Source organism: Hyperolius riggenbachi, chromosome 12, assembly GCF_040937935.1.
Source record: "Hyperolius riggenbachi isolate aHypRig1 chromosome 12, aHypRig1.pri, whole genome shotgun sequence".
Taxonomy (NCBI): domain Eukaryota; kingdom Metazoa; phylum Chordata; class Amphibia; order Anura; family Hyperoliidae; genus Hyperolius; species Hyperolius riggenbachi.
The window spans coordinates 73,996,855-74,285,212 of record NC_090657.1 but is presented as its reverse complement, the minus strand read 5'-3'; the positions used below and the strand labels follow the sequence as shown (position 1 = coordinate 74,285,212).

The 288,358-nt window shown below is 45.0% G+C and overlaps 1 long non-coding RNA gene across 2 annotated transcripts; it reads left to right on the top strand.

Moving 5' to 3' along the window:
- Window positions 1-57,657: 57,657 nt before the first annotated feature.
- LOC137541248 (uncharacterized) lies at window positions 57,658-271,259 on the top strand. Of its 2 annotated transcripts, none has more exons than XR_011025110.1 (4): window positions 57,658-58,207; window positions 63,878-64,140; window positions 225,149-225,223; window positions 271,189-271,259. It is a non-coding gene; the product is annotated as an uncharacterized lncRNA (long non-coding RNA). The 2 variants fall into 2 exon arrangements; XR_011025111.1 differs by having other exon boundaries at window positions 225,146-225,223.
- Window positions 271,260-288,358: the final 17,099 nt, after the last annotated feature.

Here is a 288,358-nt window from a genome sequence, read left to right as displayed (position 1 = left end):
CATGCCGGTGCCCGAGAAGTTTTCTGGTCACAGATCTGACTTTCGAAACTTTAAAGATCGAGTGTTATCATACTTTGGGTTAAGACCTAATTCATCTGGTACTGTCGCACAGAGAATTATCTTTATTAAGACTCTGTTGACAGGGGATTCTCAGACCTGGGCATATGGTCTGCAACCAGGGGATAAGGCCCTGACCTCGGTGGAGGAATTTTTAAAGCTATGGCTATAATTTACGATGATCCGGATATTGCTTCGACCGCTGAGCGGAATCTCAAGACTCTGCGGCAGGGCAAGGATTCGGTAGAGATTTATGCAGCTGAGTTCAGGAAGTGGGCGGTGTCGGCTAGATGGGGCTCATTCGCACTGTTAGACTGCTTCTTGTCAGGATTATCAGATGCAGTTTCTAGTCTGATGTTAGACTATCCTGAACCAAAGTCCATTGATGAGGCCATTACACTAGCAGTCAGAGTGGATCGTCGCTTACGATATCAGAGGCAGACTCGGGGCAGGAATAGTGTGATATATGTTTCCTATGCCTCGTCTCCACCTACGTCACCTCCTCCTGAACCCATGCAGATTGGTAGGTCAAAATTGTCTCGGGTCGAGCAGAGTCGCAGGAAAGCCGAGCAGCTCTGTTTGTACTGTGCAGAGGAGGGTCATAAAGGGCAGAACTGTCCCAAGAAGTCGGGAAACACTGCCGCCTAGGAGTAGTCAGAGGTAATACCCTAGGCGTGCAGAATTTATCTCTTCATGATGATCGGTTGCTTCTCCCATGTATAATTTCATGGGAAGGTCAGACAGTTTCTACTGAGGCCTTTCTTGACTCTGGCTCTGCGGCCAATTTTATCGACTACGAATTTGCCAGAAAATTGGGAATTCCTATTCTCCCATTAGATCATAAAGTGTTGGCTACTGCGGTGGATGACTCTCCTCTGCAGAGTAAATACCCTCTGTCTCAGACTCCAGAGTTGGGGGTCACCATAGGGGTTTTACATAGAGAGAGTCTGCAGTTTTTTGTGTTACGGATGGCAACTTCCACGGTTATCCTTGGCCTGCCGTGGTTACGACTTCACGCCCCTCAGATTAATTGGGCCTCTGGTCAGCTAACGAGCTGGTCTACCCACTGCCATCATCATTGTTTGGCGAAGGTAACCATGGGTAACACCAGAATTCAGGTGTAAGGATTGCCAGAGCAGTATAAAGAATTTGCTGATGTATTTTGTCCTAAGGCAGCAGATAGACTACTTTCAAATCCTAATTATGGGTGCGCAGGTGCTGAATAATATGGATGGAGAATTAATCGATAATAAATGGATCAATATTTTATTATAAAAGTCAAAATTACATGCATAATCCACATGCATTACCCTCAATCACACTGTATCCACACATGCATGGGAGTCATATGGTGTCCATTAAAAAATGTGTAAATTACATATATACTTAGAGACTCCGCAGGGTTTTTCTTTAAAAATACTAAAAGACTGAAAGAGTATCTCTAATCAATCCCACAGTTCCGTGGCTGTTATCAGCTTTCCCTGTATATGTTTATGTCCCAAACAAATTGTTGTCCACAAATATGCACTATATATACTGTTTGGTGGGTTTTGAAAAAAAAAAGGTTGATGTCACCTGACACTGTGGTATTCCTGATGCTTAGTTCGTTTTGAACTCCCGACCTGGGTAGCGGCGAGCTACGCTTTGATCTCCGTGGCTCCACGTAGGTACTGGACGGTGTCACCGGCCGAGTTCTCCTATAGTCTCGTGGGAACTCGCCGGACTCTCCAGTCATACAACTCAGTACTGATTCTGAGGAAGACAATAGTTATTGTCGAAACATGTCAATCAAAGTCAGTCTGTAGGGGCGCCCCATTGACTGCTGAAGTACCGAGCACTAGGAGGTTTGACTGACATCTGAAGTTGATGCTAAAAAATCTGCTGTTTATTTCAACTCTTGCAATCCAGGAAGCGCTGTGGAACGCATCCAATCCAGGAAGCGCCGTGGAACGCAAAACAGCAAGGTGAAAACCCGGAGCTTAACACAAAATAGAGCGGACCAATACGCAGCTCCATACCACTGGGAAAAGACGTGACGTCACCGCGCAGGAGCGCTCTGAGTTGTATGACTGGAGAGTCCGGCGAGTTCCCACGAGACTATAGGAGAACTCGGCCGGTGACACCGTCCAGTACCTACGTGGAGCCACGGAGATCAAAGCGTAGCTCGCCGCTACCCAGGTCGGGAGTTCAAAACGAACTAAGCATCAGGAATACCACAGTGTCAGGTGACATCAACCTTTTTTTTTCAAAACCCACCAAACAGTATATATAGTGCATATTTGTGGACAACAATTTGTTTGGGACATAAACATATACAGGGAAAGCTGATAACAGCCACGGAACTGTGGGATTGATTAGAGATACTCTTTCAGTCTTTTAGTATTTTTAAAGAAAAACCCTGCGGAGTCTCTAAGTATATATGTAATTTACACATTTTTTAATGGACACCATATGACTCCCATGCATGTGTGGATACAGTGTGATTGAGGGTAATGCATGTGGATTATGCATGTAATTTTGACTTTTATAATAAAATATTGATCCATTTATTATCGATTAATTCTCCATCCATATTATTCAGCACCTGCGCACCCATAATTAGGATTTGAAAGTAGTGTTTTTTAAGGTGGGAGGAGGGGGATACCCACCTCATCTGGGAAGCAGCAGGTGGGCAGTATCAGGATCTTTTTAGCTTTATTCAGGCAGCGCCATCTAACTTTTGTTGAGCAGATAGACTGCCTCCTCACCGTCCCTTTGATTGTCCAGTTGACTTAAGATCTGGTTGTATGCCCCCTAGGGGTCATCTATATAACTTGTCCGGGCCAGAGAAATTGGCAATGCAAGAATACATCAAAGAAAATGTAGCCAAGGGTTTTATCCGCCCCTCTCGGTCACCTGCGGGGGCCGGGTTCTTTTTTGGCAAGAAAAAAGATGGGGGCCTACGTCCCTGCATTGACTATCGGGGCGTAAACAAGATCACAGTAAAAAATCGTTACCCCCTGCCTATGATTGATGATTTATTTTCTCAGATCACAAATGCTAAAATTTTCTCGAAATTGGACTTAAGGGGTGCATACAACCTTGTACGTATCAGGGACGGTGATGAGTTGAAGACATTCTTTAATACACCCGATGGGCATTACGAGTATCTGGTGATGCCCTTCGGGTTGTGCAACGCTCCTGCCGTCTTCCAAGAGCTGATTAACGAGGTCTTTAGACCGATTTTGGGCAAATTTGCCTTGGTATATCTCGATGATATACTGATCTTTTCAGCTACTCTTTCAGAGCATCGGAGACATGTCAAGTTCGTGCTGGGAAGACTAAGACAAAATCAATTGTATGCCAAACTGGAAAAGTGTATTTTTGAGGTGACCTCTGTTGCTTTCTTGGGGTATTTAATATCCACCTCGGGCCTATCTATGGATCCTGGGAAGGTCTCTGCAATGCTGGACTGCCCGCAGCCTCTGGGTTTGAAGGCCATCCAGAGATTCCTGGGTTTTTGCAAATTACTACAGGAGATTTATAAAGGAGTACTCTACAGTGGTCGCGCCCCTCACCAGTCTTACCAAGAAGGGGGCTGATACTTACCACTGGTCCGAGGAGGCTCTTATGGCGTTTGACACACTGAAGAAACTGTTTTGTTCTGCACCAATTTTGAGACACGTTGATGTCACCTTCCCTTTTATACTGGAGGTCGATGCCTCAGAGGTGAGGGTGGGGGCTGTGCTGTCTCAGCGTTCTGGTTTGCAGGGTAAGCTTCACCCATGTGCCTACTTCTCTCGTAGGTTTTCCCCAGCAGAGAGAAACTACGATATAGGTAACTGAGAACTCCTGGCCATCAAGTTAGCCTTTGAGGAATGGCGGCATTGGCTAGAGGGAGCAGAACACATTATCATTATTTTATGGTTAACACGGACCATAAAAATTTAGAGTACATAGAAAACGCTAAGAGACTCAGTCCCCGACAGGCCCGGTGGTCACTGTTCTTTTCCAGATTCAATTTTGTAATTACATACACTCCTGGTAGTAAAAACGTTAAGGTTGATGCCTTGTCCAGGTGTTTCGAGCCCGAGACGGCACAGCCCTCAGCACCCGAGACTATTCTGCCTTGGAAGGTGGTTTTGGCAGCCACAGATACCTGGAAGGATTGGGCTGCCACACTGGCCCCATATCAGCAGGATGTTCCTGAAGGAAAGCCTGAGGGAGTGTTGTTTGTGCCCCTGCCTTTTCGCCTACAGCTCTTACAGTTATTTCATTCTCATAAGAATGCTGGTCATCCAGGGGCCACCAGGACACAGGATCTCCTTGCCAGGTGTGCATGGTGGCCATCTTTAGCCACGGACTGTAAGGAGTTTGTGAGAGAGTGTGCTGTGTGTGCTAGGAGTAAACCTTCCCATCAGGCACCAGTGGGAACTTTGCAGCCTTTGCCGGTGCCAAATGAACCGTGGACTCATCTGTCCATGGATTTTGTGGGTGACCTCCCCAGGTCAGAAGGCATGTCTGTCATTTGGGTGGTAGTAGACAGATTCAGCAAGATGGCCCATTTTGTCCCTCTGAAAGGACTCCCCTCAGCCCAGGAGCTGGCTAATCTCTTCATCCAGCACATTTTCCGGCTGCGCGGCATTCCGGAGAATGTGGTGTCAGATAGGGGAGTCCAATTCGTTTCTAAGTTCTGGAGGGCATTTTGTCATCTAATGGGCATGGATCTTTCGTTTTCATCAGGCTACCACCCGCAGACCAATGGCCAGACAGAAAGAGTCAACCAATCCATGGAACAGTTTCTCAGATGTTATGTGGCTGATGCGCAAACCGACTGGGTTAAGTTTTTGCCTTTTGCAGAGTTTGCGCACAACAATCTGAGAAGTTCTTCCTCTGGGTTTTCCCTATTTCAGGTGGTGTCAGGAAGGTCACCTAAGTTTGCTCCTTTGCCAGTGACATCTAGTCCTTTCCCAGCATTAGAGGATTGGCAGGGGGCGTTAAAACAGATTTGGGCTATGGTGAAAACAAATTTGGAGTAGGCATTCAAGTCTCAGAAAAAACAGGCGGACAAAAGGCGGTCTACTGAATGGGACTTTTCACCAGGAGATTTGGTCTGGGTGTCTACGCGACACCTGGCACTGAAACAACTGTCACCCAAATTGGGGCCTAGGTTTGTTGGGCCTTTTCCAGTGACCAAAAAGATTAATGCTGTCACTTATGCTGTAGATCTTCCTACCAGTATGCGAGGTGTAAGATCTTTCCACGTGTCATTGCTCAAGCCGGCAGTACAGGTGGATTCTGCTCCCCCCCCCCTGTGTTGATTGATGATCAACCTGAGTATGAGGTTGAAAAGATTCTGGACTCACAGCTAGTGCAGAACTCCGTGCAGTATCTGGTGCACTGGAAAGGTTATGATGTGGAGGATAGGACTCGGGTGCCAGAATGTCGCATGCACGCAGAGGAGTTAAGGAAAGAGTTCCATGACTTACATCCTGGGAAGCCTGGCGGGAAGTGTTCGGAGTCCACTCCTCGGGGGGGGGGGTTCTGTGAAGGATTGTGGAAAAGCCGCCGCGTGTTCTGACTGCGCGGCAGCTGGTTCCGCGTTCAGCCCGGCGGTTTCTGCGCGGCGACATGTGTCTGATGTGGTTCAGCCTTCCTGTGCACATAGTCTGAGGAATACGCACGCACGCGCTGAGAGGCAGAAGCTTTATGGGAAGCAGAAAGGGGTCAGCTGACTCTACTGGTCAGCTGATCCCAGAACGAACGGCGGTTGGCTGAAAGGGACTGGGCGGCGCTGATCTGCGCTGCACTATATAGCTGCTTGTCCTTCAGTCTCACGTTGTCTGCCGTTGCGAATGCTTATGTGTTGGCACACAGACCACAGTCAGATCCTACAGTGTGTTAAGAGCCAGGTGGACCTAGGGATTCACACTGAGCTAGATTACTCTTGTGGCTATGTTATGCTTTAGACCAGTTCCAGGGTGTTGTGACTACGGACCTCACACCCATGACTTGGATACTGTGTCAGCTCTATGTTATGCTTTAGACCAGTTCCAGGGTGTTGTGACTACGGACATCACACCCAAGACTAGGATACTGTGTCAGTTCTATGTTATGCTTTAGACCAGTTCCAGGGTGTTGTGACTACGGACTTCACACCCAAGACTAGGATACTGTGTCAGTTCTGTGTTATGCTTTAGACCAGTTCCAGGGTGTTGTGTCTACGGACCTTACACCCAAGACTAGGATACTGTGTCAGTTCTATGTTATGCTTTAGACCAGTTCCAGGGTGTTGTGACTACGGACCTCACACCCAAGACTAGGATACTGTGTCAGTTCTATGTTATGCTTTAGCCCAGTTCCGGGGTGTTGTGACTATGGACCTCACACCCAAGACTAGGATATTGTGTCAGTTCTATGTTATGCTCTAGACTAGTTCCGGGGTGTTGTGATCACGGACCTCACACCCAAGACTAGGGTATTCGGTAGGCTAGTTCCAGGGTGTTGTGATCACGGACCTCACACCCAGAGCTAGGATTGTATTGTATGTGTATTTGCCTTAGCCCGGTTCCAGGGCATAGAGAATAGGTCCTCACACCTAGTTAGGGCCAGTTTGTTCATATTAGCAGCAGGGCTTCCTGCAACCCAGCCTGGGTCCCTCTCCTAGGGAGTCCTCAGGCTACAGGAATATTCCCCACAGTCAGGGGAGTATTCCTCAAGTCACTCAGGCCACCGGAGTCCCTGGTGGTCTATACTCAGAGTTGTACTGTTACACCAAACACTCACATTATACTGGTGTCCAGAGGTTAGACATACCCGGATTATTGGTGATACTGCAGATCATCCATAATCTGGTGTATATCTGCATTGCGGGTGATTCTGCAGATCACCAGTAATCAGATTCTCTCTGCGTGTTGACACCCATCGTTACAAAAGGGAAATCATTTGCCTGGCGGATTTCCAAGAAATAGCACCCCAGATCATCACAGAACCCCGCCATGTTTTATGGTTCGGAGAAGGCAGTCTGGATGAAATGCTTCTTTCGGCTGTCTCCAAACGTACACTCAGCCAGAAATAAGGTAAGCGATGATTCGTCAGAGAAAATCTAATTTTTCCACTGCTCGAGGGACCAATTCTGGTGGTTTCTACACCACTCTTCTCACACGCTTTGAGGCCTCTTGCACACTGCAAGCAAATCAGATTCAGATTCAGATTTTTAATCTGTTTTTACATCCGATTCCGATTCAGATTTTTAATCTTAACTGCATGCTGCGTTTTTTGATCCGTTTTTCTGTTGAATGTATTGAAGGAAAATCGGAAACGGAATCGGAATCGGAATCGGAAACGGAATCGGAATCGGAATCGGAAAACGGATTTGCAGTGTGCAGGGAGCCTGAAACATTTGTCATTGAGAGCAGAGGTTTTCTAATTGCAGTTCTTCCGTGGAATCCAGATTTGTGCAGCTCCCAATGAACAGTTTTTGTGGAAACTGGGTTCTGCAGGTGTTCATTCAGCTCTGCAGTGATTTTAGGAGCCGTGGTCTTGCGAGCTTTTGTAACAATTCGATTTAGAGTCCGACGGTCTCTCTCAGACAACTTCGACTTTCGGCCACACCTGTGCTTTGCTGAGGACGTTTTTCCTTCTCTCTCAAAGGCAGTCCTTTCTTTTGAGACAGTACCTCTTGAAATATCCAAGCATTCGGGCAGTTTTTGTTACAGTAGCGCCTGCCATACGAGCACCAACAATTTGGCCTCTTTGAAAGTCTGAGAGATCTGCCATTTTTATAAATTACTAGCTGATTGCCCGGCATTGCCCGGGTATGTATTTGGTTGGTGATGGCTCCGCCCACTTTTCTAACCCAAACACACAATGACTCAATGGCCTAGTTTGTGAGCTTTGCATTGTTTGGCATCAATAATTTGCATTGAAATGAAACAAATCTGATTGGCTGTGGCTCCACCCTCTTTTCTGATTTTGAACCCCAGTCACCAAATGACCAACTGTACCAGGTTTTAAGCTTGTGTCCTTAACAGTGCAAGAATGGCAGCAATTGAATATTCCCCTTGAAAAGCAATAAATGAATTTGGATTGGCTTTTGTAGGCTCCACCCTCTTTTATGAATATTAATCCCAGTAACCCAGTGACCAACTGTGCAAAGTTTGAGAACTCTACCGTTAACAGTGTAAGAATGGCTGTAGTTTACATTTTCCCGGTGACATTTCTATTTGTCTCCGCCCACTGATGACCCAGCATTGCCTGGGTATGTATTAGGCTGGTGATGGCTATGCCCACTTTTTTAATAGTAACAGACAATTACTTAATTACTCAGTGACCAAATTTGTGAGCTTTGCAGTCTTGGGCTGTTTGTGTCTCCACCCCTTTTCTGCATTTGAACCCCAGTCACCCAATAAATAACTGTACCCAGTTTGGGGCTTGTGCCATCAACAGTGCAAGAATGGCAGTAATGAAATACTTCCCTTGAAAATCAATAGATTAATTTTGATTGGCTTTTGTAGGCTCCATCCACTTTTATGAATAATAGCTGATGAATCGGCGTTGCCCGGGTATGTATTTGGCTGGTGTTAGCTCCGGCCACTTTTTCTAACCCTAACACACAAATACTCAATGACCAAGTTTGTGAGCTTTGGAGTCTTTGTCATCAAAAATTTGTATATTCCCGGGGGCGTGGCCGGCTATGCAGGAGTGAAGACGCGATCTCCCGCGGCTCCTCCACCTCACCTCTAATCCTGCGGTATCCTGATTCTCCCAGCAGCCCAACTGCCACGCAACCTTGCCCCAGTGACGGCGGATCACCTCAGCTCCCAATTGAGCCCCGACATGCCGAAATCCGCGCAAGCCAGAGCCGAGGAGGCGGCAGAGAAGCTGGCTAAATATGCGCACAGGGCCAGCCAAGATGGCGCCGCTCCGTTCCCAGCCAACCCGCCCGTCATACAAGCTGACACTCTCTCGAGCGACGACACAGACATGGAACAGGAGGGGGAGACAGAACACACAACCTCTCAAACTGTGAGTAGATGCCCCAGCCCCAAGATTCATGAAGGGGAATCCAGCAGGAAAAAAAAGCGGGCACAAACATCTAGTGATGGGGAATCAGACAAGGGGGAGAGGGAGCCATCCAGAGCCGAGCTTCTAGAAGCAATAAGAGCATTACAAGTTAATGTGACAGCCAAACTCGATACAGTACAATCTGACTTATCTCTGGTAAAAGATGATTTGAGAAAACTAAGGGAAAGGCTGCAGCATCAGATAGAAGAATCAGTGACATTGAAGATGCTATAAAACCCATGCAAGCAGCACAGTATACCATGATAAAAACTTCAGCCTCACACGCTCTGAAATTAGATGACCTAGAGAATAGATCAAGGAGATCCAATTTACGGTTTGTGGGATTCCCTGAAAAGTCAGAGGGAACCGCCCCAGAGAACTTTCTAGAACAATGGCTGAAGTCCACCATTCCAAACTTCATACCTCCCAACATTTTAAGTGTCGAAAGTGGGACACTTAGGCCACGCCCCCCAACCCCCTAGTCACGCCCACTATTTTATGTTATTTTTTTAAATTTATTTTTTATTAAAAAAATGTAATTAATTACTCCCGAAAGGGAGGGTGCCAGTGGGAGGGGGAGGAGGGTGGTGAGGGTGGCCGAGGGGGGGAAAAGAAAACCCGATCGAGGCACCAGCCCGGGGATGCGTATGCGGCATGGATGCCGCATGGACGCTATTAAGCTTCTCCCTCCCTCCCTCCTAATGTGCCCCCAGTGTCCCATTATGTGATTAATTAGGGGGGTTGTCAGTGGAGGGGGGGAGAATGCCCGTCACCGTGGGTGGGGAGGAGGGTGCCACTTTTAGGTGGGGGGGGCGCCTGGGCAGAGAATGGAGGCGGAAAAACTGATCGAGGCTCCAGCCGCGGTACTGAGGGATGCGGGAGCCCGGCTTCAATACTTCCTCCCTCCCTCCCTCTGTGAATGCCCCCTAATGTATGTCCGTGTGCCCCCCTCTCCTCCCCTCCCTATAGGCAGAGTGAGCGCAGCGGAGCGGGCAGTCGGGTCCTCTTACCGCTGGCTGATGCACGCATACTGTCTCTGGCATCAGACCTCCATGTGCTTCCTGTGACGTCATAGTAAACAGGAAGCACATGGAAGTCCGATGCCAGAGACAGTGTACGCGTGCATCAGCCAGCGGTAAGAGGACCCGACTGCCCGCTCCGCTGCGCTCACTCTGCCTATAGGGAGGGGAGGAGAGGGGGGCACACGGACATACATTAGGGGGCATTCACAGAGGGAGGGAGGGAGGAAGTATTGAAGCCGGGCTCCCGCATCCCTCAGTACCGCGGCTGGAGCCTCGATCAGTTTTTCCGCCTCTATTCTCTGCCAGCCGTCGGGATTCGAGAGGGGGGGCCCGGGATAACGGGAGGGCCCCCCCAAATCGGGAGAATCCCGACGAAAACGGGACGGTTGGGGGGTATGCAAACTTAGTTCTCACACACTCCTTTTCAATAGAAAGGGCGCACAGAATCCCAGGTGGGAACCCAACACCAGGCAAACCCCCGAGACCTATGATTGCTAAATTGCTAAATTACAGAGACAAAACCGAGATTCTGCAGAAAGCCAAGCTGGCTCCTCAAATGGAATATAACGGCAAAAAAATCTCCATCTATCAAGATTTCTCTGCTGAAATACAAAAACTCAGGGCCACATTCCAAGCTGTTAAAGCAGGCCTCAGGGACAAACAGATTAATTACAGTATGCTTTTTCCAGCCAAGCTGAAGATCCTGTTTAAAGGCAAAGCACTCTTCTTTACAACTTCTGCTGAAGCAGCTGCTTGGATGGAGGAACAGGATATTCCAATTCCAATCATCTCCAACAAGCCAAAACGCTGAACAGTAATGCAGCAACCTATCTACTTATATACACTGATTTACAGGTCTGGAATTTAGGTCCTTGGAAAATTTGACACTGGATCAATACACCAGCCCACTAGATCCTTTTTTTTTTCTCATGCTCCAATGTTCATAGCATAGATGTGTGCTGGTTTTCCTTAAATTACAAACTAACTGTGTAATAATTCAAATCAGTTTACTGACTCTCTTCCCCAACCAATAACAGCATACCAAGATAACTTTCCTCCTGGGATGACTTCCCTATTTTGTTTTTTTTCCACAGGTTCCCACTTTCAACTTTCAATTGAATATAAGTTTATCAGCACCATATAACCATTTGTAATACAACAGCGACACCTACTGGCATGCTTTTGAATTAATGGTTTAAATGTTTTTCTCAGCTGCTTTCTCATACTCCAAATGGTTCTCTGATTTCAAATATCCAACCGCATACTACCTCTTGCTGTATTGGACACCGGATAACATAATAATCTTTAACTATCTACACAGAATAATCTCTTTTAGTTAACTATTATGGTAGCAGGCTGAAATGTTACATTGACACTTATATGTTTTTATCCATGTATGTTGTTATTCTAGCAATATATGCTCCCCTCCCCCCTGTACCCTCCTCCCCTCAACCTCCCCCCCCCCCCCCCTCCCCTTAACCTGAGACTGCTAAGACACTAATGTCATTGAGTTTGTTTTCTCTAAACATGAAGGTACTATTCTATCTCAAATAATGGGAGAAAAACATTTTTTCTGATGGTGAGTTGGACATAGTCGACCCTTTGTTGCTTACTCCTTTCGTTAGTTTAGGGCACAAGACTCTCTGTAGTTGGAACAGGGAGTAGGGTGTTTGAGTTTGTTTTAGGTAGGTAATCTCGTAATGACGAGACGTCCTCCTAGGGATTTTTGGTTATTTTTCTCTTCCCTTTTCTTTTCTTTTTCCCTTTTCTTCTTTTACTCCATTCCAGCAAAATGTGATAGACAACTTTTGTCTCACAGTGTCATTAGAGAAGGAATAATAGTGAATAACCCATTCTTTAAGACATATGAAACAATATATCTATGGCTCTGATTCCAATACTGTCGTGGAATGTCAGGGGAATGAATAATCCTATTAAACGTAAACTAGTGTTCAACCATATCCGTAAATTAGCCCCACAAATAATCTGCCTGCAAGAAACCCACCTATTAGGAGCCAGAGCATTTCTCCTTAAAAAACCCTGGGTAGCCAAATATTACTTGGCACACTATTCTTCCTACTCGAGGGGCACGGCCATTTTGGTCACTAGAACATTCCAGGGTAGTGTCTCGGAGGTCAGGGTGGATCCCAAGGGAAATTTCGTAATAATTAAATGCCTAATAGAAGGGCGCTCATTTATATTTGCATCCATATATATAGCCACCTCCTTTTGACATATCTGTATTATCAGCACTGATGTCCAAGACACATTCCCTGCTAGACGGTCCATTAATCATAATCGGAGATTTTAATGCAGTTCTAGACCCAGACATAGATAGACTAAAAACAGGGGGGAGATCCTTTCCAACATTACTAAACTGGCTAGACACATACAATTTACAGGACATATGGAGATGGAAATTCCCTGACTCTAAAGTATTTTCCTGTTTCTCAGACCCATATAAAACTATGTCTAGAATTGATATGTGCCTAGGCTCCTCAGATACCCTACCACTAATAGACTCTATTAACTATTTACCACATGGTATATCAGATCATTTCCCCCTGCTTTGCAAACTACGGCTCCCTACCCTGACCTCCCAAACATTGTGGCGAATGAATCCATGTTGGCTAGAAGACGAGATGTTTCTTCAGGAATGTCAGAGGGGTATGGATGACTTCTGGCGCATTAACACAGGGACAGCTGGGGAGAACATATGCTGGGATGCAGGCAAGGCGGTGCTTAGAGGCCACTTTCGTGCATCTCTCTCACGAATTAGACAAAACGAAACCGCATCGCAGGAATATCATGAAGAAGCCACCAATGACGCCCAAACCGCTTTAATTAATAACCCCTCAGATGACAACTATACCAGATGGCAAATAGCCCGCAGAAAGCTTGAATTAATCAATTTACAAAGAACCAAACGCAAGGACATCATTCAGTCTCAGCGGTATTTTGAATATGGGAATAAGTGTAGCAAATTGCTAACATATCTATTAAAATCTACGTCAGAGTCTATGGCAATTCCCAACATCAAGTCCCCCGCTGGCACTGTATGTAATAAATCTCCTGACATTGCTCATGCCTTCACTAATTTCTATACAGACCTATACTCCACTAAAGTTGGAAATATAGACACAGAAATCGAGGTGTTTCTTCGAGATCTGGATCTGCCAACTCTATCAGAAGAGGCAATTAAAACCCTTGATGCTCCCATAACACCCCAGGAAATAAGTATAACCATCTCCTCCTTTAAACATAACAAAGCCCCAGGCCCGGATGGTATACCTATCGAATGGTATGCAAAAAATAAGTCCTCTATAATTCCCCACCTAGTATCTTTATTTCAACACATATATGACACTGGCTCTCTCCCTGATACTATGTATGAAGCTTTAATTACGTTAATTCTTAAACCTAACAAAGACCCCACCTCGTGTGATTCATATCGTCCAATATCACTTATTAACACTGATATAAAAATTCTCACTAAAATTCTGGCCTCTAGACTCAATAACTGCATTACCTCCATTATACACCCAGACCAAACGGGCTTTATCCCCAATCGCTCTACCAGGCTTAATATAAGGAGACTTTTTTCAAACTTACAATTTCCACACAAAAATTCTGGTTCAAGAGTAATCTTATCACTCGACGCTAATAAAGCGCTTGACTCAATCGAATGGATATATGTAAGAGCAGTTCTCAAAGCCTTCGGCTTTGGTCCAGTCTTTCAAAATTGGTTCCAGATTTTATATAACAAACCAAAAGCCAAGATAAGAATTAACTCTTTGATTTCCCCTCTTTTTTCTATTTCTAGAGGTACGAGGCAGGGATGCCCACTTTCACCTCTTCTTTTTGCCATTGCTATTGAACCCCTTGCCCAAGCTATCCGTCACAGCCCTTTAATTCAAGGCCTTAAAATACACAATGTTGAAGAACGCATCTCCCTATATGCCGATGACATGCTGGTATATTTGGCAGATCCAGGTCCCTCTTTAGAGGCCACTTTAAATATATATAATGCCTTTTATAAAATATCGGGACTCTCTATCAATTGGTCCAAATCAATCTTATTTCCTCTGGATACCTTTGACCACCAGAGAATTTCCAAACTCTCTCAACTACAGGTAGTGGAGGAATTTAAATACCTAGGAATATGGGTAAGACGCCATCTAAAATCCTTCATAGAGACAAATCTCGACCCTGTTATGACACAGGTTGAATTAAAACTACGAAAGTGGGCCTCTTTGCCCCTAAATCTAGCTGGTAGAATATGTATTATTAAAATGGTAATAGCCCCCAAAATACTATATATTATGCAGATGTCCCCAGTTTGGATCCAACAATCCTTTTTTAAACGTATCAACTCTATGATACTTTCATTCATTTGGTCCGGCTCCCCAACGCGCATATCATTAGCTACACTCCAACTCCCCCCAGCTTTAGAAGGCCTGGCCTTACCTAATTTTATGCTATATCACATGGCGGCACAACTAATTCCCATTCAAAGTTGGCTGAGTGATGACAGATCAAATTCCAGCTTAGCGGTGGAAGCGGACATTGCAGGCTCCTATGAATCATTATGCGGTGCGGTCTATCGATATAAAGTCTCTGGAGGTCTAGAGGGAACAACCCTCATTTGTAACACCATACGAATGTACAAAAAAGCGCGAAAACTACTAGATGAACCCCTGAGATATGTCTCCCTTAGTTCTCCCTTATGGGGCAACCCCAAGCTCCCTGAATTACATACACTGCCTGATATTATCTTCTGGCATACACATAATGTCAAGTATATATCCCAACTGCATGACAGTGGCACTTTTAAAGACTTTAATACTCTACGCTTAGAATTTGGTCTACCCAAACATGCTCTATTTCGGTATTTTCAATTACGACACGCCTTAAAAGCACAAATTGGGCTAACAGGGGTAACCCTTGAACCCTCGGAACTAGAAAAACTTCTCCTCAAAAAAGATCACACAAAACAACTATCCACCTTATCCAATTTTTTAAGCACCCACGGAAATAACAGGAGAATCCTGGTTTCGAGAAACCGATGGTCGGCTATCGATCCAAATTTATCCCAAGAGAAATGGTCAGAACATGCGGAAGGCTTTAAAGAGAATCTGTATTGTTAAAATCGCACAAAAGTAAACATACCAGTGTGTTAGGGGACATCTCCTATTACCCTCTGTCACAATTTTACCGCTCCCCGCCGCATTAAAAGTAGTCAAAAACAGTTTTTAAAAGTTTGTTTATAAACAAACAAAATGGCCACCAAAACAGGAAGTAGGTTGATGTACAGTATATCCACACATATAAAATACATCCATACACAAGCAGGCTGTATTTAGCCTTACTTCTGAATCTCAAGAGATCACTTGTGTGTTTACCTTCTGTCCCCAGCTTCTCTCATGCACTGAACATTACAGGCTTCCTGCAGACAGCTCTACCTATGTCGTTAATTCCTCAGTATGTGACAGACCAGCTCCTTTCACAGCCTCCAGAGAAGGATTTTTATCCAGCTCTCTTCTATCACTGATAAGATAGCAGAGAAGCTGCTGGCTTATGTAAATAAAACACACACTGGAGTGTGCATAGAGGAACAGTTCAACACTGAAGAACTTGGCAGCCTTCCAGACACAGGCCGACAAGTCTGACAGGGGAAAGATACATTAATTTATTACAGAGATGGTTATAGTAGAAAGAGCTACAGTAAGCCAGAACACATAAGAATAGGTTTAGGAACTTGTAGGATGGTAGAAAAAACGTTGTAATTTTTCTTACAGAGTCACTTTAATAAGAATATCATTGCCTCATATGACAAAATTACAAATATTAAATGGTTTCACCAAGTTTACTATACACCACTAAGATTAGCTAAAATGAGTTCCTCTTATGATGATTGTTGCTTTAAGTGCAAAGCCCCCCACGCTGACTTCCTCCACTGCGTATGGAGCTGTCCTTTAGTCAATAACTACTGGAAATCTGTCATACATTTTCTACGAGATACTCTACAACTACCGGTGATGCTAGATATACAGCTGTGCTTGTTAGGGATCCTGGGAGACATACCCTGTAGCAAATATCAGTCTATCCTAGTTAAAATTCTTCTATATTATGCCAGAAAAGCTGTAGCCTTAAAATGGAAACTACCTACAATTCCCTCAATAAGAGACTGGAAAAAACTGGTAAATTCAGCGCTCCCACTTTACAAAATCACCTACCAGTCACGAAACCAATTCAAAAAATTCGATAAAATCTGGTATAGATGGGTAGATGCTACGGAAACTACAATCCCTAATCTCGATATAAGCGTAGCTGTTCAAGACCTACAATGGGTTTAAAAAAGATGTTTGCAGACACATTTATGGGCATCAATGCCACCTTCACCACAACGAATGTCAATAATACATGCACCCTGTGAGAAATCAAAGTTTGTCTAAAATATTAATGTTTATGACCAACTGCTGATTATAATCAAATCATTGATCTGTGCCAATATTCGTATGTACGCTGGAATGTTTTTCTTTTTTTCTTTCTCTATTTTATGTTTTTATTGTACTGCTTTAAAAAAAAACAATAAAAATTCTCTGTTAAAAATAAATAAATTGTATATTCCCATAGAAATTGAGCAAATCAGATTGGCTGTTTGTGGCTCTGCATTTGAACCCCAGTCACCCAATGACCAACTGTAGCAGGTTTGAGGCATCTGCTATTAATAGAGCAAAAATGGAAGCAATTTAAATATTCCCCTTGAAAATAAACAGGTGAATTTTGATTGGCTATTATAGGCTCCACCCACTCCCCATAATATTAATCTCAGTCACCCAGTGACCATCTGGGCAAAGTTTGAGAACCCTTGCCATTAACAGTGTAAGAATGGCTGCAGTTTATATTTTCCTATTGAAATTTGTTTTTGGCTCTGCCCAATTTTTGTAACCTTGACACACAGTCACTCAATGACCAAGTTTGTGAGCTCTGGGGTCCTTGGCATCATTAATTTGTAATTTACCAGTGAGATGAAACAAATCTGATTGGCTGTTTGTAGCTCCACCCCTTTTCTGAATTTGAACCCCAGTGACCCAATGACCAACTGTACCAGGTTTGAGGCTTGTGCCATTAGCAGTGCAAGAATGGCAGCAATTTAAATATTCCCCTTGAAAATCAACAGGTGAATTTTGATTTTCTTTTTAGGCTCCACCCACTTTTTTGAATATTAATCCCGGAAAATCCCAGTGACCAAGTTTTAAGCTTTTGGGTTTCTGCCATCAAAATTGTGTGAATGGAAGCAGTTTATCCAGTAAAGTAATCTGATTGGCTGTTTGTGGCTCCACCCCTTTAGTGCATTTGAACCCCAGCCACTTCATTACCGACTGTAGCTGGTTTGAGGCTTCTGCCATTATTAGTGTAAGAGTGGCAGCAGTTTCAATATTTCCCTTAAAAATCAATAGGTGAATTTTGATTGGCTGTTGTAGGTTTCACCCACTTTCCTGAATATTAATCCCATTCATCCATTGACCAACTGTGTCACGTTTGAGAACCCTGCCAATAACAGAATGGCTGAAATCAATCTAACAAATCTGATTAGCTGTTTGTGGCTCCATCCCTTAAGTGAATTTGGACCCCAGTCACCTATCAGCTAAGAGGCCTCTGCCATTAACAGTGTAAGAATGGTAGCAATGTAAATATTCCCCTTGAAAATCAATAGGTGAAATTTGATTGGCTGTTGGCTCCACCCACATTTCTGAATATTAATCCCAGTGGCCCACTGTGTCAAGTTTGGGAACCCCGCCATTAACAGTGTAAAAATGGCTGCAGTTTATATTTTCCCCTGGAATAAAATATAGTTGTTGGCTCTGCCCACTTTTTCTAACCTTAACATACAGTCACTCAATGATCAAGTTTATGAGCTTTGGGCTTTTGGTATCAATTATTTGTGTATTCCCATTGAAATTAAATAAATCTGATTGGCTGTTTGTGGCTCCGCCCCCTTTCTGAATTTGAACCCCAGTCACCCAGTGACTAACAGTACCAGGTTTGAAGCATCTGCCATTAACAGTGTAAGAATGGCAGCAATGTAAATATTCCCTTTGAAAATCAACAGGTGAATTTTAATTGGCTGTTGTAGGCTCCACCCACTCTCTTGAATATTCATCCTATTCACCCATTGACCAACTGTGCAAAGTTTGAGACCCCTGCCAGAAACAGTGTAAGAATGGCTGCAGTTTATATTTTCCTAGTGAACTTTATTTTTGGCTCCGCCCACTTTTTGTAACCTTGACACACAGTCACTCAATGACCAAGTTTGTGAGCTTTCAGGTTCCTGCATCAAAAATGTGTGAATGGAAGCAGTTTATACAGCAAGGAAATCTGATTGGCTGTTTGTGGCCCCGCCCCTTTAGTGAATTTGGACCCCAGTCACCCAATGACCAACTGTACCAGGTTTGAAGCCTCTGCCGCTAACAGTGTAAGCATGGCAGCAGTTTTAATATTCCCCTTGAAAATCAATAGGTGAATTTTGATTGGCTGTTGTAGGCTCCACCCACTTTCTTGAATCTTAATCACATTCACCCAGTGACGAACTGTGGCAAGTATGAGAACCCAGTCTAAGAATGGCATTTACATGTTTCCATTTAAAATGAATGGCTGAAATTTGATTGGCTGTGTTATGCTCCTCCCACTTTTCCTGGATTTGTAACCTCAGTCACCAAGTGACCAACTGTGCCAAGTGTGGGGACTCTGGCTTGATTACTGTGAGAATGGCAGCCTGTAACGATCGGTGTCAGCTCGCAGAGAGAATCTGATTATTGGTGATCTGCAGTATCACCAAGAATACAGATCTATACCTGGTTATGGATGATCTGCAGAATCACCAACAATACAGATATAGTGCTAACCTCTGGACACCTCTTAAAGTATATAGTGAGTGTTTGGTGTAACAGTATAACTTTGAGTAACCCACCTGAAGAGCAGGTGGCCCTAGGCAGTACAGGAAGTACTGCTATAGAGAGTACAGAAACCTTCCAGCAGCTTGAGACTCTCCAAGGGGTGGAATCAGGCTGAAGGTAGGAAGGACCAGAGAGTGAGTGACACCTGGAGGTGGATGTCACTGACAGATCTGGAGACTATCTCTTAAGTGGAGAGAGATAGCTCTCGAGGTCGGACAAGCCAGGTCGGCAACACACGGACAGACAAAGTACAAAAGACAGAAGGCTGATTCGGTATCCAGGGCAGGCAGGGTTTGGCAACGGTATATCAGATATGGGTGGTACCGATTCAGAGAGCAGAGGGATAGTCAGGAAAGTAACAGGTCATAACAAATATCAAACAATGCCTAGTCTTGGGTGTGAGATCCGTGGTCTCTACACCCTGGAACTAGTCTGATGTATAACAGAATGATAACACAAGTTCCCTAGTCTTGGGTGTGAGGTCTGTGGTCTCTACACCCTGAAACTAGTCTGAAGTATAACAGAATAAACACAAGTAATCTGGCTCAGTGTGAATTCCCAGGTCCTCCTGGTTCAAACACACTGTAGGATCTGACTAAGGTCTGAGTGCTTCCACGTAGTGATCGCAATGGCAGACAATTTGAGAGTGGCCAGCAGTAACCATATATAGAGCAGTGCTCACTGGCGCCGCCCTAAAATGATCAACCAATGGTTACCAGCTCTGAGGTCAGCTGACCAGCCTGGTCAGCTGATCCCCCCTTGGCCATCATAAAAGTTCTGCTTTTCAGCGCGCGCGCGTGTATTCCTAAACCTATGTGAACTAACAGGCTCAGCCACCCCGGCTGCACGCTGCTGCGTGCAAACCGCCACGCTGGACGCGGAACCAGCCGCCTCGCTATCAATACATGCGACAGCTTTTCCGCGTTCTGCCATGTCACTAGATGCACGCTTCCGCGTGCAGACCGCCGCATTGGACGCGGAATCAGCCACCTTGCTGCTAGTACACGCGGCGGCTTTTCCGCGTTTTCTCACACAGCCTTTTACATTTTTTCCATTGACTTGAATGGGTGAAATCTGATTGGCTGTTTGTAGCTCCGCCCAGGTGTGCAGGGGTGCCGCGAGACCCCCAGAACATATCATCCCAGGTAGTAAGGGATCTGTGGTCTCTACACCCTGAAACTAGTCTGAAGTATAACAGAATAAACACAAGTAATCTGGCTCAGTGTGAATTCCCAGGTCCTCCTGGTTCAAGTTTAGTTCAAATCGGTCGAGCTGTTTTCGCGTGATCGCGGCACACACACATACATACACACATACATACATGCACACACATATACATACATACATACGATTTTATATATATAGATAACCAACTTTTGTTTAAATATCTGTAAAAAACTATTATTTTCATTAAACATCAAATGACAAAAATAATAAAAATTAACATATGTCAAGTTTTGATTGCTTAAAACATGTTCAAAGATTATGATGCCAAAAGGTGTTTCCATTATTTTGTCCAGACCCTGTATTGGTGTGCAAGATCTGTCCCCTGGAGTTTAAAGGGAATTGCGTTGAATCTCTTCACATAAGGATCCGCACCATTCAGTTGAAGCCACTTTATTTAATCTTCTTAAAATCACATTAAAGCATCAAATGTACCAGATCTACCATGACAACTCCTTTCAAATCTGGTGATGCTTCTTCAAGTCATTAGACACAAAAGCACAAATGCTTGCAGTTTTTGAAAGGGACAGTTGAAGCTATGTAATCAGTTCCTACCCGTTTTGATTAACTCAGTTTCTAGCTGCATACAATGTGCACGTAAACTGGAATTATAGACATCTTATTGCCTATCTCTGTACTTCACACATCACACCAAAGCTGTATCATTCACAAGGCCACCCAAGGCAGGTGCCTAGAGCCTAATCCGTGTTCAGGGGCCTGGCTGGCAACCAGAGCCGGGACAAGGTCCTCCAGCACCCAAGACTGAGACACCAAAGGGTGCCCTCCATCACCCCCACCACAGTCTTTACACTCTGGTTGCTATTTGATTACTAGAAAACCCAACCCCCCCCCCCCCCCCCGCCCCACCACCACCTTAATCTCTAGTAATCTGGCTTGCAGTCACTGCCATGTATCCCCTTTTCTTATTTCTCTCTGCTTCAGACACAATAGGGTATTGATAGCTGAATGAGTTGTGCGCCCCCTCCTACACTGCGCCCTGAGGATGGAGCCTCTCTCGCCTCTGCCTCGGCCCTGGCAACTTTTATGAACCCTATTCCCCTTCTTACCTAATCAAAGAAAGGTAAATCCACAATATCCAGGCAAGTCTCTCGCTTTTGACAACTACAATCACGTTAGTAAAATATTGAGTTTAGAGCGCAGCTTGGTGGACAGCCAGGCTATGTTTGTTATTGCCAAGTGCTCTGTATAGGACAAGCCATGCCAACTACACTACTGCAGTAAATCACTAAGACTGTTTATTTGTTGTTTGGGTGCTGTCCTAACGCTGATAGGTGTTGCTCTTTGCTCTTGTTCAGTATGATGTTATTGCGTTTCTTTTATGCTGACGTTATTGTCTGTGTTTTTCAAACAAACAAAAATTATATTGTACTGCATTATAGCTATGAAGTGATAACAACAATACCAATAACATTTCTTTAGCACTTTTCTCCCATAGGACTCATGATGTAAAATGAAATCCATATTACCTAATATTTCTTACATCTGTCATGTATGAACTGTTTATCTACTCTAGGTGATGCTTTTATACCTGTGCTTCAGCTGTGTGTGTTATGGTTACAGGAAAATCAATAAAATATATTTGACCACCAATTATTGTCATCTGCAGAGTCGAGCTTCTGTTTCAGCAAAAACTGGGACCTCGAGTTGCACAAAGAAGCCATTCAGGATGATAGAATGTATCTGTGACCTAAGAGTAAGGGCTGGGATCCCGGCACTTTGCGATCAGCTGCGGTCAGAAAAGCGCTGCAGCAGTAGAACCCTGGGAAGGTGATTCCACAGCTGCTGCCTGCACCATTTTTGCCGCAATCCCAGAGCAATTGTATTCAAGGAAATTTGGGGAAAATTTGCCATCCGATTTGGAGATATTATAGCAATTACTTAAAGGACCTCTGTTGCGAAAATCTTAAAATTTTAAATCGATGTAAACATATACAGATAAGAAGTACAGTACTTTTCTTCCAGAGTAAAATGAACTATAAATTACTTTTCTCTTATGTTGCTGTCACTTACAGTAAGTAGTAGCAAACTGACAGAACCGACACGTTTTGGACTAGCTCATCTCCTCATGGGTTTTCTTTATTTTGAAAAGCACTTAGTTAATGGCAGTTGCTCCGCCCAACTGCCAAGAAAGTGTGCAGCGAGCAGGCAGGCTGGCCAGCATCTTTTTATAAATCTTTTCCAAGGAGTGTTTTTATAAAGAATAAAGGCCATGCTGAAAATCCCCTATGGAGAGATGGACTAGCCCAAAACCTGTCAGTAATGTCAGATTTCCACTACTTACTGTAAGTGACAGCAACACAGGAGAAAAGTAATGTATGGCTCGTCTTACTCTGGAAGAAACTTCTTATCTGCTTCTTATCTGTATGTGTTTACATGTATTTTAAAAGTAAAGATTTTCACAGCAGTGGTCCTTTAAATATTTCCATATTTGTTTTTTCTCCCAAGGTTAGAGTGGGAAGGAGGGGTGAAGCAGGCAATTTGGGTTCCCCGCTAATGCTGAAAGCTTGGGCGCCGCCATAGGCACCTATAGGAATATTGGCATTGAGCTGTGATTTGATTGCCCAATAAATAGCCGATGCAGTGCCCGTTATTAATTGGGCACTGGGAGCACCCAAATTACAGCTCAATGATGATATTTCTATTCCATTGATATTGGATGATATTTCTAATACCATAGCTGTGCATGGCACAGCTTCTGGGATTCATCTGTGTCCTCGCAGAACAGGAAGTGCCGCCACGCACGGCAGATAGTGATAACAAACCTGTAATCAATTAGTCTCAGATCCTTCCTTTGGCTAGAAAGTGTAATGGTCAAGGACTTTACCTCTGACACGAGACCTGGGTTCAAATCTCTACTCTTCCTGTTCAGTAAGTTGCACCTATTCAGTAAGGAGACCTTGGGTGAGACACCCTAACACTGCACCGTTCTAATGAGTGCGCTCCAGTGGCTGCCTCGCAAGCGCTTTGAGTCCGACAGGAGAAAAGCACTATACAAATACTGGAATTTATTTTATTTATTCCTTTCTTTCAAATACTGTCAGTTGGCAAACATCTGCTGTCTGTAAGTAACTTGTACCCTGTGACTGAGTCACTGACATCGGAAATAAATATTCACATCTGCATTAGAGAGCTTGGAGAATAGGTGCGGAAGAGGCAGTCTCTTGTATTGACTATAAGTTTTGTCTATGTGTAGCACTAATAGCTTCTGACCCACTTCAGCTGTTTACCTGCAAGTGAGCAGTGCGGTAATCAGAAATGATGTCATTCAACAAACACAAGCTGATACGACGCGAGGGCATCTTCATGCTTAACGTGCAGCGCTGTATTGATTCTATCGGTGATTACCGGTGTGAAATGAAAACATGGCAAGACCTAAGGCAAAGCTCATTTATTTGCTTTCACTTCCAAGCGACCTATAGATGGCAGGTGATCGCCATTTGATAGCAAACAATACAGTGTTTTAAAGATTCCAGTAAGGTATGTGCTGGGTGGCCATAAGTAGCCAAAGCCGGCACTATCAGCAATGATCAGGTGATGATCATGTTAATAAACCAATAATTATGACGTCATGTATCTACACAGCTATAGCGGCGTTCGAATGCCCGACGACCGACGCTAGCTGCAATACATTACCTGTTCCGGCCGGGGCATGTCCCCTGGTCTCCGCTGTCACTTCTCTGTGCTCTGCTCCTCCACCTTCAATGAACTTAGTGTCCCGGCAGGAACTTTAAACAGTAGAGCGCCCTCTACTGTTTAAACTTCCCCGGCAGGAAGTTCAGTGAAGCTGGAGGAGCCGAGCACAGAGAAGGGACAACGGAGACCAGGGGACATGCGCCGGCCAGAGCAGGTAATGTATGCAAGGGGAGGGGGCCGCGGCAGCACCACCATCACAGATTGTGATCGGTTTCATGCTGAAATCGATTCACAATCTGTTTGCAGTAAAGCCAGCCATACGATCCCTCTCTGATCAGATTCGATCAGAGAGGGATCTATCTGTTGGTCGGATCTGATGGCAAATCAACCAGTGTATGGCTACCTGTAGAGGGGAGAGAGATTGTAGAGAGATTTGTAGGTTAGGGTTAAGGGCTTGTTCACTCCTAGGGCGTTTTGTGTTTTTTTCAAGCACCGGCGATTTTGAAAATCCCCTTAAAAGTGCTTGTGCAATGATTCCCTATGAGAGTGTTCACATTTGAGCTTCTCATTTCCGATCCGCTCAATGGAAAAGTATAGTATGCCTCAATGGAAAGTATAGGGGAATCACACAACCCTTGAAAAAACGCTTTGCTTAGCGATTTCCCAGGCGCTTTTAAGAATAAATACAATGGGCTTGATTCACAAAAGGGTGATAACTGAGTTATCACGCCTAAAAGCTTTGCACTTGCAAACTAGGGTGCAAACTACTCAGCACCCTAGTTTGCACGTGCAAAGCTTTTAGGCGTGATAACTAAGTTTTTAGGCGTGATAACTGAGTTATCACGCTTTTATGAATCAAGCCCATTGTATTAATTATTTTCCGGTTCAAAGAGTTCACTTCCTGACTGACGTCAGGTAGTGAAAAAACAAATCGCTCTGCAAAAGCGGATAAAAAACGCAGCTCCCCCCAAGCGCTGGCAGAGGAAAAACATTTGCCCACAAAATTGAAAATCGCTGACGTTTTCAATTTCAGCCATGTTCAGTGCAGATTAAAGGGGAGCCTGTCTGGTAGTTGGTGGTCCAAAAAGTAGTATATTACAATAGCCCAATAGGTGTTTTGTACTAACAGTGGCGTAGCAATAGGGGGTGCAGAGATTGCAACCGCATCAGTGCCCTTGGGCCAGAGGGGCCCTACCTCAACCACAGTATTAGCTCTCTATTGGTCCTGTGCTTGTAATAATCACTTCTATAGATGCCTTGAATAGTAATAGTAATTATTAGCACACTGTCCCCATCTCCTTCTTGCACCTCTGACACTGTGGTTCTCCTTGGCAGGATTTGGTGCGCCCTATCAATTGTTGTGTATAGAGTTCTTGGGGAGCCCCAATGTAAAACTTGCACCAGGGCCCATTGCTCCTTAGCCACGCCACTACCGATAGCCTGGCTGCGTTGTGCTTTGTCGCGCGTTTACGGCCCGGCTGCACACTTGCCCCAGTCATGCTCCAGCAGGCTCAGGACGCTCCCAGCGACGGGGGCATGCTTGCAGCCAGCCCACACATACTCGACAAAACGTGACTTGGCCAGGCTATCGCCCCGTGCAGCAGGAGCCACCAGGGGAGTTGTAGAGGGGCCGAGTGGCCACAAGGGGCTTAAGGAAGCCCCGGGTAAGGGTCCATCTGAAAATGGCACCTGCGAATAATGGCGCACGGTGTTGTTGCTAATCCGTTTGACGCTTATCGCTATTTAACGTTAAAGCCTTATCGCTATTTAACGTTAAAGCCTTATTGTTATTTAGCGTTAACACACAGAACCCTCTCTGTACCTATCCCTAACCCCCCCCTGGTGGTGCCTAACCCTAACCACCCCCCTGGTGGTGCCTAACCCTAACCACCCCCATGGTGGTGCATAACCCTAACCACCCCCCTGATGGTGCCTAACCCTAACCACCCCCTTGGTGGTGCCTAACCCTAACCACTCCCCTGGTGGTGCCTAACTCTAAGCACCTCCATGGTGGTGCCTAAGCCTAAGACCTCCCAGTGGTGCCTAACCCTAACCACCCCCCTGGCGGTGCCTAATCCTAACCACCCCCTTGGTGGTGCCTAACCCTAACCACCCTCCTGGTGATGCCTAACCCTAACCACCCCCTTGGTAGTGCCTAACCCTAACCACTCCCCTGGTGGTGCCTAACCCTAAGACCTCCATGGTGATGCCTAACCCTAAATCTCCCCTGGTGGTGCCTAACCTTGACAGTGTTACATTAAATCCATTCACTGTTTTGCAGTTAAATAACTTCTGCAGTTTGGCTTATGTAGGGCGCTATTGATAAATAATGTTACTGTGCACAATAACGTCTGCTGTTTGGCATATGAACAGCACTATTGATAAATAACGTTACTGTGTGCCGTTTTTCTTCTTTTTTCCCTGTGCGCCATTATTATGCAGTACTAACGATAAATAGCGATAAGCGTATCTTTTTAATGCGGCGCCAATTTTATGCATAGGCGCTGTGCGCAATTATTCGCTGATACCAAGTCAGGAATAGGTACCTCAGCATACATAGCCAGGATTAGATGCCTCTGTATAGATAGTCAGGAACAGGTACCTCAGTATACATAGCCAGGATTAGATGCCTCTGTATAGTCAGGAATAGCTACCACAGTATACATAGCCAGGAGGATTAGATGCCTCTGTATAGATAGTCAGGAATAGGTACCTCAGTATACATAGCCAGGAGGATTAGATGCCTCTGTATAGATAGTCAGGAATAGGTACCTCAGTATAGGTAGTCAGGATTAGATGCCTCTGTATAGATAGTCAGGAATAGGTACCTCAGTATACATTGCCAGAATTAGATGCCTCTGTATAGATAGTCAGGAATAGGTACCTCAGTATACATAGCCAGGATTAGATGCCTCTGTATAGATAGTCAGGAATAGGTACCTCAGTATACATAGCCAGGATTAGATTCCTCTGTATAGATAGACAGGAATATGTACCACAGTATAGGTAGCCAGGATTAGATGCCTCTGTATAGTCAGGAATAAGTACCTCAGTATAAATAGCCAGGATTAGATGCCTCTGTATAGATAGACAGGAATAGGTACCTCAGTATACATAGCCAGGATTAGATGCCTCTGTATAGATAGCTAGGAATAGGTACCTCAGTATACATAGCCAGGTTTAGATGCCTCTGTATAGATAGCCAGGAATAGGTACCTCAGTATACATAGCCAGGATTAAATGCCTCTGTATAGATAGTCAGGAATAGGTACCACAGTATAGGTAGCCAGTATTAGATGCCTCTGTATAGATAGTCAGGATTAGATGCCTCTGTATAGGTAATTCAAAAAGGTAAGGGGAAAAAATAACAATCTAATGAGCGTGTATGTCCAACAAACCCACTGTGTGGTCACTTTATTAGGGCATTAGAAAAAGTTAAAGTGCATACTCAGACAAACATCTTGTAAAATATCTGACAGATCTGTCAAAATATAAAAAAACAATATGGCCGGCCCATGCTGTAATGCAATTCACACACCACCTACAACTACCTGCCAGGAATGGTCCGCTGGACTACACCTACTAGCTATGAGCAACAGTTCAGAGAGCAGGTATCTCTGGTCGCAATCCCCAGATATTCATTTATTAATAGCATCAAGCACAATTCATGATGAAAAAGCAATGATGCTTGGCGCCTTAAGCTGATGCTGTCATTCCTCAAACAATTGCCAATTAGAAATGGCCCGAATGGTTCGAGGCGAACTTTGGGTGGTTCGCCTTCGCCGGCGAACTTTCCTGGAAGTTCGATTCACCCCATAATGCTCCATTAGTGTCAACTTTGACCCTCTACATCACAGTCAGCAGGCACATTGTAGCCAATCAGGCTACACTCAGTCCTGGAGCCACTCCCCCCTTATATAAGGCAGGCTCCGCTGGCCATTACACTCACTCGTGTGCCTGCAATAGTGAGAGTAGGGTGAGCTGCTTCAGACTGTTTCTCCTAGGGAAAGATTAGTTAGGCTCTTGGCTTGTTAGCTTGCTCCTGGCTGATTGTTATTGCTAAAATAGTACCAACCAACAGCTCTTTTGAGAGCTAATATTCTCCTGATGTGTTTTTTTTTTGTGTTGCTCACTGACACTGACATTATACAGCCCTATCTGTTGCAGCTGGACCTTGGTAATTGTTATTACTGTGCCAGCCAGGCCCTGCCTAACTATCTATACTGGGACACCTACCTATGCCTTCTTAACTACTGGGGCACCTACTTACCTTTACGGGGACACCTACCTATGCCTACCTACCTACATTAGGGGACCTACCTATGCCTACTTACCTATACTGTGACTCCTACCTATGCCTACCTACCTATACTGTGACTCCTACCTATGCCTACCTACCTATACTGGGACACCTACCTATGCCTACCTACCTATACTGGGTCTCCTACCTATGCCTAGCTAACTACTGAGGCACCTACCTATGCCTATCTACCTATACTGGGACACCTACCCATGCCTACCTACCTATACGGGGACACCTACCTATGCCTAGCTAACTACTGGGGCACCTACCTATGCCTACCTACCTATACTGGGTCTCCTACTTATGCCTAGCTAACTACTGAGGCACCTACCTATGGCTATCTACCTATACTGGGACACCTACCTATGCCTACCTACCTATACTGGGACTCCTACCTATGCCTAGCTAACTACTGGGGCATCTACCTATGCCTACCTACCTATACTGGGTCTCCTACCTATGCCTAGCTAACTACTGAGGCACCTACCTATGCCTATCTACCTATACTGGGACACCTACCTATGCCTACCTACCTATACTGGGATTCCTACCTTTGCCTAGCTAACTACTGGGACACCTACCTATGCCTACCTACCTATACTGGGATTCCTACCTATGCCTACCTACATACAAGAAGATAATAAGGTAGTTGCTTCATTGTTATCTCTGTTTAGATAGTTAGGAATAGGTACCTCAGTATACATAGCCAAGATTAGATGCCTCTGTATAGTCAGGAATAGGTACCTCAGTATAGGTACCATAGGTGCCTCTGTATAGATAGACAGGAATAGGTACCTCAGTATAGATAGCCAGGAATAGATGCCTCTGTATAGATAGTCAGGAATAGGTACCTCATTATACATACAGTAGACAGGATTAGATGCCTCTGTATAGATAGTCAGGAATAGGTACCTCAGTATAGATAGGCAGGATTAGATACCTCTGTATAGATAGCCAGGAATAGGTACCACAGTATAGATAGTCAGGATTAGATGCCTCTGTCTAGATAGTCAGGAATAGGTACCTCAGTATAGATAGGCAGGATTAGATACCTCTGTATAGATAGCCAGGAATAGGTACCACAGTATAGATAGTCAGGATTAGATGCCTCTGTATAGATAGTCAGGAATAGGTACCTCAGTATAGATAGGCAGGATTAGATACCTCTGTATAGATAGCCAGGAATATGTACCTCAGTATAGATAGTCAGGATTAGATACCTCTGTATAGATAGCCAGGAATAGGTACCACAGTATAGATAGTCAGGATTAGATGCCTCTGTCTAGATAGTCAGGAATAGGTACCTCAGTATAGATAGTCAGGATTAGATGCCTCTTTATAGGTAGCCAGGAATAGGTACCTCAGTCAGGATTATGCCACCATGAAGCGTGTACAAAAGCAAGCGATGCAGCATGTGTAAAAACACAAGGCATTGCGGCTCAGAGACAAACGAAGCTACCGTTGTAAAGCAGAAGTCTCTCACCCATGCGCTGGACAACCACTTTCTATCTGGTCTCAAGATGCTGCTAAGTCCATAACACAGGGCTTCAGCTCAGAGCCGCGCTGCACAGAGCGCTGGGTGGATGACACACGGCGGACCTCCGTATGCAGCTACACACTGATGGCACGCTGATGCAGGTGGCATGGACGGTGTTGCAACGTGGTACCCGGCAGGAAACGCCTCTGTATAGGTAGCCAGGATTAGATGCCTCTGTATAGTCAGGAAATCGGTACCTCAGTATAGATATCCAGGATTAGATGCCTGTCTAGATAGTCAGGAATAGGTACCTCAGTATAGTCAGGATTAGATTCCTCTTTATAGGTAGCCAGGATTAGATGCCTCAGTATAGATAGACAGGATTAGATGCCTCAGTATAGTCAGGATTAGATGACTCTGTATAGATAGTCAGGAATAGGTACCTCAGTATAGATAGCCAGGATTAGATGTCTACCTACCTACCTATACTGGGACTCCTACCTATGCCTAGCTGACTACTGGGGCACCTACCTATGCCTACATGCCTATACTGGGACTCCTACCTATGCCTAGCTAACTACTGGGACTACCTACCTATACTGGGACTCCTACCTATGCCTACCTACATACAAGAAGATAATAAGGTCGTTGCTTCATTGTTATCTCTGTCTAGATAGTCAGGAATAGGTACTTCAGTATACATAGCCAGGATTAGATGCCTCTGTATAGATAGTCAGGAATAGGTACCTCAGTATACATAGCCAGGATTAGATTCCTCTGTATAGATAGTCAGGAAATAGGTACCTCAGTATAGATAGCCAGGATTAGATGCCTCTGTCTAGATCAGGGGTCCCCAAATGTTTTGGGTCGAGGGCCGGGTCAACATACTTCAGACAGCTGGGGGCCCGGAGTATATATAAAATGATGTAGAAGTCTGCGGGCCAGACAGTAAAGCATACCCAGGTAACAACCTGCAGTCCAATTGGACAGCAGTGTCATCTGATGTAGAATTTGAATGGAAAGCAGCAAAAAAGTTGGAAATATACATCTGGAAATATGCCTGAAGAAGGGGACTAGATCCCAGAAAGCTTGCATCATTTAACTCTATTAGTTAGCCATTAAAAGGTATTATTTTTTACAAAACGTTGTTTTTTTCTACCTATATAATTGGAATGCAGCGAATTACTGCTTTCTGGCTTCCATGTGGATGGGTGGTGCCAGCACTGCTATTTTATATGCGGACCACCAATATTTAAAGATGTACATTTTGTGTGTGGGGGGCCGGTAAAAATGCCTCTGGGGGCCACATTCGGCCCGCAGGCCTTAGTTTGAGGCCCACTGGTCTAGATAGTCAGGAATAGGTACCTCAGTATAGTCAGGATTAGATGCCTCTTTATAGGTAGTCAGGATTAGATGCCTCAGATAGATAGCCAAGATTAGATTCCTCTGTATAGTCAGGAACAGGTACCTCAGTATAGGTAGCCAGGATTAGATGCCTCTGTATAGATAGTCAGGAATAGGTACCTCAGGATACATAGTCTGTATAGTCCAGAATAGGTACCTCAGTATACATAGCCAGGATTAGATGTCTCTGTATAGATATCCAGGAATAGGTACCTCAGTATACATAGTCAGGATTAGATGCCTCTGTATAGATAGTCAGGAATAGGTACCTCAGTATAGGTAGCCAGGATTAGATGCCTCTGTATAGATAGTCAGGAATAGGTACCTCAGTATAGGTAGCCAGGATTAGATGCCTCTCTATAGTCAGGAATAGGTACCTCAGTATACATAGCCAGGATTAGATGCCTCTGTATAGATAGTCAGGAACAGGTACCTCAGTATAGGTAGCCAGGATTAGATGCCTCAGTATAGTCAGGATTAGATGCCTCTGTATACATAGTCAGGAATAGGTACCTCAGTATAGATAGCCAGGATTAGATGCCTCTGTATAGATAGCCAGGATTAGATGCCTCTGTATAGTCAGGATTAGAGGCCTCAGTATAGGTAGCCAGGATTAGATGCCTCTCTATAGATAGTCAGGATTAGATGCCTCTTTATAGGTAGCCAGGATTAGATGCCTCAGTATAGATAGTCAGGATTAGATGCCTCAGTATAGATAGCCAGTATTAGATGCCTCTGTATAGTCAGGATTAGAGGCCTCAGTATAGGTAGCCAGGATTAGATGCCTCTCTATAGATAGTCAGGATTAGATGCCTCTTTATAGGTAGCCAGGATTAGATGCCTCAGTATAGATAGTCAGGATTAGATGCCTCTGTATAGATAGTCAGGAATAGGTACCTCAGTATAAATAGCCAAGATTAGATGCCTCTGTATAGTCAGGAATAGTTACCTCAGTATACACCAGGATTATATGCCTCTGTATATAGTCAGGAATAGGTACCTCAGTATAGATAGCCAGGATTAAATGCCTCTCTACAGTCAGGAATAGGTACCTCAGTATAGATAGTCAGGATTAGATGCCTCTTTATAGGTAGTCAAGAATAGGTACCTTAGTATAGATCAGCTATGGCGAACCTATGGCACGCGTGCTAGACCCAGTTTGTGACAGCTATCTGGAGTGCCATTTACCTTCCGTGTCATTATTGAACTGGCAGTGAATTTATATTTCTTTGGCTGCATTTTCCCAGTGTTGGCTTCCAACACTTGGGTGATCCTCGCTCCACGGACATTTGGGTTTTTATTGGTGGGTGGGTTGGACAGGCATCGGGCTTCTGACATCCAATATTGCATTTTACCCTTTTTTGATACAATAAAGCGATGATTTTTCATACCATTTAATCCCTTGTCAAGTATTGGTTTAATCACGCTTTGCACTTCAAACTCCTTTTTATTACACCTCAGTATAGGTAGCCAGGATTAGATGCCTCAGTATAGTCAGGATTAGATGCCTCTGTATACATAGTCAGGAATAGGTACCTCAGTATAGATAGCCAGGATTAGATGCCTCTGTATAGTCAGGATTAGATGCCTCAGTATAGATAGCCAGTATTAGATGCCTCTGTATAGTCAGGATTAGAGGCCTCAGTATAGGTAGCCAGGATTAGATGCCTCTCTATAGATAGTCAGGATTAGATGCCTCTTTATAGGTAGCCAGGATTAGATGCCTCAGTATAGATAGTCAGGATTAGATGCCTCTGTATAGATAGTCAGGAATAGGTACCTCAGTATAAATAGCCAAGATTAGATGCCTCTGTATAGATAGTCAGGAATAGTTACCTCAGTATACACCAGGATTATATGCCTCTGTATATAGTCAGGAATAGGTACCTCAGTATAGATAGCCAGGATTAAATGCCTCTCTACAGTCAGGAATAGGTACCTCAGTATAGATAGTCAGGATTAGATGCCTCTTTATAGGTAGTCAAGAATAGGTACCTTAGTATAGATCAGCTATGGCGAACCTATGGCACGCGTGCTAGACCCAGCACGCATAGCCTCATCTGCAGACACGCCATCGCTGCTGCGCTATGTCCCGGATTTAACAGTTCATAGCCTGCAGCCCCGCTCCAGTCTGCAGGGCTACGGGAAGATGACGCCCGAAGCCCTGCACTGGAGACTATTTGTGTCTCCAGTACAGGGCTTCGGGCGCCATCTTCTTGTAGCCCTGCATTCTGCCTGTCAGCGCGGGAGACTGCAGGAGCATCATCTGGGGAACTGCACACCAGAGACCGCCGGGAGAGGAGACTTCTGTCAGGTGAGTACATTTTTTTTTCTTTGCAGGTGAAATGCTGCAATCTTTGCGTTTATTTTTGGTGAAAAGCTGCCATCATTGCGTTTATTTTCTGGTGAAAAGCTGCCATTATTGCGTTTATTTTCTGGTGAAAAGCGGCACTCACTGTGTTTATTTTCTGGTGAAAAGCTGCCCTCATTGCGTTTATTTTCTGGTGAAATGCTGCCATCATTGCGTTTATTTTCTGGTGAAAAGCTGCACTCACTGTGTTTATTTTCTGGTGAAAAGCTGCCCTCATTGTGTTTATTTTCTGGTGAAATGCTGCCATCATTGCGTTTATTTTCAGGTGAAAAGCTGCACTCACTGTGTTTATTTTCTGGTGAAAAGCTGCCCTCATTGCGTTTATTTTCTGCTGAAATGTTGCCCACTGCGTTTATTTTCTGCTGAAATGTTGCCCACATTGTGTTATTTTCTGCTGAAATGTGGCCCACTGCATTATTTTCTGCTGAAATGTTGCCCACTGCGTTTATTTTCTGCTGAAATGTTGCCCACTGCGTTATTTCCTGCTGAAATGTTGCCCACTGCGTTTATTTTCTGCTGAAATGTGGCCCACTGCGTTTATTTTCTGCTGAAATGTTGCCCACTGCGTTTATTTTCTGCTGAAATGCTGCCCACTGCGTTTTTTTTCTTCTTAAATGTTGCCCAAAAAATAAAACACTAATGAGCGTGTATGTCCAACAAACCCACTGTGTTGTCACTTTATTAGTGCATTAGAAAAAGTTAAAGTGCATACTCAGACAAACATCTTGTAAAATATCTGACAGATCTGTCAAACTATTAAAAACAGTATGGCCGGCCAACGTTGTAATGCCATTCACACACCACCTACAACTACCTGCCAGGAATGGTCCGCTGGACTACACCTACTAGCTATGAGCAACATTTCAGAGAGCAGGTATCTCTGGTCACAATCCCCAGATATTTATTTGCATGTTAATAGCATCAAGCACAATTCATGATGAAAAAGCAATAATGCTTGGCACCTTAAGCTGATGCTCTTATTCCTCAAACAATTGCCAACGCAATAATTCCGGCAGTGTCCACACTATTGCAGCAGAGTGTCCAGATCACAACTCAATCGTAGTTATTAAATCAGTTAGCACTCTTGAGTATGGAATATGGCACCATGAAGCGTGTACAAAAGCAAGCGATGCAGCATGTGTAAGCACAAGACATTGCCGCCCAGAGACAAACGAAGCTACTGTTGTAAAGCAGAAATCTCTATTCAATCCATTGGACAACTGCTTCCTATCTGGTCTCAAGATGCTGCTAAGTCCATAACACAGGGCTTTCAGAGTGCTGGGTGGATGACACACGGTGGACCTCCGTATGCAGCTACACGCTGATGCAGTGGGCATGGGTGGCGTTGTTACGTGGTACCCGGAAGGAAACGCTTCTGTATAGGTAGCCAGGATTAGATGCCTCTGTAGTAGTCAGGATTAGATGCCTCTGTAGAAGTAATCAGGATTAGATGCCTCTGTATAGATAGTCCGGATTAGATGCCTCTGTATAGATAGCCAGGATTAGATGCCTCTGTAGAAGTAGTCCGGATTAGATGCCTCTGTATAGATAGCCAGGATTAGATGCCTCTGTATAGATAGTCAGGATTAGATGCCTCTGTAAAGGTAGTCAGGATTAGATGGCTCTGTATAGGTAGCAAGGATTAGATAGCTCTGTGTAGGTAGCCAGGATTAGATGGCTCTGTATAGGTAGCCAGAATTGGATAGCTCTGTATAGGTAGCCAGGATTAGATGCCTCTGTATAGATAGTCAGGATTAGATGCTTCTGTATAGATAGTCAGGATTAGATGCCTCTGTATAGGTAGCCAGGATTAGATGCTTCTGTATAGATAGTCAAGATTAGATGCCTCTGTATAGGTAGCCAGGATTAGATGCTTCTGTATAGATAGTCAGGATTAGATGCCTCTGTATAGGTAGCCAGGATTAGATGCTTCTGTATAGGTAGTCAGTATTAGATGGCTCTGTATAGGTAGTCAGGATTAGATGCCTCTGTATAGTCAGGATTAGATGCCTCTGTATAGGTAGTCAGTATTAGATGGCTCTGTATAGGTAGTCAGGATTAGATGCCTCTGTATAGATAGTCAGTATTAGATGCCTCTGTATAGATAGTCAGGATTAGATGCCTCTGTATAGGTAGCCAGGATTAGATGCTTCTGTATAGGTAGTCAGTATTAGATGCCTCTGCATAGATAGTCAGGATTAGATGGCTCTGTATAGGTAGTCAGGATTCGATGGCTCTGTATAGGTAGTCAGGATTCGATGCCTCTGTATAGTCAGGATTCAATGCCTCTGTATAGTCAGGATTCGATGCCTCTGTATAGATAGTCAGGATTAGATGCCTCTATATAGGTAGCCATGCGGATGGGGGACACAGCAGCAGAGGCTCAGCTGTCATCGGATAGTCACTTCGGCGAGGATCCACTCTCTGCAGCTACAAACTTGGTGGACCTCCGTATGCAGCTACACGCTGATGCAGGGGGCATAGGCGGCATTGTTACGTGGTACCCGGAAGGAAACGCTTATGTATAGGTAGCCAGGATTAGATGCTTTTGTAGTAGAAGTAGTCAGGATTAGATGCCTCTGTATAGGTAGCCAGGATTAGATGCTTCTGTATAGGAAGTCAGGATTATATGCCTCTGTATAGGTAGCCAGGATTAGATGCTTCTGTATAGATAGTCAGGATTAGATGCCTCTGTATAGGTAGCCAGGATTAGATGCTTCTGTATAGGTAGTCAGTATTAGATGCTCCTGTATAGGTAGCCAGGATTAGATGCTTCTGTATAGGTAGTCAGGATTAGATGCCTCTGTATAGGTAGTCAGGATTAGATGCCGTAGTATAGGTAGCCAGGATTAGATGCCTCTGTATAGGTAGTCAGGATTCGATGCCTCTGTATAGGTAGTCAGGATTAGATGCCTCTGTATAGATAGTCAGGAACAGGTACCTCAGTATAGGTAGCCAGGATTAGATGCCTCTCTATAGTCAGGAATAGGTACCTCAGTATAGGTAGCCAGGATTAGATGCATCAGTATAGTCAGGATTAGATGCCTCTGTATACATAGTCAGGAATAGGTACCTCAGTATAGGTAGCCAGGATTAGATGCCTCTCTATAGTCAGGAATAGGTACCTCAGTGTAGGTAGCCAGGATTAGATGCCTCAGTATAGTCAGGATTAGATGCCTCTGTATACATAGTCAGGAATAGGTACCTCAGTATAGATAGCCAGGATTAGATGCCTCTGTATAGTCAGGATTAGATGCCTCAGTATAGATAGCCAGGATTAGATGCCTCTGTATAGTCAGGATTAGAGGCCTCAGTATAGGTAGCCAGGATTAGATGCCTCTCTATAGATAGTCAGGATTAGATGCCTCTTTATAGGTAGCCAGGATTAGATGCCTCTGTATAGATAGTCAGGATTAGATGCCTCTGTATAGATAGTCAGGAATAGGTACCTCAGTATAAATAGCCAAGATTAGATGCCTCTGTATAGATAGTCAGGAATAGTTACCTCAGTATACACCAGGATTATACGCCTCTGTATATAGTCAGGAATAGGTACCTCAGTATAGATAGCCAGGATTAAATGCCTCTCTACAGTCAGGAATAGGTACCTCAGTATAGATAGTCAGGATTAGATGCCTCTTTATAGGTAGTCAGGAATAGGTACCTTAGTATAGATCAGCTATGGCGAACCTATGGCACGCGTGCTAGACCCAGCACGCATAGCCTCATCTGCAGACACGCCATCGCTGCTGCGCTATGTCCCGGATTTAACAGTTCATAGCCCGCAGCCCCGCTCCAGTCTGCAGGGCTACGGGAAGATGACGCCCGAAGCCCTGCACTGGAGACTATTTGTGTCTCCAGTACAGGGCTTCGGGCGCCATCTTCTTGTAGCCCTGCATTCTGCCTGTCAGCGCGGGAGACTGCAGGAACATCATCTGGGGAACTGCACACCAGAGACCGCCGGGAGAGGAGACTTCTGTCAGGTGAGTAAATTTTTTTTTCTTTGCAGGTGAAATGCTGCCATCTTTGCGTTTATTTTTGGTGAAAAGCTGCCATCATTGCGTTTATTTTCTGGTGAAAAGCTGCCATTATTGCGTTTATTTTCTGGTGAAAAGCTGCCCTCATTGCGTTTATTTTCTGGTGAAATGCCGCCATCATTGCGTTTATTTTCTGGTGAAAAGCTGCACTCACTGTGTTTATTTTCTGGTGAAAAGCTGCCCTCATTGTGTTTATTTTCTGGTGAAATGCTGCCATCATTGCGTTTATTTTCAGGTGAAAAGCTGCACTCACTGTGTTTATTTTCTGGTGAAAAGCTGCCCTCATTGCGTTTATTTTCTGCTGAAATGTTGCCCACTGCGTTTATTTTCTGCTGAAATGTTGCCCACATTGTGTTATTTTCTGCTGAAATGTGGCCCACTGCATTATTTTCTGCTGAAATGTTGCCCACTGCGTTTATTTTCTGCTGAAATGTTGCCCACTGCGTTATTTCCTGCTGAAATGTTGCCCACTGCGTTTATTTTCTGCTGAAATGTGGCCCACTGCGTTTATTTTCTGCTGAAATGTTGCCCACTGCGTTTATTTTCTGCTGAAATGCTGCCCACTGCGTTTATTTTCTTCTTAAAAGTTGCCCAAAAAATAAAACACTACACTTTATTAGTGCATTAGAAAAAGTTAAAGTGCATACTCAGACAAACATCTTGTAAAATATCTGACAGATCTGTCAAAATATTAAAAACAGTATGGCCGGCCAACGTTGTAATGTCATTCATACACCACCTACAACTACCTGCCAGAAATGGTCCGCTGGACTACACCTACTAGCTATAAGCACCATTTCAGAGAGCAGGTATCTCTGGTCGCAATCCCCAGATATTTTTTGCATGTTAATAGCATCAAGCACAATTCATGATGAAAAAGCAATAATGCTTGGCACCTTAAGCTGATGCTCTCATTCCTCAAACAATTGCCAACGCAATAATTCCGGCAGTGTCCACACTATTCCAGCAGAGTGTCCAGATCACAACTCAATCGTAGTTATTGAATCAGTTAGCACTCTTGAGTATGGAATATGGCACCATGAAGCGTGTACAAAAGCAAGCGATGCAGCATGTGGAAGCACAAGACATTGCCGCCCAGAGACAAACGAAGCTACTGTTGTAAAGCAGAAATCTCTATTCAATCCATTGGACAACTGCTTCCTATCTGGTCTCAAGATGCTGCTAAGTCCATAACACAGGGCTTCAGAGTGCTGGGTGGATGACACACGGTGGACTTCCGTATGCAGCTACACGCTGATGCAGTGGGCATGGGTCGCGTTGTTATGTGGTACCCGGAAGGAAACGCTTCTGTATAGGTAGCCAGGATTAGATGCCTCTGTAGTAGTCAGGATTAGATGCCTCTGTAGAAGTAATCAGGATTAGATGCCTCTGTATAGATAGTCCGGATTAGATGCCTCTGTATAGATAGCCAGGATTAGATGCCTCTGTAGAAGTAGTCCGGATTAGATGCCTCTGTATAGATAGCCAGGATTAGATGCCTCTGTATAGATAGTCAGGATTAGATGCCTCTGTAAAGGTAGTCAGGATTAGATGGCTCTGTATAGGTAGCAAGGATTAGATAGCTCTGTGTAGGTAGCCAGGATTAGATGGCTCTGTATAGGTAGCCAGAATTGGATAGCTCTGTATAGGTAGCCAGGGTTAGATGCCTCTGTATAGATAGTCAGGATTAGATGCCTCTGTATAGGTAGCCAGGATTAGATGCTTCTGTATAGATAGTCAGGATTAGATGCCTCTGTATAGGTAGTCAGGATTAGATGCCCCTGTATAGGTAGCCAGTATTAGATGCTTCTGTATAGGTAGTCAGGATTAGATGCCTCTGTATAGGTAGTCAGGATTAGATGCCTCTGTATAGGTAGTCAGGATTAGATGCCTCTGTATAGGTAGTCCGGATTAGATGCCTCTATATAGATAGTCAGGATTAGATGCCTCTGTGTAGGTAGTCAGGATTAGATGCTTCTGTATAGGTAGTCAGGATTAGATGCTTCTGTATAGATAGTCAGGATTAGATGCCTCTGTATAGGTAGCCAGGATTAGATGCTTCTGTATAGGTAGTCAGGATTAGATGCCCCTGTATAGGTAGCCAGTATTAGATGCTTCTGTATAGGTAGTCAGGATTAGATGCCTCTGTATAGGTAGTCAGGATTAGATGCCTCTGTATAGGTAGTCAGGATTAGATGCCTCTATATAGATAGTCAGGATTAGATGCCTCTGTGTAGGTAGTCAGGATTAGATGCTTCTGTATAGGTAGTCAGTATTAGATGGCTGTGTATAGGTAGTCAAGATTAGATGCCTCTGTATAGTCAGGATTAGATGCCTCTGTATAGGTAGCCAGGATTAGATGCTTCTGTATAGGAAGTCAGGATTATATGCCTCTGTATAGGTAGCCAGGATTAGATGCTTCTGTATAGATAGTCAGGATTAGATGCCTCTGTATAGGTAGCCAGGATTAGATGCTTCTGTATAGGTAGTCAGGATTAGATGCCCCTGTATAGGTAGCCAGTATTAGATGCTTCTGTATAGGTAGTCAGGATTAGATGCCTCTGTATAGGTAGTCAGGATTAGATGCCTCTGTATAGGTAGTCAGGATTAGATGCCTCTATATAGATAGTCAGGATTAGATGCCTCTGTGTAGGTAGTCAGGATTAGATGCTTCTGTATAGGTAGTCAGTATTAGATGGCTGTGTATAGGTAGTCAAGATTAGATGCCTCTGTATAGTCAGGATTAGATGCCTCTGTATAGATAGTCAGGATTAGATGCCTCTGTATAGGTAGCCAGGATTAGATGCTTCTGTATAGGAAGTCAGGATTATATGCCTCTGTATAGGTAGCCAGGATTAGATGCTTCTGTATAGATAGTCAGGATTAGATGCCCCTGTATAGGTAGCCAGTATTAGATGCTTCTGTATAGGTAGTCAGGATTAGATGCCTCTGTATAGGTAGTCAGGATTAGATGCCTCTGTATAGGTAGTCAGGATTAGATGCCTCTATATAGATAGTCAGGATTAGATGCCTCTGTGTAGGTAGTCAGGATTAGATGCTTCTGTATAGGTAGTCAGTATTAGATGGCTGTGTATAGGTAGTCAAGATTAGATGCCTCTGTATAGTCAGGATTAGATGCCTCTGTATAGGTAGCCAGGATTAGATGCTTCTGTATAGGAAGTCAGGATTATATGCCTCTGTATAGGTAGCCAGGATTAGATGCTTCTGTATAGATAGTCAGGATTAGATGCCTCTGTATAGGTAGCCAGGATTAGATGCTTCTGTATAGGTAGTCAGGATTAGATGCCCCTGTATAGGTAGCCAGTATTAGATGCTTCTGTATAGGTAGTCAGGATTAGATGCCTCTGTATAGGTAGTCAGGATTAGATGCCTCTGTATAGGTAGTCAGGATTAGATGCCTCTATATAGATAGTCAGGATTAGATGCCTCTGTGTAGGTAGTCAGGATTAGATGCTTCTGTATAGGTAGTCAGTATTAGATGGCTGTGTATAGGTAGTCAAGATTAGATGCCTCTGTATAGTCAGGATTAGATGCCTCTGTATAGATAGTCAGGATTAGATGCCTCTGTATAGGTAGCCAGGATTAGATGCTTCTGTATAGGAAGTCAGGATTATATGCCTCTGTATAGGTAGCCAGGATTAGATGCTTCTGTATAGATAGTCAGGATTAGATGCCCCTGTATAGGTAGCCAGTATTAGATGCTTCTGTATAGGTAGTCAGGATTAGATGCCTCTGTATAGGTAGTCAGGATTAGATGCCTCTGTATAGGTAGTCAGGATTAGATGCCTCTATATAGATAGTCAGGATTAGATGCCTCTGTGTAGGTAGTCAGGATTAGATGCTTCTGTATAGGTAGTCAGTATTAGATGGCTGTGTATAGGTAGTCAAGATTAGATGCCTCTGTATAGTCAGGATTAGATGCCTCTGTATAGGTAGCCAGGATTAGATGCTTCTGTATAGGAAGTCAGGATTATATGCCTCTGTATAGGTAGCCAGGATTAGATGCTTCTGTATAGATAGTCAGGATTAGATGCCTCTGTATAGGTAGCCAGGATTAGATGCTTCTGTATAGGTAGTCAGGATTAGATGCCCCTGTATAGGTAGCCAGTATTAGATGCTTCTGTATAGGTAGTCAGGATTAGATGCCTCTGTATAGGTAGTCAGGATTAGATGCCTCTGTATAGGTAGTCAGGATTAGATGCCTCTATATAGATAGTCAGGATTAGATGCCTCTGTGTAGGTAGTCAGGATTAGATGCTTCTGTATAGGTAGTCAGTATTAGATGGCTGTGTATAGGTAGTCAAGATTAGATGCCTCTGTATAGTCAGGATTAGATGCCTCTGTATAGATAGTCAGGATTAGATGCCTCTGTATAGGTAGCCAGGATTAGATGCTTCTGTATAGGAAGTCAGGATTATATGCCTCTGTATAGGTAGCCAGGATTAGATGCTTCTGTATAGATAGTCAGGATTAGATGCCTCTGTATAGGTAGCCAGGATTAGATGCTTCTGTATAGGTAGTCAGGATTAGATGCCCCTGTATAGGTAGCCAGTATTAGATGCTTCTGTATAGGTAGTCAGGATTAGATGCCTCTGTATAGGTAGTCAGGATTAGATGCCTCTGTATAGGTAGTCAGGATTAGATGCCTCTATATAGATAGTCAGGATTAGATGCCTCTGTGTAGGTAGTCAGGATTAGATGCTTCTGTATAGGTAGTCAGTATTAGATGGCTGTGTATAGGTAGTCAAGATTAGATGCCTCTGTATAGTCAGGATTAGATGCCTCTGTATAGATAGTCAGTATTAGATGCCTCTGCATAGATAGTCAAGATTAGATGGCTCTGTATAGGTAGTCAGGATTCAATGCCTCTGTATAGTCAGGATTCGATGCCTCTGTATAGATAGTCAGGATTAGATGCCTCTGTGTAGGTAGTCAGGATTAGATGCCTCTGTATAGATAGTCAGTATTAGATGGCTGTGTATAGGTAGTCAGGATTAGATGCCTCTGTATAGGTAGCCAGGATTAGATGCCTCTGTATAGGTAGTCAGGATTAGATGCCTCTGTATAGCCAGGATTAGATACTTCTTTATAGGTAGCCAGGATTAGATGGCTCTGTATAGATAGTCAGTATTAGATGCCTCTATATAGGTAGCCATGCGGAGGGGGGACACAGCAGCAGAGGCTCAGCTGTCATCGGATAGTCACTTCGGCCAGGATCCACTCTCTGCAGCTACAAACTTGGTGGACCTCCGTATGCAGCTACACGCTGATGCAGGGGGCATGGGCGGCATTGTTACGTGGTACCCGGAAGGAAACGCTTATGTATAGGTAGCCAGGATTAGATGCTTTTGTAGAAGTAGTCAGGATTAGATGCCTCTGTATAGATAGTCAGGATTAGATGCCTCTGTATAGGTAGCCAGGATTAAATGCTTCTGTATAGGAAGTCAGGATTATATGCCTCTGTATAGGTAGCCAGGATTAGATGCTTCTGTATAGATAGTCAGGATTAGATGCCTCTGTATAGGTAGCCAGGATTAGATGCTTCTGTATAGGTAGTCAGGATTAGATGCCTCTGTATAGGTAGCCAGGATTAGATACTTCTGTATAGGTAGTAGTGTTGGGCGAACAGTGTTCGCCACTGTTCGGGTTCTGCAGAACATCACCCTGTTCGGGTGATGTTCGAGTTCGGCCGAACACCTGACGGTGCTCGGCCAAACCGTTCGGCCATATGGCCGAACTAAGAGCGCATGGCCGAACGTTCCCCGAACGTTCGGCTAGCGCTGTGATTGGCCGAACGGGTCACGTGGTTCGGACCCGAACGCGCTCTGATTGGCCGAACTGTCACGTGGTTCGGGTAAATAAATACCCGAACCACGTCATATCTCCGCCATTTGTCTGTGGGTTTAGCTTTGGGTAGGCAGGCAGGGTAGTTCGCGCTCCAGCCACGCTAGCCAGGGTCCCCCCCAGTCATTGTGTGTCGCTGCTGGGAATAGTAGTACACCGCTCGCTCAGCATTCTGTTTACTGCCACTCTGTGTACCTCGCTCAGCCACACTATATAGCATTCTGTTTACTGCCACTCTGTGTCTGCTGGGAATAGTAGTACACCGCTTGCACAGCCACACTATATAGCATTCTGTTTACTGCCACTCTGTGTACCTCGCTCAGCCACACTATATAGCATTCTGTTTACTGCCACTCTGTGTCTGCTGGGAATAGTGGTACACCGCTCGCTCAGCCACACTATATAGCATTCTGTTCACTGTTCTGTGTCTGCTGGGAATAGTGGTACACCGCTCGCTCAGCCACACTATATAGCATTCTGTTCACTGTTCTGTGTCTGCTGGGAATAGTGGTACACCGCTCGCTCAGCCACACTATATAGCATTCTGTTTACTGCCACTCTGTGTACCTCGCTCAGCCACACTATATAGCATTCTGTTTACTGCCACTCTGTGTCTGCTGGGAATAGTGGTACACCGCTCGCTCAGCCACACTATATAGCATTCTGTTCACTGTTCTGTGTCTGCTTGGAATAGTGGTACACCGCTCGCTCAGCCACACTATATAGCATTCTGTTTACTGTTCTGTGTCTGCTGGGAATAGTGGTACACCGCTCGCTCAGCCACACTATATAGCATTCTGTTCACTGTTCTGTGTCTGCTGGGAATAGTGGTACACCGCTCGCTCAGCCACACTATATAGCATTCTGTTTACTGTTCTGTGTCTGCTGGGAACAGTAGTACACCGCTCGCTCAGCCAGAGTATATAGCATTGTGTTTACTGCCACTCTGTGTACACCGCTCAGCCAGACTATATACCATTGTTTACTGACACTCTGTGTACACCACTCAGCCACACTATATACCATTGTTTACTGACACTCTGTGTACACCGCTCAGCCAGACTATATACCATTGTTTACTGCCACTCTGATTCTGCTGGGAACAGTAGTACACCGCTCGCTCAGCCAGACTATATACCATTGTTTACTGACACTCTGTGTACACCGCTCAGCCAGACTATATACCATTGTTTACTGACACTCTGTGTACACCACTCAGCCACACTATATACCATTGTTTACTGACACTCTGTGTACACCGCTCAGCCAGACTATATACCATTGTTTACTGCCACTCTGATTCTGCTGGGAACAGTAGTACACCGCTCGCTCAGCCAGACTATATACCATTGTTTACTGACACTATATAGCAGACTATATAGCATTGTGTGTACACCGCTCAGCCAGACTATATACCATTGTTTACTGACACTCTGTGTACACCGCTCAGCCAGACTATATACCATTGTTTACTGCCACTCTGATTCTGCTGGGAACAGTAGTACACCGCTCGCTCAGCCAGACTATATACCATTGTTTACTGACACTCTGTGTACACCGCTCAGCCAGACTATATACCATTGTTTACTGACACTATATAGCAGACTATATAGCATTGTGTGTACACCGCTCAGCCAGACTATATACCATTGTTTACTGACACTCTGTGTACACCGCTCAGCCAGACTATATACCATTGTTTACTGCCACTCTGATTCTGCTGGGAACAGTAGTACACCGCTCGCTCAGCCAGACTATATACCATTGTTTACTGACACTCTATGTACACCGCTCAGCCAGACTATATACCATTGTTTACTGCCACTCTGATTCTGCTGGGAACAGTAGTACACCGCTCGCTCAGCCAGACTATATACCATTGTTTACTGACACTCTATGTACACCGCTCAGCCAGACTATATACCATTGTTTACTGCCACTCTGATTCTGCTGGGAACAGTAGTACACCGCTCGCTCAGCCAGACTATATAGCATTGTGTTTACTGCCACTCTGTGTACACCGCTCAGCCACACTATATAGCATTGCGTACTCTGCCAGTCAGTGTGTATATTGCTGGGATCAGTAATACTCCACTCACCGTCAACCACTATATGAGCTCAACATGAGTTCCCCAGAGACCTCCGCTGTGAGCAGCACTCCCAACAACAGCAACAGCCAACGCCCCACGCAAGCTATAACATCCACCCCAGCAGCCAGTGGTCAGCAGCAGCCCTCCCCGGAGGAGAACGTTGTGTCCATCAGTCCGTCGCCAGAGCGATTAATGAGGGCTGCCATTGAGGAGATGATGGGGCCTGATGTGGAGGAGGAGGTCTGGCTCAGGCCAGCATCCCAAGTTAATGTTGAGGACGATGAGGGGTCTGTGTCTGGGGATGTTGGGGTGGCAGAGGTGGTGGGTGGGTCAGACTCAGGAGAAGAGTTGTATGATGAGGATGATGATCGGGACCATCTGTATGTGCCTCAGAGTCCGACCCCGGAAAACATGTTGTATCGTGTGTTTAGGTACTAAAATCTGCGTTCCCTCCCAGTAGTGTTGGGCGAACAGTGTTTGCCACTGTTCGGGTTCTGCAGAACATCACCCTGTTCGGGGTGACTATATAGCAGACTATATAGCATTGTGTTTAATGCCACTCTGTGTACACGGCTCAGCCACACTATATAGCATTGTGTTTACTTCCACTCTGTGTCTGCTGGGAACAGTAGTACACCGCTCACCCGCCACTGTATAGCATTGTGCTCTGTGTCACTGCTGACAATAGTGGTACACCGCTCACCCACCACTGTATAGCATTTCTGTACTGCCACTGTACTGCTGCCAGTCAGCGTGTACTTTAAGGATAAGTGAAATGAGGAAGAAATCCGGTGAAAGAGGGAGGGGCAAGGGAAGAGGTGTTTCCCCTGACGGTTCACGTACAGGCCACAGGGGAGCACCCAAGAAAACCCACTCAATACTGCCCATGTTGTCCAGGACAACAACCCTCACAGATCCAAAAGAACAGGACCAGATAATTACTTGGATGACCTCTCAAGCGTCCAGCAGTGGGTTAAGCAGCACCAGCACATCACGCACGAGGTCCGAGTCCTCAGCCAGTTAAAGTCTGGGCTTTCTTTGAAGACTGCACTGAGGATGTTACCATGGCGATTTGCAAGGTGTGCAAGACCCGCCTGAGCAGGGGGAAAAGTATTAACAACCTCTCCACCACCAGCATGAGCCGCCACATTCTATCCAAACATCCCACTCTGTGGGCAAACGCGGCAGGACAGGGTACCACCAGCAACACTGCCTCCCTTGGGTTCACCAGACTCACCACCAGACCCGCCTCAGCAGCAGCAGTAGCCCAGCCATTGCGTGGTTCACAACATTCACAAACATCAGACGATGCTGACACTGTCACTTTCCGGACTAGTGCTCTTGAGGTCTCCCAGTGTTCATCAAACACAACAACCAACAGCCCTTCGGTGTGCAGCGCTACGGTTGAGTTGTCTGTTTCTGAGATGTTTGAGCACAAGAGGAAATTGCCAGCAAATGACCCCCGGGCCGTGGCAGTAACAGCCAGCCAGCATAGCCAAGCTTCTGGCCTGCGAAATGCTGCCATATCGAGTGGTGGAGACAAACAGCTTCAAGGGCATGATGTCAGTGGCCATCCCACGTTACGTGGTTCCCAGCCGCTACCACTTTGCGCGCTCTGCAGTGCCTGAGTTGCATGAGCACGTGGTCAGCTAAATAACCCGAAGCTTGAAGAATGCCGTTGCCTGCAAGGTTCACCTCACCACTGACACCTGGACGAGTGCGTTCGGCCAGGGTCGATACATCTCCCTTACCGCGCACTGGGTGAACCTTGTGGAGCCTGGCAGCGATTCCTCACCTGCTACGGCGCGGGTGTTGCCCACGCCGCAAACAGCTGGATAACAACAGCAGCACCTACCTCTCTGACTCCTTCTCCTCCAACGCATCTCAAAGCTGTACCTCATCCGGAAATGCTAACCCAGCACCAGCAGCAGTAGGATCGTGGAAGCAGTGCAGCACAGCTGTTGGCATGCGTCAGCAAGCGTTGCTGAAGCTGATCTGCCTTGGGGATAAGCAGCACACAGGGGAGGAAATTTGGAGGGGAATAAAGGAACAGACGGATTTGTGGCTGGCACCGCTGGACCTGAAACCGGGCATGAAGCTAGACACCTGGCACGAACTGGCAATGTACGCAATAGAGGTGCTGGCTTGCCCGGCAGCCAGCGTTATGTCGGAACGCTGTTTCAGTGCTGCCGGAGGCATCATCACAGATCGGCGTATCCGCCTCTCCACAGAAAATGCAGACCGTCTGACTCAAATTAAAATGAATCAATCCTGGATTGGAAACGACTACGCAACACTCCTGGACCCCAACCAAGTAACATGACCGATGAACATCTGGGATGGTTTAGCGTTTCCGGTCCCTGTTTATTGAACCTCTCATCTGTATTACATTTATGACTGCATGGCGGCAAAAAGCATTGCTGCTATATCCGCACGCTTTTTGTCCTCATGCAAGGCCTGGGTTGTTGTGTCTCACAAAGCGTGGCCTTCTCCTCCTGCGCCTCCTCCTGTTCCATCACGTGTGCTGCTGCTGCTGCTGGGTTACCGTTGCCGCGTGGTCCCTGTTTATTGAACCTCTTATCTTTATTACATTTATGACTACATGGCGGTACAAAGCATGCTATCCGCACGCTTTTTGTCCTCATGCAAGGCCTGGGTTGTTGTGTCTCACAAAGCGTGGCCTTCTCCTCCTGCGCCTCCTCCTGTTCCATCACGTGTGCTGCTGCTGCTGCTGCTGCTGGGTTAGCGTTGCCGCGTGGTCCCTGTTTATTGAACCTCTTATCTTTATTACATTTATGACTACATGGCGGTACAAAGCATGCTATCCGCACGCTTTTTGTCCTCATGCAAGGCCTGGGTTGTTGTGTCTCACAAAGCGTGGCCTTCTCCTCCTGCGCCTCCTCCTGTTCCATCACGTGTGCTGCTGCTGCTGCTGCTGCTGCTGGGTTACCGTTGCCGCGTGGTCCCTGTTTATTGAACCTCTTATCTTTATTACATTTATGACTACATGGCGGTACAAAGCATGCTATCCGCACGCTTTTTGTCCTCATGCAAGGCCTGGGTTGTTGTGTCTCACAAAGCGTGGCCTTCTCCTCCTGCGCCTCCTCCTGTTCCATCACGTGTGCTGCTGCTGCTGCTGGGTTACCGTTGCCGCGTGGTCACTGTTTATTGAACCTCTTATCTTTATTACATTTATGACTACATGGCGGTACAAAGCATGCTATCCGCACGCTTTTTGTCCTCATGCAAGGCCTGGGTTGTTGTGTCTCACAAAGCGTGGCCTTCTCCTCCTGCGCCTCCTCCTGTTCCATCACGTGTGCTGCTGCTGCTGCTGCTGCTGGGTTAGCGTTGCCGCGTGGTCCCTGTTTATTGAACCTCTTATCTTTATTACATTTATGACTACATGGCGGTACAAAGCATGCTATCCGCACGCTTTTTGTCCTCATGCAAGGCCTGGGTTGTTGTGTCTCACAAAGCGTGGCCTTCTCCTCCTGCGCCTCCTCCTGTTCCATCACGTGTGCTGCTGCTGGGTTAGCGTTGCCGCGTGGTCCCTGTTTATTGAACCACTTATCTTTATTACATTTATGACTGCATGGTGGTACAAAGCATGCTATCCGCACGCTTCTTGTCCTCATGCAAGGCCTGGGTTGTTGTGTCTCAAAGCGTGGCCTTCTCCTCCTGCGCCACCCTCCTCCTGTTCCATCACGTGTGCTGCTGCTGGGTTAGCATTACCGGTCCCTTTTCCTGGAACCTCTTATATGTATTACATTTATGACTGCATGCCGACAAAAAGCATGTTACCTGTGCAAAGAAAACAGACATTTCCCGCATTTAAAAGACAGTTTTCCCTTTGAAACTTTAAAATCGATTTTCTCAAAAACTATAAGCTCTTTTTGCTAAATTTTTTTTTCCTCTTGTACCCACTCCCAAGGTGCACATACCCTGTAAATTTGGGGTATGTAGCATATAAGGAGGCTTTACAAAGCACAAAAGTTCGGGTCCCCATTGACTTCCATTATGTTCGGAGTTCGGGTCGAACACCCGAACATCGCGGCCATGTTCGGCCTGTTCGGCCCGAACCCGAACATCTAGATGTTCGCCCAACACTAATAGGTAGTCAGGATTAGATGCCTCTGTATAGGTAGTCAGGATTAGATGCCGCAGTATAGGTAGCCAGGATTAGATGCCTCTGTATAGGTAGTCAGGATCAGATGCCTCTGTATAGATAGTCAGTATTAGATGCTTCTGTATAGGTAGTCAGTATTAGATGGCTGTGTATAGGTAGTCAAGATTCGATGCCTCTGTATAGTCAGGATTAGATGTCTCTGTATAGTAGTCAGGATTCGATGCCTCTGTATAGTCAGGATTCAATGCCTCTGTATAGATAGTCAGGATTAGATGCCTCTGTATAGGTAGTCAGGATTAGATGCATCTGTATAGCCAGGATTAGATGCCTCTGTATAGATAGTCAGTATTAGATGCCTCTGTGCAGATAGTCAGGATTAGATGCCTCTGGTTAGGTAGTCAGGATTAGATGCCTCTGTATAGCCAGGATTAGATGCTTCTTTATAGGTAGCCAGGATTAGATGGCTCTGTATAGATAGTCAGAATTAGATGCCTCTATATAGGTAGCCAGGCGGAGGGGGTATGCAGCAGCAGTGGCTCAGCTGTCATCGGATAGTCACTTCGGCCAAGATCCACGCTCTGCAGCTACAAAATTCTTCCTGTCCTATGTTCCAGCTCACAGCAAGAGCGCCCCTAGGGAGCACTCTTAATGTGAGATGGAGCACAAGAACAGGAAGAAGTTTGTAGCTGCAGAGCGTGGATCGTGGCGAAGTGAGTATCTGATGACTCCCTCAGTGGCAGCACTGTGGTAGGAACAAGCGGGCCCCTCAGGGGCCCGGTTGCACAGGCAACTGCTGCGACCTTGGCCCCTATGCCCTGATCCTCCTCCTAAAAATGTGTTGTTGTTTTTTTAGATATCCCAGTTTTATTTAATATTTAAATCTACTTTTTAAGTTTTTACTGTTTCATTGTCTCTGCTCAATAGCCCTTTATTGAAGTATGCCAGAGCTACAATCTATGAACTGTTGACCCTTTTTAATCTATTTTCTGCTCTCAGAAGCCATTTTCTGTATTATAGCTGGAATTCCTTATCAGTGAGGGTTACGCTGTGGTCCCACCCAGTCCCAAGCCAGTCACTTGCATGCCTGATGTTTAACTCTTTCAGGCAGGGAAAGAAAAAAAGGAACACAGCATAGTTATTTGTATGCTTGGCGCTGTACATACACATGTCTATGTCATCATGTCACCTCGTGCATCCTTTCAAGGGTACCTGAAGTGAAAAAAAGATAATTGAACACTTACCTCAGTAGTGGGAAGCCTCTGGAGAGTTCAGAGTCTTCTCAATCCTCCTTGATCCCACCGATCCAGAAGGTTATGGAAACAAAACATTTAATTTATCAATACTGTTATAAACGTTGATTAATATTATTAAAATATGAATGACTCCATTCACATAAAAACATTACTTCAAGGTGGTAATTTAGGAATGATTTCTGTATAGGCATGCTAGCGGGCTATCTGCTGAGTAGCCTGTTCTGTTGTATGGAAAGGGGAGGGGAAAAGGGGTGAGCTGGAGGTGTAGGAAAAACAATAGAAGATAACTGTCAGACAATGCTGACCTAAAGTGTGCAATGGCTGAAGGGAATGCCAGGAACATTGGGGGCACCTGGACACACACTTCAGACTACTTGAACAATTTATTTGAGCAGCAAGATTCTAATATACTGTATATGCTTTATAAGTGTTGTGCAGTTACGTTCAGGACACTCAAGCAGTCCCCACAATATCTATACCAGAGGTGTAACCACAGAGAGCAGCCCCAGTGACTGCAGGGGGTTCCAGAGCTGTGGGGGCACAGCTTCTAACCCCCCCCCCCCCTCCAATACAGGGGCCCATCTCACATATCATAAAATGCAGCACATTAGCCAGTATAGAAAATGTAGTGCATACATGTGAAATCAGCCCGGTAGACTTGGGCACAGGACACAGCAGGTATATAGCTGATCCCAGGGCCGGCCCGAGACTTTTTGCCGCCTGAGGCAAATTTAAAAAAAAATTATTGCTGCCGCCGCCGAGCTGGAGGGGTAGCGGGCAGGGCGGGGGTATTGTGCCTAGCGGCGGGGAGGGGGGTCGGACCCCCCCCTCCCTCGCCTGGGTCCCCGTCCTCCGCTCCCCTCCAGCCTTAAATACATCAGAACTAGCGCAACTCGTAAGAGGCAGTGGGCGGGGAGGACTCACCTCTGCCTCGCTCGATCCAGCGTGCGCTCCACTGACGTCCCTTCCTGCAGCGCCGTCCATTTACAATACAGTGGGCGGCGTGCAGGAAGTGACGTCAGTGGAGCGCACGCTGGATCGAGCGAGGAAGAGGTGAGTCCTCCCCGCCCACTGCCTCTTACGAGTTGCGCTAGTTCTGATGTATTTAAGGCTGGAGGGGAGCGGAGGACGGGGACCCAGGCGATGGAGGGGGGGGTCCGACCCCCCTCCCCGCCGCTAGGCCCAATACCCCCGTCCTGCCCGCTACCCCTCCAGCTGGGCGGCCGGCTCCCCGCACCCTCCGACGGGCGGATGCCGCCCCTAGAAATTTGCCGCCTGAGGTAAAAGTTTCACCCCGCCTCATGAGCGGGCCGGCCCTGGCTGATCCTGCTTCTGCACAAGTCCGGGCCGTGTTAATTACTATTCCTCCTCCAGGCCGCCATGGATAGGGGGGTATGATATAATTTGGCTTCCAGCGATTGCTGGAGGCCGATTTATTGTGTGATTTAAGCAACTTCGGCTCTGTCTTCTGACGGCGCCAACGTTACTCACTGAGCGCTGTGTGATGTGATTCCTATAATAGTCTATGGTGGCGCCGGCTGCGCTCAAATCTAGCAGTGCTAAAAATCACTTCTCCGAATGCAGCCCATATATAAAATGTATCACATTGGCCCATATGGAAAATGCAGCACTTTAGCCCATATGGAAAATGCAGCACGTTAGCCCATATGGAAAATGCAGCACTTTAGCCCATATGGAAAATGCAGCACATTAGCCCATATGGAAAATGCAGCACTTTAGCCCATATGGAAAATACAGCACGTTAGCCCATATACATAATGCAGTCCATATATAAAAAGCAGCACATTAGCCTATAAACAAAATGCAGCCCATTAATAAAATGAAGCATGTAAGCCCATATAGAAAATAAGCAGGTTAATCCATATAGAAACAGCAGCCTATATATGAATTGCAGCACATTAGCCCATACAGAAAATGAAGCACATTAGCCCATATAGAAGTTAGAAAGATTAGGCCACACATAAAATGAGCATATTAGCCCAGACAGAAAATGTAGACCATCTATAAAATGCAGCATATCCTACTAATATTATAAAAGGGGAAGTTCGGATGTTTGCTACTCGATCACGCAAAAATGGCTGAAGGAATTTGAATGAAATTTGGCACACACATAGTATATTACCTGAAATAACATATAGGATACTTTTTATCCCCATAACCAAAAAGTGGGCGGAGACAAATACAAATTTCACTGGGAAAATGTAAACTGCAGCCATTCTTACACTGGTAATAGCAGGGTTCTCAAACTTTGCACAGTTGGCCACTGGGTGACTGGGATTAATATTCAGAAAAGTGGGTGGAGCCTACAAAAGCCAATCAGAATTCACCTATTGATTTTCACAGGGAATATTTAATTGCTGCCATTCTTGCACTGTTAATGGCGCAAACCTCAAACCTGGTACAGTTGGTCATTGGGTGACTGGGGATCAAATTCAGAAAAGGGGTGGAGCCACCGCCAATCAGATTTGTTTCATTTCAATGCAAATTATTGATGCCAAAGACCACAAAGCTCACAAACTTGGTCATTGAGTAATTGTGTGTTAGGGTTAGAAAAAGTGGGCAGAGCCAACACCAGCCAAATACATACCCGGGTAACGCCAGGTCATCAGCATGTAAGCCCTTATATAAAATGCAGCATGTTAGCTCATATAGAAAATGCAGCATGTTAGCACATATAGAGAATGTAGCACGTAAGCCCATATATAAAATGCAGCACGTTAGACCATACGGAAAATGCAGCACATTTGCCTATATAGAAAATAAGTTGGCTAGCCCAAAAATAAAATGAGCACGTTAGCCCATATAGAAAATGCAGTCCATATACAAAAAGAAGCATGTTTGCCCACATAGAAAATGCAGCATCTTAAACCATATATAAAATGCAGCATGTTAGCCCATACAGAAAATGCAGCATGTTAGCCCATATACAAAACACAGGACATTAGCCCATATACAAATGCAGCACGTTAGCCCATATACAAAATGCAGCATGTTAGCCCATATACAAAATGCAGCACGTTAGCCCATATACAAAATGCAGCACATTAGCCCATATACAAAATGCAGCACATTAGCCCATATACAAAATGCAGCACGTTAGCCCGTATACAAAACGCAGCACGTTAGCCCGTATACAAAACGCAGCACGTTAGCCCGTATACAAAACGCAGCACGTTAGCCCGTATACAAAACGCAGCACGTTAACCCGAATACAAAAATCAGCACGTTAGCCCGTATACAAAATGCAGCCCGTTAGACCGTATACAAAACGCAGCACATTAGCCCGTATACAAAAATCAGCACATTAGCCCGTATACAAAATGCAGCCCGTTAGCCCGTATACAAAACGCAGCACGTTAGCCCGTATACAAAACGCAGCATGTTAGCCCATATACAAAACGCAGCACGTTAACCCGAATACAAAATGCAGCACGTTAGCCCGAATACAAAATGCAGCACGTTAGCCCGATTTTAAAACGCAGCACGTTAGACCGTATACAAAACGCAGCACGTTAGCCTGTATACAAAACGCAGCACGTTAGCCCGTATACAAAACGCAGCACGTTAGCCCGTATATAAAACGCAGCACGTTAACCCGAATACAAAACGCAGCACGTTAGCCCGAATACAAAACGCAGCATGTTAGCCCGAATACAAAATGCAGCACGTTAGTCCGTATACAAAATTCAGTACGTTAGCCCGTATACAAAATGCAGTACGTTAGCCCGTATACAAAACGCAGCACGTTAGCCCGTATACAACACGCAGCACGTTAGCCCGTATACAAAACGCAGCACGGTAGCCCGTATACAAAACGCAGCACGTTAGCCCGTAGACAAAACGCAGCACGTTAGCCCGTAGACAAAACGCAGCACGTTAGCCCGTAGACAAAACGCAGCACGCTAGCCCGTATACAAAACGCAGCACGTTAGACCGTATACAAAACGCAGCACGTTAGACCGTATACAAAACGCAGCACGTTAGCCCGTATACAAAACGCAGCACGTTAGCCTGTATACAAAACGCAGCACGTTAGCCCGTATAACGAACGCAGCACGTTAGCCCGTATACAAAACGCAGCACGTTAGCCCATATACAACACGCAGCACGTTAGCCCGTATACAAAATGCAGCACATTAGCCCGTATACAAAATGCAGCACGTTAGCCCATATATAAAACGCAGCACGTTAGCCCGTATACAAAATGCAGCACGTTAGCCAATAAACAAAATGCAGCATATTGACCCATATATAAAATGCAGCATGTTAGTCCATATATAAAATGCAGCATATTGACCCATATATAAAATGCAGCATGTTAGTATATATATAAAATGCAGCATATTGGCCCATATATAAAATGCAGCACGTTAGCCAATATATAAAATGCAGCACGTTAGCCAATATATAAAATGCAGCATGTTAGCCAATATATAAAATGCAGCACATTAGACCATATGGAAAATGCAGCACTTTAGCCCATAGGGAAAATACAGCACTTTAGACCATAGGGAAAATACAGCACTTTAGCCCATAGGGAAAATGCAGCACGGTAGCCCGTATACAAAACGCAGCACGTTAGCCCGTAGACAAAACGCAGCACGTTAGCCCGTAGACAAAACGCAGCACGTTAGACCGTATACAAAACGCAGCACGTTAGACCGTATACAAAACGCAGCACGTTAGCCCGTATACAAAACGCAGCACGTTAGCCCGTATACAAAACGCAGCACGTTAGCCCGTATAACGAACGCAGCACGTTAGCCCGTATACAAAACGCAGCACGTTAGCCCATATACAACACGCAGCACGTTAGCCCGTATACAAAATGCAGCACGTTAGCCCGTATACAAAATGCAGCACATTAGCCCGTATACAAAATGCAGCACGTTAGCCCGTATACAAAATGCAGCACATTAGCCCGTATACAAAATGCAGCACGTTAGCCCATATATAAAACGCAGCACGTTAGCCCGTATACAAAATGCAGCACGTTAGCCAATAAACAAAATGCAGCATATTGACCCATATATAAAATGCAGCATGTTAGTCCATATATAAAATGCAGCATATTGACCCATATATAAAATGCAGCATGTTAGTATATATATAAAATGCAGCATATTGGCCCATATATAAAATGCAGCATGTTAGCCAATATATAAAATGCAGCACATTAGACCATATGGAAAATGCAGCACTTTAGCCCATAGGGAAAATATAGCACTTTAGACCATAGGGAAAATACAGCACTTTAGCCCATAGGGAAAATGCAGCAATGTTACATGTGGCACTTGCGCCACGGTTTCCAGATTGAAAGTTCCAGGACGGAGGGGCGGAGCACAGCACTACAGCAGCAAATAGCAGGAGCATGACAGGAGCATCACATCCCTGGCACCCAACACAGAAAGCAACAAAGAGGCATGACAGCCAGGTGGAAAGGTACAGAGGAGGGGGCGGAGCTAATCGAGTGGTCGCGGTGTTACAGCTGTATTTTCTATTGCATTAGTGCAGCCGGCCCAGGGTGAAATGTCCCCCCTTTGCTAGCTGTACACTTCAGGTAGACCGCCATGGGTCTCCATGAGGCTCGCAGCAGACCCCCCTATCGCCGGTAAAGAGAATAGGACCCTTGGCTAAGGCCGCCATAGCAGCTACTATGGCTCCTATGGAGATTCCTATGCCACTTGTGCTGGAGGAGGGAGAACTCAGTGTAGGTGCTGGGAGGAGGAAGAGGTCAGGATGGGTGCTGGGCGGGGGTCAGTGTGGGTGTCGGGGGAGGGACAGGTCAGTGTGGTTGTTGGGGAAGGGAGAAGTTAGTGTGGGTTCTGGGGGGTGGGAGAGGTTAGTGTAGGGGGTGGGGGAAGGGAGAGGTCAGTGTGATTGTCGAGGAAGGGAGAGGTCAGTGTGGTTGTCGGGAAAGGGAGAGGTTAGTGTGGGTTCCGGGGGTTGGGACAGGTTAGTGTAGGGGGTGGGGGAAGGTAGAGGTCATTGTGATTGTCGGGGAAGGGAGAGGTCAGTATGATTGTCAGGGAAGGGAGAAGTTAGAGTGGATTGTGGGGGGTGGGAGAGGTCAGTGTGGATGATGGAGAGGTTAGTGTGGGTGGAGGGTGAGGTGTGTGTGTGTGTGTGTGTGTGTGTGTGTGTGTGTGTGTGTGTGTGTGTGTGTGTGTGTGTGTGGGGGGGGGGGGGGGGGGGGTATGAAGTTACTGTGGGTTCTAGGGGGGGGTGATGGGTCAGTGTAGGTGATTGGTGGAGGGAGAGGCCAGTGTGGGTGTAGGGGGTGCGTGTGTTGGATGAGGAAGAAGTTACTGTGGGTTTTGGGGGTGGGGGGGGTGTGTGAGGGATCAGTGTGTGTTGATTGGTGGAAGGAGGGGTCAGTGTGTTTGTGTGTGTGTGGGGGGGGGGGGGTTCTTGAGGGAGAAAGTACTGTGGGTGCAGGTGGGGGGAGGGGTCAGTGTCGGTGTGTGGATAAAGGAGAAGTTAGTTGGAAGGGGGTGGAGCTCAGTGAGGGTGCTGCAATGGGGGATGCACATTCTCACCTGATCCCAAATTCCTGTCAGGGCTGCCTGCCTCTCCAAAGTGTCCTGGATAGGGGGGCGGAGCTTCTCGCGGCGGGGGGCGTGGCTTCTTGCAGCCACCTTTGTTGTATGTAAAAAAAGGCATGTGGGGGTCGGGGGGGTTGTGTCAGAGCCCCTCCCCTCTGCACGTGACGGAGCCGCATCTGTGCTTCCAGTGCCGACAGCTCCGGGGTCACGTGACAGGCTTTGTGCTTCTCCAATCACACTAAACTGCTCATAACTCCCCATCACCGCCCCCTGGAGGCCCCAAATAGCATTACACCTGTCTATCAGAGAGCCCTCCTCCACCCCCAGCAGCGATCTCTCCTCTCTGCCCCCTCTCACCCCCGCAATCTGCCCCCGAACAGCCGTCTTCACACCGCTAGCGCTGTGACCGCCAGGGGGCGCCCATGGATCGAATGATTTCCACATGAAAGCGGCGGCATTCCTCCGGGATTCCTGTTCGGGTCTTCGGGGCGGAGTCCGGAGATGGAGACATGCGGGTGGTCCCGGGTTTGGGGGTCGCCGATCGCCTGAAAACCCCGCGAAGAGGCGGGAGAAGAAACACAAATGTGGCGCAGCGGCACGCGGGGGCTGTGTGTGTTCTCAACGTGGTCCGCTCTGTGGCTGTATAAAGCTCCGCTGCGGGAGCGAGGCATTCGCCTAGAGACCGCCGAGCCGAGGGGCACCTCTGACGCTGATCGCAGCTCCGATGCTGCAACGGAAGGAAGGAATGTTTTAGTAATTATTCTTTTTATTATTTAAACATCAATCATAGAGTCACATAAGGATTTTAATACAGCAAATATATTAATGAAAGCGTTATATATATATAGCAGCCAGAGAAAAAGTGATGTAAGCAGATATACCAAATGACATAAGAAATGATGGCTATATATATATATATATATATATATATATATATATATATATATATATATATATATATATATATATATATATATATATGTATATATGTGTGTGTGTGTATTTTTTGTTTAAACGTTTTATTGAAAAGGTAAGCAAAGTCCATATTTACAAAAAAGTCAACAAACCTCACTCAGGAAGCATTACATCAGCGTGAATTATGAAAAGAAAATATAATCAAATCCCTAGTACAGAATACATTATCATTTACATGCAAACAGTCCTGACATGCTGTAAATTGTCTTTCCAGATGAAAACTTGACTGATCAGTTATAGCTGTTTTTTCCCACCTGATGACCTCACAATACTCAGCTGGGTACAGATAGAGGATGCTTGGATTACCTGATGACCTCACAATACTCAGCTGGGTATAGAGGATGCTTGGATTACCTGATGACCTCACAATACTCGGCTGGGTATAGAGGATGCTGGGATTACCTGATGACCTCACAATACTCAGCTGGGTATAGAGGATGCTTGGATTACCTGATGACCTCACAATACTCAGCTGGGTATAGAGGATGCTAGGATTACCTGATGACCTCACAATACTCAGCTGGGTATAGAGGATGCTGGGATTACGTGATGGCCTCACAATACTCAGGTGGGTATAGAGGATGCTGGGATTACCTGATGACCTCACAATACTCAGCTGGGTATAGAGGATGCTGGGATTACCTGATGGCCTCACAATACTCAGGTGGGTATAGAGGATGCTGGGATTACCTGATGACCTCACAATACTCAGCTGGGTATAGAGGATGCTGGGATTACCTGATGACCTCACAATACTCGGCTGGGTATAGAGGATGCTGGGATTACCTGATGACCTCACAATACTCGGCTGGGTATAGAGAATGCTAGGATTACCTGATGACCTCACAGTACTCATCTGGTTATACATAGAGGATGCATGTAGGAAGAATAAGTATATGGAATAGAGAACATACAGGCTAGGTGCACACTTAGCAGAAACGCTAACGTTGCAGAACGGAAGTCAATGGGCCGCAGGAAAAATGCATATAAAAACGCATATGCGTTTTCAAACATGCGTTTTTAAAATTCAGGTTTTGTTGCATAATATTAAAAAACACACATAATGAAAGTCAATGGGAACGCAATGGTATGCATTTTTTATGTTTTATGTTTGCATTTTACATGCGTTTTTATATGCGTTTTTATTTAAAAAAATTGTTTTCTTATGTATTTCCGCTTCCTGTTGTCTTCCTAGGAATTAGCATAAAGCGCAATTGAAAAGCGCATACAAAACACATATGGGTTTTGTATATGCCAAACACAAATGCATAAAAATGCACACAAACGCTTGAAAAACGCATCTGCAAGGAAAAACCGCAAAAGTACTAAAAACACACACAAAACCCCACACATGACAGAAAACGCAACCTTTCACGCTCTGTTATGTGTGCACCCAGCCTCAGTCAGTTTTAAGCACTGAGTATGAGCTGAGTGTAAAGGTTGCCATACACTTATAGATTTGCAGCAGATTTGACCATCAGATAGATTTATGGCAGATGCCTGTCAAGTCCAATCTGACAGGAATCTATCTGATGTGCCACACAATAGGAACAGATTTCCTGAAATCTATTGAAAATCAATCTAAATGCATTATTGAACCATTAAATCCAATGCAAGGTATACACACTACAACTTACGCCACTCCCACATCAGCCTCTGGCCAAGTTGTGCTCCTCACTAGCAAACCTAAAAACACATCACCTCTTGGTATACATGTTGTTTACTACCCCATCCCCCGAATTCCCATAGATAGTAAACTCACTCATTATTGGACCATTAGAGCCAATGCAACTCTATGGGCCATCGATCAGAAATTGATTCTATCAAATTCCCCATTCGGTCGATTTGCGGCCAATTTTCGATCGATTTGATCTATCTGACAGGATGGAAAATTTAGGTCGATCCTGTCAGATAGATCAAATCGATCGAACTTGGCCGCAAATCGATCGAATGGGGAATTTGATAGAATCGATTTCTGATCGATCGATCGCTGAAATCAACCACTGTATGGGCCCCTTAAGTGCATTAGAAACCATAACTGTGGATTCCTGATTGGCCAGTTTGGTGTTAGTAGTTTTCAGATCATCAAATCATATTTGTGATCTGTTCACAGAAATTATGGTAATTAGTAGCCAAATAGAAAGTTATATAAACAGATCACAAATATAATGATTTGATGATCTGAAAACTACTAACACCAAGCAGGCCAATCATGGCAGAACGATGGAACGTTTGACATGTTTAGTAGCCTGGTACACACTTTCAATTATGATTGGCCAATAACTTACCAATTACCACCTATGGCTAGGTCCACACTTGTCAGTTCAGGATCAAATCCGTTTTAAAAGGGTCCTTTTTTATTATTTTCTCTAAACAAAACGGAGGCTAGGGTAAAGCCACAGGTGACGTTTCCAGTCCGTGGAAACGTCAGCGGGGAGGGGGGTCATTCCCCCCTCACCTGGGTCCCCCGTCCCCGCTCCCCCTCCAGCTAGTTGGGGTCCTTGAAAATGTTGCAAATACGGACCGTCCGTTCAGGTTTTAAAAACGGGTCCCCCTGAACGCAGACAGATCCGTTTTTTTTTATGGGTGAAGAGAACTGCCATCTTTAACACTGGTATCCGTAGCTCCAGTTTTGATCCGGCCTGAAAAACAGAGCCACAGATATGTTAACGGACCAAGTGTGAACCTAGCTATATGTAGTGTGATTGTTTACCTGCACAATCTGCTCATTAAATCCAATATCTGTTGGCTCCCATAGTGCATTTTGGTAAGGTTAGTTAGTGATTGGCCAATCATAATTGAAAGTGTGTACCAGGATTTACTCACTGGGAAGACTACATCCTATAGGTGTTATGCCTGGGTCACACCATGCAATTTCCTTCAGATGGACGGATCGAATTGATAATTTCCAACAGATTAGATCTGATTTCAGATCGTTTTTCCAATTAAACTTTCCAAAAACTTCTACAAAAAATGCATCAGAAACATGATCAGAAATCAGATCAGATTGGACCTGTCAGAAATCATCGTTTGGACCCGTCTATCAGATGGGAAATTGCATGGTGTGTATGTACCAGGCATAACAACTAGCTGGAAGCATCTGAGTCAAGTATCTGATATCTGATCAAGTATGATATGTGTGAAAGTGGAGATTCCATTCTACAATGGGGCACAGTTCCATCTTATCTCTGCTTATTAATATTACTTTTTCTTTATGGTTATGATTGGCTCACAAGGTTATATTCTCTACCTCAGGCTTATTAACTCCTTCCATAGAGTCAGGATCAGGCCCGTTTTGTAAGGCCGTGTGGCCACCCTGAGGGGGGCGCAGTGATGGAGGGGGAGCTGCAGCTGTGGGGAGAGTGGCCCGACCTCTCTCTCCCTTCCTCTCCCGGGCCGCCCTCCATGCTCCCTCTCTGATGCAGAGTAAAGCGCAGCAGGAAGCAATGTAGAGAGTAACAGGAAGCAATGTAGAGAGCAAATCCAATCAATTAGTGGCGCCAATGGTCCACACATGTCCAATTAAGATTGTGATACCTTAAAAATAAAAACACAGACAAGCGGGTCTCCTCATAGTGAGTATTGCCTCAATACAGTACACCCTACTGCCAACACACATTGCGTGAGGGTAATAGCTATCACCAAAAGGCAGGGGATCACCCCCCCCCCCTCAATCGCCGCTCACCGGATGGCTTCTTTCAATAATTACACATCAAACATTTCATTCCGGCTGCACATAAAATACACTGGTATGTTTACATATCACAACACCCGTCCGCCGACACCGGTCACCTCTCACATGCCCAGGCCGCGTCTGGTTCAGTATTCAGTTTGCGTGCATCCTCCTCACTGAGTCACAGCTTGGAGGACGCACACAAACTGAATACTGAACCAGACGCAGCCTGGGCATGTGAGAGGTGATCGGTGTCGGCGGATGTGTATTGTGATATGCAAACATACCAGTGTATTTTATGTGCAGCCGAAATGAAATGTTTGATGTGTAATTATTGAAAGAAGCCATCCGGTGAGTGGGGATTGAGAGGGGGGGTGATCTCCTGCCTTTTGGTGATAGCTATTACCCTCACGCAGTGTGTGTTGGCACTAGGGTGTACTGCATTGAGGCAATACTCACTATGAGGAGACCCGCTTGTCTGTGAGACCTTAAAAATAAAAACACAATCTGAATTGGGCGTGTGTGGACCATTGGCACGTCTAATTGATTGGATTTGTTTCACTGGGACTTGTCTCTGTGCATAGTCAGCAGCCACACAGGAGCTTGAGGACTGAGCGCAACATCACAGTGAAATTGAAAATGTAGAGAGCAACTCACCTGCCTGAGTTCCAATCGCCGGTCACTAGCCGCTGGTCTCCTCCTCTGCATAGCCGCTTATACACACTATACTTCTTGTTTGGGGGTACCGGTGTAGCAGGAAGTATAGTGTGTATAAGCGGCTATGCAGAGGAGGAGACCAGCGGCTAGTAACCGGCGATTGGAACTCAGGCAGGTGCTCTCTACATTGCTTCTTGTTGCTCTCTTCATTGCTTCCTGCTGCGCTTTACTCTGCATCAGAGGGGGAGCACGGAGGGCGGCCCGGGAGAGGAAGGGAGGGAGAGGTCGGGTCGCTCTCCCCTCGGCTGACTCCCCCCTCCATGATGGGGGAGGAGGGTACCTACCTATCTAGCTGATACTAGGGGCAGCTACCTATCTAACCTATACTGGGGGTACCTACCTATCTAGCTGATACTAGTGGCAGCTACCTATCTAACCTATACTGGGGGCACCTACCTATCTAACCTATACTGGGGGCACTTACCTATCGAGCCTATACTGGAGGTACCTACCTATCTAACCTATACTGGGGGCACCTACCTATCTAGCCTATACGGGGAAAACTACCTATCTAACCTATACGGGGGCAGCCTCCTATCTAACCTATACTGGGGGCACCTACCTATCTAGCCTATACTTGGGGTACCTACCTATCTAACCTATACTGGGGGCACCTACCTATCTAACCTATACTGGGGCACCTACCTATCTAGCCTATACTGTGGGGCACCTACCTATCTAACCTATACTGGGGGCAGCTACCTATCTAACCTATACTGTGGGCAGCTACCTATCTAACCTATATTGCAGGTACCTACCTATCTAACCTATACTGGGGGCACCTACCTATCTAACCTATATTGCAGGTACCTACCTATCTAACCTATACTGGAGGCACCTACCTATCTAACCAATACAGGGGTACCTACCTATCTAACCTATACTGGGGGCACCTACCTGTCTAGCCTATACTGGGGGGCACCTACCTATCTAACCTATACTGGGAGTACCTACCTATCTAACCTATACTAGGGGCAGCTGCCTATCTAACCTATATTGCTGGTACCTACCTATCTAGCCTATACTGGGGGCAGCTACCTATCTAACCTATATTGCAGGTACCTACCTATCTGAAGAAACCCGACGCCGGGTGAAATGCGTCACGTGAGGCTGCGGTCATGTAAAGGATCTCGGTGTATGGCCTCGCTCTCTCCTCCCAGCATCCTTGTTCCTGCTTCAAAACGCCCGAACAGCTGAAGTAGCTGGTGCACATAAACGGACGGCGGCAGACGAGTGGCACGCAAGGGAACCTGGCATATGGACGTTGCTAGTGCCGGAAGTACCCGCCATTATAGCGTAATACGCTTATACAAAAGGACAGGTGAGTCGCTATTGGTAACTGTTGCTTATGCTTGAATAATAGACGTGCACTCCAAATTCATCTAGCGCTAGGCCTACCATCCTCTATGGGAACTGCAGCCATTTTTATGGTTTTAAATAGGGCGGGGGGGGGTTCACACTATGCTTTTTGAATAAAAAATATTTTTGATACGTTGTATATGAGGCTCCCGACTAACTTTTTTGTCATACCTACCTATCTAACCTATACGGGGGGCAGCTACCTATCTAACCTGTACTGGAGGTTCCTACCTATCTATCCTATACTGGAGGCACCTACCTATCTAGCCTATACTGGAGGCACCTACCTATCTAGCCTATACTGGGGGCACCTACCTATCTAACCTGTACTGGGGGCACCTACCTATCTAGCCTTTACTGGGGGCAGCTACCTATCTAACCTATATTGGGGGCATCTACCTATCTAACCTATACTGGGGGAACCTACCTATCTAGCCTATACTGCGGGCACCTACCTATCTAGCCTATACTGGGGGCAACTATTCTGGCTACTTATATTGGAGACACCCACCTAGCTAACCTGTACTGGGGGCACCTACCTATCTAACCTATAGCGGTGACACCTGTCTATCTAACCTATGCCGGGACAACAATACTGCATATCTATACTGGAGGCACCTACCTGGCTAACCTATACTGTGGGGACCTATAGCTGGCTACCTATACTGGGGCACCTATGCCTAGCTACCTATACTGAGGGGACTTATAGTTGGCTACCTATACTGAGTGCAACTAGACCTTGCTAACCTATACTGCAGGCCCCTATACCTGGCTCCACGTGGAGGGGGGGGGGGGTGCACTTTTCACACCCTCGCCCTGGGTGTATTTTTGCCTAGAAACTGCCCTGGTCAGGATTACCTGATGACCTCACAATACTCAGCTGGGTATAGATAGAGAATGCTGGGAACCTCTGGTCCACGCCCTCTCAGGTGGTGCTTTTCACTGCTGTTCTAGTATGGATGCACATTGGGGAAGAGGACGTAATGGAAAGCAGATCCTGGTCACTCTGCAGTACTGGAGGCCAGGTGCCGGATTCTGCAGAGAATACATCCTGTAAGACAGTCCTGCAGCTCTACAAATGGGAGAGGTACCCAAAAGTCATTTCTCACCACCATTTACAACTGACTGACAGAGCGTGACTGTATACGGCCCTGAAACATGGTCACACTTGATAGTAATCTGGTGTTACAATTTATAGGATGACAGGGTGGCAACAATTCTCCAGTTATTTCATGCAACAGCTATGAATTGCTGCTATGAATTATTACTCTGTGCTAGTATATGGTCCTGAAAAAGCATCACACTTGATAGCTACATTTTCCAACAAGTATACACACTACAACTTACGCCACTCCCACATCAGCCTCTGGCCAAGTTGTGCTCCTCACTAGCAAACCTAAAAACACATCACCTCTTGGTATACATGTTGTTTACTACCCCATCCCCCGAATTCCCATAGATAGTAAACTCACTCATTATTGGACGATTAGAGCCAATGCAACTCTATGGGCCATCGATCAGAAATTGATTCTATCAAATTCCCCATTCGATCGATTTGCGGCCAATTTTCGATCGATTTGATCTATCTGACAGGATGGAAAATTTAGATAGATCAAATCGATCGAACTTGACCGCAAATCGATCGAATGGGGAATTTGATAGAATCGATTTCTGATCGATCGATCGTTGAAATCAACCACTGTATGGGCCCCTTAAGTGCATTAGTAACCATAACTGTGGATTCATGATTGGCCAGTTTGGTGTTAGTAGTTTTCAGATCATCAAATCATATTTGTGATCTGTTCACAGACATTTTGGTAATTAGTAGCCAAATAGAAAGTTATATAAACAGATCACAAATATAATGATTTGATGATCTGAAAACTACTAACACCAAGCAGGCCAATCATGGCAGAACTATGGAACGTTTGACATGTGTAGTAGCCTGGTACACACTTTCAATTATGATTGGCCAATAACTTACCAATTACCACCTATGGCTAGGTCCACACTTGTCAGTTCAGGATCAAATCCGTTTTAAAAGGGTCCTTTTTTATTTTTTTCTCTAAACAAAACGGAGGCTAGGGTAAAGCCACAGGTGACGTTTCCAGTCCGTGGAAACGTCAGCGGGGAGGGGGGTCGTTCCCCCCTCACCTGGGTCCACCGTCCCCGCTCTCCCTCCAGCTAGTTTGGGTCCTTGAAAATGTTGCGAATACGGACCGTCCATTCAGGTTTTAAAAACGGGTCCCCCTGAACGCAGACGGATCCGTTTTTTTATGGGTGAAGAGAACTGCCATCTTTAACACTGGTATCCGTAGCTCCAGTTTTGATCCGGCCTGAAAAACAGAGCCACAGATATGTTAACGGACCAAGTGTGAACCTAGCTATATGTAGTGTGATTGTTTACCTGCACAATCTGCTCATTAAATCCAATATCTGTTGGCTCCCATAGTGCATTTTGGTAAGGTTAGTGATTGGCCAATCATAATTGAAAGTGTGTACCAGGATTTACTCACTGGGAAGACTACATCCTATAGTCGGTATTCAGCAAAGCAATGTGGTAAATCCTTGCAGTGCCTGCGGTGTGCATATGTCGCAAAGGTGCACTGCATGCAACATTTCGGTGGCAGTTAGAATGCCATTCTCATTCTCTGGAATGAGACTCGAAAAACGCAATCACTGCAACATGGAGCCACAATTGCTTGGTAAAAACACAATCACACTCCATAGGTGATTGTGATTTTCCTTTTGCGATCCCAATGTTGAACCAGGCCTAAGGGGGACCAACTGGGTCCCAATTATTTATCAGGTGGTTGTCATGTTTCCAGACTTTACACTTGAGGGTGTAAGAGTGGAACCCATGATGACCACCTATCCCCCTTATCCCCCTTCAAAACTTCCATCCCCTATACCTCACTCACTCCCTTCCCCCAACCTGCCCTAAGAGTCTACCTTGCCATGGTGGGCCGGCTTACAATCCTATTGGCCAAAATGTGATTTACTTTAAGCCAATTGGATTAGCCAAAGTACTCTGCCAAAAAAGAATATAATAAACCATCTGAGTGGGAGATCAACTAATTAGAGCCCTTTTGTATTAGGCACGTTACAATTAAAAAATGGTATCGTGCCCATTTTGCCAATAGCAACAGCACGGCGATGAACATGTAAGATGCATTGCCTGGTTTTTGCTAGTGCAATTGGTATTTTCAATAATTACGATTGTCGGCCTGCATCTTTTTTGTTTTGTTTGCGCTTCTATGCTTTGTAACTTTTTGGTGAGGATTGGTATGGCTGTGGGGAGGAGGAGGCCATACGTAGAACTTGGGGGTATATTTAAATCATTTTAAATATGCCCCTGAGTTCTACACTGCAGGCTGCAACAATTTGTAATCACCAATCAAATTCTCTTAAGGGCCAGTTCACACTTGGTGTGCTTTTGGTGGGGAGCATTTCTGCTCTTTGCTGATAGCCGGTATTCAGCAAAGCAATGTGGTAAATCCTTGCAGTGCCTGCGGTGTGCATATGTCGCAAAGGTGCACTGCATGCAAAATTTCGGTGGCATGTAGAATGCCATTCTCATTCTCTGGAATGAGACTCGAAAAACGCAATCACTGCAACATGGAGCCACAATTGCTTGGTAAAAACGCATTCACACTCCATAGGCGATTGTGATTTTCCTTTTGCGATCCCAATGTTGAACCAGGCCTAAGGGGGACCAACTGGGTCCCAATTATTTATCAGGTGGTTGTCATGTTTCCAGACTTTACACTTGAGGGTGTAAGAGTGGTACCCATGATGACCACCTATCCCCCTTATCCCCCTTCAAAACTGCCATCCCCTATACCTCACTCACTCCCTTCCCCCAACCTGCCCTAAGAGTGTACCTTGCCATGGTGGGCCGGCTTACAATCCTATTGGCCAAAATGTGATTTACTTTAAGCCAATTGGATTAGCCAAAGTACTCTGCCAAAAAAGAATATAATAAACCATCTGAGTGGGAGATCAACTAATTAGAGCCCTTTTGTATTAGGCATGTTACAATTAAAAAATGGTATCGTGCCCATTTTGCCAATAGCAACAGCATGACGATGAACATGTAAATTGCATTGCCTGGTTTTTGCTAGTGCAATTGGTATTTTCAATAATTACGATTGTCGGCCTGCATCTTTTTTGTTTTGTTTGCGCTTCTATGCTTTGTAACTTTTTGGTGAGGATTGGTATGGCTGTGGGGAGGAGGAGGCCATACGTAGAACTTGGAGGTATATTTAAATCATTTTAAATATGCCCCTGAGTTCTACACTGCAGGCTGCAACAATTTGTAATCACCAATCAAATTCTCTTAAGGGCCAGTTCACACTTGGTGTGCTTTTGGTGGGGAGCATTTCTGCTCTTTGCTGATAGCCGGTATTCAGCAAAGCAATGTGGTAAATCCTTGCAGTGCCTGCGGTGTGCATATGTCCCAAAGGTGCACTGCATGCAACATTTCGGTGGCAGTTAGAATGCCATTCTCATTCTCTGGAATGAGACTCGAAAAACGCAATCACTGCAACATGGAGCCACAATTGCTTGGTAAAAACGCATTCACACTCCATAGGCGATTGTGATTTTCCTTTTGCGATCCCAATGTTGAACCAGGCCTAAGGGGGACCAACTGGGTCCCAATTATTTATCAGGTGGTTGTCATGTTTCCAGACTTTACACTTGAGGGTGTAAGAGTGGTACCCATGATGACCACCTATCCCCCTTACCCCCCTTCAAAACTGCCATCCCCTATACCTCACTCACTCCCTTCCCCCAACCTGCCCTAAGAGTCTACCTTGCCATGGTGGGCCGGCTTACAATCCTATTGGCCAAAATGTGATTTACTTTAAGCCAATTGGATTAGCCAAAGTACTCTGCCAAAAAAGAATATAATAAACCATCTGAGTGGGAGATCAACTAATTAGAGCCCTTTTGTATTAGGCATGTTACAATTAAAAAATGGTATCGTGCCCATTTTGCCAATAGCAACAGCATGGCGATGAACATGTAAATTGCATTGCCTGGTTTTTGCTAGTGCAATTGGTATTTTCAATAATTACGATTGTCGGCCTGCATCTTTTTTGTTTTGTTTGTGCTTCTATGCTTTGTAACTTTTTGGTGAGGATTGGTATGGCTGTGGGGAGGAGGAGGCCATACGTAGAACTTGGAGGTATGTTTAAAGGGAACCAGAGACGAAGCACCCTTGTGTATTTTACCATGTATATCAGTAAGAACATTAGAGAAAACACTTACCATGCTCTCTGTTTCCTCCTCACTGCTAAAAGTGTCTGTTAACAGCAGTCACAAGAATCCCAGACTGAGCAATTAAATCTGGCTTTGCTGGGAATGATTATTGCTGAGTCATTATAGCAAAGCCACAAGGGGGCAGGCTTGGGCTTGAAATAACACCACAGAATACAGACTTAGCTATAATCTTTCTGTAGCAAAGCTAGACGGAGCAGCCTGACTTCTCAGTCGGGGATTCTTATCAGACGTGATAACAGTCAGATTACACAGAGAACAATGAAACAAAGGGCAGATTAGGTGTTTACTGTCATGTTCCCACTGATTTATAAGGTAAAATACAAGAGGGTGCTTCATCTCTGGTTCTCTTTAAATCATTTTAAATATGCCCCTGAGTTCTACACTGCAGGCTGCAACAATTTGTAATCACCAATCAAATTCTCTTAAGGGCCAGTTCACACTTGGTGTGCTTTTGGTGGGGAGCATTTCTGCTCTTTGCTGATAGCCGGTATTCAGCAAAGCAATGTGGTAAATCCTTGCAGTGCCTGCGGTGTGCATATGTCGCAAAGGTGCACTGCATGCAATATTTCGGTGGCAGTTAGAATGCCATTCTCATTCTCTGAAATGAGACTCGAAAAACGCAATCACTGCAACATGGAGCCACAATTGCTTGGTGAAAATGCAATCACACTCCATAGGCGATTGTGATTTTCCTTTTGCGATCCCAATGTTGAACCACGCCTAAGGGGGACCAACTGGATCCCAATTATTTATCAGGTGGTGGTAGTGTTTCCAGACTTTACACTTGAGGGTGTAAGAGTGGTACCCATGATGACCACCTATCCCCCTTATCCCCCTTCAAAACTTCCATCCCCTATACCTCACTCACTCCCTTCCCCCCAACCTGCCCTAAGAGTCTACCTTGCCATGGTGGGCCGGCTTACAATCCTATTGGCCAAAATGTGATTTACTTTAAGCCAATTGGATTAGCCAAAGTACTCTGCCAAAAAAGAATATAATAAACCATCTGAGTGGGAGATCAACTAATTAGAGCCCTTTTGTATTAGGCACGTTACAATTAAAAAATGGTATCGTGCCCATTTTGCCAATAGCAACAGCACGGCGATGAACATGTAAATTGCATTGCCTAGTTTTTGCTAGTGCAATTGGTATTTTCAATAATTACGATTGTCGGCCTGCATCTTTTTTGTTTTGTTTGCGCTTCTATGCTTTGTAACTTTTTGGTGAGGATTGGTATGGCTGTGGGGAGGAGGAGGCCATACCTAGAACTTGGAGGTATATTTAAATCATTTTAAATATGCCCCTGAGTTCTACACTGCAGGCTGCAACAATTTGTAATCACCAATCAAATTCTCTTAAGGGCCAGTTCACACTTGGTGTGCTTTTGGTGGAGGGCGTTTCTGCTCTTTGCTGATAGCCAGTATTCGGCAAAGCAATGTGGTAAATCCTTGCAGTGCCTGCGGTGTGCATATGTCGCAAAGGTGCACTGCATGCAACATTTCGGTGGCAGTTAGAATACCATTCTCATTCTCTGAAATGAGACTCGAAAAACGCAATCACTGCAACATGGAGCCACAATTGCTTGGTGAAAATGCAATCACACTCCATAGGCGATTGTGATTTTCCTTTTGCGATCCCAATGTTGAACCACGCCTAAGGGGGACCAACTGGATCCCAATTATTTATCAGGTGGTGGTAGTGTTTCCAGACTTTACACTTGAGGGTGTAAGAGTGGTACCCATGATGACCACCTATCCACCTTCAAAACTTCCATCCCCTATACCTCACTCACTCCCTTCCCCCCAACCTGTCCTAAGAGTCTACCTTGCCATGGTGGGCCGGCTTACAATCCTATTGGCCAAAATGTGATTTACTTTAAGCCAATTGGATTAGCCAAAGTACTCTGCCAAAAAAGAATATAATAAACCATCTGAGTGGGAGATCAACTAATTAGAGCCCTTTTGTATTAGGCACGTTACAATTAAAAAATGGTATCGTGCCCATTTTGCCAATAGCAACAGCATGGCGATGAACATGTAAATTGCATTGCCTGGTTTTTGCTAGTGCAATTGGTATTTTCAATAATTACGATTGTCGGCCTGCATCTTTTTTGTTTTGTTTGCGCTTCTATGCTTTGTAACTTTTTGGTGAGGATTGGTATGGCTGTGGGGAGGAGGAGGCCATACGTAGAACTTGGGGGTATATTTAAATCATTTTAAATATGCCCCTGAGTTCTACACTGCAGGCTGCAACAATTTGTAATCACCAATCAAATTCTCTTAAGGGCCAGTTCACACTTGGTGTGCTTTTGGTGGGGAGCATTTCTGCTCTTTGCTGATAGCTGGTATTCAGCAAAGCAATGTGGTAAATCCTTGCAGTGCCTGCGGTGTGCATATGTCGCAAAGGTGCACTGCATGCAACATTTCGGTGGCAGTTAGAATGCCATTCTAATTCTCTGGAATGAGACTCGAAAAACGCAATCACTGCAACATGGAGCTACAATTGCTTGGTAAAAACGCATTCACACTCCATAGGCGATTGTGATTTTCCTTTTGCGATCCCAATGTTGAACCACGCCTAAGGGGGACCAACTGGGTCCCAATTATTTATCAGGTGGTTGTCATGTTTCCAGACTTTACACTTGAGGGTGTAAGAGTGGTACCCATGATGACCACCTATCCCCCTTCAAAACTTCCATCCCCTATACCTCACTCACTCCCTTCCCCCAACCTGCCCTAAGAGTCTACCTTGCCATGGTGGGCTGGCTTACAATCCTATTGGCCAAAATGTGATTTACTTTAAGACAATTGGATTAGCCAAAGTACTCTGCCAAAAAAGAATATAATAAACCATCTGAGTGGGAGATCAACTAATTAGAGCCCTTTTGTATTAGGCACGTTACAATTAAAAAATGGTATCGTGCCCATTTTGCCAATAGCAACAGCACGGCGATGAACATGTAAATTGCATTGCCTAGTTTTTGCTAGTGCAATTGGTATTTTCAATAATTACGATTGTCGGCCTGCATCTTTTTTGTTTTGTTTGCGCTTCTATGCTTTGTAACTTTTTGGTGAGGATTGGTATGGCTGTGGGGAGGAGGAGGCCATACGTAGAACTTGGAGGTATATTTAAATCATTTTAAATATGCCCCTGAGTTCTACACTGCAGGCTGCAACAATTTGTAATCACCAATCAAATTCTCTTAAGGGCCAGTTCACACTTGGTGTGCTTTTGGTGGGGAGCATTTCTGCTCTTTGCTGATAGCCGGTATTCAGCAAAGCAATGTGGTAAATCCTTGCAGTGTCTGCGGTGTGCATATGTCGCAAAGGTGCACTGCATGCAACATTTCGGTGGCAGTTAGAATGCCATTCTCATTCTCTGGAATGAGTCTCGAAAAACGCAATCACTGCAACATGGAGCCACAATTGCTTGGTAAAAACGCAATCACACTCCATAGGCGATTGTGATTTTCCTTTTGCGATCCCAATGTTGAACCACGCCTAAGGGGGACCAACTGGATCCCAATTATTTATCAGGTGGTTGTCATGTTTCCAGATTTTACACTTGAGGGTGTAAGAGTGGTACCCATGATGACCACCTATCCCCCTTATCCCCCTTCAAAACTGCCATCCCCTATACCTCACTCACTCCCTTCCCCCAACCTGCCCTAAGAGTCTACCTTGCCATGGTGGGCCGGCTTACAATCCTATTGGCCAAAATGTGATTTACTTTAAGCCAATTGGATTAGCCAAAGTACTCTGCCAAAAAAGAATATAATAAACCATCTGAGTGGGAGATCAACTAATTAGAGCCCTTTTGTATTAGGCATGTTACAATTAAAAAATGGTATCGTGCCCATTTTGCCAATAGCAACAGCATGGCGATGAACATGTAAATTGCATTGCCTGGTTTTTGCTAGTGCAATTGGTATTTTCAATAATTACGATTGTCGGCCTTTATCTTTTTTGTTTTGTTTGCGCTTCTATGCTTTGTAACTTTTTGGTGAGGATTGGTATGGCTGTGGGGAGGAGGAGGCCATACGTAGAACTTGGAGGTATATTTAAATCATTTTAAATATGCCCCTGAGTTCTACACTGCAGGCTGCAACAATTTGTAATCACCAATCAAATTCTCTTAAGGGCCAGTTCACACTTGGTGTGCTTTTGGTGGGGAGCATTTCTGCTCTTTGCTGATAGCCGGTATTCAGCAAAGCAATGTGGTAAATCCTTGCAGTGCCTGCGGTGTGCATATGTCGCAAAGGTGCACTGCATGCAACATTTCGGTGGCAGTTAGAATGCCATTCTCATTCTCTGGAATGAGTCTCGAAAAACGCAATCACTGCAACATGGAGCCACAATTGCTTGGTAAAAACGCAATCACACTCCATAGGCGATTGTGATTTTCCTTTTGCGATCCCAATGTTGAACCAGGCCTAAGGGGGACCAACTGGGTCCCAATTATTTATCAGGCGGTTGTCATGTTTCCAGACTTTACACTTGAGGGTGTAAGAGTGGTACCCATGATGACCACCTATCCCCCTTATCCCCCTTCAAAACTGCCATCCCCTATACCTCACTCACTCCCTTCCCCCAACCTGCCCTGAGAGTCTACCTTGCCATGGTGGGCCGGCTTACAATCCTATTGGCCAAAATGTGATTTACTTTAAGCCAATTGGATTAGCCAAAGTACTCTGCCAAAAAAGAATATAATAAACCATCTGAGTGGGAGATCAACTAATTAGAGCCCTTTTGTATTAGGCACGTTACAATTAAAAAATGGTATCGTGCCCATTTTGCCAATAGCAACAGCACGGCGATGAACATGTAAATTGCATTGCCTAGTTTTTGCTAGTGCAATTGGTATTTTCAATAATTACGATTGTCGGCCTGCATCTTTTTTGTTTTGTTTGCGCTTCTATGCTTTGTAACTTTTTGGTGAGGATTGGTATGGCTGTGGGGAGGAGGAGGCCATACGTAGAACTTGGAGGTATATTTAAATCATTTTAAATATGCCCCTGAGTTCTACACTGCAGGCTGCAACAATTTGTAATCACCAATCAAATTCTCTTAAGGGCCAGTTCACACTTGGTGTGCTTTTGGTGGGGAGCATTTCTGCTCTTTGCTGATAGCCGGTATTCAGCAAAGCAATGTGGTAAATCCTTGCAGTGCCTGCGGTGTGCATATGTCGCAAAGGTGCACTGCATGCAACATTTCGGTGGCAGTTAGAATGCCATTCTCATTCTCTGAAATGAGACTCGAAAAACGCAATCACTGCAACATGGAGCCACAATTGCTTGGTGAAAACGCAATCACACTCCATAGGCGATTGTGATTTTCCTTTTGCGATCCCAATGTTGAACCACGCCTAAGGGGGACCAACTGGATCCCAATTATTTATCAGGTGGTGGTAGTGTTTCCAGACTTTACACTTGAGGGTGTAAGAGTGGTACCCATGATGACCACCTATCCCCCTTATCCCCCTTCAAAACTTCCATCCCCTATAACTCACTCACTCCCTTCCCCCAACCTGCCCTAAGAGTCTACCTTGCCATGGTGGGCCGGCTTACAATCCTATTGGCCAAAATGTGATTTACTTTAAGCCAATTGGATTAGCCAAAGTACTCTGCCAAAAAAGAATATAATAAACCATCTGAGTGGGAGATCAACTAATTAGAGCCCTTTTGTATTAGGCATGTTACAATTAAAAAATTGTATCGTGCCCATTTTGCCAATAGCAACAGCATGGCGATGAACATGTAAATTGCATTGCCTGGTTTTTGCTAGTGCAATTGGTATTTTCAATAATTACGATTGTCGGCCTGCATCTTTTTTGTTTTGTTTGTGCTTCTATGCTTTGTAACTTTTTGGTGAGGATTGGTATGGCTGTGGGGAGGAGGAGGCCATACGTAGAACTTGGAGGTATATTTAAATCATTTTAAATATGCCCCTGAGTTCTACACTGCAGGCTGCAACAATTTGTAATCACCAATCAAATTCTCTTAAGGGCCAGTTCACACTTGGTGTGCTTTTGGTGGGGAGCATTTCTGCTCTTTGCTGATAGCCGGTATTCAGCAAAGCAATGTGGTAAATCCTTGCAGTGCCTGCGGTGTGCATATGTCGCAAAGGTGCACTGCATGCAACATTTCGGTGGCAGTTAGAATGCCATTGTCATTCTCTGGAATGAGAGTCGAAAAACGCAATCACTGCAACATGGAGCCACAATTGCTTGGTAAAAACGCATTCACACTCCATAGGCGATTGTGATTTTCCTTTTGCGATCCCAATGTTGAACCAGGCCTAAGGGGGTCCAAATGGGTCCCAATTATTTATCAGGTGGTTGTCATGTTTCCAGACTTTACACTTGAGGGTGTAAGAGTGGTACCCATGATGACCACCTACCCCCCTTATCCCCCTTCAAAACTGCCGTCCCCTATACCTCACTCACTCCCTTCCCCCAACCTGCCCTAAGAGTCTACCTTGCCATGGTGGGCCGGCTTACAATCCTATTGGCCAAAATGTGATTTACTTTAAGCCAATTGGATTAGCCAAAGTACTCTGCCAAAAAAGAATATAATAAACCATCTGAGTGGGAGATCAACTAATTAGAGCCCTTTTGTATTAGGCATGTTACAATTAAAAAATGGTATCGTGCCCATTTTGCCAATAGCAACAGCATGGCGATGAACATGTAAATTGCATTGCCTGGTTTTTGCTAGTGCAATTGGTATTTTCAATAATTACGATTGTCGGCCTGCATCTTTTTTGTTTTGTTTGTGCTTCTATGCTTTGTAACTTTTTGGTGAGGATTGGTATGGCTGTGGGGAGGAGGAGGCCATACGTAGAACTTGGAGGTATATTTAAATCATTTTAAATATGCCCCTGAGTTCTACACTGCAGGCTGCAACAATTTGTAATCACCAATCAAATTCTCTTAAGGGCCAGTTCACACTTGGTGTGCTTTTGGTGGGGAGCATTTCTGCTCTTTGCTGATAGCCGGTATTCAGCAAAGCAATGTGGTAAATCCTTGCAGTGCCTGCGGTGTGCATATGTCGCAAAGGTGCACTGCATGCAATATTTCAGTGGCAGTTAGAATGCCATTCTCATTCTCTGAAATGAGACTCGAAAAACGCAATCACTGCAACATGGAGCCACAATTGCTTGGTGAAAATGCAATCACACTCCATAGGCGATTGTGATTTTCCTTTTGCGATCCCAATGTTGAACCACGCCTAAGGGGGACCAACTGGATCCCAATTATTTATCAGGTGGTGGTAGTGTTTCCAGACTTTACACTTGAGGGTGTAAGAGTGGTACCCATGATGACCACCTATCCCCCTTATCCCCCTTCAAAACTTCCATCCCCTATACCTCACTCACTCCCTTCCCCCCAACCTGCCCTAAGAGTCTACCTTGCCATGGTGGGCCGGCTTACAATCCTATTGGCCAAAATGTGATTTACTTTAAGCCAATTGGATTAGCCAAAGTACTCTGCCAAAAAAGAATATAATAAACCATCTGAGTGGGAGATCAACTAATTAGAGCCCTTTTGTATTAGGCACGTTACAATTAAAAAATGGTATCGTGCCCATTTTGCCAATAGCAACAGCACGGCGATGAACATGTAAATTGCATTGCCTAGTTTTTGCTAGTGCAATTGGTATTTTCAATAATTACGATTGTCGGCCTGCATCTTTTTTGTTTTGTTTGCGCTTCTATGCTTTGTAACTTTTTGGTGAGGATTGGTATGGCTGTGGGGAGGAGGAGGCCATACCTAGAACTTGGAGGTATATTTAAATCATTTTAAATATGCCCCTGAGTTCTACACTGCAGGCTGCAACAATTTGTAATCACCAATCAAATTCTCTTAAGGGCCAGTTCACACTTGGTGTGCTTTTGGTGGAGGGCGTTTCTGCTCTTTGCTGATAGCCAGTATTCGGCAAAGCAATGTGGTAAATCCTTGCAGTGCCTGCGGTGTGCATATGTCGCAAAGGTGCACTGCATGCAACATTTCGGTGGCAGTTAGAATACCATTCTCATTCTCTGAAATGAGACTCGAAAAACGCAATCACTGCAACATGGAGCCACAATTGCTTGGTGAAAATGCAATCACACTCCATAGGCGATTGTGATTTTCCTTTTGCGATCCCAATGTTGAACCACGCCTAAGGGGGACCAACTGGATCCCAATTATTTATCAGGTGGTGGTAGTGTTTCCAGACTTTACACTTGAGGGTGTAAGAGTGGTACCCATGATGACCACCTATCCCCCTTCAAAACTTCCATCCCCTATACCTCACTCACTCCCTTCCCCCCAACCTGTCCTAAGAGTCTACCTTGCCATGGTGGGCCGGCTTACAATCCTATTGGCCAAAATGTGATTTACTTTAAGCCAATTGGATTAGCCAAAGTACTCTGCCAAAAAAGAATATAATAAACCATCTGAGTGGGAGATCAACTAATTAGAGCCCTTTTGTATTAGGCACGTTACAATCAAAAAATGGTATCGTGCCCATTTTGCCAATAGCAACAGCACGGCGATGAACATGTAAATTGCATTGCCTAGTTTTTGCTAGTGCAATTGGTATTTTCAATAATTACGATTGTCGGCCTGCATCTTTTTTGTTTTGTTTGCGCTTCTATGCTTTGTAACTTTTTGGTGAGGATTGGTATGGCTGTGGGGAGGAGGAGGCCATACGTAGAACTTGGAGGTATATTTAAATCATTTTAAATATGCCCCTGAGTTCTACACTGCAGGCTGCAACAATTTGTAATCACCAATCAAATTCTCTTAAGGGCCAGTTCACACTTGGTGTGCTTTTGGTGGGGAGCATTTCTGCTCTTTGCTGATAGCCGGTATTCAGCAAAGCAATGTGGTAAATCCTTGCAGTGCCTGCGGTGTGCATATGTCGCAAAGGTGCACTGCATGCAACATTTCGGTGGCAGTTAGAATGCCATTCTCATTCTCTGGAATGAGACTCGAAAAACGCAATCACTGCAACATGGAGCCACAATTGCTTGGTAAAAACGCATTCACACTCCATAGGCGATTGTGATTTTCCTTTTGCGATCCCAATGTTGAACCAGGCCTAAGGGGGACCAACTGGGTCCCAATTATTTATCAGGTGGTTGTCATGTTTCCAGACTTTACACTTGAGGGTGTAAGAGTGGTACCCATGATGACCACCTATCCCCCTTATCCCCCTTCAAAACTTCCATCCCCTATACCTCACTCACTCCCTTCCCCCAACCTGCCCTAAGAGTCTACCTTGCCATGGTGGGCCGGCTTACAATCCTATTGGCCAAAATGTGATTTACTTTAAGCCAATTGGATTAGCCAAAGTACTCTGCCAAAAAAGAATATAATAAACCATCTGAGTGGGAGATCAACTAATTAGAGCCCTTTTGTATTAGGCACGTTACAATTAAAAAATGGTATCGTGCCCATTTTGCCAATAGCAACAGCATGGCGATGAACATGTAAATTGCATTGCCTGGTTTTTGCTAGTGCAATTGGTATTTTCAATAATTACGATTGTCGGCCTGCATCTTTTTTGTTTTGTTTGCGCTTCTATGCTTTGTAACTTTTTGGTGAGGATTGGTATGGCTGTGGGGAGGAGGAGGCCATACGTAGAACTTGGGGGTATATTTAAATCATTTTAAATATGCCCCTGAGTTCTACACTGCAGGCTGCAACAATTTGTAATCACCAATCAAATTCTCTTAAGGGCCAGTTCACACTTGGTGTGCTTTTGGTGGGGAGCATTTCTGCTCTTTGCTGATAGCTGGTATTCAGCAAAGCAATGTGGTAAATCCTTGCAGTGCCTGCGGTGTGCATATGTCGCAAAGGTGCACTGCATGCAACATTTCGGTGGCAGTTAGAATGCCATTCTAATTCTCTGGAATGAGACTCGAAAAACGCAATCACTGCAACATGGAGCTACAATTGCTTGGTAAAAATGCATTCACACTCCATAGGCGATTGTGATTTTCCTTTTGCGATCCCAATGTTGAACCACGCCTAAGGGGGACCAACTGGGTCCCAATTATTTATCAGGTGGTTGTCATGTTTCCAGACTTTACACTTGAGGGTGTAAGAGTGGTACCCATGATGACCACCTATCCCCCTTCAAAACTTCCATCCCCTATACCTCACTCACTCCCTTCCCCCAACCTGCCCTAAGAGTCTACCTTGCCATGGTGGGCTGGCTTACAATCCTATTGGCCAAAATGTGATTTACTTTAAGCCAATTGGATTAGCCAAAGTACTCTGCCAAAAAAGAATATAATAAACCATCTGAGTGGGAGATCAACTAATTAGAGCCCTTTTGTATTAGGCACGTTACAATTAAAAAATGGTATCGTGCCCATTTTGCCAATAGCAACAGCACGGCGATGAACATGTAAATTGCATTGCCTAGTTTTTGCTAGTGCAATTGGTATTTTCAATAATTACGATTGTCGGCCTGCATCTTTTTTGTTTTGTTTGCGCTTCTATGCTTTGTAACTTTTTGGTGAGGATTGGTATGGCTGTGGGGAGGAGGAGGCCATACGTAGAACTTGGAGGTATATTTAAATCATTTTAAATATGCCCCTGAGTTCTACACTGCAGGCTGCAACAATTTGTAATCACCAATCAAATTCTCTTAAGGGCCAGTTCACACTTGGTGTGCTTTTGGTGGGGAGCATTTCTGCTCTTTGCTGATAGCCGGTATTCAGCAAAGCAATGTGGTAAATCCTTGCAGTGTCTGCGGTGTGCATATGTCGCAAAGGTGCACTGCATGCAACATTTCGGTGGCAGTTAGAATGCCATTCTCATTCTCTGGAATGAGTCTCGAAAAACGCAATCACTGCAACATGGAGCCACAATTGCTTGGTAAAAACGCAATCACACTCCATAGGCGATTGTGATTTTCCTTTTGCGATCCCAATGTTGAACCACGCCTAAGGGGGACCAACTGGATCCCAATTATTTATCAGGTGGTTGTCATGTTTCCAGATTTTACACTTGAGGGTGTAAGAGTGGTACCCATGATGACCACCTATCCCCCTTATCCCCCTTCAAAACTGCCATCCCCTATACCTCACTCACTCCCTTCCCCCAACCTGCCCTAAGAGTCTACCTTGCCATGGTGGGCCGGCTTACAATCCTATTGGCCAAAATGTGATTTACTTTAAGCCAATTGGATTAGCCAAAGTACTCTGCCAAAAAAGAATATAATAAACCATCTGAGTGGGAGATCAACTAATTAGAGCCCTTTTGTATTAGGCATGTTACAATTAAAAAATGGTATCGTGCCCATTTTGCCAATAGCAACAGCATGGCGATGAACATGTAAATTGCATTGCCTGGTTTTTGCTAGTGCAATTGGTATTTTCAATAATTACGATTGTCGGCCTTTATCTTTTTTGTTTTGTTTGCGCTTCTATGCTTTGTAACTTTTTGGTGAGGATTGGTATGGCTGTGGGGAGGAGGAGGCCATACGTAGAACTTGGAGGTATATTTAAATCATTTTAAATATGCCCCTGAGTTCTACACTGCAGGCTGCAACAATTTGTAATCACCAATCAAATTCTCTTAAGGGCCAGTTCACACTTGGTGTGCTTTTGGTGGGGAGCATTTCTGCTCTTTGCTGATAGCCGGTATTCAGCAAAGCAATGTGGTAAATCCTTGCAGTGCCTGCGGTGTGCATATGTCGCAAAGGTGCACTGCATGCAACATTTCGGTGGCAGTTAGAATGCCATTCTCATTCTCTGGAATGAGTCTCGAAAAACGCAATCACTGCAACATGGAGCCACAATTGCTTGGTAAAAACGCAATCACACTCCATAGGCGATTGTGATTTTCCTTTTGCGATCCCAATGTTGAACCAGGCCTAAGGGGGACCAACTGGGTCCCAATTATTTATCAGGCGGTTGTCATGTTTCCAGACTTTACACTTGAGGGTGTAAGAGTGGTACCCATGATGACCACCTATCCCCCTTATCCCCCTTCAAAACTGCCATCCCCTATACCTCACTCACTCCCTTCCCCCAACCTGCCCTGAGAGTCTACCTTGCCATGGTGGGCCGGCTTACAATCCTATTGGCCAAAATGTGATTTACTTTAAGCCAATTGGATTAGCCAAAGTACTCTGCCAAAAAAGAATATAATAAACCATCTGAGTGGGAGATCAACTAATTAGAGCCCTTTTGTATTAGGCACGTTACAATTAAAAAATGGTATCGTGCCCATTTTGCCAATAGCAACAGCACGGCGATGAACATGTAAATTGCATTGCCTAGTTTTTGCTAGTGCAATTGGTATTTTCAATAATTACGATTGTCGGCCTGCATCTTTTTTGTTTTGTTTGCGCTTCTATGCTTTGTAACTTTTTGGTGAGGATTGGTATGGCTGTGGGGAGGAGGAGGCCATACGTAGAACTTGGAGGTATATTTAAATCATTTTAAATATGCCCCTGAGTTCTACACTGCAGGCTGCAACAATTTGTAATCACCAATCAAATTCTCTTAAGGGCCAGTTCACACTTGGTGTGCTTTTGGTGGGGAGCATTTCTGCTCTTTGCTGATAGCCGGTATTCAGCAAAGCAATGTGGTAAATCCTTGCAGTGCCTGCGGTGTGCATATGTCGCAAAGGTGCACTGCATGCAACATTTCGGTGGCAGTTAGAATGCCATTCTCATTCTCTGAAATGAGACTCGAAAAACGCAATCACTGCAACATGGAGCCACAATTGCTTGGTGAAAACGCAATCACACTCCATAGGCGATTGTGATTTTCCTTTTGCGATCCCAATGTTGAACCACGCCTAAGGGGGACCAACTGGATCCCAATTATTTATCAGGTGGTGGTAGTGTTTCCAGACTTTACACTTGAGGGTGTAAGAGTGGTACCCATGATGACCACCTATCCCCCTTATCCCCCTTCAAAACTTCCATCCCCTATAACTCACTCACTCCCTTCCCCCAACCTGCCCTAAGAGTCTACCTTGCCATGGTGGGCCGGCTTACAATCCTATTGGCCAAAATGTGATTTACTTTAAGCCAATTGGATTAGCCAAAGTACTCTGCCAAAAAAGAATATAATAAACCATCTGAGTGGGAGATCAACTAATTAGAGCCCTTTTGTATTAGGCATGTTACAATTAAAAAATTGTATCGTGCCCATTTTGCCAATAGCAACAGCATGGCGATGAACATGTAAATTGCATTGCCTGGTTTTTGCTAGTGCAATTGGTATTTTCAATAATTACGATTGTCGGCCTGCATCTTTTTTGTTTTGTTTGTGCTTCTATGCTTTGTAACTTTTTGGTGAGGATTGGTATGGCTGTGGGGAGGAGAAGGCCATACGTAGAACTTGGAGGTATATTTAAATCATTTTAAATATGCCCCTGAGTTCTACACTGCAGGCTGCAACAATTTGTAATCACCAATCAAATTCTCTTAAGGGCCAGTTCACACTTGGTGTGCTTTTGGTGGGGAGCATTTCTGCTCTTTGCTGATAGCCGGTATTCAGCAAAGCAATGTGGTAAATCCTTGCAGTGCCTGCGGTGTGCATATGTCGCAAAGGTGCACTGCATGCAACATTTCGGTGGCAGTTAGAATGCCATTGTCATTCTCTGGAATGAGAGTCGAAAAACGCAATCACTGCAACATGGAGCCACAATTGCTTGGTAAAAACGCATTCACACTCCATAGGCGATTGTGATTTTCCTTTTGCGATCCCAATGTTGAACCAGGCCTAAGGGGGTCCAAATGGGTCCCAATTATTTATCAGGTGGTTGTCATGTTTCCAGACTTTACACTTGAGGGTGTAAGAGTGGTACCCATGATGACCACCTACCCCCCTTATCCCCCTTCAAAACTGCCGTCCCCTATACCTCACTCACTCCCTTCCCCCAACCTGCCCTAAGAGTCTACCTTGCCATGGTGGGCCGGCTTACAATCCTATTGGCCAAAATGTGATTTACTTTAAGCCAATTGGATTAGCCAAAGTACTCTGCCAAAAAAGAATATAATAAACCATCTGAGTGGGAGATCAACTAATTAGAGCCCTTTTGTATTAGGCATGTTACAATTAAAAAATGGTATCGTGCCCATTTTGCCAATAGCAACAGCATGGCGATGAACATGTAAATTGCATTGCCTGGTTTTTGCTAGTGCAATTGGTATTTTCAATAATTACGATTGTCGGCCTGCATCTTTTTTGTTTTGTTTGCGCTTCTATGCTTTGTAACTTTTTGGTGAGGATTGGTATGGCTGTGGGGAGGAGGAGGCCATACGTAGAACTTGGAGGTATATTTAAATCATTTTAAATATGCCCCTGAGTTCTACACTGCAGGCTGCAACAATTTGTAATCACCAATCAAATTCTCTTAAGGGCCAGTTCACACTTGGTGTGCTTTTGGTGGGGAGCATTTCTGCTCTTTGCTGATAGCCGGTATTCAGCAAAGCAATGTGGTAAATCCTTGCAGTGCCTGCGGTGTGCATATGTCGCAAAGGTGCACTGCATGCAACATTTCGGTGGCAGTTAGAATGCCATTGTCATTCTCTGGAATGAGAGTCGAAAAACGCAATAACTGCAACATGGAGCCACAATTGCTTGGTAAAAACGCATTCACACTCCATAGGCGATTGTGATTTTCCTTTTGCGATCCCAATGTTGAACCAAGCCTAAGGGGGACCAACTGGGTCCCAATTATTTATCAGGTGGTTGTCATGTTTCCAGACTTTACACTTGAGGGTGTAAGAGTGGTACCCATGATGACCACCTATCCCCCTTATCCCCCTTCAAAACTGCCGTCCCCTATACCTCACTCACTCCCTTCCCCCAACCTGCCCTAAGAGTCTACCTTGCCATGGTGGGCCGGCTTACAATCCTATTGGCCAAAATGTGATTTACTTTAAGTAAATTGGATTAGCCAAAGTACTCTGCCAAAAAAGAATATAATAAACCATCTGAGTGGGAGATCAACTAATTAGAGCCCTTTTGTATTAGGCACGTTACAATTAAAAAATGGTATCGTGCCCATTTTGCCAATAGCAACAGCATGGCGATGAACATGTAAATTGCATTGCCTGGTTTTTGCTAGTGCAATTAGTATTTTCAATAATTACGATAGTCGGCCTGCATCTTTTTTGTTTTGTTTGCGCTTCTATGCTTTGTAACTTTTTGGTGAGGATTGGTATGGCTGTGGGGAGGAGGAGGCCATACCTAGAACTTGGAGGTATATTTAAATCATTTTAAATATGCCCCTGAGTTCTACACTGCAGGCTGCAACAATTTGTAATCACCAATCAAATTCTCTTAAGGGCCAGTTCACACTTGGTGTGCTTTTGGTGGAGGGCGTTTCTGCTCTTTGCTGATAGCCAGTATTCGGCAAAGCAATGTGGTAAATCCTTGCAGTGCCTGCGGTGTGCATATGTCGCAAAGGTGCACTGCATGCAACATTTCGGTGGCAATTAGAATACCATTCTCATTCTCTGAAATGAGACTCGAAAAACGCAATCACTGCAACATGGAGCCACAATTGCTTGGTGTAAATGCAATCACACTCCATAGGCGATTGTGATTTTCCTTTTGCAATCCCAATGTTGAACCACGCCTAAGGGGGACCAACTGGATCCCAATTATTCATCAGGTGGTGGTAGTGTTTCCAGACTTTACACTTGAGGGTGTAAGAGTGGTACCCATGATGACCACCTATCCCCCTTATCCCCCTTCAAAACTTCCATCCCCTATACCTCACTCACTCCCTTCCCCCAACCTGTCCTAAGAGTCTACCTTGCCATGGTGGGCCGGCTTACAATCCTATTGGCCAAAATGTGATTTACTTTAAGCCAATTGGATTAGCCAAAGTACTCTGCCAAAAAAGAATATAATAAACCATCTGAGTGGGAGATCAACTAATTAGAGCCCTTTTGTATTAGGCATGTTACAATTAAAAAATGGTATCGTGCCCATTTTGCCAATAGCAACAGCATGGCGATGAACATGTAAATTGCATTGCCTGGTTTTTGCTAGTGCAATTGGTATTTTCAATAATTACGATTGTCGGCCTGCATCTTTTTTGTTTTGTTTGCGCTTCTATGCTTTGTAACTTTTTGGTGAGGATTGGTATGGCTGTGGGGAGGAGGAGGCCATACGTAGAACTTGGAGGTATATTTAAATCATTTTAAATATGCCCCTGAGTTCTACACTGCAGGCTGCAACAATTTGTAATCACCAATCAAATTCTCTTAAGGGCCAGTTCACACTTGGTGTGCTTTTGGTGGGGAGCATTTCTGCTCTTTGCTGATAGCCGGTATTCAGCAAAGCAATGTGGTAAATCCTTGCAGTGCCTGCGGTGTGCATATGTCGCAAAGGTGCACTGCATGCAACATTTCGGTGGCAGTTAGAATGCCATTGTCATTCTCTGGAATGAGAGTCGAAAAACGCAATAACTGCAACATGGAGCCACAATTGCTTGGTAAAAACGCATTCACACTCCATAGGCGATTGTGATTTTCCTTTTGCGATCCCAATGTTGAACCAAGCCTAAGGGGGACCAACTGGGTCCCAATTATTTATCAGGTGGTTGTCATGTTTCCAGACTTTACACTTGAGGGTGTAAGAGTGGTACCCATGATGACCACCTATCCCCCTTATCCCCCTTCAAAACTGCCGTCCCCTATACCTCACTCACTCCCTTCCCCCAACCTGCCCTAAGAGTCTACCTTGCCATGGTGGGCCGGCTTACAATCCTATTGGCCAAAATGTGATTTACTTTAAGTAAATTGGATTAGCCAAAGTACTCTGCCAAAAAAGAATATAATAAACCATCTGAGTGGGAGATCAACTAATTAGAGCCCTTTTGTATTAGGCACGTTACAATTAAAAAATGGTATCGTGCCCATTTTGCCAATAGCAACAGCATGGCGATGAACATGTAAATTGCATTGCCTGGTTTTTGCTAGTGCAATTAGTATTTTCAATAATTACGATAGTCGGCCTGCATCTTTTTTGTTTTGTTTGCGCTTCTATGCTTTGTAACTTTTTGGTGAGGATTGGTATGGCTGTGGGGAGGAGGAGGCCATACCTAGAACTTGGAGGTATATTTAAATCATTTTAAATATGCCCCTGAGTTCTACACTGCAGGCTGCAACAATTTGTAATCACCAATCAAATTCTCTTAAGGGCCAGTTCACACTTGGTGTGCTTTTGGTGGAGGGCGTTTCTGCTCTTTGCTGATAGCCAGTATTCGGCAAAGCAATGTGGTAAATCCTTGCAGTGCCTGCGGTGTGCATATGTCGCAAAGGTGCACTGCATGCAACATTTCGGTGGCAATTAGAATACCATTCTCATTCTCTGAAATGAGACTCGAAAAACGCAATCACTGCAACATGGAGCCACAATTGCTTGGTGTAAATGCAATCACACTCCATAGGCGATTGTGATTTTCCTTTTGCAATCCCAATGTTGAACCACGCCTAAGGGGGACCAACTGGATCCCAATTATTCATCAGGTGGTGGTAGTGTTTCCAGACTTTACACTTGAGGGTGTAAGAGTGGTACCCATGATGACCACCTATCCCCCTTATCCCCCTTCAAAACTTCCATCCCCTATACCTCACTCACTCCCTTCCCCCAACCTGTCCTAAGAGTCTACCTTGCCATGGTGGGCCGGCTTACAATCCTATTGGCCAAAATGTGATTTACTTTAAGCCAATTGGATTAGCCAAAGTACTCTGCCAAAAAAGAATATAATAAACCATCTGAGTGGGAGATCAACTAATTAGAGCCCTTTTGTATTAGGCACGTTACAATTAAAAAATGGTATCGTGCCCATTTTGCCAATAGCAACAGCACGGCGATGAACATGTAAATTGCATTGCCTAGTTTTTGCTAGTGCAATTGGTATTTTCAATAATTACGATTGTCGGCCTGCATCTTTTTTGTTTTGTTTGCGCTTCTATGCTTTGTAACTTTTTGGTGAGGATTGGTATGGCTGTGGGGAGGAGGAGGCCATACGTAGAACTTGGAGGTATATTTAAATCATTTTAAATATGCCCCTGAGTTCTACACTGCAGGCTGCAACAATTTGTAATCACCAATCAAATTCTCTTAAGGGCCAGTTCACACTTGGTGTGCTTTTGGTGGGGAGCATTTCTGCTCTTTGCTGATAGCCGGTATTCAGCAAAGCAATGTGGTAAATCCTTGCAGTGCCTGCGGTGTGCATATGTCGCAAAGGTGCACTGCATGCAACATTTCGGTGGCAGTTAGAATGCCATTCTCATTCTCTTGAATGAGACTCGAAAAACGCAATCACTGCAACATGGAGCCACAATTGCTTGGTAAAAACGCATTCACACTCCATAGGCGATTGTGATTTTCCTTTTGCGATCCCAATGTTGAACCAGGCCTAAGGGGGACCAACTGGGTCCCAATTATTTATCAGGTGGTTGTCATGTTTCTAGACTTTACACTTGAGGGTGTAAGAGTGGTACCCATGATGACCACCTATCCCCCTTATCCCCCTTCAAAACTGCCATCCCCTATACCTCACTCACTCCCTTCCCCCAACCTGCCCTAAGAGTCTACCTTGCCATGGTGGGCCGGCTTACAATCCTATTGGCCAAAATGTGATTTACTTTAAGCCAATTGGATTAGCCAAAGTACTCTGCCAAAAAAGAATATAATAAACCATCTGAGTGGGAGATCAACTAATTAGAGCCCTTTTGTATTAGGCATGTTACAATTAAAAAATGGTATCGTGCCCATTTTGCCAATAGCAACAGCATGGCGATGAACATGTAAATTGCATTGCCTGGTTTTTGCTAGTGCAATTGGTATTTTCAATAATTACGATTGTCGGCCTTTATCTTTTTTGTTTTGTTTGCGCTTCTATGCTTTGTAACTTTTTGGTGAGGATTGGTATGGCTGTGGGGAGGAGGAGGCCATACGTAGAACTTGGAGGTATATTTAAATCATTTTAAATATGCCCCTGAGTTCTACACTGCAGGCTGCAACAATTTGTAATCACCAATCAAATTCTCTTAAGGGCCAGTTCACACTTGGTGTGCTTTTGGTGGGGAGCATTTCTGCTCTTTGCTGATAGCCGGTATTCAGCAAAGCAATGTGGTAAATCCTTGCAGTGCCTGCGGTGTGCATATGTCGCAAAGGTGCACTGCATGCAACATTTCGGTGGCAGTTAGAATGCCATTCTCATTCTCTGGAATGAGTCTCGAAAAACGCAATCACTGCAACATGGAGCCACAATTGCTTGGTAAAAACGCAATCACACTCCATAGGCGATTGTGATTTTCCTTTTGCGATCCCAATGTTGAACCAGGCCTAAGGGGGACCAACTGGGTCCCAATTATTTATCAGGCGGTTGTCATGTTTCCAGACTTTACACTTGAGGGTGTAAGAGTGGTACCCATGATGACCACCTATCCCCCTTATCCCCCTTCAAAACTGCCATCCCCTATACCTCACTCACTCCCTTCCCCCAACCTGCCCTGAGAGTCTACCTTGCCATGGTGGGCCGGCTTACAATCCTATTGGCCAAAATGTGATTTACTTTAAGCCAATTGGATTAGCCAAAGTACTCTGCCAAAAAAGAATATAATAAACCATCTGAGTGGGAGATCAACTAATTAGAGCCCTTTTGTATTAGGCACGTTACAATTAAAAAATGGTATCGTGCCCATTTTGCCAATAGCAACAGCACGGCGATGAACATGTAAATTGCATTGCCTAGTTTTTGCTAGTGCAATTGGTATTTTCAATAATTACGATTGTCGGCCTGCATCTTTTTTGTTTTGTTTGCGCTTCTATGCTTTGTAACTTTTTTGTGAGGATTGGTATGGCTGTGGGGAGGAGGAGGCCATACGTAGAACTTGGAGGTATATTTAAATCATTTTAAATATGCCCCTGAGTTCTACACTGCAGGCTGCAACAATTTGTAATCACCAATCAAATTCTCTTAAGGGCCAGTTCACACTTGGTGTGCTTTTGGTGGGGAGCATTTCTGCTCTTTGCTGATAGCCGGTATTCAGCAAAGCAATGTGGTAAATCCTTGCAGTGTCTGCGGTGTGCATATGTCGCAAAGGTGCACTGCATGCAACATTTCGGTGGCAGTTAGAATGCCATTCTCATTCTCTGGAATGAGTCTCGAAAAACGCAATCACTGCAACATGGAGCCACAATTGCTTGGTAAAAACGCAATCACACTCCATAGGCGATTGTGATTTTCCTTTTGCGATCCCAATGTTGAACCACGCCTAAGGGGGACCAACTGGATCCCAATTATTTATCAGGTGGTTGTCATGTTTCCAGACTTTACACTTGAGGGTGTAAGAGTGGTACCCATGATGACCACCTATCCCCCTTATCCCCCTTCAAAACTGCCATCCCCTATACCTCACTCACTCCCTTCCCCCAACCTGCCCTAAGAGTCTACCTTGCCATGGTGGGCCGGCTTACAATCCTATTGGTTAAAATGTGATTTACTTTAAGCCAATTGGATTAGCCAAAGTACTCTGCCAAAAAAGAATATAATAAACCATCTGAGTGGGAGATCAACTAATTAGAGCCCTTTTGTATTAGGCATGTTACAATTAAAAAATGGTATCGTGCCCATTTTGCCAATAGCAACAGCATGGCGATGAACATGTAAATTGCATTGCCTGGTTTTTGCTAGTGCAATTGGTATTTTCAATAATTACGATTGTCGGCCTTTATCTTTTTTGTTTTGTTTGCGCTTCTATGCTTTGTAACTTTTTGGTGAGGATTGGTATGGCTGTGGGGAGGAGGAGGCCATACGTAGAACTTGGAGGTATATTTAAATCATTTTAAATATGCCCCTGAGTTCTACACTGCAGGCTGCAACAATTTGTAATCACCAATCAAATTCTCTTAAGGGCCAGTTCACACTTGGTGTGCTTTTGGTGGGGAGCATTTCTGCTCTTTGCTGATAGCCGGTATTCAGCAAAGCAATGTGGTAAATCCTTGCAGTGCCTGCGGTGTGCATATGTCGCAAAGGTGCACTGCATGCAACATTTCGGTGGCAGTTAGAATGCCATTCTCATTCTCTGGAATGAGTCTCGAAAAACGCAATCACTGCAACATGGAGCCACAATTGCTTGGTAAAAACGCAATCACACTCCATAGGCGATTGTGATTTTCCTTTTGCGATCCCAATGTTGAACCAGGCCTAAGGGGGACCAACTGGGTCCCAATTATTTATCAGGCGGTTGTCATGTTTCCAGACTTTACACTTGAGGGTGTAAGAGTGGTACCCATGATGACCACCTATCCCCCTTATCCCCCTTCAAAACTGCCATCCCCTATACCTCACTCACTCCCTTCCCCCAACCTGCCCTGAGAGTCTACCTTGCCATGGTGGGCCGGCTTACAATCCTATTGGCCAAAATGTGATTTACTTTAAGCCAATTGGATTAGCCAAAGTACTCTGCCAAAAAAGAATATAATAAACCATCTGAGTGGGAGATCAACTAATTAGAGCCCTTTTGTATTAGGCACGTTACAATTAAAAAATGGTATCGTGCCCATTTTGCCAATAGCAACAGCACGGCGATGAACATGTAAATTGCATTGCCTAGTTTTTGCTAGTGCAATTGGTATTTTCAATAATTACGATTGTCGGCCTGCATCTTTTTTGTTTTGTTTGCGCTTCTATGCTTTGTAACTTTTTGGTGAGGATTGGTATGGCTGTGGGGAGGAGGAGGCCATACGTAGAACTTGGAGGTATATTTAAATCATTTTAAATATGCCCCTGAGTTCTACACTGCAGGTTGCAACAATTTGTAATCACCAATCAAATTCTCTTAAGGGCCAGTTCACACTTGGTGTGCTTTTGGTGGGGAGCATTTCTGCTCTTTGCTGATAGCCGGTATTCAGCAAAGCAATGTGGTAAATCCTTGCAGTGCCTGCGGTGTGCATATGTCGCAAAGGTGCACTGCATGCAACATTTCGGTGGCAGTTAGAATGCCATTCTCATTCTCTGAAATGAGACTCGAAAAACGCAATCACTGCAACATGGAGCCACAATTGCTTGGTGAAAACGCAATCACACTCCATAGGCGATTGTGATTTTCCTTTTGCGATCCCAATGTTGAACCACGCCTAAGGGGGACCAACTGGATCCCAATTATTTATCAGGTGGTGGTAGTGTTTCCAGACTTTACACTTGAGGGTGTAAGAGTGGTACCCATGATGACCACCTATCCCCCTTATCCCCCTTCAAAACTTCCATCCCCTATAACTCACTCACTCCCTTCCCCCAACCTGCCCTAAGAGTCTACCTTGCCATGGTGGGCCGGCTTACAATCCTATTGGCCAAAATGTGATTTACTTTAAGCCAATTGGATTAGCCAAAGTACTCTGCCAAAAAAGAATATAATAAACCATCTGAGTGGGAGATCAACTAATTAGAGCCCTTTTGTATTAGGCATGTTACAATTAAAAAATGGTATCGTGCCCATTTTGCCAATAGCAACAGCATGGCGATGAACATGTAAATTGCATTGCCTGGTTTTTGCTAGTGCAATTGGTATTTTCAATAATTACGATTGTCGGCCTGCATCTTTTTTGTTTTGTTTGTGCTTCTATGCTTTGTAACTTTTTGGTGAGGATTGGTATGGCTGTGGGGAGGAGGAGGCCATACGTAGAACTTGGAGGTATATTTAAATCATTTTAAATATGCCCCTGAGTTCTACACTGCAGGCTGCAACAATTTGTAATCACCAATCAAATTCTCTTAAGGGCCAGTTCACACTTGGTGTGCTTTTGGTGGGGAGCATTTCTGCTCTTTGCTGATAGCCGGTATTCAGCAAAGCAATGTGGTAAATCCTTGCAGTGCCTGCGGTGTGCATATGTCGCAAAGGTGCACTGCATGCAACATTTCGGTGGCAGTTAGAATGCCATTGTCATTCTCTGGAATGAGAGTCGAAAAACGCAATCACTGCAACATGGAGCCACAATTGCTTGGTAAAAACGCATTCACACTCCATAGGCGATTGTGATTTTCCTTTTGCGATCCCAATGTTGAACCAGGCCTAAGGGGGTCCAAATGGGTCCCAATTATTTATCAGGTGGTTGTCATGTTTCCAGACTTTACACTTGAGGGTGTAAGAGTGGTACCCATGATGACCACCTATCCCCCTTATCCCCCTTCAAAACTGCCGTCCCCTATACCTCACTCACTCCCTTCCCCCAACCTGCCCTAAGAGTCTACCTTGCCATGGTGGGCCGGCTTACAATCCTATTGGCCAAAATGTGATTTACTTTAAGCCAATTGGATTAGCCAAAGTACTCTGCCAAAAAAGAATATAATAAACCATCTGAGTGGGAGATCAACTAATTAGAGCCCTTTTGTATTAGGCACGTTACAATTAAAAAATGGTATCGTGCCCATTTTGCCAATAGCAACAGCATGGCGATGAACATGTAAATTGCATTGCCTGGTTTTTGCTAGTGCAATTAGTATTTTCAATAATTACGATAGTCGGCCTGCATCTTTTTTGTTTTGTTTGCGCTTCTATGCTTTGTAACTTTTTGGTGAGGATTGGTATGGCTGTGGGGAGGAGGAGGCCATACCTAGAACTTGGAGGTATATTTAAATCATTTTAAATATGCCCCTGAGTTCTACACTGCAGGCTGCAACAATTTGTAATCACCAATCAAATTCTCTTAAGGGCCAGTTCACACTTGGTGTGCTTTTGGTGGAGGGCGTTTCTGCTCTTTGCTGATAGCCAGTATTCGGCAAAGCAATGTGGTAAATCCTTGCAGTGCCTGCGGTGTGCATATGTCGCAAAGGTGCACTGCATGCAACATTTCGGTGGCAATTAGAATACCATTCTTATTCTCTGAAATGAGACTCGAAAAACGCAATCACTGCAACATGGAGCCACAATTGCTTGGTGTAAATGCAATCACACTCCATAGGCGATTGTGATTTTCCTTTTGCAATCCCAATGTTGAACCACGCCTAAGGGGGACCAACTGGATCCCAATTATTCATCAGGTGGTGGTAGTGTTTCCAGACTTTACACTTGAGGGTGTAAGAGTGGTACCCATGATGACCACCTATCCCCCTTATCCCCCTTCAAAACTTCCATCCCCTATACCTCACTCACTCCCTTCCCCCAACCTGTCCTAAGAGTCTACCTTGCCATGGTGGGCCGGCTTACAATCCTATTGGCCAAAATGTGATTTACTTTAAGCCAATTGGATTAGCCAAAGTACTCTGCCAAAAAAGAATATAATAAACCATCTGAGTGGGAGATCAACTAATTAGAGCCCTTTTGTATTAGGCACGTTACAATCAAAAAATGGTATCGTGCCCATTTTGCCAATAGCAACAGCACGGCGATGAACATGTAAATTGCATTGCCTAGTTTTTGCTAGTGCAATTGGTTTTTTCAATAATTACGATTGTCGGCCTGCATCTTTTTTGTTTTGTTTGCGCTTCTATGCTTTGTAACTTTTTGGTGAGGATTGGTATGGCTGTGGGGAGGAGGAGGCCATACGTAGAACTTGGAGGTATATTTAAATCATTTTAAATATGCCCCTGAGTTCTACACTGCAGGCTGCAACAATTTGTAATCACCAATCAAATTCTCTTAAGGGCCAGTTCACACTTGGTGTGCTTTTGGTGGGGAGCATTTCTGCTCTTTGCTGATAGCCGGTATTCAGCAAAGCAATGTGGTAAATCCTTGCAGTGCCTGCGGTGTGCATATGTCGCAAAGGTGCACTGCATGCAACATTTCGGTGGCAGTTAGAATGCCATTCTCATTCTCTGGAATGAGACTCGAAAAACGCAATCACTGCAACATGGAGCCACAATTGCTTGGTAAAAACGCATTCACACTCCATAGGCGATTGTGATTTTCCTTTTGCGATCCCAATGTTGAACCAGGCCTAAGGGGGACCAACTGGGTCCCAATTATTTATCAGGTGGTTGTCATGTTTCTAGACTTTACACTTGAGGGTGTAAGAGTGGTACCCATGATGACCACCTATCCCCCTTATCCCCCTTCAAAACTGCCATCCCCTATACCTCACTCACTCCCTTCCCCCAACCTGCCCTAAGAGTCTACCTTGCCATGGTGGGCTGGCTTACAATCCTATTGGCCAAAATGTGATTTACTTTAAGCCAATTGGATTAGCCAAAGTACTCTGCCAAAAAAGAATATAATAAACCATCTGAGTGGGAGATCAACTAATTAGAGCCCTTTTGTATTAGGCACGTTACAATTAAAAAATGGTATCGTGCCCATTTTGCCAATAGCAACAGCACGGCGATGAACATGTAAATTGCATTGCCTAGTTTTTGCTAGTGCAATTGGTATTTTCAATAATTACGATTGTCGGCCTGCATCTTTTTTGTTTTGTTTGCGCTTCTATGCTTTGTAACTTTTTGGTGAGGATTGGTATGGCTGTGGGGAGGAGGAGGCCATACGTAGAACTTGGAGGTATATTTAAATCATTTTAAATATGCCCCTGAGTTCTACACTGCAGGCTGCAACAATTTGTAATCACCAATCAAATTCTCTTAAGGGCCAGTTCACACTTGGTGTGCTTTTGGTGGGGAGCATTTCTGCTCTTTGCTGATAGCCGGTATTCAGCAAAGCAATGTGGTAAATCCTTGCAGTGCCTGCGGTGTGCATATGTCGCAAAGGTGCACTGCATGCAACATTTCGGTGGCAGTTAGAATGCCATTCTCATTCTCTGGAATGAGACTCGAAAAACGCAGTCACTGCAACATGGAGCCACAATTGCTTGGTAAAAACGCATTCACACTCCATAGGCGATTGTGATTTTCCTTTTGCGATCCCAATGTTGAACCAGGCCTAAGGGGGACCAACTGGGTCCCAATTATTTATCAGGTGGTTGTCTTGTTTCTAGACTTTACACTTGAGGGTGTAAGAGTGGTACCCATGATGACCACCTATCCCCCTTATCCCCCTTCAAAACTGCCATCCCCTATACCTCACTCACTCCCTTCCCCCAACCTGCCCTAAGAGTCTACCTTGCCATGGTGGGCCGGCTTACAATCCTATTGGCCAAAATGTGATTTACTTTTAGCCAATTGGATTAGCCAAAGTACTCTGCCAAAAAAGAATATATTAAACCATCTGAGTGGGAGATCAACTAATTAGAGCCCTTTTGTATTAGGCACGTTACAATTAAAAAATGGTATCGTGCCCATTTTGCCAATAGCAACAGCACGGCGATGAACATGTAAATTGCATTGCCTAGTTTTTGCTAGTGCAATTGGTATTTTCAATAATTACGATTGTCGGCCTGCATCTTTTTTGTTTTGTTTGCGCTTCTATGCTTTGTAACTTTTTGGTGAGGATTGGTATGGCTGTGGGGAGGAGGAGGCCATACGTAGAACTTGGAGGTATATTTAAATCATTTTAAATATGCCCCTGAGTTCTACACTGCAGGCTGCAACAATTTGTAATCACCAATCAAATTCTCTTAAGGGCCAGTTCACACTTGGTGTGCTTTTGGTGGGGAGCATTTCTGCTCTTTGCTGATAGCCGGTATTCAGCAAAGCAATGTGGTAAATCCTTGCAGTGCCTGCGGTGTGCATATGTCGCAAAGGTGCACTGCATGCAACATTTCGGTGGCAGTTAGAATGCCATTCTCATTCTCTGAAATGAGACTCGAAAAACGCAATCACTGCAACATGGAGCCACAATTGCTTGGTGAAAACGCAATCACACTCCATAGGCGATTGTGATTTTCCTTTTGCGATCCCAATGTTGAACCACACCTAAGGGGGACCAACTGGATCCCAATTATTTATCAGGTGGTGGTAGTGTTTCCAGACTTTACACTTGAGGGTGTAAGAGTAGTACCCATGATGACCACCTATCCCCCTTATCCCCCTTCAAAACTTCCATCCCCTATACTTCACTCACTCCCTTACTCCAACCTGCCCTAAGAGTCTACCTTGCCATGGTGGGCCGGCTTACAATCCTATTGGCCAAAATGTGATTTACTTTAAGCCAATTGGATTAGCCAAAGTACTCTGCCAAAAAAGAATATAATAAACCATCTGAGTGGGAGATCAACTAATTAGAGCCCTTTTGTATTAGGCATGTTACAATTAAAAAATGGTATCGTGCCCATTTTGCCAATAGCAACAGCATGGCGATGAACATGTAAATTGCATTGCCTGGTTTTTGCTAGTGCAATTGGTATTTTCAATAATTACGATTGTCGGCCTGCATCTTTTTTGTTTTGTTTGTGCTTCTATGCTTTGTAACTTTTTGGTGAGGATTGGTATGGCTGTGGGGAGGAGGAGGCCATACGTAGAACTTGGAGGTATATTTAAATCATTTTAAATATGCCCCTGAGTTCTACACTGCAGGCTGCAACAATTTGTAATCACCAATCAAATTCTCTTAAGGGCCAGTTCACACTTGGTGTGCTTTTGGTGGGGAGCATTTCTGCTCTTTGCTGATAGCCGGTATTCAGCAAAGCAATGTGGTAAATCCTTGCAGTGCCTGCGGTGTGCATATGTCGCAAAGGTGCACTGCATGCAACATTTCGGTGGCAGTTAGAATGCCATTGTCATTCTCTGGAATGAGAGTCGAAAAACGCAATCACTGCAACATGGAGCCACAATTGCTTGGTAAAAACGCATTCACACTCCATAGGCGATTGTGATTTTCCTTTTGCGATCCCAATGTTGAACCAGGCCTAAGGGGGTCCAACTGGGTCCCAATTATTTATCAGGTGGTTGTCATGTTTCCAGACTTTACACTTGAGGGTGTAAGAGTGGTACCCATGATGACCACCTATCCCCCTTATCCCCCTTCAAAACTTCCATCCCCTATAACTCACTCACTCCCTTCCCCCAACCTGCCCTAAGAGTCTACCTTGCCATGGTGGGCCGGCTTACAATCCTATTGGCCAAAATGTGATTTACTTTAAGCCAATTGGATTAGCCAAAGTACTCTGCCAAAAAAGAATATAATAAACCATCTGAGTGGGAGATCAACTAATTAGAGCCCTTTTGTATTAGGCATGTTACAATTAAAAAATGGTATCGTGCCCATTTTGCCAATAGCAACAGCATGGCGATGAACATGTAAATTGCATTGCCTGGTTTTTGCTAGTGCAATTGGTATTTTCAATAATTACGATTGTCGGCCTGCATCTTTTTTGTTTTGTTTGCGCTTCTATGCTTTGTAACTTTTTGGTGAGGATTGGTATGGCTGTGGGGAGGAGGAGGCCATACGTAGAACTTGGAGGTATATTTAAATCATTTTAAATATGCCCCTGAGTTCTACACTGCAGGCTGCAACAATTTGTAATCACCAATCAAATTCTCTTAAGGGCCAGTTCACACTTGGTGTGCTTTTGGTGGGGAGCATTTCTGCTCTTTGCTGATAGCCGGTATTCAGCAAAGCAATGTGGTAAATCCTTGCAGTGCCTGCGGTGTGCATATGTCGCAAAGGTGCACTGCATGCAACATTTCGGTGGCAGTTAGAATGCCATTCTCATTCTCTGGAATGAGTCTCGAAAAACGCAATCACTGCAACATGGAGCCACAATTGCTTGGTAAAAACGCAATCACACTCCATAGGCGATTGTGATTTTCCTTTTGCGATCCCAATGTTGAACCAGGCCTAAGGGGGACCAACTGGGTCCCAATTATTTATCAGGCGGTTGTCATGTTTCCAGACTTTACACTTGAGGGTGTAAGAGTGGTACCCATGATGACCACCTATCCCCCTTATCCCCCTTCAAAACTGCCATCCCCTATACCTCACTCACTCCCTTCCCCCAACCTGCCCTAAGAGTCTACCTTGCCATGGTGGGCCGGCTTACAATCCTATTGGCCAAAATGTGATTTACTTTAAGCCAATTGGATTAGCCAAAGTACTCTGCCAAAAAAGAATATAATAAACCATCTGAGTGGGAGATCAACTAATTAGAGCCCTTTTGTATTAGGCATGTTACAATTAAAAAATGGTATCGTGCCCATTTTGCCAATAGCAACAGCATGGCGATGAACATGTAAATTGCATTGCCTGGTTTTTGCTAGTGCAATTGGTATTTTCAATAATTACGATTGTCGGCCTGCATCTTTTTTGTTTTGTTTGTGCTTCTATGCTTTGTAACTTTTTGGTGAGGATTGGTATGGCTGTGGGGAGGAGGAGGCCATACGTAGAACTTGGAGGTATATTTAAATCATTTTAAATATGCCCCTGAGTTCTACACTGCAGGCTGCAACAATTTGTAATCATCAATCAAATTCTCTTAAGGGCCAGTTCACACTTGGTGTGCTTTTGGTGGGGAGCATTTCTGCTCTTTGCTGATAGCCGGTATTCAGCAAAGCAATGTGGTAAATCCTTGCAGTGCCTGCGGTGTGCATATGTCGCAAAGGTGCACTGCATGCAATATTTCGGTGGCAGTTAGAATGCCATTCTCATTCTCTGGAATGAGACTCGAAAAACGCAATCACTGCAACATGGAGCCACAATTGCTTGGTAAAAACGCATTCACACTCCATAGGCGATTGTGATTTTCCTTTTGCGATCCCAATGTTGAACCAGGCCTAAGGGGGACCAACTGGGTCCCAATTATTTATCAGGTGGTTGTCATGTTTCCAGACTTTACACTTGAGGGCGTAAGAGTGGTACCCATGATGACCACCTATCCCCCTTATCCCCCTTCAAAACTGCCGTCCCCTATACCTCACTCACTCCCTTCCCCCAACCTGCCCTAAGAGTCTACCTTGCCATGGTGGGCCGGCTTACAATCCTATTCGCCAAAATGTGATTTACTTTAAGCCAATTGGATTAGCCAAAGTACTCTGCCAAAAAAGAATATAATAAACCATCTGAATGGGAGATCAACTAATTAGAAACCTTTTGTATTAGGCACGTTACAATTAAAAAATGGTATCGTGCCCATTTTGCCAATAGCAACAGCACGGCGATGAACATGTAAATTGCATTGCCTGGTTTTTGCTAGTGCAATTAGTATTTTCAATAATTACAATTGTCGGCCTGCATCTTTTTTGTTTTGTTTGTGCTTCTATGCTTTGTAACTTTTTGGTGAGGATTGGTATGGCTGTGGGGAGGAGGAGGCCATACCTAGAACTTGGAGGTATATTTAAATCATTTTAAATATGCCCCTGAGTTCTACACTGCAGGCTGCAACAATTTGTAATCACCAATCAAATTCTCTTAAGGGCCAGTTCACACTTGGTGTGCTTTTGGTGGAGGGCGTTTCTGCTCTTTGCTGATAGCCAGTATTCGGCAAAGCAATGTGGTAAATCCTTGCAGTGCCTGCGGTGTGCATATGTCGCAAAGGTGCACTGCATGCAACATTTCGGTGGCAGTTAGAATACCATTCTCATTCTCTGAAATGAGACTCGAAAAACGCAATCACTGCAACATGGAGCCACAATTGCTTGGTGAAAATGCAATCACACTCCATAGGCGATTGTGATTTTCCTTTTGCGATCCCAATGTTGAACCACGCCTAAGGGGGACCAACTGGATCCCAATTATTTATCAGGTGGTGGTAGTGTTTCCAGACTTTACACTTGAGGGTGTAAGCGTAGTACCCATGATGACCACCTATCCCCCTTATCCCCCTTCAAAACTTCCATCCCCTATAACTCACTCACTCCCTTCCCCCAACCTGCCCTAAGAGTCTACCTTGCCATGGTGGGCCGGCTTACAATCCTATTGGCCAAAATGTGATTTACTTTAAGCCAATTGGATTAGCCAAAGTACTCTGCCAAAAAAGAATATAATAAACCATCTGAGTGGGAGATCAACTAATTAGAGCCCTTTTGTATTAGGCATGTTACAATTAAAAAATGGTATCGTGCCCATTTTGCCAATAGCAACAGCATGGCGATGAACATGTAAATTGCATTGCCTGGTTTTTGCTAGTGCAATTGGTATTTTCAATAATTACGATTGTCGGCCTGCATCTTTTTTGTTTTGTTTGTGCTTCTATGCTTTGTAACTTTTTGGTGAGGATTGGTATGGCTGTGGGGAGGAGGAGGCCATACGTAGAACTTGGAGGTATATTTAAATCATTTTAAATATGCCCCTGAGTTCTACACTGCAGGCTGCAACAATTTGTAATCACCAATCAAATTCTCTTAAGGGCCAGTTCACACTTGGTGTGCTTTTGGTGGGGAGCATTTCTGCTCTTTGCTGATAGCCGGTATTCAGCAAAGCAATGTGGTAAATCCTTGCAGTGCCTGCGGTGTGCATATGTCGCAAAGGTGCACTGCATGCAACATTTCGGTGGCAGTTAGAATGCCATTGTCATTCTCTGGAATGAGAGTCGAAAAACGCAATCACTGCAACATGGAGCCACAATTGCTTGGTAAAAACGCATTCACACTCCATAGGCGATTGTGATTTTCCTTTTGCGATCCCAATGTTGAACCAGGCCTAAGGGGGTCCAACTGGGTCCCAATTATTTATCAGGTGGTTGTCATGTTTCCAGACTTTACACTTGAGGGTGTAAGAGTGGTACCCATGATGACCACCTATCCCCCTTATCCCCCTTCAAAACTGCCGTCCCCTATACCTCACTCACTCCCTTCCCCCAACCTGCCCTAAGAGTCTACCTTGCCATGGTGGGCCGGCTTACAATCCTATTGGCCAAAATGTGATTTACTTTAAGCCAATTGGATTAGCCAAAGTACTCTGCCAAAAAAGAATATAATAAACCATCTGAGTGGGAGATCAACTAATTAGAGCCCTTTTGTATTAGGCATGTTACAATTAAAAAATGGTATCGTGCCCATTTTGCCAATAGCAACAGCATGGCGATGAACATGTAAATTGCATTGCCTGGTTTTTGCTAGTGCAATTGGTATTTTCAATAATTACGATTGTCGGCCTGAATCTTTTTTGTTTTGTTTGTGCTTCTATGCTTTGTAACTTTTTGGTGAGGATTGGTATGGCTGTGGGGAGGAGGAGGCCATACGTAGAACTTGGAGGTATATTTAAATCATTTTAAATATGCCCCTGAGTTCTACACTGCAGGCTGCAACAATTTGTAATCACCAATCAAATTCTCTTAAGGGCCAGTTCACACTTGGTGTGCTTTTGGTGGGGAGCATTTCTGCTCTTTGCTGATAGCCGGTATTCAGCAAAGCAATGTGGTAAATCCTTGCAGTGCCTGCGGTGTGCATATGTCGCAAAGGTGCACTGCATGCAATATTTCGGTGGCAGTTAGAATGCCATTGTCATTCTCTGGAATGAGAGTCGAAAAACGCAATCACTGCAACATGGAGCCACAATTGCTTGGTAAAAACGCATTCACACTCCATAGGCGATTGTGATTTTCCTTTTGCGATTCCAATGTTGAACCAGGCCTAAGGGGGACCAACTGGGTCCCAATTATTTATCAGGTGGTTGTCATGTTTCCAGACTTTACACTTGAGGGTGTAAGAGTGGTACCCATGATGACCACCTATCCCCCTTATCCCCCTTCAAAACTGCCATCCCCTATACCTCACTCACTCCCTTCCCCCAACCTGCCCTAAGAGTCTACCTTGCCATGGTGGGCCGGCTTACAATCCTATTGGCCAAAATGTGATTTACTTTAAGCCAATTGGATTAGCCAAAGTACTCTGCCAAAAAAGAATATAATAAACCATCTGAGTGGGAGATCAACTAATTAGAGCCCTTTTGTATTAGGCATGTTACAATTAAAAAATGGTATCGTGCCCATTTTGCCAATAGCAACAGCATGGCGATGAACATGTAAATTGCATTGCCTGGTTTTTGCTAGTGCAATTGGTATTTTCAATAATTACGATTGTCGGCCTGCATCTTTTTTGTTTTGTTTGTGCTTCTATGCTTTGTAACTTTTTGGTGAGGATTGGTATGGCTGTGGGGAGGAGGAGGCCATACGTAGAACTTGGAGGTATATTTAAATCATTTTAAATATGCCCCTGAGTTCTACACTGCAGGCTGCAACAATTTGTAATCACCAATCAAATTCTCTTAAGGGCCAGTTCACACTTGGTGTGCTTTTGGTGGGGAGCATTTCTGCTCTTTGCTGATAGCCGGTATTCAGCAAAGCAATGTGGTAAATCCTTGCAGTGCCTGCGGTGTGCATATGTCGCAAAGGTGCACTGCATGCAACATTTCGGTGGCAGTTAGAATGCCATTGTCATTCTCTGGAATGAGAGTCGAAAAACGCAATCACTGCAACATGGAGCCACAATTGCTTGGTAAAAACGCATTCACACTCCATAGGCGATTGTGATTTTCCTTTTGCGATCCCAATGTTGAACCAGGCCTAAGGGGGTCCAACTGGGTCCCAATTATTTATCAGGTGGTTGTCATGTTTCCAGACTTTACACTTGAGGGTGTAAGAGTGGTACCCATGATGACCACCTATCCCCCTTATCCCCCTTCAAAACTGCCGTCCCCTATACCTCACTCACTCCCTTCCCCCAACCTGCCCTAAGAGTCTACCTTGCCATGGTGGGCCGGCTTACAATCCTATTGGCCAAAATGTGATTTACTTTAAGCCAATTGGATTAGCCAAAGTACTCTGCCAAAAAAGAATATAATAAACCATCTGAGTGGGAGATCAACTAATTAGAGCCCTTTTGTATTAGGCATGTTACAATTAAAAAATGGTATCGTGCCCATTTTGCCAATAGCAACAGCATGGCGATGAACATGTAAATTGCATTGCCTGGTTTTTGCTAGTGCAATTGGTATTTTCAATAATTACGATTGTCGGCCTGAATCTTTTTTGTTTTGTTTGTGCTTCTATGCTTTGTAACTTTTTGGTGAGGATTGGTATGGCTGTGGGGAGGAGGAGGCCATACGTAGAACTTGGAGGTATATTTAAATCATTTTAAATATGCCCCTGAGTTCTACACTGCAGGCTGCAACAATTTGTAATCACCAATCAAATTCTCTTAAGGGCCAGTTCACACTTGGTGTGCTTTTGGTGGGGAGCATTTCTGCTCTTTGCTGATAGCCGGTATTCAGCAAAGCAATGTGGTAAATCCTTGCAGTGCCTGCGGTGTGCATATGTCGCAAAGGTGCACTGCATGCAATATTTCGGTGGCAGTTAGAATGCCATTGTCATTCTCTGGAATGAGAGTCGAAAAACGCAATCACTGCAACATGGAGCCACAATTGCTTGGTAAAAACGCATTCACACTCCATAGGCGATTGTGATTTTCCTTTTGCGATTCCAATGTTGAACCAGGCCTAAGGGGGACCAACTGGGTCCCAATTATTTATCAGGTGGTTGTCATGTTTCCAGACTTTACACTTGAGGGTGTAAGAGTGGTACCCATGATGACCACCTATCTCCCTTATCCCCCTTCAAAACTGCCATCCCCTATACCTCACTCACTCCCTTCCCCCAACCTGCCCTAAGAGTCTACCTTGCCATGGTGGGCCGGCTTACAATCCTATTGGCCAAAATGTGATTTACTTTAAGCCAATTGGATTAGCCAAAGTACTCTGCCAAAAAAGAATATAATAAACCATCTGAGTGGGAGATCAACTAATTAGAGCCCTTTTGTATTAGGCATGTTACAATTAAAAAATGGTATCGTGCCCATTTTGCCAATAGCAACAGCATGGCGATGAACATGTAAATTGCATTGCCTGGTTTTTGCTAGTGCAATTGGTATTTTCAATAATTACGATTGTCGGCCTGAATCTTTTTTGTTTTGTTTGTGCTTCTATGCTTTGTAACTTTTTGGTGAGGATTGGTATGGCTGTGGGGAGGAGGAGGCCATACGTAGAACTTGGAGGTATATTTAAATCATTTTAAATATGCCCCTGAGTTCTACACTGCAGGCTGCAACAATTTGTAATCACCAATCAAATTCTCTTAAGGGCCAGTTCACACTTGGTGTGCTTTTGGTGGGGAGCATTTCTGCTCTTTGCTGATAGCCGGTATTCAGCAAAGCAATGTGGTAAATCCTTGCAGTGCCTGCGGTGTGCATATGTCGCAAAGGTGCACTGCATGCAATATTTCGGTGGCAGTTAGAATGCCATTGTCATTCTCTGGAATGAGAGTCGAAAAACGCAATCACTGCAACATGGAGCCACAATTGCTTGGTAAAAACGCATTCACACTCCATAGGCGATTGTGATTTTCCTTTTGCGATTCCAATGTTGAACCAGGCCTAAGGGGGACCAACTGGGTCCCAATTATTTATCAGGTGGTTGTCATGTTTCCAGACTTTACACTTGAGGGTGTAAGAGTGGTACCCATGATGACCACCTATCCCCCTTATCCCCCTTCAAAACTGCCATCCCCTATACCTCACTCACTCCCTTCCCCCAACCTGCCCTAAGAGTCTACCTTGCCATGGTGGGCCGGCTTACAATCCTATTGGCCAAAATGTGATTTACTTTAAGCCAATTGGATTAGCCAAAGTACTCTGCCAAAAAAGAATATAATAAACCATCTGAGTGGGAGATCAACTAATTAGAGCCCTTTTGTATTAGGCATGTTACAATTAAAAAATGGTATCGTGCCCATTTTGCCAATAGCAACAGCATGGCGATGAACATGTAAATTGCATTGCCTGGTTTTTGCTAGTGCAATTGGTATTTTCAATAATTACGATTGTCGGCCTGCATCTTTTTTGTTTTGTTTGTGCTTCTATGCTTTGTAACTTTTTGGTGAGGATTGGTATGGCTGTGGGGAGGAGGAGGCCATACGTAGAACTTGGAGGTATATTTAAATCATTTTAAATATGCCCCTGAGTTCTACACTGCAGGCTGCAACAATTTGTAATCACCAATCAAATTCTCTTAAGGGCCAGTTCACACTTGGTGTGCTTTTGGTGGGGAGCATTTCTGCTCTTTGCTGATAGCCGGTATTCAGCAAAGCAATGTGGTAAATCCTTGCAGTGCCTGCGGTGTGCATATGTCGCAAAGGTGCACTGCATGCAATATTTCGGTGGCAGTTAGAATGCCATTCTCATTCTCTGGAATGAGACTCGAAAAACGCAATCACTGCAACATGGAGCCACAATTGCTTGGTAAAAACGCATTCACACTCCATAGGCGATTGTGATTTTCCTTTTGCGATCCCAATGTTGAACCAGGCCTAAGGGGGACCAACTGGGTCCCAATTATTTATCAGGTGGTTGTCATGTTTCCAGACTTTACACTTGAGGGTGTAAGAGTGGTACCCATGATGACCACCTATCCCCCTTATCCCCCTTCAAAACTGCCGTCCCCTATACCTCACTCACTCCCTTCCCCCAACCTGCCCTAAGAGTCTACCTTGCCATGGTGGGCCGGCTTACAATCCTATTGGCCAAAATGTGATTTACTTTAAGCCAATTGGATTAGCCAAAGTACTCTGCCAAAAAAGAATATAATAAACCATCTGAATGGGAGATCAACTAATTAGAAACCTTTTGTATTAGGCACGTTACAATTAAAAAATGGTATCGTGCCCATTTTGCCAATAGCAACAGCACGGCGATGAACATGTAAATTGCATTGCCTGGTTTTTGCTAGTGCAATTAGTATTTTCAATAATTACAATTGTCGGCCTGCATCTTTTTTGTTTTGTTTGCGCTTCTATGCTTTGTAACTTTTTGGTGAGGATTGGTATGGCTGTGGGGAGGAGGAGGCCATACCTAGAACTTGGAGGTATATTTAAATCATTTTAAATATGCCCCTGAGTTCTACACTGCAGGCTGCAACAATTTGTAATCACCAATCAAATTCTCTTAAGGGCCAGTTCACACTTGGTGTGCTTTTGGTGGAGGGCGTTTCTGCTCTTTGCTGATAGCCAGTATTCGGCAAAGCAATGTGGTAAATCCTTGCAGTGCCTGCGGTGTGCATATGTCGCAAAGGTGCACTGCATGCAACATTTCGGTGGCAGTTAGAATACCATTCTCATTCTCTGAAATGAGACTCGAAAAACGCAATCACTGCAACATGGAGCCACAATTGCTTGGTGAAAATGCAATCACACTCCATAGGCGATTGTGATTTTCCTTTTGCGATCCCAATGTTGAACCACGCCTAAGGGGGACCAACTGGATCCCAATTATTTATCAGGTGGTGGTAGTGTTTCCAGACTTTACACTTGAGGGTGTAAGCGTAGTACCCATGATGACCACCTATCCCCCTTATCCCCCTTCAAAACTTCCATCCCCTATAACTCACTCACTCCCTTCCCCCAACCTGCCCTAAGAGTCTACCTTGCCATGGTGGGCCGGCTTACAATCCTATTGGCCAAAATGTGATTTACTTTAAGCCAATTGGATTAGCCAAAGTACTCTGCCAAAAAAGAATATAATAAACCATCTGAGTGGGAGATCAACTAATTAGAGCCCTTTTGTATTAGGCATGTTACAATTAAAAAATGGTATCGTGCCCATTTTGCCAATAGCAACAGCATGGCGATGAACATGTAAATTGCATTGCCTGGTTTTTGCTAGTGCAATTGGTATTTTCAATAATTACGATTGTCGGCCTGCATCTTTTTTGTTTTGTTTGTGCTTCTATGCTTTGTAACTTTTTGGTGAGGATTGGTATGGCTGTGGGGAGGAGGAGGCCATACGTAGAACTTGGAGGTATATTTAAATCATTTTAAATATGCCCCTGAGTTCTACACTGCAGGCTGCAACAATTTGTAATCACCAATCAAATTCTCTTAAGGGCCAGTTCACACTTGGTGTGCTTTTGGTGGGGAGCATTTCTGCTCTTTGCTGATAGCCGGTATTCAGCAAAGCAATGTGGTAAATCCTTGCAGTGCCTGCGGTGTGCATATGTCGCAAAGGTGCACTGCATGCAACATTTCGGTGGCAGTTAGAATGCCATTGTCATTCTCTGGAATGAGAGTCGAAAAACGCAATCACTGCAACATGGAGCCACAATTGCTTGGTAAAAACGCATTCACACTCCATAGGCGATTGTGATTTTCCTTTTGCGATCCCAATGTTGAACCAGGCCTAAGGGGGTCCAACTGGGTCCCAATTATTTATCAGGTGGTTGTCATGTTTCCAGACTTTACACTTGAGGGTGTAAGAGTGGTACCCATGATGACCACCTATCCCCCTTATCCCCCTTCAAAACTGCCGTCCCCTATACCTCACTCACTCCCTTCCCCCAACCTGCCCTAAGAGTCTACCTTGCCATGGTGGGCCGGCTTACAATCCTATTGGCCAAAATGTGATTTACTTTAAGCCAATTGGATTAGCCAAAGTACTCTGCCAAAAAAGAATATAATAAACCATCTGAGTGGGAGATCAACTAATTAGAGCCCTTTTGTATTAGGCATGTTACAATTAAAAAATGGTATCGTGCCCATTTTGCCAATAGCAACAGCATGGCGATGAACATGTAAATTGCATTGCCTGGTTTTTGCTAGTGCAATTGGTATTTTCAATAATTACGATTGTCGGCCTGCATCTTTTTTGTTTTGTTTGTGCTTCTATGCTTTGTAACTTTTTGGTGAGGATTGGTATGGCTGTGGGGAGGAGGAGGCCATACGTAGAACTTGGAGGTATATTTAAATCATTTTAAATATGCCCCTGAGTTCTACACTGCAGGCTGCAACAATTTGTAATCACCAATCAAATTCTCTTAAGGGCCAATTCACACTTGGTGTGCTTTTGGTGGGGAGCATTTCTGCTCTTTGCTGATAGCCGGTATTCAGCAAAGCAATGTGGTAAATCCTTGCAGTGCCTGCGGTGTGCATATGTCGCAAAGGTGCACTGCATGCAACATTTCGGTGGCAGTTAGAATGCCATTGTCATTCTCTGGAATGAGAGTCGAAAAACGCAATAACTGCAACATGGAGCCACAATTGCTTGGTAAAAACGCATTCACACTCCATAGGCGATTGTGATTTTCCTTTTGCGATCCCAATGTTGAACCACGCCTAAGGGGGACCAACTGGATCCCAATTATTTATCAGGTGGTGGTAGTGTTTCCAGACTTTACACTTGAGGGTGTAAGAGTGGTACCCATGATGACCACCTATCCCCCTTATCCCCCTTCAAAACTGCCATCCCCTATACCTCACTCACTCCCTTCCCCCAACCTGCCCTAAGAGTCTACCTTGCCATGGTGGGCTTGCTTACAATCCTATTGGCCAAAATGTGATTTACTTTAAGCCAATTGGATTAGCCAAAGTACTCTGCCAAAAAAGAATATAATAAACCATCTGAGTGGGAGATCAACTAATTAGAGCCCTTTTGTATTAAGCACGTTACAATTAAAAAATGGTATCGTGCCCATTTTGCCAATAGCAACAGCACGGCGATGAACATGTAAATTGCATTGCCTAGTTTTTGCTAGTGCAATTGGTATTTTCAATAATTACGATTGTCGGCCTGCATCTTTTTTGTTTTGTTTGCGCTTCTATGCTTTGTAACTTTTTGGTGAGGATTGGTATGGCTGTGGGGAGGAGGAGGCCATACGTAGAACTTGGAGGTATATTTAAATCATTTTAAATATGCCCCTGAGTTCTACACTGCAGGCTGCAACAATTTGTAATCACCAATCAAATTCTCTTAAGGGCCAGTTCACACTTGGTGTGCTTTTGGTGGGGAGCATTTCTGCTCTTTGCTGATAGCCGGTATTCAGCAAAGCAATGTGGTAAATCCTTGCAGTGCCTGCGGTGTGCATATGTCGCAAAGGTGCACTGCATGCAACATTTCGGTGGCAGTTAGAATGCCATTCTCATTCTCTGGAATGAGACTCGAAAAACGCAATCACTGCAACATGGAGCCACAATTGCTTGGTAAAAACGCATTCACACTCCATAGACGATTGTGATTTTCCTTTTGCGATCCCAATGTTGAACCAGGCCTAAGGGGGACCAACTGGGTCCCAATTATTTATCAGGTGGTTGTCATGTTTCTAGACTTTACACTTGAGGGTGTAAGAGTGGTACCCATGATGACCACCTATCCCCCTTCAAAACTGCCATCCCCTATACCTCACTCACTCCCTTCCCCCAACCTGCCCTAAGAGTCTACCTTGCCATGGTGGGCCGGCTTACAATCCTATTGGCCAAAATGTGATTTACTTTAAGCCAATTGGATTAGCCAAAGTACTCTGCCAAAAAAGAATATAATAAACCATCTGAGTGGGAGATCAACTAATTAGAGCCCTTTTGTATTAGGCACGTTACAATTAAAAAATAGTATCGTGCCCATTTTGCCAATAGCAACAGCATGGCGATGAACATGTAAATTGCATTGCCTGGTTTTTGCTAGTGCAATTGGTATTTTCAATAATTACGATTGTCGGCCTGCATATTTTTTGTTTTGTTTGCGCTTCTATGCTTTGTAACTTTTTGGTGAGGATTGGTATGGCTGTGGGGAGGAGGAGGCCATACGTAGAACTTGGGGGTATATTTAAATCATTTTAAATATGCCCCTGAGTTCTACACTGCAGGCTGCAACAATTTGTAATCACCAATCAAATTCTCTTAAGGGCCAGTTCACACTTGGTGTGCTTTTGGTGGGGAGCATTTCTGCTCTTTGCTGATAGCTGGTATTCAGCAAAGCAATGTGGTAAATCCTTGCAGTGCCTGCGGTGTGCATATGTCGCAAAGGTGCACTGCATGCAACATTTCGGTGGCAGTTAGAATGCCATTCTCATTCTCTGGAATGAGACTCGAAAAACGCAATCACTGCAACATGGAGCCACAATTGCTTGGTAAAAACGCATTCACACTCCATAGGCGATTTTGATTTTCCTTTTGCGATCCCAATGTTGAACCAGGCCTAAGGGGGACCAACTGGGTCCCAATTATTTATCAGGTGGTTGTCATGTTTCCAGACTTTACACTTGAGGGTGTAAGAGTGGTACCCATGATGACCACCTATCCCCCTTCAAAACTTCCATCCCCTATACCTCACTCACTCCCTTCCCCCAACCTGCCCTAAGAGTCTACCTTGCCATGGTGGGCCGGCTTACAGTCCTATTGGCCAAAATGTGATTTACTTTAAGCCAATTGGATTAGCCAAAGTACTCTACCAAAAAAGAATATAATAAACCATCTGAGTGGGAGATCAACTAATTAGAGCCCTTTTGTATTAGGCACGTTACAATTAAAAAATGGTATCATGCCCATTTTGCCAATAACAACAGCACGGCGATGAACATGTAAATTGCATTGCCTGGTTTTTGCTAGTGCAATTGGTATTTTCAATAATTACGATTGTCGGCCTGCATCTTTTTTGTTTTGTTTGCGCTTCTATGCTTTGTAACTTTTTGGTGAGGATTGGTATGGCTGTGGGGAGGAGGAGGCCATACGTAGAACTTGGGGGTATATTTAAATCATTTTAAATATGCCCCTGAGTTCTACACTGCAGGCTGCAACAATTTGTAATCACCAATCAAATTCTCTTAAGGGCCAGTTCACACTTGGTGTGCTTTTGGTGGGGAGCATTTCTGCTCTTTGCTGATAGCCGGTATTCAGCAAAGCAATGTGGTAAATCCTTCCAGTGCCTGCGGTGTGCATATGTCGCAAAGGTGCACTGCATGCAACATTTCGGTGGCAGTTGGAATGCCATTCTCATTCTCTGGAATGAGACTCGAAAAACGCAATCACTGCAACATGGAGCCACAATTGCATGGTAAAAACGCATTCACACTCCATAGGCGATTGTGATTTTCCTTTTGCGATCCCAATGTTGAACCAGGCCTAAGGGGGACCAACTGGGTCCCAATTATTTATCAGGCGGTTGTCATGTTTCCAGACTTTACACTTGAGGGTGTAAGAGTGGTACCCATGATGACCACCTATCTCCCTTATCCCCCTTCAAAACTGCCATCCCCTATACCTCACTCACTCCCTTCCCCCAACCTGCCCTAAGAGTCTACCTTGCCATGGTGGGCCGGCTTACAATCCTATTGGCCAAAATGTGATTTACTTTAAGCCAATTGGATTAGCCAAAGTACTCTGCCAAAAAAGAATATAATAAACCATCTGAGAGGGAGATCAACTAATTAGAGCCCTTTTGTATTAGGCACGTTACAATTAAAAAATGGTATCGTGCCCATTTTGCCAATAGCAACAGCACGGCGATGAACTTGTAAATTGCATTGCCTGTTTTTTGCTAGTGCAATTGGTATTTTCAATAATTACGATTGTCGGCCTGCATCTTTTTTGTTTTGTTTGCGCTTCTATGCTTTGTAACTTTTTGGTGAGGATTGGTATGGCTGTGGGGAGGAGGAGGCCATACGTAGAACTTGGAGGTATATTTAAATCATTTTAAATATGCCCCTGAGTTCTACACTGCAGGCGGCAACAATTTGTAATCACCAATCAAATTCTCTTAAGGGCCAGTTCACACTTGGTGTGCTTTTGGTGGGGAGCATTTCTGCTCTTTGCTGATAGCCGGTATTCAGCAAAGCAATGTGGTAAATCCTTGCAGTGCCTGCGGTGTGCATATGTCGCAAAGGTGCACTGCATGCAACATTTCGGTGGCAGTTAGAATGCCATTGTCATTCTCTGGAATGAGTCTCGAAAAACGCAATCACTGCAACACGGAGCCACAATTGCTTGGTTAAAACGCAATCACACTCCATAGGCGATTGTGATTTTCCTTTTGCGATCCCAATGTTGAACCAGGCCTAAGGGGGACCAACTGGGTCCAAATTATTTATCAGGCGGTTGTCATGTTTCCAGACTTTACACTTGAGGGTGTAAGAGTGGTACCCATGATGACCACCTATCCCCCTTATCCCCCTTCAAAACTGCCATCCCCTATACCTCACTCACTCCCTTCCCCCAACCTGCCCTAAGAGTCTACCTTGCCATGGTGGGCCGGCTTACAATCCTATTGGCCAAAATGTGATTTACTTTAAGCCAATTGGATTAGCCAAAGTACTCTGCCAAAAAAGAATATAATAAACCATCTGAGTGGGAGATCAACTAATTAGAGCCCTTTTGTATTAGGCACGTTACAATAAAAAAATGGTATCGTGCCCATTTTGCCAATAGCAACAGCATGGCGATGAACATGTAAATTGCATTGCCTGGTTTTTGCTAGTGCAATTAGTATTTTCAATAATTACGATTGTCGGCCTGCATCTTTTTTGTTTTGTTTGCACTTCTATGCTTTGTAACTTTTTGGTGAGGATTGGTATGGCTGTGGGGAGGAGGAGGCCATACCTAGAACTTGGAGGTATATTTAAATCATTTTAAATATGCCCCTGAGTTCTACACTGCAGGCTGCAACAATTTGTAATCACCAATCAAATTCTCTTAAGGGCCAGTTCACACTTGGTGTGCTTTTGGTGGAGGGCGTTTCTGCTCTTTGCTGATAGCCAGTATTCGGCAAAGCAATGTGGTAAATCCTTGCAGTGCCTGCGGTGTGCATATGTCACAAAAGTGCACTGCATGCAACATTTCGGTGGCAGTTAGAATACCATTCTCATTCTCTGAAATGAGACTCGAAAAACGCAATCACTGCAACATGGAGCCACAATTGCTTGGTGAAAATGCAATCACACTCCATAGGCGATTGTGATTTTCCTTTTGCGATCCCAATGTTGAACCAGGCCTAAGGGGGACCAACTGGGTCCAAATTATTTATCAGGCGGTTGTCATGTTTCCAGACTTTACACTTGAGGGTGTAAGAGTGGTACCCATGATGACCACCTATCCCCCTTATCCCCCTTCGAAACTGCCATCCCCTATACCTCACTCACTCCCTTCCCCCAACCTGCCCTAAGAGTCTACCTTGCCATGGTGGGCCGGCTTACAATCCTATTGGCCAAAATGTGATTTACTTTAAGCCAATTGGATTAGCCAAAGTACTCTGCCAAAAAAGAATATAATAAACCATCTGAGTGGGAGATCAACTAATTAGAGCCCTTTTGTATTAGGCACGTTACAATAAAAAAATGGTATCGTGCCCATTTTGCCAATAGCAACAGCATGGCGATGAACATGTAAATTGCATTGCCTGGTTTTTGCTAGTGCAATTAGTATTTTCAATAATTACGATTGTCGGCCTGCATCTTTTTTGTTTTGTTTGCACTTCTATGCTTTGTAACTTTTTGGTGAGGATTGGTATGGCTGTGGGGAGGAGGAGGCCATACCTAGAACTTGGAGGTATATTTAAATCATTTTAAATATGCCCCTGAGTTCTACACTGCAGGCTGCAACAATTTGTAATCACCAATCAAATTCTCTTAAGGGCCAGTTCACACTTGGTGTGCTTTTGGTGGAGGGCGTTTCTGCTCTTTGCTGATAGCCAGTATTCGGCAAAGCAATGTGGTAAATCCTTGCAGTGCCTGCGGTGTGCATATGTCACAAAAGTGCACTGCATGCAACATTTCGGTGGCAGTTAGAATACCATTCTCATTCTCTGAAATGAGACTCGAAAAACGCAATCACTGCAACATGGAGCCACAATTGCTTGGTGAAAATGCAATCACACTCCATAGGCGATTGTGATTTTCCTTTTGCGATCCCAATGTTGAACCACGCCTAAGGGGGACCAACTGGATCCCAATTATTTATCAGGTGGTGGTAGTGTTTCCAGACTTTACACTTGAGGGTGTAAGAGTGGTACCCATGATGACCACCTATCCCCCTTATCCCCCTTCAAAACTTCCATCCCCTATACCTCACTCACTCCCTTCCCCCAACCTGCCCTAAGAGTCTACCTTGCCATGGTGGGCCGGCTTACAATCCTATTGGCCAAAATGTGATTTACTTTAAGCCAATTGGATTAGCCAAAGTACTCTGCCAAAAAAGAATATAATAAACCATCTGAGAGGGAGATCAACTAATTAGAGCCCTTTTTTATTAGGCATGTTACAATTAAAAAATGGTATCGTGCCCATTTTGCCAATAGCAACAGCATGGCGATGAACATGTAAATTGCATTGCCTGGTTTTTGCTAGTGCAATTGGTATTTTCAATAATTACGATTGTCGGCCTGCATCTTTTTTGTTTTGTTTGTGCTTCTATGCTTTGTAACTTTTTGGTGAGGATTGGTATGGCTGTGGGGAGGAGGAGGCCATACGTAGAACTTGGAGGTATATTTAAATCATTTTAAATATGCCCCTGAGTTCTACACTGCAGGCTGCAACAATTTGTAATCACCAATCAAATTCTCTTAAGGGCCAGTTCACACTTGGTGTGCTTTTGGTGGAGAGCATTTCTGCTCTTTGCTGATAGCCGGTATTCAGCAAAGCAATGTGGTAAATCCTTGCAGTGCCTGCGGTGTGCATATGTCGCAAAGGTGCACTGCATGCAATATTTCGGTGGCAGTTAGAATGCCATTCTCATTCTCTGGAATGAGACTCGAAAAACGCAATCACTGCAACATGGAGCCACAATTGCTTGGTAAAAACGCATTCACACTCCATAGGCGATTGTGATTTTCCTTTTGCGATCCCAATGTTGAACCAGGCCTAAGGGGGACCAACTGGGTCCCAATTATTTATCAGGTGGTTGTCATGTTTCCAGACTTTACACTTGAGGACGTAAGAGTGGTACCCATGATGACCACCTATCCCCCTTATCCCCCTTCAAAACTTCCATCCCCTATACCTCACTCACTCCCTTCCCCCAACCTGCCCTAAGAGTCTACCTTGCCATGGCGGGCCGGCTTACAATCCTATTGGCCAAAATGTGATTTACTTTAAGCCAATTGGATTAGCCAAAGTACTCTGCCAAAAAAGAATATAATAAACCATCTGAGTGGGAGATCAACTAATTAGAGCCCTTTTTTATTAGGCATGTTACAATTAAAAAATGGTATCGTGCCCATTTTGCCAATAGCAACAGCATGGCGATGAACATGTAAATTGCATTGCCTGGTTTTTGCTAGTGCAATTGGTATTTTCAATAATTACGATTGTCGGCCTGCATCTTTTTTGTTTTGTTTGTGCTTCTATGCTTTGTAACTTTTTGGTGAGGATTGGTATGGCTGTGGGGAGGAGGAGGCCATACGTAGAACTTGGAGGTATATTTAAATCATTTTAAATATGCCCCTGAGTTCTACACTGCAGGCTGCAACAATTTGTAATCACCAATCAAATTCTCTTAAGGGCCAGTTCACACTTGGTGTGCTTTTGGTGGAGAGCATTTCTGCTCTTTGCTGATAGCCGGTATTCAGCAAAGCAATGTGGTAAATCCTTGCAGTGCCTGCGGTGTGCATATGTCGCAAAGGTGCACTGCATGCAATATTTCGGTGGCAGTTAGAATGCCATTCTCATTCTCTGGAATGAGACTCGAAAAACGCAATCACTGCAACATGGAGCCACAATTGCTTGGTAAAAACGCATTCACACTCCATAGGCGATTGTGATTTTCCTTTTGCGATCCCAATGTTGAACCAGGCCTAAGGGGGACCAACTGGGTCCCAATTATTTATCAGGTGGTTGTCATGTTTCCAGACTTTACACTTGAGGACGTAAGAGTGGTACCCATGATGACCACCTATCCCCCTTATCCCCCTTCAAAACTGCCATCCCCTATACCTCACTCACTCCCTTCCCCCAACCTGCCCTAAGAGTCTACCTTGCCATGGTGGGCCGGCTTACAATCCTATTGGCCAAAATGTGATTTACTTTAAGCCAATTGGATTAGCCAAAGTACTCTGCCAAAAAAGAATATAATAGACCATCTGAGTGGGAGATCAACTAATTAGAGCCCTTTTGTATTAGGCATGTTACAATTAAAAAATGGTATCGTGCCCATTTTGCCAATAGCAACAGCATGGCGATGAACATGTAAATTGCATTGCCTGGTTTTTGCTAGTGCAATTGGTATTTTCAATAATTACGATTGTCGGCCTGCATCTTTTTTGTTTTGTTTGTGCTTCTATGCTTTGTAACTTTTTGGTGAGGATTGGTATGGCTGTGGGGAGGAGGAGGCCATACGTAGAACTTGGAGGTATATTTAAATCATTTTAAATATGCCCCTGAGTTCTACACTGCAGGCTGCAACAATTTGTAATCACCAATCAAATTCTCTTAAGGGCCAGTTCACACTTGGTGTGCTTTTGGTGGGGAGCATTTCTGCTCTTTGCTGATAGCCGGTATTCAGCAAAGCAATGTGGTAAATCCTTGCAGTGCCTGCGGTGTGCATATGTCGCAAAGGTGCACTGCATGCAACATTTCGGTGGCAGTTAGAATGCCATTCTCATTCTCTGGAATGAGTCTCGAAAAACGCAATCACTGCAACATGGAGCCACAATTGCTTGGTAAAAACGCAATCACACTCCATAGGCGATTGTGATTTTCCTTTTGCGATCCCAATGTTGAACCAGGCCTAAGGGGGACCAACTGGGTCCCAATTATTTATCAGGCGGTTGTCATGTTTCCAGACTTTACACTTGAGGGTGTAAGAGTGGTACCCATGATGACCACCTATCCCCCTTATCCCCCTTCAAAACTGCCATCCCCTATACCTCACTCACTCCCTTCCCCCAACCTGCCCTAAGAGTCTACCTTGCCATGGTGGGCCGGCTTACAATCCTATTGGCCAAAATGTGATTTACTTTAAGCCAATTGGATTAGCCAAAGTACTCTGCCAAAAAAGAATATAATAAACCATCTGAGTGGGAGATCAACTAATTAGAGCCCTTTTGTATTAGGCATGTTACAATTAAAAAATGGTATCGTGCCCATTTTGCCAATAGCAACAGCATGGCGATGAACATGTAAATTGCATTGCGTGGTTTTTGCTAGTGCAATTGGTATTTTCAATAATTACGATTGTCGGCCTGCATCTTTTTTGTTTTGTTTGTGCTTCTATGCTTTGTAACTTTTTGGTGAGGATTGGTATGGCTGTGGGGAGGAGGAGTTCATACGTAGAACTTGGAGGTATATTTAAATCATTTTAAATATGCCCCTGAGTTCTACACTGCAGGCTGCAACAATGTGTAATCACCAATCAAATTCTCTTAAGGGCCAGTTCACACTTGGTGTGCTTTTGGTGGGGAGCATTTCTGCTCTTTGCTGATAGCCGGTATTCAGCAAAGCAATGTGGTAAATCCTTGCAGTGCCTGCGGTGTGCATATGTCGCAAAGGTGCACTGCATGCAACATTTCGGTGGCAGTTAGAATGCCATTCTCATTCTCTGGAATGAGACTCGAAAAACGCAATCACTGCAACATGGAGCCACAATTGCTTGGTAAAAACGCATTCACACTCCATAGGCGATTGTGATTTTCCTTTTGCGATCCCAATGTTGAACCAGGCCTAAGGGGGACCAACTGGGTCCCAATTATTTATCAGGTGGTTGTCATGTTTCCAGACTTTACACTTGAGGGTGTAAGAGTGGTACCCATAATGACCACCTATCCCCCTTATCCCCCTTCAAAACTGCCGTCCCCTATACCTCACTCACTCCCTTCCCCCAACCTGCCCTAAGAGTCTACCTTGCCATGGTGGGCCGGCTTACAATCCTATTGGCCAAAATGTGATTTACTTTAAGCCAATTGGATTAGCCAAAGTACTCTGCCAAAAAAGAATATAATAAACCATCTGAGTGGGAGATCAACTAATTAGAGCCCTTTTGTATTAGGCACGTTACAATTAAAAAATGGTATCGTGCCCATTTTGCCAATAGCAACAGCATGGCGATGAACATGTAAATTGCATTGCCTGGTTTTTGCTAGTGCAATTAGTATTTTCAATAATTACGATTGTCGGCCTGCATCTTTTTTGTTTTGTTTGCGCTTCTATGCTTTGTAACTTTTTGGTGAGGATTGGTATGGCTGTGGAGAGGAGGAGGCCATACCTAGAACTTGGAGGTATATTTAAATCATTTTAAATATGCCCCTGAGTTCTACACTGCAGGCTGCAACAATTTGTAATCACCAATCAAATTCTCTTAAGGGCCAGTTCACACTTGGTGTGCTTTTGGTGGAGGGCGTTTCTGCTCTTTGCTGATAGCCAGTATTCGGCAAAGCAATGTGGTAAATCCTTGCAGTGCCTGCGGTGTGCATATGTCGCAAAGGTGCACTGCATGCAACATTTCGGTGGCAGTTAGAATACCATTCTCATTCTCTGAAATGAGACTCGAAAAACGCAATCACTGCAACATGGAGCCACAATTGCTTGGTGAAAATGCAATCACACTCCATAGGCGATTGTGATTTTCCTTTTGCGATCCCAATGTTGAACCACGCCTAAGGGGGACCAACTGGATCCCAATTATTTATCAGGTGGTGGTAGTGTTTCCAGACTTTACACTTGAGGGTGTAAGAGTGGTACCCATGATCACCACCTATCCCCCTTATCCCTCTTCAAAACTTCCATCCCCTATACCTCACTCACTCCCTTCCCCCAACCTGCCCTAAGAGTCTACCTTGCCATGGTGGGCAGGCTTACAATCCTATTGGCCAAAATGTGATTTACTTTAAGCCAATTGGATTAGCCAAAGTACTCTGCCAAAAAAGAATATAATAAACCATCTGAGTGGGAGATCAACTAATTAGAGCCCTTTTGTATTAGGCACGTTACAATTAAAAAATGGTATCGTGCCCATTTTGCCAATAGCAACCGCATGGCGATGAACATGTAAATTGCATTGCCTAGTTTTTGCTAGTGCAATTGGTATTTTCAATAATTACGATTGTCGGCCTGCATCTTTTTTGTTTTGTTTGCGCTTCTATGTTTTGTAACTTTTTGGTGAGGATTGGTATGGCTGTGGGGAGGAGGAGGCCATACGTAGAACTTGGGGGTATATTTAAATCATTTTAAATATGCCCCTGAGTTCTACACTGCAGGCTGCAACAATTTGTAATCACCAATCAAATTCTCTTAAGGGCCAGTTCACACTTGGTGTGCTTTTGGTGGGGAGCATTTCTGCTCTTTGCTGATAGCTGGTATTCAGCAAAGCAATGTGGTAAATCCTTGCAGTGCCTGCGGTGTGCATATGTCGCAAAGGTGCACTGCATGCAACATTTCGGTGGCAGTTAGAATGCCATTCTCATTCTCTGGAATGAGACTCGAAAAACGCAATCACTGCAACATGGAGCCACAATTGCTTGGTAAAAACGCATTCACACTCCATAGGCGATTGTGATTTTCCTTTTGCGATCCCAATGTTGAACCAGGCCTAAGGGGGACAAACTGGGTCCCAATTATTTATCAGGTGGTTGTCATGTTTCCAGACTTTACACTTGAGGGTGTAAGAGTGGTACCCATAATGACCACCTATCCCCCTTATCCCCCTTCAAAACTGCCGTCCCCTATACCTCACTCACTCCCTTCCCCCAACCTGCCCTAAGAGTCTACCTTGCCATGGTGGGCCGGCTTACAATCCTATTGGCCAAAATGTGATTTACTTTAAGCCAATTGGATTAGCCAAAGTACTCTGCCAAAAAAGAATATAATAAACCATCTGAGTGGGAGATCAACTAATTAGAGCCCTTTTGTATTAGGCACGTTACAATTAAAAAATGGTATCGTGCCCATTTTGCCAATAGCAACAGCATGGCGATGAACATGTAAATTGCATTGCCTGGTTTTTGCTAGTGCAATTAGTATTTTCAATAATTACGATTGTCGGCCTGCATCTTTTTTGTTTTGTTTGCACTTCTATGCTTTGTAACTTTTTGGTGAGGATTGGTATGGCTGTGGGGAGGAGGAGGCCATACGTAGAACTTGGAGGTATATTTAAATCATTTTAAATATGCCCCTGAGTTCTACACTGCAGGCTGCAACAATTTGTAATCACCAATCAAATTCTCTTAAGGGCCAGTTCACACTTGGTGTGCTTTTGGTGGGGAGCATTTCTGCTCTTTGCTGATAGCCGGTATTCAGCAAAGCAATGTGGTAAATCCTTGCAGTGCCTGCGGTGTGCATATGTCGCAAAGGTGCACTGCATGCAACATTTCGGTGGCAGTTAGAATGCCATTCTCATTCTCTGGAATGAGTCTTGAAAAACGCAATCACTGCAACATGGAGCCACAATTGCTTGGTAAAAACGCAATCACACTCCATAGGCGATTGTGATTTTCCTTTTGCGATCCCAATGTTGAACCACGCCTAAGGGGGACCAACTGGATCCCAATTATTTATCAGGTGGTGGTAGTGTTTCCAGACTTTACACTTGAGGGTGTAAGAGTGGTACCCATGATGACCACCTATCCCCCTTATCCCCCTTCAAAACTTCCATCCCCTATAACTCACTCACTCCCTTCCCCCAACCTGCCCTAAGAGTCTACCTTGCCATGGTGGGCCGGCTTACAATCCTATTGGCCAAAATGTGATTTACTTTAAGCCAATTGGATTAGCCAAAGTACTCTGCCAAAAAAGAATATAATAAACCATCTGAGTGGGAGATCAACTAATTAGAGCCCTTTTGTATTAGGCATGTTACAATTAAAAAATGGTATCGTGCCCATTTTGCCAATAGCAACAGCATGGCGATGAACATGTAAATTGCATTGCGTGGTTTTTGCTAGTGCAATTGGTATTTTCAATAATTACGATTGTCGGCCTGCATCTTTTTTGTTTTGTTTGTGCTTCTATGCTTTGTAACTTTTTGGTGAGGATTGGTATGGCTGTGGGGAGGAGGAGGCCATACGTAGAACTTGGAGGTATATTTAAATCATTTTAAATATGCCCCTGAGTTCTACACTGCAGGCTGCAACAATGTGTAATCACCAATCAAATTCTCTTAAGGGCCAGTTCACACTTGGTGTGCTTTTGGTGGGGAGCATTTCTGCTCTTTGCTGATAGCCGGTATTCAGCAAAGCAATGTGGTAAATCCTTGCAGTGCCTGCGGTGTGCATATGTCGCAAAGGTGCACTGCATGCAACATTTCGGTGGCAGTTAGAATGCCATTCTCATTCTCTGGAATGAGACTCGAAAAACGCAATCACTGCAACATGGAGCCACAATTGCTTGGTAAAAACGCATTCACACTCCATAGGCGATTGTGATTTTCCTTTTGCAATCCCAATGTTTAACCAGGCCTAAGGGGGACCAACTGGGTCCCAATTATTTATCAGGTGGTTGTCATGTTTCCAGACTTTACACTTGAGGGTGTAAGAGTGGTACCCATAATGACCACCTATCCCCCTTATCCCCCTTCAAAACTGCCGTCCCCTATACCTCACTCACTCCCTTCCCCCAACCTGCCCTAAGAGTCTACCTTGCCATGGTGGGCCAGCTTACAATCCTATTGGCCAAAATGTGATTTACTTTAAGCCAATTGGATTAGCCAAAGTACTCTGCCAAAAAAGAATATAATAAACCATCTGAGTGGGAGATCAACTAATTAGAGCCCTTTTGTATTAGGCACGTTACAATTAAAAAATGGTATCGTGCCCATTTTGCCAATAGCAACAGCATGGCGATGAACATGTAAATTGCATTGCCTGGTTTTTGCTAGTGCAATTAGTATTTTCAATAATTACGATTGTCGGCCTGCATCTTTTTTGTTTTGTTTGCGCTTCTATGCTTTGTAACTTTTTGGTGAGGATTGGTATGGCTGTCGAGAGGAGGAGGCCATACCTAGAACTTGGAGGTATATTTAAATCATTTTAAATATGCCCCTGAGTTCTACACTGCAGGCTGCAACAATTTGTAATCACCAATCAAATTCTCTTAAGGGCCAGTTCACACTTGGTGTGCTTTTGGTGGAGGGCGTTTCTGCTCTTTGCTGATAGCCAGTATTCGGCAAAGCAATGTGGTAAATCCTTGCAGTGCCTGCGGTGTGCATATGTCGCAAAGGTGCACTGCATGCAGCATTTCGGTGGCAGTTAGAATACCATTCTCATTCTCTGGAATGAGACTCGAAAAACACAATCACTGCAACATGGAGCCACAATTGCTTGGTAAAAACGCAATCACACTCCATAGGCGATTGTGATTTTCCTTTTGCGATCCCAATGTTGAACCACGCCTAAGGGGGACCAACTGGATCCCAATTATTTATCAGGTGGTGGTAGTGTTTCCAGACTTTACACTTGAGGGTGTAAGAGTGGTACCCATGATGACCACCTATCCCCCTTATCCCCTTTCAAAACTTCCATCCCCTATACCTCACTCACTCCCTTCCCCCAACCTGCCCTAAGAGTCTACCTTGCCATGGTGGGCCGGCTTACAATCCTATTGGCCAAAATGTGATTTACTTTAAGCCAATTGGATTAGCCAAAGAACTCTGCCAAAAAAGAATATAATCAACCATCTGAGTGGGAGATCAACTAATTAGAGCCCTTTTGTATTAGGCACGTTACAATTAAAAAATGGTATCGTGCCCATTTTGCCAATAGCAACAGCACGGCGATGAACATGTAAATTGCATTGCCTAGTTTTTGCTGGTGCAATTGGTATTTTCAATAATTACGATTGTCGGCCTGCATCTTTTTTGTTTTGTTTGTGCTTCTATGCTTTGTAACTTTTTGGTGAGGATTGGTATGGCTGTGGGGAGGAGGAGGCCATACGTAGAACTTGGAGGTATATTTAAATCATTTTAAATATGCCCCTGAGTTCTACACTGCAGGCTGCAACAATTTGTAATCACCAATCAAATTCTCTTAAGGGCCAGTTCACACTTGGTGTGCTTTTGGTGGGGAGCATTTCTGCTCTTTGCTGATAGCCGGTATTCAGCAAAGCAATGTGGTAAATCCTTGCAGTGCCTGCGGTGTGCATATGTCGCAAAGGTGCACTGCATGCAACATTTCGGTGGCAGTTAGAATGCCATTCTCATTCTCTGGAATGAGACTCGAAAAACACAATCACTGCAACATGGAGCCACAATTGCTTGGTAAAAACGCAATCACACTCCATAGACGATTGTGATTTTCCTTTTGCGATCCCAATGTTGAACCACGCCTAAGGGGGACCAACTGGATCCCAATTATTTATCAGGTGGTGGTAGTGTTTCCAGACTTTACACTTGAGGGTGTAAGAGTGGTACCCATGATGACCACCTATCCCCCTTATCCCCCTTCAAAACTTCCATCCCCTATAACTCACTCACTCCCTTCCCCCAACCTGCCCTAAGAGTCTACCTTGCCATGGTGGGCCGGCTTACAATCCTATTGGCCAAAATGTGATTTACTTTAAGCCAATTGGATTAGCCAAAGTACTCTGCCAAAAAGGAATATAATAAACCATCTGAGTGGGAGATCAACTAATTAGAGCCCTTTTGTATTAGGCATGTTACACTTAAAAAATGGTATCGTGCCCATTTTGCCAATAGCAACAGCATGGCGATAAACATGTAAATTGCATTGCCTGGTTTTTGCTAGTGCAATTGGTATTTTCAATAATTACGATTGTCGGCCTGCATCTTTTTTGTTTTGTTTGTGCTTCTATGCTTTGTAACTTTTTGGTGAGGATTGGTATGGCTGTGGGGAGGAGGAGGCCATACGTAGAACTTGGAGGTATATTTAAATCATTTTAAATATGCCCCTGAGTTCTACACTGCAGGCTGCAACAATGTGTAATCACCAATCAAATTCTCTTAAGGGCCAGTTCACACTTGGTGTGCTTGTGGTGGGGAGCATTTCTGCTCTTTGCTGATAGCCGGTATTCAGCAAAGCAATGTGGTAAATCCTTGCAGTGCCTGCGGTGTGCATATGTCGCAAAGGTGCACTGCATGCAACATTTCGGTGGCAGTTAGAATGCCATTCTCATTCTCTGGAATGAGACCCGAAAAACGCAATCACTGCAACATGGAGCCACAATTGCTTGGTAAAAACGCATTCACACTCCATAGGCGATTGTGATTTTCCTTTTGCGATCCCAATGTTGAACCAGGCCTAAGGGGGACCAACTGGGTCCCAATTATTTATCAGGTGGTTGTCATGTTTCCAGACTTTACACTTGAGGGTGTAAGAGTGGTACCCATAATGACCACCTATCCCCCTTATCCCCCTTCAAAACTGCCGTCCCCTATACCTCACTCACTCCCTTCCCCCAACCTGCCCTAAGAGTCTACCTTGCCATGGTGGGCCGGCTTACAATCCTATTGGCCAAAATGTGATTTACTTTAAGCCAATTGGATTAGCCAAAGTACTCTGCCAAAAAAGAATATAATAAACCATCTGAGTGGGAGATCAACTAATTAGAGCCCTTTTGTATTAGGCACGTTACAATTAAAAAATGGTATCGTGCCCATTTTGCCAATAGCAACAGCATGGCGATGAACATGTAAATTGCATTGCCTGGTTTTTGCTAGTGCAATTAGTATTTTCAATAATTACGATTGTCGGCCTGCATCTTTTTTGTTTTGTTTGCGCTTCTATGCTTTGTAACTTTTTGGTGAGGATTGGTATGGCTGTGGGGAGGAGGAGGCCATACCTAGAACTTGGAGGTATATTTAAATCATTTTAAATATGTCCCTGAGTTCTACACTGCAGGCTGCAACAATTTGTAATCACCAATCAAATTCTCTTAAGGGCCAGTTCACACTTGGTGTGCTTTTGGTGGAGGGCGTTTCTGCTCTTTGCTGATAGCCAGTATTCGGCAAAGCAATGTGGTAAATCCTTGCAGTGCCTGCGGTGTGCATATGTCGCAAAGGTGCACTGCATGCAACATTTCGGTGGCAGTTAGAATACCATTCTCATTCTCTGAAATGAGACTCGAAAAACGCAATCACTGCAACATGGAGCCACAATTGCTTGGTGAAAATGCAATCACACTCCATAGGCGATTGTGATTTTCCTTTTTTGCAATCCCAATGTTGAACCACTCCTAAGGGGGACCAACTGGATCCCAATTATTTATCAGGTGGTGGTAGTGTTTCCAGACTTTACACTTAAGGGTGTAAGAGTGACACCCATGATGACCACCTATCCCCCTTATCCCCCTTCAAAACTTCCATCCCCTATACCTCACTCACTCCCTTCCCCCAACCTGCCCTAAGAGTCTACCTTGCCATGGTGGGCCGGCTTACAATCCTATTGGCCAAAATGTGATTTACTTTAAGCCAATTGGATTAGCCAAAGTACTCTGCCAAAAAAGAATATAATAAACCATCTGAGAGGGAGATCAACTAATTAGAGCCCTTTTGTATTAGGCCCGTTACAATTAAAAAATGGTATCGTGCCCATTTTGCCAATAGCAACAGCACGGCGATGAACGTGTAAATTGCATTGCCTGGTTTTTGCTAGTGCAATTGGTATTTTCAATAATTACGATTGTCGGCCTGCATCTTTTTTGTTTTGTTTGCGCTTCTATGCTTTGTAACTTTTTGGTGAGGATTGGTATGGCTGTGGGGAGGAGGAGGCCATACGTAGAACTTGGAGGTATATTTAAATCATTTTAAATATGCCCCTGAGTTCTACACTGCAGGCTGCAACAATTTGTAATCACCAATCAAATTCTCTTAAGGGCCAGTTCACACTTGGTGTGCTTTTGGTGGGGAGCATTTCTGCTCTTTGCTGATAGCCGGTATTCAGCAAAGCAATGTGGTAAATCCTTGCAGTGCCTGCGGTGTGCATATGTCGCAAAGGTGCACTGCATGCAACATTTCGGTGGCAGTTAGAATGCCATTCTCATTCTCTGGAATGAGTCTCGAAAAACGCAATCACTGCAACATGGAGCCACAATTGCTTGGTAAAAACGCAATCACACTCCATAGGCGATTGTGATTTTCCTTTTGTGATCTCAATGTTGAACCACGCCTAAGGGGGACCAACTGGATCCCAATTATTTATCAGGTGGTGGTAGTGTTTCCAGACTTTACACTTGAGGGTGTAAGAGTGGTACCCATGATGACCACCTATCCCCCTTATCCCCCTTCAAAACTTCCATCCCCTATAACTCACTCACTCCCTTCCCCCAACCTGCCCTAAGAGTCTACCTTGCCATGGTGGGCCGGCTTACAATCCTATTGGCCAAAATGTGATTTACTTTAAGCCAATTGGATTAGCCAAAGTACTCTGCCAAAAAAGAATATAATAAACCATCTGAGTGGGAGATCAACTAATTAGAGCCCTTTTGTATTAGGCATGTTACAATTAAAAAATGGTATCGTGCCCATTTTGCCAATAGCAACAGCATGGCGATGAACATGTAAATTGCATTGCGTGGTTTTTGCTAGTGCAATCGGTATTTTCAATAATTACGATTGTCGGCCTGCATCTTTTTTGTTTTGTTTGTGCTTCTATGCTTTGTAACTTTTTGGTGAGGATTGGTATGGCTGTGGGGAGGAGGAGGCCATACGTAGAACTTGGAGGTATATTTAAATCATTTTAAATATGCCCCTGAGTTCTACACTGCAGGCTGCAACAATGTGTAATCACCAATCAAATTCTCTTAAGGGCCAGTTCACACTTGGTGTGCTTTTGGTGGGGAGCATTTCTGCTCTTTGCTGATAGCCGGTATTCAGCAAAGCAATGTGGTAAATCCTTGCAGTGCCTGCGGTGTGCATATGTCGCAAAGGTGCACTGCATGCAACATTTCGGTGGCAGTTAGAATGCCATTCTCATTCTCTGGAATGAGACTCGAAAAACGCAATCACTGCAACATGGAGCCACAATTGCTTGGTAAAAACGCATTCACACTCCATAGGCGATTGTGATTTTCCTTTTGCGATCCCAATGTTGAACCAGGCCTAAGGGGGACCAACTGGGTCCCAATTATTTATCAGGTGGTTGTCATGTTTCCAGACTTTACACTTGAGGGTGTAAGAGTGGTACCCATGATGACCACCTATCCCCCTTATCCCCCTTCAAAACTGCCGTCCCCTATACCTCACTCACTCCCTTCCCCCAACCTGCCCTAAGAGTCTACCTTGCCATGGTGGGCCGGCTTACAATCCTATTGGGCAAAATGTGATTTACTTTAAGCCAATTGGATTAGCCAAAGTACTCTGCCAAAAAAGAATATAATAAACCATCTGAGTGGGAGATCAACTAATTAGAGCCCTTTTGTATTAGGCACGTTACAATTAAAAAATGGTATCGTGCCCATTTTGCCAATAGCAACAGCATGGCGATGAACATGTAAATTGCATTGCCTGGTTTTTGCTAGTGCAATTAGTATTTTCAATAATTACGATTGTCGGCCTGCATCTTTTTTGTTTTGTTTGCGCTTCTATGCTTTGTAACTTTTTGGTGAGGATTGGTATGGCTGTGGGGAGGAGGAGGCCATACCTAGAACTTGGAGGTATATTTAAATCATTTTAAATATGCCCCTGAGTTCTACACTGCAGGCTGCAACAATTTGTAATCACCAATCAAATTCTCTTAAGGGCCAGTTCACACTTGGTGTGCTTTTGGTGGAGGGCGTTTCTGCTCTTTGCTGATAGCCAGTATTCGGCAAAGCAATGTGGTAAATCCTTGCAGTGCCTGCGGTGTGCATATGTCGCAAAGGTGCACTGCATGCAACATTTCGGTGGCAGTTAGAATGCCATTCTCATTCTCTGGAATGAGACTCGAAAAACACAATCACTGCAACATGGAGCCACAATTGCTTGGTAAAAACGCAATCACACTCCATAGGCGATTGTGATTTTCCTTTTGCGATCCCAATGTTGAACCACGCCTAAGGGGGACCAACTGGATCCCAATTATTTATCAGGTGGTGGTAGTGTTTCCAGACTTTACACTTGAGGGTGTAAGAGTGGTACCCATGATGACCACCTATCCCCCTTATCCCCCTTCAAAACTTCCATCCCCTATACCTCACTCACTCCCTTCCCCAAACCTGCCCTAAGAGTCTACCTTGCCATGGTGGGCCGGCTTACAATCCTATTGGCCAAAATGTGATTTACTTTAAGCCAATTGGATTAGCCAAAGTACTCTGCCAAAAAAGAATATAATAAACCATCTGAGAGGGAGATCAACTAATTAGAGCCCTTTTGTATTAGGCACGTTACAATTAAAAAATGGTATCGTGCCAATTTTTCCAATAGCAACAGCACGGCGATGAACATGTAAATTGCATTGCCTGGTTTTTGCTAGTGCAATTGGTATTTTCAATAATTACGATTGTCGGCCTGCATCTTTTTTGTTTTGTTTGCGCTTCTATACTTTGTAACTTTTTGGGGAGGAGGAGGCCATACGTAGAACTTGGGGGTATATTTAAATAATTTTAAATATGCCCCTGAGTTCTACACTGCAGGCTGCAACAATTTGTAATCACCAATCAAATTCTCTTAAGGGCCAGTTCACACTTGGTGTGCTTTTGGTGGGGAGCATTTCTGCTCTTTGCTGATAGCCGGTATTCAGCAAAGCAATGTGGTAAATCCTTGCAGTGCCTGCGGTGAGCATATGTCGCAAAGGTGCACTGCATGCAACATTTCGGTGGCAGTTAGAATGCCATTCTCATTCTCTGGAATGAGACTCGAAAAACGCAATCACTGCAACATGGAGCCACAATTGCTTGGTAAAAACGCAATCACACTCCATAGGCGATTGTGATTTTCCTTTTGCAATCCCAGTGTTGAACCAGGCCTAAGGGGGACCAACTGGGTCCCAATTATGTATCAGGTGGTTGTCATGTTTCCAGACTTTACACTTGAGGGTGTAAGAGTGGTACCCATGATGACCACCTATCCCCCTTATCCCCCCTCAAAACTTCCATCCCCTATACCTCACTCACTCCCTTCCCCCAACCTGCCCTAAGAGTCTACCTTGCCATGGTGGGCCGGCTTACAATCCTATTGGCCAAAATGTGATTTACTTTAAGCCAATTGGATTAGCCAAAGTACTCTGCCAAAAAAGAATATAATAAACCATCTGAGTGGGAGATCAACTAATTAGAGCCCTTTTGTATTCGGCATGTTACAATTAAAAAATGGTATCGTGCCCATTTTGCCAATAGGAACAGCACGGCGATGAACATGTAAATTGCATTGCCTGGTTTTTGCTAGTGCAATTGGTATTTTCAATAATTACGATTGTCGGCCTGCATCTTTTTTGTTTTGTTTGCGCTTCTATGCTTTGTAACTTTTTGGTGAGGATTGGTATGGCTTTGGGGAGGAGGAGGCCATACGTAGAACTTGGGGGTATATTTAAATCATTTTAAATATGCCCCTGAGTTCTACACTGCAGGCTGCAACAATTTGTAATCACCAATCAAATTCTCTTAAGGGCCAGTTCACACTTGGTGTGCTTTTGGTGGGGAGCATTTCTGCTCTTTGCTGATAGCCGGTATTCAGCAAAACAATGTGGTAAATCCTTGCAGTGCCTGCGGTGTGCATATGTCGCAAAGGTGCACTGCATGCAACATTTCGGTGGCAGTTAGAATGCCATTCTCATTCTCTGAAATGAGACTCGAAAAACGCAATCACTGCAACATGGAGCCACAATTGCTTGGTGAAAACGCAATCACACTCCATAGGCGATTGTGATTTTTCTTTTGCGATCCCAATGTTGAACCACGCCTAAGGGGGACCAACTAGATCCCAATTATTTATCAGGTGGTTGTCATGTTTCCAGACTTTACACTTGAGGGTGTAAGAGTGGTACCCATGATGACCACCTATCCCCCTTATCCCCCTTCAAAACTGCCATCCCCTATACCTCACTCACTCCCTTCCCCCAACCTGCCCTAAGAGTCTACCTTGCCATGGTGGGCCGGCTTACAATCCTATTGGCCAAAATGTGATTTACTTTAAGCCAATTGGATTAGCCAAAGTACTCTGCCAAAAAAGAATATAATAAACCATCTGAGTGGGAGATCAACTAATTAGAGCCCTTTTGTATTAGGCACGTTACAATTAAAAAATGGTATCGTGCCCATTTTGCCAATAGCAACAGCACGGCGATGAACATGTAAATTGCATTGCCTAGTTTTTGCTAGTGCAATTGGTATTTTCAATAATTACGATTGTCGGCCTGCATCTTTTTTGTTTTGTTTGCGCTTCTATGCTTTGTAACTTTTTGGTGAGGATTGGTATGGCTGTGGGGAGGAGGAGGCCATACGTAGAACTTGGAGGTATATTTAAATCATTTTAAATATGCCCCTGAGTTCTACACTGCAGGCTGCAACAATTTGTAATCACCAATCAAATTCTCTTAAGGGCCAGTTCACACTTGGTGTGCTTTTGGTGGGGAGCATTTCTGCTCTTTGCTGATAGCCGGTATTCAGCAAAGCAATGTGGTAAATCCTTGCAGTGCCTGCGGTGTGCATATGTCACAAAGGTGCACTGCATGCAATATTTCGGTGGCAGTTAGAATGCCATTCTCATTCTCTGGAATGAGACTCGAAAAACGCAATCACTGCAACATGGAGCCACAATTGCTTGGTAAAAACGCATTCACACTCCATAGGCGATTGTGATTTTCCTTCTGCGATCCCAATGTTGAACCAGGCCTAAGGGGGACCAACTGGGTCCCAATTATTTATCAGGTGGTTGTCATGTTTCCAGACTTTACACTTGAGGGTGTAAGAGTGGTACCCATGATGACCACCTATCCCCCTTATCCCCCTTCAAAACTGCCATCCCCTATACCTCACTCACTCCCTTCCCCCAACCTGCCCTAAGAGTCTACCTTGCCATGGTGGGCCGGCTTACAATCCTATTGGCCAAAATGTGATTTACTTTAAGCCAATTGGATTAGCCAAAGTACTCTGCCAAAAAAGAATATAATAAACCATCTGAGTGGGAGATCAACTAATTAGAGCCCTTTTGTATTAGGCATGTTACAATTAAAAAATGGTATCGTGCCCATTTTGCCAATAGCAACAGCATGGCGATGAACATGTAAATTGCATTGCCTGGTTTTTGCTAGTGCAATTGGTATTTTCAATAATTACGATTGTCGGCCTGCATCTTTTTTGTTTTGTTTGCGCTTCTATGCTTTGTAACTTTTTGGTGAGGATTGGTATGGCTGTGGGGAGGAGGAGGCCATACGTAAAACTTGGAGGTATATTTAAATCATTTTAAATATGCCCCTGAGTTCTACACTGCAGGCTGCAACAATTTGTAATCACCAATCAAATTCTCTTAAGGGCCAGTTCACACTTGGTGTGCTTTTGGTGGGGAGCATTTCTGCTCTTTGCTGATAGCCGGTATTCAGCAAAGCAATGTGGTAAATCCTTGCAGTGCCTGCGGTGTGCATATGTCGCAAAGGTGCACTGCATGCAACATTTCGGTGGCAGTTAGAATGCCATTCTCATTCTCTGGAATGAGACTCGAAAAACGCAATCACTGCAACATGGAGCCACAATTGCTTGGTAAAAACGCAATCACACTCCATAGGCGATTGTGATTTTCCTTTTGCGATCCCAGTGTTGAATCAGGCCTAAGGGGGACCAACTGGGTCCCAATTATTTATCAGGTGGTTGTCATGTTTCCAGACTTTACACTTGAGGGTGTAAGAGTGGTACCCATGATGACCACCTATCCCCCTTATCCCCCCTCAAAACTTCCATCCCCTATACCTCACTCACTCCCTTCCCCCAACCTGCCCTAAGAGTCTACCTTGCCATGGTGGGCCGGCTTACAATCCTATTGGCCAAAATGTGATTTACTTTAAGCCAATTGGATTAGCCAAAGTACTCTGCCAAAAAAGAATATAATAAACCATCTGAGTGGGAGATCAACTAATTAGAGCCCTTTTGTATTCGGCACGTTACAATTAAAAAATGGTATCGTTCCCATTTTGCCAATAGCAACAGCACGGCGATGAACATGTAAATTGCATTGCCTGGTTTTTGCTAGTGCAATTGGTATTTTCAATAATTACGATTGTCGGCCTGCATCTTTTTTGTTTTGTTTGCGCTTCTATGCTTTGTAACTTTTTGGTGAGGATTGGTATGGCTTTGGGGAGGAGGAGGCCATACGTAGAACTTGGGGGTATATTTAAATCATTTTAAATATGCCCCTGAGTTCTACACTGCAGGCTGCAACAATCTGTAATCACCAATCAAATTCTCTTAAGGGCCAGTTCACACTTGGTGTGCTTTTGGTGGGGAGCATTTCTGCTCTTTGCTGATAGCCGGTATTCAGCAAAGCAATGTGGTAAATCCTTGCAGTGCCTGCGGTGTGCATATGTCGCAAAGGTGCACTGCATGCAACATTTCGGTGGCAGTTAGAATGCCATTCTCATTCTCTGGAATGAGACTCGAAAAACGCAATCACTGCAACATGGAGCCACAATTGCTTGGTAAAAACGCAATCACACTCCATAGGCGATTGTGATTTTCCTTTTGCGATCCCAATGTTGAACCAGGCCTAAGGGGGACCAACTGGGTCCCAATTATTTATCAGGTGGTTGTCATGTTTCCAGACTTTACACTTGAGGGTGTAAGAGTGGAACCCATGATGACCACCTATCCCCCTTATCCCCCTTCAAAACTTCCATCCCCTATACCTCACTCACTCCCTTCCCCCAACCTGCCCTAAGAGTCTACCTTGCCATGGTGGGCCGGCTTACAATCCTATTGGCCAAAATGTGATTTACTTTAAGCCAATTGGATTAGCCAAAGTACTCTGCCAAAAAAGAATATAATAAACCATCTGAGTGGGAGATCAACTAATTAGAGCCCTTTTGTATTAGGCACGTTACAATTAAAAAATAGTATCGTGCCCATTTTGCCAATAGCAACAGCACGGCGATGAACATGTAAATTGCATTGCCTAGTTTTTGCTAGTGCAATTGGTATTTTCAATAATTACGATTGTCGGCCTGCATCTTTTTTGTTTTGTTTGCGCTTCTATGCTTTGTAACTTTTTGGTGAGGATTGGTATGGCTGTGGGGAGGAGGAGGCCATACGTAGAACTTGGAGGTATATTTAAATTATTTTAAATATGCCCCTGAGTTCTACACTGCAGGCTGCAACAATTTGTAATCACCAATCAAATTCTCTTAAGGGCCAGTTCACACTTGGTGTGCTTTTGGTGGGGAGCATTTCTGCTCTTTGCTGATAGCCGGTATTCAGCAAAACAATGTGGTAAATCCTTGCAGTGCCTGCGGTGTGCATATGTCGCAAAGGTGCACTGCATGCAACATTTCGGTGGCAGTTAGAATGCCATTCTCATTCTCTGAAATGAGACTCGAAAAACGCAATCACTGCAACATGGAGCCACAATTGCTTGGTGAAAACGCAATCACACTCCATAGGCGATTGTGATTTTCCTTTTGCGATCCCAATGTTGAACCACGCCTAAGGGGGACCAACTGGATCCCAATTATTTATCAGGTGGTTGTCATGTTTCCAGACTTTACACTTGAGGGTGTAAGAGTGGTACCCATGATGACCACCTATCCCCCTTATCCCCCTTCAAAACTGCCATCCCCTATACCTCACTCACTCCCTTCCCCCAACCTGCCCTAAGAGTCTACCTTGCCATGGTGGGCCGGCTTACAATCCTATTGGCCAAAATGTGATTTACTTTAAGCCAATTGGATTAGCCAAAGTACTCTGCCAAAAAAGAATATAATAAACCATCTGAGTGGGAGATCAACTAATTAGAGCCCTTTTGTATTAGGCACGTTACAATTAAAAAATGGTATCGTGCCCATTTTGCCAATAGCAACAGCACGGCGATGAACATGTAAATTGCATTGCCTAGTTTTTGCTAGTGCAATTGGTATTTTCAATAATTACGATTGTCGGCCTGCATCTTTTTTGTTTTGTTTGCGCTTCTATGCTTTGTAACTTTTTGGTGAGGATTGGTATGGCTGTGGGGAGGAGGAGGCCATACGTAGAACTTGGGGGTATATTTAAATCATTTTAAATATGCCCCTGAGTTCTACACTGCAGGCTGCAACAATTTGTAATCACCAATCAAATTCTCTTAAGGGCCAGTTCACACTTGGTGTGCTTTTGGTGGGGAGCATTTCTGCTCTTTGCTGATAGCCGGTATTCAGCAAAACAATGTGGTAAATCCTTGCAGTGCCTGCGGTGTGCATATGTCGCAAAGGTGCACTGCATGCAACATTTCGGTGGCAGTTAGAATGCCATTCTCATTCTCTGAAATGAGACTCGAAAAACGCAATCACTGCAACATGGAGCCACAATTGCTTGGTGAAAACGCAATCACACTCCATAGGCGATTGTGATTTTCCTTTTGCGATCCCAATGTTGAACCACGCCTAAGGGGGACCAACTGGATCCCAATTATTTATCAGGTGGTTGTCATGTTTCCAGACTTTACACTTGAGGGTGTAAGAGTGGTACCCATGATGACCACCTATCCCCCTTATCCCCCTTCAAAACTGCCATCCCCTATACCTCACTCACTCCCTTCCCCCAACCTGCCCTAAGAGTCTACCTTGCCATGGTGGGCCGGCTTACAATCCTATTGGCCAAAATGTGATTTACTTTAAACCAATTGGATTAGCCAAAGTACTCTGCCAAAAAAGAATATAATAAACCATCTGAGTGGGAGATCAACTAATTAGAGCCCTTTTGTATTAGGCACGTTACAATTAAAAAATGGTATCGTGCCCATTTTGCCAATAGCAACAGCACGGCGATGAACATGTAAATTGCATTGCCTAGTTTTTGCTAGTGCAATTGGTATTTTCAATAATTACGATTGTCGGCCTGCATCTTTTTTGTTTTGTTTGCGCTTCTATGCTTTGTAACTTTTTGGTGAGGATTGGTATGGCTGTGGGGAGGAGGAGGCCATACGTAGAACTTGGAGGTATATTTAAATCATTTTAAATATGCCCCTGAGTTCTACACTGCAGGCTGCAACAATTTGTAATCACCAATCAAATTCTCTTAAGGGCCAGTTCACACTTGGTGTGCTTTTGGTGGGGAGCATTTCTGCTCTTTGCTGATAGCCGGTATTCAGCAAAGCAATGTGGTAAATCCTTGCAGTGCCTGCGGTGTGCATATGTCACAAAGGTGCACTGCATGCAATATTTCGGTGGCAGTTAGAATGCCATTCTCATTCTCTGGAATGAGACTCGAAAAACGCAATCACTGCAACATGGAGCCACAATTGCTTGGTAAAAAGGCATTCACACTCCATAGGCGATTGTGATTTTCCTTCTGCGATCCCAATGTTGAACCAGGCCTAAGGGGAACCAACTGGGTCCCAATTATTTATCAGGTGGTTGTCATGTTTCCAGACTTTACACTTGAGGGTGTAAGAGTGGTACCCATGATGACCACCTATCCCCCTTATCCCCCTTCAAAACTGCCATCCCCTATACCTCACTCACTCCCTTCCCCCAACCTGCCCTAAGAGTCTACCTTGCCATGGTGGGCCGGCTTACAATCCTATTGGCCAAAATGTGATTTACTTTAAGCCAATTGGATTAGCCAAAGTACTCTGCCAAAAAAGAATATAATAAACCATCTGAGTGGGAGATCAACTAATTAGAGCCCTTTTGTATTAGGCATGTTACAATTAAAAAATGGTATCGTGCCCATTTTGCCAATAGCAACAGCATGGCGATGAACATGTAAATTGCATTGCCTGGTTTTTGCTAGTGCAATTGGTATTTTCAATAATTACGATTGTCGGCCTGCATCTTTTTTGTTTTGTTTGCGCTTCTATGCTTTGTAACTTTTTGGTGAGGATTGGTATGGCTGTGGGGAGGAGGGGGCCATATGTAGAACTTGGAGGTATATTTAAATCATTTTAAATATGCCCCTGAGTTCTACACTGCAGGCTGCAACAATTTGTAATCACCAATCAAATTCTCTTAAGGGCCAGTTCACACTTGGTGTGCTTTTGGTGGGGAGCATTTCTGCTCTTTGCTGATAGCCGGTATTCAGCAAAGCAATGTGGTAAATCCTTGCAGTGCCTGCGGTGTGCATATGTCGCAAAGGTGCACTGCATGCAACATTTCGGTGGCAGTTAGAATGCCATTCTCATTCTCTGGAATGAGACTCGAAAAACACAATCACTGCAACATGGAGCCACAATTGCTTGGTAAAAACGCAATCACACTCCATAGGCGATTGTGATTTTCCTTTTGCGATCCCAATGTTGAACCACGCCTAAGGGGGACCAACTGGATCCCAATTATTTATCAGGTGGTGGTAGTGTTTCCAGACTTTACACTTGAGGGTGTAAGAGTGGTACCCATGATGACCACCTATCCCCCTTATCCCCCTTCAAAACTTCCATCCCCTATACCTCACTCACTCCCTTCCCCCAACCTGCCCTAAGAGTCTACCTTGCCATGGTGGGCCGGCTTACAATCCTATTGGCCAAAATGTGATTTACTTTAAGCCAATTGGATTAGCCAAAGTACTCTGCCAAAAAAGAATATAATAAACCATCTGAGAGGGAGATCAACTAATTAGAGCCCTTTTGTATTAGGCCCGTTACAATTAAAAAATGGTATTGTGCCCATTTTTCCAATAGCAACAGCACGGCGATGAACATGTAAATTGCATTGCCTGGTTTTTGCTAGTGCAATTGGTATTTTCAATAATTACGATTGTCGGCCTGCATCTTTTTTGTTTTGTTTGCGCTTCTATACTTTGTAACTTTTTGGGGAGGAGGAGGCCATACGTAGAACTTGGGGGTATATTTAAATAATTTTAAATATGCCCCTGAGTTCTACACTGCAGGCTGCAACAATTTGTAATCACCAATCAAATTCTCTTAAGGGCCAGTTCACACTTGGTGTGCTTTTGGTGGGGAGCATTTCTGCTCTTTGCTGATAGCCGGTATTCAGCAAAGCAATGTGGTAATTCTTTGCAGTGCCTGCGGTGTGCATATGTCGCAAAGGTGCACTGCATGCAACATTTCGGTGGCAGTTAGAATGCCATTCTCATTCTCTGGAATGAGACTCGAAAAACGCAATCACTGCAACATGGAGCCACAATTGCTTGGTAAAAACGCAATCACACTCCATAGGCGATTGTGATTTTCCTTTTGCGATCCCAATGTTGAACCAGGCCTAAGGGGGACCAACTGGGTCCCAATTATTTATCAGGTGGTTGTCATGTTTCCAGACTTTACACTTGAGGGTGTAAGAGTGGAACCCATGATGACCACCTATCCCCCTTATCCCCCTTCAAAACTTCCATCCCCTATACCTCACTCACTCCCTTCCCCCAACCTGCCCTAAGAGTCTACCTTGCCATGGTGGGCCGGCTTACAATCCTATTGGCCAAAATGTGATTTACTTTAAGCCAATTGGATTAGCCAAAGTACTCTGCCAAAAAAGAATATAATAAACCATCTGAGTGGGAGATCAACTAATTAGAGCCCTTTTGTATTAGGCACGTTACAATTAAAAAATGGTATCGTGCCCATTTTGCCAATAGCAACAGCACGGCGATGAACATGTAAATTGCATTGCCTGGTTTTTGCTAGTGCAATTGGTATTTTCAATAATTACGATTGTCGGCCTGCATCTTTTTTGTTTTGTTTGCGCTTCTATGCTTTGTAACTTTTTGGTGAGGATTGGTATGGCTGTGGGGAGGAGGAGGCCATACGTAGAACTTGGAGGTATATTTAAATCATTTTAAATATGCCCCTGAGTTCTACACTGCAGGCTGCAACAATTTGTAATCACCAATCAAATTCTCTTAAGGGCCAGTTCACACTTGGTGTGCTTTTGGTGGGGAGCATTTCTGCTCTTTGCTGATAGCCGGTATTCAGCAAAGCAATGTGGTAAATCCTTGCAGTGCCTGCGGTGTGCATATGTCGCAAAGGTGCACTGCATGCAATATTTCGGTGGCAGTTAGAATGCCATTCTCATTCTCTGGAATGAGACTCGAAAAACGCAATCACTGCAACATGGAGCCACAATTGCTTGGTAAAAACGCATTCACACTCCATAGGCGATTGTGATTTTCTTTTTGCGATCCCAATGTTGAACCAGGCCTAAGGGGGACCAACTTGGTCCCAATTATTTATCAGGTGGTTGTCATGTTTCCAGACTTTACACTTGAGGGTGTAAGAGTGGTACCCATGATGACCACCTATCCCCCTTATCCCCCCTCAAAACTTCCATCCCCTATACCTCACTCACTCCCTTCCCCCAACCTGCCCTAAGAGTCTACCTTGCCATGGTGGGCCGGCTTACAATCCTATTGGCCAAAATGTGATTTACTTTAAGCCAATTGGATTAGCCAAAGTACTCTGCCAAAAAAGAATATAATAAACCATCTGAGTGGGAGATCAACTAATTAGAGCCCTTTTGTATTAGGCATGTTACAATTAAAAAATGGTATCGTGCCCATTTTGCCAATAGCAACAGCATGGCGATGAACATGTAAATTGCATTGCCTGGTTTTTGCTAGTGCAATTGGTATTTTCAATAATTACGATTGTCGGCCTGCATCTTTTTTGTTTTGTTTGCGCTTCTATGCTTTGTAACTTTTTGGTGAGGATTGGTATGGCTGTGGGGAGGAGGAGGCCATACGTAGAACTTGGAGGTATATTTAAATCATTTTAAATATGGCCCTGAGTTCTACACTGCAGGCTGCAACAATTTGTAATCACCAATCAAATTCTCTTAAGGGCCAGTTCACACTTGGTGTGCTTTTGGTGGAGGGCGTTTCTGCTCTTTGCTGATAGCCAGTATTCGGCAAAGCAATGTGGTAAATCCTTGCAGTGCCTGCGGTGTGCATATGTCGCAAAGGTGCACTGCATGCAGCATTTCGGTGGCAGTTAGAATACCATTCTCATTCTCTGAAATGAGACTCGAAAAACGCAATCACTGCAACATGGAGCCACAATTGCTTGGTGAAAATGCAATCACACTCCATAGGCGATTGTGATTTTCCTTTTGCGATCCCAATGTTGAACCACGCCTAAGGGGGACCAACTGGATCCCAATTATTTATCAGGTGGTGGTAGTGTTTCCAGACTTTACACTTGAGGGTGTAAGAGTGGTACCCATGATGACCACCTATCCCCCTTATCCCCCTTCAAAATTTCCATCCCCTATACCTCACTCACTCCCTTCCCCCAACCTGTCCTAAGAGTCTACCTTGCCATGGTGGGCCGGCTTACAATCCTATTGGCCAAAATGTGATTTACTTTAAGCCAATTGGATTAGCCAAAGTACTCTGCCAAAAAAGAATATAATAAACCATCTGAGTGGGAGATCAACTAATTAGAGCCCTTTTGTATTAGGCACGTTACAATTAAAAAATGGTATCGTGCCCATTTTGCCAATAGCAACAGCATGGCGATGAACATGTAAATTGCATTGCCTGGTTTTTGCTAGTGCAATTGGTATTTTCAATAATTACGATTGTCGGCCTGCATATTTTTTGTTTTGTTTGCGCTTCTATGCTTTGTAACTTTTTGGTGAGGATTGGTATGGCTGTGGGGAGGAGGAGGCCATACGTAGAACTTGGGGGTATATTTAAATCATTTTAAATATGCCCCTGAGTTCTACACTGCAGGCTGCAACAATTTGTAATCACCAATCAAATTCTCTTAAGGGCCAGTTCACACTTGGTGTGCTTTTGGTGGGGAGCATTTCTGCTCTTTGCTGATAGCTGGTATTCAGCAAAGCAATGTGGTAAATCCTTGCAGTGCCTGCGGTGTGCATATGTCGCAAAGGTGCACTGCATGCAACATTTCGGTGGCAGTTAGAATGCCATTCTCATTCTCTGGAATGAGACCCGAAAAACGCAATCACTGCAACATGGAGCCACAATTGCTTGGTAAAAACGCATTCACACTCCATAGGCGATTGTGATTTTCCTTTTGCGATCCCAATGTTGAACCAGGCCTAAGGGGGACCAACTGGGTCCCAATTATTTATCAGGTGGTTGTCATGTTTCCAGACTTTACACTTGAGGGTGTAAGAGTGGTACCCATAATGACCACCTATCCCCCTTATCCCCCTTCAAAACTGCCGTCCCCTATACCTCACTCACTCCCTTCCCCCAACCTGCCCTAAGAGTCTACCTTGCCATGGTGGGCCGGCTTACAATCCTATTGGCCAAAATGTGATTTACTTTAAGCCAATTGGATTAGCCAAAGTACTCTGCCAAAAAAGAATATAATAAACCATCTGAGTGGGAGATCAACTAATTAGAGCCCTTTTGTATTAGGCACGTTACAATTAAAAAATGGTATCGTGCCCATTTTGCCAATAGCAACAGCATGGCGATGAACATGTAAATTGCATTGCCTGGTTTTTGCTAGTGCAATTAGTATTTTCAATAATTACGATTGTCGGCCTGCATCTTTTTTGTTTTGTTTGCGCTTCTATGCTTTGTAACTTTTTGGTGAGGATTGGTATGGCTGTGGGGAGGAGGAGGCCATACCTAGAACTTGGAGGTATATTTAAATCATTTTAAATATGTCCCTGAGTTCTACACTGCAGGCTGCAACAATTTGTAATCACCAATCAAATTCTCTTAAGGGCCAGTTCACACTTGGTGTGCTTTTGGTGGAGGGCGTTTCTGCTCTTTGCTGATAGCCAGTATTCGGCAAAGCAATGTGGTAAATCCTTGCAGTGCCTGCGGTGTGCATATGTCGCAAAGGTGCACTGCATGCAACATTTCGGTGGCAGTTAGAATACCATTCTCATTCTCTGAAATGAGACTCGAAAAACGCAATCACTGCAACATGGAGCCACAATTGCTTGGTGAAAATGCAATCACACTCCATAGGCGATTGTGATTTTCCTTTTTTGCGATCCCAATGTTGAACCACTCCTAAGGGGGACCAACTGGATCCCAATTATTTATCAGGTGGTGGTAGTGTTTCCAGACTTTACACTTAAGGGTGTAAGAGTGACACCCATGATGACCACCTATCCCCCTTATCCCCCTTCAAAACTTCCATCCCCTATACCTCACTCACTCCCTTCCCCCAACCTGCCCTAAAAGTCTACCTTGCCATGGTGGGCCGGCTTACAATCCTATTGGCCAAAATGTGATTTACTTTAAGCCAATTGGATTAGCCAAAGTACTCTGCCAAAAAAGAATATAATAAACCATCTGAGAGGGAGATCAACTAATTAGAGCCCTTTTGTATTAGGCCCGTTACAATTAAAAAATGGTATCGTGCCCATTTTGCCAATAGCAACAGCACGGCGATGAACGTGTAAATTGCATTGCCTGGTTTTTGCTAGTGCAATTGGTATTTTCAATAATTACGATTGTCGGCCTGCATCTTTTTTGTTTTGTTTGCGCTTCTATGCTTTGTAACTTTTTGGTGAGGATTGGTATGGCTGTGGGGAGGAGGAGGCCATACGTAGAACTTGGAGGTATATTTAAATCATTTTAAATATGCCCCTGAGTTCTACACTGCAGGCTGCAACAATTTGTAATCACCAATCAAATTCTCTTAAGGGCCAGTTCACACTTGGTGTGCTTTTGGTGGGGAGCATTTCTGCTCTTTGCTGATAGCCGGTATTCAGCAAAGCAATGTGGTAAATCCTTGCAGTGCCTGCGGTGTGCATATGTCGCAAAGGTGCACTGCATGCAACATTTCGGTGGCAGTTAGAATGCCATTCTCATTCTCTGGAATGAGTCTCGAAAAACGCAATCACTGCAACATGGAGCCACAATTGCTTGGTAAAAACGCAATCACACTCCATAGGCGATTGTGATTTTCCTTTTGTGATCTCAATGTTGAACCACGCCTAAGGGGGACCAACTGGATCCCAATTATTTATCAGGTGGTGGTAGTGTTTCCAGACTTTACACTTGAGGGTGTAAGAGTGGTACCCATGATGACCACCTATCCCCCTTATCCCCCTTCAAAACTTCCATCCCCTATAACTCACTCACTCCCTTCCCCCAACCTGCCCTAAGAGTCTACCTTGCCATGGTGGGCCGGCTTACAATCCTATTGGCCAAAATGTGATTTACTTTAAGCCAATTGGATTAGCCAAAGTACTCTGCCAAAAAAGAATATAATAAACCATCTGAGTGGGAGATCAACTAATTAGAGCCCTTTTGTATTAGGCATGTTACAATTAAAAAATGGTATCGTGCCCATTTTGCCAATAGCAACAGCATGGCGATGAACATGTAAATTGCATTGCGTGGTTTTTGCTAGTGCAATTGGTATTTTCAATAATTACGATTGTCGGCCTGCATCTTTTTTGTTTTGTTTGTGCTTCTATGCTTTGTAACTTTTTGGTGAGGATTGGTATGGCTGTGGGGAGGAGGAGGCCATACGTAGAACTTGGAGGTATATTTAAATCATTTTAAATATGCCCCTGAGTTCTACACTGCAGGCTGCAACAATGTGTAATCACCAATCAAATTCTCTTAAGGGCCAGTTCACACTTGGTGTGCTTTTGGTGGGGAGCATTTCTGCTCTTTGCTGATAGCCGGTATTCAGCAAAGCAATGTGGTAAATCCTTGCAGTGCCTGCGGTGTGCATATGTCGCAAAGGTGCACTGCATGCAACATTTCGGTGGCAGTTAGAATGCCATTCTCATTCTCTGGAATGAGACTCGAAAAACGCAATCACTGCAACATGGAGCCACAATTGCTTGGTAAAAACGCATTCACACTCCATAGGCGATTGTGATTTTCCTTTTGCGATCCCAATGTTGAACCAGGCCTAAGGGGGACCAACTGGGTCCCAATTATTTATCAGGTGGTTGTCATGTTTCCAGACTTTACACTTGAGGGTGTAAGAGTGGTACCCATGATGACCACCTATCCCCCTTATCCCCCTTCAAAACTGCCGTCCCCTATACCTCACTCACTCCCTTCCCCCAACCTGCCCTAAGAGTCTACCTTGCCATGGTGGGCCGGCTTACAATCCTATTGGGCAAAATGTGATTTACTTTAAGCCAATTGGATTAGCCAAAGTACTCTGCCAAAAAAGAATATAATAAACCATCTGAGTGGGAGATCAACTAATTAGAGCCCTTTTGTATTAGGCACGTTACAATTAAAAAATGGTATCGTGCCCATTTTGCCAATAGCAACAGCATGGCGATGAACATGTAAATTGCATTGCCTGGTTTTTGCTAGTGCAATTAGTATTTTCAATAATTACGATTGTCGGCCTGCATCTTTTTTGTTTTGTTTGCGCTTCTATGCTTTGTAACTTTTTGGTGAGGATTGGTATGGCTGTGGGGAGGAGGAGGCCATACCTAGAACTTGGAGGTATATTTAAATCATTTTAAATATGCCCCTGAGTTCTACACTGCAGGCTGCAACAATTTGTAATCACCAATCAAATTCTCTTAAGGGCCAGTTCACACTTGGTGTGCTTTTGGTGGAGGGCGTTTCTGCTCTTTGCTGATAGCCAGTATTCGGCAAAGCAATGTGGTAAATCCTTGCAGTGCCTGCGGTGTGCATATGTCGCAAAGGTGCACTGCATGCAACATTTCGGTGGCAGTTAGAATGCCATTCTCATTCTCTGGAATGAGACTCGAAAAACACAATCACTGCAACATGGAGCCACAATTGCTTGGTAAAAACGCAATCACACTCCATAGGCGATTGTGATTTTCCTTTTGCGATCCCAATGTTGAACCACGCCTAAGGGGGACCAACTGGATCCCAATTATTTATCAGGTGGTGGTAGTGTTTCCAGACTTTACACTTGAGGGTGTAAGAGTGGTACCCATGATGACCACCTATCCCCCTTATCCCCCTTCAAAACTTCCATCCCCTATACCTCACTCACTCCCTTCCCCAAACCTGCCCTAAGAGTCTACCTTGCCATGGTGGGCCGGCTTACAATCCTATTGGCCAAAATGTGATTTACTTTAAGCCAATTGGATTAGCCAAAGTACTCTGCCAAAAAAGAATATAATAAACCATCTGAGAGGGAGATCAACTAATTAGAGCCCTTTTGTATTAGGCACGTTACAATTAAAAAATGGTATCGTGCCAATTTTTCCAATAGCAACAGCACGGCGATGAACATGTAAATTGCATTGCCTGGTTTTTGCTAGTGCAATTGGTATTTTCAATAATTACGATTGTCGGCCTGCATCTTTTTTGTTTTGTTTGCGCTTCTATACTTTGTAACTTTTTGGGGAGGAGGAGGCCATACGTAGAACTTGGGGGTATATTTAAATAATTTTAAATATGCCCCTGAGTTCTACACTGCAGGCTGCAACAATTTGTAATCACCAATCAAATTCTCTTAAGGGCCAGTTCACACTTGGTGTGCTTTTGGTGGGGAGCATTTCTGCTCTTTGCTGATAGCCGGTATTCAGCAAAGCAATGTGGTAAATCCTTGCAGTGCCTGCGGTGAGCATATGTCGCAAAGGTGCACTGCATGCAACATTTCGGTGGCAGTTAGAATGCCATTCTCATTCTCTGGAATGAGACTCGAAAAACGCAATCACTGCAACATGGAGCCACAATTGCTTGGTAAAAACGCAATCACACTCCATAGGCGATTGTGATTTTCCTTTTGCAATCCCAGTGTTGAACCAGGCCTAAGGGGGACCAACTGGGTCCCAATTATGTATCAGGTGGTTGTCATGTTTCCAGACTTTACACTTGAGGGTGTAAGAGTGGTACCCATGATGACCACCTATCCCCCTTATCCCCCCTCAAAACTTCCATCCCCTATACCTCACTCACTCCCTTCCCCCAACCTGCCCTAAGAGTCTACCTTGCCATGGTGGGCCGGCTTACAATCCTATTGGCCAAAATGTGATTTACTTTAAGCCAATTGGATTAGCCAAAGTACTCTGCCAAAAAAGAATATAATAAACCATCTGAGTGGGAGATCAACTAATTAGAGCCCTTTTGTATTCGGCATGTTACAATTAAAAAATGGTATCGTGCCCATTTTGCCAATAGGAACAGCACGGCGATGAACATGTAAATTGCATTGCCTGGTTTTTGCTAGTGCAATTGGTATTTTCAATAATTACGATTGTCGGCCTGCATCTTTTTTGTTTTGTTTGCGCTTCTATGCTTTGTAACTTTTTGGTGAGGATTGGTATGGCTTTGGGGAGGAGGAGGCCATACATAGAACTTGGGGGTATATTTAAATCATTTTAAATATGCCCCTGAGTTCTACACTGCAGGCTGCAACAATTTGTAATCACCAATCAAATTCTCTTAAGGGCCAGTTCACACTTGGTGTGCTTTTGGTGGGGAGCATTTCTGCTCTTTGCTGATAGCCGGTATTCAGCAAAACAATGTGGTAAATCCTTGCAGTGCCTGCGGTGTGCATATGTCGCAAAGGTGCACTGCATGCAACATTTCGGTGGCAGTTAGAATGCCATTCTCATTCTCTGAAATGAGACTCGAAAAACGCAATCACTGCAACATGGAGCCACAATTGCTTGGTGAAAACGCAATCACACTCCATAGGCGATTGTGATTTTTCTTTTGCGATCCCAATGTTGAACCACGCCTAAGGGGGACCAACTAGATCCCAATTATTTATCAGGTGGTTGTCATGTTTCCAGACTTTACACTTGAGGGTGTAAGAGTGGTACCCATGATGACCACCTATCCCCCTTATCCCCCTTCAAAACTGCCATCCCCTATACCTCACTCACTCCCTTCCCCCAACCTGCCCTAAGAGTCTACCTTGCCATGGTGGGCCGGCTTACAATCCTATTGGCCAAAATGTGATTTACTTTAAGCCAATTGGATTAGCCAAAGTACTCTGCCAAAAAAGAATATAATAAACCATCTGAGTGGGAGATCAACTAATTAGAGCCCTTTTGTATTAGGCACGTTACAATTAAAAAATGGTATCGTGCCCATTTTGCCAATAGCAACAGCACGGCGATGAACATGTAAATTGCATTGCCTAGTTTTTGCTAGTGCAATTGGTATTTTCAATAATTACGATTGTCGGCCTGCATCTTTTTTGTTTTGTTTGCGCTTCTATGCTTTGTAACTTTTTGGTGAGGATTGGTATGGCTGTGGGGAGGAGGAGGCCATATGTAGAACTTGGAGGTATATTTAAATCATTTTAAATATGCCCCTGAGTTCTACACTGCAGGCTGCAACAATTTGTAATCACCAATCAAATTCTCTTAAGGGCCAGTTCACACTTGGTGTGCTTTTGGTGGGGAGCATTTCTGCTCTTTGCTGATAGCCGGTATTCAGCAAAGCAATGTGGTAAATCCTTGCAGTGCCTGCGGTGTGCATATGTCACAAAGGTGCACTGCATGCAATATTTCGGTGGCAGTTAGAATGCCATTCTCATTCTCTGGAATGAGACTCGAAAAACGCAATCACTGCAACATGGAGCCACAATTGCTTGGTAAAAACGCATTCACACTCCATAGGCGATTGTGATTTTCCTTCTGCGATCCCAATGTTGAACCAGGCCTAAGGGGGACCAACTGGGTCCCAATTATTTATCAGGTGGTTGTCATGTTTCCAGACTTTACACTTGAGGGTGTAAGAGTGGTACCCATGATGACCACCTATCCCCCTTATCCCCCTTCAAAACTGCCATCCCCTATACCTCACTCACTCCCTTCCCCCAACCTGCCCTAAGAGTCTACCTTGCCATGGTGGGCCGGCTTACAATCCTATTGGCCAAAATGTGATTTACTTTAAGCCAATTGGATTAGCCAAAGTACTCTGCCAAAAAAGAATATAATAAACCATCTGAGTGGGAGATCAACTAATTAGAGCCCTTTTGTATTAGGCATGTTACAATTAAAAAATGGTATCGTGCCCATTTTGCCAATAGCAACAGCATGGCGATGAACATGTAAATTGCATTGCCTGGTTTTTGCTAGTGCAATTGGTATTTTCAATAATTACGATTGTCGGCCTGCATCTTTTTTGTTTTGTTTGCGCTTCTATGCTTTGTAACTTTTTGGTGAGGATTGGTATGGCTGTGGGGAGGAGGAGGCCATACGTAAAACTTGGAGGTATATTTAAATCATTTTAAATATGCCCCTGAGTTCTACACTGCAGGCTGCAACAATTTGTAATCACCAATCAAATTCTCTTAAGGGCCAGTTCACACTTGGTGTGCTTTTGGTGGGGAGCATTTCTGCTCTTTGCTGATAGCCGGTATTCAGCAAAGCAATGTGGTAAATCCTTGCAGTGCCTGCGGTGTGCATATGTCGCAAAGGTGCACTGCATGCAACATTTCGGTGGCAGTTAGAATGCCATTCTCATTCTCTGGAATGAGACTCGAAAAACGCAATCACTGCAACATGGAGCCACAATTGCTTGGTAAAAACGCAATCACACTCCATAGGCGATTGTGATTTTCCTTTTGCGATCCCAGTGTTGAATCAGGCCTAAGGGGGACCAACTGGGTCCCAATTATTTATCAGGTGGTTGTCATGTTTCCAGACTTTACACTTGAGGGTGTAAGAGTGGTACCCATGATGACCACCTATCCCCCTTATCCCCCCTCAAAACTTCCATCCCCTATACCTCACTCACTCCCTTCCCCCAACCTGCCCTAAGAGTCTACCTTGCCATGGTGGGCCGGCTTACAATCCTATTGGCCAAAATGTGATTTACTTTAAGCCAATTGGATTAGCCAAAGTACTCTGCCAAAAAAGAATATAATAAACCATCTGAGTGGGAGATCAACTAATTAGAGCCCTTTTGTATTCGGCACGTTACAATTAAAAAATGGTATCGTTCCCATTTTGCCAATAGCAACAGCACGGCGATGAACATGTAAATTGCATTGCCTGGTTTTTGCTAGTGCAATTGGTATTTTCAATAATTACGATTGTCGGCCTGCATCTTTTTTGTTTTGTTTGCGCTTCTATGCTTTGTAACTTTTTGGTGAGGATTGGTATGGCTTTGGGGAGGAGGAGGCCATACGTAGAACTTGGGGGTATATTTAAATCATTTTAAATATGCCCCTGAGTTCTACACTGCAGGCTGCAACAATCTGTAATCACCAATCAAATTCTCTTAAGGGCCAGTTCACACTTGGTGTGCTTTTGGTGGGGAGCATTTCTGCTCTTTGCTGATAGCCGGTATTCAGCAAAGCAATGTGGTAAATCCTTGCAGTGCCTGCGGTGTGCATATGTCGCAAAGGTGCACTGCATGCAACATTTCGGTGGCAGTTAGAATGCCATTCTCATTCTCTGGAATGAGACTCGAAAAACGCAATCACTGCAACATGGAGCCACAATTGCTTGGTAAAAACGCAATCACACTCCATAGGCGATTGTGATTTTCCTTTTGCGATCCCAATGTTGAACCAGGCCTAAGGGGGACCAACTGGGTCCCAATTATTTATCAGGTGGTTGTCATGTTTCCAGACTTTACACTTGAGGGTGTAAGAGTGGAACCCATGATGACCACCTATCCCCCTTATCCCCCTTCAAAACTTCCATCCCCTATACCTCACTCACTCCCTTCCCCCAACCTGCCCTAAGAGTCTACCTTGCCATGGTGGGCCGGCTTACAATCCTATTGGCCAAAATGTGATTTACTTTAAGCCAATTGGATTAGCCAAAGTACTCTGCCAAAAAAGAATATAATAAACCATCTGAGTGGGAGATCAACTAATTAGAGCCCTTTTGTATTAGGCACGTTACAATTAAAAAATAGTATCGTGCCCATTTTGCCAATAGCAACAGCACGGCGATGAACATGTAAATTGCATTGCCTAGTTTTTGCTAGTGCAATTGGTATTTTCAATAATTACGATTGTCGGCCTGCATCTTTTTTGTTTTGTTTGCGCTTCTATGCTTTGTAACTTTTTGGTGAGGATTGGTATGGCTGTGGGGAGGAGGAGGCCATACGTAGAACTTGGAGGTATATTTAAATTATTTTAAATATGCCCCTGAGTTCTACACTGCAGGCTGCAACAATTTGTAATCACCAATCAAATTCTCTTAAGGGCCAGTTCACACTTGGTGTGCTTTTGGTGGGGAGCATTTCTGCTCTTTGCTGATAGCCGGTATTCAGCAAAACAATGTGGTAAATCCTTGCAGTGCCTGCGGTGTGCATATGTCGCAAAGGTGCACTGCATGCAACATTTCGGTGGCAGTTAGAATGCCATTCTCATTCTCTGAAATGAGACTCGAAAAACGCAATCACTGCAACATGGAGCCACAATTGCTTGGTGAAAACGCAATCACACTCCATAGGCGATTGTGATTTTCCTTTTGCGATCCCAATGTTGAACCACGCCTAAGGGGGACCAACTGGATCCCAATTATTTATCAGGTGGTTGTCATGTTTCCAGACTTTACACTTGAGGGTGTAAGAGTGGTACCCATGATGACCACCTATCCCCCTTATCCCCCTTCAAAACTGCCATCCCCTATACCTCACTCACTCCCTTCCCCCAACCTGCCCTAAGAGTCTACCTTGCCATGGTGGGCCGGCTTACAATCCTATTGGCCAAAATGTGATTTACTTTAAGCCAATTGGATTAGCCAAAGTACTCTGCCAAAAAAGAATATAATAAACCATCTGAGTGGGAGATCAACTAATTAGAGCCCTTTTGTATTAGGCACGTTACAATTAAAAAATGGTATCGTGCCCATTTTGCCAATAGCAACAGCACGGCGATGAACATGTAAATTGCATTGCCTAGTTTTTGCTAGTGCAATTGGTATTTTCAATAATTACGATTGTCGGCCTGCATCTTTTTTGTTTTGTTTGCGCTTCTATGCTTTGTAACTTTTTGGTGAGGATTGGTATGGCTGTGGGGAGGAGGAGGCCATACGTAGAACTTGGGGGTATATTTAAATCATTTTAAATATGCCCCTGAGTTCTACACTGCAGGCTGCAACAATTTGTAATCACCAATCAAATTCTCTTAAGGGCCAGTTCACACTTGGTGTGCTTTTGGTGGGGAGCATTTCTGCTCTTTGCTGATAGCCGGTATTCAGCAAAACAATGTGGTAAATCCTTGCAGTGCCTGCGGTGTGCATATGTCGCAAAGGTGCACTGCATGCAACATTTCGGTGGCAGTTAGAATGCCATTCTCATTCTCTGAAATGAGACTCGAAAAACGCAATCACTGCAACATGGAGCCACAATTGCTTGGTGAAAACGCAATCACACTCCATAGGCGATTGTGATTTTCCTTTTGCGATCCCAATGTTGAACCACGCCTAAGGGGGACCAACTGGATCCCAATTATTTATCAGGTGGTTGTCATGTTTCCAGACTTTACACTTGAGGGTGTAAGAGTGGTACCCATGATGACCACCTATCCCCCTTATCCCCCTTCAAAACTGCCATCCCCTATACCTCACTCACTCCCTTCCCCCAACCTGCCCTAAGAGTCTACCTTGCCATGGTGGGCCGGCTTACAATCCTATTGGCCAAAATGTGATTTACTTTAAACCAATTGGATTAGCCAAAGTACTCTGCCAAAAAAGAATATAATAAACCATCTGAGTGGGAGATCAACTAATTAGAGCCCTTTTGTATTAGGCACGTTACAATTAAAAAATGGTATCGTGCCCATTTTGCCAATAGCAACAGCACGGCGATGAACATGTAAATTGCATTGCCTAGTTTTTGCTAGTGCAATTGGTATTTTCAATAATTACGATTGTCGGCCTGCATCTTTTTTGTTTTGTTTGCGCTTCTATGCTTTGTAACTTTTTGGTGAGGATTGGTATGGCTGTGGGGAGGAGGAGGCCATACGTAGAACTTGGAGGTATATTTAAATCATTTTAAATATGCCCCTGAGTTCTACACTGCAGGCTGCAACAATTTGTAATCACCAATCAAATTCTCTTAAGGGCCAGTTCACACTTGGTGTGCTTTTGGTGGGGAGCATTTCTGCTCTTTGCTGATAGCCGGTATTCAGCAAAGCAATGTGGTAAATCCTTGCAGTGCCTGCGGTGTGCATATGTCACAAAGGTGCACTGCATGCAATATTTCGGTGGCAGTTAGAATGCCATTCTCATTCTCTGGAATGAGACTCGAAAAACGCAATCACTGCAACATGGAGCCACAATTGCTTGGTAAAAAGGCATTCACACTCCATAGGCGATTGTGATTTTCCTTCTGCGATCCCAATGTTGAACCAGGCCTAAGGGGAACCAACTGGGTCCCAATTATTTATCAGGTGGTTGTCATGTTTCCAGACTTTACACTTGAGGGTGTAAGAGTGGTACCCATGATGACCACCTATCCCCCTTATCCCCCTTCAAAACTGCCATCCCCTATACCTCACTCACTCCCTTCCCCCAACCTGCCCTAAGAGTCTACCTTGCCATGGTGGGCCGGCTTACAATCCTATTGGCCAAAATGTGATTTACTTTAAGCCAATTGGATTAGCCAAAGTACTCTGCCAAAAAAGAATATAATAAACCATCTGAGTGGGAGATCAACTAATTAGAGCCCTTTTGTATTAGGCATGTTACAATTAAAAAATGGTATCGTGCCCATTTTGCCAATAGCAACAGCATGGCGATGAACATGTAAATTGCATTGCCTGGTTTTTGCTAGTGCAATTGGTATTTTCAATAATTACGATTGTCGGCCTGCATCTTTTTTGTTTTGTTTGCGCTTCTATGCTTTGTAACTTTTTGGTGAGGATTGGTATGGCTGTGGGGAGGAGGGGGCCATACGTAGAACTTGGAGGTATATTTAAATCATTTTAAATATGCCCCTGAGTTCTACACTGCAGGCTGCAACAATTTGTAATCACCAATCAAATTCTCTTAAGGGCCAGTTCACACTTGGTGTGCTTTTGGTGGGGAGCATTTCTGCTCTTTGCTGATAGCCGGTATTCAGCAAAGCAATGTGGTAAATCCTTGCAGTGCCTGCGGTGTGCATATGTCGCAAAGGTGCACTGCATGCAACATTTCGGTGGCAGTTAGAATGCCATTCTCATTCTCTGGAATGAGACTCGAAAAACACAATCACTGCAACATGGAGCCACAATTGCTTGGTAAAAACGCAATCACACTCCATAGGCGATTGTGATTTTCCTTTTGCGATCCCAATGTTGAACCACGCCTAAGGGGGACCAACTGGATCCCAATTATTTATCAGGTGGTGGTAGTGTTTCCAGACTTTACACTTGAGGGTGTAAGAGTGGTACCCATGATGACCACCTATCCCCCTTATCCCCCTTCAAAACTTCCATCCCCTATACCTCACTCACTCCCTTCCCCCAACCTGCCCTAAGAGTCTACCTTGCCATGGTGGGCCGGCTTACAATCCTATTGGCCAAAATGTGATTTACTTTAAGCCAATTGGATTAGCCAAAGTACTCTGCCAAAAAAGAATATAATAAACCATCTGAGAGGGAGATCAACTAATTAGAGCCCTTTTGTATTAGGCCCGTTACAATTAAAAAATGGTATTGTGCCCATTTTTCCAATAGCAACAGCACGGCGATGAACATGTAAATTGCATTGCCTGGTTTTTGCTAGTGCAATTGGTATTTTCAATAATTACGATTGTCGGCCTGCATCTTTTTTGTTTTGTTTGCGCTTCTATACTTTGTAACTTTTTGGGGAGGAGGAGGCCATACGTAGAACTTGGGGGTATATTTAAATAATTTTAAATATGCCCCTGAGTTCTACACTGCAGGCTGCAACAATTTGTAATCACCAATCAAATTCTCTTAAGGGCCAGTTCACACTTGGTGTGCTTTTGGTGGGGAGCATTTCTGCTCTTTGCTGATAGCCGGTATTCAGCAAAGCAATGTGGTAATTCTTTGCAGTGCCTGCGGTGTGCATATGTCGCAAAGGTGCACTGCATGCAACATTTCGGTGGCAGTTAGAATGCCATTCTCATTCTCTGGAATGAGACTCGAAAAACGCAATCACTGCAACATGGAGCCACAATTGCTTGGTAAAAACGCAATCACACTCCATAGGCGATTGTGATTTTCCTTTTGCGATCCCAATGTTGAACCAGGCCTAAGGGGGACCAACTGGGTCCCAATTATTTATCAGGTGGTTGTCATGTTTCCAGACTTTACACTTGAGGGTGTAAGAGTGGAACCCATGATGACCACCTATCCCCCTTATCCCCCTTCAAAACTTCCATCCCCTATACCTCACTCACTCCCTTCCCCCAACCTGCCCTAAGAGTCTACCTTGCCATGGTGGGCCGGCTTACAATCCTATTGGCCAAAATGTGATTTACTTTAAGCCAATTGGATTAGCCAAAGTACTCTGCCAAAAAAGAATATAATAAACCATCTGAGTGGGAGATCAACTAATTAGAGCCCTTTTGTATTAGGCACGTTACAATTAAAAAATGGTATCGTGCCCATTTTGCCAATAGCAACAGCACGGCGATGAACATGTAAATTGCATTGCCTGGTTTTTGCTAGTGCAATTGGTATTTTCAATAATTACGATTGTCGGCCTGCATCTTTTTTGTTTTGTTTGCGCTTCTATGCTTTGTAACTTTTTGGTGAGGATTGGTATGGCTGTGGGGAGGAGGAGGCCATACGTAGAACTTGGAGGTATATTTAAATCATTTTAAATATGCCCCTGAGTTCTACACTGCAGGCTGCAACAATTTGTAATCACCAATCAAATTCTCTTAAGGGCCAGTTCACACTTGGTGTGCTTTTGGTGGGGAGCATTTCTGCTCTTTGCTGATAGCCGGTATTCAGCAAAGCAATGTGGTAAATCCTTGCAGTGCCTGCGGTGTGCATATGTCGCAAAGGTGCACTGCATGCAATATTTCGGTGGCAGTTAGAATGCCATTCTCATTCTCTGGAATGAGACTCGAAAAACGCAATCACTGCAACATGGAGCCACAATTGCTTGGTAAAAACGCATTCACACTCCATAGGCGATTGTGATTTTCTTTTTGCGATCCCAATGTTGAACCAGGCCTAAGGGGGACCAACTTGGTCCCAATTATTTATCAGGTGGTTGTCATGTTTCCAGACTTTACACTTGAGGGTGTAAGAGTGGTACCCATGATGACCACCTATCCCCCTTATCCCCCCTCAAAACTTCCATCCCCTATACCTCACTCACTCCCTTCCCCCAACCTGCCCTAAGAGTCTACCTTGCCATGGTGGGCCGGCTTACAATCCTATTGGCCAAAATGTGATTTACTTTAAGCCAATTGGATTAGCCAAAGTACTCTGCCAAAAAAGAATATAATAAACCATCTGAGTGGGAGATCAACTAATTAGAGCCCTTTTGTATTAGGCATGTTACAATTAAAAAATGGTATCGTGCCCATTTTGCCAATAGCAACAGCATGGCGATGAACATGTAAATTGCATTGCCTGGTTTTTGCTAGTGCAATTGGTATTTTCAATAATTACGATTGTCGGCCTGCATCTTTTTTGTTTTGTTTGCGCTTCTATGCTTTGTAACTTTTTGGTGAGGATTGGTATGGCTGTGGGGAGGAGGAGGCCATACGTAGAACTTGGAGGTATATTTAAATCATTTTAAATATGGCCCTGAGTTCTACACTGCAGGCTGCAACAATTTGTAATCACCAATCAAATTCTCTTAAGGGCCAGTTCACACTTGGTGTGCTTTTGGTGGAGGGCGTTTCTGCTCTTTGCTGATAGCCAGTATTCGGCAAAGCAATGTGGTAAATCCTTGCAGTGCCTGCGGTGTGCATATGTCGCAAAGGTGCACTGCATGCAGCATTTCGGTGGCAGTTAGAATACCATTCTCATTCTCTGAAATGAGACTCGAAAAACGCAATCACTGCAACATGGAGCCACAATTGCTTGGTGAAAATGCAATCACACTCCATAGGCGATTGTGATTTTCCTTTTGCGATCCCAATGTTGAACCACGCCTAAGGGGGACCAACTGGATCCCAATTATTTATCAGGTGGTGGTAGTGTTTCCAGACTTTACACTTGAGGGTGTAAGAGTGGTACCCATGATGACCACCTATCCCCCTTATCCCCCTTCAAAATTTCCATCCCCTATACCTCACTCACTCCCTTCCCCCAACCTGTCCTAAGAGTCTACCTTGCCATGGTGGGCCGGCTTACAATCCTATTGGCCAAAATGTGATTTACTTTAAGCCAATTGGATTAGCCAAAGTACTCTGCCAAAAAAGAATATAATAAACCATCTGAGTGGGAGATCAACTAATTAGAGCCCTTTTGTATTAGGCACGTTACAATTAAAAAATGGTATCGTGCCCATTTTGCCAATAGCAACAGCATGGCGATGAACATGTAAATTGCATTGCCTGGTTTTTGCTAGTGCAATTGGTATTTTCAATAATTACGATTGTCGGCCTGCATATTTTTTGTTTTGTTTGCGCTTCTATGCTTTGTAACTTTTTGGTGAGGATTGGTATGGCTGTGGGGAGGAGGAGGCCATACGTAGAACTTGGGGGTATATTTAAATCATTTTAAATATGCCCCTGAGTTCTACACTGCAGGCTGCAACAATTTGTAATCACCAATCAAATTCTCTTAAGGGCCAGTTCACACTTGGTGTGCTTTTGGTGGGGAGCATTTCTGCTCTTTGCTGATAGCTGGTATTCAGCAAAGCAATGTGGTAAATCCTTGCAGTGCCTGCGGTGTGCATATGTCGCAAAGGTGCACTGCATGCAACATTTCGGTGGCAGTTAGAATACCATTCTCATTCTCTGAAATGAGACTCGAAAAACGCAATCACTGCAACATGGAGCTACAATTGCTTGGTAAAAACGCATTCACACTCCATAGGCGATTGTGATTTTCCTTTTGCGATCCCAATGTTGAACCACGCCTAAGGGGGACCAACTGGGTCCCAATTATTTATCAGGTGGTTGTCATGTTTCCAGACTTTACACTTGAGGGTGTAAGAGTGGTACCCATGATGACCACCTATCCCCCTTCAAAACTTCCATCCCCTATACCTCACTTACTCCCTTCCCCCAACCTGCCCTAAGAGTCTACCTTGCCATGGTGGGCCGGCTTACAATCCTATTGGCCAAAATGTGATTTACTTTAAGCCAATTGGATTAGCCAAAGTACTCTGCCAAAAAAGAATATAATAAACCATCTGAGTGGGAGATCAACTAATTAGAGCCCTTTTGTATTAGGCACGTTACAATTAAAAAATGGTATCGTGCCCATTTTGCCAATAGCAACAGCACGGCGATGAACATGTAAATTGCATTGCCTGGTTTTTGCTAGTGCAATTGGTATTTTCAATAATTACGATTGTCGGCCTGCATCTTTTTTGTTTTGTTTGCGCTTCTATGCTTTGTAACTTTTTGGTGAGGATTGGTATGGCTGTGGGGAGGAGGAGGCCATACGTAGAACTTGGAGGTATATTTAAATCATTTTAAATATGCCCCTGAGTTCTACACTGCAGGCTGCAACAATTTGTAATCACCAATCAAATTCTCTTAAGGGCCAGTTCACACTTGGTGTGCTTTTGGTGGGGTGCATTTCTGCTCTTTGCTGATAGCCGGTATTCAGCAAAGCAATGTGGTAAATCCTTGCAGTGCCTGCGGTGTGCATATGTCGCAAAGGTGCACTGCATGCAATATTTCGGTGGCAGTTAGAATGCCATTCTCATTCTCTGGAATGAGACTCGAAAAACGCAATCACTGCAACATGGAGCCACAATTTCTTGGTAAAAACGCATTCACACTCCATAGGCGATTGTGATTTTCCTTTTGCGATCCCAATGTTGAACCAGGCCTAAGGGGGACCAACTGGGTCCCAATTATTTATCAGGTGGTTGTCATGTTTCCAGACTTTACACTTGAGGGTGTAAGAGTGGTACCCATGATGACCACCTATCCCCCTTATCCCCCTTCAAAACTGCCATCCCCTATACCTCACTCACTCCCTTCCCCCAACCTGCCCTAAGAGTCTACCTTGCCATGGTGGGCCGGCTTACAATCCTATTGGCCAAAATGTGATTTACTTTAAGCCAATTGGATTAGCCAAAGTACTCTGCCAAAAAAGAATATAATAAACCATCTGAGTGGGAGATCAACTAATTAGAGCCCTTTTGTATTAGGCATGTTACAATTAAAAAATGGTATCGTGCCCATTTTGCCAATAGCAACAGCATGGCGATGAACATGTAAATTGCATTGCCTGGTTTTTGCTAGTGCAATTGGTATTTTCAATAATTACGATTGTCGGCCTGCATCTTTTTTGTTTTGTTTGCGCTTCTATGCTTTGTAACTTTTTGGTGAGGATTGGTATGGCTGTGGGGAGGAGGAGGCCATACGTAGAACTTGGAGGTATATTTAAATCATTTTAAATATGCCCCTGAGTTCTACACTGCAGGCTGCAACAATTTGTAATCACCAATCAAATTCTCTTAAGGGCCAGTTCACACTTGGTGTGCTTTTGGTGGAGGGCGTTTCTGCTCTTTGCTGATAGCCAGTATTCGGCAAAGCAATGTGGTAAATCCTTGCAGTGCCTGCGGTGTGCATATGTCGCAAAGGTGCACTGCATGCAGCATTTCGGTGGCAGTTAGAATACCATTCTCATTCTCTGAAATGAGACTCGAAAAACGCAATCACTGCAACATGGAGCCACAATTGCTTGGTGAAAATGCAATCACACTCCATAGGCGATTGTGATTTTCCTTTTGCGATCCCAATGTTGAACCACGCCTAAGGGGGACCAACTGGATCCCAATTATTTATCAGGTGGTGGTAGTGTTTCCAGACTTTACACTTGAGGGTGTAAGAGTGGTACCCATGATGACCACCTATCCCCCTTATCCCCCTTCAAAACTTCCATCCCCTATACCTCACTCACTCCCTTCCCCCAACCTGTCCTAAGAGTCTACCTTGCCATGGTGGGCCGGCTTACAATCCTATTGGCCAAAATGTGATTTACTTTAAGCCAATTGGATTAGCCAAAGTACTCTGCCAAAAAAGAATATAATAAACCATCTGAGTGGGAGATCAACTAATTAGAGCCCTTTTGTATTAGGCACGTTACAATTAAGAAATGGTATCGTGCCCATTTTGCCAATAGCAACAGCATGGCGATGAACATGTAAATTGCATTGCCTGGTTTTTGCTAGTGCAATTGGTATTTTCAATAATTACGATTGTCGGCCTGCATATTTTTTGTTTTGTTTGCGCTTCTATGCTTTGTAACTTTTTGGTGAGGATTGGTATGGCTGTGGGGAGGAGGAGGCCATACGTAGAACTTGGGGGTATATTTAAATCATTTTAAATATGCCCCTGAGTTCTACACTGCAGGCTGCAACAATTTGTAATCACCAATCAAATTCTCTTAAGGGCCAGTTCACACTTGGTGTGCTTTTGGTGGGGAGCATTTCTGCTCTTTGCTGATAGCTGGTATTCAGCAAAGCAATGTGGTAAATCCTTGCAGTGCCTGCGGTGTGCATATGTCGCAAAGGTGCACTGCATGCAACATTTCGGTGGCAGTTAGAATACCATTCTCATTCTCTGAAATGAGACTCGAAAAACGCAATCACTGCAACATGGAGCTACAATTGCTTGGTAAAAACGCATTCACACTCCATAGGCGATTGTGATTTTCCTTTTGCGATCCCAATGTTGAACCACGCCTAAGGGGGACCAACTGGGTCCCAATTATTTATCAGGTGGTTGTCATGTTTCCAGACTTTACACTTGAGGGTGTAAGAGTGGTACCCATGATGACCACCTATCCCCCTTCAAAACTTCCATCCCCTATACCTCACTCACTCCCTTCCCCCAACCTGCCCTAAGAGTCTACCTTGCCATGGTGGGCCGGCTTACAATCCTATTGGCCAAAATGTGATTTACTTTAAGCCAATTGGATTAGCCAAAGTACTCTGCCAAAAAAGAATATAATAAACCATCTGAGTGGGAGATCAACTAATTAGAGCCCTTTTGTATTAGGCACGTTACAATTAAAAAATGGTATCGTGCCCATTTTGCCAATAGCAACAGCACGGCGATGAACATGTAAATTGCATTGCCTGGTTTTTGCTAGTGCAATTGGTATTTTCAATAATTACGATTGTCGGCCTGCATCTTTTTTGTTTTGTTTGCGCTTCTATGCTTTGTAACTTTTTGGTGAGGATTGGTATGGCTGTGGGGAGGAGGAGGCCATACGTAGAACTTGGAGGTATATTTAAATCATTTTAAATATGCCCCTGAGTTCTACACTGCAGGCTGCAACAATTTGTAATCACCAATCAAATTCTCTTAAGGGCCAGTTCACACTTGGTGTGCTTTTGGTGGGGAGCATTTCTGCTCTTTGCTGATAGCCGGTATTCAGCAAAGCAATGTGGTAAATCCTTGCAGTGCCTGCGGTGTGCATATGTCGCAAAGGTGCACTGCATGCAATATTTCGGTGGCAGTTAGAATGCCATTCTCATTCTCTGGAATGAGACTCGAAAAACGCAATCACTGCAACATGGAGCCACAATTGCTTGGTAAAAACGCATTCACACTCCATAGGCGATTGTGATTTTCCTTTTGCGATCCCAATGTTGAACCAGGCCTAAGGGGGACCAACTGGGTCCCAATTATTTATCAGGTGGTTGTCATGTTTCCAGACTTTACACTTGAGGGTGTAAGAGTGGTACCCATGATGACCACCTATCCCCCTTATCCCCCTTCAAAACTGCCATCCCCTATACCTCACTCACTCCCTTCCCCCAACCTGCCCTAAGAGTCTACCTTGCCATGGTGGGCCGGCTTACAATCCTATTGGCCAAAATGTGATTTACTTTAAGCCAATTGGATTAGCCAAAGTACTCTGCCAAAAAAGAATATAATAAACCATCTGAGTGGGAGATCAACTAATTAGAGCCCTTTTGTATTAGGCATGTTACAATTAAAAAATGGTATCGTGCCCATTTTGCCAATAGCAACAGCATGGCGATGAACATGTAAATTGCATTGCCTGGTTTTTGCTAGTGCAATTGGTATTTTCAATAATTACGATTGTCGGCCTGCATCTTTTTTGTTTTGTTTGCGCTTCTATGCTTTGTAACTTTTTGGTGAGGATTGGTATGGCTGTGGGGAGGAGGAGGCCATACGTAGAACTTGGAGGTATATTTAAATCATTTTAAATATGCCCCTAAGTTCTACACTGCAGGCTGCAACAATTTGTAATCACCAATCAAATTCTCTTAAGGGCCAGTTCACACTTGGTGTGCTTTTGGTGGGGAGCATTTCTGCTCTTTGCTGATAGCCGGTATTCAGCAAAGCAATGTGGTAAATCCTTGCAGTGCCTGCGGTGTGCATATGTCGCAAAGGTGCACTGCATGCAACATTTCGGTGGCAGTTAGAATGCCATTCTCATTCTCTGGAATGAGACTCGAAAAACGCAATCACTGCAACATGGAGCCACAATTGCTTGGTAAAAACGCATTCACACTCCATAGGCGATTGTGATTTTCCTTTTGCGATCCCAATGTTGAACCAGGCCTAAGGGGGACCAACTGGGTCCCAATTATTTATCAGGTGGTTGTCATGTTTCCAGACTTTACACTTGAGGGTGTAAGAGTGGTACCCATGATGACCACCTATCCCCCTTATCCCCCTTCAAAACTGCCGTCCCCTATACCTCACTCACTCCCTTCCCCCAACCTGCCCTAAGAGTCTACCTTGCCATGGTGGGCCGGCTTACAATCCTATTGGCCAAAATGTGATTTACTTTAAGCCAATTGGATTAGCCAAAGTACTCTGCCAAAAAAGAATATAATAAACCATCTGAGAGGGAGATCAACTAATTAGAGCCCTTTTGTATTAGGCACGTTACAATTAAAAAATGGTATCGTGCCCATTTTGCCAATAGCAACAGCATGGCGATGAACATGTAAATTGCATTGCCTGGTTTTTGCTAGTGCAATTAGTATTTTCAATAATTACGATTGTCGGCCTGCATCTTTTTTGTTTTGTTTGCGCTTCTATGCTTTGTAACTTTTTGGTGAGGATTGGTATGGCTGTGGGGAGGAGGAGGCCATACCTAGAACTTGGAGGTATATTTAAATCATTTTAAATATGCCCCTGAGTTCTACACTGCAGGCTGCAACAATTTGTAATCACCAATCAAATTCTCTTAAGGGCCAGTTCACACTTGGTGTGCTTTTGGTGGAGGGCGTTTCTGCTCTTTGCTGATAGCCAGTATTCGGCAAAGCAATGTGGTAAATCCTTGCAGTGCCTGCGGTGTGCATATGTCGCAAAGGTGCACTGCATGCAACATTTCGGTGGCAGTTAGAATACCATTCTCATTCTCTGAAATGAGACTCGAAAAACGCAATCACTGCAACATGGAGCCACAATTGTTTGGTGAAAATGCAATCACACTCCATAGGCGATTGTGATTTTCCTTTTGCGATCCCAATGTTGAACCACGCCTAAGGGGGACCAACTGGATCCCAATTATTTATCAGGTGGTGGTAGTGTTTCCAGACTTTACACTTGAGGGTGTAAGAGTGGTACCCATGATGACCACCTATCCCCCTTATCCCTCTTCAAAACTTCCATCCCCTATACCTCACTCACTCCCTTCCCCCAACCTGTCCTAAGAGTCTACCTTGCCATGGTGGGCCGGCTTACAATCCTATTGGCCAAAATGTGATTTACTTTAAGCCAATTGGATTAGCCAAAGTACTCTGCCAAAAAAGAATATAATAAACCATCTGAGTGGGAGATCAACTAATTAGAGCCCTTTTGTATTAGGCACGTTACAATTAAAAAATGGTATCGTGCCCATTTTGCCAATAGCAACAGCATGGCGATGAACATGTAAATTGCATTGCCTGGTTTTTGCTAGTGCAATTGGTATTTTCAATAATTACGATTGTCGGCCTGCATATTTTTTGTTTTGTTTGCGCTTCTATGCTTTGTAACTTTTTGGTGAGGATTGGTATGGCTGTGGGGAGGAGGAGGCCATACGTAGAACTTGGGGGTATATTTAAATCATTTTAAATATGCCCCTGAGTTCTACACTGCAGGCTGCAACAATTTGTAATCACCAATCAAATTCTCTTAAGGGCCAGTTCACACTTGGTGTGCTTTTGGTGGGGAGCATTTCTGCTCTTTGCTGATAGCTGGTATTCAGCAAAGCAATGTGGTAAATCCTTGCAGTGCCTGCGGTGTGCATATGTCGCAAAGGTGCACTGCATGCAACATTTCGGTGGCAGTTAGAATACCATTCTCATTCTCTGAAATGAGACTCGAAAAACGCAATCACTGCAACATGGAGCTACAATTGCTTGGTAAAAACGCATTCACACTCCATAGGCGATTGTGATTTTCCTTTTGCGATCCCAATGTTGAACCAGGCCTAAGGGGGACCAACTGGGTCCCAATTATTTATCAGGTGGTTGTCATGTTTCCAGACTTTACACTTGAGGGTGTAAGAGTGGTACCCATGATGACCACCTATCCCCCTTCAAAACTTCCATCCCCTATACCTCACTCACTCCCTTCCCCCAACCTGCCCTAAGAGTCTACCTTGCCATGGTGGGCCGGCTTACAATCCTATTGGCCAAAATGTGATTTACTTTAAGCCAATTGGATTAGCCAAAGTACTCTGCCAAAAAAGAATATAATAAACCATCTGAGTGGGAGATCAACTAATTAGAGCCCTTTTGTATTAGGCACGTTACAATTAAAAAATGGTATCGTGCCCATTTTGCCAATAGCAACAGCACGGCGATGAACGTGTAAATTGCATTGCCTAGTTTTTGCTAGTGCAATTGGTATTTTCAATAATTACGATTGTCGGCCTGCATCTTTTTTGTTTTGTTTGCGCTTCTATGCTTTGTAACTTTTTGGTGAGGATTGGTATGGCTGTGGGGAGGAGGAGGCCATACGTAGAACTTGGAGGTATATTTAAATCATTTTAAATATGCCCCTGAGTTCTACACTGCAGGCTGCAACAATTTGTAATCACCAATCAAATTCTCTTAAGGGCCAGTTCACACTTGGTGTGCTTTTGGTGGGGAGCATTTCTGCTCTTTGCTGATAGCCGGTATTCAGCAAAGCAATGTGGTAAATCCTTGCAGTGCCTGCGGTGTGCATATGTCGCAAAGGTGCACTGCATGCAACATTTCGGTGGCAGTTAGAATGCCATTCTCATTCTCTGGAATGAGACTCGAAAAACACAATCACTGCAACATGGAGCCACAATTGCTTGGTAAAAACGCAATCACACTCCATAGGCGATTGTGATTTTCCTTTTGCGATCCCAATGTTGAACCACGCCTAAGGGGGACCAACTGGATCCCAATTATTTATCAGGTGGTGGTAGTGTTTCCAGACTTTACACTTGAGGGTGTAAGAGTGGTACCCATGATGACCACCTATCCCCCTTATCCCCCTTCAAAACTTCCATCCCCTATACCTCACTCACTCCCTTCCCCCAACCTGCCCTAAGAGTCTACCTTGCCATGGTGGGCCGGCTTACAATCCTATTGGCCAAAATGTGATTTACTTTAAGCCAATTGGATTAGCCAAAGTACTCTGCCAAAAAAGAATATAATAAACCATCTGAGTGGGAGATCAACTAATTAGAGCCCTTTTGTATTAGGCACGTTACAATTAAAAAATGGTATCGTGCCCATTTTGCCAATAGCAACAGCACGGCGATGAACATGTAAATTGCATTGCCTAGTTTTTGCTAGTGCAATTGGTATTTTCAATAATTACGATTGTCGGCCTGCATCTTTTTTGTTTTGTTTGCGCTTCTATGCTTTGTAACTTTTTGGTGAGGATTGGTATGGCTGTGGGGAGGAGGAGGCCATACGTAGAACTTGGGGGTATATTTAAATCATTTTAAATATGCCCCTGAGTTCTACACTGCAGGCTGCAACAATTTGTAATCACCAATCAAATTCTCTTAAGGGCCAGTTCACACTTGGTGTGCTTTTGGTGGGGAGCATTTCTGCTCTTTGCTGATAGCCGGTATTCAGCAAAACAATGTGGTAAATCCTTGCAGTGCCTGCGGTGTGCATATGTCGCAAAGGTGCACTGCATGCAACATTTCGGTGGCAGTTAGAATGCCATTCTCATTCTCTGAAATGAGACTCGAAAAACGCAATCACTGCAACATGGAGCCACAATTGCTTGGTGAAAACGCAATCACACTCCATAGGCGATTGTGATTTTCCTTTTGCGATCCCAATGTTGAACCACGCCTAAGGGGGACCAACTGGATCCCAATTATTTATCAGGTGGTTGTCATGTTTCCAGACTTTACACTTGAGGGTGTAAGAGTGGTACCCATGATGACCACCTATCCCCCTTATCCCCCTTCAAAACTGCCATCCCCTATACCTCACTCACTCCCTTCCCCCAACCTGCCCTAAGAGTCTACCTTGCCATGGTGGGCCGGCTTACAATCCTATTGGCCAAAATGTGATTTACTTTAAACCAATTGGATTAGCCAAAGTACTCTGCCAAAAAAGAATATAATAAACCATCTGAGTGGGAGATCAACTAATTAGAGCCCTTTTGTATTAGGCACGTTACAATTAAAAAATGGTATCGTGCCCATTTTGCCAATAGCAACAGCACGGCGATGAACATGTAAATTGCATTGCCTAGTTTTTGCTAGTGCAATTGGTATTTTCAATAATTACGATTGTCGGCCTGCATCTTTTTTGTTTTGTTTGCGCTTCTATGCTTTGTAACTTTTTGGTGAGGATTGGTATGGCTGTGGGGAGGAGGAGGCCATACGTAGAACTTGGAGGTATATTTAAATCATTTTAAATATGCCCCTGAGTTCTACACTGCAGGCTGCAACAATTTGTAATCACCAATCAAATTCTCTTAAGGGCCAGTTCACACTTGGTGTGCTTTTGGTGGGGAGCATTTCTGCTCTTTGCTGATAGCCGGTATTCAGCAAAGCAATGTGGTAAATCCTTGCAGTGCCTGCGGTGTGCATATGTCACAAAGGTGCACTGCATGCAATATTTCGGTGGCAGTTAGAATGCCATTCTCATTCTCTGGAATGAGACTCGAAAAACGCAATCACTGCAACATGGAGCCACAATTGCTTGGTAAAAAGGCATTCACACTCCATAGGCGATTGTGATTTTCCTTCTGCGATCCCAATGTTGAACCAGGCCTAAGGGGAACCAACTGGGTCCCAATTATTTATCAGGTGGTTGTCATGTTTCCAGACTTTACACTTGAGGGTGTAAGAGTGGTACCCATGATGACCACCTATCCCCCTTATCCCCCTTCAAAACTGCCGTCCCCTATACCTCACTCACTCCCTTCCCCCAACCTGCCCTAAGAGTCTACCTTGCCATGGTGGGCAGGCTTACAATCCTATTGGCCAAAATGTGATTTACTTTAAGCCAATTGGATTAGCCAAAGTACTCTGCCAAAAAAGAATATAATAAACCATCTGAGTGGGAGATCAACTAATTAGAGCCCTTTTGTATTAGGCACGTTACAATTAAAAAATGGTATCGTGCCCATTTTGCCAATAGCAACAGCATGGCGATGAACATGTAAATTGCATTGCCTAGTTTTTGCTAGTGCAATTGGTATTTTCAATAATTACGATTGTCGGCCTGCATCTTTTTTGTTTTGTTTGCGCTTCTATGTTTTGTAACTTTTTGGTGAGGATTGGTATGGCTGTGGGGAGGAGGAGGCCATACGTAGAACTTGGGGGTATATTTAAATCATTTTAAATATGCCCCTGAGTTCTACACTGCAGGCTGCAACAATTTGTAATCACCAATCAAATTCTCTTAAGGGCCAGTTCACACTTGGTGTGCTTTTGGTGGGGAGCATTTCTGCTCTTTGCTGATAGCTGGTATTCAGCAAAGCAATGTGGTAAATCCTTGCAGTGCCTGCGGTGTGCATATGTCGCAAAGGTGCACTGCATGCAACATTTCGGTGGCAGTTAGAATGCCATTCTCATTCTCTGGAATGAGACTCGAAAAACGCAATCACTGCAACATGGAGCCACAATTGCTTGGTAAAAACGCATTCACACTCCATAGGCGATTGTGATTTTCCTTTTGCGATCCCAATGTTGAACCAGGCCTAAGGGGGACAAACTGGGTCCCAATTATTTATCAGGTGGTTGTCATGTTTCCAGACTTTACACTTGAGGGTGTAAGAGTGGTACCCATAATGACCACCTATCCCCCTTATCCCCCTTCAAAACTGCCGTCCCCTATACCTCACTCACTCCCTTCCCCCAACCTGCCCTAAGAGTCTACCTTGCCATGGTGGGCCGGCTTACAATCCTATTGGCCAAAATGTGATTTACTTTAAGCCAATTGGATTAGCCAAAGTACTCTGCCAAAAAAGAATATAATAAACCATCTGAGTGGGAGATCAACTAATTAGAGCCCTTTTGTATTAGGCACGTTACAATTAAAAAATGGTATCGTGCCCATTTTGCCAATAGCAACAGCATGGCGATGAACATGTAAATTGCATTGCCTGGTTTTTGCTAGTGCAATTGGTATTTTCAATAATTACGATTGTCGGCCTGCATCTTTTTTGTTTTGTTTGCGCTTCTATGCTTTGTAACTTTTTGGTGAGGATTGGTATGGCTGTGGGGAGGAGGAGGCCATACGTAGAACTTGGAGGTATATTTAAATCATTTTAAATATGCCCCTGAGTTCTACACTGCAGGCTGCAACAATTTGTAATCACCAATCAAATTCTCTTAAGGGCCAGTTCACACTTGGTGTGCTTTTGGTGGAGGGCGTTTCTGCTCTTTGCTGATAGCCGGTATTCGGCAAAGCAATGTGGTAAATCCTTGCAGTACCTGCGGTGTGCATATGTCGCAAAGGTGCACTGCATGCAACATTTCGGTGGCAGTTAGAATGCCATTCTCATTCTCTGAAATGAGACTCGAAAAACGCAATCACTGCAACATGGAGCCACAATTGCTTGGTGAAAACGCAATCACACTCCATAGGCGATTGTGATTTTCCTTTTGCGATCCCAATGTTGAACCACGCCTAAGGGGGACCAACTGGATCCCAATTATTTATCAGGTGGTGGTAGTGTTTCCAGACTTTACACTTGAGGGTGTAAGAGTGGTACCCATGATGACCACCTATCTCCCTTATCCCCCTTCAAAACTGCCATCCCCTATACCTCACTCACTCCCTTCCCCCAACCTGCCCTAAGAGTCTACCTTGCCATGGTGGGCCGGCTTACAATCCTATTGGCCAAAATGTGATTTACTTTAAGCCAATTGGATTAGCCAAAATACTCTGCCAAAAAAGAATATAATAAACCATCTGAGAGGGAGATCAACTAATTAGAGCCCTTTTGTATTAGGCACGTTACAATTAAAAAATGGTATCGTGCCCATTTTGCCAATAGCAACAGCATGGCGATGAACATGTAAATTGCATTGCCTGGTTTTTGCTAGTGCAATTGGTATTTTCAATAATTACGATTGTCGGCCTGCATCTTTTTTGTTTTGTTTGCGCTTCTATGCTTTGTAACTTTTTGGTGAGGATTGGTATGGCTGTGGGGAGGAGGAGGCCATACGTAGAACTTGGAGGTATATTTAAATCATTTTAAATATGCCCCTGAGTTCTACACTGCAGGCTGCAACAATTTGTAATCACCAATCAAATTCTCTTAAGGGCCAGTTCACACTTGGTGTGCTTTTGGTGGAGGGCGTTTCTGCTCTTTGCTGATAGCCGGTATTCGGCAAAGCAATGTGGTAAATCCTTGCAGTACCTGCGGTGTGCATATGTCGCAAAGGTGCACTGCATGCAACATTTCGGTGGCAGTTAGAATGCCATTCTCATTCTCTGAAATGAGACTCGAAAAACGCAATCACTGCAACATGGAGCCACAATTGCTTGGTGAAAACGCAATCACACTCCATAGGCGATTGTGATTTTCCTTTTGCGATCCCAATGTTGAACCACGCCTAAGGGGGACCAACTGGATCCCAATTATTTATCAGGTGGTGGTAGTGTTTCCAGACTTTACACTTGAGGGTGTAAGAGTGGTACCCATGATGACCACCTATCTCCCTTATCCCCCTTCAAAACTGCCATCCCCTATACCTCACTCACTCCCTTCCCCCAACCTGCCCTAAGAGTCTACCTTGCCATGGTGGGCCGGCTTACAATCCTATTGGCCAAAATGTGATTTACTTTAAGCCAATTGGATTAGCCAAAATACTCTGCCAAAAAAGAATATAATAAACCATCTGAGAGGGAGATCAACTAATTAGAGCCCTTTTGTATTAGGCACGTTACAATTAAAAAATGGTATCGTGCCCATTTTGCCAATAGCAACAGCACGGCGATGAACTTGTAAATTGCATTGCCTGGTTTTTGCTAGTGCAATTGGTATTTTCAATAATTACGATTGTCGGCCTGCATCTTTTTTGTTTTGTTTGCGCTTCTATGCTTTGTAACTTTTTGGTGAGGATTGGTATGGCTGTGGGGAGGAGGAGGCCATACGTAGAACTTGGAGGTATATTTAAATCATTTTAAATATGCCCCTGAGTTCTACACTGCAGGCTGCAACAATTTGTAATCACCAATCAAATTCTCTTAAGGGCCAGTTCACACTTGGTGTGCTTTTGGTGGAGGGCGTTTCTGCTCTTTGCTGATAGCCGGTATTCGGCAAAGCAATGTGGTAAATCCTTGCAGTACCTGCGGTGTGCATATGTCGCAAAGGTGCACTGCATGCAACATTTCGGTGGCAGTTAGAATGCCATTCTCATTCTCTGAAATGAGACTCGAAAAACGCAATCACTGCAACATGGAGCCACAATTGCTTGGTGAAAACGCAATCACACTCCATAGGCGATTGTGATTTTCCTTTTGCGATCCCAATGTTGAACCACGCCTAAGGGGGACCAACTGGATCCCAATTATTTATCAGGTGGTGGTAGTGTTTCCAGACTTTACACTTGAGGGTGTAAGAGTGGTACCCATGATGACCACCTATCCCCCTTCAAAATTTCCATCCCCTATACCTCACTCACTCCCTTCCCCCAACCTGCCCTAAGAGTCTACCTTGCCATGGTGGGCTGGCTTACAATCCTATTGGCCAAAATGTGATTTACTTTAAGCCAATTGGATTAGCCAAAGTACTCTGCCAAAAAAGAATATAATAAACCATCTGAGTTGGAGATCAACTAATTAGAGCCCTTTTGTATTAGGCACGTTACAATAAAAAATGGTATCGTGCCCATTTTGCCAATAGCAACAGCACAGCGATGAACATGTAAATTGCATTGCCTAGTTTTTGCTAGTGCAATTGGTATTTTCAATAATTACGATTGTCGGCCTGCATCTTTTTTGTTTTGTTTGCGCTTCTATGCTTTGTAACTTTTTGGTGAGGATTGGTATGGCTGTGGGGAGGAGGAGGCCATACGTAGAACTTGGGGGTATATTTAAATCATTTTAAATATGCCCCTGAGTTCTACACTGCAGGCTGCAACAATTTGTAATCACCAATCAAATTCTCTTAAGGGCCAGTTCACACTTGGTGTGCTTTTGGTGGGGAGCATTTCTGCTCTTTGCTGATAGCTGGTATTCAGCAAAGCAATGTGGTAAATCCTTGCAGTGCCTGCGGTGTGCATATGTCGCAAAGGTGCACTGCATGCAACATTTCGGTGGCAGTTAGAATACCATTCTCATTCTCTGAAATGAGACTCGAAAAACGCAATCACTGCAACATGGAGCTACAATTGCTTGGTAACAACGCATTCACACTCCATAGGCGATTGTGATTTTCCTTTTGCGATCCCAATGTTGAACCAGGCCTAAGGGGGACCAACTGGGTCCCAATTATTTATCAGGTGGTTGTCATGTTTCCAGACTTTACACTTGAGGGTGTAAGAGTGGTACCCATGATGACCACCTATCCCCCTTCAAAACTTCCATCCCCTATACCTCACTCACTCCCTTCCCCCAACCTGCCCTAAGAGTCTACCTTGCCATGGTGGGCCGGCTTACAATCCTATTGGCCAAAATGTGATTTACTTTAAGCCAATTGGATTAGCCAAAGTACTCTGCCAAAAAAGAATATAATAAACCATCTGAGTGGGAGATCAACTAATTAGAGCCCTTTTGTATTAGGCACGTTACAATTAAAAAATGGTATCGTGCCCATTTTGCCAATAGCAACAGCACGGCGATGAACGTGTAAATTGCATTGCCTAGTTTTTGCTAGTGCAATTGGTATTTTCAATAATTACGATTGTCGGCCTGCATCTTTTTTGTTTTGTTTGCGCTTCTATGCTTTGTAACTTTTTGGTGAGGATTGGTATGGCTGTGGGGAGGAGGAGGCCATACGTAGAACTTGGAGGTATATTTAAATCATTTTAAATATGCCCCTGAGTTCTACACTGCAGGCTGCAACAATTTGTAATCACCAATCAAATTCTCTTAAGGGCCAGTTCACACTTGGTGTGCTTTTGGTGGGGAGCATTTCTGCTCTTTGCTGATAGCCGGTATTCAGCAAAGCAATGTGGTAAATCCTTGCAGTGCCTGCGGTGTGCATATGTCGCAAAGGTGCACTGCATGCAACATTTCGGTGGCAGTTAGAATGCCATTCTCATTCTCTGGAATGAGACTCGAAAAACACAATCACTGCAACATGGAGCCACAATTGCTTGGTAAAAACGCAATCACACTCCATAGGCGATTGTGATTTTCCTTTTGCGATCCCAATGTTGAACCACGCCTAAGGGGGACCAACTGGATCCCAATTATTTATCAGGTGGTGGTAGTGTTTCCAGACTTTACACTTGAGGGTGTAAGAGTGGTACCCATGATGACCACCTATCCCCCTTATCCCCCTTCAAAACTTCCATCCCCTATACCTCACTCACTCCCTTCCCCCAACCTGCCCTAAGAGTCTACCTTGCCATGGTGGGCCGGCTTACAATCCTATTGGCCAAAATGTGATTTACTTTAAGCCAATTGGATTAGCCAAAGTACTCTGCCAAAAAAGAATATAATAAACCATCTGAGTGGGAGATCAACTAATTAGAGCCCTTTTGTATTAGGCACATTACAATTAAAAAATGGTATCGTGCCCATTTTGCCAATAGCAACAGCACGGCGATGAACTTGTAAATTGCATTGCCTAGTTTTTGCTAGTGCAATTGGTATTTTCAATAATTACGATCGTCGGCCTGCATTTTTTTTGTTTTGTTTGCGCTTCTATGCTTTGTAACTTTTTGGTGAGGATTGGTATGGCTGTGGGGAGGAGGAGGCCATACGTAGAACTTGGAGGTATATTTAAATCATTTTAAATATGCCCCTGAGTTCTACACTGCAGGCTGCAACAATTTGTAATCACCAATCAAATTCTCTTAAGGGCCAGTTCACACTTGGTGTGCTTTTGGTGGGGAGCATTTCTGCTCTTTGCTGATAGCCGGTATTCAGCAAAGCAATGTGGTAAATCCTTGCAGTGCCTGCGGTGTGCATATGTCGCAAAGGTGCACTGCATGCAACATTTCGGTGGCATTTAGAATGCCATTCTCATTCTCTGGAATGAGACTCGAAAAACACAATCACTGCAACATGGAGCCACAATTGCTTGGTAAAAACGCAATCACACTCCATAGGCGATTGTGATTTTCCTTTTGCGATCCCAATGTTCAACCAGGCCTAAGGGGGACCAACTGGGTCCCAATTATTTATCAGGTGGTTGTCATGTTTCCAGACTTTACACTTGAGGGTGTAAGAGTGGTACCCATGATGACCACCTATCCCCCTTATCCCCCCTCAAAACTTCCATCCCCTATACCTCACTCACTCCCTTCCCCCAACCTGCCCTAAGAGTCTACCTTGCCATGGTGGGCCGGCTAACAATCCTATTGGCCAAAATGTGATTTACTTTAAGCCAATTGGATTAGCCAAAGTACTCTGCCAAAAAAGAATATAATAAACCATCTGAGTGGGAGATCAACTAATTAGAGCCCTTTTGTATTAGGCACGTTACAATTAAAAAATGGTATCATGCCCATTTTGCCAATAGCAACAGCACGGCGATGAACATGTAAATTGCATTGCCTGGTTTTTGCTAGTGCAATTGGTATTTTCAATAATTACGATTGTCGGCCTGCATCTTTTTTGTTTTGTTTGCGCTTCTATGCTTTGTAACTTTTTGGTGAGGATTGGTATGGCTGTGGGGAGGAGGAGGCCATACGTAGAACTTGGAGGTATATTTAAATCATTTTAAATATGCCCCTGAGTTCTACACTGCAGGCTGCAACAATTTGTAATCACCAATCAAATTCTCTTAAGGGCCAGTTCACACTTGGTGTGCTTTTGGTGGGGAGCATTTCTGCTCTTTGCTGATAGCCGGTATTCAGCAAAGCAATGTGGTAAATCCTTGCAGTGCCTGCGGTGTGCATATGTCGCAAAGGTGCACTGCATGCAACATTTCGGTGGCAGTTAGAATGCCATTCTCATTCTCTGGAATGAGACTCGAAAAACACAATCACTGCAACATGGAGCCACAATTGCTTGGTAAAAACGCAATCACACTCCATAGGCGATTGTGATTTTCCTTTTGCGATCCCAATGTTGAACCACGCCTAAGGGGGACCAACTGGGTCCCAATTATTTATCAGGTGGTTGTCATGTTTCCAGACTTTACACTTGAGGGTGTAAGAGTGGTACCCATGATGACCACCTATCCCCCTTCAAAACTTCCATCCCCTATACCTCACTCACTCCCTTCCCCCAACCTGCCCTAAGAGTCTACCTTGCCATGGTGGGCCGGCTTACAATCCTATTGGCCAAAATGTGATTTACTTTAAGCCAATTGGATTAGCCAAAGTACTCTGCCAAAAAAGAATATAATAAACCATCTGAGTGGGAGATCAACTAATTAGAGCCCTTTTGTATTAGGCACGTTACAATTAAAAAATGGTATCGTGCCCATTTTGCCAATAGCAACAGCACGGCGATGAACATGTAAATTGCATTGCCTGGTTTTTGCTAGTGCAATTGGTATTTTCAATAATTACGATTGTCGGCCTGCATCTTTTTTGTTTTGTTTGCGCTTCTATGCTTTGTAACTTTTTGGTGAGGATTGGTATGGCTGTGGGGAGGAGGAGGCCATACGTAGAACTTGGAGGTATATTTAAATCATTTTAAATATGCCCCTGAGTTCTACACTGCAGGCTGCAACAATTTGTAATCACCAATCAAATTCTCTTAAGGGCCAGTTCACACTTGGTGTGCTTTTGGTGGGGAGCATTTCTGCTCTTTGCTGATAGCCGGTATTCAGCAAAGCAATGTGGTAAATCCTTGCAGTGCCTGCGGTGTGCATATGTCGCAAAGGTGCACTGCATGCAATATTTCGGTGGCAGTTAGAATGCCATTCTCATTCTCTGGAATGAGACTCGAAAAACGCAATCACTGCAACATGGAGCCACAATTGCTTGGTAAAAACGCATTCACACTCCATAGGCGATTGTGATTTTCCTTTTGCGATCCCAATGTTGAACCAGGCCTAAGGGGGACCAACTGGGTCCCAATTATTTATCAGGTGGTTGTCATGTTTCCAGACTTTACACTTGAGGGTGTAAGAGTGGTACCCATGATGACCACCTATCCCCCTTATCCCCCTTCAAAACTGCCATCCCCTATACCTCACTCACTCCCTTCCCTCAACCTGCCCTAAGAGTCTACCTTGCCATGGTGGGCCGGCTTACAATCCTATTGGCCAAAATGTGATTTACTTTAAGCCAATTGGATTGGCCAAAGTACTCTGCCAAAAAAGAATATAATAAACCATCTGAGTGGGAGATCAACTAATTAGAGCCCTTTTGTATTAGGCATGTTACAATTAAAAAATGGTATCGTGCCCATTTTGCCAATAGCAACAGCATGGCGATGAACATGTAAATTGCATTGCCTGGTTTTTGCTAGTGCAATTGGTATTTTCAATAATTACGATTGTCGGCCTGCATCTTTTTTGTTTTGTTTGCGCTTCTATGCTTTGTAACTTTTTGGTGAGGATTGGTATGGCTGTGGGGAGGAGGAGGCCATACGTAGAACTTGGAGGTATATTTAAATCATTTTAAATATGCCCCTGAGTTCTACACTGCAGGCTGCAACAATTTGTAATCACCAATCAAATTCTCTTAAGGGCCAGTTCACACTTGGTGTGCTTTTGGTGGGGAGCATTTCTGCTCTTTGCTGATAGCCGGTATTCAGCAAAGCAATGTGGTAAATCCTTGCAGTGCCTGCGGTGTGCATATGTCGCAAAGGTGCACTGCATGCAACATTTCGGTGGCAGTTAGAATGCCATTCTCATTCTCTGGAATGAGACTCGAAAAACGCAATCACTGCAACATGGAGCCACAATTGCTTGGTAAAAACGCATTCACACTCCATAGGCGATTGTGATTTTCCTTTTGCGATCCCAATGTTGAACCAGGCCTAAGGGGGACCAACTGGGTCCCAATTATTTATCAGGTGGTTGTCATGTTTCCAGACTTTACACTTGAGGGTGTAAGAGTGGTACCCATGATGACCACCTATCCCCCTTATCCCCCTTCAAAACTGCCGTCCCCTATACCTCACTCACTCCCTTCCCCCAACCTGCCCTAAGAGTCTACCTTGCCATGGTGGGCCGGCTTACAATCCTATTGGCCAAAATGAGATTTACTTTAAGCCAATTGGATTAGCCAAAGTACTCTGCCAAAAAAGAATATAATAAACCATCTGAGTGGGAGATCAACTAATTAGAGCCCTTTTGTATTAGGCACGTTACAATTAAAAAATGGTATCGTGCCCATTTTGCCAATAGCAACAGCATGGCGATGAACATGTAAATTGCATTGCCTGGTTTTTGCTAGTGCAATTAGTATTTTCAATAATTACGATTGTCGGCCTGCATCTTTTTTGTTTTGTTTGCGCTTCTATGCTTTGTAACTTTTTGGTGAGGATTGGTATGGCTGTGGGGAGGAGGAGGCCATACCTAGAACTTGGAGGTATATTTAAATCATTTTAAATATGCCCCTGAGTTCTACACTGCAGGCTGCAACAATTTGTAATCACCAATCAAATTCTCTTAAGGGCCAGTTCACACTTGGTGTGCTTTTGGTGGAGGGCGTTTCTGCTCTTTGCTGATAGCCAGTATTCGGCAAAGCAATGTGGTAAATCCTTGCAGTGCCTGCGGTGTGCATATGTCGCAAAGGTGCACTGCATGCAACATTTCGGTGGCAGTTAGAATACCATTCTCATTCTCTGAAATGAGACTCGAAAAACGCAATCACTGCAACATGGAGCTACAATTGCTTGGTGAAAATGCAATCACACTCCATAGGCGATTGTGATTTTCCTTTTGCGATCCCAATGTTGAACCACGCCTAAGGGGGACCAACTGGATCCCAATTATTTATCAGGTGGTGGTAGTGTTTCCAGACTTTACACTTGAGGGTGTAAGAGTGGTACCCATGATGACCACCTATCCCCCTTATCCCCCTTCAAAACTTCCATCCCCTATACCTCACTCACTCCCTTCCCCCAACCTGTCCTAAGAGTCTACCTTGCCATGGTGGGCCGGCTTACAATCCTATTGGCCAAAATGTGATTTACTTTAAGCCAATTGGATTAGCCAAAGTACTCTGCCAAAAAAGAATATAATAAACCATCTGAGTGGGAGATCAACTAATTAGAGCCCTTTTGTATTAGGCACGTTACAATTAAAAAATGGTATCGTGCCCATTTTGCCAATAGCAACAGCACGGCGATGAACATGTAAATTGCATTGCCTGGTTTTTGCTAGTGCAATTGGTATTTTCAATAATTATGATTGTCGGCCTGCATATTTTTTGTTTTGTTTGCGCTTCTATGCTTTGTAACTTTTTGGTGAGGATTGGTATGGCTGTGGGGAGGAGGAGGCCATGGTAAAAACGCATTCACACTCCATAGGCGATTGTGATTTTCCTTTTGCGATCCCAATGTTGAACCAGGCCTAAGGGGGACCAACTGGGTCCCAATTATTTATCAGGTGGTTGTCATGTTTCCAGACTTTACACTTGAGGGTGTAAGAGTGGTACCCATGATGACCACCTATCTCCCTTATCCCCCTTCAAAACTGCCATCCCCTATACCTCACTCACTCCCTTCCCCCAACCTGCCCTAAGAGTCTACCTTGCCATGGTGGGCCGGCTTACAATCCTATTGGCCAAAATGTGATTTACTTTAAGCCAATTGGATTAGCCAAAGTACTCTGCCAAAAAAGAATATAATAAACCATCTGAGTGGGAGATCAACTAATTAGAGCCCTTTTGTATTAGGCACGTTACAATTAAAAAATGGTATCATGCCCATTTTGCCAATAACAACAGCACGGCGATGAACATGTAAATTGCATTGCCTGGTTTTTGCTAGTGCAATTGGTATTTTCAATAATTACGATTGTCGGCCTGCATCCTTTTTGTTTTGTTTGCGCTTCTATGCTTTGTAACTTTTTGGTGAGGATTGGTATGGCTGTGGGGAGGAGGAGGCCATACGTAGAACTTGGGGGTATATTTAAATCATTTTAAATATGCCCCTGAGTTCTACACTGCAGGCTGCAACAATTTGTAATCACCAATCAAATTCTCTTAAGGGCCAGTTCACACTTGGTGTGCTTTTGGTGGGGAGCATTTCTGCTCTTTGCTGATAGCCGGTATTCAGCAAAGCAATGTGGTAAATCCTTGCAGTGCCTGCGGTGTGCATATGTCGCAAAGGTGCACTGCATGCAACATTTCGGTGGCAGTTAGAATGCCATTCTCATTCTCTGGAATGAGACTCGAAAAACGCAATCACTGCAACATGGAGCCACAATTGCATGGTAAAAACGCATTCACACTCCATAGGCGATTGTGATTTTCCTTTTGCGATCCCAATGTTGAACCAGGCCTAAGGGGGACCAACTGGGTCCCAATTATTTATCAGGTGGTTGTCATGTTTCCAGACTTTACACTTGAGGGTGTAAGAGTGGTACCCATGATGACCACCTATCTCCCTTATCCCCCTTCAAAACTGCCATCCCCTATACCTCACTCACTCCCTTCCCCCAACCTGCCCTAAGAGTCTACCTTGCCATGGTGGGCCGGCTTACAATCCTATTGGCCAAAATGTGATTTACTTTAAGCCAATTGGATTAGCCAAAGTACTCTGCCAAAAAAGAATATAATAAACCATCTGAGTGGGAGATCAACTAATTAGAGCCCTTTTGTATTAGGCACGTTACAATTAAAAAATGGTATCGTGCCCATTTTGCCAATAGCAACAGCACGGCGATGAACATGTAAATTGCATTGCCTAGTTTTTGCTAGTGCAATTGGTATTTTCAATAATTACGATTGTCGGCCTGCATCTTTTTTGTTTTGTTTGCGCTTCTATGCTTTGTAACTTTTTGGTGAGGATTGGTATGGCTGTGGGGAGGAGGAGGCCATACGTAGAACTTGGGGGTATATTTAAATCATTTTAAATATGCCCCTGAGTTCTACACTGCAGGCTGCAACAATTTGTAATCACCAATCAAATTCTCTTAAGGGCCAGTTCACACTTGGTGTGCTTTTGGTGGGGAGCATTTCTGCTCTTTGCTGATAGCCGGTATTCAGCAAAGCAATGTGGTAAATCCTTGCAGTGCCTGCGGTGTGCATATGTCGCAAAGGTGCACTGCATGCAACATTTCGGTGGCAGTTAGAATGCCATTCTCATTCTCTGGAATGAGACTCGAAAAACGCAATCACTGCAACATGGAGCCACAATTGCTTGGTAAAAACGCAATCACACTCCATAGGCGATTGTGATTTTCCTTTTGCGATCCCAATGTTGAACCAGGCCTAAGGGGGACCAACTGGGTCCCAATTATTTATCAGGTGGTTGTCATGTTTCCAGACTTTACACTTGAGGGTGTAAGAGTGGTACCCATGATGACCACCTATCCCCCTTATCCCCCCTCAAAACTTCCATCCCCTATACCTCACTTACTCCCTTCCCCCAACCTGCCCTAAGAGTCAACCTTGCCATGGTGGGCCGGCTTACAATCCTATTGGCCAAAATGTGATTTACTTTAAGCCAATTGGATTAGCCAAAGTACTCTGCCAAAAAAGAATATAATAAACCATCTGAGTGGGAGATCAACTAATTAGAGCCCTTTTGTATTAGGCACGTTACAATCAAAAAATGGTATCGTGCCCATTTTGCCAATAGCAACAGCACGGCGATGAACATGTAAATTGCATTGCCTAGTTTTTGCTAGTGCAATTGGTATTTTCAATAATTACGATTGTCGGCCTGCATCTTTTTTGTTTTGTTTGCGCTTCTATGCTTTGTAACTTTTTGGTGAGGATTGGTATGGCTGTGGGGAGGAAGAGGCCATACGTAGAACTTGGAGGTATATTTAAATCATTTTAAATATGCCCCTGAGTTCTACACTGCAGGCTGCAACAATTTGTAATCACCAATCAAATTCTCTTAAGGGCCAGTTCACACTTGGTGTGCTTTTGGTGGGGAGCATTTCTGCTCTTTGCTGATAGCCGGTATTCAGCAAAGCAATGTGGTAAATCCTTGCAGTGCCTGCGGTGTGCATATGTCGCAAAGGTGCACTGCATGCAACATTTCGGTGGCAGTTAGAATGCCATTCTCATTCTCTGGAATGAGACTCGAAAAACGCAATCACTGCAACATGGAGCCACAATTGCTTGGTAAAAACGCATTCACACTCCATAGGCGATTGTGATTTTCCTTTTGCGATCCCAATGTTGAACCAGGCCTAAGGGGGACCAACTGGGTCCCAATTATTTATCAGGTGGTTGTCATGTTTCCAGACTTTACACTTGAGGGTGTAAGAGTGGTACCCATGATGACCACCTATCCCCCTTCAAAACTTCCATCCCCTATACCTCACTCACTCCCTTCCCCCAACCTGCCCTAAGAGTCTACCTTGCCATGGTGGGCCGGCTTACAATCCTATTGGCCAAAATGAGATTTACTTTAAGCCAATTGGATTAGCCAAAGTACTCTGCCAAAAAAGAATATAATAAACCATCTGAGTGGGAGATCAACTAATTAGAGCCCATTTGTATTAGGCACGTTACAATTAAAAAATGGTATCATGCCCATTTTGCCAATGACAACAGCACGGCGATGAACATGTAAATTGCATTGCCTGGTTTTTGCTAGTGCAATTGGTATTTTCAATAATTACGATTGTCGGCCTGCATCTTTTTTGTTTTGTTTGCGCTTCTATGCTTTGTAACTTTTTGGTGAGGATTGGTATGGCTGTGGGGAGGAGGAGGCCATACGTAGAACTTGGGGGTATATTTAAATCATTTTAAATATGCCCCTGAGTTCTACACTGCAGGCTGCAACGATTTGTAATCACCAATCAAATTCTCTTAAGGGCCAGTTCACACTTGGTGTGCTTTTGGTGGGGAGCATTTCTGCTCTTTGCTGATAGCCGGTATTCAGCAAAGCAATGTGGTAAATCCTTGCAGTGCCTGCGGTGTGCATATGTCGCAAAGGTGCACTGCATGCAACATTTCGGTGGCAGTTAGAATGCCATTCTCTTTCTCTGGAATGAGACTCGAAAAACGCAATCACTGCAACATGGAGCCACAATTGCTTGGTAAAAACGCATTCACACTCCATAGGCGATTGTGATTTTCCTTTTGCGATCCCAATGTTGAACCAGGCCTAAGGGGGACCAACTGGGTCCCAATTATTTATCAGGTGGTTGTCATGTTTCCAGACTTTACACTTGAGGGTGTAAGAGTGGTACCCATGATGACCACCTATCTCCCTTATCCCCCTTCAAAACTGCCATCCCCTATACCTCACTCACTCCCTTCCCCCAACCTGCCCTAAGAGTCTACCTTGCCATGGTGGGCCGGCTTACAATCCTATTGGCCAAAATGTGATTTACTTTAAGCCAATTGGATTAGCCAAAATACTCTGCCAAAAAAGAATATAATAAACCATCTGTGAGGGAGATCAACTAATTAGAGCCCTTTTGTATTAGGCACGTTACAATTAAAAAATGGTATCGTGCCCATTTTGCCAATAGCAACAGCACGGCGATGAACTTGTAAATTGCATTGCCTGGTTTTTGCTAGTGCAATTGGTATTTTCAATAATTACGATTGTCGGCCTGCATCTTTTTTGTTTTGTTTGCGCTTCTATGCTTTGTAACTTTTTGGTGAGGATTGGTATGGCTGTGGGGAGGAGGAGGCCATACGTAGAACTTGGAGGTATATTTAAATCATTTTAAATATGCCCCTGAGTTCTACACTGCAGGCTGCAACAATTTGTAATCACCAATCAAATTCTCTTAAGGGCCAGTTCACACTTGGTGTGCTTTTGGTGGAGGGCGTTTCTGCTCTTTGCTGATAGCCGGTATTCGGCAAAGCAATGTGGTAAATCCTTGCAGTACCTGCGGTGTGCATATGTCGCAAAGGTGCACTGCATGCAACATTTCGGTGGCAGTTAGAATGCCATTCTCATTCTCTGAAATGAGACTCGAAAAACGCAATCACTGCAACATGGAGCCACAATTGCTTGGTGAAAACGCAATCACACTCCATAGGCGATTGTGATTTTCCTTTTGCGATCCCAATGTTGAACCACGCCTAAGGGGGACCAACTGGATCCCAATTATTTATCAGGTGGTGGTAGTGTTTCCAGACTTTACACTTGAGGGTGTAAGAGTGGTACCCATGATGACCACCTATCCCCCTTCAAAATTTCCATCCCCTATACCTCACTCACTCCCTTCCCCCAACCTGCCCTAAGAGTCTACCTTGCCATGGTGGGCTGGCTTACAATCCTATTGGCCAAAATGTGATTTACTTTAAGCCAATTGGATTAGCCAAAGTACTCTGCCAAAAAAGAATATAATAAACCATCTGAGTTGGAGATCAACTAATTAGAGCCCTTTTGTATTAGGCACGTTACAATAAAAAATGGTATCGTGCCCATTTTGCCAATAGCAACAGCACAGCGATGAACATGTAAATTGCATTGCCTAGTTTTTGCTAGTGCAATTGGTATTTTCAATAATTACGATTGTCGGCCTGCATCTTTTTTGTTTTGTTTGCGCTTCTATGCTTTGTAACTTTTTGGTGAGGATTGGTATGGCTGTGGGGAGGAGGAGGCCATACGTAGAACTTGGAGGTATATTTAAATCATTTTAAATATGCCCCTGAGTTCTACACTGCAGGCTGCAACAATTTGTAATCACCAATCAAAGTCTCTTAAGGGCCAGTTCACACTTGGTGTGCTTTTGGTGGGGAGCATTTCTGCTCTTTGCTGATAGCCGGTATTCAGCAAAGCAATGTGGTAAATCCTTGCAGTGCCTGCGGTGTGCATATGTCGCAAAGGTGCACTGCATGCAACATTTCGGTGGCAGTTAGAATGCCATTCTCATTCTCTGGAATGAGACTCGAAAAACACAATCACTGCAACATGGAGCCACAATTGCTTGGTAAAAACGCAATCACACTCCATAGGCGATTGTGATTTTCCTTTTGCGATCCCAATGTTGAACCACGCCTAAGGGGGACCAACTGGATTCCAATTATTTATCAGGTGGTGGTAGTGTTTCCAGACTTTACACTTGAGGGTGTAAGAGTGGTACCCATGATGACCACCTGTCCCCCTTATCCCCCTTCAAAACTTCCATCCCCTATACCTCACTCACTCCCTTCCCCCAACCTGCCCTAAGAGTCTACCTTGCCATGGTGGGCCGGCTTACAATCCTATTGGCCAAAATGTGATTTACTTTAAGCCAATTGGATTAGCCAAAGTACTCTGCCAAAAAAGAATATAATAAACCATCTGAGTGGGAGATCAACTAATTAGAGCCCTTTTGTATTAGGCACGTTACAATTAAAAAATGGTATCGTGCCCATTTTGCCAATAGCAACAGCACGGCGATGAACATGTAAATTGCATTGCCTAGTTTTTGCTAGTGCAATTGGTATTTTCAATAATTACGATTGTCGGCCTGCATCTTTTTTGTTTTGTTTGCGCTTCTATGCTTTGTAACTTTTTGGTGAGGATTGGTATGGCTGTGGGGAGGAGGAGGCCATACGTAGAACTTGGAGGTATATTTAAATCATTTTAAATATGCCCCTGAGTTCTACACTGCAGGCTGCAACAATTTGTAATCACCAATCAAATTCTCTTAAGGGCCAGTTCACACTTGGTGTGCTTTTGGTGGGGAGCATTTCTGCTCTTTGCTGATAGCCGGTATTCAGCAAAGCAATGTGGTAAATCCTTGCAGTGCCTGCGGTGTGCATATGTCGCAAAGGTGCACTGCATGCAACATTTCGGTGGCAGTTAGAATGCCATTCTCATTCTCTGGAATGAGACTCGAAAAACGCAATCACTGCAACATGGAGCCACAATTGCTTGGTAAAAACGCATTCACACTCCATAGGCGATTGTGATTTTCCTTTTGCGATCCCAATGTTGAACCAGGCCTAAGGGGGACCAACTGGGTCCCAATTATTTATCAGGTGGTTGTCATGTTTCCAGACTTTACACTTGAGGGTGTAAGAGTGGTACCCATGATGACCACCTATCTCCCTTATCCCCCTTCAAAACTGCCATCCCCTATACCTCACTCACTCCCTTCCCCCAACCTGCCCTAAGAGTCTACCTTGCCATGGTGGGCCGGCTTACAATCCTATTGGCCAAAATGTGATTTACTTTAAGCCAATTGGATTAGCCAAAATACTCTGCCAAAAAAGAATATAATAAACCATCTGAGAGGGAGATCAACTAATTAGAGCCCTTTTGTATTAGGCACGTTACAATTAAAAAATGGTATCGTGCCCATTTTGCCAATAGCAACAGCACGGCGATGAACTTGTAAATTGCATTGCCTGGTTTTTGCTAGTGCAATTGGTATTTTCAATAATTACGATTGTCGGCCTGCATCTTTTTTGTTTTGTTTGCGCTTCTATGCTTTGTAACTTTTTGGTGAGGATTGGTATGGCTGTGGGGAGGAGGAGGCCATACGTAGAACTTGGAGGTATATTTAAATCATTTTAAATATGCCCCTGAGTTCTACACTGCAGGCTGCAACAATTTGTAATCACCAATCAAATTCTCTTAAGGGCCAGTTCACACTTGGTGTGCTTTTGGTGGAGGGCGTTTCTGCTCTTTGCTGATAGCCGGTATTCGGCAAAGCAATGTGGTAAATCCTTGCAGTACCTGCGGTGTGCATATGTCGCAAAGGTGCACTGCATGCAACATTTCGGTGGCAGTTAGAATGCCATTCTCATTCTCTGAAATGAGACTCGAAAAACGCAATCACTGCAACATGGAGCCACAATTGCTTGGTGAAAACGCAATCACACTCCATAGGCGATTGTGATTTTCCTTTTGCGATCCCAATGTTGAACCACGCCTAAGGGGGACCAACTGGATCCCAATTATTTATCAGGTGGTGGTAGTGTTTCCAGACTTTACACTTGAGGGTGTAAGAGTGGTACCCATGATGACCACCTATCCCCCTTCAAAATTTCCATCCCCTATACCTCACTCACTCCCTTCCCCCAACCTGCCCTAAGAGTCTACCTTGCCATGGTGGGCTGGCTTACAATCCTATTGGCCAAAATGTGATTTACTTTAAGCCAATTGGATTAGCCAAAGTACTCTGCCAAAAAAGAATATAATAAACCATCTGAGTTGGAGATCAACTAATTAGAGCCCTTTTGTATTAGGCACGTTACAATAAAAAATGGTATCGTGCCCATTTTGCCAATAGCAACAGCACAGCGATGAACATGTAAATTGCATTGCCTAGTTTTTGCTAGTGCAATTGGTATTTTCAATAATTACGATTGTCGGCCTGCATCTTTTTTGTTTTGTTTGCGCTTCTATGCTTTGTAACTTTTTGGTGAGGATTGGTATGGCTGTGGGGAGGAGGAGGCCATACGTAGAACTTGGAGGTATATTTAAATCATTTTAAATATGCCCCTGAGTTCTACACTGCAGGCTGCAACAATTTGTAATCACCAATCAAAGTCTCTTAAGGGCCAGTTCACACTTGGTGTGCTTTTGGTGGGGAGCATTTCTGCTCTTTGCTGATAGCCGGTATTCAGCAAAGCAATGTGGTAAATCCTTGCAGTGCCTGCGGTGTGCATATGTCGCAAAGGTGCACTGCATGCAACATTTCGGTGGCAGTTAGAATGCCATTCTCATTCTCTGGAATGAGACTCGAAAAACACAATCACTGCAACATGGAGCCACAATTGCTTGGTAAAAACGCAATCACACTCCATAGGCGATTGTGATTTTCCTTTTGCGATCCCAATGTTGAACCACGCCTAAGGGGGACCAACTGGATTCCAATTATTTATCAGGTGGTGGTAGTGTTTCCAGACTTTACACTTGAGGGTGTAAGAGTGGTACCCATGATGACCACCTGTCCCCCTTATCCCCCTTCAAAACTTCCATCCCCTATACCTCACTCACTCCCTTCCCCCAACCTGCCCTAAGAGTCTACCTTGCCATGGTGGGCCGGCTTACAATCCTATTGGCCAAAATGTGATTTACTTTAAGCCAATTGGATTAGCCAAAGTACTCTGCCTAAAAAGAATATAATAAACCATCTGAGTGGGAGATCAACTAATTAGAGCCCTTTTGTATTAGGCACGTTACAATTAAAAAATGGTATCGTGCCCATTTTGCCAATAGCAACAGCACGGCGATGAACATGTAAATTGCATTGCCTAGTTTTTGCTAGTGCAATTGGTATTTTCAATAATTACGATTGTCGGCCTGCATCTTTTTTGTTTTGTTTGCGCTTCTATGCTTTGTAACTTTTTGGTGAGGATTGGTATGGCTGTGGGGAGGAGGAGGCCATACGTAGAACTTGGAGGTATATTTAAATCATTTTAAATATGCCCCTGAGTTCTACACTGCAGGCTGCAACAATTTGTAATCACCAATCAAATTCTCTTAAGGGCCAGTTCACACTTGGTGTGCTTTTGGTGGGGAGCATTTCTGCTCTTTGCTGATAGCCGGTATTCAGCAAAGCAATGTGGTAAATCCTTGCAGTGCCTGCGGTGTGCATATGTCGCAAAGGTGCACTGCATGCAACATTTCGGTGGCAGTTAGAATGCCATTCTCATTCTCTGGAATGAGACTCGAAAAACACAATCACTGCAACATGGAGCCACAATTGCTTGGTAAAAACGCAATCACACTCCATAGGCGATTGTGATTTTCCTTTTGCGATCCCAATGTTGAACCAGGCCTAAGGGGGACCAACTGGGTCCCAATTATTTATCAGGTGGTTGTCATGTTTCCAGACTTTACACTTGAGGGTGTAAGAGTGGTACCCATGATGACCACCTATCCCCCTTATCCCCCCTCAAAACTTCCATCCCCTATACCTCACTCACTCCCTTCCCCCAACCTGCCCTAAGAGTCTACCTTGCCATGGTGGGCCGGCTTACAATCCTATTGGCCAAAATGTGATTTACTTTAAGCCAATTGGATTAGCCAAAGTACTCTGCCAAAAAAGAATATAATAAACCATCTGAGTGGGAGATCAACTAATTAGAGCCCTTTTGTATTAGGCACGTTACAATTAAAAAATGGTATCGTGCCCATTTTGCCAATAACAACAGCACGGCGATGAACATGTAAATTGCATTGCCTGGTTTTTGCTAGTGTAATTGGTATTTTCAATAATTACGATTGTCGGCCTGCATCTTTTTTTGTTTTGTTTGCGTTTCTATGCTTTGTAACTTTTTGGTGAGGATTGGTATGGCTGTGGGGAGGAGGAGGCCATACGTAGAACTTGGGGGTATATTTAAATCATTTTAAATATGCCCCTGAGTTCTACACTGCAGGCTGCAACAATTTGTAATCACCAATCAAATTCTCTTAAGGGCCAGTTCACACTTGGTGTGCTTTTGTTGGGGAGCATTTCTGCTCTTTGCTGATAGCTGGTATTCAGCAAAGCAATGTGGTAAATCCTTGCAGTGCCTGCGGTGTGCATATGTCGCAAAGGTGCACTGCATGCAACATTTCGGTGGCAGTTAGAATGCCATTCTCATTCTCTGGAATGAGACTCGAAAAACGCAATCACTGCAACATGGAGCCACAATTGCTTGGTAAAAACGCATTCACACTCCATAGGCGATTGTGATTTTCCTTTTGCGATCCCAATGTTGAACCACGCCTAAGGGGGACCAACTGGGTCCCAATTATTTATCAGGTGGTTGTCATGTTTCCAGACTTTACACTTGAGGGTGTAAGAGTGGTACCCATGATGACCACCTATCCCCCTTCAAAACTTCCATCCCCTATACCTCACTCACTCCCTTCCCCCAACCTGCCCTAAGAGTCTACCTTGCCATGGTGGGCCGGCTTACAATCCTATTGGCCAAACTTTGATTTACTTTAAGCCAATTGGATTAGCCAAAGTACTGTGCCAAAAAAGAATATAATAAACCATCTGAGAGGGAGATCAACTAATTAGAGCCCTTTTGTATTAGGCACGTTACAATTAAAAAATGGTATCGTGCCCATTTTGCCAATAGCAACAGCACGGCGATGAACATGTAAATTGCATTGCCTGGTTTTTGCTAGTGCAATTGGTATTTTCAATAATTACGATTGTCGGCCTGCATCTTTTTTGTTTTGTTTGCACTTCTATGCTTTGTAACTTTTTGGTGAGGATTGGTATGGCTGTGGGGAGGAGGAGGCCATACGTAGAACTTGGGGGTATATTTAAATCATTTCAAATATGCCCCTGAGTTCTACACTGCAGGCTGCAACAATTTGTAATCACCAATCAAAGTCTCTTAAGGGCCAGTTCACACTTGGTGTGCTTTTGGTGGGGAGCATTTCTGCTCTTTGCTGATAGCCGGTATTCAGCAAAGCAATGTGGTAAATCCTTGCAGTGCCTGCGGTGTGCATATGTCGCAAAGGTGCACTGCATGCAACATTTCGGTGGCAGTTAGAATGCCATTCTCATTCTCTGGAATGAGTCTCAAAAAACGCAATCACTGCAACATGGAGCCACAATTGCTTGGTAAAAACGCAATCACACTCCATAGGCGATTGTGATTTTCCTTTTGCGATTCCAATGTTGAACCAGGCCTAAGGGGGACCAACTGGGTCCCAATTATTTATCAGGCGATTGTCATGTTTCCAGACTTTACACTTGAGGGTGTAAGAGTGGTACCCATGATGACCACCTATCCCCCTTATCCCCCTTCAAAATTGCTATCTCCTATACCTCACTCACTCCCTTCCCCCAACCTGCCCTAAGAGTCTACCTTGCCATGGTGGGCCGGCTTACAATCCTATTGGCCAAAGTGTGATTTACTTTAAGCCAATTGGATTAGCCAAAGTACTCTGCCAAAAAAGAATATAATAAACCATCTGAGTGGGAGATCAACTAATTAGAGCCCTTTTGTATTAGGCACGTTACAATTAAAAAATGGTATCGTGCCCATTTTGCCAATAGCAACAGCACGGCGATGAACATGTAAATTGCATTGCCTAGTTTTTGCTAGTGCAATTGGTATTTTCAATAATTATGATTGTCGGCCTGCATCTTTTTTGTTTTGTTTGCGCTTCTATGCTTTGTAACTTTTTGGTGAGGATTGGTATGGCTGTGGGGAGGAGGAGGCCATACGTAGAACTTGGAGGTATATTTAAATCATTTTAAATATGCCCCTGAGTTCTACACTGCAGGCTGCAACAATTTGTAATCACCAATCAAATTCTCTTAAGGGCCAGTTCACACTTGGTGTGCTTTTGGTGGGGAGCATTTCTGCTCTTTGCTGATAGCCGGTATTCAGCAAAGCAATGTGGTAAATCCTTGCAGTGCCTGCGGTGTGCATATGTCGCAAAGGTGCACTGCATGCAACATTTCGGTGGCAGTTAGAATGCCATTCTCATTCTCTGGAATGAGACTCGAAAAACACAATCACTGCAACATGGAGCCACAATTGCTTGGTAAAAACGCAATCACACTCCATAGACGATTGTGATTTTCCTTTTGCGATCCCAATGTTGAACCACGCCTAAGGGGGACCAACTGGATCCCAATGATTTATCAGGTGGTGGTAGTGTTTCCAGACTTTACACTTGAGGGTGTAAGAGTGGTACCCATGATGACCACCTATCCCCCTTATCCCCCTTCAAAACTTCCATCCCCTATACCTCACTCACTCCCTTCCCCCAACCTGCCCTAAGAGTCTACCTTGCCATGGTGGGCCGGCTTACAATCCTATTGGCCAAAATGTGATTTACTTTAAGCCAATTGGATTAGCCAAAGTACTCTGCCAAAAAAGAATATAATAAACCATCTGAGTGGGAGATCAACTAATTAGAGCCCTTTTGTATTAGGCACGTTACAATTAAAAAATGGTATCGTGCCCATTTTGCCAATAGCAACAGCACGGCGATGAACATGTAAATTGCATTGCCTAGTTTTTGCTAGTGCAATTGGTATTTTCAATAATTACGATTGTCGGCCTGCATCTTTTTTGTTTTGTTTGCGCTTCTATGCTTTGTAACTTTTTGGTGAGGATTGGTATGGCTGTGGGGAGGAGGAGGCCATACGTAGAACTTGGAGGTATATTTAAATCATTTTAAATATGCCCCTGAGTTCTACACTGCAGGCTGCAACAATTTGTAATCACCAATCAAATTCTCTTAAGGGCCAGTTCACACTTGGTGTGCTTTTGGTGGGGAGCATTTCTGCTCTTTGCTGATAGCCGGTATTCAGCAAAGCAATGTGGTAAATCCTTGCAGTGCCTGCGGTGTGCATATGTCGCAAAGGTGCACTGCATGCAACATTTCGGTGGCAGTTAGAATGCCATTCTCATTCTCTGGAATGAGACTCGAAAAACACAATCACTGCAACATGGAGCCACAATTGCTTGGTAAAAACGCAATCACACTCCATAGACGATTGTGATTTTACTTTTGCGATCCCAATGTTGAACCAGGCCTAAGGGGGACCAACTGGGTCCCAATTATTTATCAGGTGGTTGTCATGTTTCCAGACTTTACACTTGAGGGTGTAAGAGTGGTACCCATGATGACCACCTATCCCCCTTATCCCCCCTCAAAACTTCCATCCCCTATACCTCACTCACTCCCTTCCCCCAACCTGCCCTAAGAGTCTACCTTGCCATGGTGGGCCGGCTTACAATCCTATTGGCCAAAATGTGATTTACTTTAAGCCAATTGGATTAGCCAAAGTACTCTGCCAAAAAAGAATATAATAAACCATCTGAGTGGGAGATCAACTAATTAGAGCCCTTTTGTATTAGGCACGTTACAATTAAAAAATGGTATCGTGCCCATTTTGCCAATAGCAACAGCACGGCGATGAACATGTAAATTGCATTGCCTAGTTTTTGCTAGTGCAATTGGTATTTTCAATAATTACGATTGTCGGCCTGCATCTTTTTTGTTTTGTTTGCGCTTCTATGCTTTGTAACTTTTTGGTGAGGATTGGTATGGCTGTGGGGAGGAGGAGGCCATACGTAGAACTTGGAGGTATATTTAAATCATTTTAAATATGCCCCTGAGTTCTACACTGCAGGCTGCAACAATTTGTAATCACCAATCAAATTCTCTTAAGGGCCAGTTCACACTTGGTGTGCTTTTGGTGGGGAGCATTTCTGCTCTTTGCTGATAGCCGGTATTCAGCAAAGCAATGTGGTAAATCCTTGCAGTGCCTGCGGTGTGCATATGTCGCAAAGGTGCACTGCATGCAACATTTCGGTGGCAGTTAGAATGCCATTCTCATTCTCTGGAATGAGACTCGAAAAACGCAATCACTGCAACATGGAGCCACAATTGCTTGGTAAAAACGCAATCACACTCCATAGACGATTGTGATTTTCCTTTTGCGATCCCAATGTTGAACCACGCCTAAGGGGGACCAACTGGATCCCAATGATTTATCAGGTGGTGGTAGTGTTTCCAGACTTTACACTTGAGGGTGTAAGAGTGGTACCCATGATGACCACCTATCCCCCTTATCCCCCTTCAAAACTTCCATCCCCTATACCTCACTCACTCCCTTCCCCCAACCTGCCCTAAGAGTCTACCTTGCCATGGTGGGCCGGCTTACAATCCTATTGGCCAAAATGTGATTTACTTTAAGCCAATTGGATTAGCCAAAGTACTCTGCCAAAAAAGAATATAATAAACCATCTGAGAGGGAGATCAACTAATTAGAGCCCTTTTGTATTAGGCCCGTTACAATTAAAAAATGGTATCGTGCCCATTTTGCCAATAGCAACAGCACGGCGATGAACATGTAAATTGCATTGCCTGGTTTTTGCTAGTGCAATTGGTATTTTCAGTAATTACGATTGTCGGCTTGCATCTTTCTTGTTTTGTTTGCGCATCTATACTTTGTAACTTTTTGGTGAGGATTGGTATGGCTGTGGGGAGGAGGAGGCCATACGTAGAACTTGGGGGTATATTTAAATCATTTTAAATATGCCCCTGAGTTCTACACTGCAGGCTGCAACAATTTGTAATCACCAATCAAATTCTCTTAAGGGCCAGTTCACACTTGGTGTGCTTTTGGTGGGGAGCATTTCTGCTCTTTGCTGATAGCCGGTATTCAGCAAAGCAATGTGGTAAATCCTTGCAGTGCCTGCGGTGTACATATGTCGCAAAGGTGCACTGCATGCAACATTTCGGTGGCAGTTAGAATGCCATTCTCATTCTCTGGAATGAGACTCGAAAAACGCAATCACTGCAACATGGAGCCACAATTGCTTGGTAAAAACGCAATCACACTCCATAGGCGATTGTGATTTTCCTTTTGCGATCCCAATGTTGAACCAGGCCTAAGGGGGACCAACTGGGTCCCAATTATTTATCAGGTGGTTGTCATGTTTCCAGACTTTACACTTGAGGGTGTAAGAGTGGTACCCATGATGACCACCTATCCCCCTTATCCCCCCTCAAAACTTCCATCCCCTATACCTCACTCACTCCCTTCCCCCAACCTGCCCTAAGAGTCTACCTTGCCATGGTGGGCCGGCTTACAATCCTATTGGCCAAAATGTGATTTACTTTAAGCCAATTGGATTAGCCAAAGTACTCTGCCAAAAAAGAATATAATAAACCATCTGAGTGGGAGATCAACTAATTAGAGCCCTTTTGTATTAGGCACGTTACAATTAAAAAATGGTATCGTGCCCATTTTGCCAATAGCAACAGCATGGCGATGAACATGTAAATTGCATTGCCTGGTTTTTGCTAGTGTAATTGGTATTTTCAATAATTACGATTGTCGGCCTGCATCTTTTTTGTTTTGTTTGCGCTTCTATGCTTTGTAACTTATTGGTGAGGATTGGTATGGCTGTGGGGAGGAGGAGGCCATACGTAGAACTTGGGGGTATATTTAAATCATTTTAAATATGCCCCTGAGTTCTACACTGCAGGCTGCAACAATTTGTAATCACCAATCAAATTCTCTTAAGGGCCAGTTCACACTTGGTGTGCTTTTGGTGGGGAGTATTTCTGCTCTTTGCTGATAGCTGGTATTCAGCAAAGCAATGTGGTAAATCCTTGCAGTGCCTGCGGTGTGCATATGTCGCAAAGGTGCACTGCATGCAACATTTCGGTGGCAGTTAGAATGCCATTCTCATTCTCTGGAATGAGATTTGAAAAACGCAATCACTGCAACATGCAGCCACAATTGCTTGGTAAAAACGCATTCACACTCCATAGGCGATTGTGATTTTCCTTTTGCGATCCCAATGTTGAACCACGCCTAAGGGGGACCAACTGGGTCCCAATTATTTCTCAGGTGGTTGTCATGTTTCCAGACTTTACACTTGAGGGTGTAAGAGTGGTACCCATGATGACCACCTATCCCCTTTCAAAACTTCCATCCCCTATACCTCACTCACTCCCTTCCCCCAACCTGCCCTAAGAGTCTACCTTGCCATGGTCGGCCGGCTTACAATCCTATTGGCCAAAATGTGATTTACTTTAAGCCAATTGGATTAGCCAAAGTACTCTGCCAAAAAAGAATATAATAAACCATCTGAGTGGGAGATCAACTAATTAGAGCCCTTTTGTATTAGGCACGTTACAATTAAAAAATGGTATCGTGCCCATTTTGCCAATAGCAACAGCACGGCGATGAACATGTAAATTGCATTGCCTGGTTTTTGCTAGTGCAATTGGTATTTTCAATAATTACGATTGTCGGCCTGCATCTTTTTTGTTTTGTTTGCGCTTCTATGCTTTGTAACTTTTTGGTGAGGATTGGTATGGCTGTGGGGAGGAGGAGGCCATACGTAGAACTTGGGAGTATATTTAAATCATTTTAAATATGCCCCTGAGTTCTACACTGCAGGCTGCAACAATTTGTAATCACCAATCAAATTCTCTTAAGGGCCAGTTCACACTTGGTGTGCTTTTGGTGGGGAGCATTTCTGCTCTTTGCTGATAGCCGGTATTCAGCAAAGCAATGTGGTAAATCCTTGCAGTGCCTGCGGTGTGCATATGTCGCAAAGGTGCACTGCATGCAACATTTCGGTGGCAGTTAGAATGCCATTCTCATTCTCTGGAATGAGACTCGAAAAACGCAATCACTGCAACATGGAGCCACAATTGCTTGGTAAAAACGCATTCACACTCCATAGGCGATTGTGATTTTCCTTTTGCGATCCCAATGTTGAACCACGCCTAAGGGGGACCAACTGGATCCCAATTATTTATCAGGTGGTGGTAGTGTTTCCAGACTTTACACTTGAGGGTGTAAGAGTGGTACCCATGATGACCACCTATCCCCCTTATCCCCCTTCAAAACTTCCATCCCCTATACCTCACTCACTCCCTTCCCCCAACCTGCCCTAAGAGTCTACCTTGCCATGGTGGGCCGGCTTACAATCCTATTGGCCAAAATGTGATTTACTTTAAGCCAATTGGATTAGCCAAAATACTCTGCCAAAAAAGAATATAATAAACCATCTTAGAGGGAGATCAACTAATTAGAGCCCTTTTGTATTAGGCACGTTACAATTAAAAAATGGTATCGTGCCCATTTTGCCAATAGCAACAGCACGGCGATGAACTTGTAAATTGCATTGCCTGGTTTTTGCTAGTGCAATTGGTATTTTCAATAATTACGATTGTCGGCCTGCATCTTTTTTGTTTTGTTTGCGCTTCTATGCTTTGTAACTTTTTGGTGAGGATTGGTATGGCTGTGGGGAGGAGGAGGCCATACGTAGAACTTGGAGGTATATTTAAATCATTTTAAATATGCCCCTGAGTTCTACACTGCAGGCTGCAACAATTTGTAATCACCAATCAAAGTCTCTTAAGGGCCAGTTCACACTTGGTGTGCTTTTGGTGGGGAGCATTTCTGCTCTTTGCTGATAGCCGGTATTCAGCAAAGCAATGTGGTAAATCCTTGCAGTACCTGCGGTGTGCATATGTCGCAAAGGTGCACTGCATGCAACATTTCGGTGGCAGTTAGAATGCCATTCTCATTCTCTGGAATGAGACTCGAAAAACACAATCACTGCAACATGGAGCCACAATTGCTTGGTAAAAACGCAATCACACTCCATAGGCGATTGTGATTTTCCTTTTGCGATCCCAATGTTGAACCACGCCTAAGGGGGACCAACTGGATCCCAATTATTTATCAGGTGGTGGTAGTGTTTCCAGACTTTACACTTGAGGGTGTAAGACTGGTACCCATGATGACCACCTGTCCCCCTTATCCCCCTTCAAAACTTCCATCCCCTATACCTCACTCACTCCCTTCCCCCAACCTGCCCTAAGAGTCTACCTTGCCATGGTGGGCCGGCTTACAATCCTATTGGCCAAAATGTGATTTACTTTAAGCCAATTGGATTAGCCAAAGTACTCTGCCAAAAAAGAATATAATAAACCATCTGAGTGGGAGATCAACTAATTAGAGCCCTTTTGTATTAGGCACGTTACAATTAAAAAATGGTATCGTGCCCATTTTGCCAATAGCAACAGCACGGCGATGAACATGTAAATTGCATTGCCTAGTTTTTGCTAGTGCAATTGGTATTTTCAATAATTACGATTGTCGGCCTGCATCTTTTTTGTTTTGTTTGCGCTTCTATGCTTTGTAACTTTTTGGTGAGGATTGGTATGGCTGTGGGGAGGAGGAGGCCATACGTAGAACTTGGAGATATATTTAAATCATTTTAAATATGCCCCTGAGTTCTACACTGCAGGCTGCAACAATTTGTAATCACCAATCAAATTCTCTTAAGGGCCAGTTCACACTTGGTGTGCTTTTGGTGGGGAGCATTTCTGCTCTTTGCTGATAGCCGGTATTCAGCAAAGCAATGTGGTAAATCCTTGCAGTGCCTGCGGTGTGCATATGTCGCAAAGGTGCACTGCATGCAACATTTCGGTGGCAGTTAGAATGCCATTCTCATTCTCTGGAATGAGACTCGAAAAACGCAATCACTGCAACATGGAGCCACAATTGCTTGGTAAAAACGCAATCACACTCCATAGGCGATTGTGATTTTCCTTTTGCGATCCCAATGTTGAACCAGGCCTAAGGGGGACCAACTGGGTCCCAATTATTTATCAGGTGGTTGTCATGTTTCCAGACTTTACACTTGAGGGTGTAAGAGTGGTACCCATGATGACCACCTATCCCCCTTATCCCCCCTCAAAACTTCCATCCCCTATACCTCACTCACTCCCTTCCCCCAACCTGCCCTAAGAGTCTACCTTGCCATGGTGGGCCGGCTTACAATCCTATTGGCCAAAATGTGATTTACTTTAAGCCAATTGGATTAGCCAAAGTACTCTGCCAAAAAAGAATATAATAAACCATCTGAGTGGGAGATCATCTAATTAGAGCCCTTTTGTATTAGGCACGTTACAATAAAAAAATGGTATCGTGCCCATTTTGCCAATAGCAACAGCATGGCGATGAACATGTAAATTGCATTGCCTGGTTTTTGCTAGTGTAATTGGTATTTTCAATAATTACGATTGTCGGCCTGCATCTTTTTTGTTTTGTTTGCGCTTCTATGCTTTGTAACTTATTGGTGAGGATTGGTATGGCTGTGGGGAGGAGGAGGCCATACGTAGAACTTGGGGGTATATTTAAATCATTTTAAATATGCCCCTGAGTTCTACACTGCAGGCTGCAACAATTTGTAATCACCAATCAAATTCTCTTAAGGGCCAGTTCACACTTGGTGTGCTTTTGGTGGGGAGTATTTCTGCTCTTTGCTGATAGCTGGTATTCAGCAAAGCAATATGGTAAATCCTTGCAGTGCCTGCGGTGTGCATATGTCGCAAAGGTGCACTGCATGCAACATTTCGGTGGCAGTTAGAATGCCATTCTCATTCTCTGGAATGAGACTCGAAAAACGCAATCACTGCAACATGGAGCCACAATTGCTTGGTAAAAACGCATTCACACTCCATAGGCGATTGTGATTTTCCTTTTGCGATCCCAATGTTGAACCACGCCTAAGGGGGACCAACTGGGTCCCAATTATTTCTCAGGTGGTTGTCATGTTTCCAGACTTTACACTTGAGGGTGTAAGAGTGGTACCCATGATGACCACCTATCCCCTTTCAAAACTTCCATCCCCTATACCTCACTCACTCCCTTCCCCCAACCTGCCCTAAGAGTCTACCTTGCCATGGTGGGCCGGCTTACAATCCTATTGGCCAAAATGTGATTTACTTTAAGCCAATTGGATTAGCCAAAGTACTCTGCCAAAGAAGAATATAATAAACCATCTGAGTGGGAGATCAACTAATTAGAGCCCTTTTGTATTAGGCACGTTACAATTAAAAAATGGTATCGTGCCCATTTTGCCAATAGCAACAGCACGGCGATGAACATGTAAATTGCATTGCCTGGTTTTTGCTAGTGCAATTGGTATTTTCAATAATTACGATTGTCGGCCTGCATCTTTTTTGTTTTGTTTGCGCTTCTATGCTTTGTAACTTTTTGGTGAGGATTGGTATGGCTGTGGGGAGGAGGAGGCCATACGTAGAACTTGGGGGTATATTTAAATCATTTTAAATATGCCCCTGAGTTCTACACTGCAGGCTGCAACAATTTGTAATCACCAATCAAATTCTCTTAAGGGCCAGTTCACACTTGGTGTGCTTTTGGTGGGGAGCATTTCTGCTCTTTGCTGATAGCCGGTATTCAGCAAAGCAATGTGGTAAATCCATGCAGTGCCTGCGGTGTGCATATGTCGCAAAGGTGCACTGCATGCAACATTTCGGTGGCAGTTAGAATGCCATTCTCATTCTCTGGAATGAGACTCGAAAAACACAATCACTGCAACATGGAGCCACAATTGCTTGGTAAAAACGCAATCACACTCCATAGACGATTGTGATTTTCCTTTTGCGATCCCAATGTTGAACCACGCCTAAGGGGGACCAACTGGATCCCAATGATTTATCAGGTGGTGGTAGTGTTTCCAGACTTTACACTTGAGGGTGTAAGAGTGGTACCCATGATGACCACCTATCCCCCTTATCCCCCTTCAAAACTTCCATCCCCTATACCTCACTCACTCCCTTCCCCCAACCTGCCCTAAGAGTCTACCTTGCCATGGTGGGCCGGCTTACAATCCTATTGCCAAAATGTGATTTACTTTAAGCCAATTGGATTAGCCAAAGTACTCTGCCAAAAAAGAATATAATAAACCATCTGAGAGGGAGATCAACTAATTAGAGCCCTTTTGTATTAGGCCCGTTACAATTAAAAAATGGTATCGTGCCCATTTTGCCAATAGCAACAGCACGGCGATGAACATGTAAATTGCATTGCCTGGTTTTTGCTAGTGCAATTGGTATTTTCAATAATTACGATTGTCGGCTTGCATCTTTCTTGTTTTGTTTGCGCTTCTATACTTTGTAACTTTTTGGTGAGGATTGGTATGGCTGTGGGGAGGAGGAGGCCATACGTAGAACTTGGGGGTATATTTAAATCATTTTAAATATGCCCCTGAGTTCTACACTGCAGGCTGCAACAATTTGTAATCACCAATCAAATTCTCTTAAGGGCCAGTTCACACTTGGTGTGCTTTTGGTGGGGAGCATTTCTGCTCTTTGCTGATAGCCGGTATTCAGCAAAGCAATGTGGTAAATCCTTGCAGTGCCTGCGGTGTGCATATGTCGCAAAGGTGCACTGCATGCAACATTTCGGTGGCAGTTAGAATGCCATTCTCATTCTCTGGAATGAGACTCGAAAAACGCAATCACTGCAACATGGAGCCACAATTGCTTGGTAAAAACGCAATCACACTCCATAGGCGATTGTGATTTTCCTTTTGCGATCCCAATGTTGAACCAGGCCTAAGGGGGACCAACTGGGTCCCAATTATTTATCAGGTGGTTGTCATGTTTCCAGACTTTACACTTGAGGGTGTAAGAGTGGTACCCATGATGACCACCTATCCCCCTTATCCCCCCTCAAAACTTCCATCCCCTATACCTCACTCACTCCCTTCCCCCAACCTGCCCTAAGAGTCTACCTTGCCATGGTGGGCCGGCTTACAATCCTATTGGCCAAAATGTGATTTACTTTAAGCCAATTGGATTAGCCAAAGTACTCTGCCAAAAAAGAATATAATAAACCATCTGAGTGGGAGATCAACTAATTAGAGCCCTTTTGTATTAGGCACGTTACAATTAAAAAATGGTATCGTGCCCATTTTGCCAATAGCAACAGCACGGCGATGAACATGTAAATTGCATTGCCTAGTTTTTGCTAGTGCAATTGGTATTTTCAACAATTACGATTGTCGGCCTGCATCTTTTTTGTTTTGTTTGCGCTTCTATGCTTTGTAACTTTTTGGTGAGGATTGGTATGGCTGTGGGGAGGAGGAGGCCATACGTAGAACTTGGAGGTATATTTAAATCATTTTAAATATGCCCCTGAGTTCTACACTGCAGGCTGCAACAATTTGTAATCACCAATCAAATTCTCTTAAGGGCCAGTTCACACTTGGTGTGCTTTTGGTGGGGAGCATTTCTGCTCTTTGCTGATAGCCGGTATTCAGCAAAGCAATGTGGTAAATCCTTGCAGTGCCTGCGGTGTGCATATGTCGCAAAGGTGCACTGCATGCAACATTTCGGTGGCAGTTAGAATGCCATTCTCATTCTCTGGAATGAGACTCGAAAAACACAATCACTGCAACATGGAGCCACAATTGCTTGGTAAAAACGCAATCACACTCCATAGACGATTGTGATTTTCCTTTTGCGATCCCAATGTTGAACCATGCCTAAGGGGGACCAACTGGATCCCAATGATTTATCAGGTGGTGGTAGTGTTTCCTGACTTTACACTTGAGGGTGTAAGAGTGGTACCCATGATGACCACCTATCCCCCTTATCCCCCTTCAAAACTTCCATCCCCTATACCTCACTCACTCCCTTCCCCCAACCTGCCCTAAGAGTCTACCTTGCCATGGTGGGCCGGCTTACAATCCTATTGGCCAAAATGTGATTTACTTTAAGCCAATTGGATTAGCCAAAGTACTCTGCCAGAAAAGAATATAATAAACCATCTGAGAGGGAGATCAACTAATTAGAGCCCTTTTGTATTAGGCCCGTTACAAATAAAAAATGGTATCGTGCCCATTTTGCCAATAGCAACAGCATGGCGATGAACATGTAAATTGCATTGCCTGGTTTTTGCTAGTGTAATTGGTATTTTCAATAATTACGATTGTCGGCCTGCATCTTTTTTGTTTTGTTTGCGCTTCTATGCTTTGTAACTTTTTGGTGAGGATTGGTATGGCTGTGGGGAGGAGGAGGCCATACGTAGAACTTGGAGGTATATTTAAATCATTTTAAATATGCCCCTGAGTTCTACACTGCAGGCTGCAACAATTTGTAATCACCAATCAAATTCTCTTAAGGGCCAGTTCACACTTGGTGTGCTTTTGGTGGGGAGCATTTCTGCTCTTTGCTGATAGCCGGTATTCAGCAAAGCAATGTGGTAAATCCTTGCAGTGCCTGCGGTGTGCATATGTCGCAAAGGTGCACTGCATGCAACATTTCGGTGGCAGTTAGAATGCCATTCTCATTCTCTGGAATGAGACTCGAAAAACACAATCACTGCAACATGGAGACACAATTGCTTGGTAAAAACGCAATCACACTCCATAGGCGATTGTGATTTTCCTTTTGCGATCCCAATGTTGAACCAGGCCTAAGGGGGACCAACTGGGTCCCAATTATTTATCAGGTGGTTGTAATGTTTCCAGACTTTACACTTGAGGGTGTAAGAGTGGTACCCATGATGACCACCTATCCCCCTTACCCCCCTCAAAACTTCCATCCCCTATACCTCACTCACTCCCTTCCCCCAACCTGCCCTAAGAGTCTACCTTGCCATGGTGGGCCGGCTTACAATCCTATTGGCCAAAATGTGATTTACTTTAAGCCAATTGGATTAGCCAAAGTACTCTGCCAAAAAAGAATATAATAAACCATCTGAGTGGGAGATCAACTAATTAGAGCCCTTTTGTATTAGGCACGTTACAATTAAAAAATGGTATCGTGCCCATTTTGCCAATAACAACAGCACGGCGATGAACATGTAAATTGCATTGCCTGGTTTTTGCTAGTGTAATTGGTATTTTCAATAATTACGATTGTCGGCCTGCATCTTTTTTGTTTTGTTTGCGTTTCTATGCTTTGTAACTTTTTGGTGAGGATTGGTATGGCTGTGGGGAGGAGGAGGCCATACGTAGAACTTGGGGGTATATTTAAATCATTTTAAATATGCCCCTGAGTTCTACACTGCAGGCTGCAACAATTTGTAATCACCAATCAAATTCTCTTAAGGGCCAGTTCACACTTGGTGTGCTTTTGTTGGGGAGCATTTCTGCTCTTTGCTGATAGCTGGTATTCAGCAAAGCAATGTGGTAAATCCTTGCAGTGCCTGCGGTGTGCATATGTCGCAAAGGTGCACTGCATGCAACATTTCGGTGGCAGTTAGAATGCCATTCTCATTCTCTGGAATGAGACTCGAAAAACGCAATCACTGCAACATGGAGCCACAATTGCTTGGTAAAAACGCATTCACACTCCATAGGCGATTGTGATTTTCCTTTTGCGATCCCAATGTTGAACCACGCCTAAGGGGGACCAACTGGGTCCCAATTATTTATCAGGTGGTTGTCATGTTTCCAGACTTTACACTTGAGGGTGTAAGAGTGGTACCCATGATGACCACCTATCCCCCTTATCCCCCTTCAAAACTTCCATCCCCTATACCTCACTCACTCCCTTCCCCCAACCTGCCCTAAGAGTCTACCTTGCCATGGTGGGCCGGCTTACAATCCTATTGGCCAAAATGTGATTTACTTTAAGCCAATTCGATTAGCCAAAGTACTCTGCCAAAAAAGAATATAATAAACCAACTGAGAGGGAGATCAACTAATTAGAGCCCTTTTGTATTAGGCCCGTTACAATTAAAAAATGGTATCGTGCCCATTTTGCCAATAGCAACAGCACGGCGATGAACATGTAAATTGCATTGCCTGGTTTTTGCTAGTGCAATTGGTATTTTCAATAATTACGATTGTCGGCTTGCATCTTTCTTGTTTCGTTTGCGCTTCTATACTTTGTAACTTTTTGGTGAGGATTGGTATGGCTGTGGGGAGGAGGAGGCCATACGTAGAACTTGGGGGTATATTTAAATCATTTTAAATATGCCCCTGAGTTCTACACTGCAGGCTGCAACAATTTGTAATCACCAATCAAATTCTCTTAAGGGCCAGTTCACACTTGGTGTGCTTTTGGTGGGGAGCATTTCTGCTCTTTGCTGATAGCCGGTATTCAGCAAAGCAATGTGGTAAATCCTTGCAGTGCCTGTGGTGTGCATATGTCGCAAAGGTGCACTGCATGCAACATTTCGGTGGCAGTTAGAATGCCATTCTCATTCTCTGGAATGAGACTCGAAAAACGCAATCACTGCAACATGGAGCCACAATTGCTTGGTAAAAACGCAATCACACTCCATAGGCGATTGTGATTTTCCTTTTGCGATCCCAATGTTGAACCAGGCCTAAGGAGGACCAACTGGGTCCCAATTATTTATCAGGTGGTTGTCATGTTTCCAGACTTTACACTTGAGGGTGTAAGAGTGGTACCCATGATGACCACCTATCCCCCTTATCCCCCCTCAAAACTTCCATCCCCTATACCTCACTCACTCCCTTCCCCCAACCTGCCCTAAGAGTCTACCTTGCCATGGTGGGCCGGCTTACAATCCTATTGGCCAAAATGTGATTTACTTTAAGCCAATTGGATTAGCCAAAGTACTCTGCCAAAAAAGAATATAATAAACCATCTGAGTGGGAGATCAACTAATTAGAGCCCTTTTGTATTAGGCACGTTACAATTAAAAAATGGTATCGTGCCCATTTTGCCAATAGCAACAGCACGGCGATGAACATGTAAATTGCATTGCCTAGTTTTTGCTAGTGCAATTGGTATTTTCAATAATTACGATTGTCGGCCTGCATCTTTTTTGTTTTGTTTGCGCTTCTATGCTTTGTAACTTTTTGGTGAGGATTGGTATGGCTGTGGGGAGGAGGAGGCCATACGTAGAACTTGGAGGTATATTTAAATCATTTTAAATATGCCCCTGAGTTCTACACTGCAGGCTGCAACAATTTGTAATCACCAATCAAATTCTCTTAAGGGCCAGTTCACACTTGGTGTGCTTTTGGTGGGGAGCATTTCTGCTCTTTGCTGATAGCCGGTATTCAGCAAAGCAATGTGGTAAATCCTTGCAGTGCCTGCGGTGTGCATATGTCGCAAAGGTGCACTGCATGCAACATTTCGGTGGCAGTTAGAATGCCATTCTCATTCTCTGGAATGAGACTCGAAAAACGCAATCACTGCAACATGGAGCCACAATTGCTTGGTAAAAACGCAATCACACTCCATAGGCGATTGTGATTTTCCTTTTGCGATCCCAATGTTGAACCAGGCCTAAGGGGGACCAACTGGGTCCCAATTATTTATCAGGTGGTTGTCATGTTTCCAGACCTTACACTTGAGGGTGTAAGAGTGGTACCCATGATGACCACCTATCCCCCTTATCCCCCCTCAAAACTTCCATCCCCTATACCTCACTCACTCCCTTCCCCCAACCTGCCCTAAGAGTCTACCTTGCCATGGTGGGCCGGCTTACAATCCTATTGGCCAAAATGTGATTTACTTTAAGCCATATGGATTAGCCAAAGTACTCTGACAAAAAAGAATATAATAAACCATCTGAGTGGGAGATCAACTAATTAGAGCCCTTTTGTATTAGGCACGTTACAATTAAAAAATGGTATCGTGCCCATTTTGCCAATAGCAACAGCACGGCGATGAACATGTAAATTGCATTGCCTGGTTTTTGCTAGTGCAATTGGTATTTTCAATAATTACGATTGTCGGCCTGCATCTTTTTTGTTTTGTTTGCGCTTCTATGCTTTGTAACTTTTTGGTGAGGATTGGTATGGCTGTGGGGAGGAGGAGGCCATACGTAGAACTTGGGGGTATATTTAAATCATTTTAAATATGCCCCTGAGTTCTACACTGCAGGCTGCAACAATTTGTAATCACCAATCAAATTCTCTTAAGGGCCAGTTCACACTTGGTGTGCTTTTGGTGGGGAGCATTTCTGCTCTTTGCTGATAGCCGGTATTCAGCAAAGCATTGTGGTAAATCCTTGCAGTGCCTGCGGTGTGCATATGTCGCAAAGGTGCACTGCATGCAACATTTCGGTGGCAGTTAGAATGCCATTCTCATTCTCTGGAATGAGACTCGAAAAACACAATCACTGCAACATGGAGCCACAATTGCTTGGTAAAAACGCAATCACACTCCATAGACGATTGTGATTTTCCTTTTGCGATCCCAATGTTGAACCACGCCTAAGGGGGACCAACTGGATCCCAATGATTTATCAGGTGGTGGTAGTGTTTCCAGACTTTACACTTGAGGGTGTAAGAGTGGTACCCATGATGACCACCTATCCCCCTTATCCCCCTTCAAAACTTCCATCCCCTATACCTCACTCACTCCCTTCCCCCAACCTGCCCTAAGAGTCTACCTTGCCATGGTGGGCCGGCTTACAATCCTATTGGCCAAAATGTGATTTACTTTAAGCCAATTGGATTAGCCAAAGTACTCTGCCAAAAAAAGAATATAATAAACCATCTGAGAGGGAGATCAACTAATTAGAGCCCTTTTGTATTAGGCCCGTTACAATTAAAAAATGGTATCGTGCCCATTTTGCCAATAGCAACAGCACGGCGATGAACATGTAAATTGCATTGCCTGGTTTTTGCTAGTGCAATTGGTATTTTCAATAATTACGATTGTCGGCCTGCATCTTTTTTGTTTTGTTTGCGCTTCTATGCTTTGTAACTTTTTGGTGAGGATTGGTATGGCTGTGGGGAGGAGGAGGCCATACGTAGAACTTGGGGGTATATTTAAATCATTTTAAATATGCCCCTGAGTTCTACACTGCAGGCTGCAACAATTTGTAATCACCAATCAAATTCTCTTAAGGGCCAGTTCACACTTGGTGTGCTTTTGGTGGGAAGCATTTCTGCTCTTTGCTGATAGCTGGTATTCAGCAAAGCAATGTGGTAAATCCTTGCAGTGCCTGCGGTGTGCATATGTCGCAAAGGTGCACTGCATGCAACATTTCGGTGGCAGTTAGAATACCATTCTCATTCTCTGAAATGAGACTCGAAAAACGCAATCACTGCAACATGGAGCTACAATTGCTTGGTAAAAACGCATTCACACTCCATAGGCGATTGTGATTTTCCTTTTGCGATCCCAATGTTGAACCAGGCCTAAGGGGGACCAACTGGGTCCCAATTATTTATCAGGTGGTTGTCATGTTTCCAGACTTTACACTTGAGGGTGTAAGAGTGGTACCCATGATGACCACCTATCCCCCTTCAAAACTTCCATCCCCTATACCTCACTCACTCCCTTCCCCCAACCTGCCCTAAGAGTCTACCTTGCCATGGTGGGCCGGCTTACAATCCTATTGGCCAAAATGTGATTTACTTTAAGCCAATTGGATTAGCCAAAGTACTCTGCCAAAAAAGAATATAATTAACCATCTGAGTAGGAGATCAACTAATTAGAGCCCTTTTGTATTAGGCACGTTACAATTAAAAAATGGTATCGTGCCCATTTTGCCAATAGCAACAGCACGGCGATGAACATGTAAATTGCATTGCCTAGTTTTTGCTAGTGCAATTGGTATTTTCAATAATTACGATTGTCGGCCTGCATCTTTTTTGTTTTGTTTGCGCTTCTATGCTTTGTAACTTTTTGGTGAGGATTGGTATGGCTGTGGGGAGGAGGAGGCCATACGTAGAACTTGGAGGTATATTTAAATCATTTTAAATATGCCCCTGAGTTCTACACTGCAGGCTGCAACAATTTGTAATCACCAATCAAATTCTCTTAAGGGCCAGTTCACACTTGGTGTGCTTTTGGTGGGGAGCATTTCTGCTCTTTGCTGATAGCCGGTATTCAGCAAAGCAATGTGGTAAATCCTTGCAGTGCCTGCAGTGTGCATATGTCGCAAAGGTGCACTGCATGCAACATTTCGGTGGCAGTTAGAATGCCATTCTCATTCTCTGGAATGAGACTCGAAAAACACAATCACTGCAACATGGAGCCACAATTGCTTGGTAAAAACGCAATCACACTCCATAGGCGATTGTGATTTTCCTTTTGCGATCCCAATGTTGAACCACGCCTAAGGGGGACCAACTGGATCCCAATTATTTATCAGGTGGTGGTAGTGTTTCCAGACTTTACACTTGAGGGTGTAAGAGTGGTACCCATGATGACCACCTATCCCCCTTATCCCCCTTCAAAACTTGCATCCCCTATACTTCACTCACTCCCTTACCCCAACCTGCCCTAAGAGTCTACCTTGCCATGGTGGGCCGGCTTACAATCCTATTGGCCAAAATGTGATTTACTTTAAGCCAATTGGATTAGCCAAAGTACTCTGCCAAAAAAGAATATAATAAACCATCTGAGTGGGAGATCAACTAATTAGAGCCCTTTTGTATTAGGCACGTTACAATTAAAAAATGGTATCGTGCCCATTTTGCCAAGAGCAACAGCACGGCGATGAACATGTAAATTGCATTGCCTAGTTTTTGCTAGTGCAATTGGTATTTTCAATAATTACGATCGTCGGCCTGCATCTTTTTTGTTTTGTTTGCGCTTCTATGCTTTGTAACTTTTTGGTGAGGATTGGTATGGATGTGGGGAGGAGGAGGCCATACGTAGAACTTGGAGGTATATTTAAATCATTTTAAATATGCCCCTGAGTTCTACACTGCAGGCTGCAACAATTTGTAATCACCAATCAAATTCTCTTAAGGGCCAGTTCACACTTGGTGTGCTTTTGGTGGGGAGCATTTCTGCTCTTTGCTGATAGCCGGTATTCAGCAAAGCAATGTGGTAAATCCTTGCAGTGCCTGCGGTGTGCATATGTCGCAAAGGTGCACTGCATGCAACATTTCGGTGGCAGTTAGAATGCCATTCTCATTCTCTGGAATGAGACTCGAAAAACGCAATCACTGCAACATGGAGCCACAATTGCATGGTAAAAACGCATTCACACTCCATAGGCGATTGTGATTTTCCTTTTGCGATCCCAATGTTGAACCAGGCCTAAGGGGGACCAACTGGGTCCCAATTATTTATCAGGTGGTTGTCATGTTTCCAGACTTTACACTTGAGGGTGTAAGAGTGGTACCCATGATGACCACCTATCTCCCTTATCCCCCTTCAAAACTGCCATCCCCTATACCTCACTCACTCCCTTCCCCCAACCTGCCCTAAGAGTCTACCTTGCCATGGTGGGCCGGCTTACAATCCTATTGGCCAAAATGTGATTTACTTTAAGCCAATTGGATTAGCCAAAGTACTCTGCCAAAAAAGAATATAATAAACCATCTGAGTGGGAGATCAACTAATTAGAGCCCTTTTGTATTAGGCACGTTACAATTAAAAAATGGTATCGTGCCCATTTTGCCAATAACAACAGCACGGCGATGAACATGTAAATTGCATTGCCTGGTTTTTGCTAGTGTAATTGGTATTTTCAATAATTACGATTGTCGGCCTGCATCTTTTTTGTTTTGTTTGCGTTTCTATGCTTTGTAACTTTTTGGTGAGGATTGGTATGGCTGTGGGGAGGAGGAGGCCATACGTAGAACTTGGGGGTATATTTAAATCATTTTAAATATGCCCCTGAGTTCTACACTGCAGGCTGCAACAATTTGTAATCACCAATCAAATTCTCTTAAGGGCCAGTTCACACTTGGTGTGCTTTTGTTGGGGAGCATTTCTGCTCTTTGCTGATAGCTGGTATTCAGCAAAGCAATGTGGTAAATCCTTGCAGTGCCTGCGGTGTGCATATGTCGCAAAGGTGCACTGCATGCAACATTTCGGTGGCAGTTAGAATGCCATTCTCATTCTCTGGAATGAGACTCGAAAAACGCAATCACTGCAACATGGAGCCACAATTGCTTGGTAAAAACGCATTCACACTCCATAGGCGATTGTGATTTTCCTTTTGCGATCCCAATGTTGAACCACGCCTAAGGGGGACCAACTGGGTCCCAATTATTTATCAGGTGGTTGTCATGTTTCCAGACTTTACACTTGAGGGTGTAAGAGTGGTACCCATGATGACCACCTATCCCCCTTCAAAACTTCCATCCCCTATACCTCACTCACTCCCTTCCCCCAACCTGCCCTAAGAGTCTACCTTGCCATGGTGGGCCGGCTTACAATCCTATTGGCCAAACTTTGATTTACTTTAAGCCAATTGGATTAGCCAAAGTACTGTGCCAAAAAAGAATATAATAAACCATCTGAGAGGGAGATCAACTAATTAGAGCCCTTTTGTATTAGGCACGTTACAATTAAAAAATGGTATCGTGCCCATTTTGCCAATAGCAACAGCACGGCGATGAACATGTAAATTGCATTGCCTGGTTTTTGCTAGTGCAATTGGTATTTTCAATAATTACGATTGTCGGCCTGCATCTTTTTTGTTTTGTTTGCACTTCTATGCTTTGTAACTTTTTGGTGAGGATTGGTATGGCTGTGGGGAGGAGGAGGCCATACGTAGAACTTGGGGGTATATTTAAATCATTTCAAATATGCCCCTGAGTTCTACACTGCAGGCTGCAACAATTTGTAATCACCAATCAAAGTCTCTTAAGGGCCAGTTCACACTTGGTGTGCTTTTGGTGGGGAGCATTTCTGCTCTTTGCTGATAGCCGGTATTCAGCAAAGCAATGTGGTAAATCCTTGCAGTGCCTGCGGTGTGCATATGTCGCAAAGGTGCACTGCATGCAACATTTCGGTGGCAGTTAGAATGCCATTCTCATTCTCTGGAATGAGTCTCAAAAAACGCAATCACTGCAACATGGAGCCACAATTGCTTGGTAAAAACGCAATCACACTCCATAGGCGATTGTGATTTTCCTTTTGCGATCCCAATGTTGAACCAGGCCTAAGGGGGACCAACTGGGTCCCAATTATTTATCAGGCGGTTGTCATGTTTCCAGACTTTACACTTGAGGGTGTAAGAGTGGTACCCATGATGACCACCTATCCCCCTTATCCCCCTTCAAAATTGCTATCCCCTATACCTCACTCACTCCCTTCCCCCAACCTGCCCTAAGAGTCTACCTTGCCATGGTGGGCCGGCTTACAATCCTATTGGCCAAAGTGTGATTTACTTTAAGCCAATTGGATTAGCCAAAGTACTCTGCCAAAAAAGAATATAATAAACCATCTGAGTGGGAGATCAACTAATTAGAGCCCTTTTGTATTAGGCACGTTACAATTAAAAAATGGTATCGTGCCCATTTTGCCAATAGCAACAGCACGGCGATGAACATGTAAATTGCATTGCCTAGTTTTTGCTAGTGCAATTGGTATTTTCAATAATTATGATTGTCGGCCTGCATCTTTTTTGTTTTGTTTGCGCTTCTATGCTTTGTAACTTTTTGGTGAGGATTGGTATGGCTGTGGGGAGGAGGAGGCCATACGTAGAACTTGGAGGTATATTTAAATCATTTTAAATATGCCCCTGAGTTCTACACTGCAGGCTGCAACAATTTGTAATCACCAATCAAATTCTCTTAAGGGCCAGTTCACACTTGGTGTGCTTTTGGTGGGGAGCATTTCTGCTCATTGCTGATAGCCGGTATTCAGCAAAGCAATGTGGTAAATCCTTGCAGTGCCTGCGGTGTGCATATGTCGCAAAGGTGCACTGCATGCAACATTTCGGTGGCAGTTAGAATGCCATTCTCATTCTCTGGAATGAGACTCGAAAAACGCAATCACTGCAACATGGAGCCACAATTGCTTGGTAAAAACGCAATCACACTCCATAGACGATTGTGATTTTCCTTTTGCGATCCCAATGTTGAACCACGCCTAAGGGGGACCAACTGGATCCCAATGATTTATCAGGTGGTGGTAGTGTTTCCAGACTTTACACTTGAGGGTGTAAGAGTGGTACCCATGATGACCACCTATCCCCCTTATCCCCCTTCAAAACTTCCATCCCCTATACCTCACTCACTCCCTTCCCCCAACCTGCCCTAAGAGTCTACCTTGCCATGGTGGGCCGGCTTACAATCCTATTGGCCAAAATGTGATTTACTTTAAGCCAATTGGATTAGCCAAAGTACTCTGCCAAAAAAGAATATAATAAACCATCTGAGTGGGAGATCAACTAATTAGAGCCCTTTTGTATTTGGGCACGTTACAATTAAAAAATGGTATCGTGCCCATTTTGCCAATAGCAACAGCACAGCGATGAACATGTAAATTGCATTGCCTAGTTTTTGCTAGTGCAATTGGTATTTTCAATAATTACGATTGTCGGCCTGCATCTTTTTTGTTTTGTTTGCGCTTCTATGCTTTGTAACTTTTTGGTGAGGATTGGTATGGCTGTGGGGAGGAGGAGGCCATACGTAGAACTTGGAGGTATATTTAAATCATTTTAAATATGCCCCTGAGTTCTACACTGCAGGCTGCAACAATTTGTAATCACCAATCAAATTCTCTTAAGGGCCAGTTCACACTTGGTGTGCTTTTGGTGGGGAGCATTTCTGCTCTTTGCTGATAGCCGGTATTCAGCAAAGCAATGTGGTAAATCCTTGCAGTGCCTGCGGTGTGCATATGTCGCAAAGGTGCACTGCATGCAACATTTCGGTGGCAGTTAGAATGCCATTCTCATTCTCTGGAATGAGACTCGAAAAACACAATCACTGCAACATGGAGCCACAATTGCTTGGTAAAAACGCAATCACACTCCATAGACGATTGTGATTTTCCTTTTGCGATCCCAATGTTGAACCAGGCCTAAGGGGGACCAACTGGGTCCCAATAATTTATCAGGTGGTTGTCATGTTTCCAGACTTTACACTTGAGGGTGTAAGAGTGGTACCCATGATGACCACCTATCCCCCTTATCCCCCTCAAAACTTCCATCCCCTATACCTCACTCACTCCCTTCCCCCAACCTGCCCTAAGAGTCTACCTTGCCATGGTGGGCCGGCTTACAATCCTATTGGCCAAAATGTGATTTACTTTAAGCCAATTGGATTAGCCAAAGTACTCTGCCAAAAAAGAATATAATAAACCATCTGAGTGGGAGATCAACTAATTAGAGCCCTTTTGTATTAGGCACGTTACAATTAAAAAATGGTATCGTGCCCATTTTGCCAATAGCAACAGCACGGCGATGAACATGTAAATTGCATTGCCTAGTTTTTGCTAGTGCAATTGGTATTTTCAATAATTACGATTGTCGGCCTGCATCTTTTTTGTTTTGTTTGCGCTTCTATGCTTTGTAACTTTTTGGTGAGGATTGGTATGGCTGTGGGGAGGAGGAGGCCATACGTAGAACTTGGAGGTATATTTAAATCATTTTAAATATGCCCCTGAGTTCTACACTGCAGGCTGCAACAATTTGTAATCACCAATCAAATTCTCTTAAGGGCCAGTTCACACTTGGTGTGCTTTTGGTGGGGAGCATTTCTGCTCTTTGCTGATAGCCGGTATTCAGCAAAGCAATGTGGTAAATCCTTGCAGTGCCTGCGGTGTGCATATGTCGCAAAGGTGCACTGCATGCAACATTTCGGTGGCAGTTAGAATGCCATTCTCATTCTCTGGAATGAGACTCGAAAAACGCAATCACTGCAACATGGAGCCACAATTGCTTGGTAAAAACGCAATCACACTCCATAGACGATTGTGATTTTCCTTTTGCGATCCCAATGTTGAACCACGCCTAAGGGGGACCAACTGGATCCCAATGATTTATCAGGTGGTGGTAGTGTTTCCAGACTTTACACTTGAGGGTGTAAGAGTGGTACCCATGATGACCACCTATCCCCCTTATCCCCCTTCAAAACTTCCATCCCCTATACCTCACTCACTCCCTTCCCCCAACCTGCCCTAAGAGTCTACCTTGCCATGGTGGGCCGGCTTACAATCCTATTGGCCAAAATGTGATTTACTTTAAGCCAATTGGATTAGCCAAAGTACTCTGCCAAAAAAGAATATAATAAACCATCCGAGAGGGAGATCAACTAATTAGAGCCCTTTTGTATTAGGCCCGTTACAATTAAAAAATGGTATCGTGCCCATTTTGCCAATAGCAACAGCACGGCGATGAACATGTAAATTGCATTGCCTGGTTTTTGCTAGTGCAGTTGGTATTTTCAATAATTACGATTGTCGGCCTGCATCTTTTTTGTTTTGTTTGCATTTCTATGCTTTGTAACTTTTTGGTGAGGATTGGTATGGCTGTGGGGAGGAGGAGGCCATAGGTAGAACTTGGGGGTATATTTAAATCATTTTAAATATGCCCCTGAGTTCTACACTGCAGGCTGCAACAATTTGTAATCACCAATCAAATTCTCTCAAGGGCCAGTTCACACTTGGTGTGCTTTTGGTGGAGGGCGTTTCTGCTCTTTGCTGATAGCCGGTATTCAGCAAAGCACTGTGGTAAATCCTTGCAGTGCCTGAGGTGTGCATATGTCGCACAGGTGCACTGCGTGCAACATTTCGGTGGCAGTTAGAATGCCATTCTCATTCTCTGGAATGAGATTCGAAAAACGCAATCGATGCAGCATAGAGCCACAATTGCTTGGTAAAAATGCAATCACACTCCATAGGCGATTGTGATTTGCCTTTTGAGATCCCAATGTTAAACCAGCCCTAAGGGGGACCAACTGGGTCCAAATTATTTATCAGGTCGTCGTTGTGTTTCCAGACTTTACACTTGAGGGTGTAAAGGTGGTACCCATGATTACCACCTATCCCTCTTATCCCTCTTCAAAACTGCCATCCCCTATACCTCTCTCACTTCCTTTCTCCAACCTGCCCTAAGAGTCTACCTTGCCATGGTGGGCCGGCTTACAATCCTATTGGCCAAAATGTGATTTACTTTTAGCCAATTGGATTAGCCAAAGTACTCTGCCAAAAAAGAATATAATAAACCATCTGAGAGGGAGATCAACTAATTAGAGCCCTTTTGTATTAGGCACGTTACAGTTAAAAAATGGTATCATGCCCATTTTGCCAATAGCAACAGCACGGCGATGAACATGTAAATTGCATTGCCTGGTTTTTGCTAGTGCAATTGGTATTTTCAATAATTACGATTGTCGGCCTGCATCTTTTTTGTTTTGTTTGCTTTGTAACTTTTTGGTGAGGGTTGGTATGGCTGTGGGGAGGAGGAGGCCATACGTAGAACTTGGGGGTATATTTAAATCATTTTAAATATGCCCCTAAGTTCTACACTGCAGGCTGCAACAATTTGTAATCACCAATCAAATTCTCTTAAGGGCCAGTTCACACTTGGTGTGCTTTTGGTGGGGAGCATTTCTGCTCTTTGCTGATTGCCGGTATTCAGAAAAGCAATGTGGTAAATCCTTGCAGTGCCTGCGGTGTGCATATGTCGCAAAGGTGCACTGCGTGCAACATTTCGGTGGCAGTTAGAATGCCATTCTCATTCTCTGGAATGAGACTCAAAAAACGCAATCACTGCAACATGGAGCCACAATTGCTTGGTAAAAACGCAATCACACTCCATAGGCGATTGTGATTTTCCTTTTGCGATCTCAATGTTGAACCACGCTTAAGGGGGACCAACTGGGTCCCAATTATTTATCAGGTGGTTGTCATGGGTTCCAGACTTTACACTTGAGGGTGTAAGAGTGGTACTCATGATGACCACCTATCCCCCTTATCCCCCTTCAAAACTGCCATCCCCTATGCCTCACTCACTCCCTTCCCCCAACCTGCCCTAAGAGTCTACCTTGCCATGGTGGGCCGGCTTACAATCCTATTGGCCAAAATGTGATTTACTTTTAGCCAATTGGATTAGCCAAAGTACTCTGCCAAAAAAGAATATAATAAACCATCTGAGAGGGAGATCAACTAATTAGAGCCCTTTTGTATTAGGCACGTTACAATTAAAAAATGGTATCGTGCCCATTTTGCCAATAGCAACAGCACGGCGATGAACATGTAAATTGCATTGCCTGGTTTTTGCTAGTGCAATTGGTATTTTCAATAATTACGATTGTTGGCCTGCATCTTTTTTGTTTTGTTTGCGCTTCTATGCTTTGTAACTTTTTGGTGAGGATTGGTATGGCTGTGGGGAGGAGGAGGCCATAGGTAGAACTTGGGGGTATATTTAAATCATTTTAAATATGCCCCTGAGTTCTACACTGCAGGCTGCAACAATTTGTAATCACCAATCAAATTCTCTCAAGGGCCAGTTCACACTTGGTGTGCTTTTGGTGGAGGGCGTTTCTGCTCTTTGCTGATAGCCGGTATTCAGCAAAGCACTGTGGTAAATCCTTGCAGTGCCTGAGGTGTGCATATGTCGCACAGGTGCACTGCGTGCAACATTTCGGTGGCAGTTAGAATGCCATTCTCATTCTCTGGAATGAGATTCGAAAAACGCAATCAATGCAGCATGGAGCCACAATTGCTTGGTAAAAACGCAATCACACTCCATAAGCAATTGTGATTTTCCTTTTGCGATCCCAATGTTGAACCAGGCATAAGGGGGACCAACTGGGTCCCAATTATTTATCAGGTGGTCGTTGTGTTTCCAGACTTTACACTTGAGGGTGTAAGAGTGGTACCCATGATGACCACCTATCCCTCTTATCCCTCTTCAAAACTGCCATCCCCTATACCTCTCTCACTTCCTTTTTCCAACTGGCCCTAAGAGTCTACCTTGCCATGGTGGGCCGGCTTACAATCCTATTGGCCAAAATGTGATTTACTTTTAGCCAATTGGATTAGCCAAAGTACTCTGCCAAAAAAGAATAAAGTAAAGTAATAAAAAAGAATTGGTATTTTCCAGAACTACGATTGCCGGCCTGCATCTTTTTTGTTTTGGTTGTGCTTCTATGCTTTGTAACTTTTTGGTGAGGATTGGTATGGCTGTGGGGAGGAGGAGGCCATAAGTAGAACTTGGGGGTATATTTCAATCATTTTAAATATGCCTCTGAGTTCTACACTGCAGGCTGCAACAATTTGTAATCACCAATCAAATTCTCTTAAGGGCCAGTTCACACTTGGTGTGCTTTTGATGGGGAGCATTTCTGCTCTTTGCTGATAGCCGGTATTCAGCAAAGCAATGTGGTAAATCCTTGCAGTGCCTGCGGTGTGCATATGTCGCAAAGGTGCACTGTGTGCAACATTTCGGTGGCAGTTAGAATGCCATTCTCATTCTCTGGAATGAGACTCGAAAAACGCAATCACTGCAACATGGAGCCACATTTGCTTGGTAAAAATGCAATCACACTCTATAGGCGATTGTGATTTGCCTTTTGCAATCCCAATGTTGAACCAGGCCTAAGGGGGACCAACTGGATCCCAATTATTTATCAGGTGGTCGTCGTGTTTCCAAACTTTACACTTGAGGGTGTAAGAGTGGTACCCATGATGACCACCTATCCCTCTTATCCCTCTTCAAAACTGCCATCCCCTATACCTCTCTCACTTCCTTTCTCCAACCTGCCCTAAGAGTGTACTTTGCCATGGTGGGCCGGCTTAAAATCCTATTGGCCAAAATGTGATTTACTTTTAGCCAATTGAATTAGCCAAAGTACTCTGCCAAAAAAGAATAAAGTAAAGTAATAAAAAAGAATTGGTATTTTCCAGAACTACGATTCGCCGGCCTGCATCTTTTTTGTTTTGGTTGTGCTTCTATGCTTTGTAACTTTTTGGTGAGGATTGGTATGGCTGTGGGGAGGAGGAGGCCATAAGTAGAACTTGGGGGTATATTTCAATCATTTTAAAGATGCCCCTGAGTTCTAGACTGTAGGTTACAACAATTTGTAATCACCAATCAAGTTCTCTCAAGGGCCAGTTCACACTTGGTGTGCTTTTGGTGGGGAGCGTTTCTGCTCTTTGCTGATAGCCGGTATTCATCAAAGCAATGTGGTAAATCCTTGCAGTGCCTGCGGTGTGCATATGTCGCAAAGGTGCACTGCGTGCAACATTTCGGTGGCAGTTAGAATGCCATTCTCATTCTCTGGAATGAGACTCGAAAAACGCAATCACTGCAACATGGAGCTACATTTGCTTAGTAAAAATGCACTCTATAGGCGATTGTGATTTGCCTTTTGCGATCCCAATGTTGAACCAGGCCTAAGGGGGACCAACTGGGAACTGAAGTAAGAGTTATACGGAGGCTGCCATATTTATTTCCTTTTAATCAATACCAGTTGCCTTGCAGCCCTGTTGATCCTCTGCCTCTAATACTATTAGCCATAGCCCCTGAACAAGCATGCAGCAGATCAGGTGTTTCAGACTTTAAAGTCAGATCTGACAAGACTAGCTGCATGCTTGGTTCTGGTGTTATTTAGATACTACTGCAGAGAAATAGACCAGCAGGGCTTCCAGGCAACTGGTATTGATTAAAAGGAAATAAATATGCCAGCCTCCGTATACCTCTTACTTCAGTTCCCCTTTAAAGTGTCATTATCTCTGCTTTGTTTTTTTTAGCTTAAAAGACAGCGTGGTTTTATAATGGAAACTGGGACAGTATGATGCAATGTTATATAAAAAAAAAAGCTATATAACGGAAAATAAAAATACGGGACTCTTTTCTTCACTACTAATGTTGTTGTCATTATCCATAGTGCACATAATATTCATTATATCATATTTTTTTTTTTCTCTTCAGATTTGCTTTAAACAGCGGAACTAAAAGAATATATTTTTACTGATACTATATTTCTTGCCCCAGCCACAATAATGAACAGGAAACAAGCATATCAGGAGTGGCGTAGCAATAGTGGGTGCAGAGGTAGAGACCACACCTGGGCCCTTGGGCCAGAGGGGCCTGCTAGGGTAACTCCTTCAGTCATCTTATTCACTTTCTATTGGTGCTATGCTGCTAATTAACACCTCTATATATGCATTGAATAGTAATAATCCCTAAAAAGCTATTGTCTTACTCTGATTACACCTCTCTGACACTGCAGCTCTCCATACTGATAGTGCTTGGGGCCCCTTGTAAAACTCGCAACCAGGGCCCCAAGCTCCTTAGTTAGGCCGCTACGTTCTAGCTTTTATAAGATGCTATGATAATGACCAGTCTCACCTCTCCTGTGTCCTGATCCCTCTGTGTGAGCAGCAGCTACTGCTGCACTGACTGTATAACAAACAATGATATATCAGGCGCGTTTGGAAAAGCCGTTATTTTTTTCTTCTATTAGTGTCTATAAAGCTGTCACATTGTGTAATGCAGACTATTATCAAACATTATGATCTCTTCTGATACGATACTCTGTTGCCAAATGACATGCCAGCAAAGATATAACATTAAAAGGGCCGGTCCAGAAGGACAGACTTAGTTTGTTTGTCATCATTAAAAAAAGGAACTGTAATGACATAGAGTAGCATGCAGTAAATTATTCAGGATACCCAGTTTTTCTCTAATTTTCCTGGTTTCAGCATCAGAAACACTTCCTGTATCTGTATACTGGCGTGTAGCTCCGCCCTCCCAGTGACGCTTAGCCTAGGCTGTTTATTATGCGGAATTCTTCCCCCAGCGCTTTCTGGTTGACCAGCTATGAATATTGTAAAAGAATAAACAAATTTGTCCATTATGTTATTTTGGTTACAGTTTCTTTCTAAGGCCGGTTTTACACTTGAGGCGTGTGTTTGCAGTGCGATGCCCCACCCCCGCTGCATCGAACCACAACGCACAAAATCACAGGTGCTCCCCTCACCGCCCCTCACTCAGTGACATACTCCCTGCTGGACAGGAAGTATGTTAAAGGGACTCCAGGGGATCCCCATCGTATTCTCATTGTTGTGCGCCGCAACGCTGGCGCCAACCAATTAAAAGCTATGCATTATCCATTGCCTTACATTACTTCCACCGTAGCAAAAGTCCAGCGGTAACGCGCTGTTGGCTTTGTGGTGCCGGATTGTGCACTTCTGGCGTGATGCGGTAAGTGTGCTAAGCTCCATTGAATTGCATTGCGGTAAAAGACGGTAACACAACACTCACTTGCAGTGCAGGTGTGCCTCAAGGAAACCTGAAGGGTTAAAATGTGCCCTAAATAGGTACTTACCTTAGTAAAGGTAATTCACCGGATAATCCAGAGACTTCCCCCATCCCCTTCGCTTCCACTGATCCAGTGCAGGGACCCCACAAATGTCTTTGACAAGGGCTTGCTAAAGAGTGCCCTACTACCCTCCAGTCTCTGAACGAGCTCAGCCACACTGCGCAGGTGCAGGATGCTGCAGGGGATCGGCAGAAACAGCCAAGCCGGAGTGACCACTGCGCAGGCACGAGGTGTTCAGCACCTGTGCAATGCAGCTGTGCTTGTTCATCAACGGGAGAGTGCCTGCGAAAGTCCAGAGGGTCCCGGGGTCCAGTGGTGGTCTCAAGGAGGTTGTGGGAAGCCTCTGGAACCTGGCCATCTACCCATGTAAGTGTCTAACTTTTCCCTTTCTTACAGATACAGATTTGCTTTAAAGGGATAAAAAATTCAATATTTCTTACCTGGGGCTTCTACCGACCCCTTGCAGTCGGCCTGTACTGTAGGATGCTGCAATCCCCTGCTACGGCTCCGTTTCGATTTTGGCGACTGAGTCTGTGGCTGGCCACAGCACCTGCATGACCCTGGCTGTGCGTGTCCTCATTCGCGCTCCCGTCACTGGGATCTTCCTACGCAGGTGCAGTATGAGAAAATCTCTACTGCGCCTGCGCAGGACACTCCAGGCACCGGGAGCGAGTACGAGGGTGCACGCAGCCCAGGCTCAGTGGCCTTTTGTCGCCAAAAGCTAAACAGATCTGTGGCAGGGGACCAGAGCATCCTTGAGTACTATACTTCATTTTTTAGACTGACTTAAGTTTCCCTTTAAGAGCCCAAGGGAAGTTATGTAGCTGCGAACATAATCGACTCCAGAAAAATCAACCTACAGCAAACGACAGTAAAGGATATGAACGCTCCCACTCATCTTAATTACAGCGCGGTGGATTCCTAGCGTTAAACGTCAGGGACAGTTGCTGTACATCTGAACCAGCCCTAACTAACTTTATTGGAGTTCAGTAAATACTAAATTCAAGTGCATCCTTGAGACATCATTATATAGCAGCACATTGAGGTCACACAAAAAGCTTGCTTAGTTGTTGGCTCTTGTGACAATAGCTCTTGTGACAAAGGACAGAATGCAAAAATCTTACAGCTATACCACAGATCTGATAGGACAATTATAGAAAGTAAAACAGTGTACAGGGCGCTCAACAAGAAATTGATAATAATAACATTAGCATCTGCGTAAAACACTTAACGTAATGAATACAAAAGAGTCCTCATAAGCTTCCCTCAATGCTGATGACCCTTGAGGTTTAAACTCTTCCCTAGGCAGCTCCTTCACCAATAGTACAAGTATACGCTCACCAGATAATATGGCTGTCCAATCTAGGATCAGCAACACATGCCTCTGGCCTTGCCAGTTCACAGATATGCCACATGTACTCCACCTCCGATCTTCATGGCTCCATGCATGTAACAACAAATAACAACACAATAGTGCAACACTCACTGTATGGCTTTTCCAAGCTACCACAACACCACCAGTGTTCCTTAGCAGAACTCAAGCACCCAGTGTTCCACCACCGAGCTAGAAACTTAAGCCTCTCACCAGATATGCTGGGCGACCCAGCACAGATCAGCAGTCAGAGCTTGAAAGCGTGTAACGATCACTCCCTCCGATATAGGATTTCCTAAGCCTCAAACAGGCTGGATATAGTGTAACTCCGTTTTTATTAAAATATTAAAAAAAAAAGTAGTGCACTTACAAATTTCCACTTTAAAATGTGCATATCAGATCAAATTATCCCGGGCTCATCTAGTTTCTGCTTCGCTCCTTTGGCTCCGCAGTGCACTACTTTTTTTAAATATTTTAATAAAAACGGAGTTACACTATATCCAGCCTGTTTGAGGCTTAGGAAATCCTATATTGGAGGGAGTGATCGTTAAACCTCAAGGGTCATCAGTGTCACAGAGCCCCTGGTGGCCAGACCACAAATTGCCTTTCAATCGGTTTCAGTACACAGACCATGCAAGCTGTGGTCGCGATCATTGGGCAGAAATCGACAGAATTTGGGCAGCAGCCCGACCAGAAGGGAGCCAGTGAGGTACGGTAATTACAACTTACACATATTTCAGGGTATAACTGCCACCACTTCTGCTTTCCTGGGCCAGAAGCACCCACTGACTAGCTATTTCTAGACCTGCAAATAAAACACACTCTATTCTGTCTAGCTAGCAACGAAAGTAGCGTCTCCTCAGAAGTCTGGGTTCAGTTTCTGTGTATAGCTGAATAATAGGGTAGCTGAATAAACAAAGGACGTTTGAACGTCCTTTAATAAAATATGCAATATAAATAATTAATATATACAGAAAATTATTAAAATCAACAATTATTGAGACATGAGATAACACAGTATGAAAATAAAAGGGAGAAAAACACGGATACTTAAAGTTCATGGAGAGATGTCCTTTTGTGGGAAAATCATAAAGTCCTTGGTTTCAATTTCAGCAAAGTTCTTTAGTTTCAGCTCAGAGCAAAGTCCAAACAAGATGGCCGCTAACCATGTATCCTCTGGCTAGCAGCAGACAGGCTCTCATAAAGATGGAATTTGGAGGACTGAAGTCCGCCTGCTGGCACCGTGCTTTTGATGAAGCTGGCTCGGGGGTGTGGCAATGCCCGTCCTCTCTGAATTACCAACCAATGACAGTTCATTCTCTCTGAGAGAGATTTGAGGTTTAAACTTATAAAATGCCGTAACTCGTGGACGATACATGTCATATTTAGGTGGATAGCAGATTCCTAATTGTCAGAAAATACTGATTAATATGACATCAGACATGACTGAGGCAGCGGGTCAGGTTCCTGAGAAGATTCATACCGCAATAACTGGACGAGATGTTGCCATGAATGTTATATCAGCGCGTTGGGCAGACTTTAACGAATAAGACTATAGCTGTGCGATATACGGTCTCCATATAATAGGTAAGAAACCATACATCACATGCATTCATATCTGTCCCTATTGGTGCCGCCCCGGCTGGCTTTCTCGGGGCCCCCCTGGGAAGCCAGCTTCCTGGCTCTTTTCATGGAGCCATTTGGCTGTGGGGGGAATGAGCTGGTCCCTGCAGGGAATCTGGCCACGTGCGACATTCCTGAGGGGTGAGGGGAATGCTTTGCTCACAGGGGGACAGATCTCTGGTTTAAAAAAAACAACAACACACACAAGCAATAGAACACAGCAGTACATGCATCCAGCTACATTTGAAATTGGTCAGCAGGTGCTCGTCAGCCAATCAGGATGCACTGTCATACACCCTTTACCTGCCATACCATATCTAGCAGCCATTAGCATTCAGGTGGGAGGCTTCAGTTGGACGCCATCGCAAGATTGCATCGCTAGCAGGACCGCCCCGTGCAGGCATCCCTCCCACAGGGGTCCCTCCCTAACCGCTCACCTGTCCGCCATGTCCTAGAGCTGAAAGAAGACGTTTAAAAACACACGATTGGTTCACACGATGGCCAGGGGCCCCGGACCTCTCTCACTGGCCGGGGTCCCAAGGCCAACACGTGATACCTGGAGGGGAGTGCAGGTGGGCCTGGACCTCTCACACCCAGGCTCTGGACCTCTCACATCCAGAAAACCCACCAACACTGCCTCCATACTGAATGCTAAATTCAACACACACAAGCAATAGAACACAGCAGTACATGCATCCAGCTACATTTGAAATTGGTCAGCAGGTGCTCGTCAGCCAATCAGGATGCACTGTCATACACCCTTTACCTGCCATACCATATCTAGCAGCCATTAGCATTCAGGTGGGAGGCTTCAGTTGGATGCCATCGCAAGATTGCGTCGCTAGCAGGACCGCCCCGTGCAGGCATCCCTCCCACAGGGGTCCCTCCCTAACCGCTCACCTGTCCGCCATGTCCTAGAGCTGTTTTCTTTCAGCTCTAGGACATGGCGGACAGGTGAGCGGTTAGGGAGGGACCCCTGTGGGAGGGATGCCTGCACGGGGCGGTCCTGCTAGCGACGCAATCTTGCGATGGCATCCAACTGAAGCCTCCCACCTGAATGCTAATGGCTGCTAGATATGGTATGGCAGGTAAAGGGTGTATGACAGTGCATCCTGATTGGCTGACGAGCACCTGCTGACCAATTTCAAATGTAGCTGGATGCATGTACTGCTGTGTTCTATTGCTTGTGTGTGAGGGATTGAGCATTCAGTATGGTGGCAGTGTTGGTGGGTTTTCTGGATGTGAGAGGTCCAGAGCCTGGGTGTGAGAGGTCCAGGCCCACCTGCACTCCCCTCCAGGTATCACGTGTTGGCCTTGGGGCCCCGGCCAGTGAGAGAGGTCCGGGGCCCCTGGCCATCGTGTGAACCAATCGTGCGTTTTTAAAAAAAAAAAACACAAAGAAGTAATTTTCTGATCGCTTGCACGACTGGCAAATCTGACCAAGAAATCGGAAAAATCGTTCCTCCCGGCTTTTCCGTGACAGCTGGGAGAAAGAGAAACTCCAGGTTGCTACAGGTAGCCCCTACACAACCAATCCAGACCCTATTGATCTGAATCGCAATCGATGCAGATAATCGATTGCGATCGCATTTTCTTCACGGGCGGTTCTTTGACGCGTTTGCGGCCACGCAACCGTCCGTGGCAATCAGCATTGAGGGAAGCTTATGAGGACTCTTTTGTATTAATTGCTAATCTGAAAGGACATTACGTGAAGTGTTTTACACAGATGCTGATGTTATTATCAGTTTCTTGTTGAGTGCCCTGTACACTATTTTATTATCTGACTTAAAGTGGTATACACACTATTTTAGCAGGTGTGATCCAAGCTATATGTATTAACTAACTGGGATATAGGCACAACCTCAAGGTGAAAAGTTTAGTGTAAACAGAAGTGAGATTAACCCTTTTAATTATAGAAAGTAAATAGTGAAAGATGGAATAAAAAAAGGCATTTAATGTGGACTTGAATTCAGAACTTCTTCTCTGCTCTAAAAGATACCCAACAGGATAATGACCTTTAAAGAAAAACATGTCTTTGTTACAGCTGATACAAATCCTACAATAAATCTGCAGTGTGTCTACTTCCTGTTTTTATGGAAGCAGACATATTGTTAATATCCCGTGCTTTCAAATGAGCTTATCTGCCGTGGCAGACGTGGGAGAGTTCAAATTACAACTTGTGATTGGACACAGATGAGATGTTTTCCTTCTTCCCTGTGCAAGAGTTCAGGTCCACTTTAAGGCCTTGTTCACATTATAAATCGTCAGCGCTATCGCAAGCGCTGGCGATTTATGGGGGGATTTTGAAAGCGCTTTTACAGGAGCTTTCAGAGCGATTTCGGCGGAGCAAATGTTTTTTTACTTCCTGACATCAGTGAATTCTTTAACCCAGAAATGAATAAATACAATGTATTTATTCTTAAAATCGCTTGTGAAATCGCTATACAAAGGGCTTTTTCAAAAGCTTTGCGATTTCCCTATACCTTCCATTGAGCCAAAATGCTCCGACAATGGTACAGGTAGTGCGTTAGCATTTATAAAAAAATCCAAATGCTCAAATGTTACCATTCTCATAGGAAGTTATTGCACAAACGCTTTTAGAGCGATTTGCAAAATTGCCAGCGCTTAAAAAATTCAGCAAAAACTCATAGTGTGAACAAGCCCTAAGGCTACTTGCACACCAAGACGTTGCGTTAGGTGCTACGTTAAGGTCGCATAACGTGCACCTAACACAACGTATGGTGCTGCAAGAGCCGACGGTAGAGTGAGCCGCGTTAGGCGGCTCGATTCCTATAATGTCTCCCAGAGTGGCGCTGATTGGCCAGCGGGTCCACGTGATGCGGAGCAAGACACTCCGCATCACGTGGTCCCGCCGGCCAATCAGCGCCCGCCAGTGCAGTGAATATTAAGTAGCCATGTGCGCGGCTACTGTAGCTGGCTCTTCCCGCCTCCTCTCCGCCCCCCACTGCGCATGTGCAAACAGTCTATGGCCGCTCCAACGCCGTAGCATGCTGCACTTTGCGGAGAACGTGCAGCGTTACATGTAACGCAACGTGGGCTGTGTGAACAGCCCACTTGTGTTACATTGCTGTGCGTTGGGGGAGCATTACAGGCGCACTAACGTGCGCCTGTAACGTCTTGGTGTGTAAGCAGCCTAAAGAAAAGTGCACAAAATGATCCAAGAGACTTGAGCGCAATCAAGCAGGCACACGGATAGGACCACGCATGCGCAGCAACCCCCAACAAAAAATGGTTGTAGATCTTTCTGAGGGGGGCAGTGGCACAATGGAGGGGACATGAAGGGAGCCGATACATTTAAAAGACTAAGGGGGGAGGCTGCAAGGGCTGCTGCCCTGAAAGTCATGAATAAATACAATGTGTTGGGTCTTATTTACACACTTGGTAAGTGTTGGGTCTTATTTACACAATTTTCTGTTCTTTGCCCTTAAAATAAACCTGAGATGATTTGTGCTTACCTGGGGCTTCCTCCAGCCCCCTGTAGTCTATTAGTTCCCTCAATGTCCTCCCGGTCCGATCTGCTGTGCTGCTGTGAAGTCTGTGATCCATCTGGGTTGCGAGTTACTGTGCATGCGCTGTTCTGGGCGCACACCACCTCGATCGTTCTCCCGTGACCGGGGGCGTTCTGCTCAGGCGCAGTTACAATCTTAATGAAGTTCCCATTTGCAGAACACTCCCGGGCACCGCATCATGATGGGGGAAGCGCACTGACCCACGCAAGCAGGGCAGTTTCTAGGCTAAATTGTTTCCAGGGCAAGGGTTTTAATATTGTACCCCCCTCCCCCGTGGGCTTGAGAATGGTAAATACAAAGGAAGGTAGGATAGAAAGGTGCTGGCACTGCAGCTAGGGGTTCAGAGAGGGTTGCAGGGGTGCAGACCAGGTATCCGGTGAGATGCAGATAGACCAGCGTGCTCAGGCTCAGATAGACATCATATGCAGGCAGAGAAAAGGATGAGAAATGCCGGCACTGCTGTAAACTGCTTGTTTATTCATAACACATGGTGCAACATCGTGGATTCAATTGTATGCATATTGAGACGTAACATACCGGTTTGCTGGTAAAGCTGTGCGGTGGGTGCTGGGGGATGAGAGCTTTACGGCCGTTTCGCGCAGATGCGCTTCTACGGAGGCTGCCGAGGGTGGCTGTTTGCTGTCAGTTTAAATCCATATATGCATACATGCATCCATATATGCATACAATTGAATCCACGATGTTGCACCATGTGTTATGAATAAACAAGCAGTTTACAGCAGTGCCGGCATTTCTCATCCTTTTCTCTGCCTGCATAGAATGGTAAATATGATGCGATAATTAGCCCCCAAGTATAGGTAGCCAGCTATAGGCGCCCCATAGTAGGTTATCCAGCCATAGGTGCCCCCCAGTAAAGGTTAGTTAGCCATAGGTGGCCCAGTATAGGTTAGCCAGCCATTGGTGACCCCAGTAAAGGTTAGCCAGCCATAGGTGCCGCCAGTGTAGGGTTAGCCAGCCATAGGTGCCCCCAGTATAGGTTAGCCAGTCATAGGTGCCGCCGTAAAAGGTTAGCCAGCCATAGGTGCCCCCAGTAAAGGTTAGCCAGCCAAAGGTGCCCCCAGTATAGGTTAGCCAGCCATAGGTGCCCCCAGTAAAGGTTAGCCAGCCATAGGTGCCCCCAGTATAGGTTAGCCAGCCATAGGTGCCCCCAGTAAAGGTTAGCCAGCCATAGGTGCCCCCAGTAATTGTTAGCCAGCCATAGGTGCCCCCAGCATAGGTTAGCCAGCCATAGGTGCCCACAGTATAGGTTAGTCAGCCATAGGTGCCCCCAGTAAAGGTTAGCCAGCCATAGGTACCCCAGTATAGGTTAGCCAGCCAAAGGTGTTGTTGCCAGTATAGCTTAGCCAGCCATAGCCGCCCCCATGGCTGACAGCGGCATAGCGGATCAGACTGGGAGGGCATTGACAGACTTAAGCAGGGTTCCCCAAAGGTTTTCGGTCGAGGGCCGGGTCAACATACTTCAGACTGCTGGAGGGCCGGAATATACATAAAATGATGTAGAAGTCTTTGAGGGCCAGACAGTGAAGCATACCCAAGTAACTAACTGCAGTCGAATTGGACAGCAGTGTCACCGGATGTGGAATTTGATTGGATGTGAATGGGTGGTACCAGCACTGCTATTCTATATGCAGACCACCAATATTTAAAGATGTAGCTGACCGCATCTATAAGTTATACATTTTGTGTTTGGGGGCCGGTAAAAAAGCCTCAGGCCCGCGGGCCTTAGTTTGAGGACCACTGGACTAAAGGGAAGCCTCAGGGAAGTAAGCATCCCTTTGTCCCGTTCATCTCAGGTTTACTTTAACATTGTTCACTTTGCCTATCCCATATCCATATTTAGGACAGATCAATCAATACATTTTTCTTACAGTTTTATTTTTTTCCTTATAATATTTATCATACATTTTTATTCTCATGAATCCATTATTTATTTCTCTTTATTCCCAGCAGCATATCAGCAGTGGAAGTCATCCGTTTGAGCCTCCTGTTTAGAAGGGATGCTGCCTCCCTGGATGTGATTAGAAGGTGGGTTATCATTCTCCTTTTTTATTAAAATCGACCAATATTGCCTCCAGCTTTCTAACATCCCGGTAATATATGGATGTTTTTGGTGATTTCTTTGATCTCAGTCTAGATTATCAGTATTGTTTCTAGCATTGAGTGCATTTTTATTGTTCACCACAAGATGGCAGCATTTAGCAGTATTAAGTATTGTTAGTTTTGATGGCAGTGAAATGCTAAATTCTGAATACTCACCTGAAGACACAGAAAGATGGATCACAATGAGAACACCAGACTAAGAGCATTCCCCCACCCATCGTCCTGCCCGTGGGAACATGCAATGTCACGTTATGGCACACGTCGGGCGCAAAGGAGAGTTCAAACCATCGCCGCACTTTCTGCGGGAGTCATCCGGGATCTTAACAATTTGTTCCGCCATGACAGTCATAATCGATGCGTGCTACAAAACATTGTTCCTCTAATAGCACGCTCATACTCACATCGCGAGATCATGGAAACAATCGCTTGTTGCTCATAAAATCGCTGGTGGCTGGAAGAATAACCTACAAAATCACGACGTGGGTACGAGCCTTGAAGGAAAACTGTAACGAGAGGGACATGGAGGCGGACATATTTATTTCCTTTTAAACAATACCAGGTGCCTGGCAGCCCTGCTGGTCTGTTTGGCTGCAGTAGTGTCTGAATCACACCAGAAACAAGCATGCAGCTAATCTTGTCAGATCTGACAATATTATTTTAAAGGATTGCGGAGATGCCGCCGCGCGGTCTGGCAGCGGGGCGCCTCTCTCCGCGTTCAGACCGGCGGTTTCCGCACAGCAGCATGCGTCTGGTTTGTCTGAGCCTTCTAGTGCACACAGATGGAGAGCTACGCTCTCGCGCTCGCTGGGAGGCAGGACCTTTATGCCAGGAGGAGAGGGATCAGCTGATCAGGTTGGTCAGCTGATCCCAGCGCAGACTGTCATTGGCTGAGTAGCAATCAAAAAGTAGAACGCGCTCTCAGTCTATAATAGTGACAGAGGGGCTGTGACACCCTGTCCTCCTTACAGGAAATACAGTTCAGTCCCTCACACAAAAGTTCAGTCCCTCACACAAGGCAACTTCACCGTCTGATGCACAGTCCTCTTCTCTTGTCACAAAAGACCATCACAGGGATATGTAAAAAAACAAGAGAAATCACATAGCGTACTTCTGTCAGCAATTCAGTGCCTCCACCACCACCCTAGAGTGATACTGCTGTGACAGGTGTAAGAATGACACATCCAATGTCCACTCCGTGCTGGGTCACTCCCCCTATGTGCCCGCACTCACCCTATGAGCCTCCTCAATCCGGAGGTAGGATTTGCAAGTGTTGGGGGATCTCTTATAATCTTCTCTGGCACTAGAACTCAAAGGAGACTTCCATAGTGTAAAACCATCTCAGTTTAATAAAAAAAAGTTAAAATCGCACTTACAATTCCTTCACCATAAACAAGCATGAATGGATCAGTGGGTGTTAGCTCCCGGGTAGCCGTTCACACCCATCCGACTTCAGATCACACTGTCTGCTGGGCTCGTTCAGACATCTATTCCGCGTCCTCTGCTGCCGGTCACGTGGGTTTTTAGCTCCGCCCTACACGTTTCGTCATAACGTATGACTCATCAACCCACGTAACACCGGCATCTCAAATTCCCCTAAACTCTCCTCCCTTTCTCCTTGCTGCGCATGTCCAGGCAATGCGTGAAGCGCATCAAACCCGGAAGTGCACTCCATTCAAAATCTACTAGTCCCAATTGGTTAGTATTTTGGAAACTCCTCCCTTCTACTTCCTACATGTATCTGGGGGATACGTGGAACACATCAAACTCGGAAAGTGCGTTTTAATCCATATCTGCTAATGAAATGAAGGTTATTGACCATAAAACAGACACATCAATTGTGCAGACCTCACTATACTTCACTGGGTTGCCCCTCAATGTCAATTTGACAGCGCTATCTACACATACCGAACGGATTATTATCTCAGCTATGCTAACAGGTTACTAAACTGTTCTTAAAGAGGCAGTTACATCCTCACCCGAATTGGTGCTTCCCAGTGATAAGCAGTCACTATACAAAGATTATATCAGAGAACACACGTTATTAAATAAAATAAATAAAAAATATAAAATATAAAAGATATAAAAAGATAAAGATTATCCATTATTAATAAAACAATATCCAACTTAACGTTCAATCCACTAGGCTGCGATGTTTCCAGATCAAAAATCCATTTTGTTTCTCTCTTATACAATACAATACAATAACATTTGTAAATGTAATAAATAACATTTGTAACATTTGTCTCTTAGATATATCTCGTACTCTATTATTTCCTCTCCAAAAAGGTAACATTTTATCAGCTGCACAAAATGACATACACTTTGGATCTGAATTGTGTACCTGTTTAACCTCCTGAGCGATAATCCCGAGCTGAGCTCGGGGTATGTCGCGCAGGAGGATTTCTCAGGCCCCGCTGGGCCGATTTGCATAATTTTTTTTTTGTTACACGCAGCTAGCACTTTGCTAGCTGCGTGTAACTTCCGATCGCCGCCGCTCGCCGCCGATCCGCCGCTACCCGCCGTTCCGCGCAGCCCCCCCCCTCCCCAACCCCTTGCGCAGCCTGGCCAATCAGTGCCAGGCAGCGCTGAGGGGTGGATCGGAACTCCCTATGACGTCACGACGTCCATGACGTCGGTGACGTCATCCCGCCCCGTCGCCATGGCGACCAGGGAAGCCCAGCAGGAAATCCCGTTCTGAACGGGATTTCCTGCTTACTCTGATCGCCGAAGGCGATCGGAGTGGGTGGGGGGATGCCGCTGCGCTGCGGCTATCATGTAGCGAGCCCTGGGCTCGCTACATGATTTAAAAAATAAAAAAAATTAAAAAATAGTGCTGCGCCACCTCTTGGGCGATATAATTGTATCGCCCAGAGGGTTAAAGTGCATGGATACACTATGTTTCTCAAATCCTTTCCTCACATTGTTAATATGTTCCCCAATCCTTGATTTGAGGGATCTGGTGGTGCGGCTCACATATTGTAGACCACATTCACACCAGATCACATATACCACATATGTTGAGGCACAGGTAATGAATTCCCTAATTTTGAAGGATTGGCCATTTGCAAACGATTGGATACTGTTGGTTCTAACACCCTTTGCCTCTCTACAACATTTGCAATTATGACAGGGGAAGAAGCCTTTGGACTGCCATCCCTGAATCTTGGACTCACTTGTCCGTGGATTTTGTGGGAGAACACCCCAGGTCTATGGGCAAGACGGTCATTTGGGTGGTAGTAGACAGATTCAGTAAGATGGCTCACTTTGTCCCCTTGAAAGGACTCCCCTCAGCCCAGGAATTGGCCGATCTCTTCATCCAGCACATTTTCCGGCTGCATGGCATTCCGGAAAATGTAGTGTCAGATCGGGGAGTCCAATTTGTATCTAAGTTTTGGAGAGCTTTTTGCCATCAGCTGGACATGGATCTTGCATTCTCATCAGGCTACCACCCACAGACCAATGGCCAGACCGAGAGAGTTAACCAGTCCCTGGAACAATTTCTTAGATGTTATGTTGCAGATGCGCAATCCGATTGGGTAAAATTTTTGCCGTTTGCAGAATTTGCGCACAACAACCTGAAGAGTTCCTCTTCAGGGTTTTCCCCATTTCAGATAGTGTCGGGAAGATCGCCCAAGTTTGCCCCATTGCCAGTGGCTTCTACACCATTCCCGGCCCTGGAGGACTGGCAGAGGGCTTTGAAGGAGATTTGGGGAATGGTTAAGAGAAACTTGGGGAAAGCCTTCCAGACCCAGAAAATGCAGGCGGACAAAAGGCGGTCCGCAGAGTGGAAATTCTCTCCAGGGGACTTGGTGTGGGTGTCCACTCGGCATTTGGCCTTGAAGCAACTGTCACCCAAACTGGGTCCTAGATTCATAGGACCTTTTCCAGTGACCAGAAAAATCAATAACGTCACTTATGCTATTGATCTCCCAGCCAGCATGCGAGGCGTGAGATCATTCCATGTGTCTCTGTTGAAGCCGGCAGTGCACGTGGATTCCTCCCCCCCCCCCCCCCCGCCCTTGTGCTGGTTGATGACCAACCGGAATATGATATTGAAAAGATTCTAGACTCTCGGTTAGTGCAGAATTCCGTGCCATATCTGGTTCACTGGAAGGGATATGGTGTAGAGGAAAGAACTTGGGTGCCAGATTGTCGCATGCATGCGGAAGAATTAAAGAAAGAGTTTCATGGCTCACATCCTGGGAAGCCTGGTGGGAAGTGTCCGGAGTCCACTCCTCGGGGGGGGGTACTGTAAAGGATTGCGGAGATGCCGCCGCGCGGTCTGGCGGCGGGGCGGCTGTCTCTGTGTTCAGACCGGCGGTTTCCACACAGCAGCATGCGTCCGGTTTGTCTGAGCCTTCTAGTGCACACAGATGGAGAGCTACGCGCGCGCGCGCTGGGAGGCAGGACCTTTATGCCAGGAGGAGAGGGATCAGCTAATCAGGTTGGTCAACTGATCCCAGCACAGACTGTCATTGGCTGAGTAGCGCTGGGTGGCGCTGAGGAGCATGGCACTATATATAGATCTCGCTGGTCAGTCTCAGGTTGTCTGCCGTTGCGAATACATACGTGTGAGCACTCAGACCATAGTCAGATCCCACAGTGTGTTAGAACCAGGTGGACCTGGGAATTTACACTTAGCCAGATTACGCTATTGTTATATGCTGTGTTATACTTTAGACCAGTTCCAGGGTGTTGTGACCAAGGACCTCACACCCAATCTTAGGATTACTGTGTCATTACTGTGTTATACTTTAGACCAGTTCCAGGGTGTTGTGACCAAGGACCTCACACCCAAGCTTAGGATTACTGTGTCATTACTGTGTTATACTTTAGACCAGTTCCAGGGTGTTGTGACCAATGACCTCACACCCAAGCTTAGGATTACTGTGTCATTACTGTGTTATACTTTAGACCAGTTCCAGGGTGTTGTGACCAAGGACCTCACACCCAAGCTTAGGATTACTGTGTCATTACTGTGTTATACTTTAGACCAGTTCCAGGGTGTTGTGACCAAGGACCTCACACCCAATCTTAGGATTACTGTGTCATTACTGTGTTATACTTTAGACCAGTTCCAGGGTGTTGTGACCAAGGACCTCACACCCAAGCTTAGGATTACTGTGTCATTACTGTGTTATACTTTAGACCAGTTCCAGGGTGTTGTGACCAAGGACCTCACACCCAATCTTAGGATTACTGTGCCATTACTGCGTTATACTCTAGACCAGTTCCAGGGTGTTGAGACCAAGAACCTCACACCCAAGCATAGGATACTGTGTTATTCTTTAGACTAATTCCTGGGTGTTTAGACCAAGGTCCTCACACCCCAGACTAGGATTGTGATTTATATCTGTTATGACCATTTGCTCGGGTGTTGCCGACCTGGCCTGCCCGACCCTTCTGGCTGTCACTCATCCCTTGAGTGTTCAGTCTGTCTGTACTACCCGTGACACTATTCCACCAAGTGTCAGTTAGCTGCAAGGACCTCTTGCTCATCAGAGAGTCCTTCCTGCAACACAGCCAGTGGCCTCTATCCCATTGGAGTCCCTTGGCTGCAGTACAGTCTGATTTCCAGTTTACCAGGGAATCACTGGCTGCCAGATTATCACTATCTCCTCTCTCTAGGAGATAGTCCTTGCACAGTCCAGGGCCACCTGCCCCTCAGGTGGTTCCTGGCCGAGCTGCCCGTATCTCCCGCCTCACGGGAGATAGCCTACAGTTACACTTAACACTTATACTTCATTAGGTGTCCAGAGGTTAGTCATACTTGTATTATTGGTGATTCTGCAGATCATCCATAATCAGGTATACATCTGTATTGTTGATGATTTTGCAGATCATCAATAATCAGATTCTCTCTGTGTGCTGACACCAATCGTTACAGGTCCTCAGTTTTCCTGTGCAGAAAGCGAGGGGGGTGGGAGGGCCCCATCCAAAGCCTTGTACCTGCCGTATCTGTGACTTTTACGTCAGCTTCATCTTAGGGTTATGACATCATTTATACTGCACTTCACGAACTTGGTTGACAGCAGCACCATTCTGTAGGACGTCACATCACTGACACAAGTATTGGCTTATCTTATCTCCTACCTTCATCAGTAAAGCAGCCTGCGCTCGCTTGCACACATGCCAAAATACTAATGTTTACCAGCTTCAGAGATCAGCTTACATAATGTGGTATTTATAAGGTGGGGACATTTCTTGGCAGCAACGAGTGTCAACATACCAGTTCTAGAGACAGTGCTGAAACACTGGCAGTGTAAATAGCTTCACTCGTAAACACCTTGCTTCACGAAAATAAACTCCAGGCTGGTGGAGTGTGCACCGCAGAGGGAGGAGCTACTATCAGCTAATACTGGGTGACCAATAGCAAGATTTTCTATTCAGAAACTGTTACTGTTTTGCACTTTAGTTCTGTTGTCTTATAGTATTAACTGTACTTATGATGAAGATATGTGGTTAACTCTAAATTGTCCCCAGATTATTCATGTAACTAATTATGACTCTTTACTCCCTTAAAGCAGAATATAACCCAGCATTTTTATATTTGCTCTAAAACATTGTTTACAGCATATTATATGCAACCAGCATTTTTTTTTTTACTAGACCAGCATTCGAAGGGTTACACACAGAGCTTGAAAGTTCAGTGCAGTGAAATGTGGACACATCCGAAGATTTAGATTATGTTATCTTGTGTTTACTTAAATGTATCAAGTGAGGAATGTGACACATTCTCTGACTGCGGAGAAGCAGCTCAACACAGAGACTCAAAGCATGTCTGACTTTAATACATAATGAATAAAAACAGTTATTAATACAATGCAAAGTCAGCTCACAAAGCAAAAAACTGTACTTTTGGGAACCTAAAACTTCTAAATGAATAATAATACTTATGCACATATTCAAGTATGATAACCGTATGGCATTTAAAAAGTAGGAAAACATGTTTTTATTGAAGGGTTTTAAATCACTTTAAGCTCCCTGGCGGTAAGCCCGTGCTGAGCAAGGGGCTATGCCGCCGGGAGGCACCGCTCATGCCCCGCTGGGCCGATTTGCATAATTTTTTTTTTGCTGCACGCAGATAGCACTTTGCTAGCTGCGTGCAGTGCCCGATCGCCGCCGCTACCCGCCGATCCGCCGCTATACGCGTCGCCGCAGCCGCCCCCCCCAGACCCCGTGCGCTGCCTGGCCAATCAGTGTCAGGCAGCGCCGTGGGGTGGATCGGAGTCCCCTTTGATGTCACGACGTCGCCATGGCGATGGGGGAAGCCCTCCAAGAGATCCCGTTCTTTGAACGGGATTTCCGATCGCCGGCAAACGTATTTGCTGCCCCCTGGCGGATTTTGACAAACCGCCAGGAGGGTTAAAGAGATCTGAGGCCCCCAGCTGCATATTGTTCTTATTTTAATCACATATGACACACTTTACTGGCAATCTTTAAACTTAAAGGGTACCAGATGTGAAAATAGTAATAGAAACGGAGGGAGCAGGCATATAGTCTTACCTGTCCTGATGCCTGTCGCTCCCCCCATTCTCTTTTCTGCCCCCCGTATTATGCCTAAATGCCCCCCGGGACCCTCTTCCAGGTTGCCGGAGTCAGGCTTTACTGCTCAGATGCTGGCCAGGCTGTGCGCATCCTACAGCGCGCGCCTGTGGCTGGGAGAGCTCTGCACATGCATATGACTTAATTCGCATGACGTAGTGACATCACTGTAGGACGCGTACAGCCCGTCCAGCACCTGCGCAATAAAGCCTGACTCTGGCGACCCGGAAGAGGGATCTGGGGGACTTTTAGGCATAATGTGGGGGGCAGAAAGGAGAACAGGGGAGCGACATGCAAAGGAAACCAGGAAAAAAATGATTGACTCGCATACATGCCCCTTTTCCAGTATAGCCCCCTCCACAATAGCCAGATGTGCCCCCGGTACAAGTCAGCCCCCTCCCCATAGCTAAAGGTGCCCCTAGGATGATGCAGCAGTGTCTCAAGAAGCAACTAGATGGTGTCATAGATTTGAGATACAGCCATTGCTGCACAGGAAGCATCCCCGATCATTGCACTGCTAATAAATTGCTTGCACGCTCAACTCCACAAGCCAGGGGACATAGGTAGTCTTGAGAAATGCACTCTGCACACCATGTTGCCGGGGATGGAGGGCATAGTGTGTATCTAGGCTGAAGTACTTCATCGCATGTGGTAGGAGCGTGCGAGTGCTGCTGTAGGCTGGGACTGCTAGGCTATAAACAAAATACATGGCAGCCGGTCAGCATAATGGTAGTAGCGGTGGGGGAGGGGCGCCTTTTCCCCACACAGCGCCTCAAGCAGTTGCTTGTACTGCCTTTTGGTAGAAGCACCCCTGTTCACAAGGGAAACATCACTGTTGCAAATTACAGATGCAGAAGAGTCTCAATCTTTCACTTGTAATATTAAAATACTTAACTCAGGAAGAAGTGAAGGCAAGACTAAATAAATAAAAAATAGACAAGGCACCTGGCCCGGATGGCATAAATCCTCGGGTCCTAAGGGAATTAAGTTCAGTTAGAGATAAACCCCTTTATCTTATCTTTTGTGACTCTCTTTCAACTGGCAGAGTCCCAGTGGATTGGCGTACAGCCCACATTTTCCCATTATTTAAGAAGGGCAAAAAATCAGATCCAGGAAATTATAGACCTGTAAGTGTAACATCAGTTGTATGCAAACTATTTGAAGGGTTACTAAGAGACACTATGCAGGACTTCATAGTAGAAAATAATCTTATTTCTCAGCATCAGCATGGGTTTACTAAAGACAGGTCTTGTTTGCGTAACATGCTCAGCTTTTATGAGGTAGTGAATGCTAATGTGGATATTGGGAATGCTGTAGATGTGATATACTTGGAATTTGCTAAGGCCTTCGAACCTGTTCCCCACAAGAGTCTGGTGCAAAAGTTGAGGATGCAAGGACTGGGGAAGAGTCTGTGTGCATGGATAGGGAACTGGCTAATGGACAGAAAACAAAGAGTTGTGGTGAATGGATCATACTCAAAATGGGAGACTGTTAGCAGTGGGGTCCCACAGGTATCTGTACTGGGTCCAGTGCTCCTCAATTTATTTATTAATGACCTAGTAGATGCAGTAGATCATCAACTCTCAGGAATATAGTGACATATTGCAACAGGATCTGGAAAGGATGGCTAAACGGACACATAAATGGCAGATGAAATTCAATGTTGAAAAATGTAAAGTCATGCATTTTGGTCATACCAATGGCTTAGCACCATATAAAATAAATGGGATACAGTTGGGGACATCAAACTTGGAGAAGGACTTAGGAGTACTCATCGACAGCAAGTTACATAGTTATTTTGGTTGAAAAAAGACATACGTCCATCGAGTTCAACCAGAGAACAAAGTACAACACCAGCCTACTCCCTCACATATCCCTGTTGATCCAGAGGAAGGCAAGGAAGTTAAATAATCGTATTCAATGCCAAGCCGCTGCAGCTAAAGCTAATAAAATTTTGGGATGCATTAAAAGGGAAATATAAACTTGAGATGCTAGCATAATATTGCCCCTATTTAACTCTCTAGTAAGGCCACATCTGGAATATGGAATTCAGTTCTGGGCACCACATTACAGGAAAGATATTGCAGTTTTAGAGCAGATGCAGAGATGAGAAACAAAATTGATATGAGGGACGGAAGGTCTCACTTACCAAGAAAGGTTAGATAAACTGGGTTTATTTAGTCTAGAGAAAAGACGCCTTAGAGGGGATCTAATTAACATGTATAAATACATCAGAGTGCAATATAAAAGCTTGGCGGATGAGCTTTTTGTCCCTAGGCCTTCTCAAAGGACTAGAGGACATGATCTGCGCATGGAGGAAAAACGTTTAAGCCATTTATTTAGGAAAGGGTTCCTTACAGTAAGAGTGATTAAGATGTGGAATGCATTGCCACAGAAAGTAGTTATTGCAAATTCTATATCTGCATTTAAAGGGGGCTTAGATGCTTTCCTTTCATTGAAAGACATCCATGGCTACAATTACTAGGTAATGCCCAGTGATGTTGATCTAGGGATATTATCTGATTGCCATTTGGATTTTTTTTACCTTTTGGGGCTAATTGGACTATGCCTTGTAAGGGTTTTTCGCCTTCCTCTGGATCAATATGTGAGGGAGCAGGCTGGTGTTGTACTTTGTTCTCTGGTTGAACTCGTTGGACGTATGTCTTTTTTCAACCTAAACACCTACGGTATGTAACTAAAATCTCTAAAAACGTCTGTAAATGCTCATTAATGTTAAGGTCTGGGGATTGTGGTGGCCAGATGAGATGCTCAACTTCATTAGAATGTTCCCCGTGCCATTCTTTAACTATTCTAGCTGTATGGATTGGGGCATTATCATCTTGAAAGATGACATTCCCCTCCGGAAACAGTTCTTGAACCATAGGATGAACTTGGTCACCCAAAATTCCTAAATAGTCTCTGCTGTTAATTCTTCCATGAAGGTGTGAAGGATTGCGGAAAAGCCGCCGCGTGCTCTGACGGCGCGGCGGCTGGTTCCGCGTTCAGCCCGCCGGTTTCTGCGCGGCGACATGTGTCTGATGTGGTTCAGCCTTCCTGTGCACATAGGCTGAGGAATACGTGCGCGCCGAGAGGCAGAAGCTTAATGGGAAGCAGAAAGGGGTCAGTTGACTTTACTGGTCAGCTGATCCCAGAGCGAACGGCGGTTGGCTGAAGGGGACTGGGCGGCGCTGATCTGCGCTGCACTATATAGCTGCTTGTCCTTCAGTCTCACGTGCTCTCCATTGGGAATGCTTATGTGTTTGCACATAGACCACAGTCAGATCCTACAGTGTGTTAAGAGCCAGGTGGACTTGGGGATTCACACTGAGCTAGATTACTCTTGTGGCTATGTTATGCTTTAGACCAGTTCCAGGGTGTTGTGACTACGGACCTCACACCCAAGACTAGGATACTGTGTCAGTTCTATGTTATGCTTTAGACCAGTTCCAGGGTGTTGTGACTACGGACCTCACACCCAAGACTAGGATACTGTGTCAGTTCTATGTTATGCTTTAGACCAGTTCCAGGGTGTTGTGACTACGGTCCTCACACCCAAGACTAGGATACTGTGTCAGTTCTATGTTATGCTTTAGACCAGTTCCAGGGTGTTGTGACTATGGACCTCACACCCAAGACTAGGATACTGTGTCAGTTCTATGTTATGCTTTAGACCAGTTCCAGGGTGTTGTGACTACGGACCTCACACCCAAGACTAGGATACTGTGTCAGTTCTATGTTATGCTTTAGACCAGTTCCAGGGTGTTGTGACTACGGACCTCACACCCAAGACTAGGATACTGTGTCAGTTCTATGTTATGCTTTAGACCAGTTCCAGGGTGTTGTGACTACGGACCTCACACCCAAGACTAGGATACTGTGTCAATTCTATGTTATGCTTTAGACCAGTTCCAGGGTGTTGTGACTACGGACCTCACACCCAAGACTAGGATACTGTGTCAGTTCTATGCTATGCTTTAGACCAGTTCCAGGGTGTTGTGACTATGGACCTCACACCCAAGACTAGGATACTGTGTCAGTTCTATGTTATGCTCTAGACTAGTTCCGGGGTGTTGCGATCACGGACCTCACACCCAAGACTAGGGTATTCGGTAGGCTAGTTCCAGGGTGTTGTGATCACGGACCTCACACCCAGAGCTAGGATTGTATTGTATGTGTATTTGCCTTAGCCCGGTTCCAGGGCATAGAAAATAGGCCCTCACACCTAGTTAGAGCCAGTTTGTTCATATTAGCAGCAGGGCTTCCTGCAATCCAGCCTGGGTCCCTCTCCTAGGGAGTCCTCAGGCTACAGGAATATTCCCCACAGTCAGGGGAGTATTCCTCAAGTCACTCAGGCCACCGGGGTCCCTGGTGGTCTATACTCAGAGTTGTACTGTTACACCAAACACTCACATTATACTGGTGTCTAGAGGTTAGACATACCCGGATTATTGGTGATACTGCAGATCATCCATAATCTGGTGTATATCTGCATTGCGGGTGATTCTGCAGATCACCAGTAATCAGATTCTCTCTGCGTGTTGACACACATCGTTACAAAAGGGAAATCATTTGCCTGGCGGATTTCCAAAAAATAGCACCCCAGATCATCACAGAACCCCCGCCATGTTTTATGGTTCGGAGAAGGCAGTCTGAATGAAATGCTTCTTTCGGCTGTCTCCAAACGTACACTCGGCCGGAAATACGGTAAGCGATGATTCGTCAGAGAAAATTTTTCCACTGCTCAAGGGACCAATTCTGGTGGTTTCTACACCACTCTTCTCACACACTTTGAAACATTTGTCATTGAGAGCAGAGGTTTTCTAATTGCAGTTCTTCCGTGGAATCCAGATTTGTGCAGCTCCCAATGAACAGTTTTTGTGGAAACTGGGTTCTGCAGGTGTTCATTCAGCTCTGCAGTGATTTTAGGAGCCGTGGTCTTGCGAGCTTTTGTAACAATTCGATTTAGAGTCCGACGGTCTCTCTCAGACAACTTCGACTTTCGGCCACACCTGTGCTTTGCTGAGGACGTTTTTCCTTCTCTTTCAAAGGCAGTCCTTACTTTTGAGACAGTACCTCTTGAAATGCCAAGCATTCGGGCAGTTTTTGTTACAGTAGCGCCTGCCATACGAGCACCAACAATGTGGCCTCTTTGAAAGTCTGAGAGATCTGCCATTTTTATAAACTACTAGCTGATTGCCCGGCGTTGCCCGGGTATGTATTTGGTTGGTGTTGGCTCCGCCCACTTTTCTAACCCAAACACACAATAACTCAATGGCCTAGTTTGTGAGCTTTGCATTGTTCGGCATCAATAATTTGCATTGAAATGAAACAAATCTGATTGGCTGTGGCTCCACCCTCTTTTCTGATTTTGAACCCCAGTCACCAAATGACCAACTGTACCAGGTTTTAAGCTTGTGTCCTTAACAGTGCAAGAATGGCAGCAATTGAATATTCCCCTTGAAAAGCAATAAATGAATTTGGATTGGCTTTTGTAGGCTCCAACCTCTTTTATGAATATTAATCCCAGTAACCCAATGACCAACTGTGCAAAGTTTGAGAACCCTACCGTTAACAGTGTAAGAATGACTGTAGTTTACATTTTCCCAGTGACATTTCTATTTGTCTCCGCCCACTGATGACCCAGCATTGCCTGGGTATGTATTTGGCTGGTGTTGGCTATGCCCACTTTTTGTAATAGTAACAGACAATTACTTAATTACTCAGTGACCAAATTTGTGAGCTTTGCAGTCTTGGGCTGTTTGTGTCTCCACCCCTTTTCTGCATTTGAACCCCAGTCACCCAATAAATAACTGTACCCAGTTTGGGGCTTGTGCCATTAACAGTGCAAGAATGGCAGTAATGAAATACTTCCCTTGAAAATCAATAGATTAATTTTAATTGGCTGTTGTAGGCTCCATCCACTTTTATGAATAATAGCTGATGAATCGGCGTTGCCCGGGTATGTATTTGGCTGGTGTTAGCGCCGGCCACTTTTTCTAACCCTAACAATTACTCAATGACCAAGTTTGTGAGCTTTGGGGTCTTTGTCATCAATAATTTTTATATTCCCATAGAAATTAAGCAAATCAGATTGGCTGTTTGTGGCTCTGCATTTGAACCCCAGTCACCCAATGACCAACTGTAGCAGGTTTGAGGCATCTGCTATTAATAGAGCAAAAATGGAAGCAATTTAAATATTCCCCTTGAAAATCAACAGGTGAATTTTGATTGGCTATTATAGGCTCCACCCACTTCCCATAATATTAATCTCAGTCACCCAGTGACCATCTGGGCAAAGTTTGAGAACCCTTGCCATTAACAGTGTAAGAATGGCTGCAGTTTATATTTTCCTAGTGAAATTTGTTTTTGGCTCTGCCCAATTTTTGTAATCTTGACACACAGTCACTCAATGACCAAGTTTGTGAGCTCTGGGGTCCTTGGCATCAATAATTTGTAATTTACCAGTGAGATGAAACAAATCTGATTGGCTGTTTGTAGCTCCACCCCTTTTCTGAATTTGAACCCCAGTGACCCAATGACCAACTGTACCAGGTTTGAGGCTTGTGCCATTAACAGTGCAAGAATGGCAGCAATTTAAATATTCCCCTTGAAAATCAACAGGTGAACTTTGATTTTATTTTTAGGCTCCACCCACTTTTTTGAATATTAATCCCGGAAAATCCCAGTGACCAAGTTTTAAGCTTTTGGGTTTCAAAATTGTGTGAATGGAAGCAGTTTATCCAGTAAAGTAATCTGATTGGCTGTTTGTGGCTCCACCCCTTTAGTGCATTTGAACCCCAGCTACTTCATGACCGACTGTAGCTGGTTTGAGGGTTCTGCCATTATTAGTGTAAGAGTGGAAGCAGTTTCAATATTTCCCTTAAAAATCAATAGGTGAATTTTGATTGGCTGTTGTAGGTTCCACCCACTTTCCTGAATATTAATCCCATTCATCCATTGACCAACTGTGTCACGTTTGAGAACCCTGCCAATAACAGAATGGCTGAAATCAATCTAACAAATCTGATTAGCTGTTTGTGGCTCCACCCCCTTTAGTGAATTTGGACCCCAGTCACCTATCAGCTAAGAGGCCTCTGCCATTAACAGTGTAAGAATGGTAGCAATGTAAATATTCCCCTTGAAAATCAATAGGTGAAATTTGATTGGCTGTTGTTGGCTCCACCCACATTTCTGAATATTATACCAGTGGCCCACTGTGTCAAGTTTGGGAACCCCACCATTAACAGTGTAAAAATGGCTGCAGTTTATATTTTCCCCTGGAATAAAATGTAGTTGTTGGCCCTGCCCACTTTTTCTAACCTTAACATACAGTCACTCAATGATCAAGTTTATGAGCTTTGGGCTTTTGGTATCATTTATTTGTATATTCCCATTGAAATTAAACAAATCTGATTGGCTGTTTGTGGCTCCGCCCCCTTTCTGAATTTGAACCCCAGTCACCCAGTGACTAACAGTACCAGGTTTGAAGCATCTGCCATTAACAGTGTAAGAATGTGTAAATATTCCCTTTGAAAATCAACAGGTGAATTTTAATTGGCTGTTGTAGGCTCCACCCACTCTCTTGAATATTCATCCTATTCACCCATTGACCAACTGTGCAAAGTTTGAGAACCCTGCCAGAAACAGTGTAAGAATGGCTGCAGTTTATATTTTCCTAGTGAACTTTATTTTTGGCTCCGCCCATTTTTTGTAACCTTGACACACAGTCACTCAATGACCAAGTTTGTGAGCTTTCAGGTTCCTGGCATCAAAAATGTGTGAATGGAAGCAGTTTATCCAGCAAGGAAATCTGATTGGCTGTTTGTGGCCCCGCCCCTTTAGTGAATTTGGACCCCAGTCACACAATGACCAACTGTACCAGGTTTGAAGCCTCTGCCACTAACAGTGTAAGCATGGCAGCAGTTTTAATATTCCCCTTGAAAATCAATAGGTGAATTTTGATTGGCTGTTGTAGGCTCCACCCACTTTCTTGAATCTTAATCACATTCACCCAGTGACGAACTGTGGCAAGTATGAGAACCCTGCGATTAACAGTCTAAGAATGGCATTTACATTTTTCCATTTAAAATGAATGGCAGAAATTTGATTGGCTGTGTTATGCTCCTCCCACTTTTCCTGGATTTGTAACCTCAGTCACCAAGTGACCAACTGTGCCAAGTGTGGGGACTTTGGCTTGATTACTGTGAGAATGGCAGCCTGTAACTATCGGTGTCAGCTCGCAGAGAGAATCTGATTATTGGTGATCTGCAGTATCACCAAGAATACAGATCTATACCTGATTATGGATGATCTGCAGAATCACCAACAATACAGATATAGTGCTAACCTCTGGACACCTCTTAAAGTATCTAGTGAGTGTTTGGTGTAACAGTATGACTTTGAGTAACCCACCTGAAGAGCAGGTGGCCCTAGGCAGTACAGGAAGTACTGCTATAGAGAGTACAGAAACCTTCCAGCAGCCTGAGACTCTCCAAGGGGTGGAGTCATGCTGAAGGTAGGAAGGACCAGAGAGTGAGTGACACCTGGAGGTGGATGTCACTGACAGATCTGGAGACTATCTCTTAAATGGAGAGAGATAGCTCTCGAGGTCGGGCAAGCCAGGTCGGCAACACACAGACAGACAAAGTACAAAAGACAGAAGGCTGATTCTGTATCCAGGGCAGGCAGGGTTTGGCAACGGTATATCAGATATGCGTGGTACCGAATCAGAAATCAGAGGAATAGTCGGGAAAGTAACAGATCATAACAAATATCAAACAATGCCTAGTCTTGGGTGTGAGGCCCGTGGTCTCTACACCCTGAAACTAGTCTGATGTATAACAGAATGATAACACAAGTTCCCTAGTCTTGGGTGTGAGGTCAATGGTCTCTACACCCTGGAACTAGTCTGAAGTATAACAGAATAATAACACAAGTTCCCTAGTCTTGGGTGTGAGGTCCGTGGTCTCTACACCCTGGAACTAGTCTGAAGTATAACAGAATAAACACAAGTAATCTGGCTCAGTGTGAATTCCCAGGTCTTCCTGGTTCAAACACACTGTAGGATCTGACTAAGATCTTAGTGCTTCCACGTAGTGATCGCAACGGCAGACAATTTGAGAGTGGCCAGCAGTAACCATATATAGAGCAGTGCTCACTGGCGCCACCCTAAAATGATCAACCAATGGTTACCAGCTCTGAGGTCAGCTGACCAGCCTGGTCAGCTGATCCCCCCTTGGCCATCATAAAAGTTCTGCCTTTCAGCGTGCGCGCGTGTATTCCTAAACCTATGTGAACTAACAGGCTCAGCCACCCCAGCTGCACGCTGCTGCGTGCAAACCGCCGCGCTGGACGCGGAACCAGCCGCCTCGCTATCAATACATGCGACGGCTTCTCTGCTTTCTGCCATGTCACTAAATGCACGCTTCCGCGTGCAGACCGCCGCGTTGGACGCGGAATCAGCTGCCTTGCTGCTAGTACACGCGGTGGCTTTTCCGCGTTTTCGCACAGTACCCCCCCCCCCCCGAGGAGTGGACTCCGGACATCTCCTACCCGGCTTCCCAGGATGCAAGTTATGGAATTCTCTTTTTAACTCCTCTGCGTGCATACGACAGTCTGGCACCCAAGTTCTTTCCTCTATGCCATACCCCTTCCAGTGAACCAAATACTGCACAGAGTTCTGCACAAGCCGTGAGTCCAGAATCTTCTCAATTTCATACTCAGGTTGTTCATCAATCAACACAGGGCGGGGGAGGGGGGGGAGCGGAATCCACGTGCACTGCCGGCTTGAGCAGGGACACATGAAATGATCTCACACCTCGCATGCTGGTAGGGAGATCAATGGCATAAGTGACATTATTGATTTTCCTGGTCACTGGAAAAGGACCCACAAATCTAGGACCTAACTTGGGTGACAGTTGCTTTAGAGCCAAATGTCGCGTGGACACCCAGACCAAGTCTCCTGGAAGAAATTCCCACTCTATGGAACGTCTCTTGTCAGCCTGTTTTTTCTGGTTCTGAAAAGCCCTCCCCAGATTTCTTTCAACCATTCCCCAAATCTGCTTCAAAGACTTCTGCCAGTTCTCCAGTGCTGGAAACGGAGTAGAAGCCACTGGCAATGGGGTGAACTTAGGTAACCTTACCGTCACCACCTGAAATGGGGAAAATCCTGAGGAGGAACTCTTCAGATTGTTGTGTGCAAATTCTGCAAACGGCAAAAATTTTACCCAGTCGGTTTGTGCGTCTGCAACCTAACACCTCAGAAATTGTTCCAGAGACTGATTCGTTCTTTCGGTCTGGCCATTGGTCTGTGGGTGGTAGCCTGATGAGAAAGAAAGCTCCATGTCTAACTGATGGCAGAATGCCCTCCAAAACTTGGAAACAAATTGGACTGCCCGATCTGACACTATATTTTCCGGAATGCCATGCAGCCGGAAAACATGCTGGATGAAGAGATCGGCCAATTCCTGGGCCGAGGGGAGTCCTTTCAGGGGGACAAAATGGGCCATCTTACTGAATCGATCGACTACCACCCAAATGACCGTCATGCCCTCAGACCTGGGGAGTTCGCCATGGTTCACTCGGGACTGGCAGGGGCTGCAATGTTCCAACAGGTGCCTGACGGGAGAGTTTGCTCCTAGCACACACTGCACATTCCCTCACATACTCCTTGCATTCAGTTGCCAATGACGGCCACCAAGCACATCTAGCAATGAGATCTTGAGTTCTGGTGGCCCCAGGATGCCCAGCATTCTTGTGGGAATGGAAAAGCTGCAATATTTGTAAGCGAAAAGGCAATGGTACAAAAATGAACCCCTCAGGCTTCCCCTCTGGTACATCTTGTTGGAACGGACCCTACGTGACTGTCCAGTCTTTCCAGGCCTCAGTGGCTGCCAGAACCATCTTTTGAGGAACAATGGTTTCTGGGTCTGAGGGCTGTGCTGTCTCGGGCTCAAAACATCTGGATAAGGCATCAGCCTTGATGTTCTTACTACCAGGGGTATACATGATTACAAATCTGAATCTTGAGAAAAATAATGACCACCGGGCCTGTCGGGGGCTAAGTCTCTTAGCGCCTTCAATGTACTCCAAATTCTTGTGGTCAGTGTAAACCGTAATGGTATGTTCTGCCCCTTCTAGCCAATGTCGCCATTCCTCAAAGGCCAATTTGATGGCTAGAAGTTCCCTATTGCCTATATCGTAGTTTTTCTCTGCGGGTGAAAATCTACGGGAGAAATAGGCACAAGGATGCAGTTTTCCCTGCAAACCGGAGCGCTGAGACAGCACAGCCCCTACCCCTACCTCTGAGGCATCTACCTCCACGATAAAGGGAAAGGAGATGTCAACATGTCTCAGTATGGGTGCAGAACAGAACAATTTCTTCAGGGTGGAGAAAGCAGCATGGGCCTCAGGGGACCAGTGAGTATCTGCCCCTTTTTTGGTGAGACTGGTGAGAGGTGAAATCACCGTAGAGTACCCCTTTATGAACCTCCTATAGTAGTTGGCGAACCCCAGGAATCTCTGGAGAGCTTTCAGCCCTACAGGTTGGGGCCACTCCAAGACAGCTGAAACCTTTCCAGGGTCCATAGAGAGGCCAGAGGTCGAAATTATGTACCCCAGAAAGGCGACAGAGGTCACTTCGAAAATGCACTTCTCCAATTTAGCATACAGCATATTTTGTCTTAACTTTCGTAACACAAACTTAACATGCTTTCTGTGTTCTGAGATGTTGGACGGGAAAATTAGTATGTCGTCTAAATACACCAAGACGAATTTGCCCAATACCTCTCTGAACACCTCATTAATCAACTCTTGGAAGACGGCCGGGGCGTTACACAACCGGAAGGGCATCACTAGGTACTCGTAATGCCCATCGGGCGTGTTAAAGGCCGTCTTCCATTCATCACCATCCCTGATACGCACAAGGTTGTATGCACCCCTTAAATCCAGCTTCGAGAAAATCTTAGCACTGGTGACCTGGGTAAAAAAATCGTCTATCAAGGGCAGAGGATAACGATTCTTTACTGTAATTTTATTTAAGCCCCGATAATCAATGCATGGACGGAGGCCCCCATCCCTCTTTTTCACAAAAAAGAACCCGGCCCCTGCTGGGGACCGAGAAGGACGAATTAAACCCTTAACTAAATTTTTTCGGATGTATTCTTGCATGGCTAATTTCTCTGGCCCAGATAGATTATAGAGATGACCTCTAGGGGGCATACAGCCAGATCTGAGATCAATGGGGCAATCAAAAGGACGGTGTGGAGGAAGTTTATCGGCTGACTTAGGACAAAACACGTCCGCAAATTCTGAATACTGATCTGGCAATCCCTTCATGTGAATCTTGGTTTCACCCAAGGTTACCTTCTCTAGACAATAATGATAACAATGGGTAGACCAGCTCATTAGCTGACCTGTAGCCCAATTGATCTGAGGCGAGTGAAGTTGTAACCATGGCATACCAAGAATGATCGTGGAGGTTGTCATTCGCAAAACCAGAAACTGTAAATTCTCTCTATGTAACACCCCTACCGTAACCCTTAACTCTGGGGTCTGGGACAGAGGGTGGTTACTCTGCAGGGGGGAATCGTCCTCTGCAGTGACCAGAATCTGTTGTTTCAACAGGGAAATTGGGATCCCCAATTTCTTAGCAAATTCGTAATCCATAAAGTTGGCTGCTGAGCCAGAGTCAACAAAGGCCTCAGTGGTCTCTGTCTTATCCTTCCAAGATATAGTACAAGGGAGGAGCAAACGTTTATCGTCTAGAGGCAAAGACTGTTTGGGACAACTCTGCACTATATGACCCACCTCTTCACAGTATAGACAGAGCTGCTCTGTTTCTCTGCGCCTCCGCTCCACCCGGGACAATTTCGACGGCCCAATCTGCATTGGTTCTGGTGGAGATGAATCGGGTGGAGATGAATCGGGTTAAGGCACGGCATAGGAAACATATCTCACATTGTTCCTACTCCGAGTTTGTCTTTGATAATGTAGGCGACGATCAATCCCACTGCTGATGAAATGGCCTCATCAATAGACTTTGGTTCGGGGTGACCCAATATTAGATCAGAGACCGCGTCTGACAACCCTGACAAAAAAACAGTCCAGAAGTGCGAATCTAGCTGAAACTGCCCACTTCCTGAACTCAGCTGCATAATTTTCCACCGGACCCTTGCCCTGCCGTAACGTCTTGAGTTTCCGCTCAGCGGTAGAGGCAATGTCCGGATCATCATAAATTATAGCCATAGCTTTAAAAAATTCCTCAACCGAGGCTAAAGCCTCATTCCCTGGCTGAAGATTATATGCCCAGGTCTGGGAATCCCCTGACAACAGAGTCTTAATAAACGTAATTCTCTGTGCCATGGTTCCAGAAGAGTTAGGTCTCAACTCAAAGTATGACAACACTCTATTTCTAAAATTATGGAAGTCAGATCTGTGACCAGAAAACCTTTCAGGTACAGGCATACGTATGTCTGTGCTAGGAGGAGTTCGCACTGTGTTCACAGCTGTCTGAAAGGCTTGTACAGACCCAGATAATGCGTTGATCTGAGTCTGATGACTGTCCAGCACTCGGATGAAAGTTTCCACCAAGGTGGTGAGTGCATCAAGACGGCTGTAAAGTGCGTCCATTTGGGTTTGGTCTGCCGTTCTGTAACGATCGGTGTCAGCTCGCAGAGAGAATCTGATTATTGGTGATCTGCAGTATCACCAAGAATACAGATCTATACCTGATTATGGATGATCTGCAGAATCACCAACAATACAGATATAGTGCTAACCTCTGGACACCTCTTAAAGTATCTAGTGAGTGTTTGGTGTAAGGCTGGGTCCACACTAGACCCGGTTGCAGGACGGACACTGCAGTCCGGATCAGGGGAAGTACCCTCCGTACTGCAAACTGATGAAAGTGCATCAGTTTTGCATCAGTTTTGTATCAGTTTCCGTTCAGGTTTTTCACTGACAGAAAACGTCTCTATCATTAGGAAGGAGTGGAAGGATTTTTTGGGCCAATCATAAAGCTCAGGCTATCCATTTTCACATCCGTTTTTTGCCTGTGGAGCTGGAGATGCGTTTTCTCATTGCTTTCACTACCCCTGCGTGTATCCGTGGTCTTGATCCGTTGCAGCAGGTCCGGACCTTCCGTTCAGGTTTTGAAAACGGATCCCCGCAAACGCAGACGGATCCGTTTTTTACTTGGGTGAGGCTGGCTGCTATTTTAAACATTAGTATCCGGGACTCCGTTTTTCATCAGGTTTGAAAAACGCAGCCACGGATACGTTTCCGGACCTAGTGTGGACCAGCTCTAACAGTATGACTTTGAGTAACCCACCTGAAGTGGCCCTAGGCAGTTCAGGAAGTACTGCTATAGAGAGTACAGAAACCTTCCAGCAGCCTGAGACTCTCCAAGGGGTGGAGTCAGGCTGAAGGTAGGAAGGACCAGAGAGTGAGTGACACCTGGAGGTGGATGTCACTGACAGATTTGGAGACTATCTCTTAAGTGGAGAGAGATAGCTCTCGAGGTCGGGCAAGCCAGGTCGGCAACACACGGACAGACAAAGTACAAAAGACAGAAGGCTGATTCGGTATCCAGGGCAGGCAGGGTTTGGCAACGGTATATCAGATATGGGTGGTACCGAATCAGAAAGCAGAGGGATAGTCAGGAAAGTAACAGGTCATAACAAATATCAAACAATGCCTAGTCTTGGGTGTGAGGTCTGTGGTCTCTACACCCTGGAACTAGTCTGAAGTATAACAGAATAAACACAAGTAATCTGGCTCAGTGTGAATTCCCAGGTCCTCCTGGTTCAAACACACTGTAGGATCTGACTAAGGTCTGAGTGCTTCCATGTAGTGATCACAATGGCAGACAATTTGAGAGTGGCCAGCAGTAACCATATATAGAGCAGTGCTCACTGGCGCCGCCCTAAAATGATCAACCAATGGTTACTAGCTCTGAGGTCAGCTGACCAGCCTGGTCAGCTGATCCCCCCTTGGCCATCATAAAAGTTCTGCCTTTCAGCGTGCGCGCGTGTATTCCTAAACCTATGTGAACTAACAGGCTCAGCCACCCCAGCTGCACGCTGCTGCGTGCAAACCGCCGCGCTGGACGCGGAACCAGCCGCCTCGCTATCATACATGCGACGGCTTTTCCGCGTTCTGCCATGTCACTAAATGCACGCTTCCGCGTGCAGACCGCCGCATTGGACGCGGAATCAGCCGCCTTGCTGCTAGTACACGCGGCGGCTTTTCTGCATTTTCTCACACAGCCTTTTACATTTTTTCCATTGACTTGAATGGGTGAAATCTGATTGGCTGTTCGTAGCTCCGCCCAGGTGTGCAGGGGTGCCGCGAGACCCCCAGAACATATCATCCCAGGTAGTAAGGGATCTGTATACCAAGTTTCATTCAAATCGGTCGAGCTGTTTTCGCGTGATCGCGGCACACACACATACATACATGCACACACATATACATACATACATACATACGATTTTATATATATAGATAACCAACTTTTGTTTAAATATCTGTAAAAAACAATTATTTTCATTAAACATCAAATGACAAAAATAATAAATAAAAATTAACATATGTCAAGTTTTGATTGCTTAAAACATGTTCAAAGATTATGATGCCAAAAGGTGTTTCCATTATTTTGTCCAGCCCCTGTATTGGTGTGCAAGATCTGTCCCCTGGAGTTTAAAGGGAATTGCGTTGAATCTCTTCACATCAGGATCCGCACCATTAAGTTAAAGCCACTTTATTTAATCTTCTTAAAATCACATTAAAGCATCAAATGTACCAGATCTACCATGACAACTCCTTTCAAATCTGGTGATGCTTCTTCAAGTCATTAGACACAAAAGCACAACTGCTTGCAGTTTTTGAAAGGGACAGTTGAAGCTATGTAATCAGTTCCTACCCGTTTTGATTAACTCAGTTTCTAGCTGCATACAATGTGCACGTAAACTGGAATTATAGACATCTTATTGCCTATCTCTGTACTTCACACATCACACCAAAGCTGTATCATTCACAAGGCCACCCAAGGCAGGTGCCTAGAGCCTAATCCGTGTTCAGGGGCCTGGCTGGCAACCAGAGCCGGGACAAGGTCCTCCAGCACCCAAGACTGAGACACCAAAGGGTGCCCTCCATCACCCCCACCACAGTCTTTACACTTTGGTTGCTATTTGATTATTAGGTCCACCCCCCCCCCCCCCCCCACCTCACAGACAACAACACCTTAATCTCTAGTAATCTGGCTTGCAGTCACTGCCATGTATCCCCTTTTCTTATTTCTCTCTGCTGCAGACACAATAGGGTAATGATAGCTGAATGAGTTGTGCGCCCCCTCCTACACTGCGCCCTGAGGCTGGAGCCTCTCTCGCCTCTGCCTCGGCCCTGGCAACTTTTATGAACCCTATTCCCCTTCTTACCTAATCAAAGAAAGGTGACCAACAAGGGGATCTAAATATGAGATTTTGCCTAGGTCCCCATTTCCCATGTACTCCTTACTGGGAGCATATTAGTTGATATAGGAAATCCACAATATCCAGGCAAGTCTCTCGCTTTTGACAACTACAATCACGTTAGTAAAATATTGAGTTTAGAGCGCAGCTTGGTGGACAGCCAGGCTATGTTTGTTATTGCCAAGTGCTCTCTATAGGACAAGCCATGCCAACTACACTACTGCAGTAAATCTGCAGTCCTGCTCTGTATAGGACAAGCCATGCCAACTACACTACTGCAGTAAATCTGCAGTCCTGCTCTGTATAGGACAAGCCATGCCAACTACACTACTGCAGTAAATCTGCAGTCCTGCTCTGTATAGGACAAGCCATGCCAACTACACTACTGCAGTAAATCACTAAGACTCTGTTTATTTGTTGTTTGGGTGCTGTCCTAATGCTGATAGGTGTTGCTCTTTGCTCTTGTTCAGTATGATGTTATTGCGTTTCTTTTATGCTGACGTTATTGTCTGTGTTTTTCAAACAAACAAAAATTATATTGTACTGCATTATAGCTATGAAGTGATAACAACAATACCAATAACATTTCTTTAGCACTTTTCTCCCATAGGACTCATGATGTAAAATGAAATCCATATTACCTAATATTTCTTACATCTGTCATGTATGAACTGTTTATCTACTCTAGGTGATGCTTTTATACCTGTGCTTCAGCTGTGTGTGTTATGGTTACAGGAAAATCAATAAAATATATTTGACCACCAATTATTGTCATCTGCAGAGTCGAGCTTCTGTTTCAGCAAAAACTGGGACCTCGAGTTGCACAAAGAAGCCATTCAGGATGATAGAATGTATCTGTGACCTAAGAGTAAGGGCTGGGAGCCACAGGCGTAACAATAGGGAAAGCAGCCCCTGCCCTGCGGGGGGGGCCCACTCATGGTCATTTTGGGGCGGGCAGGAGGGGTCGCAGCATGAGGGGAGCGCTTGGTAGCATGTCGGTGGGGTGGGGGGATGCCCCCCCCCCCTCACCTCGGGCTCTCCCCTCTGCGCTCCCCTCCTGCATCTATGTAAGCGTCAGCAGCAGGGGCGCAGCTATAATTGCCTCCATTCACCACGGAGGTTGCCGATCTGCAAGGGCTTCACATTACTTCCTGTTAAAACAGGAAGTAGATGCACCAATCATTAAAAATCCGGTGAATTGGAAAAAGACAGCACGGAGGAGGGAGGAGCGTCATGACGTGAGGACGTGAGCTCCGTGCCCGCCCACGTTCCGAGTCAGTGCAGCAGAGCGAGGTAGCTGGCGTCCCCATGTGCTGAGGGAGACGCGGAAGCGGCCTAAGCAGAAGACGCAGCAGGATATTCTGGAGGCGGTTGGCCTGTGGAGGGAGGATATTGCCGCGGATGCGACTGAGGTGGGTGAGTCTCCCCCCGGAAGAGCGAGGTGTTGTGCGGACTCACTGCAGGTCTGACTCCTGGAGGCCTAAGCGGGGAAAGTAAGCCGGAGGCTGGCGCTGACACGCGGAAGGACCGCTGGCTTTTGTGTGGCTCCTTGTCGGGTACTGGAGGCACAGGGAGGTGAAACGGCTCCCCCACTGGAAGACTCTGTGAGATCTTGTGAGGTGGATCCTCCGCTGCTGCTTAGAGGGCTGGGACAGACAGAGGGCCCTATACTTTGTCCATACCTCCTGCATCTGTTTCACGGAATACGTCCTGCTGGGAACTGGGCAGCTGACCTCTCTCAAATATGGCAGGGGGCACCAAGAAAAGGGGCACAGAACCCAGTACTGGACATACAGGAAATGCTGGGGCTAGTGCGCCCAAAACACCACAGAGGGCAGCAGCTGACTTCTTTGCCCCTGGAGGGACGAATAGCCCACGGGAAAAGGCCGCAGAAAAGATTATAAGACCAGAACCGGGTGGCTCACCACAGACCCTGACTGGCAAAAAATCTGCAAGTCTGGAGGAAGTTTGGGCATTTCTGAAGACCCTTCCTACAAAACAAGATATAAGCGAACAGACGGAGCAGATCCTTGCGGCTACACATGCTGAAGTAGCTGGCGTAAGGGAGGAGTTAATGGCTGCCAAAACTAGAATAGAAATGCTAGAGGCGGAATCCCGCGAACTCAAAACAGCCATAGTGGAGCTCCAGCAGCATAAGAGCAACCAGGTGAAGCTTAATAGAGCCGTATGTGCCCAGACGGAGGACGCACAGAATCGCTCACGTAGGCAAAATATCCGGATTAAGGGGATCCAGGAGTCAGTGAATCCAGAGGACCTACAGAGGACGGCCCAGGGTATCTTCAATAGGATCCTGCAAAGGCCGGAAGAGCAAGGGATATCGATCGACAGGATCCACCGAGCATTAAGGCCGGCGCCAAGAGCGGGGGAAAAAGCCAGAGATGTGATATGTCGCCTACATTATTTCGCTGAAAAAGAGGCTATTATGGCTGCAGCCTGGAGAAACCCAGAGATTTTCTTGGAGGGAAAACCAATTCAATTATTTCAGGATTTGTCGACTTCGACACTCCAGCAGAGAAGGGCCCTGCGACCTTTGATACAGGCACTACAGAAGGAGGATGCGAGGTACAGGTGGGGACACCCATTCTCCTTAAATATTAAGAAGGGGGCGATTGTATTCGCCCTAAGGGATCCGGAGGAACTCCCAGACTTATTCAGGGTACTGAACATTCCTCCGGTGGCACTGCCAGATTGGGACCCAGAGGGCATCTTCTTGGGTAAGACGCGGAAACCCCGCTGAAGAATCTCTTATGTGATTTTTGATTGCTCCCTTAGGGGGGCCTCGCATCTCCCCTGAGTGGTATAGGGTCCCGTTTCATATAGAGGGATAGAGGATGCTTTGTAAGACTTTCACTTGCCTTTAGAATCCATATGAACAATCCTGGGATGTACCGAGACTGTGGGATGAGAAGATCTGGATAGGCCCTGGTGCCGTGATAAATGAGGAACACTAATATATGTTATCGTGGTCCTAGAGGGGAGTGGGGGAGGGAGGGGGGTGGAGGGAGTGGGGTTGACGCTGCCATAGAGATAATTAAGGGTTTTGATGTATAATAAGACTACATGTGTTATTGTCTCTGTTGATGTTATTTTTGGACACACAAGGTTAATGGAAAGAACACTGTGTGGGTGGGTCTTGGGGAAGGGCCCGGGGGACCCTCCCCCAACTTGCACTTTGGACGAGGGGTACTGGGGAGGGGGATGATGTTATATGTCTTAAGGTCCACATGGAAATAATCCCATGGTTGAAACGAGAGAATTGGGTAGGAGGGTCTGCATTTGTAAATAATGAATATTATCAACACATGGTTGTCGTGGTTTGAAAAAGGGTATAGAAGAGGGGGGGTGGTACACGTAAAAAGTTATGATAATGAGGGGGGTAGCACAATAGGGAGGGTGTGTTGTATAATATAAGATCCTGTAAGAATGATTCATAGGATCACGTGGGGGGGGAGTACACACGGGTAGGTACCGGCGGGTGTGGGGTAGAAGAGGAGGGGTCGGAGTGGCCCCAACACAGGGCGCAGGAGGGAGGGATGTGGGGGGGGGGGGGGGTTGGCACGTGTAAAAGTCCTCAAATGAGGGGTGTAGTACAATAGCAAGGGTGTGTATCATAATATAAGATATTGTAAGAATGACACATGGATTTAAGTGGGGGGGGGGGGGGGTGGTTCACATGGGTAGGTATTGGCGGGTGTGGGGTAGAGGAGGAGGGGTCGGGGTGGCCCCAGCACAGGGTCTAGCGGGGAGGGAAGTGGGGGGGGTTATCTTGGGGAATAAGGGCTTTTGATGTACTGTAAAACTGCCCGAGTCACTGTTTTCTATTCATGCAATTTCTGGATGCAGATGGTTAAAGGAATCAACACTGTATAGGTGGGTCTTGGGGAGGGGCCCCGGGGGCCCTCTCCCAACTCGCACCCTGGATGAGGGGACCTGGGGAGGGTGGTGATGCTGTAGGATCTAGGGGTTTTTTTTCAATGCAATTTAAATGATGGGTGTAAAACATTAATTAGTGAGTACTTCATAGTATAGCATGTATTAAGAATGACACATGGAATCACGAGGGGGTGAGGAAAGGGGGGGGGGATTTGAAGTAGGGATTGGAGCTCAGTGTTGCCTCTCTTTGGACCAGGGTTAATAGGTATTGTTGTGGAGGTGGTCTATGTAAATATGGACGTGAGGCCCTTCTCCTCGGACCCGCTTATAATCTAGAGACCACGGGGAGAGAGATCAGAGAAAAGGAGCACTCAAGGGGTAGCGAAATAAAACGAAATAGATGACTCGGAATGGGGGGGGGTGGGGGCGCTTAGGACTTCGTCTTGATGACTCAACCTCCTGATGGGCAAGATGCCCAAAAAAGGGGGAGTATTGCACTCTCCCAAATGAGAAGAAATCTCCAGATCCCCCGTGGGGGGATGAGTGGACGATGTCTACTACGATCTTATAGGTCGATGGTTCGGCCTGTTTTTATGGTGGTCTTGGTTCTTTCTTCTAACACTAGTTTTTCTCTTATTTTTTCTTCTCTTTTTCCTGCCCCTCAATTGGCTTACCTGACCCCTATAGAGGGTGATGGGGTAAAAAGATTAAATCGGTGCCTAGAACAGAGGGTAAAAGAGATGCTTTATGTCTCTGCTTAGGATGTTCTCCCTTAACGTCCATGGCCTAAATATACCAGAAAAAAGATCGATTTTATTACAGCAGCTGCATAAATCACAGATCCAGGTGGCCTTTCTGCAAGAGACCCACCTCCGAGGGGATCAGCACCCGAAGATTACCAATAAGAGATTCCCTACCGCAATATATAGTAACAATCTGGTCGCTAAAACTAGCGGAGTAGCAATATTATTAGCAGGCTCCGTTAGGATAGAAGAAATGGAGGTATGTAGGGACCAACAGGGTAGATTCTTGTTGATTAAGGGACTCATTAATTCACGGAGAATGACCCTGGGGGTGATGTACGCACCAAACTCGGGACAAGCTGGATTTTTGGAACAATTTCTTGTCAAGGTGGATGAGTTTGCCGAAGGCTCAGTGGTACTAGCAGGAGACCTAAATCTAGTATTGGATCCTCCATTGGATTCCTCCTCAGGAAGATCCTCCCTCTCTCAGGGAGTGATACACAAGGTTAAGCAAGCTTTGATTAAGAGACAATTGCTCGATATTTGGCGTATTCAGCATCCGGTTACCAGGGACTATACCTTTTACTCATACCCCCATAATTCTTACTCACGGATCGACTATTTTTTTATCTCACATAACTTACTATCGGAGGAAATTAGCTCCACGATTGAACCCTCGTCAATTTCAGATCACTCCCCTATTAAGCTACAAATAGGATATAGGACAGCGGGCTGTGGCCCCTGGAACTGGAGGCTGAATGATTCCCTGCTTAAAAACGAGGAGATAGCAGGTAGAATAGCGAAGGAACTAGAGAATTACTTCAAGGAGAAAGCTGGAGAGGGGGTGTCCCCAGTAGTACTCTGGGAGGCACATAAAGTGGTAATAAGGGGTATACTGATAAGAGAGGGTAGTAGATTGAAAAAAGAACGAGACAGAGAGATCAGAACTTGCTTGGCGGATATTGAAAGATTGGAGGCTCTACATAAAAAAACACTGGCCAAGGATAAGCTGGAGGAGCTCTCCCTGAGGAGAGAAAGGCTCAATGAGATCCTTTTTTCAAGGGCCAAATACGCAGCATCTAGATGCAAGAGGAATTTTTACGAATTTGGGAACAAGGGGGGCAGACTCTTGGCAAGGACGTTAAAACAACAACAGAGATCCAATTATGTCCAGTTTTTGTGCGACTCCCAGGGTCAAAAACATTATAGGGATGAGTCTCTTACTCGTATGTTTGGTACTTTTTATGAGAAGCTGTATAAAATAGAGGAGGACCCTCGAGGGGGCAGGGAGAGAATGGAGGAGTATGTAGCAGCCTCGGGTTTGGATAAATTGGACCCATTAGACATAAGTAGTATGGAGGAACTGATCACGACAGAGGAGCTCCTGGGGGCTGTGGGGAAGATGGCGGGGGGGAAGGCACCGGGGCCGGATGGTTTCTCTCTGGAATACTATAGAAGATATAAAGATATTCTGGCCCCCCATTGGGTAAGGGCGTTGAACGCCCTTTGTGCGGAGGGGAGCGATCGGAGGAGCCTGGGGCGGGATACATTGGTCTCGCATATCTCTGTGATCCTGAAGGAGGGGAAGGACCCTGCCTCCTGCTCGGGATACAGACCTATATCCTTGATCAATATAGATCTAAAGGTATTCGCGAAGATACTGGCAAATAGAATGTCGGGGTGCCTAGGCGACCTAGTGCATTTTGATCAGGTGGGGTTTGTACAGGGGAGAGAGGCACGGGACAATACGATTCGTACAGTAGATATAACCCAGTGGGCAGAGTCTTCACCTGGCCCTGTTGTTTTACTTTCCACAGACGCTGAAAAAGCCTTCGACAGGGTCAGGTGGGGATTCATTGAAGTAGTTCTAAGGCATATAGGCCTGGGGGAAAACATGCGATCATGGATAATGGCTATGTACAGAGATCTTTCGGCTAGGATCAAGGTGAATGGGAAACTCTCCTCCTCCATTGAAATAAAAAACGGTACCCGACAGGGCTGTCCCCTGTCTCCCCTGATTTTTGCCCTCACCCTGGAACCATTCTTAAGAACGATCAGAAAAAACATAGACATCTCAGGGGTGAAAATAGGAAAGACGGAGCATAAGGTCGCCGCTTACGCGGACGACCTTCTGTTCTATATAACAAAGCCCAGGCTGTCCATGCCCAACCTTTTTAAGGCCTTTGATGAGTATGGAATAGTTTCCAATCTGAAAATAAACTGGGATAAGTGCGAAGCTCTCGCACTGGGGGCTAAAAATATTGAGAGGGTGGGACTAATGGAAAATTTCCCGTTTAAATGGACGGAAAGCTCCCTGAATTATTTGGGTATAAAATTGGCTTCTAGTTTGCCGGAAACAGTAAAACTGAACTATAATTCGCTTCTTGGTATCTTAAGGAAGGACCTGGAGAAGTGGGGCAAGTTGAGGTTGTCCTGGTTTGGGAGGATAAATACATTAAAGATGAACGTTATGCCAAGGCTGTTGTATCTTTTCCAGGCTCTCCCTGCCCCCCTCCCCGGGGGTTTTCTAGAAGAGGTGAATAAAATGTTTATGAATTTTGTGTGGCAGGCAAAAAAGGCAAGAATAAAGCGTTCTCTTCTAACCCAACCAAAAAGTAAGGGTGGGTTGGCAGTCCCGGATCCTCATAGGTATTATAAAGCGGCGGTTCTCACCAGAATCATTGATTGGAATAAGAACAAAGACTCTAAGCAATGGGTCTCCCTGGAACAGGAATTTATGGAGGAGTCTATAGAAACTTCCCCATGGCTCCCTTACATTCCAAAATGCCATCCATTAGCGGGGACATTAATAGAACATACCCTTAAAGTTTTTAAAAAGTTAGATAAAAAGATATCTCCTCGCCCTTCCCCGTTGATGCCAATCTTGGGTAATCAGAAATTTGAACCGGGGATGCAAAGGGGAAGTTACAAACAGTGGAGAGGAGGGGAAAGATTGCAGATTAATACGTTGATTACAAATAATCAGTGGAAAAGCGAAGGGGAAGTAGCACAAACTCTACACATTGAGAGGGCAGATTATTGGAGTCTGAACCAGTTTAGACATTTCCTCCTCGCGTTGGGCAATAAGGAACAACTTTCAAGGAGTCTAACTCAATTCGAAAAATTGTGTATTGAAAAAGGACATTCCAAAGGTACCTTGACACGTATATATACATACTTGGGCGAAGGAATAGACGAGACCCAGAGGTATAGGGATAAATGGGAGCGAGATCTAGGTAAAACGGTTTCGGCAGCCCACTGGAATAGGATAATTAGAATGTCATATGGGGCCTCTATGTCAACTAGAATACAAGAGTCAGGGTATAAGATCATGACACGTTGGTACTACACTCCAGCGAAACTTGGTAAGATATGTGGTGCTGATCCCCACTGTTGGAGATGCGGGGTGGAAGAGGGAGATCTGTTCCATTTATTATGGAGTTGTAGAAAACTCCACCCCTTCTGGAGAGTAGTTAAACACCTAATCTGGAAGGTAGCTGAGATCCCGGTGTCGGAAGAAGCCGCGGTATATCTCCTCCATCTCAACGATATAGATCTAAAACAATATAGGGGCTCCCTAGGTATGCATATGATAAACGCGGCAAGGATCGTAATCGGCCGTAAATGGAAGGCACAGACGTGCCCTACAGTTCGGGAGTGGTTGAGTGAGATAGATCACACACAGAAAATGGAGGAGCTCTCCTGTATAATATATGGGAAAGAGGTGTGGAGATGGGATAAATGGACTGAGTTTAAGGGATCAGCGGAATATCAGGATCTTAAAATAAGAGAAATGGAGGAGATATATAGTCTTCTGGGCCTGGACGGGGAATAGGGCTCCTGGGCGACGGGACTAATGGCGGACGGTGGCACCTGTTTACAGGAATTTAGGCAGAGGAGCGGGAAAAAACTCTTTCTTCTTGTCTGCTGCTGGGGGTCGGGTCTTCTTTCACACCTCAGACTCTTTCTTTCTCTTTTTCTCTATTTTTCCTTTTCCTTTCTCTTGCCAGAAGTACTGGGTGGGCTCCTCCCACATCCCCCCATCTTTACAGAGAGGAGTTGATTATGTATCGGTTTGGGGCCCCGGGCACAGGGGAGAGGGGCCAAGCGTGTGGTGGTTGGGAGGGGGGAGGAGGGACTTGGAGCCCGGGAGCTCTCCTTAGTTGTTGAAATAAGTAATATAAAGGAGTGACGGTCTTTGGTCTTTTATGCATGTGAAGGAAACTACTTTTCTATGTATCTTTTTTGATAATATGCTTTTGTATGACCTCCGGTGGTAAATGGAGGTAATTATAGCTGCTGCCGCCACCGCTGCTAACACTTAAATAGATGCAGGAGGGGAGCGCAGAGGGGAGAGCCCGAGGTGAGGGAGGGACCGTCCCCCCTCCCCACCGACGTGCTACCAAGCTCTCCCCCTATGCTGCGACCCCTCCTGCCCCTCTAAAACGGCCATGAGCGGGCCCCAGGGTGGGGGGGCGCTCAAAGTTTTGCAGGAGGGCCTGGGGACTTCTAGTTACGCCTCTGCTGGGAGTCCGGCACTTTGCGATCGGCTGCGGTCAGAAAAGCATTGCAGCAGTAGAACCCTGGGAGGGTGATTCCACAGCTGCTGCCTGCACCATTTTTGCCGCAATCCCAGAGCAATTGTATTTAAGGCAATTTGGGGAAAATTTGCCATCCGATTTGGAAATATTATAGCAATTACTTAAAGGATCGTGTAAATCTTAAAATTTTAAATCGATGTAAACACATACAGATAAGAAGTACGTTTCTTCCAGAGTAAAATGAAGTATAAATTACTTTTCTCCTATGTTGCTGTCACTTACAGTTAGTAGAAAACTGACAGAACCGACAGGTCTTGAACTAGCTAATCTCCTCATGGGTTTTCTTTATTTTCAAAAGCACTTAGTGAATGGCAGTTGCTCTGTCCAGCTGCCAAGAAAGTGAGCAGCGAGCAGGCAGGCTGGCCAGCACCTTTTTATAAATCTTTTTCAAGGAGTGTCTTTATAAAGAATGAAGGCCATGCTGAAAATCCCCTATGGAGAGATGGACTAGCCCAAAACCTATCGGTAATGTCAGATTTCCACTACTGTACTCAGAGCCAGGACAAGGTCCTCCAGCACCCAAGGCTAAGACACCAAAATGCGCTCCTCCATCCCTCCCACCCCAGCCATCACACACTGATTAAACTAAGAGGGCCACAGGGTCCCAACACCTTAATATCTAGTTATCTGGCTTGCAGTCACTGCCATGTATCCCCTTTTCTTATTTTTCTGCTTCATACACAATTAGGAATGACAGCTGAATGAATTGTGCGCCCCCTCCTACACTGCGCCCTGAGGCTGGAGCAGTGGCGGACACAGGCAGCAGTGGGCCCCTGTGCAAAATATCAATTGTGGGCCCCCCTAGACAAAAATGGGTGCGGCTATAACCTGCGGCGCTTCGCGCGCCGTGGCAAAAAATGGGCGTGGATAGAACCTGCGGCGCTTCGCGCCGCGGCAAAAAATGGGCGTGGCAATGACCGGATAAGGGCGGAGCTAACTGTAATTTAAAGTGATCCCGGGGTGAGAGTGATATGGAGGCTGCCATATTTATTTCCTTTTAAACAATACTAGTTGCCTGGCGGCCCTGCTGATCTATTTGGCTGCAGTAATAAACTGAATTACACCAGCAACAAGCATGCAGCTTAATCTTCTCAGTTCTGACAATATTGTCAGAAACCCCTGACCTGCTGCATGCTTGTTTAGGGTCTATGGTTGAAAGAATAAGAGGCAGAGGACCAGAACGGCAACCAGGCAACTGGTATTGCTTAAAAGGAGAGAAATATGGCAGCCTCAATATTATTCTCACCTCAGGTTCCCTTGAAAAGTGCAACGCAAAGACAGTGGGCCCAAGTTTTGGTGACCCTTTCCCCAGAAAATTCACATAATTGTGCAGGTTTTCTCAAGAAAATACACATAATGTGAGCAGATTTGCCCAGAAAATACATTCAATCATGTCGGCAGATTGGCCCAGAAAATACGTGCAATCATGTCGGCAGATATGCCCAGAAAATACGTGCAATGATGTCGGCAGATATGCCCAGAAAATACGTGCAATGATGTCGGCAGATATGCCCAGAAAATACGTGCAATGATGTCGGCAGATATGCCCAGAAAATACGTGCAATGATGTCGGCAGATATGCCCAGAAAATACGTGCAATGATGTCGGCAGATATGCCCAGAAAATACGTGCAATGATGTCGGCAGATATGCCCAGAAAATACGTGCAATGATGTCGGCAGATATGCCCAGAAAATACGTGCAATGATGTCGGCAGATATGCCCAGAAAATACGTGCAATGATGTCGGCAGATATGCCCAGAAAATACGTGCAATGATGTCGGCAGATATGCCCAGAAAATACCTGCAATCATGTCGGCAGATATGCCCAGAAAATACCTGCAATCATGTCGGCAGATATGCCCAGAAAATACCTGCAATCATGTCGGCAGATATGCCCAGAAAATACGTGCAATCATGTCGGCAGATTTGCCCAGAAAACACATGCAATCATGTAGCAAATTTGCCCAGAACATACATGCAATCATGTGGCAGACCTGCCTAGAACATACACGCAATCATGTGGCAGACCTGCCCAGAACATACACCTTCTACAATTAATAATAATAAAAACCATTTACTCACCTGCAGCAGCAGACCTCCTGTCCCAGCCTCCATCCGGCGCGCAGCTCCCATGGGTGGATAGGTAGCCTGGTGGGTAGGTAGGTAGGCAGCCGGGTGGGTAGGTAGGTAGCCCTTAGCCGGGTGGGTAAGTAGCCTGGTGGGTGGCTGGGTAGCCGGGTGGGTAGCCTGGTGGGTGGCTGGGTAGGCGGGTGGGTAGGTAGCCTGGTGGGTGGGTAGGTGGGTGGTTAGGTAGCTGGGTGGGTAGGTAGCCTGGTGGGTCTTTAGGTAGGTAGCCTGGTGAGTAGGTAGGTAGGTAGCCTGGTGGGTAGGTAGCCGGGTGGGTGTGTAGGTAGCCGGGTGGGTGGTTAGGTAGCCGGGTAGGTAGCCGGGTGGGTGGTTAGGTATCCGGGTGGGTAGGTAGCCGGGTAGGTAGCCGGGTGGGTGTGTAGGTATCCGGGTGGGTAGGTAGCCGGGTAGGTAGGTAACCGGCAGGGTGGTTAGGTAGCCGGGTGGGTAGCTAGGTAGCCGGGTGGGTAGCTAGGTAGCCGGGTGGGTAGCTAGGTAGCCGGGTGGGTGGTTAGGTAGCCGGGTGGGTGGGTAGGTAGCCGGGTGGGTGTGTAGGTAGCCGGGTGGGTGGGTAGGTAGCCGGGTGGGTAGGTAGCCGGGTGGGTGGGTAGGTAGCCGGGTAGGTAGCCGGGTGGGTGTGTAGGTATCCGGGTGGGTAGGTAGCCGGGTAGGTAGGTAACCGGCAGGGTGGTTAGGTAGCCGGGTGGGTAGCTAGGTAGCCGGGTGGGTAGCTAGGTAGCCGGGTGGGTAGCTAGGTAGCCGGGTGGGTGGTTAGGTAGCCGGGTGGGTGGGTAGGTAGCCGGGTGGGTGTGTAGGTAGCCGGGTGGGTGGGTAGGTAGCCGGGTGGGTAGGTAGCCGGGTGGGTGGGTAGGTAGCCGGGTAGGTAGCCGGCAGGGTGGTTAGGTAGCCGGGTGGGTAGCTAGGTAGCCGGGTGGGTAGGTAGCCGGGTGGGTGGGTAGGTAGCCGGGTGGGTGGGTAGGTAGCCGGTTGGGTGGGTAGGTAGCCGGGTGGGTGGGTAGGTAGCTGGGTGGGTAGGTAGCCGGCAGGGTGGTTAGGTAGCCGGGTGGGTAGCTAGGTAGCCGGGTGGGTAGGTAGCCGGGTGGGTGGGTAGGTAGCCGGGTAGGTAGCCGGCAGGGTGGTTAGGTAGCCGGGTGGGTAGCTAGGTAGCCGGGTGGGTAGGTAGCCGGGTGGGTAGGTAGGTAGCCGGCAGGGTGGTTAGGTAGCCGGGTGGGTAGCTAGGTAGCCAGGTGGGTAGCTAGCCGGGTGGGTGGGTAGGTAGCCGGGTAGGTAGCCAGCAGGGTGGTTAGGTAGCCGGGTGGGTAGCTAGGTAGCCGGGTGGGTAGGTGGGTAGGTAGCCGGCAGGGTGGTTAGGTAGCTGGGTGGGTGGTTAGGTAGTGGGGTAGGTAGCCGGGTGGGTGGTTAGGTAGCCGGGTGGGTAGCTAGGTAGCCGGGTGGGTGGGTAGGTGGGTGGGTAGGTAGCCGGCAGGGTGGTTAGGTAGCCGGGTGGGTGGGTAGGTAGCCGGCAGGGTGGTTAGGTAGCCGGGTAGGTAGCCGGGTGGGTGGTTAGGTAGCGGGGTAGGTAGCCGGGTGGGTAGCTATCCGGGTGGGGGGCCCGACTCCTATCCTCACTCACCTCGGGGCCCCCCTCCCGGTATGCGCGGCGGCCGGCGGGAGAGCAGAAAATACAGGAAGTCTCCGGCCAGGGCTGCAGCAGACGCTAGAGGCAGCTGCTGCTTAGTTTCTGATATGTCTCCAAGTTGGAGACCAAGCGGCAGCTGCCGCCCTCTAGCGTCTGCTGCAGCCCCGGCCGGAGACTTCCTGTATTTTCCGCTCTCCCGCCGCATGAGGGGGGGGGGGCCCGAGGTGAGGGGGGATGGGGGGCCCGAGGTGAGGGGGGAGGACAGGAGTCGGGGCCCCCCAGGTTAAAAAAAAAAAAAAAAAAAAAAAAAAATCTGCAATACTTAATGGGCCCCTGAAGCAGCGGAACTTCAGGGGCCCTCGTGCGGCGGCACGGCCTGCACGGCCGTATGTCCGCCACTGGGCTGGAGCCTCTCCAGCCTATGCCCTGACTGTACTTACTGTAAGTGACAGCAACATAGGAGAAAAGTAATGTATGGCTCGTCTTACTCTGGAAGAAACTTGCTTCTGATCTGTATGTGTTTACATATATTTTAAAAAGTAAAGATTTTCACAACAGTGGTCCTTCAAATATTTCCATACAGTGGCGGACATACGGCCGTGCAGGCCATGCCGCCGCACGAGGGCCCCTGAAGTTCCGCTGCTTCAGGGGCCCATTAAGTATTGCAGGTTTTTTTTAATTTTTTTTTATTTTTTTTAATTTTTTTTTAACCTGGGGGGCCCCGACTCCTGTCCTCCCCCCTCACCTCGGGCCCCCCATCCCCCCTCACCTCGGGCCCCCCCCCCCCCCTCATGCGGCGGGAGAGCGGAAAATACAGGAAGTCTCCGGCCGGGGCTGCAGCAGACGCTAGAGGGCGGCAGCTGCCGCTTGGTCTCCAACTTGGAGACATATCGGAAACTAAGCAGCAGCTGCCTCTAGCGTCTGCTGCAGCCCTGGCCGGAGACTTCCTGTATTTTCTGCTCTCCCGCCGGCCGCCGCGCATACCGGGAGGGGGGCCCCGAGGTGAGTGAGGATAGGAGTCGGGCCCCCCACCCGGATAGCTACCCACCCGGCTACCTACCCCGCTACCTAACCACCCACCCGGCTACCTACCCGGCTACCTAACCACCCTGCCGGCTACCTACCCACCCACCCGGCTACCTAACCACCCTGCCGGCTACCTACCCACCCACCTACCCACCCACCCGGCTACCTAGCTACCCACCCGGCTACCTAACCACCCACCCGGCTACCTACCCCACTACCTAACCACCCACCCGGCTACCTAACCACCCTGCCGGCTACCTACCCACCCACCCGGCTACCTACCCACCCGGCTACCTAGCTACCCACCCGGCTACCTAACCACCCTGCCGGCTACCTACCCGGCTACCTACCCACCCGGCTAGCTACCCACCTGGCTACCTAGCTACCCACCCGGCTACCTAACCACCCTGCCGGCTACCTACCTACCCACCCGGCTACCTACCCACCCGGCTACCTAGCTACCCACCCGGCTACCTAACCACCCTGCCGGCTACCTACCCGGCTACCTACCCACCCACCCGGCTACCTACCCACCCGGCTACCTAGCTACCCACCCGGCTACCTAACCACCCTGCCGGCTACCTACCCACCCGGCTACCTACCCACCCACCCGGCTACCTACCCACCCACCCGGCTACCTACCCACCCAACCGGCTACCTACCCACCCACCCGGCTACCTACCCACCCGGCTACCTAGCTACCCACCCGGCTACCTAACCACCCTGCCGGCTACCTACCCGGCTACCTACCCACCCACCCGGCTACCTACCCACCCGGCTACCTACCCACCCGGCTACCTACCCACCCACCCGGCTACCCACCCACCCGGCTACCTAACCACCCACCCGGCTACCTAGCTACCCACCCGGCTACCTAGCTACCCACCCGGCTACCTAGCTACCCACCCGGCTACCTAACCACCCTGCCGGTTACCTACCTACCCGGCTACCTACCCACCCGGATACCTACACACCCACCCGGCTACCTACCCGGCTACCTACCCACCCACCCGGCTACCTACCCACCCGGCTACCTACCCACCCACCCGGCTACCTACCCACCCACCCGGCTACCTAACCACCCACCCGGCTACCTAGCTACCCACCCGGCTACCTAGCTACCCACCCGGCTACCTAGCTACCCACCCGGCTACCTAACCACCCTGCCGGTTACCTACCTACCCGGCTACCTACCCACCCGGATACCTACACACCCACCCGTCTACCTACCCGGCTACCTACCCACCCGGATACCTAACCACCCACCCGGCTACCTACCCGGCTACCTAACCACCCACCCGGCTACCTACACACCCACCCGGCTACCTACCCACCAGGCTACCTACCTACCTACTCACCAGGCTACCTACCTAAAGACCCACCAGGCTACCTACCCACCCAGCTACCTAACCACCCACCTACCCACCCACCAGGCTACCTACCCACCCGCCTACCCAGCCACCCACCAGGCTACCCACCCGGCTACCCAGCCACCCACCAGGCTACTTACCCACCCGGCTAAGGGCTACCTACCTACCCACCCGGCTGCCTACCTACCTACCCACCAGGCTACCTATCCACCCATGGGAGCTGCGCGCCGGATGGAGGCTGGGACAGGAGGTCTGCTGCTGCAGGTGAGTAAATGTTTTTTTTTATTATTTATTTTAGCAGGTGTATGTTCTGGGCAGGTCTGCCACATGATTGCGTGTATGTTCTGGGCAGGTCTGCCACATGATTGCATGTATGTTCTGGGCAAATTTGCTACATGATTGCATGTGTTTTCTGGGCATATCTGCCGACATGATTGCAGGTATTTTCTGGGCATATCTGCCGACATGATTGCAGGTATTTTCTGGGCATATCTGCCGACATGATTGCAGGTATTTTCTGGGCATATCTGCCGACATGATTGCAGGTATTTTCTGGGCATATCTGCCGACATCATTGCACGTATTTTCTGGGCATATCTGCCGACATCATTGCACGTATTTTCTGGGCATATCTGCCGACATCATTGCACGTATTTTCTGGGCATATCTGCCGACATGATTGCATGTATTTTCTGGGCAAATCTGCCGACATGATTGAATGTATTTTCTGGGCAAATCTGCTCACATTATGTATATTTTCTTGAGAAAACCTGCACAATTATGTGAATTTTCTGGGGAAAGGGTCACCAAAACTTGGGCCCACTGTCTTTGCGTTGCACTTTTCAAGGGAACCTGAGGTGAGAATAATATTGAGGCTGCCATATTTCTCTCCTTTTAAGCAATACCAGTTGCCTGGTTGCCGTTCTGGTCCTCTGCCTCTTATTCTTTCAACCATAGACCCTGAACAAGCATGCAGCAGGTCAGGGGTTTCTGACAATATTGTCAGAACTGAGAAGATTAAGCTGCATGCTTGTTGCTGGTGTAATTCAGTTTATTACTGCAGCCAAATAGATCAGCAGGGCCGCCAGGCAACTAGTATTGTTTAAAAGGAAATAAATATGGCAGCCTCCATATCACTCTCACCCCGGGATCACTTTAAATTACAGTTAGCTCCGCCCTTATCCGGTCATTGCCACGCCCATTTTTTGCCGCGGCGCGCGAAGCGCCGCAGGTTATAGCCGCACCCATTTTTTGCATTTTTTGCAGGTTCTATCCACGCCCATTTTTTGCCACGGCGCGCGAAGCGCCGCAGGTTATAGCCGCACCCATTTTTTGCCGCGGCGCGCTTTGCGCGCCGCAGGTCGGGGGGGCCCACAATTGATATTTTGCACAGGGGCCCACTGCTGCCTGTGTCCGCCACTGTTTCCATATTTGTTTTTTCTCCCAAGGTTAGAGTGGGAAGGAGAGGGGTGAAGCAGGCAATTTGGGTGCCCGCTAATGCTGAAAACTTGGGCGCCGCCATAGGCACCTATAGGAATATTGGCAATGAGCTGTGATTTGATTGCCCAATAAATAGCCGATGCAGTGCCCGTTATTAATTGGGCACTGGGAGCACCCAAATTACAGCTCAATGATGATATTTCTATTCCATTGATATTGGATGATATTTCTAATACCATAGCTGTGCATGGCACAGCTTCTGGGATTCATCTGTGTCCTCGCAGAACAGGAAGTGCTGCCACGCGCGGCAGATAGTGATAACAAACCTGTAATCAATTAGTCTCAGATCCTTCCTTTGGCTAGAAAGTGTAATGGTCAAGGACTTTACCTCTGACACGAGACCTGGGTTCAAATCTCGGCTCTTCCTGTTCAGTAAGTTGCACCTATTCAGTAAGGCTGCATTTCCACTTGTGCGGTGCGAATTGCCGTGGTAAAAATTCGCATACGGATGCGAATTTCGCATGCGGGTCTATGCGAATTTTCATGTGAATTTCCATGCGAATTCGCATGGATGACGATGTATGCGAATTTAACCATGGCAGTGCTGGTGTGCTTTTCCATTGTTTCTATGCGAATTTGCATGAAAATTTGCATACCCAAACCTTATGCGAATTTCCTATTAAATACATTGTATGCGATTCGCATAGAGGTATGCACTATGCGAATTCTGATGGCTCTGCCATGCGAATTTTTTCTGCACAGAAAAACGCAAAGGAATCCTGACAAGTGGAAACAGTCCCATTCACTTGTATTGCTATGCGAATTCACGATAGTGGAAATGGGCCCTAAGGAGTTCTTGGGTGAGACACCCTAACACTGCACCGTTCTACTGAGTGCGCTCCAGTGGCTGCCTCGCAAGCGCTTTGAGTCCGACAGGAGAAAAGCACTATACAAATACTGGAATTTATTTTATTTATTTATTCCTTTCTTTCAAACATCTGCTGTCTGTAAGTAACTTGTACCCTGTGACTGAGTCACTGACATCAGAAATAAATATTCACATCTGCATTAGAGAGCCTGGAGAATAGGTGCGGAAGAGGCAGTCTCTTGTATTGACTATAAGTTTTGTCTATGTGTAGCACTAATAGCTTCTGACCCACTTCAGCTGTTTACCTGCGAGTGAGCAGTGCGGTAATCAGAATGATGTCATTCAACAAACACAAGCTGATACGACGCGAGGGCGTCTTCATGCTTAACGTGCAGCACTGTATTGATTCTATCGGCGATTACCGGTGTGAAATGAAAACATGGCAAGACCTAAGGCAAACGCTCGTTTATTTGCTTTCACTTCCAAGCGACCTATAGATGGCAGGTGATCGCCATTTGATAGCAAACAATACAGTGTTTTAAAGATTCCAGTAAGGTATGTGCTGGGTGGCCATAAGTAGCCAAAGCCGGCACTATCAGCAATGATCAGGTGATGATCATGCTAATAAACCAATAATTATGCACTGACTTCATGTATCTACACAGCGGATGCCCCAAGAAGTTATTGCTAGTATGAAATAGCTGGAGTGTTTAAAGATTTCAAAGGTTGGAGAGTGATGGACGTGCAGGTGGTGATTCTAGAGGAGAACAATAGGTCATGTGCAGATCTGAGATTATGATTGGGTTGGTATCCTGAAACTAGTGAGGAGATGTAGAGGGGAGAGAGATTGTAGAGAGCTTGGTAGGTTAGGGTTAAGGGCTTGATCACATCTAGGGCGTTTTGCGTTTTTTTCAAGCGCTAGCGATTTTGAAAATCCCATTAAAAGTGCTTGTGCAATGACTCTCTATGAGAGTGTTCACATCTGAGCGGCTCATTTCCGATCCGCTCAGCGAAGCGCTGCCTGTACCATTTTTTGAGGCGTTTTGTCTCAAATGGAAGGTATAGGGGAATCACACAACGCATTGAAAAAGTGCTTTGCTTAGCGATTTCCCAGGCGCTTTTAAGAATAAATACTGGGCTTGATTCACAAAAGGGTGATAACTGAGTTATCATGCCTACTGTGTTTCCTCTAAAGTAAGACCTACCCCGAAAGTAAGGCCTCCCTTATATTTCAAGCATGCTTGAAATATAACACCTACTCCGAAATTAAGACCTAGCTGGGGGGACGCTTTGTGTGTGGGGAGGTGTGTGGTCTCTTACCGCACCTCCCTTGTGGCTGCGTCCCCCTCCATTCCAAGTAATTCCTCTGGTGGCGGCGGCGGCATAGTAATAAATCTGGGCGCCCTTTGACCCTCACGCAGTACGCCAGGCGGGCTTTGCGCTGGTGCTCCTTTCATCAATGTGTGCCTGGGACGCATCATCCGGGCGCACACGATGACAGGAAGAGAGCGCCAGCGCAGAGCTGAACTAGCCTACTGCGTGAGGGTCAAAGGGCGCCCTCACAGATTGATTACTATGCCGCCGCCGCCACCGGAGTAATTACCGGTACTTGGAATGGCAGGGGATGCAGCCACAAGGGAGTTGCAGTAAGAGCCTCCCCATACACATAGCGTCTAGCCCCTCCCACCCCCGAAAATAAGCCCTAGCACACATTTCCTCCCCAAAAAGAATATAAGACAGTGTCTTATATTCGGGGAAAGACTGTAAAAGCTTTGCACATGCAAACTAGGGTGCTACGTAATTTGCAGTCTAGTTTGCACATGCAAACTAGGGTGCAAATTACTTAGCACCCTAGTTTGCATGTGAAAAAGCTTCTAGGCGTGATAACTGAGTTTTTAGGCGTGATAAGTGAGTTATCACGCTTTTGTGAATCAAGCCCATTGTATTTATTCTTTTCCGGTTCAAAGAGTTCACTTCCTGACTAACGTCAGGAAGTGAAAAAACAAATCGCTCTGCAAAAGCAGATAAAAAACGCAGCTCCCCCCAAGCGCTGGCAGGGGAAAAAAATGTGCTCACAAAATTGAAAATCGCTGACGTTTTCGATTTCAGTCATGTTTAGTGCAGATTGGAGGGGAGCCTGTCTGTTAGTTGGTGGTCCAAAAAGTAGTATATTACAATAGCCCAATAGGTGTTTTGTACTAACAGTGGCGTAGCAATAGGGGGTGCAGAGGTTTCAACCGCATCGGTGCCCTTGGGCCAGAGGGGCCCTCCCTCAACCACAGTATTAGCTCTCTATTGGTCCTGTGCTTGTAATAATCACTTCTATAGAAGCCTTGAATAGTAATAGTAATTATTAGCACACTGTCCCCATCTCCTTCTTGCACCTCTGACACTGTGGTTGTCCTTGGCAGGTTTTGGTGCGCCCTATCAATTGTTGTGTATAGAGTGCTTGGGGAGCCACAATGTAAAACTTGCACTGGGGCCCATTGCTCCTTAGCTACGCCACTACCGATAGCCTGGAGTTGCGCTTTGTAGCGCGTTTAAGGCCCGGCTGCGTACTTGCCCCAGTCATGCTCCAGCAGGTGCAGTATGCTCCCAGCGATGGGGTCATGCTTGCAGCCAGCCCGCACATACTCGATAAAACATGATTTGGCAAGGCTATTGCCCCGTGCAGCAGAAGGCAGGAGCTGTAGAGGGGCCAAGTGGCCACAAGGGGCTTAAGGAAGCCCGGGGTAAGTATGGTACCTGAGACGGTTTTGGTCTCAGGTACACTTTAACGAAAACATACTTTATTAAGTTAGACCCCTCTTTAGGGTTGGATAGTAGTGATTTTGGGCCACAAATATACAGTGAGTATTTTCCACTGAATTTTACCCTAGTTGTGTTATTCAGGAGGGAGAGACACAGGGTGGAACCGGAATCTGCCCATATGAGTAATAGTGAAATATATTATGCAATGAAAAGGTCACAGTTCTTATCAATAAGGTCACTAAGGGGTTTTCCCTCATAAGGTCTTTCCAACAGCCTCTGGCACATAATACAGTAATAGTCATAGCATGTGGAGCACTGTAAACAGTCACAGGCATAAAGTGAGGTGAAGGTATTACTACTATGTAAATCAGATTATAATAAGCAGGCATGGTGTGTATCAACCTTCCACTTCAGGAACCAAGGAGGAAAAAAGATAAAGTTATGATTAAAGAGAAATTTTACGGAATATAACTTGAAGAGGAACTGTAACCAAGGATTGAACTTCATCCCAATCAATAGCCAATACACCATTTTCCATGAGAAATGTTTACCTTTTCACGAATAGATCATTAGTGGGGTCTGTGTGGCTGATATTGTGGTGAAACCCCTCCCACAGTGTGATGTCAGGACCTAGGTCCTGACAGTTTTCTATCTGTGAGCCTTGTTGCATTGTGGGAAATAACAGCTGTTTCCAACTGCCAAGCAACCAGTATCTCCCTGCATGCATATGTATAGCTATAAAAAAAAAAAAAAAAACTTTTAGCCCATCGCATTTTTAGGGGTGTGGTTGTAGATTATGGCAGTTGGTGCTGTCTGTCAAACAACATGAGCAAATTACATAACGAATATCAATCATTCCTTGATTTCTCTTCTATTTGCAATGTATTGATTTCTTTTTCCCCCTTTTCACTTAAAGTGGGCCCAAATTAAAAATACAAGATTTCAGAAATAAAATCTATTTTGTAAATTATAATAATAAATAGCAATTTTTCAGCTGCATGATGACAAATATACAATATTTTACATTTATTGGAGGAACCCCTCCCTTCCTTTTAAATTGCCGGGAAAAATCCGGCAAACTGGTGGAGTAGGTGGTGTCCGGCAATGGAGGAATTGCTAATGGCTGCCACCTGTATAACCCTAGTTCTGAAAAGAGAAGGGTGACAAGCATGCACTGAAATGCTCATAGGTTTGAAGGAGTTTTTATTTATCTTTGTATGTGTTAGAGTGGTGCAACTAAATATTTTTAATAAAAACATTTTTTGGTTTGGGTCCACTTTAAGTTCTTCTTTAAATCTTTCCTTCAACTGGACTTTGTTGCCTAGAGTTTCCCAAATCCTTCTGATGTAAGATCAATTGTGTTCGTCTCCTTCTGTTCTGATCTCTGCTGGTGTCCGTTGTAATCCTCTATCCAGAAAAAATATCACCAACAATTCCAGTAGAAGAAATACAGTGGATGAAATGGCCCGAGGACTTCTGAATATGAGCGGATCCTTACTGCACAGGTACGAGTCAGGGGTCGTACATGCACAGCATGTCTTCAGAAGCACTCGGGCTGCAACTACTTCTGAAGCCTGTACAAGGTGTCCCCAAAAGCTCAAATAACTTAAAATGGGGGGACAGCGGTGGAACCATGGGATGGAGAGAGCATCAGGAAGGCTCTATGGGATCTGGAGCCTTCCCTGTTCTTAGGCACGTATCTAAGGGTTTTTTTTTTTGTTGCTTTTTGGATTTTTGGTAACTGATTTGCATGTTTTTCTAAGACTTTTTTAGGAAGACTAGCAAATCCGCTTTTTGGGTTGTTCTCCAGTTAGATCCTTCTGGATCAGGGCCAAAGGCCAAAATACATTTATTCCACACCAGAACACTGTACTGTAAAGGGGAGTATTTCAGAGGCCTCCAGGTGTGAGAGTAAGAGTGTTTCCAACAGGGCTGGATTTCTGGAAAGGCCACAGAGGCCAGGGTCTTGGGCAGCTGTAGCCCAAGGGGGCGGTTGGACATGTAAGAGGGGCAGCTGGACATTGAAGAAGGTTTGCTGCATATGGAAGAGGAGGCTGCAAATTGAAAAGGGAAGCAGCAAATGGAAAGGAAGGAACACAAGGATAAGAGATGCTGCTGCTCAAGACAGCTATACATGAAAGAGAGGCTGCTGCACATGGATGTTACACATGGAAAAGAGGCTCCACATGGAATGGGGGAGGGAGTGCTGCTGCTCATGAAAGGGAAGCAATAAGAAAACTGGCCTAGGGGCACTAAAACTAAAAATCTTGCCAGTAGCCACTTACCTCCCAGTGAAGACTGGGATATTGTGGTATGTTGTAAACTACTTATGTACTGTCAGGCTTGTCTGGTCAATGACTATAGGTCAGGCTGTATGCCCATATGACTGACCTATAGCCCAGCCCGTAACACCTGCACAAACTCCTACCTAGTACTAACTACAATAACCCTGCAGGTAGATGTAGCATACAGACTGACAGATAGTATCCACCAAACAGAACCAATAGCAATAATACAAAGCACAGTATCACAATGATATAGTCGCCTGAGGCCTGACGGATGAAGCAATCCAGATGAGAGTCTGATGACTGCAAGCATGAGTAATGGTATGCAGATCAGGTGCTTAGAGATAGCGTGGTCAGTACCAGCCAGATGTCAGGGCAGGCAGCGTTCATGCAAGTCCTTATCCAGTCAGAGGTCGATCCAGGCGCAATCAGAGTCCAGGTACAATGGCAAAGTCGGCAACAGGTGATCCAATAAAGCATGGTCAGGATACAAGCAGAGTCGGCAACGGGTAATTCAATCTAAAGTAAGCGTGGTCAAGATACAAGGCAAAATCGGCAACAGAAGTCAAATGTTTTTTGTGAGTGCATACCTAGCAACAAGCCAAAAGCTAATGCTATCACGGGCCATGTCTGGGGGAGCTCACCATGCTCAAATACAAGGACTAACCAATCAGAAACAAACAGAACTGAAAACAATCAATAGAAGCTGGTCAGCTGACACACAGGCAGACAAGTGGCTACTGTTTACATCGGTGGTGCGTGCACTGAGAACGCATCCTCCACCTTCTGGTCTGCGCAGCGTGTGAGTCAGCGGCAGGGCTGGCGGCAACATGCACATTCCTTACATCAGGGGTGCCCATTAGGTAGATCGCGATCTACCAGTAGATCCTGAAGGACTTCATGGTAGATCTCGACCCCACTACAGTTTCCATTCTGTATATACAAATGTGCTCCTGAAATTGTACAAAGGTAGATCATTTTGACTTGCTAATTTTTTAAAGTAGCTCACCACCCGAAAAAGTTCTCTATCACAGTGTTTCTCAAACATCTTTCTGAAACCACAAACAGGTCCTGTTCTCCAGATATCCAAGCAGCCTCCCAGATGGGTTAATAGATCACAGTTCAAATGGAAAGTTCTAAATTTTTCACCTGTATATTGCTTCTGAATAATCTGGAACATATAACCAGTTAATGGTCCCGAGCTCATGAAACACTTTTCTACGGGCAGCCGAATATTTGTAAAAAAAATACAAATATTTTCACGTAGCAAGGTGCTGCTAAGTGAAAAGGGGCATGACCGGGGCCTTGAAACCCGTAAGGTACCCCAATTATAACTTCACTCCTGCTATAAAGGGCCCCATCCTTCAGATCAGGTTTATTTTTTTTTGTTTGCTACACTTGTTATGGGTGTGAAGATGATGATGTCCACACATGTTTTATGACAAGATGGGCCCCCAGGCTGGGAGAGTCACCAAGCGTAGGCAAGGGAGAGGGTGTGAGCATAGCTGGGCCCCATGCTGGGAGGCCTCATGATTTCTAGTTACCCCCTGTGACCGAGACTCTACTGTATCGAGAAAACTATGTTCTGCAGACTGCAGCGTTTGGTTTTGCAGGGATATAATGTGCAAGGCTTTGCCCAAGTCAGATGTTTCACATTTTCAGAATGTCCTGCGTGGGTTGTATTTGCCTGGGGTTCAGTAACGATGTGAACATTTGTAATTGCTGCTCGGAGAGGACTCTACAGAAGAAGATAGGTGGAAAAATTCCCTCTGCTGACAGGCCCGAAACAGATGTGGGTTACCCCGACAGTTCCCCTCCCACTCATGTTTTTTCCTATATTTCCCAGATGCCCTGACTGTCTCAGTTCTCATAACCGGTTTAAGATGACTTCTCAGATACACAGCATTTCCTGTAATTTCATTGTTTTGAAAGTGAAACAGATCTGAAATGGGCGGATTAACTACTATGCTTTGTGCAAAAGGGTTTACAGGGAATTGGCATAAAGCAGGGGCGTAACTAGATGGGAGCAGCTCCTGTAATCACAGGGGGTCCCAGAGCTATAAAGGGGTCTTACTACTACTTCACTCCCTCTGATATAGGGGTCCATCCTCCAGATCAGGTGTTTTTGTTGCTACACTTGTTATGGATGTGAAGATTAAGATGTCCACACTTGTTTTTTGACCCTGGCCAGGTGGGCCCCCAGGCTGTGAAGGGCACAAGGAGTCGGCAAGGGAAAGCGTGTGACCATTCCGGGGCACCACCAAAGTTTTTCCTGTGGAAGCCTAATGATTTATTGTTACGCCCCTGGCCCAGTGACGTTCCTACGGAATTTGACACCCGGTGCTGATTATTTACAGACACCCCCCATTATGAAACTCTGTACGTTATACAGTGCTGCAGAAGATATCAGCAATATAAAAATATACAATAAAAATATGGTACGGCATTAAACTATGACTATAGTATGATTAGATTGTGAGCTCCTCTGAGGACAATCAGAAAAGGGGGACATACGAAAGAGGGGGAAGCATGGGGGGGGGGGGAGATAAAGAGGTAGAGGCACAAGACAGAGAGCCTGGTGGGAGAGAAGAAATGGCAGAAAGACCTCTCACCAGGACTGCAAACATCACCAGTGCGGTTTGTCAGGGACATGCTGTTAAAAGAAGCCACTAAAAAAAAGCAGGAAAGAGGAAAAGGGTCATGGGTAAGACAACAGGGTGGGAGGAGGAGCTGGGAAAAGAGATAAGATTACCTGCAATCAAGCTAATCTAAATTGCCTGGAGCTCGCTTCTCTGCTCACTACAGAAGTCGTCAGTCAGCACCTGTTTCACTGGCTTCTGAAACAGCAGACTGCCCTGCATTATTGATTATTAATTACTCTGATCAGGATAAATAATCAATAGTCTAGGGCACTCTGATATTACATCAGCCAATGCACATGGCTACTAATGACAGGCAACTTCTGAAGCATTAAACACATCCTGACACCTCTCCCTGCTAATGTCCCAGCTGCAAGACAGCAATCATTCTCTTTACTCACCCTGCTGCTCTGCACATTCACTCACTGCAGGCTGTGTGTAGAGAGCAAGGAAACACATTGCCCACGGAACAGGAAGGGGGAGGGGTGTTACATCTAGTGCAGGAAGTAGTACAGTCCCATGCACTGCCTGCTGCTATTTTCCCGAATGTTGCCCAAACTATGAAAAAAGGTCCCAGGTGGAAGAACACAGTGACTGAGCACCACAGCAGAACCCCTAGCCATGGCTACACCCAGTGCTGTGAGCACTTGCAGCCTTATGGTAGGTACACCACTGCCTGGCCTTAAGGTACCCATACACTTACAGATGGGCATACGATTTAACCAAAATATAATTCCCTTTCGGATCAGAATGTGATCAGAGGGGGATCTATTCCTGCCACACACTACACATATATTGTTAATAGATTTCAGAATAAAATCTATAGAACTGCCAATACCACCGCATATAGTATTGTCCCCCTCGGGCCCCAGTGTCAGCAGATGGGCCCTCTTAGTCTCCCCTGAAGCCAGTAGAGCTCCCCTGGGCCTCTGCAGAGCGTTCATATGTTTCAGCTGTGTGCATTTTCGACGCGGCTAGAAGCCGAAGTACAACTCTCCCTGAGCTAGGTAAGATAGGGGAATACATCAAATATATTACACAGCTGATTACCCAGTTTTTTCTTTTTGCCATGTAATTTGGGGTCCGGTCATTGCTGACACTCGAATTACGGTGGCTTTATTGTCATTTCACCTGCACTGCTATAGCCATATTACAGCCCAAGGCGGTGCCCAAATCAGGCACTGCACAACACCCAGCAGGCACCGAAACAACCTGACTCGCCTGCAGAGTACTCATGGCAGCAGAGTTCACTCACATGTCCGGCCGATGCGCTCCCTCCTGTGTCCTTCCATCTCTATCTCAGCAGGTTCCCGTTCTCCATGGTTTGCCAGCATGTATGTACTTATGTATCATGTCGCCAGGTCACAAAGAATGGGCGCTGGTGAGGATGAAGACGGCTGGACACAGGAGGAAGCGCGCTGTCTGAACAGGTGAGTTCACTTCAATGCCATGAGTACTTTGCAGGGACCACTATTAGCTGAGGGGAGACCTGGAGGGCATCACTGGCTATGGGACCCTGGGCAGTTGCCTATCTGAAAGAAAAACACACTGGACTGTCCTTAGTTCACCAGGAATTTGTTATACCGTTGGCATCCGAGTATGTAGACATCACGCAACAACGTCGTCATCCTTGATAATTAATACAGAACACAAATTTTACACGCCTCCTCCTAGTTTCCTCTGTGGCTTAATTGCCACCTGCCAACCTAATTGTACCAATTACAGTGCAAATGAGGGCCTCAAGAGAGTTTTGATGCAAAAAGAACCTGGGTTGGAGTACATAATCAAAGGTTATGTTCAGCTAAAGCTGCAGCACAGACAGATCAGGACCGTGAGAGAACTGAGATCCCCTTAAAATACCCCTAAATTGGGGAGAAACCTATTGCCGCAAGTCCATGGTGGGCTAGATTACCTTCTACTTAGTGTCCTGGCACTGCTTGTTTGCCTCGGGTCCCCCCCCCCCCCCCCATTTCCCATGCCCAGTCCTCTTTTCTTCGAATCAAAAAACTTTTAGGATAAAGAATGAGGGGAGTTGAGTCAAACGACCACACTCTTTTCTTCGCAGCCTTCTCAAAGTTCCTTCAAAAGGCGCTAAGTGATTCCGAACCCTGCAGATGGGAGTGTCGAATTGCGCTTGCGTAGTTCTGAGTCCTGTGTCACCGCTAGGGGGACCTTCCTGGTTTTAGTATTTGACTAGAGGATTCCGTTGGATATGAAGAGTAAGTATCAATAGATTGGCACGGAAGCTGGAATGGGCAGATCCAGTCTACATATTTACAAAAAAAATCCTACATTCGCCTTGAATACCAGCATTCTGAACCTCACAATATTTTGACACTCCCCCACCTCTATGACCTTTTACTTTAAAGCAGATCTGATCATTCAGTCTGGTCTCAAGCCTGCATCAAATATTGTGGCCATTAGAGTTGTTAGACCTCTTTCTCCAGGCCTGGATTTACCTTACAAGAGCCTACAGATGTCATGGCACCTTAGACTTCACCATTCATGAACCTACAAACTCCACCGTAAGTGTGCTGGCTGGCCCAACTCTCACTTTTCCCTTACTTCCATTGCTTGTCATATGTAGCTACAGGTGCCCCTTAGTGTTAAGTTGCCAGAGGTACCCTCATATTAAGTTGCCCTCAGCTGAAGGTAGATCTCATCAGTGGAATGCTGAGAGCCCGGGTGAGTAACCTCTCATTTACACTCTGCTCAGGACTCTGCTTAGGGAAGGAGGGAGGGAGTCACTCGAGGTGCAGAGTAAGTTGCTTTTGTATCATCAAGCACCTGTGGGCATAAGCCTACAGAGCCTTATGGTAAATCTGGCCGTGTCTTACTTATAAGGCACGCAGCTGGCCCCTTAATGGGCTTCATACCAAAAGATGACACATCCCAGGGCTGAGACTGTTTGTCCTGAAACCTAGTTTTAAAAAGATAATGATTCAAAAGAATGGCCCCAGATATTTGGCCAGTGATAGAATGTCTTGGTATGTGTGGGCCCGGTCAAGGGGTGTCACCATCCAGAATTATGTAAAGAAAATCTCCACTATTTCTTTGACCATAAAGACAACTAAATACAGAGATCCCAATATAGTGTAGTATGCAAAACAAGGGGTTGGAAATGAAAAGTATATAATGTATATACAAACAAACGTGGGTTACCGCCTAGGTAACCACTGTATAGGCAGGTGAGGAGATTAGACCTGTCCTCACTCAGGATTAAAAGTCGCTCTCTGTAGATAAGGAAAAATGGGGATCAACCCCTCCACCAGGGGTGGATATTGATAATGTAAGAGCGAACAGAGGCGCCAGCAGGATAAAAGGTTCTAAAAGGCTTAAAATCCCTCAGGAGGTGGTGGTGGACTCGCCTCCCCGAAGCAGACAAGATACCGTCAGTTTTATGACAACAGGTTTATTATATACCATCATAAAACTGACGGTATCTTGTCTACTTCGGGGAGGCGAGTCCACCACCACCTCCTGAGGGATTTTAAGCCTTTTAGAACCTTTTATCCAGCTGGCGCCTCTGTTCACTCTTACATTATTTCTTTGACCAGTTAAAGATTGGCTGCTATTTGCAAGGATCTGTTAAGCTAGGGGATTTCCTGTTGCAAGTTGAAAAGGTACTCATGAAAACCTGAATTAGATACAAGACAAGACACAGAACATTTATATTGCAGGGCTCTAACCTCCGCCATGCCAGTCTGGTGGCATCTTGGTAAGTTTTTTTTTTTTTTTCCTTTGGCTTAAATTAAAAGACAGCTCTGTCTGTTGTGCACGTCCTTTCACAAATCTCCCACATAGTGAGTTTGACCACCACTCCTTCTCCTTTCTCAATAAGTGCTGTCACTATTCCTCCCCTTCCCAATAAAAAATGCTGCCAGCATTCCTCCCTCCCCCCGTAACAAGTGTGGCCACTACCATTATTCCCCATCTTGTGCCATCATTACCCCAACATGCCAACATGTCCTATAACATTGAGGTCACCCCCCCCCCCCCTTAGTGTTCAGAGTTGAACAATAGAGGAGTAAAAGCAGGGATGGTCGTAGTCAGCCAACTTTGCTACGCTGGAACTAAGCGTATTTTTACGCAAATACGCTTCACAATCTACGGCTCCGAAACCTGCAACTTCGCTATGTTAGCATACTGTAGACTACGCGTTAAAATACGCAAGCTCCACGTAGTGCGTAGCGTAGTTGATGCGACCGCTTATGCCCTTATACGGAAACATTTCCGCAATAATCTGCTAACTATGCGCATATTTAAACTAATATAAGCATACATTCCACCATCCAATGCGGAATTGTATGCGTATAAAGGGCAATAAAATTTCTGTGCATGCGCAATGATCTATGTAGATGCAGTTACCGCACGCGTAGTTGACTTCGCAATACATACGTCAACTACGCGTAGCGGGCGAAGCTACGCATAGCGGGACTACGACTACGCGGAAATGCGTATGTGTAGTTCTTAAACTTCGCCTACGAACTACAATGCGTAGTTGCGTACTACGATGCGTAGATTCGCGCTGGCGTAGTTTACTAGCAACCCTGAGTAAAAGGTCCACGCTTCTCTTTAGCTGCCCACTGTCATTCAGCTTTGTCTCGCCTGAGTCTTCTTGTTAGGTTACATGATGCCATGTGACTTGATACGATTGCTGTTGCCGTACCAAAATCATCAGATTGTGTTCAACTAATATGTGTAAACAATGCAGACAATTTTTGGAAGCAGAAACATTCTATAATGTATTTGCACTGCATTTACTTAATTACAAGACAATCTGATAATCGTTCCTTCATCTTCCAATCTTATCAATTTGCTTCAGTGAAGTGTAAAATATGCATTGAATGACATTAGACCTTTTAATGGTTTTTTATTCATTTTTATCAATATTTAATGTTTTAGAGCAAAAATGTAGTTTAGTATTTCATACCACTTCAATGTATTGATTTATGTGCAGTGTAACTGTTGGCTGTGGGCCTCTTTAATAACACCTCATGTCATGTAAGCTGTCTCTGACATCTTTAACATAGTACGTATATGATCTGATTTTTTAAACTAAGGTAAACATGCACATACACACACCACACCCTGCTGCCAAGAATTATTATAGCCAAATAATCAATCATTACTCCTTAACATATAACTCACACCCATGGAAACCCACACAACAAGGTGCCACCCACAGAATGCTCAGTGCTCTATATACAGCCTACAAAATCTGGAAAACAGGTAGGGCCAGATACAGAGAAAGGTCAGATGATGAGTGGAATAAAGGAATTTCATTTTGTTTATCTTCATAATGAGTTTCATATTTCTAAAATTCACTTCAGAGTGTAATACACTAAAGGGGTCCTTCTGGAAGACCACGCCCAATTCTTACCAATAAGAAGAAGTTGTAACTTTAGAGCGTTTAGTGATACCGTATTTTTTGGCAAATAAGATTCACATTTTCTCCCCCAAAAAGGGGGAAAAAGTCCCTGCGTCTCATATGCCAAATACAGGGAATCTCCGACTTAAGAACACATTGTCCCTGTGTGTCCTCCTTTGATTCCCCTTGTGTTCCCTCCAGCTCACCTGATCCATCAGCTCCAGCAGTGATCACAGATCTCTCCTGTATTGCTCCCCTAGTGCTGGCTTCTGCTGATTACGCAATCAGCAGAAGCTGGCACTAGAGGAGCAGTGTAGGAGAGGAGAGGTCTGTGATTGCTGCTGGAGCTGATGGATCAGGTCAGCCGTGCTGCTTCTGCTTGTAACTATACACATGGAGCGCAGGGGACACAAGGGGCAGTGGAGGGGACACAAGGGGCAGCGAATCGGACACAAGAGGCAGCGGAGGGGATACAAGGGGCAGTGGGAGGCACACATGGGGAAGGGCACACATGGGGGACAGAAAGACTCACATGGGGGACAGAAGGACACACACAGGGGACAGAAGGACTCACATGGGGGACACATGAGGTACAAGGGGGACACAATAATTGGGGAGAACATCTACAAGATGTTCCTCCTGGACCATGGACACACCAGGTTTAGTATATATTTTTCCCTGGTTTTTGCCTCCTAAACCTAGGTGCATCTAATAGTCCAGAGCATCTTATATGCTGAAAAATATGGTAGATAGCTGACCATGTGCTTCAGCTTGGTGTAAATACTTCCCCCATGCCTTCTATATAGTCACAAATCCCAAGTTCTGCAGTCAGATATAGGCAAAACCATATATACTGCCCTTCAGTAGTATAGCTACACTCAAATATTGCCCTATTTAGTACAGCCCCACTCCCATTTCTGCCCCTCCCTAAGTATTGGCAACCCTGCCTTCAGCTTCACAATATAGCCACACCCCTACATGTTTTCCTATTTGTTTTATTTACTGTTTTAGACCATAGATGGCACTTGGGTTTCATCCCTCTTTAAGACTAATGTTTGACAATCAATATAGATTTAGACACGACACCCCTTATTCAATTCATGTTGTCTCCTAAGTTTTCTCCTAGGTGATAGTTTCACATCTTGTAAATAAAATCCCTTAAAGCCACCTTGCTGGCAAGAAAATGCTCAGAATAATTTTCACAGTACCATTTCAGCTAATTTTTGGTACTTTTGTGTAGAGTGCTGAAAAAGTTATTTTTAACAAAAAATGAAAAATTGTCTCATAGTAGAAAACTTAGGAGAAAAGATGAGTAGAATAAGGGCTGTTTATTTTGATTACATTACATTATACCAATGTTGTCCAGTCATTGATCTCCACTCAGTGGAGCTCCAAATGTTTTTCTTTTCTCTTGCGCTAGTGGGGTGTGTTTAAGAGATGAGGCACTAAAGTGCGCCCCTCCAACCCTCCCACTCCAGCCATCACACACTGATTGCTATTAGACTAAGAGGCGTCCAGAGCCCATAACACCACCCAACACCTTAATCTCTAGTTATCTGGCTTGCAGTCACTGCCATGTATCCCCTTTCTTAGTTCTCTCTGCTTCTTCAAACACAATAGGGGGGGAATGATAGCTGAGTGAGTTGGGCTCCCCCTCCTACACTGCGCCCTGAGGCTGTAGCCTCTCTAACCTCTGCCCGGCCCTGCAAGAGAATCTTTATATTTGTTAATAATAGGCGACTGTATTATATTTTATTATTCACACATGTCTTAGACCCCAAATTCTGTAGAGCAGGGGTCCCCAAACATTTTGGGTCGAGGGCCGGGTCAACATACTTCAGACTGCTGGGGGGGGCCGGAGTATACATAAAATGATGTAGAAGTCTTTGCGGGCCAGACAGTGAAGCATACCCAGGTGACAACCTGCAGTGGACAGCAGTGTCACCTGATGTGTAATTTGATTGGAAACCAGTGAATTACTGCTTTCTGGCTTCCATGTGGATGGGTGGTGCCAGCACTGCTATTCTATATACGGATAGAGTTGGGCCGAACGGTTCGCCGGCGAACGGTTCCAGGCGAACTTTAGGGGTTCGCGTTCGCCTGCATCAGGCGAACTTTTGCGGAAGTTCGATTCGCCCCATAAAGCTGTATTGAGCAAACATTTTCGCCTCCATTTTACTGTCAGCAGACATGTTATTGTGAAACACACTGCTTTCAGTGCTAAAGACTCCACCCACCCTCCCTTCAAGCTAGGTCCTTTTATACCATTTGACTCAGTTGTCTGCCTACACTAATTAGTTATGGGACAGCTGCTACACACTATGCTAGGGAGATTTTAATTGGCCTCCCTCCTCCCACCTCCCTCCCTCCCTCCCTCCACCCCTTCTACCCTTCTACCCTTCTACCCTTCTACCTATTCCCTCCTCCCTCCTACCGGAGGGAGGAGGGTCTCTTCTGCCAGGGAATTATACTATTTTAAAAACCAGTATACATCATACCATAGCCGGGAATCTAACCCAGATCTCACTGTGTGGTGGGCACGTCACCCTAAGCACTGTACCACTACAGTAGTAAGTGAAGCTTGCCTAAAATTTAACATTTATGCTCAACGCAATAGAACCATTAGGTTGCTTAAAGGAGAACTGTAGTGAGAGGTATATGGAGGCTGCCATATTGATTTCCTTTTAAGCTATACCAGTTGCCTGGCAGCCCTGCTGATCTATTTGGCTGCAGTAATAATAATCCAAACATTTGTATAGCGCTTTTCTCCTGTCAAACTCAAAGTGCTCAAGAGCTGCAGCCACAGGGACGCGCTCAAGAGGCCACCCTGCAGTGTTAGGGAGTCTTGCCTTGAACTCCTTACTGAATAGGTACTTGACCTAGCCAGGATTCAAACCCTGGTCTCCCATGTCAAAGGCAGAGCCCTTAACCAGTACACTATCCAGCCACTGTAGTGTGAATCACACCAGAAACAAGCATGCAGCTAATCTTGTCAGATCTTACAAAAATGTCAAACACCAGATCTGCTGCATGCTTGTTCAGGGTCTAGGGCTAAAAGTATTGGAGGCAGAGGATCTGCAGGATAGCCAGGTAACTGGTATTGCTTAACCACTTGCCGACCGCACGCTTATACCGTGCGTCGGCAAAGTGGCAGCTGCAGGACCAGCGACGCAGTATTGCGTCGCCAGCTGCAGGCTGATTAATCAGGAAGCAGCTGCTCGTGCGAGCGGCTGCTTCCTGTCAATTCACGGCGGGGGGCTCCGTGAATAGCCTGCGGGCCGCCGATGGCGGCTCGCAGGCTAAATGTAAACACAAGCGGAAATAATCCGCTTTGTTTACATTGTACGGCGCTGCTGCGCAGCAGCGCCGTAAGGCAGATCGGTGATCCCCGGCCAATCAGCGGCCAGGGATCGCCGCCATGTGACAGGAGACAGCCTGTCACTGGCTGCACAGGACGGATAGCGTCCTGTGCAGCCCGGATCTCCAGGGGGGGCCAGGTAGGAGAGGAAGGGGGAGGATTTCGCCGCGGAGGGGGGCTTTGAGGTGCCCCCCCCGCAACACCCGGCAGGCAGGAGCGATCAGACCCCCCCAGCACATCATCCCCCTAGTGGGCTGCAGAGCCCACCCAGCACAGATCAGCTAAGACAGCGCTGGTCCTTAAGGGGGGGTAAAGGGTGGGTCCTCAAGTGGTTAAAAGGAAATCAATATGGTAGCCTCCATATACCTTTCACTACAGTTCTCCTTTAAGCAACCTAATGGTTCTATTGCATTGAGCATAAATGTTAAATTTTAGGCAAGCTTCACTTACTTCTGTAGTGGTACAGTGCTTAGGGTGACGTGCCCACCACACAGTGAGATCTGGGTTCGATTCCCAGCTATGGTATGATCTGGTGTTTGACATTTTTGTAAGATCTGACAAGATTAGCTGCATGCTTGTTTCTGGTGTGATTCACACTACTGCAGCCAAATAGATCAGCAGGGCTGCCAGGCAACTGGTATAGCTTAAAAGGAAATCAATATGGCAGCCTCCATATACCTCTCACTACAGTTCTCCTTTAAGCAACCTAATGGTTCTATTGCGTTGAGCATAAATGTTAAATTTTAGGCAAGCTTCACTTACTTCTGTAGTGGTACAGTGCTTAGGGTGACGTGCCCACCACACAGTGAGATCTGGGTTCGATTCCCAGCTATGGTATGATGTATACTCATGTATGTATCCCCAGCTATGGTATGATGTATACTCATGTATGTATTCCCAGCTATGGTATGATGTATACTGGTTTTTAAAATAGTATAATTCCCTGGCAGAAGAGACCCTCCTCCCTCCGGTAGGAGGGAGGAGGGAATAGGTAGAAGGGTAGAAGGGAGGATAAAATCTCCCTAGCAGAGTGTGTAGCAGCTGTCCCATAACTAATAAGTGTAGGTAGGCAAATGGTATAAAGGACCTTGCTTGGAGGAGGGAGGGAGGTGGGTCCTCCAGCAGTGATGTGTATTTCACTCAATTAGGTGTTGCTCCAGGTATTAGAGCTTTTGAAACATGTTTTCTATCATTTTTCCAGCTGATAGAATGTTTTAAAACTTTGAAAGTTCGCCTCCCCATTGAAGTCTATTGCGGTTTGCGAACTTTTTCGCGAACCGAACCTTTTGCGAAAGTTCGCGAACCTAAAATCGGAGGCTCGGCCCAACTCTATATACGGACCATCAATATTTAAAGATGTAGCTGACCGCATCTATAAGTAATACATTTTGCGTGGGGGGCCGGTAAAAAAGCCTCAGGGGGCCACATTCGGCCCGCGGGCCTTAGTTTGAGGACCACTGCTGTAGAGCCTATCCTGTTCATCTATCACTTGTATAAATAAGGGTCTTGACAGGGTATATGATATATTGACCAGTGACCACCAACATGCACAAATAAACGTTCTGTTTAGCCATGTGCGTGGGGACGTTGCTTGTGAAGTAGAGGTACACTGATCATCAAAGCTTTTTTAGGATACTTTATATTAAATTGGCACCCTGATCATCCATGCAACTAAGACATTTTATTACAGAGGAAAAAGTACTCTTGGGGAGCCCCAGGGGAGCGATCGGTGAGGTAAGGGTGATTGGTCAGTGGCTGTGGGTTCTGCTCTGAGAAACCAGTTAGGACAAGGCAGGCACTAGAAGAAGGAGCACACACTTAGGCCGCAAAGCATCAGTCAGAGAGCCGGGGTTGTAATGATCTCACATGTTCTGGTGGCTGGTGTGCCCATACAGGTATACCAGCTTGCAGATTTGCATCCCACTCAGCCAGGGACTGTGCATCACGAGCAGAACCTCAGACATGTCCTCTCCTCTCTCTCTCAGTACTACTGCTAGCGATTCCGTCAAGGAGGTCCCCGAGGCTCTGCTAGTGATAACCATTCCTCGGCTGAGTGGGAAGCAAGCCAGCAAGTTGGTATACCCATATGGGCATACCAGCCACCAGAACAGGTGAGGTCATCCCACCCCGGCTCTCTGACTGATGCTCTGCGCAGAGTGTGCGCTCTTTGTCTTTCTTCTAATTTTATTACAGGGACACACTGATCACCATTGCAGTAAGCAGCAGTTAATGATGAACTTGTGGACATATGCCTCAGGTCATTTCAACCTGTGTCATTTCAACCTGTTTCACCTTTGACTATTTTTCTTTAAGTCATAAACAAGTAAACCTGAATAAGAAGTTGTGAGCTGGTGTAACTGGTGAGTCAGTAAGTTTCTTGTAGGTGGACGAGTAAACTGTACACACCTTAATATCTCCAACCACCTACACAATATTCTTGCTTTTATTTAAGTTGTTCCTGAAACTGGCTCAGCTCAGGCTAAACCATAGCTTCTGTAGTGCTAAGACTGCTGATTTTTCTCTTAAAGAGACTCTGTAACAAAATGTTAAGCCTTATTTCTTCTATGCTATAAGTTCCTATACCTGTTCTAATGTGGCCTGTCTTACTGCAGCCTTTCCTACTTGTACTGTCTCTGTAATAAATCTTATCTCCTTTCCTCTGTCGTGTCTGTTGGGCTGAGGCTGGAAAGTGTGGAATGTGCAGCACTGCTTGTCATTGGCAGAAGCTTTACACACCCCCTCCAAGCTCTGCATGAGTCACACAGTAAGCTAGTTCTCAGCCTATGATACTGTGGTTAGAAGCCAGTCTTTTGTTTGTAAACACTGCCTAAAACTGTTAATTACAAACCAGGATTGCAGCAGGGAGTGGCAGAAACAGCACAGAGGGCACAGGAGAAAATAAGGAATAGAATGGTATGCTTTTTATTGTAAGAATATTAGAGTACAGATTTTTTTTAACAGTGATTTAGTTCAGTACATACCTTTCTCTTTCTCCCCCATACATCTCCTCACTAGTTTCCAGATACCATACCAACCACAATCTCTGCTCTGCGCAAGACCATCTTCTGTCCTCTTCTAGAAATGACTCCTCTCATTCACATATACAAGATTTCTCATCATTCTCACCACTCCTCTGGAATTCCCTTACAAAACACATCTGTCACTCTCAACCTTTGAACTCACTTTTTCAGACAAACATACATTCTAACTTAGGCCATTCTTCTTTAACCTCTGGCCAAGTTGTGCTCCTCCTTAGTACTTATTGCCAGTGATCTGCAAAGCGATACACCAGTGGATCCCTATCGGGGTGGTCTCACTTGCAGTGTTCACTGCTTGCAGCATTTTAGGAATGATCCTGGAGTGGTCATAACAGTGGCTGCAGAGCCAAATCGCTATCATTCTGGGAACTGCAGTGAAATCACGCACTCCCACAATTTGGCAAATTCCAGGCCATTTGCGATTTCTCGCACAGTGCTCGTAAGTGGGTGTGGACCTCTCAGTGGTCAATGTGCTTTTAAGATATGCTATAGGAAGCCCCAGCCTTACTTTGAGCGCATTTTAATTGTTGTAGATTTCCTGGAGAGGATTTACTTAGAGTAGAGTTCATGCTTCCAAAGGTACCTTAATTAAGAGTGCATTGAGTTTGGAAGCACTGAAAATGCTACCAGGAGTTGCTTAAGGTGGACTGAATGGCAGTTTTATAGACTGATGCTATATTGGCACCATATGAACTTTTAGTAGGTGTGATTGGCACTAACTGGGGTTCCACTGTATCTAGCTGGCATTTTATATGGACTGATCCCCAGTGATCAACAAAGCGCTGTGACTAATGTATCCCCCATGGGATCATCCTCACTGCAGACACTCGCTGCGTGCAGTATTTTAGTGCAATTGCATTGGTATTCTCATTCTATTGAATGAGAATCGCAAGTCACAAATCGTTGTAAAAAACGCGCAATTTTCTGCCGAAAAATCGTGATTCATGATTTGTGTAAACTAGTCCTAACTCTTAGCAGAACAAATCCCTTATATTATATAAATCCCTTATATATTTATTATTAGGGCAGTACAACTTATTTATTCTGCAATTAATTATGTTAATTAAGTGCTATACCCTCTCTGACGGAGTTGTGTATATTTAATGAGGCTGTAGTTTGCTTGAAATTAGGTAGTTCTCCAAAGGCCCAAAAAAGTCATGTCTGATTTAGCTGTATGTAAAATATTGTCAATAACAGTGTATACTATGTGAAAACCTAGTGGTCAATTCATTTTGAGATGGCATGGATTTATAGGGGCAGGAGAACCCCCTAATACAGTGCAGTGCATATCTACCAGATCTCATTCCTCTAATTGGATGCAGCTATGTAGACACTCAGGGAATGGTGGTACAAATACTGGCAGATATGCCATTGCCTGAATATAGTAAAGTAATTAAACATGTTCTACGACTGATAACTAATTTACTTTTACTGGTATTATTTAATTATCATTACCCTATTTTCTTATGAAAAATTAGGATCAGTTGGGGGTTCTTTAGACATTGTGATTGTTGTTTGGTCCATCAAGACATGAGGTTGCACTGGGAACAATACATCAACTGCATAACGTAAAGAAGACCATTGAAGCCTCATGATCTGGCTCAGGCATGGTAGATAGTGCTGGAGCAGAATGGCTGAGGACTGTTGTATAACATTTTTTTAATAAAGGCTTCCTGGCTGGCAGAATTGCAACTTGTTGTGGCTCACAGAAAAATCACCAGGCCCCTGTAATCTTTCCTTGAAAAAAATTGACTTTTGGCTAAAGTCCAATTTTCAGACAGGAAGAGGCGGGCTTGCTGTGATGATCCCTCCCTCCCACCAATCTTCCATTCCTTTTTCTTAAAGGTAATATCTGAGCTGCATAAAAAAGTACATCTATTTAACCGGGGCTTAC